The following is a 269390-nucleotide window of genomic DNA, read 5'->3' on the forward strand; positions in this document are numbered from 1 at the left end:
GTCTGGGGAAATAGAACTTCTCAATTACTCTTGTGTGGAGCACCCAGTGTTGGTAGAAAGGGTCAAAACGCCTTCCCTGGAGACTTGCCAAGGGTCGGCATAGGCAGAGCCTCTCCTGGAAGAGTTCACCAGGAGAAGCGACTGCATCGGGAGCTCATTTCTTGAGCTTCCTTCAGGGTCTTACTGAAGGCAAAGCTTGAAATCATAAGCACAAGCCAAGAGCTGGGGAATTAAAACAGTGAAGTGATTATTAGCTTAAAGAAGTGAACACACAATTATTTCCTCTGAAAAGCACGGCTGCGTGCTGGATGATGGGGGGCGGGGGGCTCTGGAGATGTGGAGCCCTGGGCTCATTCTACCCCAGGACTAGGGGGCTGTGATTTTTCATTTGCCAGCTGAGGTGGAAACAAATTCCTCTGGCTGCTTCTGGCATCACCTCTGGCTGGGGGTGCAGAGCAGGTGGTGCAAATGTGCTCGTGTCAGCTGGGGTTCCCTTGGTCCAATACTGTTCAGAAACGGCTGTATTTCACAGCTAAAGAAAGAAGTACTTGCTGGCTTCTCCTGCCATTCAGATGCTCTTCATCCATAATGCTGTGTAGTTATATGAGTTAATGGGAGGTCATGTGGATCCTCTCACCTCCAGCAGCTTCTATTGGAATGAAAAATGTATTGAAAAGAAATGAAGCCATGTTGGTGTGCGACTGTTTTTGTAGAATCTGGTAAAATATCACTCAGAATCAGGTTGGCTGGTCTTGGTTCCCAGATTAAGGAATTAAAGATCGACTAAACTCTTCTCAAGTATTTAAGAAATGAACCATCTGTATAAGAATCTAGGACAGATTACACTTAACCTTATTCTGAAGCAAGAGATTAAGATGAGAACAGCTACTGTAATTAAGATGCTGCAGATGCTGTTCACTAAATATTCAGCAAAGGAGATTCGAGACTCTTGTACTGCTGTGAGAGCAAAAAATAACACAGGATCTTTCCTAGAAAAGCCTCAGTGTTTTGTGAAAACCCTCTCACTCCAATAATCCTGGACTGAACCTTTCACATTTTCTCAGGCAGTGCTGGTGATTCGCTGGGGTCACATCCCATGGGCCATGGGGTTCACCTCTGGAGTCTTTAGAACCAGGCCAGGTGCCTATAGAAGGTTGTTCTCTTGCTCAACCGCTGCAAAAGCTTCTGGAAAAGGGCTTTAGTCCTTTTGTAGGAAGTCAAAGGAAAGAGGCAGCCTGTGCCAGCCCAGTTTTACAGCTCGTTTTGGCTTTTCCCAGCTACAGAGGATCCTTCTCTCACCTGTTTTTAGACAAAATTTACCATTTATAATGAGGGCTGTGACCCAGACCCTCAAGAAGTTCTTGAAATCAGGATGGGAAGAGGGTTTTGTGTGGGGGGGGTATTTTTGTGTTCTTTCTGTTTTCAGTTTTTAAAGGTTAATGCAATAAAAGGTTTGTCCTGAAACCTCTCTTGAAAGTAAAGTAACTGCTCAAGTGACAGTATGAAATATTGTACGTTGTGTGTAGAATCTGTCTATCTTGTATTTTGTGGACAAAAGGGCTCCTTGCTGATGCCTGCAAGAAATCCAGGCTCCTTCTAACCACAGAGAGCTTCGTGAACGGTTTGTCCAGCCAGGTCTGTGTTTTCTTACGCTTCGGTATTCAAAAGCCTCACCTGAAAGGAGGAGAAACACCTTCAGAATAGTATCTGCACTTAACAGAAAGCAACACATCTGAAAGCACTCCTGAAATGAGTTGTGTATTATTTAAAAAGGGAAGAGTTTTTACTGCCTTCGTCAGATCTCGCTCTTCTTGCCCATCAGATTGTTTTATTTTTCCCTGGGAAGGCAGGGTGTTGCTTAAAATGAAAAATCGATCACAGTGAACAGTGCAAACTGGTTTTGCATAAGGCACAGTTATTATTCAGATATTACAATGCAAGGCAGTGAGACCCATGAATACTCGCATGGAAGCATTTAAATATAAAAGCTTAGTACTTCCAGCCCCAAACAACCCCTGCAGACTGCCAACAAACGAGAATCTTACTGGAATACACATAAATCATCTTGTTTCTGACAAATCCTGAAGAAGCGGAGGGAGGGGGAATAGAATCCCTTGCTAATTCCCCCAAGCCGCTGTTTATTGAAATTAGGCAGCAAGGATAAACTATAGCTGGATCAATAATTATCTGTCTAATATAATCAAGTGCCTCTGATGAGAATCGGCACTTTAGCACAACTCCTGCCAAAGCCTGGGCCGATGTTTCATGCAATGAGCTATCGGGTGGCCCGAATGACGGGAATGCAAACTCAGACGTGTCCTGCTGGATCGCGGCGTTTCTGGGGAGCGGGAACTCTGCAGCCAGTGCTCGGTGCTGCTGCTTCTGCAGCGACCGCTCGCTTGTGCACGAGGACAGCGCGGTGTTAGGCGCAGGACTAACGTATAGGAGGAGCCAGGCCAAGTCTGGCGAACTCAGAGGCTATGGATCACCTTGGTCCCGCAACATGCTTGCATTGGAGCAAGGCAGGAGTGGGCAATCACGTAACACTTTGCATTACAACCCTTCTGTCCGTTCCTGCTCAGAGTCTGTGATTCTCCGGCCACCAACTGGGTCAGAGAGGTGGAATTAGGGACCTGTACCTGAGAGTGACCGGCCACTTTGAACAACTTAATCTATAGAGATAAGGATAAAACCAGGGAGTGCAGCTGTGAATCCTGAAGCACTGTGCAGTTCACCAGCACTCCCATCAAAACAAACGAACTGGGAAATGGAAATAACTGAGAAACGTTTCCTATAGTGAGAGAATGCGGGGCAGAATCCATCTTACCACGTTCTGTCCATAAAGCCCTGTTGCTTGAAGCTATATTTACCGTTCATTTAATAACGTTGCTAAGCCTGCAGGAAAGCCTGTGATTAGATAGCTGAACAGACAGCTAATTGAGACTCTCGGTGATGAGGATGAAGGTAGAAAAGCATCCTGCTCGCTTTCTCCTTCTCTACAATGCTTTCAACATCCATCGAGAAGTTCCTTGCGTTTTTCTGATTCCTAGGCTTCCCACTTGAAGCTTCACACCTGAGAGTTACTTTGACAGACAACCCAGTTAAACTGTGAATTTAGGCGTTTACAAGCAACTTCCTTCTGTTTCCACAGCTCAGCTGCAGAATATTAAAGGCTTGTAGGTGTTACTGATAGTCATATATCGCAGCAATAACGTGTCCTACTGCTATGAGCATCGCTGCAGAATTCATCAGTTCCGTGAGAAATAGCTCCACGTGCACGAGCGTGTACGTTCACTGCGGCGCTCGTACCTGGACGGGGCTGACGATGGCAATAGACATAGATCACTCGTGACACTGCCGGATGCTTCCCCGCATGCATATGAAAATGGCTCTTTGAAATGGAATTCACCATTTTGGACCCTCCCCAACACCCCTGTAGGTGCATATGTTCCTGGAGCGACTTAATGTATGTTCTTTTGATAGGCATAGCTGTATCTTTATTTTCATATAAGATAAACCTGCCTGTCCTCAGCTTGGATAGGAGTGTGGCGCAGCCGTAGGTGTGAAATCTTCGGAAGTTTGGGGTTAATAGAGGGATTCTTATTTCCTTTGGAAATTTGCCTTTCTTATAAATGAAAAATACTTAAGTAACAAACATGAAATCACAATAAATACGCGCTCGCTCAGTACTCTGGTGGCATCTGCAGATGTAGCCGCTCGCTAGATCCCAGCAGAATGAGGACTAAGGAATTAAAAGCTTTTATGACTAATATTATAGGTTATGAAAGCTCTCTCCTGTTGCAGAAGGGCACTGCTAACGCAGGTGTCCTTTCTCCAGACAGCTTGCAGTACGCACTTAGACTTTACTAAAAGCAATAAGCTAACATATCCCTATAACGCATCCTATTTGTTTCAGCTGGCAATACAGATCAGAACAGGTGCAACAACATTCAGATGGAAAGTCATTTCCTAGCTAGCAAAAGTCCTAATTAATTCTGTCCAAAGTGGTTGATTAGACAGAATATTCTCTTAGTGAAGCTGCAAGGGCTGGTTCTACTGAAAGGTACAATCTTGGAAGGATTTATTTTAAAGGAGCACAAATGGGTACCCTGGATATTATTGGCAGGTATAAGTTAATAGAAATATCCTATATGAGCTCTGAGCTACAGCGATGTGAGTAGATTGAGCTCGAGTTTGCTATAAAGGAAGAATTACTACTAAATAAAACCTTGTATTCAGAAAAAGGCTCCTTAAAATCTATCAAGAATAGGAGACTTTAATACCTGAGCAGATAAAAATCAGTTACCAGCTTGTGAAATCTGGCTCCTCAGAAATTGCCTACCAAACAAGCGGGAGAAACATTTCAAATTCTAATGTTCCAAGGCTACTTGCTGATGTAATTTTACATTTAGGTGAATAAGTTGAGCTGCTTTGAATTTAGCCAAGCGTAACCTCGATCATGGTTTGTGTCCCCTCCCCTTCTGCAAACGTGTTGGGCAAAATGTGAGGCTTCTGCTGAGACACAAAATGTGTGAGGGGCAGAACAGCCACAACCGTGGCCCAGACTAATCCGTTTGGGTCGTGTGGATGTCACTTGTGCTTCTGCAAGCTCTTCTTTACCTTTTAGCTTTAGTTAATAGAAGCTCTAGCACTAAAGAGCTAATAAACTTTTGGTAGGTACCTTTGATTAAAAATAAATGAAAATGCTCTTCATTCTACAGGGAGAAAAATAACCTTGGATCTCTTCAACAAAGCAGCAGTTTGGCTGCATAGGTACCATGGAAGTAGCCTTAAAACTGTAGTGCTCAGAGCTGGTGATTTGTGGTTCTGCTGTTCTGAGAGCTCTTATGCTCAAAGTGCTTTATACGGCAAGAGGTCAATTCTGGCTGACTCCTAAGAATATAAGCCAGCAGCAGTAATATGTAAACTGAGAAGGATTTGACCCCTGGAATGTATTTACTGGTAGGTAGAGGGCATCTTCAGCTGTATGGCAAAGTAGGAACGTGCAAATGATAAGATAGGTTAAATTTAAGCCTTACAGTCTTTGGTTACTGTGCCTTTATACCGAAAAATCTCTGCAAACAGAAGTCCTGTTAACAATAAAATAACAGCTTGGTAGGAATATATGTGAAGGAATACATGCATGTCTATATTCACAGGCTTGGAGCCCTCCCCAAACATCCCGTCGGTGAATGCGGGAGTTGAAACCATGAATAAAAGATCTCTGTTTGGCTCCATGGTCTCTCCAGGCTTGGTTCATTTCTACTTAGTGATTATTACTCGCCAAATGTATAGTCTATGGAAATTTAACTAATTTGTTGTTGTTTTCTGGTAGCTGCATCCTGCTGAGTTATTGATCGTCTGGGCTCAAGGCATGCATGTTATTGTAATAGGCTCCTGAGCTGTTAGCACACCATTGATTCAATACTTCTCTGGAGTAAAGCCGAATACGAAGGGATTTCCAGGCACTGGGAGGCTGTAACTATTTCTCTATAAATTTTCTTCTTAGCCTCTTGAACTCTGAGAAACTCTTGTATTTGTTGCCAGAACAATATTTCTCATAATCAGCAGTAGCAGTGGGCAGCTGATTTAAAAAACGAGAGCAAGAGAAACTCCTTTTCTGATGAGAAGCTTCTAGGTGTGTTTTCCAGACCGATCCAATGTTCTTCCTCTTCCCAGCCCCTAAGCCAGGACACCCTTGTGATTCCAGTGCAGAAACAGCAAATAAAGAACTCAGTTTTGACCCCAGTTGTGGCTCCAGACAGCGTTGGGACCCCAGAGCCGGTCCCACTCCAGCTCTTCAGATCTGAGGTTACTTGTTATTTTTCCGTGCCTCGGTTTCCCTGTCCACAAACGGGGATGGTGCTGTAGCTCTCTCCTGAGGTGCTTTGCACCGTGCCTGTTCAACAGTCATTGAGCACATTGAGTAGGAGTTAGAAAAGGTGAATTCGCTTTATGTTTTGCCCTGCTTTTGTGTAATTCTGGGAAGGAGCCCCAGTTCCATGCAGGATTACGGCTGGAGGTTCTCTGACTTCTCACATACACACTCATATTCAATTATGTGCTTGATTCTTGTCTCTTTTGGTTGGTGGGTGCTTCTTGCAGGGGATGTCGCATCCCCCGTGGAATAAGTGACAATGGGTGGGGTGAGGCCTTCCCCGCCATAAGTAAGGATCCCCTCTATGTGTTGGCATGGCTGATCCCTTGCCTGTTTCATCACTGACTCTCCCAGCTGAGCAACAAAAGCCCTGCAAGGAACCAACTTCGGGGGAAAAAAAAGAAACCTGCATGAAACTAAAGGAAATCAAAAGCAAATTATTTTCCAGATTATAGCCCTCCAGAGCTGCCGAGATATTGCCCATTTTTCACAGCAGACAAAAACATTTTCCTGGGGATCAATTTAGCTTCCAGAAGTCGGCTCCTTTCAACCCATAATCCATCATATTTCCCCATTTGCAATTTCTCTGTGTCTGAGTGTTTTAAGTTTCCTATGAATTATTTTATAAAGAGTATAAAGAAGCCTTTCTTCCTGCTGAAATGAGGGAGTTGCCTTTCTGCCCTATCAGGTCAGATACCATTAGACTGTTGTACAAGGGGGCCCTGCTATCCATACCTCCATATTGGCAACTACCTTAGTAGGCTCATCTGTCAAAGAGATCTAGTAATCAATCACCACGGTGATCAATATGCAGCTTATGCATTCATCATTCCTTTGAGGAGACTATTAGGATGAAGTTGTCAGTGAAACAGGAACAAAGGGAGAAATATACTGAGATGGCTGAGTGGTGTGAATGTGTGTTGGGGCAAGAAAGAGGAGCTTAAAAAGAGGAAATACAGCTCGCTTGAAAAAGGGAAGGGATTTTGCACCTTGAGGGAAGGAGAAGTTTGTGACAGATTTATCTGGATGCCCAGGAAGGTGGTGCAGAAGGTGACTCATCTTTCAAGAGGCAGAGCGGTGTAAAAATTTGCGGATCCCTTGATTGGTGTGTCACGATGATTTGTGGGCTGCTCTGCCAAGGGAAAATGGGTACCACAAGGAGCCGGGCACCGGCAAACCAGGGAGGAATGGGATGCGGGGAAGCTTGCAAATGAATCCATGAGAAGCACGTTGAGGCAGGGAGAGGACTATTTATTTATTGCTCTGAACTCATGCCTTTATTCCATTTAATCCCAGCACAGGAATTATTGCAAACATTGATGATCACTTCTGCCTTGAAAAACACACCAGGGTCCCTCCAGGTCTCAGCAGCACTCGGAGGCATTTTTGATGAGCACAAGCTCCCTGCCTGGGACACTGTGACCACAAGCCCCAGAAGCACACATTAGATCTGCCTGCGAGCCAGGACTTGGTTTCCATGTTTGCCCAGCCAGGCGATGCTCTGTACCCACCCTGAGCTCCGTGTCCATGGGGACCCAGTGTGTTTGGAATGCTGGAGGGCAGGCAGCTGTGGGAGTTGGCGGTGCCAGGGTCAATACCTCGGGTGGTGCTCCCCAGGTACGTGGGTGGCCAGTTTGGGCTGGTTCTGTGCCTCAGAGAGTGGGAAATAAAGATGAAATGCTGGCCTCTCCCCGCAGGCACGCAGCACAGGGTATTTCCATTCGTAATGTCCTTCTCCGATGTTCCTTCTCTTGCTGTTCAGTGAAGCTGTAGCAGTTTGGGATCTTGCCTTTCTCTCCAAGCGTCTCTCACTTGGCGACTGGAAGGATGGGTGTTGACTTTGTCGGTAGGCAGCTGCAGTTACTGTGATCGCTCTGGTGTTGCCCAAACCTTCGCGGATGGTGATGAGAGTGTTGGACCAGGCGGACTCAGCTCCTGCAGTCAAAGGATCAGGATTGGCACCCAGCTCTGATTCCAGGTCCAGTGGAGTCAGCGGAAAGGGTTAATTCAGTTGGACCTTGAAGTTGCAGGCTCACTTATGATTATTCCCTTATCCTGTGGCAGAGCCATTATTTAGTCACTGTAATAATTTACATTAATTGGATGTAATGCATAACAAATTTATGAGACGGGGGCTAGGCTTAGTTTTTGCATGAAACTCATCATTGTGACGTGCTGACCAAGCACAACGGGCTCAGATCTGCCAGTCAAAGGGGGAATGGTGCTGGTTCCCGTGGCAGGACAGGATGGGGACGTGCTTGGCCCTGGGCTGGTGGGCAAACAATGTCTCTGCGTGTTGTGCACAATCCTTTAACATCAAGTCCATACAGATAATTTTTGGATATATGTGTGAATGAGGACTGCCATGGAGAAATACTGTGCCACACTGACATTCTGATCTCTGGGGATCTTGCTCCCTTCTCAGCTCCCACATCCCTTTCCCTGCCTGTTTGTGCTGGGGAGAGGGCTTGGAAAGAGGGATGCGGGTGTTTGCCACAGGTTGTCTCCTCTCTGCTTGCAAACTGAAATGAAAGAGGAAGAAACCTGGAGGTTTCTCCAGCTGAGTGTCTGAGCTGGGTCTGTCAGCCCAAAAACTGCAGCCCAGTGGTGACTGGGAGGCTCTGATCGGGGTCAGAGAGGACTCGAGACAAAGAAAGGAAAAGCCTGTGATGTGATCTCTGGTGCTGATTAGCTTGACCCCAGTGATTGTGTCTTAAAGCAACACCCATGACCTCTGACCGTGAGGTTTTTCCACTGTGATCCAATAAAAGTTGCAGGAATGAATTCTGGTTTGCATGTGGCCCCAGGGTATTTGTCTCTTAACTAATGTTTAAGAAACCTGGGAAAACATAGAATCCGTCCATTAACCTTCATATCCTTACTTTACAAGACGTAGTTTCCTCCTCAGCCCTAATGACCATTCATAAAACCCTCAGTCACCTCTAACCTCGGCAGCAAGACACGTGCGCAGGCACGGGCTGCTCTGCTGGGCCAGGACCGCGTGGACGTGACAGATGCTCCAGCGTGTGCCCACCCAGAGAAAACTTCTCCAGAGGCTCTGAACTGACTTTTTCTGGCAACAACACCCTGTTTAGCAGCAACCGCCCACATCTTAAAAACTGGTGCAGGCACAATCCCTGTGCATGAACTGGTCCGATTAGGATGCCAGCTGGAAAAGAAGCAAAATCTGCAGGTCAAGATGTACAAAGAATCCATCTTTTAGGGACAATTCTCTTCTGTGTCAAGATAAAGTAATGTCCTGCTGGCATTTTTCTAGGCAGGATCCTTGGAAAGCAATGAAGGAGCTGTCCTGGCTCTCCATGAGGTCTGGAGCAGAGCTGCCATTTGCAAAGGCACCAGTGTCCCCAGCAGGGAACAGAAAACAAGGACAGGGTCTGCCACAGCTTCTGCTCCATGGTGGTTCAACCAGCGACCACGAGTCTGAAGTCCTTCTCTCTTGACAGTCTCTTCCAGGGTGCAATGTATCTTGGTCATTCGTACTAATAATTTATTACAGAATTAAGTGTATTGCATAGGAAACATGCCAGTAATGCTTTGCCAGTATATGTACAACACTTTGTTAATTAAAAGTATTAGGCAATATAGACTCCATTGTTGTGAATTAATCAGTTTAATTATGAAGAGGACTAAGTATCATAGTTAAAATAATAGCTTTTGTCATACACCAAGGTGAATGCCTGCCATGTGATACTTTTTTTTCCCCTTTAAATAGTAAATCATTGCCCATGCTCATGTTTTGCTTCGCCACCAAGACGCTGCTGAGGGGAAACACGGAGAGAACGAAAGGGAACGTGCTCCAGTTTTCCCATCTCTAGTGAACCCAAACCCCCTCTGCAGTTGCTTCTCAAAGGCTGAAAGCCACTCTGGCTCTTTTCTGAGCGCAGGCTGACGGGTCGGAGGTTTCTGAGAGTGTTCCCTGTCCCATTGAGGTGGCTGCAAGTTTGGGCTCAGGAACAAACCCCCTCACCTGCCCTGTGCTGTGGGGGCTGTGCTTTCCTTGGCCCCTTCTCTTTTTGTCTGCCCTTCTAAGCCAGTAATCACTGCCATAGACCTTTCTTATTGGGAATAGCGGGATCTTTTTTGGTCTGAGAGGAAAAGATCAATTTGCTCTCTTCATTTAAAAAATGATTTATTCTCCTTTTATTTCCCCCTCATAAATCAGCCCTGGCCCAGGCTCCAGGAGGACAGGCTCTGCGAAGAATAAAACGCTGAAGCATGGGGATGTAAATAAAAACTGAATCCCAAACAGATTCCGGGCATCCTCTGGAGCCAAAGATTCATCTTGAAGAAAAATAGGATGGCTGGGGATGAGGGCAGGGAGAAGCCCCTGAGCCGGGATGCCACATTGTGTGCAGCGGCTCTGCGCTCATCCTGCCATCAGTCACGCCGGAGGGACCCTGCTGTCCCCAGCCAGCAGGTATGAGGGAGACAAAGTGACTCTTGGTGTGACACTGCAGCAGTTTGCCCCCCCCCTTCCACACCCCAAACCCCGCACGTGCTCTTCAGAGCTGCTGCCATCAGGTGTAGGGTTGGGAGCTGGGTCACAACCTCACCGGGCTACTGGAGGTATCAAAACCTGTTTCTCTATTTATTTGCGGGATTACTCTTTTCTCTCAGGCAGGAGTGGAGCACAGGGGGGTTGGAGGAGGTTTAATCCCCGAGACAAGAGGAAACCTTCGAAAAGGTTAATTGCTGGGCTTTGCATTTTGTGTAGTGTGGGTGCTCACGTTACGGCAGCGATGCCATCTGCTCGGCACAGCCCCGCTGCCCTGCATAATTCACCAGCCTTGCGTGTTGTTGGGATGAGCGCTTGTGAGCTATTCATGAGGAAGTTACCTTTAGGCAGAGCTCAGGTAACCGGTCACCCGACACCCCAGACTGACTTCTGCTCCCTTGTCCTTTTGCCCTTCTTGTTCCTGCCCCCAGGCTGTGGAGCTGACAGCCAGGGATGAGGCAGTGGGGAGGAGATGGTCTGTCCCCAGACGCTGCTGCAAAGGCACAGGGGACTGTCCTGTCCCCAGACGCTGCTGCAAAGGCACAGGGGACTGTCCTGTCCCCAGACGCTGCTGCAAAGGCACAGGGGACTGTCCTGTCCCCATCTGCCACTGCTCCCCACCCTGCCCTGCTCAGACATCCTCACTGCAGCATCACTTGAGTCGCTCATGCTGACTGGGGCAGCAGGTTTGATGCTCTTCCCTGTCCAACCCATCTCCTCGCCCCATGCATGTGGGTTTGGACATGTGCCATGCAAGGACACTTCATTTTTCTTCCCCTGTTAGAAGCTCAAGCCCTTTGGAAATTCCCTCTTGCTTCTTGACCGCTTTTAGGGCTCAGCTGGACAGGGTGCCAGGCTGTCTTGTCGAGACCGAGCTTTTGTCAAGAAAGATTGGACCAGATGATCCTCATCATCCCTTCCAACCTGGTGTCCTATGATTCTGTGATGCTTCTTTAATGGCCACAAGCTCAGGAAGGACCTCACCTGTGGCCAGAGCTGCTTCAGGGCTCCAGGCTGCCCGATACTCCATGTAACTGACCACATTGAGGTTGTTAATGCACTTCAGCAGCACAATGTGATCAGGATTTTTTTCCTACCTCTCCATGCCCGGGCCGTATGTGGGGTAAGTCCTTTCCATGAGGGTTTTTAACTTGATATCGAGTCGGGCTCCGCTGCCAGTGCCCCCTTCTCATCTCCGCTGTGTAACCTGAGTTCTCACCCCTAGTTTAATAGCTACCTCCCCATGAATATTTAACCAAGGATCTTAGCAGATGAGCTCCAGCTAACATGTGGCAAACAGATTTCCAGTACAATAGGGCCAGCTAAAATGATGATGCATAAAAGAAACCCTGGAAGGAAAGGTTCATGTTCTGGCAAGGCAGTTTGTACATGGTGAGCTCCAAACAGGGGCTCCAATTAGCTGAGGAAGAGGAGCTCTGGTCCAGGAGCCATCTCCAATGAGGCAGCAGCAAATCCATAGGGAAAGGGTTTGAAAAAAGGGCAATTCTGCATTTCAGTGCTGCCCCTCCAGCAACCCAATGCGTAGAGACCTCCTGGGCTGAAAGCAGTAGATGGACACATAATGTTCACATGTGCACAGTCTCTTTCTAGCTCCTTCAGAGTGGTAACTTAGACATCATCCTCCAGCAATTAGTTCCATGGTTCAGGCAAAACCAGCCTGATAATTTTATCACTTAGTTCCTGTACAGAGAAGAACCAAGAATAAGTATTTTTTCCTCCTTTTCTTGGATGCAATCTTGATTATTTGCAGATATCTACTGTGTACAGTTTCTCAATACACTCTACCCAGGTAAATCTGCGGTTCTGAGGTTCATTGATCATGAAATTGAGGCTTAATTTCAGATCTAATGAGAGATTAATTTGGCAATTTCCATTCACCAATGAGGTGAAAACCAGCGGTGCTGTCAATAGCCAAATGTCTTTCTGCTCTGTTGAAAAGCCTGAATATTAACAATAATCTGTGCTGCTCTCTTCAGCCAAAAAAGAGACAGTGTGACCCCCACCCCTCAAGGACTCCATTAAGGATAAAGGGCCCAGATCACTAAGTTAAACAGAATTACTTTGACCCAAATAAGGGCAACAGGTTAATTTTTGCATCAACCGTGACCGTGTTTGTGCCTGAATTGCTCTGCAGCCCCGTGCCGGGGTGTGGGCTCAGAGGACGCCGAGAGGTGAAGGTCTCCAGGAGCCTGTGTGCTGCTGAAATATTGGTTATTTCACCAGGTTTCCCTGGTGAGAAGGATGAGCAGGATTTACAAGGCAGGGCTGCTCTGAACTGAAGCAGCCATTTGCACGGAATAATTTCTTTTTCTCAAGCCCTAAATTCAGACTTTATGGCTTCTCCTGCTCCTTTTTGGTCACCTCTGTGTTCTTCCCCCTGTCCCCGCTCACTGTTTGCAAAGCTTGAAGTTGGATCTGAGGAGAAGTGGCAAGAGCCTGCGCTCACAACCTGGCAAATGTAAATCAGGGGGCTTGTTCCAGTTTTTAACCCCTGTATGTGCTTGTATTTCAAGGAAATACACCCAAAAAGGCAAACAGTGAGAGCTGGGGGCTTGAGGATTTTAACAGAGCCGGACTTTAGGTCTGTGGATAGAGACACACTTTTTGGGGAGAAAAATACGGCAACTGATGAGATGAAGTCTTGGCCACTTCTTGGCAAGTCCAGGCAGGAAAGCTGGCACAAAGCCTGGCTTAACTCCCACATTTCTGGGACCAACAAGACTCTCCCTCCTAATACACGTCTAGGATTCAAAACAAATCTGTTATGAGAAGGGGGTCAAGAAATCCCGCAGGAAAGCAGGCAAGGCTTTGAAAAAGGAGCCTCAGCAGTTCAGGAGCAGGGTCCTCCTGACCACGTCCCCTGCCAGGGCCTCCTGCTCCTTCCCTGCTGCTCCGTGTCCCAAGGGCAAGGGGTTCTCTGTGGCAAACTGGGGTTCTCTGTGGCAAACTGGGGTTCTCTGTGGCAAACTGGGGTTCCTCTGCGCTAGCCCAAGGCAAGTGGGGTGCAGGCGGCTCTGTGAGCAACTTCTCCCTTTGCAATTTATTGGTGTTAGTCTGGTTAATGTGCTGTTACTTTGCATATTAATAATATCTTATTGCATTTGTTCTTAAGAGTGGTATCATGTTGAAGCAACGAGGATTAATGGCACCTCAGTAATATTTACATATTTACATTATTAAAAAGCAATACATCTTTGAGACAGCCCCATGCATGGTCTAGAATTGCAGATGATGTTCCTGAACCCACCGCAGCCTTTGCCACATGTTACCTGTCCTGCTCCCCACCGTCCATCCGGGGGGTTCAGTGGGTTTAGTCCCAGTGGGTTCCTGTCACCCACCCCCTGCCAAGCCCCCACCTCACATCCCGCTCCTGCTCCGTGATTCCATTGAGGACCTAAGCTGTCCTAAACATCTGAGCAAAGGGTCCCCAAACCACCTGCCCTCTCAGAGATGGGGGGACACAGCAGGATGGTGGTTCCATCCCCAGCGGGGATACGGATGATGGACACGGGAGCAAAGTTTTGTCCCTCACCAGCAGCCCCCGTTGCTCCCCCAGGGAAAGGCTCTGAGACTCTGCTGGAGGCTCCCAGTCACCTCTACAGTCCTAAACTTAATTAAAGCTGCCAGCTTCTAATTAAACCACTTAATTAAGTGCCACATTGTCAGTAGGTAAAGATGGAATAGACTTAATTATGTAATGCAATGACATAGAAGGAAAAACCCCACTTTAAAAGCATGACAACTCTTAGGTGGGCAGGAGCCCACCCAGCCTGGTCCTGTGCCACCGTGTGGTGCCGGCAGCCCAGCCAGTGTCCCCAGCATCATCCCAGCCAGTGTCCCCAGCAGCAGTCTGGTGTGAGCAAGGCCTTTTGGAATTATTTTGAGTTTCTCCAGAAAGTAAACATCTAAAATTTCCAATAACTGCACCATACCACCCCTGCCTGGGATGGTCCGAGCAGGGTCAGCACCCGTCTTCTTGCTGGCTCTTCATCCTCCTGAATTGCCCTAAAAGTGGGTAATTAACCCCAGAGCACAGGGGTGGCATCGTGACCCCCCCTGAATTGATGAGCAGAACCCGCTGCCTGCCCAGGGTCAGGTCTTTGCCTTCTTTGCTCGGCAGTCACTCACCTTCACCCACCAGCTACTTTGTCTTATTTCAATCTTCCTTTTAAAAACTTCTCTGGCTAAATGCTCCTGTCTGAAGGGGTGATGTAACCTAAGTGACTCCCAGGCTGGCATTCTGCGGCTAAGATTAATGGCAATGTCTTGTCAATAAATCCATAAAGACCCCAAACCCGGTGATGAACGTGCAGAAGGTAAAGGCAATGGTTAATATCTTCAAAATAGGCCCCAGAGCCTTTGAGTGCAGGGAAAGAGGAAAGCACCGGTGACCCTTGTTAATCTTTTTATTGGCTCCAGCAGCTATTGGCACCTTTTGCTGGCCAGAAATTTGCAAGTCTTTGGGGAGCAATGATTTCACAGTCCAGGTCTCTTTGAGAGAGGGAAAAAAAATCCCTTTGCTCCTAAAATGGGACCGTTCTTCCAAATGAAAATTGACATTTTGGTTTGAACTTCACGACCTCCAGTAATCACACTAATGGCCTTGGCTGGCTGCGAGTGAGCTGGCTGTGGCCAGGACTGATGGGACCTGTATGGATCGCTGGAAATGGGCCGGGAGGTGAGGACAGGAGGCTGCTCACGGTGGGTCCTAACTGACCAAGGCACTGCAGGTTATCTCTGATCTGCTCTAGAGACTTTCAGCACATCGGGTTTGATCGCAGGTATTGGGAAAGCGATCATGAAGCGCCCTCAGCCATCCATCCACACAGTCCAGCATCCATCCATCCATCCATCCATCCATCCATCCATCCATCCATCCGTGCCGAGCTGTTAATGCTAATGAGCACCCAGAGCTGTCTGATTAGCAGTGGGGGACTCAGAGCAGGGCAAGCTGGGGCAGATCTGGGGTGCACCCCCTGGCCACACATTGACTTCGTGGGGGCCGGGGTGGGGAATTGGCTGTAACTAAGGATGTAAGAGGGTTCTTTAGTTTTATTTTTTTAAATACCTCATTTAGTAGGTTAATATTCCATGTTATTTTAGGCTGCTTTCTCTATACATCTGCCACCCAAGCCCGTACAGATGTTTTAGGATTCTTTAATCCTGACAAAGGACTTAGCGTTAAGGAAAAATGGGTTACATAAAGATCCTTATCTCCTTAAGAAATAAAGCATGTTTTGGGCATATTGTGTACAAAACAAGACTAAAATAGAGGCAGAACACTCTGGGGCCACTTACCAGATGTGCAGGTCAGAGGATGTGGGTCTGGTTTGCAGTTTTCCTGCCTGTGTCCTGGCCCGGTGCTGCTGGGGTGTCCCAGGGCTGAGTAGCAGCGTGGAACGGGCACCACGGGGCAAGAGTAGGGGTGTTTTTATAGGAGGCAAAAGTACCAGCTCTGACACAGCACCAGGGAATTACTGAGCTCTTATAGCTTCCCACTAACAGAGTCTCCTGGATTAGACAGCAGGAGTTTTGCTTTGGAGAGGATGCTTCCCAGGCTCAGGCTGATGCTCACTCCTCCCTGCCAAGGACACAAGTCACCCCAGGTCACCCCTCTCCCAGCCCTGAGCCGCCCTGGAGATTCCAGGCTGATGTTACAGTATTTCAAGCCCTAAAACCGACCAAGTTCTCACATTTTTGTGACTCTATTGATTGATCCAGTCTATGTAAATGAGGAAAAGGCGCTGCAATCCTCTGAGGTCTGAGGTAGAATATCAAAAGAGCCGGGGGCTCATGATGCTTTAATTAAAACTTAGTTTAATTAAAAACCTTGGGAGCTTTATTAGACTCAGTAATTGATTTAATTTTCTTGTGGAATTCTATTACAATACACTTTCCAGCACGGTGGCTTCGGGATCCTGGCTCTAGGACCGTTCTTCTCCCTGAACCTTTGCTCTGTCCAAGGGACAACACACAAGCTCCTTGGGGCATTCCCACCTTGGGGGGTCTGGTGGGTATGGCCGGGCTGTCACTCTTGTAAAATTAAGTTGTTCTCTGTCCCTCAGCTAACAGGGCAGCCAAACCAACCCTGGTCCTTCAAAAAGGAGCCGGGGCAGTAGCTGCATGTGGGACTTGTGCACTAAAACACACTCTGATCTCTCCAAGGTGACACAAGAAACTCCATGTTCTTTCTAGAGCTTTGTCTACTTTGGCACTCTGAAAACTGAGTTTTTTGCAAACAGACTATTTGCAGGGTGAAGGTAGCAAGGCACAAGCCACATCATGAAAGATTTTGCAGCAGTTCCGATAGGCGAGGGTGCCTGATGCCCCCTTGTGCTGCCCAGACAGGCTGGCAGGCTTGGCCTTGCTAAATCCTCTTTTTGCTTCCAGCTCTGGTCTCCGCTTGCTGCTTTAAACTAACCAGGTGGCTCAGTGCTGGGAATCAGCTGCCACATCCCACCCCAGCCCAGGCTGTATGTGTGTGGCAGAAAGGACTGGTGGGGGAAGATCCGTATGAATTGCCCCAGCTGTCTGGCAGTGGATGCTCTGGAGATACACCTGGTGTTAAAGCCTTTCTGGCCAGGACGTGGGGAATCAAATTGTAAAATAAGAATAATAATTAAGAAAAAAAAAAAACCCACCACACAATGATTGTCTGATCTATATTTGTTTCATAACATCCAGAATTAACAGGATACAGGAGTTAAAGCAACCATGGCAACTGAATGCAGAAAGGGCTGTCCTTGTAAATAAATGAATTCATAAATAACTCACAAGTGCTGATATAAAAAGTCATGGGAATCTAATGCAATGCTAATGCAATTCAAGCCTTCCCTTTTTTACATGCAGTATTAGAATATCAGGTGTGCCTCGCTTTGCTCTGTGCTACAAGTGTCATTCTTAAGATAATAGAACTTGCTAATTGTACCAGGAGCCAGGCTGTGATTGATGAGGGCTTTGGGTTTTTGTCTCCTTCATGTACTTGCTCGCAAAACGTTGCACCATTAAGTTACAGGGTGATCAGTCAGCAGCAAATTCAGGAGAGCTGGGGAGGAAGGAACAGGATTATCCCTGTCACAGTCCCTGAGGTGCAGGGGCACCCGCCAGCCGGGCATGGGGTCTTTGAGAAGACGCTGCTATTGAACGTGGATATATCTGAAGATAGTTTTGGTTTATAAATACCTTGTTCCTTTTTGCTTCACCATTTTTATTGATGTGGGTGTTGCTGCTGTTATGATGCTGGAAAGTAATTTTCTCCTTTGCACTACACAGAGTAAGCATCAGCAGAAAGACTCCTGAAATGTATTAAGTACCAGGAGTTTCTCTTGAACTGTCAGCAAAGCATTCTTCTAAAGTGAGGTTAAACTCTCTTCAGACACCTTGCTGATTCCCCTGCGAACAGAGGGGCAAAATTTGGCTTAGCAAAGGGGAGACAGGGAGCAGTTTGCCCAAAACAAATGAGAGAGTTTGTTTTATCCCTCAGGAACCAGAGGCAGAGGCGGCTCAGGAGCCTGCACAGCACGGGGGGTTCCCACTGAGAGTCCTTCCCACCTGCACCCTGTCGCATCGTGGGTACATCAGGAGGGGACAGGGCAGGACACCCCCCACCTGGGACTGAGGAGAGGGGGAATGTGCCTGGGTCACCCCTCTTTGCAGAGGGAGGGGAGGCTTTGCTTTGTGTAATGCGCTAAATTCAAAGCTGGGAATGGTTTTGGGAGCTGCTTTTTCTGCTCTGTCCCTGCTCCCGCTGAGCTGATGCCGGTGCAGCAGCAGCAGCTGCATCCCCATCATCCCCATCATCCCATCCCTGGGCCAGGAGCACCGCCAGGCGGGACGTGGCCGCAGGCACAGCCGGGTCTGCCCACGCCGCGGGGACACCGGGGACACGGCGCGGGGACCTGGGGGTTGATCCTTGCAATGCGCTTCCCAAAACGGGGGGTGCTGCACTGGCAGGTTCAGTGTGGGAGAAACTCAAGTGCTCTTCCCAGCTGGTTTTAAAAATAAATGGATAAAAATAAAATATATAAAGGTGGTTTATGTTTTGGGTTTTGTTCCTTTTTTCTACAAACGAGCTCTTGCAGTAATTCACCTTAAAATATTATAGCTGTATTTTGTGCACCCTGACGAACAGCACTGGGGGATTCCTGGCCCAGTGAACCCCCACCCAGTACCATCACAGCCCACCCCGGTGAGTGGGGGCTTGGGCACTGACTGATGCTCTGTAGTGATGCTTAAGAAATATGGACAAACTCTGCTTCCCATTGATCTCGGAAAAATGAATGCTGTCTCTAAATTTGACATTTAGCCAATGCCCAGAGTAGATGGATTCATTGATTCGCACCGAGGGAGGGAGGCGGGGGGAGCTCGGGGAAATACACCTTTGCCAAGGGAAGGTTTGTCTCCGCTCTCTCCTGTCACCCTCTATCTGCCCGTTCCTGGTAGGTGTTGGATAACTGAGGCTGAAGCATCAGAAAAGGGATGGAAGGAGAACTGGCTGGGCTAAAATCTAAAGTCTGCCTGGGTAGCTTGGTGTTGCGTTTTTACCTCATCATCTGTTTTTCTCCAGGGAGGTGTCAGACAGTAATGGAGTGAGATCTGGTCTGTGCTTCCTCACTCAAGAGCTCAGTCTGAGTCCCCACATTTTGCTCCCAGGGTGGTTTTTAGTGCTGAGCTGCTGCTGGTGCTGCTATTTCTGTGCAGAGCCATGGTGTGCTCCTGTCACACGAGGAGCTCTGCAAACTCCCTGCCCAAAGCCTTTCTGCTCTGAGCGCTGGTGTGGTGCTGAGCACGCTCCTGAGGGCTTAAAATTCCTCTGAAAATAGAGACGGGGGCACTGGAAATGCTGGAGATGAGAGACAACCCAGCTCTGCTGCTGACCCAGGGGACAGGTTGCTGTTGAGCAGATAAATCTCCCGATGGGTCTGTGCAATGAGTTTAAGAGGACCTGTCTGCTATTCCCATGATTTGAGAGACATTATTAATGAACGGAAAAACAGGGAACTGAGATTCCTAGAGAAGAGGTGTTACTTTGCCCCAAAGTGGCACCCTCTGACAAGTGCTTGGCATAGCCAGAGGAACTGAGAGGTTCCCGAGCCTGCCCACCAAATCTCAGCTTCACAAGGCAGAGAGGGATCAAGCCTGTGTTAACGCCTCGTGCTTACATTAGACCCAGCCTACACATGAACGGAAGGCAATACTGACACTTCTCCATGAGAGTTTTCTGCATACCAGGCAGTTTCTGACACCAGCCGGCTCGGGGCTCGCCAGCATGATGCAGCAACGAGCTTTGGCAGGAGTCCTGGCCCTGGCAAACCAGCGCTTTCTATTTTCATTTGTTTTAGAGACAGTTTCTCACCCACCGTATGTGTGCAGCTGGTTCCTGCTCCAGCCCCTGGCAGGCAGCAGGAATCTTTCCATGACTCCAGCATCTCTAAAATAACTATTAGATTAATACCTTCCCCTTCTCCAGAGGTGGGGGAACAGCTGTGCTGGCGAGGCTCTGTCTTTTGTGTGTTATTGGGGAAGTTAAGCGTCCCCACTATAAGATGACATGCATTTATTTGTGTATATCAATGTGCAAATCATTTATTTCTTCCGAAACTGCAGACTGCTCTAGATTCATATTTTGCAAGTCACGTGTGAAATATTTATGTATAGAAATACCCCAGGAGGTGGGATTCCTGCAGGGACAGGACAGCCTGCCCTGGTTGTGCTCTGCGACCTCACCACCCACCCTGGATTTCCACTTGTACCTGGCGCTGCTGTTTTCCAGTGCTGTGATTGAGTTGGGGTGCGCTGAGGTGCGTACATCAGTCCTTCAAAACCCCAATAACGGCACAAGCTGGGGCTCGGGGGCTGCGGGCGGGTGCCGTGGTGCTAAACAAGCGGGAATTATTCCCACTTTCTGCAACACATATTTTTATTTGATTAGTCTCATATACCGCATTATTATTTACCACATGCAAATCTCTTCCCGCTGATTAAAGCTGGCATTTCAGATAAGAGATGAGATCTGGAAAGAAGTAATAAGGAAAAATTATTTCACAAGCTTTTGCACTTTAGATTTGCAGGGAGGATCGATTACGTTTAAAATTTAAGGCCCAGACTTGACCCTAAATCTCCTTTAAGGAAAAGGAAAGAATTAATTCCTTAATTTGTTATATTTCAGCTTTACAAGCTGGCTCAGCAAAACCCAAGGGAGTTTGCACAAGATGCCGTTGGCTTTCAGTGGTGTATTTGGGTCTGACCAGCAGGCAGCAGTGAAAGCCTGTTTGAAAAATATCATGTTAACACATTTATTATTTTTAAGACCTTTAGAGTTATGGCAACCTATATGGCTATAGAATTACTGTGGAAGTAGTTGTTTCTGGGTCATGGAAGGAAACTCGTTCACTATCTTCCTGGATATTTCTCAGCACAGAGATTGTTATTTACTGGTTTCTACTGGTGACCAAATGGTGCTAGGTGCTATACATTTATAAAGCACGGTTATTTTTGTAAAACAGGTGTAGGAAGGTTAAAGACCAAATGAGGGTCTGATTTTTAGAGGTCCAGGTGTTTTATGGGGTCAAATACCTTACAGCCTCCTCCACGTGAACCTGTAAATGAGAACCTCTCCGTATAACTTTGCTTACGCTTGCAAAAATGCGATGTTTAGCTCTCCACAAGTAATAGTATTGAAAGCTTTTTCTCGACCGGGGTCAGACCCATTTTATTGTGAGTGCAGATCCATTCAAAGTGCAGAAGGATGGAGCTAAAGGACATCTCAATATTACAGGGTTCTCACTCCAGTGCCAGCCTAAATGATTTGACCGAGGTTGAAGTACGAACCGGTGCCAGAAAGCGGAGCTGGAAGCTGCACTTCCCAGCCTGGTGTTCAGCGTAAAACATCACATTCCTAAACTGAGTAAAAAATGAGGAGGGAATGCCTGCCTGGATTCAACTTCTTCACTCAGACTGAGGCGCGACTGACTATTGGGGCCAACATCCAAGTCATTCACCCGCACAAGGTCGATCCACGATGGACCTTTAAGTCTTCACTGGAAAAAATTCGCCCCAAAACACGAATAAGTTCCCATTATAAAAGAGTTGTACTGCTCAGCCATTACTTTTTCGCCCTCAACCTAGAAAGCGTTCCTTGTCTCCGTGCACTACCCTCATGTGCAGCACCATCGTAATTTATCATTACCCAGTCTCCAAATTATTCTAGTGTTGATTAAATTAGTAAATGCAATCACAATCTGAAGCAAGTTAATTGAGAGAATTTATTTGGCCCTGACAGTTTTATGCATGTTTGATTAAGTATTATAAGGTTTGTTTTTGATTTTGCATAATTTAACTTTAAATCCTGCACCGGGGGGGTCCATCAACTATTAATGACCGAAATAAACTCCTTTAAGATGCATATATTTATGATTTATTTCTAAACGCAGTATCTCCCAGATTTTTTTTGTTCTGTTGCCAAAATGACAAATATGTTTAAAGTAATATTTTGAAGCATTTGGTTCATGCCATAAATCTTGTGAAATGTGTACAATTCATTAAAAGTTTTGAAAGAAGTACAAGTTTGCATTTATATTGCAACAAGTGACATATAAATGCGTATGTTTGTCTTTGGAGTGTGCCATAAAATATCTCAGCCCTCGCCGGCCGCTGTGACGAGGACTAATGGCCCGCTCCTCAGGCTGATGATAAGTTTCATCACAAATCTTCGACGCTGTCAACACAAAACTGTTCAATCAACAGGAATATGAGTTGTGTCTTTAGTAAAATTAGCACAGGGAAGAAATACAACCCCGGGCCGTGCCCGAGCGCTGTGGGCGGGTTCACCCTGGGGTTGAACCACAAGTGCTCCTTCAGGATCCTTCTTCTTTGATGTCACAGTTCCAGTTGATGCCTGACCTGAGGGCGGTTTATTTTTTATAAAGATACATATTCATTTAAGCAGCAAAGGGGGTCAAAATATTTCAGGCACAAAACCAAACAGAGCCCTCTTGCGCTTGTCACCCTGACCTAAGAAATGAGCAGGGTCAGTCTTGGCACTGATGCTGCAGCATCACACCCTTGCACACGTGGGTTTTTGTGCGGGATCTGGAGCTGTTTGAGTTTCTCTGGAGGTGAGGAAAGCCCTCCAGGCCTCCTCACCCACCCCGAGGGTTCCTGCAGGATGCCAGGAGCCTGTTTGCAGCACTCGCATTCAGCAGCATCCCCGCCATGCTCCAAGGCAAAGCTGGAAAACCAAAGCGACTCCATCATTTCGTTGTCTGGACTGGAATTCCCACCTCTGGGCTGTGGCTCCAATCCCAGGGAATGGTGGAGATAAATAGAATGTGGTTCTCCTGCCTGTCTTAATCACCAAGCAGACATTCCCATTGTCACGCTGCTGGGAAAATGTATCAGCTTCCCCTCCCAGCACAGGGACACGCAGCAATGGCCGTTTGCTGGGAGGACAACGCCACTTCTGTGATTTCCCCTCCATGTCCATCCTGCTCCTCAGGCCCCTCGTTGTAATTTGTAATTTGCAGAACAAAACCACCGTGCAGGGCAGGAGCGACCGGAGGAACCGAACCCGAGTGGGAGCGTCGGGGTGGCTGCTGGGCCTGCCCCAGCCCTGGCATTGCCACACACCTTGAGTTGTTGTTGTTGTTATTCTTACTATTATTATTAAATTGTTTTCTATTATTACTATTATTATTATTAGATGGTTTTCCACGGCAGTGGTGCCAATGGCAAGTGGGGCAGGGAGCCAACGCCAAAGTTTTGTGTTCTTTCCATTACGGAGAGTAATCCCTAATCCAATCTAAGGAAAAACAGCAGGGATGAAGTTTCTTTATTTTTATATATCGCTCGCCATGAAACCACTCTCGTAAGTCCAACCGATGAGAGACCTGGAGGAGCCTTCGCCACAGCGCTCTCAGGCGACGCCGCCCGCTCCGCAGGTGATTCCTGTACCGGGAATATTCCGGCACCTTCAGAACGGGGCCCAACCTCAGGCCACGGGGGCTGAAACCCCCATCCCGCCCGCGGGGTTCGCTGCCGGTTTGTGTCAGAAATGACCCTCCAGGCTCCACCAGCAAAGGCCCGCCTGCCCCGGCCCGGGCAGCGGCGGCCCCGCGTTACCCGGGCAACGCGGCGCCCGCTGCTTCCGGCCGGCGGGGGCGGCGCGGCGCGATGACGCCATCGCCGCGCGCCTCCCCGGCCGCTCCCTGCCCGCCGCCGCCGCCAGCCCCGGCCGGAACCGGAGCGCCGCTCCCCCGCACATGCGCATTGCGGCGCTCGCCCGTAGGCCCGGGCCTGCCATCCGCCCGGGCCCGGGGCGCCTGGGCTCGGCGTGGAGCCATGGGCAGGACGGTGAGTGCGGGGCGATACCCGGGACTGGGGCCGGGGGGAGGCGGCGGCGGGCCGGGCCTCACCTCACCCCACCCCACCCCACTGCTGCGGCCGCTTCCGCCCCGAGCGCCTTCTGCGGGTGCGGCAGGGATCGGTCACCGGCCCCGCCGGTCCGGGCTCCCCGCGCTGAGCCGCAGCCGGGCCGGGCTGTCCCGGGGAAGCCCTGGCCGGGCCTTCCGCCTTCAGCTCCGTTCCCAGGGCGCTGCGGTTTGATTCGGGATCCGGTAGGGTGTAGGAGAAGTCGGCATTTCCCCTCCTCCCGGTGCTCCCGTCTCTCATTTATCAGCACTAACCTTTGTTTGTCATTGTTCTCAACCTTGTTTGGCTCCTTCTGGCTGATGTTCCTGATGAACGCTGTGGTGTTTCTGCCATCCCTCCTCCGCCCTGAGCCATGGCAGACCTTGCCTGGAATGGGAGATGGATGCAGAGAAGCAGCACTGTATTTTGGTGGCTGTCTCACCGTACGTTCCATTTTTAAAGGAGGGGGAGTGAAAACTCACTAAAGTGAGTAGTTATCCAGATTTTTAACTTCTTGCTGAGGCCGTCATTAGTGCGATGGTGGGGGTACCGGCAGCGTGGCCAGTGTTGAGTTACCTGGGCTGTAGAGCTTAAATCCTTGGGGCTGTAGGATGATACCCAGAAGGAACCAACTCTTTAGAACAGAGCGGCCTCAAAATGGTCTCAAGGTGTGGGTGTCCAAATCTGTTTCTAGACATCCTGTGCCAACATGGTTTGGGGACCTGCTCGTCCATATTCTGTTTGGAAAACATTGGCTGTGCGTGCTCCATGCGTCGTGTTTCGTACGCCCTGGATGAACGGGGATGGCTTTGTGATAGGAGAAGGTGGCTGACAAGAATTCTCTGTGATTTTCTCTTTCCTGTCCTTGTGTACGGCACTGAACACAAGCAAGCTGATTGTATCCATCGTGTAAGCTGTGGTATGGATATTATTGAGTGCATGATTCTTTTTGGAATCTATGGGCTTAAAGGTTCATGCTTGGGCAGGGGCCTTGTAATTCTGAACTTTGTAACACACAAAATGGGCAAATTGAAACTTACTCTTTCATTTTATCTTTTAGATCAACTCATGTGTAGAATGTTGTGAGTCTATGGAGCACCTTGGCAGTTTCTTTCCCTCTTCCTAGAAGGCCAGGTGTCACAGGAAAACTTCGCTCTTTGGTTACAAGAATTAAGTGGCATCCAGAAACGGCAGCGCATTACTGACCTTCTGCTGAGTGGATACCGGCGCCGTTAAAAATGTAATATTTCAGAAAGTTGCTTTTATTCTCACAGTGTCCCTCTGCTTGCGGCTGCTCCAGTGGTGATAGTTGAGTTTAGATAAAGAGCGTGAAACTACCAGGGGGTGTTTGTGTGGTGGGTGCAGTAAATGGGAACGAGCTGCTGCTGTTGGTTACAGAGATTAAGTCTCTGCAGCTGAGCTGTTTGAGCGGTTTACTTGGATTCACTTATTGAAGGTTTCGTCAGAATCAAAACTCATTTCGAAACTAGGGATGCAGGCTGATGCAGGCGGGGTTTGCGCTCTGTCTCTCAGGCACAGATTTGCTGAGTGTTCTAATCATGTACACGCTGACTTCCCGGGGAATCAGGTCAAGAAACTGTGTAAGAAAGTGATAAACTGCCTTTTGTGTCCCGCTGAAAGTGGTTGTAAGGAGAGACTGCGTCATCAGGTGTAGAATGCTCTAGATCCAAAATCTAGGAATTTTAACTTGTCTTGCTAATTTAGTCCTCCAAAAATATCTCTGAAAATGAACACTGAGCAGTATGTACGCAGCATGTGCTCCAGGCACAAAACCATGCTGGTTTGCAAAATACACTGTAATACACTTCCAAGCTGCTCAGTATTTTCCTTCTGCAGACAGGAAATTATGGCAAAGAGGCACTTAAAATCATGAGGGTGTCTTTGATAACTGAGAACAGATCTTGATTTCCTAAATTCCTCAATCATAAGTTGACACGTGCTCCATTTTATTACCCCCTGATTCATGTAAAGCCAACAGATTACCTGCAAACTTCTATAACAGCAAGAAATTAGAACCTGGGGCCACACAGAAGAGATCACAGCTGCAATTTCCATGTAGTTTGAGGCAGGAAGCAGTTAAGAGACTTAGGCAGTGATGCTCTGCAATTAGTTTTTTTAGTAACGAGGTAAAAAATTATTGAGGTAACTTGTAAATTAGTTTTAATTTTAAGAGTAATAGGATTTCTGGTTTGACAAAGGGAAGACCGGCCCGGATCTGGGTGCCTGGGTGTGCGAGAGGACTGGGGAAGTCCCTGTTCTTTGTAGCATTATCTGATGAGTGCATTGTCATTTCATAATTCCCGGAATCTGGCACATCCTAAGCCTGGGGTGAAGCAGCGAGCAGCTAACGGGCTGCTGCTCCTCACTCTCACAACAACAATGGGTGTGTAGGAGGATGTTAAGATTATAAATCCTAAACACTCCAGAAGATCCAAGACATTTCACTTATCTCTGCGGGTCCCAAAGGGAGGAATAAACCCATAGATGTCTGTGAAAGGCCCTTGCCTTGGTGCAGTGACAGTGTGACCGCGAGGGGAGGGACATCCTGTGGAGTGTGAAAACCATGGTTGCCTCATTGTTCTTGCAAGACCTTCCATTATTTTCAGTTTGTTTATTTGGTGAAGCTTTGCCAAGTTTTGAAATGTGCAGAAATCTGGAATCACTGCTGTGTCTGGGCTGTGGAATTTACTTGGAAAAGCACTTGGAGAACCTTCTTTTTTTTAAAGAAATATGATCCAATGCAAAAACATACTTCAACATTACTGTTCGCATGGCTGGACTGTTGCAGGACGGCTCTTTGATTGAGAAGGATCTGTGAATTAGCCAGAATAATTCCAGCACCAAGTTCTTATCTTTCCTGGGTTAACACTGTAAATCTTATAGCAGGTTATGACCAGTGCCGACGTTGCACGCTGCGAGAGGGCTGGTTGCAATCTGACTTGGTGGTGAAGGAAACAGAATTGTGCTCCTGTAGGTCTGTCTGGTAAACAATAAGGAAAGAAGCGAAACAAAATCGTTTTAGGCAAAGAAGTTGAGATTTGCGAAGTAACGTCCAAGCTGCAGGGTGTCTGCCGTGCTGCCTCTGCTCCTGCCGGGGCTACTGAAATGTGTTTCTCCTTCTCTGCCTTCCCGCAGGTCTCTTCCTTCCTGGAAGCTCAGCAGAGAGTTAGCGTTCCCAGGCTGCTGGATCCCTCCCGTGTTAACGGATAAGATTTGCTATGTGCCCTGTAACTCCTGCCCTGGGACTCGCTGAGCGCTGGGGTGCCCGATGCCTGTGATCCCCATTCCCCGCCGGGTCCGCTCGTTCCACGGCCCCCACACGACCTGCCTGCACTCGGCCTGCGGCCCGGTGAGGACCACGCACTTGGTGCGTACCAAGTACAACAACTTTGACATCTATCTCAAATCCCGATGGATGTACGGATTCATCCGGTTCCTGCTGTACTTCAGCTGCAGCCTCTTTACCTCCATCCTCTGGGTGTCACTCTCGGTCTTGTTTTGCCTTCAGTACCTCGGCATCCGGATCTTTCTGCGTTTCCAGTACAAACTCTCCATCATCCTCCTCTTGCTGGGGCGAAGGCGAGTGGACTTCAGCCTCATGAATGAACTGCTCATCTACGGGATTCACGTGACCATGCTGCTAGTGGGGGGGCTGGGATGGTGTTTCATGGTATTTGTGGATATGTAAATAAAACAAGCGCATGTCGGCCGAGAAGGTGACTTTTCTTCTACCCCCAAATGTGTTGATATCTTCTTTTCTTTTTTATATAAATTAACTTATTTATCAGTGCTACTTTTTATTGATAAATTAATGTATTTGTCTCTGGAATTTGTATCTTTTTGAGGGCTGAGGTGCCAATTTGATGATCAAAGTGCAACACTTGATAGGCTGTTTTTTCTTTGCACAATGCAAGTTAATATTAATTTCCAGTCCCTAGGAGCTACCTTGCTGCTGTTCCTGTATTCCTGTGGCCATGAAAAAGCCAGTGATTTATCTGGAGGACAGAAGCCGGATGACTCTGCAGCCCATGCTCCTAATCCATCTTCCCCCTTTTTCTAAACAGTCCTTAATGTCTCAGGTCTGTAATGTGTATCCTGCTTGCCCAGTGTTATCCTTTCTCTTTGTAGTTTGCATTTTTGCATATTCCATGCTAAGAATATGGGGCCAAATTCATCAGAGTGCAGGGGTTTGATGGTTTTTTTTCTGGTTTGTGTTTGGATTTGTGCGAGACCCACCCCAATGTTCTGTTCACTTTAATGTAATTCTGTAGCTTTGAATGACTTTATCCGTTTCAGGCGGTCAGTGCTGAGTGATTCACTCTTACCCTCTTAAACAAATCACTGGGGCGATGTGAGCAGAGTTTGGTATCATGTGCTCTTGAAATTCCCAGTCCTGGCAAGTATGTTGTCATTTTGCAGCGATCAAGGGGAGCACGTTGCTGTGGCCCTTGGTGTTTAGATCCTGGCGTTTGGTTCTACTTTTCCCTGCAGTGATTAGTCTCAGCTTTCTCGCAGAGGTGTTTCTGTTGTACGGAGTACGGTGAGATGAGACTGGCTTACCTAGGAGAGCTTGAAAGCAGAGCACAATCTGAAATGGCAAGAATTGTTGCCTGCGATTTCAGAAAACACTCTCCGCTGCAGCAGTGAGTGGGGTCACTGGAGAGCTTTACTAACAGCTCAAGAAGGGGTTTAAGCATTGAGCTTGGTTTTACTGATCTTGATCTAAAATCTCAGACTGTTCCTCTGCAGTCAGTCGAGGAACTATTTATCAAGTCCAGAAGCTGGCTTAACGTTTAATTTTATTCTGGTTTTGTTTGGTTTTCCTTATAATTGAATATTACTCTTTTCCTTGTGTTCTTTAAAGAACTGTTTAAAAACAAGTTGGTAAAAATGATAAAGACCCCTTTTTTCCTCCCCTGAAATCATTGGAGTCAATCATAATGGAATAAGCAAGACTGGAAATACGTGACTGTACTTTTATGATCTCTTTGGTCTGAGATATGAATGCGGTTGAGTACAGAGCCAGTTTGCACACAGGGCAGGATACTTCGTATTTCGGCTTGTCAGTATTGCAGCCTTTTGCTGACATACGTTGATTTGTAGGCTTATGGATGCAAAATGGAGAAGCTTCTGTCTGAAGCCCAAAACTAAAGCAAACCCAGAAATTATCTCATTATCAAGTGTTACAGATAATGCAGACTGAGCACGCAGAGCTGAATAAATAACGGGCTGTGGTGGTGTGAACTTTAGATGAGCCCCAGGAGAGCCAGAGGCTGTTCTGCAGGAGAGATGTGTCAGCATCTGTCACAATCCGGTGTCTGGAAGTTTCCTGCTCCCTGCAGAGCTCCCGGCGCTTTGTTCCGGGGTCACTCTCTGGACTGCAGGTCCCCGGTGTCCTGCAGGTCTGAGCTACAGCTTGTCCTGTGGCCAGAGGGAATTCCCAGTAATTCCCAGCCCTGTGCTTCCCTCCCCAGTCCAGCTGTCAGCCCGGGGCGTTGCAGCTCTCGTGTGCAGAGGTGTCTGCGCTGAGCATTTCTGCAGGGAACCCGTGACAGATGGGCAGCAAACAACCCTGGTGTGAGCTGAGGGACCAGCGGGACCCCAGTGAGGTGCCACTACCAGCACATCTCCCTTACCCTTCCAGTATGGAGACTGCTTGGATGGTGGGACCTTGTTTCACCTTGGAGCGACTGTATTTCAGCACTTGTTATAATGAGAGTAAGAGGGTGATTAGTGGTATGTGTGGGTGCTTTTTGCGATGGATCCGCTCGTCTGCCTGACCGGAGCTGTAGTCATTTGGTTCAGGCTCTGAAGGAAGTAAAAGACCTGGGCTGTGACCGGGTCACAAACTTCTCCAGTTCCAACGTGTTCTTTGAAAACCCACACAGGAACAGGGTGACATCGGAGCTTTGATGTATGTGAGCCTGGAAACCGGAACACCGATCATGCGATTAACACATGAATAGCAGGTGGTTCTTCCAAGACTAATTTGGTCGAGGAACAAAGGAGGTTGTGGGTACGAGGAATTGAGATGACTTACCTTTTCCATCGCATGGAATTTGACTACAAGCCAACCGCTTTATTCCATAAATATGAGAGCCTGAGGGGTTTTTTTGAGCTCTCCATGCCAAGCAGCTGGCTGCATGGTGATCTCCCCTTGAGCTGGGACACCTTGGGGTTCCTCCTCAAGCTTGAGAGACCCCTCACCAGCTGCAGATCTTTGGCAAGTGACTGATATTGCACATAACGCAGGGCATCAAAATCTTGTATTGCTAACTTTGAATCATTGTTATATCCTCCACACAGTAAGTAATAGATTGAACCTTGCCATCAGGCTTTGTTGAGCCTCGCTTTTACGACATCTTACTTCAATAAAAGCGCTTTTGCTGCTGCCTTTGGCGGTAGTTTTGAGCAGCTCAGATCCGCTCTGTGACTCTCGTGCAGAACACGTAACGTTTGCCAAATGCCCGAATGTTCCTCGAGAGAGAAACCTTGGGCCTGCGTTGTTTAGCAGGCGGTGGAAGGTGATTCCTCTTTCTTCTTTTAGAAAGGTGGGCAAATACCTGCTGTCAGAACGCCCTGGATCTCACATCTGCAGTGGCACAGCAGGGTGGGCAGCCCAAGATTAAATAATTGAGACGGGGGCATCAAAGTTCAAAATCTCTCATTTGTGGTCATTGCCAGCACTCGGACCCCTGGCGGCGCTGGGGCGCCTGGTCCCACCAGCACGGGCTGCAAAGTGAGGGCCCTTTGAAGTCGCGCTGGCAAGGAAGAGGAATTAATTTTCAAATGATTGGTTTTATGATGTAATAATTTGAATGTTTTAGATCTTCATGAGCGGAGCGGTTATTTGGCACCTGTACGGCACTTTTCCTCCTCAAAGCATTTCCCAACTGGAGCTCGTTAAACCTCCCAGCGTCCCCAGGAGATTGCTGAAGAAGGAAGAACTTGGTAATGGTTCAGAATTTAAATTCAATGTTTTTAAATTTCAGAAATTTTTTTAAGGCTTTTAGGATGACTTTGCCAAAATATTTTTTTCTCAAGTAGTTGAGATTCTAAAAGTTTCTTACAAGCTCAAGGGGAGCCAAACCACAACTGAAGGAGGGAGAGAGAGGCAGAGTGAATGTTACATGAAGTCTATGCAAAGAATAAGATGATGTTTGTTTGGGTTTTTTTTTTTTTCCATTTAGTTTAACTGAAAAACTTTGCGTTTTTAGTAAAGGGGGGAGGGAAAACAAACTTCATAGAATCCAATAGATACGGTGGTTAAGCCCGGGGATGACGGTACGTGCGGTGGTAAAGCTGCCTCAGCCTGTTGTTCAGCCTGTGAGTGTCTGAACGAACCCAAAGTGCTGGAGTTTCACCCCGTTAACTCCTCAGAACGTGACACCAGCTGGTGTGTTGGGTGCCTGTTAAATTCTGTTTGAAACACGCCACCTACATTCAACTCTCTTCTTTTTGATGGATTGATTGCTTGGGAAGCAAAAGGAGCAATTTTGTCTTAGGATGCTGCTATCGTTCTGATGTGGGGGTGTTTGCACTGGTGCAAATAGAGCGGTTTCCACCAGCTGTGGAAAACAGCACAGCGCGTTTACTTTCAGGAACAGCCTTGGCTGTTCCGGAGCCTCCGGCACAGGCTGATAACATGCTGTTCCAGTGAAGGCATTGCTGGAAAATATGAAGCCTTGTTATCTTTTTGCATTTTTATTTAGCCAAACAAGGTTTCCATAGCTCCTGGACAGCTCTGCCGCTGCGGGGGGATGGGGAATTCTCTCATTTCTTCACCTGCCAACTCTCTGCACTAATTTTGTCTTCCTGCTTCAAAGCGGTCGGCATGCCCAGAAAATGTCAGTTCGCAGCGAAGTTTTGTCCAGTAACGAGCCCGCGGAAATCGTTCGGTGTAAGATCTTGTGCAGCTCTCAAACCCGAGCTCAGGTGAGGGCAGAGCTGGGGGGGATGCTTCGAAAGCCAGACCACGTGTGTGCTGTGCATAGGAGTAGCTGTAAGTTCGTGGAGATGAAAGGAGCATCCCTGCATCTCCCGCATCCTTCTCAAGCAATAGATTAAAAAAAAAAAACAAACCCACATAACTTGGACAAGGGCTGTATAAACACAACAGTTTTTGGAGCTGATGCGTGTCGGGTTTTGGAGCCTCTTCCCCCGCTGACCTCCAGCCCACAGCGCGCTGGCTGCGGAGAGCGTGCTCCGAAAATGTGTGATCTTCCCCCGAGGGTGAGTGTGCGAAAGGGAGATGGGAAGGGTTCGCTGCCACCAGCGCGGCTCTGCCAGCGCTCGGCCATGTGACGGGGCTGGAGGAGCCGCATCCTGACCTTGGGTGCACGAGTAGTAAATCAGGCTTTAATGCAGCCAAAAGCCAGCTTTCCCCTGCATGGAAAATAGCGTATGTAACACCAAGAGACAAATACCAAAGTCCTTAGCTGGGGCTTTAAAAAAAAAATCCATCTCCCATTGGCCCTGGTGAGAGTTTTGCCTGAGTAAGGATGTGGAGATTATGCATGCTAATTAAATGAACCACCCATCCCTTCAGAGTCCGCTCTCTGCTGGGAATTCCCCTCTGAGTAACTTGGTCCCAGTGAGGAAAGGAGTTGCATGAAAAATTTCCCAGATGGTGAATCCGTTAGAGAAAATCACAATCTGTTTGTGGCTTTTTCCAACAGAAAAAAAGAGCACAGGAGACGCTGCGGAATAAATTTGTTGTTGCAAACCATTTGCTCAGTAATGGGGAGAATTTAGATGGGCAGAGAGCTTTTTATTTTTTTTCTTATCTCCGTGCCTCTAAAAATGAGCAATGATTTGAGAAATAAATTAGAGCGGTGTCTATTTTAAAAGCCTAATGCGGTTACTTTAACGATGCCTGTTCATTTAGCCCGGCATCAAGGGTGTCTGAAGCTGCTGGGGGACAGTGGCCTCGTCCGAAGGGACAATGGCTGCTGTGTGCTGTGCCCGGCTTTGTGCACCCACCCGCACAAAGGAGCCGTTTCACCCGCACCCACCGTGTCCTGGCCAGTGTCCTGCGTCACCCCTGGGCGCCAGGACACGTGGGATTGACCCATTGTCATCTGGGGTTTGGGGCCACATCCAGCCCCAGCCAGGGGAGGGGGTTTGGGGTGGTGGAGCAGCCTTGACGGTGATGCCAATGGGAGTTGTCTGATGTCCCTGGGGTGTCCTCAGCCCCACAGGAAGGGGACGGTGTCCGGTGGGGGACTTGGGTCCCTCTGCATCCCTCAGAGCCCGGGACAGCGCGTGGCGGTGCGCAGCCCGGCTTTGCTGCAGTGCTGCTGTTGCCTGGACACATTTCACTTAAAATCTGAATTTCATGAAAAGCTCTGAGCCAAGAAAAAGTTCTTCCAAGTGTTTCCTTTTTTTTCCCTTTCATTTCAACTGCAAATGAACACGGCTTAATAGTTTCTTGGAAACGCGTTTGCTTGCAGCTCTGTGCACTCTGTAAGTTCCTCCTTGTCCGTGTGAGGCCGGTGCAGCCTGTCTGCTGTGCACATGGAGCCGGCGCTGTGCAAGGTGGGGCTGGGGCGAGGGGGCAGCACCGCCGCCTCAAATGGACCCAATTTGAAATGTGAGGCTTTCTTATTATAGCAAAACTGATGGTGAACTCTTGTTGTGCATGCGTTGGCTTCATCAGCCCAGATCCATTTAATAACGCGGTCACTGCTATGAATTTCATAAACGCGCCGTCTCGGTTTGCCAGGTGGAGTTTAGGAGAGATGGATGTGCCTGCAGGGCTCGTACAGCTCGCTGAGCTCCGAGGGCTGAGGGTCCACGAGTGACCACGGGGACTCGCGCACAGTTCTCTTGTGCTCCAGCCTTTCCTGGTGAACCAAGCTGGTCCTGCTGATTTGCCAAGAAATTTCCTATTTACTGCTCACCAGAGCATCACTTGTGACAAATAAACAGGAGAAGGCAGCATTTCACTGAAAGCATTTTATGTACTGATTAAGATGCTGTACAAAGAGAGCTCCTTTGGGCACATGTGAAGGTTTGGTGGCAAAGTGGCTATTGCTGTGCTTCAGGGGGCTGCTGGGAGAGCTCTGTAGCCCCAGCCAGATCGAAAATCACAGAAATATGTGTATTTCTGAAATCTGCTGTCCAAAGCCAGGACAGGGCACTTCACCATAGCAGGGGGGTGGTTTCCACAGAGATTGTTTGGTTAAATGATGCTTATATTCACACATGGTGAACGCCTTCAGACGGGGATGAACGCAGTGCCTGGTTCTGGGAAAACACAGGATAATTTTTATGATCAGTAACGATGATGATAGCAACGTGCTACAATAAGGGCAAGCAAATTTCACGCTTCAAGGGCTGTAAGTGCTTGCCAGGGAGGGCAGGAGGGGACTGGTGCTGCTTTTTCAGGTCTTTGGGAATGTTGGGCGCGCATGAAAGGGCAATGGCATTTTTGGTCTCTTCTTTTAAAGCGCCAACAAAGAACTGAAGCAGGAACCAGGCGCTGTAACCTGGTTATAGCTCTGGATAAACGTCTCGTTCTGCTGGAGTCAATGGCAAACGCCCAGCGCTTTCAGCGAGGTCAGGATTTCACCTTGTGTTCTTCTCCAACAAAACTGCCTGTTCTTGGGGAAATAAATAAAACATTTGAAGGCGATGCTCGTAAGGTCAAATCTCAATGTGCCTATCTACAGAAGATGTACATTGCTTTGTGTCGGTGTGTAGCACAAGAAATATGAGGCCAAATCCTCAAGTCCCTCATTGCAGGCTGCTGGGGCCTTATTCCCTGGAGGACTTTGCTGCCGTTGTAGGTCCCGTGTTGCTGCTGTTGTATCTCCTGTGTTGCTGTTGTTGTAGGTCTCGTCTTGCTGCCATTGTAGGTCCCATGATGCTGTTGTAGGTCCCATGTTGCTGCTGTTGTAGGTCCCGTGTTGCTGCCGAGTTCCCCAGCTTGCGTAGAAACACCCCGCTGCCTTTGAGAGCAACACGTGGATGGGACCATCAGCAGGAACACAGGTTTGCTTGCCCTATCTGGAGCACAAGGGGTTGAATTCAGCTCTCGTGTGCAAGCTGCAGCTCCTGGGAGGGGGGTCCAAAAGCCCCCAGCAGAACAAGGGAGTGTGGGCCAACCCCTGTGGCTCAGCCCCTTTGGAAAAACCAGCCCACTGTGGTGGGTCCCATTGGGCAAATGCGTCCATCACCCCGGGCTTGTGCTCTGTGTTGATCGACACGGTGCCAGAAAACCACCGAGGACAGAGATGGGCCACGGCTGGGTTTGCTCACAGCCCGCCCATGACCTTGGAGATCTTTTCCATCCTTCCAGCGCATGATTCGGGGGAGAAGGCAGAGGCGGGGGAGGCGGCACAGCACCGAAACGTTTGTTCAGCAATTGCCACAGAAAAAGGAAAACTCGCTTCAATCTGCAGAGATGCCAAGTGAATTTTGTTTTGTTTTGGTACCTTGGAGGCGAGCCAAAAGCAGGATGTTGTGAAGTCTTCGGCAGCTACTGCCTGCTTGTTCCATACCAAGCATAACTTTGTATATATTTTTATCGGCAAACTCGGTCCCACGCATCTCGATGCGCAAACAAGAGCCCTGGCTGCAGGGCTGCTCTTCCAGGGGCTGGAGACAGCAGAGCCCTTTTCCTTGCCTTTTTGCTTAAGCCAGGGTTGCAGGAGCTGGCCTGCAAAGGTATTTTTCTGTTTTCCCTGCCAGCTGCTAAGAGGAATAGCAAGTGGTGGATTTGATTGGAAAGGGACAGAAAAACAAGTTCCCTCCCGCCGGGGTCCCTGCTCCTCGGTCTCAATACAGGGGAGATTTCAGCGCAAATTCCGCAAAGGTTGCGGTGAATTTAGGGTATTGCTTTTTGCGTTTCACGTGGGGATGAGGCGCGTTTCTGCTTTGTCAGCAGAAGGGCCTGTTCTCTCCCTTGCACAATAGAAAGCCGCTGGGTATAAATAGCCTTTCATGCCTGTCACCTCGGTGACTTTAACGGCGATGCCCTGATTTAAGCCCGGCTTCCAGAAGACGCTTCAGGTGTGTGTGTGCTCCCCACAGGGCTGAACACGCATTTAGATTTAAACGCCTGTTTAAGAGGTTCTAAGACGCGACGCACTAAGCTCGTGTTTTAACACTTTCCAGAGCTGGGACCAGCGCGAGGAGGGCAGAACTGAGCCCGTTCTCACTTTTTAAGCTCTACAAGTGTTGCCTTCACGAAGGATCAGTACCCAGAGCAGGGAGGCATCTTAAGAGTGTCTGACAAATATATGTACATTCGGGGACCGTGAGCTCTGAGTTCGTAACACGGTGAAGGGTATTGAACATGACATTGCTCCGCGGAGGATCGAGCCGATGCTCCACCTGCCTGGCTCAGCGGGGCTGCTCGAACAAGGGATCAGTAAGCATTATCACTTTAATACTAATAATTAAATTATCTATCTCGGGGCACTGAAGGTGTGGGCCGGGCTGGGAGCAGAATCCCGACCTCAGTGGTGGTTTCCCGGTGTTGTGACAAACCGGGCAGGAGCATCTGATGGGGTCGCCGGTCCCACCTCTGCCCTCGCCCCGACTGCGCTGCCGGCACCTCCTCGCCCCTTTGTTCCCAAGCGACTATGGATGCCTTTTTAAATGCTGATCGTCATATTATCCATCAGATACATATTTACAATCATTCATTAAATTAGGATGTACGTTTCATTCTTCTTTCTTAGAATATTAATGCCTACTCCTGGCTGAAATGCCATATGAATATTCATTAAAAAATCAATCAATTCCTGTGCCAGGAATGATGTCATTTGAGCAATAACTGAAGCAATAATCGAGCACGCTATGAAAAAACTATGAATGCCATCAGATCTAATGTTTATTGAACTCCGTGTGGGTAAATCACAGCAGGTTTTTTTCCACGCTTTCGTGTGCGTTAACTGGGGCTCCAGTTCCTGCTCCTGCACTGCGGGGCAGGTACGAGACATCCCACAGGGATGGATGAGCCCGGGGCCGGCGGGATGTCACAGCACCCAAAGCTCCTAATGAACAGCGGATTAGAAATTTGTCCTACAACAATGGGAAACAAAAGCCCTCAAAACTGTGGTGGGAAACCTGGAGAATTAATAGTCTGCTTTCCAATAGATCTTTGGCCGGCGAAGTTCTTTCTCTTCACTTAGAGCATTGTCCCGAGGGAGTTGAAGTGATGGCTTTTCTTGGGTTGTCTGATCCGTTTTTAATGATGGAGCTACCAGGGCAAATACAGCGTAACAATGCGCTTTGGGAGGGACCATTATTACTCTACATTTTCTCGAACTGAGACTTTCTCAACAATAGCAAAGGAGCTGTGCCAGTGCACGGGCTCTGACTGCGGCTCCTGTGATAAGATCACACTCTGGTTGTGTGGGAAATATTAAGAGTTTTGGCTTGAATTCAGCAGCAGGAGTTGCTTTGGAAATCTTTTGTGTGCAATGCACCAGCCTTATGAGAGAGGTCATCTTCAGGATCTGCTTTTTGCTGTAGTTGCCATATTAAAATTATCCATTGACTCTGCAGAACAGATTACATGGAGCATTTATCCTGGGGAGAAGTTGGTTTGATTGTAACTCTCTATATTTTCTAAGATAACTCTAACAGTGGTGCTGCCAGCGGCTCTGGACCATGGCAGTGGGCTTGGGAAGCAGCTCTTGGATGAGCCCAGTGGGCAAATACTCATCTCCTCTTGTTTCTCTGAGTATCTGGGGGGGCTGTACCACATTTTATTGTCGTTTTTACCCAGCCGACCCCTGCAGAGCATCCTCTACCTGTATCAATATATGCTTGACTTAGGAAAATTAAATGACTGATTTCATCTCAAGCAGTTTCACGCCCTTGTTGGGGGCGTCACTGTCTCTTACAGAGCAGATACGTGGCCAACTTGTCCCCTTGCCACCTGGTCAGGGTTATCTGCCCCTCCAAAGGTGACCTGAGCTGCTTGATTTAAGGCATCTTGCTTGTGTTCCTGTGCACCTGAATCACAAAATGCAGAGAGATGGAAGGGAATCGGGAGGGAGAGGGTGAACAGCCACCAAATGCAACAAACAAAAGGCTTTCTTGGGTAAGAAGTTGTCTCCCTGGGTCCTGCAGCTGGGCAAAGATTGCAGAGGTTTGTCCCAAAATGCGGCGTTAGCCCCCTGTCCCTCCTCAAGCGGGATGGGTGACTGCAAGGTGTGGTGACTGCGCCGGTTGTTGTCCCATTGCTGCCGATGGCACCTGGCAAATAGTGACGTTACAATTGGGCAGCAATGGCAGTTGTGTCCCAGGGTCATGGTCTGGTTCAGAGAGCTCAGGGACCACCAAAATGCCAATCGGGAGCCCTGGGCCTCCCAGGGGATTTCTGTGGGGCTGACATGAAAACATTGCCGGGCTGGAATGACACCCCCTGTGACCCAGGAGAGATTTATTGCAGCAAGGTGAAAGCTTTCCCAGTAAAATACATCCCAGCAAGGCTCCGTGGTGGGAGCAGAGCGTAATTCCGGAGGGGGAACTGAAATGAAGACACCACAGAGCAGCCCGGGAGCAGCACAGCGAGTGACTAAGCAGGCAGAGCCAGCAGGTGAATTCCCGTGGTGGTCACAGGTTGTCATTTAACCTCTTTATCTCCCTTTTCCAAAGGGAGAGGCGGGTGTAACACCAACCTTCAGACCCGCTAGAGCTTTGTGGCCGGGAGGTGTGTACCTGCAGGAGCTGTGTGTCGCTCCGCTCCGCCACGCTGACTGCAGATCCCCCAGGAACCGGCTCTTGCCTCACTTACGGTGTTTCACGTTTGTACAGGGCCATCGAAGTTTGTCTGCGCTCTTGCAGGCTGGAGCACAACAAGCAAAACTCATCATCTGGCAAAGTCCCCTTGGCTGGTGAGATGGGGAGAGGAAAAGGCAAATCCCTCTGCCATAAATAAATGAAGCATGTAAGCGAGGGTTTCTGATACATTCTGTTTTGTCATTTGCTGTTATTCACGACGGTAGGTTAATCCCAATGGCTGTAACACAGCTGCTGCATCCTCTCCTCTCTCCTATGGACATCAATTCCACTGCAGCGTTAGCTAAATGTACATCGAAGTGAAGGGTAGCGGTAGCAGGTCATTTTCTCTCCCTACCAGGTTGCCTTGTAGTTCACAGCACAAGGCAAACATCTGTTGCATGTGTTGGGCTGGGTAGATAATATTATTTCTACCTGCAGAGAAAACTTCTGTCCTATTTACAAAAAATCATGCTGATATGGCCATTGATCCGCTTTGGCAGTCCTCTGGAGGATTGCTTCAGAAAAAGGTGTCTCTAGACAGCCTTCTTGATCTTTGCATTTCTCTTCCAGTCCAGTTGGGTGCACAGGGTGACCCCAAAGCTGCAGAGTGCTGGGGCCTGGGAAAGGAAAGCAAGATAAAGCCTGTCTGAACCATCTTCAGAGTCCTTAGAGCTGGGATGTGGAAAAGGAACAAAATCTCTACAGTTCTGCAGTGCACGGCTGATGTTTAACTGAAGAGCTGCAGCCGGGAAGGGTTAAACGGACATGGGATTATTTCTTCTGCTTCACTAAACTGCTGTTCAGATGAAAAAAAAGAAGAAAAACTTAGCTTTGAATGTAAATGTTGGCTATTTTATCAAGTGATTTCTTCAGCCCCCCAGCCATTCTTCAATTTGAAATGCTAGATTAAAAAAAAAAATGCAGGGAAGAGAGAGAAAGAAAACATTTTCGTCAGCCCAAGAACACTTTGCAGACATTATGGAAAATGTTGCCTATTTTGTTTCCTCTAGTCGCTGAACCAATCTTTTGCATTAAAATCAGCATAGTAGTAAATAAACATGTTTTCTCTAGCCCTGGAGCCATTCCGAGACATCAAATGGTACTTAAGAAATGTTTCTTTCTCCGTGACAGAACATTTTGATAATGTCCATGGCTGAGGGGAGGGAAGATGCTCTCTGGGCTGGAGCATTAGCAGCCGCTCTGCTCTCTCAGAGCCGGGGGAGGCCCTGGGCGCGTCGTGGAGCTCAGATTTTCTGTTCCACTTAAGCGCTTGTGGAAGGACGGGAGTTTTCCAGCTACGCCGCATCTCAGCGCTCCCCGTGGATGGGGCTGCAAGTCCCGTGAAGCTTGGAGAGGTGCAGGGGGCTCCCAAAATCCACACCACCAACTCCCACCTGGGCTCTGCTGGGACATGGAGCCGGTCAATGGAGCATCTCTGGGCGATATGAATTATTGGAGTTGCATCCTCACCTCCTTTGCAGTATGGGGATGCTCCCACCTGAGCTGTGGTCCCTCCAGGAGGGACAAGGGGCTGTGTCGCTGGGGTGTTGGACATATTTCTACTGGAATAAAACTCGATGGCTCTGCTCTGTCTGGGAAGCGGCCAAATGGGCCACCCTGCCCAACTCCATCCTCTGTGACCGGGCCCAGAGGTGCCCATGCGGGTGCTGAAGCCTCATATTGAGATGCTGCAATGACAAACAAGGGAGGGGAGCGGGAAGCGTCACATTTTGAGGGTAGTTATGATCGCTCCATCTCAGAATGCGGTTTTGGGACGTATTTCTCATGCATCATTTCTTAAAAAAACCCTATTTTCTCTTGCGCAGTAAAGAAAATGTGTTTGTCCTGACCTGACACTGTTTTTTAAAGTGTCAAGTGCTAATGAAATTCCTCAGCCTTGAGCGGTTCTAGGCATCTGATGTTGATTTTTAAAATATGGGGATATTTTGCTGCGGATTTTAAGGCAACCTCGAAATGATAAATGCTCGAGATGTGAGAGCAAAGAAACTTCCAGATTCAAAGAAGTCCTGACACAATCTTGCATGCAAAACAGACAGAAAGAGGCTCGTGCTTTAAAGAGGTTTTTGTTATTCCTTTGAAATTTATTTATTTAAAGTGTGCTAACACTGCACACTTTAATCATGCAAATAGGTTTGCTGATTTTAATATTTTGGGCTTAGAGAAGCAAGAAAGCAAAATGACTTTTTTTGCTGTCGTTTGGCTATAGGATGAAATTTGGAATGGAGATTTGCCCACGAGGCTGGAGCCGTCCCACCTCGGATAACTCTGCTGTTGTGTGCAACACCCAAAAGGCTTTTCACCGCAGGACAAGGGGATGGAAGGAGAGAGCAGAGCTGGAGGCAGCAGGGGAGGTTGAGCTCGGCTCTAGCCCGGGGAGGTTGGGCTCAGCTCTAGCCCGGCTCTGTGTCAGCACAGCTCTGGGTTTACTGGGACTGTCTTGCTCTGACATTGAAATCTGGGTTGCAAAAGCATCAAAAACCTGGGGATGCAGGATCCCTTGGGGTGCAGGATCCCCGGGATGCAGGCGGTGGGATGCGGGGGTGCCCCGTGCCCGTCCCCTCGCCAACGTGCCCAGTTCCACGTATGCACCATTTGTAAAACCGGGGCCTAAACAAGTAAATGTTTGCAGGAGCGACTGCTGGGATTGCACAGGGAGCAGCAAATGGAGATGAGACGGTATAGGTGGCAAGAGGTCATTAATTAGAGAAATAAAACAGGTAAGGGGCTGGAAAACCCCTCTGTTGGCTTTAATGAACTGGGAGAGCTGGAGGTGGCGCAGAGGCAGAGTGGGGACACGTGGGGACACAGACTGGGGACTCACAGGGGCACAGACTGGGGACACATGGGGACACAGACTAAGGTCACACCAGCACTTCCCTGCTTCATCGGTCCTATTCTATTCCATTGTCTTAAAAAATAAAATAAATAAAACAATGAAATAGAAAAATAAACTGAAGGAAACTGCAATGAAGAAATTAAAATAATAATAGAAAGCAATAAAGGAAAATAAAAATAGTAAAATGAAATGAAAAAAGAAAAAAAAGGAAATAAAAGGAAATCGCACGAAATCAAACGTGAAACAATAAAATGAAATAAAAGAAAAATAAAATACAAGAAAAATAAACTAAAGTAAAATAAAATAGAATAAAACAAAATTGAATAAAATAAAATAAAATAGAATTAAACCAAATAGAATAAAATAGAATGAAATAGAATAGAATAAAATAAAATAATATAAAATATCAAAGGTTTCGCCCCCGTGCCCCGGCCGTGCCCGGCGATGCCCCGGGTCTGGGGGTGTCCGGGGGGTGTCCGCACCGGGGTCCCGCCCCCTCGGTCCCTCCTCCCCGCGCGGGGCCATCCCGGGGGGGCGAGGGGCGGCGGCGGGAGGTGGGACCCACGGCGGGGAGGGGGGGGCCGGGCCGGTCCCAGTCCCACCTCCCGCCGCCGCCGCCCCCGCCCGTGTCCCCCGCAGCGGGCCGGCCCGGTCCCGCTCCCGCTCCCGGCGGGGCCGTCACTGCGCGGCGGCCGCGGTGCCGGCGCTGCTGGGCGAGGTCAGGGCAAGTCCGCCAGAGAGAGAGCGGCCGGAACCACTTCCTGCCGCCGCCGCCGGGCCCGCCGCGCCGCCGCCGCTAGGCCCAGCGAGCGTCCATGGGGCCGGAGCCCCGCAGGTGAGGGGGGACCCGGCGGGGCGGGGGGGCCGGGGAACACGGAGCGGGGGGTGCCGGTGCAGTTATCCGCGGGCCGGCGCACCCGGCATCCCCCCGCCTTCCATTTTAATAAGTATTAAAAAAAAACCCAAACACATAATATTAAAACTCGGGGAACACGCCTCCTACCCCCCCTTTTTTTTCTCATTTAATCTTTATCTTTCATTCTCACACTGCGGTTACCCGGGGGAGGGGCGCGCTGAGCCGAAGCGGGTGCGAGAGGGTGTTTTTGGAGGAGGAAGGGGTGACCCAGGGGTGACCCAGGGGTGCCGGGTCCCCCCCGGCCCTGGGACGCGGGGTCTGGGGGTGAATTGGGTCAGATCCTGCTGTGTTTTCAAGTCTTGCACGGAATGTGGGAAATGGGGTTATTATTAGAAATACCTTTCTGAAGAGGCTGCGGTGCTGGCTGGATGTTTTATTTGTTAATGGCTAAATGCAGACACAGGCTCGGACTTTCTCTCCCAGGGGAGGAGAAAGGGAAGATATTGAAAAATAAAACCCGGCCGAACGCCCGAATTCGGAGTTCGGGAAGGATCCCTGAGGTCGCTGGGGTGCCCTGTGCCCTCCTTGTGCGGTGGGACGTGTGTCCATCCCCCCATCCCGCCACACGAGACCCGTCCGTGGGCCAGGGGCGGGGTGTTCACCTGCTCCTTGGTGTCTAAGCGGGGAAAAATTGGGGTAGGTGTTGGGTTTTTATTGGGTGAGCGCCTTCCCGAGCGCCGGCGCGTTGCCCTGCCTGCTGCAGTCTGCAGCCTGCTGGAGTTAAAGTGCGTTTGCTGTGCTCAAGGACTTCTCCAAACATCTTCCCTGCTGTAGGAAAATAAAGCGCCAGCAGCACATCGCGTGCTGCGCCGGGCTCGCCCGTTCCGACCCACGGCAGAGCGCGGGATCGCTTCCAGCCAGCTCTCCATTCCCCGCTGCGTCCTTAATTTGAATATTCGCTTGTTTTTCCTCCCCCCCCACCTCCTTTCAGGAGGCATTTGCGAGGTTGCAGGCAGCTCGATGTGCCAAATGTTTGCCTCGCGCCCCGTGTAATTGAGGGGCTGGCGTGCGGGGTTACCTCCTCCAGCTGAAATATTAAACAGTAGGATAAGTCACAATGGGTAAACATGGGAACGGTTGCTGCCCTCTCAGTGGCTTCTCGGCCACCGTGCAAACCCCCCAGGTCCCCAGTGCCCACTGAGTGCTGGGGGGGCTGAGAGAACCAGCCCTGCTCACAGGCACAGCATTCAGACCCAGCTAACCCCAAATTACCTGCCTTATTCATAGCCTGCTAATAAATAAAACCCTTCGACTCCAAAGAATAAAGCTGAGCCTCTGCTTATTAGCTAAATTGATGTTGTTCACCCAGCCCAGGGCAATAAGTCTGTGACCTCAAGGTGTGGATAATGGAGGTAATAAAAGTTTGATGTGAAGTAAGCAGCAAATATAAAATAATTAAGGATCTCCTACTCCTGAGAATAAATGTCCTTCTGTAGCTATAACTACTGTGGGTTTGGGGTTTTTCCTCCTTGTGATTAAGGCTTCACAGGAGAGAAGTTGTTATATTTGAATGCTAAAGGCTGGGCATGGGTTTCTAGGACTGAAAATCTGTCAAAGCTCCCAAGGCTTGCAGAGTGTTAGAAGTAGTCCGGTGCAAGTCAGTAAATGCATAAGCGGGAGGTCTTGGCATCATTTGAAGGGGCCCCTGTGGACACATTCCCTGCCGCAGCACGGATGGGACCCCTCGCTATGGCCGGAGCTGCCACACCGGCTGGTTTTGGTCGTTCGCATCTCCTTAGGCTTTTCCCAGAGTCTCCACTTCTTCCTCAAAGATGGACACCTTTAAATAAGACTCGTGCGTTGATGCTTTATCTTCTTATTTTGGAAGCGATGTTTGCAGTGCCCCCTTGTAACGTGGAAGCCTTTTCCCTCTCCCAGCCGTACCTCTGGGCTTTCCTCAGGGACTCTCCTCGGATTTGGGGCAGGGGGACAGATTTTGGTTCCTCTCAACAGGTCGGCATCCCCACGGGGCGGTTATGCTGCTGGCGCGGGAGGTGCAGAGCATCCTTACTGCTAGTAATCCAGAAAAATCTCCTTCAGTTAGAAGGAGCCTGACTGCAAAGTCTAGGTGAGTCCTTTCCAGACTAGGTTTGGGTTCAAATCCCAAACTGAGGTGCCAGGAGATGGGAAGCGGCTTTGCCGGTTGGGGAAAAAGTGCCAAGAAATCTCCCGCAAGAGCCCGTTCGACTCGGTGAGATCTGGGTTTGCTTCGCAGAAGCCTCCAGATCAGTGTGTGCTTACCCAACAGGGATGCGAACCATCTCGCCTCGGAATGGAAATATTTATTTTAGGCTGTGTGTGCAGTCCCATTTCCCTGCCAGGCCTTCGGGAGGGCTCTGCGGGGCTGTGCTGCCTTCGCTGATGTGCTGGTGCTGAACCGGGTGCGTGGCGGAGGGCGGCGAGGATGGGGATAAACATAGCGAAACAACCTGCGCAAGGGCGACGTGACGGCGCTCTCGCTTTGCTCTGTACGGTGCCTGTGTTTAAAAATACCCAGGCCTGACAAAACGGGGTTAGGAGGAGGCTCAGGGTTTGGATTTTCCCAGGTTTTCAGAGCCAGGTTTTTAGGTGGGGAAGTCGGGTGGGCTGTGTTGGGGCAAAAGGAACCGTTCCTAGGGAGCTCCAGGGATGCTGAGGAGCAAGGCGAGGCTGCACTTGAATTGCTTTTTTTTCCCCTTCTTTTCCTACATTTCTTTGAATTTAGTTGAATGCAATGAAAGAAATAAAATACAGGCATTCACCTGGAGGAAATGAAACTGAATTCTGAGTTCCCTGCCGTACCTAATGGACAGAGAGAGCGCTGTACCTGGCTGCAGTTCAAACTGAGCCCGTTTTTGCCATCCGAGAGCAGCTTCCCAGCCCATCCATCCTCCATCTGGGGCAGTGGGAGCAGATCCGATGCCCTCAGCACCCGGCCAGGACGGGCACACCTTAAACAGGGTGTTGTACGGTTGGGTTTTCTTTAAATCAAGGCTGTAGAGCAATTGAGAAATAGGTGAAGCGTGCTTAAAACAGGGTGAGGCTGTTGGTTTTCTCTACCTGACTTTATTTGCGGAGTGACAGGAATTTTGACAGGCTTTGTGTCTTTTTTAGCAAATCAAGTGTCATGCCAGGTTTGCCTGTGGATGAGATCATTTGCAAAATATGTTTCCCAGCTTGCTTCAGGCATAATTCATTGTGTCAACTGCAATTGCTCATTTGCTAGGAACTGTGATTCATTAGCGGTTTATTTTATTTTTTTTTTTTTTTTTTTAGAAGTTCAACTTGTTTTTAAGCAAATGTTTGGAGGCAGAACAGACATTTTTAAAAGTATTAAATCTTACAGCCGGCGTATCCGCAGATGCTGCTGCTAAGGGAAAACTTGCTAAAATGCCACGAACCCGGGGAGGGAGCCGCAATCCCCGGGTGGGCAGGATTGCGCTCGTTTTTGTCATGTGCTTATTCCTAAATGGGGACAGAGGTAATAAAAACCGGACTGCTGGGACGGAGCCTGCGACTTCGAGCCCTGGGTGATGAGCAGAGCGTGTGGAACGTCCTCCTGTTCCCTGCTGGGGGGTTTCATCCCACCCAGGGTCCCAGATTTGGCTTGGGCTGCCTGTGGGTGGACGGACAGACAGGGGGGCCGCTGGTGTTTGCATCCCATGCACAACAGCGGCTCTTCCCCTGATTTCCCGAGGCGTTGGGGCTGCTGGGGGTGGGAGCAATGATGTATTTGGTGCGGAGACCGGGACCCCCCGAAAGCTCGCGGCTCAGTGAGATAAGATGAAGATAAATAGCGCTCGGCACACGTTCTTGTGCTCTGTGCCTCCCCGGGGCTGTGCACAGACGCCGCGGTTTGGCTTCGGTCTTTTTAGAGGTCGTCACATCGGACTTTTTAAAACAACAAAAAAATGGCACGTCAAGTACATTTTTGTGTTTCTTTTCCTATGAAGACAAATATTTCAGTGCATTTTTTTCCCTTAGGTGGGTGGATGTGGAGGGGCAGAAATCATTGCTACTGCTTTTGCAGCCACAAGCTACCCTCCGATAACAAACTGGTGCGTGGGCTCGATAAATGGATATACATTTCACAAAAGGATTGGGTTTATTATTTTTTTATCTTTAAGCGATTATGAACTGCGCATTTAAACATCAGTAACTTCGCAGGGTTTCTTTTTCCCCATGCAACAATTCTCTATAAAGCGCTCTAAACACGATGGGTTTTTTCCGTGAGAGTTTGTGTGTTCTCTCTCTTTTTTCTCCCAATTTAAGATTGGGGTTTTTTTAAGCCAAAAACACTGGGGAAGGGAGAGAGCGAGCCCAGGACCGTGGTTATTGTGGCGGGTTGCGGCTCGGCCGGTTTTGCTGCGGGGGCCGGTGCCAGGAGCCAAGGGCAGCCGAGCGTGAGGGGAGGGACGTGACTCCATCAGAGTGACCATATATAGTCACCGGGATGAGATTAAATACTTCACCTCACACTGTCATCCCGCAGCAATAAAGCCAATATCAGCATCTATTAATCATTTGCAAAAGAAACCCCCAAAAAGCTAGGAGAAGGAAAAAATCCCCTTTGCAACATCTCACTCGTAGCGATCAGGGCTCTTCTGGACCTGTCGGTGTGGGGAGAGGAGCCGGATGTTTTTCATCCCTGGGTGTCCGGGGGCTGAATTTTGGCGGCGCGGTGAAGAATAACGTGTGCGAAGAATCCCAAGTGAAATACGGCCGAGCTTGTGCTTAGTCAGGCTCGTGGGCTCCGTTGTGTGGAAAGGGTCCCGTGCTCGGGTGCCAGCGCTGGCTCGGCTCCACGCGCGCGTTCCCAGCGCGGCATCCACTGGGGAAGCATATGGCAGCCTCGGTTATATATATATATATTGTGCGGGGGTACGTGTTTTACATGCCAGTTCTCTCCGTCATAGGACAAACATTTACGCTCCGATTATGTGAAGCATTAGGAAAACAGGAGTTGGGTTTGGAAACAACATAATTCCTCGCAGAGATGGTGTGGAAGATGCGGTTTAGTGATGGTGTGGTGAAGGAGGGGTAGTGTTCCGGTGCTTTCCAGGGCGCTGAGCTCCCGAGGGATGATGCTGCGTGGAGGTGACATACAGGTGGATAAATAAAGGGTTGGCGTTGCAGGGCGTGCCGTGCAGCAGGTGATGGCCAGGTGCCCAAAAGATGCAGGGAGTGAGGGTTTATGTGTTTGAAAGTGGTTAAAATGACTTGATTTCCAAGGGAAGAGGCGGAAGGGCCAGGCCAGTGACCTTCACAGGGCTGAGCCTGAGCAGGATAGTGTGCTTTTTGGTTATGTTCTGTTGTAGTTATGGTTGGAGTCACGGCCTCATGAGCATTTTATGATGTGCTAATGATTATACAGAGGGTTTGTATCACTCTGACTAGTTCTCCCTAACAAGTGCTGGCGGACGGTGAGGTAAAACACTGCGGTTTGTGCATCACTCCTATGGCTGCAGCCCAGCCTCGCGGGCAGGTATAGAACCATAGAACCATTTCAGTTGGAAAAGAGCCTCAGGATCATCAAGTCCAACCATAACCTAACCTAATTCTAGCACTAAACCATGTCCATAAGAACCTCATCTAAATGCCTTTTAAACCCCGCTAGGGATGGTGACTCCACTACTGCCCTGGGCAGCCTGTTCCAATGCCCTTTGGGGAAGAAATTGTTCCTAATATCCAATCTAAACCTCCCGTACCGCTAACAAAGCACCTGTATTGTTAACTCAGCCGTTTTTACAAAGAAAACTTGTTTGAAACTTCATCTGTCTGCTCTGCAATTATCTTCTCCTCTCGTGCCTCCCTCCGTTTATACACGGGAACATCCTCCATAGGCGCCTGTGCTTAATGAAACATTGCTGCTTAGGTTTAATTGCTTTCTGATTAACTAAAATCTTGCGCGGTAGTTGTAACTGTGTCTTCTTTCGTGTCTGTGGATGCTGCTGTGGCCGTGGCACCTGGGATGCTGAGCGGCGACAGCGCCATCGGTGCCGTTCGGTGCGGAGGGTGATGGACGAGGGGAGCGGCAGCGGCCGCCCCGGGATCGCCCTGATCCCGTTATGTGAATCACCGGGTTTAAAACACGCTTCTTTTGATCAATTTATGGATGCCACTGAAATCTGCGTATCTGGGGTCGTGCTGAATATCTGGGGAAGCCAAAGCCAAGGGTGTGCAACTGCAGCGCTGCGTTTTTGACTCGTCTGAGCACAATTCCTGCTCTTAATGCATCATTAACGCGCTTTTCTGCGTTTCATTCAGTTCCCATTACAGCGCTCGGTTCTGTCTGTTAATTTTGGTGTGTTGATATTTTTGTTGTCAGCAGTTTTTCCTTTTTTTGAAGCATATAAAACCGTTAGTGTGAAAGAAGATTAAAGAGATACATTACAATTAAAATGTTAATGAAATTGGCATCATGCAACTTTTGAAACCATTTAGGCATTAATCTTTCTTGGTCTTATGTCCATTAACTCTGGTGATTCTTATTCCACACTGACCCCTGCTGAGAGAGTCGTGCTATAATTGGATTTTAAGAACTGGGGGGAAGCAAAAGAGGGAGAAAAGCCTTTTTGAAGAAGTAGGAGCTGGGGGGGTTGCGTTGGCTGGTGCGTGGGTGCTGTGCTCCGCAGCGGGGCTGCCGGTGGCCTGGCTGTCACCGTCACCTTGGGCAGGACGGGAGCACCCGCTCCCCTCCGTGTATCCGGGTGTAACGCGAGAGGGGCCGTGTTGGGATTTGGGAAGCCCTTTTGAAGTCTCTTGGAGGAAGAGAATGGGGGAACAGCGGGTAATTGTTTGCCATTGCACCTACAGCTTTCCCCCGTTCTTCCATTATAGCATTTCTACAAATTAAGTGGTTTGAGGTTTTTTTAAATAGGTTTTTTTTGCAGTTTACACAATATTTGGATGGGAGCCAGCTCCCCGCTTCCAGCCTGCGGGGTAGGCGAAAGAGGAGGATTGACTAATTCCCAGGCTGTGTAATGAATCCAACAACGGGACTTCTTGACTCCTCAAACAGCTCGAGGATCCGGTGGAGCCGGGGCTGCTCCAGCCCCACCAAACCCACCCAAAACCCCCTGTGCCCATCACTGGGAGGCTCAGATTCCGTTGGCTCCTGGGCACCTTCTCCAGAGCCTTGCCCTGGGCTGGCCAAGAGCTTTGTGTCTCCCACACCTCTGGGATGCTGGAGGGGTTGGAAAGGGCAGGTCCTTTAGTGAAAAACCTGAGCAACTGTCTTTCCCAGCATGGATATGGGGCATTGGCTCGTTAACAGGGTGGGTGTGCTGCTAACGAGGCAGCCATGCGGCTCACAAGGGGATGAGCTGTAAAGCTGAAGGATGAGCACATCACATCCCGACGAGGGAGCTGGAGTGGAATACCAGCCCAGCTTGCGTTTGTGCTGCGAGCATGAATTTAACAGAAAAAAAAGCGAACTAGAAATCTGGAAGCGGCAGAGCTGTCACCTGCCAGCTGCTCCGCTCTGGGCTCGCGGTGCCGTCGCGGGTGCGATCCTGTGCGGGGACACGGCCAGGGGTGCGTGGAGGTGCTTTGGGCAGGAGGCCACGGGTCTGGAACATCTGCAGGGGCCGGGAGGACATGGTGACCATCTCCCGGGGCTGGGTTCGCACCTCGGCAAGCACAGAGCGGGCTGCTGGCACCTCCGTGAGGGGCTGGATGTCGGACAACCGGGGCGATGGAGATGGTTTCTTGGAGCTCTGAGCTGGCTGTTTACCCACAGCAGAGCCTGGGATTTAATTGGTTTATTCCCTTTTAATGTAGGTAAAAAAACCCCAATTTATACTGTTGTTGTTTTGTGTCAAGTGTTCAGGCATCGCGTGAATTTATAACCTGAGAAAATATGGGTTGAGGATCCAAAGTCATCTTATTTGACAAGGAATGTGGGGGAGCTCGCTGGGGAGTGACCCATCCGTGGCCCAGCTCTGCTGCTCCGATGAACTGGGGGTGTTTTGCTGGCACGGGTGTACCCCAGGGTGTTGTTTTGTGCCCAGGGGTGAAACCCACAGTGTTTATGCCAAAGTGTCTTTGGGGATGGAAAGGGAAACCAGCCCACCAGAGTGACAAAGAGACCCAGAGGACACCCTGGGGTGTTCAACCTCTGTTTCTGCAGTCCCATCCTGTGGTCCTGTGGTCCAGCATGAGGATGGGTGGGCTGGGAGGTTCCAGTCTGGTCCAGCAGCCCTCAGAGATACAGCCGGGTGGTGGCCAGTATGGAGACAACCACCTGGAGAGGGGATGGGAGATGCGACATCTGCACCGCACGCTCCTTCTGCGTGGGCATTGAGGCTTCCCCTGCTCGACTGGCTCAGCACGGGGGCAGGCAGGGAACAAAGAAATCACTGTTTGAGATTCCTGCCCTATTTTATGGGCGTGCACTGGCGACTGCTGGCCAAGGAAGAGGGAAAAAAGCAAAGCAACCCCAGATATTCCCATGCGTGCGCCCCTGGCCCGGCACGCAGCTGGGATTTCTAGCAAGGTGAATTTCTGTGTTGCAGACTGAGCAAGCAGCACACCAGAATCAATATCCGAGTAGTCCAATAAAATCTGGGGAAATTTAATTTCAAGTCATTTCGAGCAATCTAATAACTGGTCTTTCAGATGACTGTTGGGTGGTTTGTTTTCTCTTTTTTTTTCGGTTGGTGTTTTTTGTTCTGCGGCTGTGAAAATGTAGATTGAGCCCGATATACATGTCGTGCTTTGGTTGTGCAGTGTAAGTGTCCAGCCCAGGGCTGGTTGACCCTGGAGTCAGGCAGTGATGGCTGAGGCCCCACGTTGCCCCCCAGGCTGGCTCAGCTCTGGGTGGATTTTCAGATCCACTCGTGGTGGCAAAGCTGCTGCTCCCAGGCTGCGATGCTGATTTGAGCACACAGGCAGCTTCTATATCCGTGCATTACATTGCTAAGATTTCTAGCCCTGTATCCTTGATGATTCACGAACCGGTTTGGGGAAGACCCCATGGTGTGTTGTCCCGTTCTTCTCCCCAGCTGGAGAGGAACCAGGGACATCTCAATCCAGGGACGTCTTGAGCTGTTGCTTCTCAGAGCCCATCGTGGTTGCGGGTATGGTCGGTTGATGTCCTGCTGTCACTGATACTCGTGTTGGTGTCCGTCCCTCACCCGGCTGCCCGAATCCCCACTTGAGCCTGGACAAGTGTCCGTGTGTTTCCTTGGGAGCGTCTGCGTGCACCTGAGCCCCGTGGTACCTTCATGGGTATTTTTACAACCAAATTTAGGAAGCTTCCTCATTTATCTTCCCCTTAAGATCCCAAACGAGCTGTTGTCTTTTCCATGAGTGGCCTTAGGGGAGGCGTATCCTGCAGTACTTGCTGACTGATCAGGATTCCGTGCGAGAAACGACGCAGAAGGGAGGACTTAACTTTTTGCTCTTTGGAAGGGAGCTGCGCTGGGGCGGGGGGGACAGGAGGAGAACCGAGCGATGAAATCACGGCCCGTCCTTGCATGGGGCCGGCTGGGGCTGAGCAGCCCTGGCAGCGCTTGTGCTGCACGGGTCGCTTGTTTTCTGCACACAGCCCAGAGCTCTTTGGTTTTTACCAAGATCTCACTGACACCGCTAATTGTTGCTGCCCTGCATCCCACCCCAGCTCGGCACAGCATCCAGCGTTCTTGTTTCTGCTGGACCACCTACAAAATACAGAGGGAGCGCAGCAGAGGTGATGTCCACAGTGCATTCTGTTGGTTGCTTTTGAAGTGATTTTAAACAACAAAAATATCTCATTAGCCTTTACTGCTGGTTTCTAAGGTCTGATACAGTGAAAGCCACAATTTCTTTATACCGCCTTGAAAAACAGATGCAACCCTCGCACCTCCAAACTGGCATTTCCCCCGCTAGGTTCTTAAAGCAGTTTATATACAGTTTAATTGCAGTGTATTTGTAAAGCAACACAAGTTAGTGCCGAGTGCCAGCCCAGGAGGAGCCGTGCTGTCCAAACACGTGCGGTCCCAACGCCGGGGCTGTGTCACCGCCGGCCCATGAGCTGCCGGCCGCTCCCCACGCTCCAGCCGCTCCTGTTCTCCTCTGGGCCACAGAAATGTTATGTAAAACATGATGTGCAGCGTTAGCAATAGGAGCGTTTGGTTTGGGTGGTTCCCGGAGCGGTTCCCACACCCTTGTGATGTGCCAAGGGCTGCGGGGTTTGCTGGGGTTTGGGAGCAGCTTTGCCTCTTGGTGTCCAGGTCAAGTGGCCAGGGGGCATATGGATTACATTTGGTGGTGCCACCCACCTGTGTTGATGGATGTGTCAAGTTGGGGAAGGAAAGGAGAGATTTGCTTGTAATTTCTGCAAAGAAAACGAAGTTCCCAATGCTGCTTGCGTTGCTCGGTGGCCCTGAGCGTTAGGGGCTTCACCCACCGTGCTGCAGCATCACGAGGAAGGTTCGGTTTTGGTGTGGTGCTGGGAGAGGTGGGCAGGTCCATGTCCACGCTGCTCTTCATGGAGACCCTTCTGCAGTTTGGCCTATTTCTGCAGGTTACCAGAACTCATGGGGGAGAGGAGCGACCACGGGTCTCTGTTACAAGTTCTGTTCCGAGCGCAGCAGTTGCCGAGCTCACTCTGACACACGAGAGGGTATTTAATCCATGCCCTGACTGCACAGATCTGGTATTTGAATTTTAGGCTTAGTTTTGTAGGTGGGAAAAAGCCCACCCACCCTCCCGGCTGAATGATGCCCTGTTGTGTGTTGGAGACGTGGGCAGCGCCAGCGGGACTGCGTGTACTGTCCTCTGTGCTCCTGGGGACGCCACGGGCACAGCCTGGGGACATCTGCGTTTGGGGATGCTTCCCAGCATTGGCACCACATGGCAATGCCCTTGGGAGCAAAACCAACGTCGTGGATCCTGCCTCGTGCTCTCCTCCAAATCTGAGGCCGTTGCATCGTTTGAATGATGAGAAATAGATTGGTCGGAATGTGTTGTCTTTCTTTGCTTAATTAGAGTCTGTGACTCCCGTATTTGATTGCCTTGTGCAAGGCCGGTCCCGAGAACCTCTCTGAATCCCTTTTGCAGTTGTATTTTAGTTCAGGGAAGGTTGGCTCAGGTTTAAACCGCTTGGTTGTGGTTGTTAAGTCTTAGTGACATATTAAGCATTTAATATGCAAGTGCATTAGCTTCCCACCCACATCCCCCGTCTGAGAGGGGCTGAGGGAAACGGCCGGTGCCCGCATCTGATGGATGCTGCTCGGCACGCCCGCATCGACGGCTTCCTCCTGGACCTCTTTATGTTTAGTTCCTGACCTAATTAAACATGAACGATGGCGGTAGCGGAGATGTTGTGACTGCATCCGACAGCACCGAATCCCTCGCAGGGGTTTCGGGAAGATCAGCGGAGGGGACACCGCGTGCGGCGGGGACACGGTGTGGGTGGCAGCGTCTTCATTCCCGCTTCATTCTGCCCCCAGCCGGGCAACAGAAGTAACCCAGAGAAACCAGTGCCGCCAGTACACGTGGGCAACTGGGGGACGTCCCAGTGCGGGTAGGGAGGATCCACCTGAATTGCTGTGGTGCGTCTTAATTGTTTTACATCTTAATTTCTAGGTCCTTGCTTAAGTCGCGCAGCCCAGCAGAAGCTCTTGTGAAACGCGCCGTGCCGGAGCATGGGCGCGGGAAGAGCTCTGCCTTCTGCCAGGCCAGACTGTTGCAGCGTCATTTGTTTTGTAAGATTTTGAAAGGCGGTGTTGCAATCTGTAACAGTAGAATAGTGGGAAGATGGTCAGGTGGTTCTTGGGACTTCAACAGACAGATTTCATGTCTGTGTGTTTTTGCAACACCTTTCTATAAAGGGAAACATAATTTAAAATATGATTACTTAGTGTTGTAACAGTCTTCTCAAACGTTTTTGCATTATGCAGAGATCATTATCAGAGGCTGATATTAACTTGCAAAGAATATTATGCAAATCATTCTCCTGTTCTTCTAAAAAGAAATTTCCTTCATAATGCAAAGCGTGACAAAAAAAATTGTGCAGAGGCTTTTGGCAAAATTACATTCAGAAGATGTAACAGTTTTTCTGCTTACTAGCACAATCCATTTGTGCCTTTCTACTGGATTTTCTCAACTCAAGCTGATAAAGGATGAATTTTAAAATGAAAGCTGAGGTTGGGGGGTAGAATATTGTACCTCGTGGGTTCAGGGATAGACAGGGAGGCTTTTTGTGTTGAGTTCATTGTTTCAGATCTGTACCGATAGTCGCTGTGGGCTCGCATAGTTCTCAGCTATTTGTCTCTCTTTGAAATTATTAACATTTGGTGGCGTGTCTCGTATTTCCAAGGGGCCCAGCATCACCTTCACCATCCGCAGTGCCTTGTAGGTACCCGAATTAAACCCGTTTCAGTGTCAGCCTCCCCGAATCTCCAATATCACTCGTTTATTGCACCGTCGAGGCTCCGCGTTGCTGGAACCAATAGGAGCATCCTGGGTGCTGGGGGTGGAGTGGGACCCGACACCCGCACTGGGCCGGGGGTCCTGCCCCAGGATGGCCCAGCCTCAGCACCCTTGGGTGTCCCTGAGCACCAGGACATTCCGGGGCCAATCCCAACCCTGCCTGAACTCTCGGTGCATTTTGCCCCTCACTTCATCCCTCCTCCGTATTTATTTTCGTTTCAAACTGGTTGTATCGGCTCAGAGCCGCCCCTTTCTGACACAGAAACCAGACTCTACTGAAATCAAGAGGATTGTTTTACGGGTATCGACTCTTATTGTGGATAGATTGGCAAAAATTGACTCAAATAAGTATTGTAACTGGCTTAAATGACTGAAATATTTACAGGCTGCAGATCGCAGTCAGAATTGGAAAGGCTGTAGGACCCAGTTTCAAGCACTCACAATCCTTTTGAAAAACTGTAGCGTTTGTCTTACATTTTTGGGGGCACTTCTCGATACAAATGCGATTGAGAGAAATCAGTGAGATTCAGAGGTATCTATTGAATTACAGTGTCATAAAATGGCAGAGTTTGCACTGGTGTGGGAAATTTTCAGACTTTTTCCCGTGTCTGGTTAGATAACTCAATATTCTAAAATCAAACCAAATTAGATAAATAAGCTGGGAGTCGTCGTTAGCATTCGTCAGGCGACTTAGGCCGGGTGTTCGGGCATCGACTGGCTCCACCTCTAGCTGCAGGGTTTCCCTGTTACCAACGGGTGAATGCTAATCCTTGTTTATCCTCTGCTGCACAGAAATGGATCCAACAATCGTTTTCGGTCCTGAAAAGAAGCTCTTGGCGGGGCCAGGTGGAGCGGACGCGTCCGTGGGATGCACAGCGATGCTGAGCTTCCTACCACCGGTTGTGCCAACACGAAATACCATATTTCGGTGGCATGGAGGAGACCTTTGGGTACCCCCAAAGTGACCGCAGGGTGTGGTTGCGATGTGGTAATTAGAGCAGTGAGTAATTACGCGGGTCGGCTCTGCCCTGGGTGCCCGGTTCACCTGTGGGGGAGACACTGGAACCCAGGGAGGAATCAAAGGACCACGTCTTATGTTTTTAAAGATTGCATTAAGGAAGATTAATCAAAGTAATGAGAGATTTTACTCTTAGGTATGGTGGCAGAACGGAACCTTTTTATCTTCTGGGTTTGTTTCCTGAGTGTTTTGTAACGCAGATTTACTAGCGGGGCCGCCTTAAGCACATTTCTGCAAATCTCTGGTGTCCCCTTGAAAACGCTGGTGCTGCCAAATGAAAATCAAATATTTAGCTCTAAACTTTGGGGGTTTTTCCTCCCAAAGACCCTTTCTTTGCCTGCGTTTGCTTGTCCCACAGCATGGGCTGAGCAGTGACCAGCGGCCATCCCTGTTGTGCAGGTCCCGGGGGCCATGGGGTGGCTGGAATTGGGGTGACCCCTCCGCAGGGTGTCCCGGGTGGGTTTAACGGGGACAGCGGGGTTGGCTCTCGTGTTGGACAACTGATTTCTCTTTTCCCGTGTTCCCCTCATACTTCCAGATGGGTATAAACCTAGGAATATTCCCTATCAATGGGGCAGAATTGTGTTCTCTCAAACTGCTGCAGCAGTTGGTGACGTTTTCCAGCCTCTCTAAGTGACACTTTCTGTAGATAAGCCCAACCTCCACAAAGGGCTGCAGTGTGGAGAAACAGAATTTCTTTGGGTTTTACAGTATTTAATAGAAGAGCATGTGCAGCACTAATCATCCACTCCTCTTTGTTTTCCCCCCTTTCCTAATTAACCTCATATTAAACTATGCATATCAACAGTGGCTTTTATCCTCTACTGCTCTTCACTGGGTTGTATATTCCCACCTGCCTTGCTAAACCACCTTCTTACCGTCGTGCATTAATAAAACCAAAGCATTGGCATTAATAAAACCAAAGCAGAGCCCAGCGTGATCGTCTGCTGAAGGAAAACCCTTCCCAACAAACAGACTGAAAATTGCAACTGGTTTTGTGAATTATGGACAAGGAAAAGGAGTTAAACCTGGCTTAACTTGTCGGTATATGTCTTGGAAATAAGTTCTACGAATGCATAGCACAGGTTATTTGAACATGAGTTGTGGGCTCACAAACACGATGTGGAAGCCGATATTACAACCTTGAAGAATCTTTTAGGATGTGAAAGTTTTAATTAAAATTCCGGCTTTGTCGAGAGTATTTTGGTTTAGCGCGAATGTCTTCATTTCTTTGGAAAAAGAATTAAATGAAACCCTTAGTTTTTTTTTTTTTCTTTTTATTTCTGCATATTTATTCTTGAAGTTGAAGCATTAGAAAATAATTGAGTAAAACAAAATCCACAAGGCTTCAAATTACCTCTAGCTTAATGTTTTATTTAAGAGGTTTGCTAACTGACATTCTTTATAATGAATTAGGTCACGCGGCTCTGAAGAGTGTTGTGGTTTTCCTTTCTTACATTTACATTTGAGGCTGCTCCCCTCGAACCTTGGGCTCCGCTGCCATGGGGCACCGGGCGGTTGTGGCTCCCGGCTTGGGGAATCTTCTCTAATTACTCTCAATCACATCGGTGCAAATGAATACGTCCATGTTTGGGGGGTGGAAGCGGTGTTGTCATGGCAATCTGTGTAAGGTCATGAGAAACTCGTGGAGGTTGTTCATTGCCTCTCCCAGGAGACCTTTGCAAAACTATGGATTTTGGGCGGTTTAGGTGATAACTTTAAGACACAAGTTGGTGATGATTTGGCTGAAAGGATTTGTTTCCCACTGGGTGGCTGGAGGTGCTGGGGTTCAGGTGAAGGAGATTGTGGATGTAGCTCATGTTTCCCATTCTGACCCATCACCTTCCTCAGGAGCTGCAGCTGGTACCTTGTTTTGGGGTGGGATCCAGTTGGGGCTCCAGTTTGTGGTGCTGGGCCAGGCTTTGGCCTGGGTTTGGTTGGGAAGGGCTTTGCTTGTGTGCAATTCATGCAGCTGGACTCAATGGTCCTCGTGAGTCCGTTCCAACGCGGGACATTCGATGATTCTCTTCCATTCTGTGATTCTAATTTAACAAAAAACCTAAAACACAAAGACCAAACTACACAAAACAATCCTAAAAATAAGCATTATTGATTGACAGCCATTGAAACATTTTGATTTGCAAATAAATGCATGTTAAATCTGCAATTCTAGCCCAAAGAAGTTACACATGCATACATACATACATACATACACACACCCCATCTTCATTTGAGCCTTTAGCACATCTTTATGTAAATTTTTGATGTACAGGTTACTTGATTTGAAAGATCTGATTGATATTAATATTCTACCAAAAAAGTATGAGATCCATATTTAAAATGTAAAAAAAATCTTAAACATTATTGGCTGTAGAAGAGACATGACCGTGCCTGTCGGGGAGCCGTGTAAGTCTATTATGTTATACGTGTTCTTTACGCTTAATTGCTTCTGGTGACCACACATCTTTCAAGATTTTGAATGTAGCCGAGCTTGTCCTCTCACACCCAACGCTCACTCACTCATCGGGGCAGAAAACAGGTTTTCACGGGTTTTTGTGGCTGGCAGGTGTACAGACCCGTCCCCTTCCCCAGCAAGGCCCGGCTTACAGAGCCCCAGGCCGGGTTTGCTGCTGCCCTGCCTGGGCTGCTCCTGGGGTCCAGTGGAGAGAGGAGTTGAATACAATAATAATAATAGTTTAAAGATTTATCTGTCTTTCTCCAGAGAGACGGAGCAGAGGCCGGGCTGCGAATGAAGCCGGTCTTCTCAGCTGACTTCTTGGCCCACAGGCTTTCTCATTTACTGCTGTGTCCACACCCACACGGGGCTTGCACTTCGTCTCAGCACCTGTGATATGTTTGTTAACACTTCCAGGTCTGCAGGACTTGCTGAGGAAACTCTCTATATGATTTCTTGTGACCTATTCTGGCTTGTCCAGCCAACAGCTGGAGAAGCGGCCGGTGAGCTGCTGTCCTGTGTGAGGGGCTCGGCGTGTCTGGTGGGGTTAAAAAGGCATGGTAGAGGTTTTGATGCTGGGAAAGCGATTAACTGCAGCTTCTGCAGCATTTAACGGTGCTTCAGAAACCTCCAGTTATCCCTCATGTTGGCTTCTGTCAGTGGTTTGGTTGACTAACAAGTGGTAGGACAAGAGGAGATGGCCTCAAGTTGCACCAGGGGAGGTTGAGGTTGGATTTGGGGAACAATTTCTTCCCCAAAGGGCTGTGGGGCATTGGAACAGGCTGCCCAGGGCAGTGCTGGAGTCACCATCCCTGGAGGGTTGGACAGACGGACATGAGGTTCTCGGGACAGTGCCAGGGTTGGGGTAATGATTGGACTCGATGACCTTGAGGGTGTCTTCCAGCAAAATTAATTCTATCATTCCATGTTCCTTTCAGCTTTGGTGACAATCACGTGTGAGTAAGCAGAATACCCCAATTTCTGAACGACGGCTCGTGGCGATTTCCTAATTTCCTGAGTGAGCACAGGCTTCTTGGGGTTTCATTCCTGTGCCAGAAAGCCTATTTGCTCATACAAAGTTCTTCATTGTAATAGGAAAAAAAATCAATTTGATTACTTTCATGTCAGCATGCATGTCTAATGGCTTAGAAGTTATTGCAACCATAAAATATACAGTATCATTTCTCTCTCACTCTGAAATTTGACAGGATTAATATAGTCAGCATGAAATCTTAGTCATAAAGTCGGCCATAAGTGATGGTAAAATTAGCTGCTGAAATCGTCTGCTTATGGAAAGCATCTTCTGTTTTTCCTTCTGGGAAAAAATAACAAGGGGCTGGTGTGCGGATCGGAACGGAGCTTTCTGCGTTTCAGGCTCCTGTACAAATGGGGCCCTTTCATCTCATGCCTTTCTAACGAGGGACATGGTGAGGGCTGTTGAGCTCTGGGTGTCCCCAAGAGCCCGGTGGGTGGGTTTGTGGTCCAGGTGGTGCTGGGGCTGGGTCTCCTGCCCATGATATGGTGAACATGACTCTCCCGCATCCCTCCATCCCCTGTAAGTCACCCCCTGTGTGAGCCAAAGGGACGTACATTGCCTGGAAAGCATCTCCCCCTTCGGCGGTGGGACTTTGGGTTAGAAACCAGAGGTTTGTGATGTGGCCCTTTGTGTTTGGCTGCCCAGGGGGTTGAGTGGACGATGCCCCAGTTTCTCATGCTGTGCAGACCTCATCATGGTTGAAAAGCTGTTTCTTTCCACGGGTTTGTGCTCCGGTGAGGTCCAGGTGAGCTGAGCTTTGCCCTTGGTCTTCACCCACGGGCTTTGGTGGCTGTTCCTGCTGGTGCAGCCTGCTCCTTCGCGCGTGTCACCGGCTGCGCTCGCACAGTCCCCGTGGGACGCGGGCTGACCTCCCTCATCGTGGCAGGAGAAGTGCCCTGTAGAAAGCTGCCTTGCCCTGAGCTGAGACTGGGAACCCTCTGCGTGAAGCCGTGTTCCCTGGTGCCGGGAGGTGCCGGAGCAGCCGCCCGCTCCTGCTCACCCGCCTCCAGCCCTGCCCTGGGAGTGGAGATGGAGCCCTGGGCTCAGGCCAGGGGACGTTTGCTGACCTGTCATCCCTCACCAGCCCAGCCTCTGAGTTACTTGTTAATGTTTTTCTTTAATGACATCTCGTTTCGGTTGCCTGTGTCAGGTGCCCGTAGCTGTTTTTTCTGCTTATGGAGCTGGTTCCAGAAAGACGTAATGAGCTGGGCGTTGGCATTTTTATTATCAACTTTAAAATTAGACCAAGGGAAGACAGCATCTCACACCTGGGCGTCGTTGCCCACCCCATAAGGTTTTGTTATTAACCCTCGGCTTTATGAGGGGACATTTCTCCTGCCTCTTGAGCAAAAATCACAGGGTTTTCCTTCTCCAGGGGGGCTCGTGGGTCCCTCCCATCGTATCTGATGCCTCTGCTGGGGGCCCTTGTCCTGCTGGTTTCGCGTGTTCTGCCTCCCTTGGCAGCCCGTTCTGAAAAGTTAATATCTGGTCATTGGTTTTGGCTGCATCTCCAAGGCAACTTCATTCATACGCCGGCTCATACCGATCTGGACATGCCCTGATGAGTAACTCCCGTCTCCTGTTACGCTGTCCCAGAAGAGCTGTTAACTCCTTCGGCCCAGGTAGGTGCTTGTACAACAGGGAGTGGGCAAAGGGAGCGGGCAGGTGCAGTAAACACCCGGCAAATGCCAGTTTGCTCTGTTCCCCCTCCATTCTTTGTGCTCGGGTTTGCTTCCCAGCCTGGAGAGTGAAGAGCTTGTTGCTATTTAAGATCTTTTCCAGTGTAGAAAGGCCTCAGATTGAGTTTGTTTCTCCTGAAATTGCCATGCTTTGTTATCCTTTGGTTTGGGCAGAACGTTGCCTTGGGATTTAAACTTACTGAAAATTTTTATTTTGAAAAAAAGAACTCGTCTGCACGCTATCAATACACTCCGGAACGCAGCTACAATTTGATTTTGCATTTCATACAAGCCGAGGGGGCGTTTTCCTCCAAGGGGCAGGTTTGGGTCTGTGAGCCCTGTGGGCTGGAGCCGTGACAGATTCAACGTGGAGCCACCCGGCGCTGCTGCAGCACTCACCGAGGTGCCTGTTTCTGTCTGGGTTTGTCACATGCAGATTTACAGCCCCCAGACACTCCTTTTGATTCTCCCCAAAAGATGTAGGAAGGAGGAAAATGAGCCGAACTCTGTTGGGTGTTTTTTTGCTGCTTGTTCCTCTCACGGCAGTGCTGAGAGGTGCGGCTGCATTAGATGAAATCTATGTCCTTATAACCTGCACTGCTGGCTGGGATGGGTCCTGCAGCACCAGCGATTCCCCGGTCCCCAGGAAAGCATCTGACCCTGAAGGGAGTGGGGCTGGGGGGACAGAGCAGCTCTGGCCCTCATCAGCACCAAGAAAAACTTGGCTGGAGCCTAACGAGCATCACTAGGACACGGTGCTGCACTCTCGCCTTGGTGCATTAGAAGACTGATGTGCTCCATGTGTCCAACCTGGATGTCATGATGCTGCTTTTTGCAGGGTCCTGGGGGTGATTTGCGGGAGCGTAGATACAGGTAGGAAAAAGCCGTCGGGTTTTACTGGTCATGTTCCCGTCCTCCTCGCAGCCTAAGTAGGGTATCGCGGCAGAAATCAAGGGTCACGGTCACCCCGAGGAGCGCTAGGATGTACAAACTTGAAACCCTGTTAATTTTTTAACGCCGGGTGCGTTTTGGGAGATCCGTTACCCTGGAACACCAGGCAGAGAATTAAACGCGCTGGGAAGACGAAGCTGCTCGCGCTCTGGAGGAGTTGATGGGAGGACTATCGGGAATATCACGGATGGAACCTGCTGTCCCACCAGCCTCCCCACTCCAGGAGCTGCGTTCCCCTCCTCGAGCAGCCCAGCCATGGTAGGACCGCTTGAAATGTAGCTGCTATAACTCTTATATTTTAATAATAGATTACCATTAGGATCAGCCTTATATAATGCACACCTCATTATTGCTTACGCAGAGTAATTTCTCAGCCTCCTTATAGAACCTTGGAACTTTATTTGCTGAGTATAAAATATGCAGAAATGCATGAATAGTTTTAAGGCTTGGTACCCTAAACTAATACGACGTCATTTTTTTTCCCCGCACCATGATTGAAGTCGAATTAACATATTTACCTTCAGTGCTCCCAGGAGTAGCATTAAAAAATTCAAGAGGTGATTCAGAATAGTCTCCAATTTACTGTGTTTAAAGCTGGTTTTCATTTCTCAATAAAACCATGCAAACACTTGACTCCCTTTCAGCTTTGAAGCCTCTTCCCTCCCTGTGCAGGTCCTTGGACTTATCAACAGATGGTAGCGGTATTATTACCACCACGTTCCCAAAAGGAAGCTTTTTATTTTATTTTATTGGTTTTTCAGGATGGGGGAGAAAGCAAGGGCAGAGAATAAGGGAGGGAATGAGTTCTAACATATAGCTGCTATTTTAATCTCAAATAAGGAAAGGTATTGAGCATGATCCTGTCTTGTGCTGGTTTGCTGGGTAACGTTGGTTACGTTATCATGCTCTGCAGTGATAACTGTTTCCTAGCGAAAATCATGAAGCTTCACTTTTGCTATAGGTTGACATCTTCCCAGAAAGAACGGCTGTAAATGCAGGGGTAGGAAACGGAAACGGTCAGTTTATTGCCCAGTGGTTTCTTTATTCTCACCAATTAGGCAGGAGCTGTCCTGCCCGTGCTGTGATTGATTCCTACAGCTGCTTCCAGGGCTTCAGACCTCCCGACAATCGGGTTCAGGGGTGCACATCCCTGCCCCGAAGCCCCGTGCTGCTCCATCTCCTCTGCCCTGGGCTCATCATTGCTGCAGGGAGAGCTTCATCCCATCGTTTTTCCTGACCAGGTCATAAATACTATGGGAAGAAGGTCTGTGTAACAAGCCCTGATACTTGGAGTGAGGACCCTCCAGGTGGCCTGAAAATGTTGCTTACCATGGCCTACAGATACTTGCAATGGCTTTTTTCCACGCCTGCTCCTAGATTAGGAAGTTATTTCAGCAGATGTTGTTTCCTAAGAAAATGGGTTAATGCTTGGTGGTTAGAATGGTGTGGCAAAAAGAGCTTATTTGTGTGAGGTTTTGGCTAATTGCCTCGCAAGTGTTACAGAGCGTTGCAGCAAATTTCCTGGGTTTCGCAATCGCGATGGTTCTGGTTTAACTGGCCAGAAAGATTTTCAAAATTACACAAATAGATGAAAAACGAGAGGCAAATCACTTGCCTTGTTGCTGCAAAAAGCTGAAGGGCCTTGGGTCTGGGGTGAAAAGTCTCCAGGTGTTTGAGCAAGTAACTGAGACTCGGGGCTGGGCAGATCTCAGTTTGATCATCTTTGAATGGATGGAAGGCGGGTGTTGCTCTGGGGCAGGCCAGAACAAGCCCCTCTTAGAAACAAGAAGTAATTCCCAGGTTAAGAGTTCCCTGGGAGATCTGGGGTTATTTTTCATTCCCAGTTTGGAGGAAATGAATGGGAGAAGGGTTGTTGTGTGGGGAGGGGACCACAGCTGCTCTCGGTGCCCGCACTGTGCTGCAGAGACGATGCCGCTGAGCTGGGGCGATGCTTTGAGATCACCCCCATTCTTACCTGCACAGGGTGCCCAGCCCCACTGGGGCTTTTCTCCACTCCTGCTCCTCCGCTGGCCTGTGATGATGGACCTAAGCTTGTTCTCTGCGTTCCCAAAACTGGGGACAAGCCACCTCCTCCTGCTCTGCATCTCCACCAGCTCCCCAGGAGCGGTGGCACCGCACAGGCAGGAGGAGAAGGAGGGGAGGAGGATGTTGTGCACTTGTGAAATGCATCTGTGGAAGGTACCGGTGCAGGTGGAAACAGAGCCTGGCCCGAGAAACGCCGTTGGTTTATGTTTGATGATACTTGTGCCATGAATCCTGCTGCTCTACGTCGTGACGGTCACATCGTGTGTCTCACTGATGTGACGCCATCTCGGTGGGGGATGCTGCCTGTCTGTAAGGTTTATCAGTATGGAAAGGGTGAGCATCAGGAGGATGGAGCCAGGCTCTTCTTGGTGACAACCAGCGATAGGACAAGGGGCAGTGGATACAAACTGGAACACAGGCGGTTCCACTTAAATATGAGAAGAAACTTGTTCCCGGTGAGGGTGACAGAGCCTGGCCCAGGCTGCCCAGGGGGGTTGTGGAGTCTCCTTCTCTGCAGACATTCAAACCCGCCTGGACACCTTCCTGTGGAACCTCAGCTGGGTGTTCCTGCTCCATGGGGGGATTGCACTGGATGAGCTTTCCAGGGCCCTTCAACCCCTGACATTCTGTGGTTCTGTGTGTGATTCTGTCCCTGGTGTCACCTGCCAGCATCCCAACCACCGGCAGCAGGGCTGGTCCCCAGCACCGATCCTGCCGGGACTGGTGGAGCTGGGAGCTGCCCTGAGCCGGCCAGACGAGGAGGAGGGTCAGTGTGCACACAGAGCAGCCAACGATTCAGTAGGAAAGCATGCGGGAAAATGCAAATCAAGAGTTGTAATTTCCAAGAGCATCGCTGCAGAAAGACCTGGTGTCGACAAGTGATGAGCTGGGGCTGGAAGGAAACCTCGGGCTCCTCCGCGCTGCCCATCCCTGGGGTGCTCTGGCGAGCGGTGGCCGCGGTGTCACCTGCAGCCGGTCCCACTGTCCTGTGTCACAGGGAAACCCCATTTTGGACCAGGTTTTGCGGGCCAAGCGCCGGCACAGCTGCGGGTCGGGGACTCAGAGCATCGGCCAGCGCCGCTCCCCACAGTGCTGCTGAAACCGCTAATTAGATTCCATCCGAGCAGCAACAGAAACCAGGAATAAATGGGCTTGGCTTCATAAACTTAGCGCTTAAATATTTTCCCAGGCAGGAAAAAAAAAACACAACCACCACATTTGCTTTCCATGCAAAACATATAAATCTTGGAAAAGTTCCCGAAGTTGCGTGTTTAACTGTTCAGATCTGTGCGTTTGTAGAATAGAAGTGGTTATTCCCCTGCGTAATTATTTTCTTTTTAAAAGGGAAGCTGAAATGTTTGCGAGGAAGACATTTTAAGCGACTGCTGGGGATGAGCAAGAGTGAAGGGGGAGTCAAGTTTAATGATGATTGCTTCGCTTTGCTTTATCGCTGCTGGAAACGAAGCACCTTCTCCTCACCCCCTCCCCACAAGGACTAACCACAAATGCTGCTTTTCCCGGTGTGTTTTGGGGCTGTTTCTGCTTGTCTTATGAGTCTTATTGGTTGCTAGTTTCTTTTTAATCCTACCGCAATACAAGAGCTGTTACTGGAGTTTATTTAACATGATGGAGTCTTTGCGTAGTTAAAATTGCAGATGTTGTGTATGTTCCTTCCTTCCCAACAACCCTGGTGTAGAAGATGCTGCAGTTGGATGCTCCATTATTATCCAGTGTGGGCAAGGGCTGGGGGTTTGGTGATCTCCGTATTATTGTCGTAAGATTATTGGGGGGTTCTCGGAGCTGGGAAAAGGTGGGGTTGGGGTGCACCCAGCAGGACTTTGCCCAAGATGGCAATGTGCTCAGGAGGCTTTCCAGCACATCAGCCCTTCATAAGCACCTTGAACATGGCTTGAAAGAAGCTAGAAAATAAAACCACACATCAGCCTCCTATGCAGAAAGAAAGAACTATCCTAAAGCTTCTCTCCACGAGCACTTTCTGCGTGTTTTGCTGTCATTAATAGTCACCATTCCGGAGCTAGAGATGCTTAATTTATTTATGTTCTCCTAGCACCTTTGTGTTTCACAGCAGTAATCACCGCTGCGGTGTGGCCGGGAGGCAGCGGCGTCTGCCGCGCTCCCTGTAATTCAGGGGTGAATCAAAGCAACTTTTTACAAAACAAGATTCTCTCGCTGTTGCAAAAGAGCTTTGGGGAAATCTGGTTTTTGTGGTTAAGGATCTTACTCTGATGCACAAGGAAAATTATGTGTAGCTTTTATTTGGCCCAAAGGATTCTTACAACATTATCCGTATTTCCTTTAATTTGTGGGATTTCTAGTAAATGGGCTTAAAAATAGGTCCGGGCAAGATGCCAGGGTACATATGAACAGCAAAAAGGCTTTGCAGGCTGCGAGTAGCTCGCTTTCACTTCTCCCCGGGCGCGGGCTGGGGGGCACGGGGCAAACGCTCCCTTTGGGGTTCAGTGTAGTGACATCTCTGGAATTCTTTGGAAGCAGATATTGCAGAAAAGGCCCTGTAACTCTTTAATAGAACCAGCGCAATGTTGTTGAGCTGGACACAAGTCTGGAAAGGGAGCAGGATGAGCTGAGGGGACCCCGGGGGGGACCCTCAAACAAGCCCCTGATGGGACTTGAGGACCCTGGAAACGTGGGGTATGTGTAGGAGCAGAACATGGTGATTATAAACTGGTTTCTTTTTTTTTGTTCTTTCAGCTTTTCTTTCTCTGCGGTTTCTTTAAGCCTTTTGTAAAATGGGAAAAATCTAATAAAGGAGAGGCCGTGGGTCGGGGCTGCGCTCCCAGCCGGGGCTCTGCCCAGCGCCCGGCTCCCTTCGGGACGTGCAGCCGGCTCTCGCTTCAAAATCAATCTCTGCTCAAGTGACTTAGAAATGCCTTTTCCCTGGGGACAGCGACCCACTAAAGCCTTTCATTGAGACACAGTGGGTTTCTGCAGCTGCAGTCCCAACGGGGAAGGGAAGGTGAGCGGGGAGGATGCCGGCCGTGCCGAAATGTGCCGTTCTGCGAAGTTTGGTTCATTTGATCTTAACTGAATCTTTGGGCATAAATCTGTAGAACTTTATTTTATTTTGAGTACTGCGGATGCTGCATCTTTCTGTTGGGAGTAGCTGCTTGGGAGGTGGATGAAGAGGGACGGGGAGATGGATGAAGAGGAGGGACGGGGACATGGATGAAGAGGAGGGACGGGGACATGGATGAAGAGGAGGGACGGGGACATGGATGAAGAGGAGGGAGGCTTTGAGCAGCAGCAGCGTGTGGGGTGGGTGCAGCGAAGGGCAGGAGCGACAGCACTGAAGTCGTGTGTTTTCACATGACGGTGGTGATGGACTTCCATAAAATGAAGAGGACCCCAGTGCTCCATGCAGAAGCAGGCTTGTTAGAGGGAGATTACTCATGCCATTGGCAACAGTGTACTAATAACAGTTTTATTTCGAAGATATGAAGTTGCTTTACAGATATTAAGTCTTCTGGTGCCTCGGTGAAGTGGGGGAATGTGATGAACTGGGTTGACAGCAGGCTCACGTCTGTCCCCCGAGCACAGCCTGGCTCCTCCTGCCCACACCGGGACTGTGATTTTCCTTCAGATTTGTCATGGGACCCGACCCTGCAGGTCGCAGGGGATGGGACCTGAAGTCCCACAAGCCGTTAACCCCCTGCCTGGCCCCACGGTGCCCGTTCTGGAGGGGGCAGGTGAGTTTGCTTTAGCTCTGATGAAAAGGGATCACGTCTGGGATGTGTCTGGAGGGCACCCGGCCCTGTAACACCAAACCTGTCCCCTTGAAGCATCACCGGGATCTTGAGCCTTTTCCACAGGACTGATTCTGGTGGGTCCCACAGTATTGTGGCACATTTCAGGAGAAAAGAGCAGAGAAAAACACCCCACGCTACCCAGCATGGTCTTGGTACGTTGTGAGCAGAAATCATGTTTCCCTTCAGGAGCTGCTGAGCACAAGCCCCCCAAGACATGGTTGATGGTTGGACTCGATCTTGCAGGCGTCTTCCAGCCAGAATGATTTTACAATTCTAAGACACCCCATTTCTCATTAAACCCAGGGGTTTAGCGGCTCCCAGCTGACCGTGCCAAAGCACCAACCTCCCACCAGCCCAGCGCTGTAGCACAAGTTCACGTTCAAGCTGATCCTTCAAATTTACCTCCCGTGCTGCAGATCAGCTTTCCCCCTGCCCCACAGGAAAAGGCTCCCGTTGTCTTTTCAAAGACGGAGGTGAAATGAGCAGTTGCGGGTGCAGTTTGGTGGAAACTGCAGGTTTTTAGGGGCTGCTGCTGGGCTCCATGGCCAGGGCTGGGGTTGGATGCCCGAGCTCCGCTCTTAGTATCATGGCCAAGGCTGGGGTTGGATGCCCGAGCTCCGCTCTTAGTATCATGGCCAGGGCTGGGGTTGGATGCCCGAGCTCCGCTCTTAGTATCATGGCCAAGGCTGGGGTTGGATGCCCGAGCTCCGCTCTTAGTATTGTGTCATCCCTGCTACACATGCCTATGAGCCTCTTTGATTTTTCTTTTTAAGTAGAATTGTGTTTGTGCGTGTAGTTTTCTTTTTTTTTTTAAAGATTTTTAACCGAGAGACAGCAAATTTAATATTTTCTGTGTCTTGGATGTGTTGTGATTTACATTTGATTTTAGGCATAATTAGAAATGCAAGTAGAGCGCTTTGTGTTTTACCTCTGCTTCAACTATTTATGGCATGATATGCAAATGAAGCAAGCTATGAATATTAAAGATTAGAGTATGTTACAAAGTATCACTGTCTTTAATGAGTTGGGTAATGGGCACAGGCTTTGCAGGCTCTTTAATATGGAGGTGTTTTATGTTGTGTGCTGTCTGGGCGGCTCTGCAGCCATCGACGCCGTGTTCGGTTACACCCCGGGAGAGCGGGGCTGTGATTTAAAGCCCCTCCAGCCCCGATGGGCTGCGGGAGGTGGGTGCGATTCCCAAACGTCCCCACGACAAAGGCGGCGGAGGGTGTTGATGGATTATTTCACAGAGGCTGTTTCAGTTCTCGTCTAGGTCAATCCGTTTCATCTGCTGCAGCGTCGTAGATGGATCTGAGAATATGAAAGCGCTCGTCGACCTTTCAAGGTGCTTTGCAGCACTGGGAGGGAATCTTAAACACGCTCCTGCCAAAATGGAGCTGCTGCCTGTAGCCTCACGCAGACCCCACCAAATTAATTTTGCTGTTTCTCACCAGTTAGATGCATTAACACAGAATCATTTCGGGGTTTATTGACACATTTGAAGGAACATTTTATCTACTGGATAGCAGAGCGTTGGGAAGTGGGGCTCCTCGCGTTAACCCTTTCTTGCTGTAGAAGGCTGGACAGCTTGGTTAGCACGGGTTTCTCTCTAAACTGGCACATGGGTTTATCTCCAAACCAGCATTGTGGCTGGAAAAGGGGAAGGCAGCGATGTTTTCGGGCGCTGCAATGCGTGCAGAGATTTCATCCGCGGGTAATCTGAAGAACAAACTTCTGCTGGAGCACCGGGGTCCCCGCGGGATGCGGCGGATGCTGCGGGGGGATGCGGGAGGTGGAGAAGAACCAGCCAGATACCGAAAACAACGGATTCAATGCCAAACGGGGCTTGGGGAGGGTGGGCGGCGAGGAGGGAGAATGAAGCATGCCCCAGGGAGCGTGCTTTTCAGATTGGAGGTATTTAAATTACAAATTTTGATGAGGAAGATTGTCAGCAGTATTCAAAACAGTGCTTAAATTCTTTTGAAACACTGTCGAGCTGTGCTGTGGCAGTTGAAAAGTTTGGCACACAGGAACTTGGCCCAGAAGTCGCTGCTTGGGTTGTTTTTTTTTTCCTCCCTTTAAAACTCAATTCATCTGTATTCAAGTATCCAACATGCTTAGGAAAAAAACCCCACCAGGCTCGCAGTGGTTTGAGTCAGACCCTTGTGTGCAAGCGGAGCTGCAGAACTGCTTGGTCTCTACTATTAGGGGGTTTCCTTGTTGGTTAATGAGCATTAATAACTATTTATAATTCTGCGTTTAAAAAGAAGTCTAATGTTTGTGCTTACCCATAAAAACAACCAGCAAACTAAACTGGGATGTAGAATATGCCTGCGATCCACTGGATTATTAACCCACCTGATGTTTCTGATGGGTGGTTGGGTGTGGGATCAGCTCAGTGTGTTCAGCACATCATGAATGTTGGGGAGACTTTCTTACCTATATATCAAACTTAATATTGTATATAATATATTGTCCGCATATAATCTGTATTATAATGTCATCTCTATATAACGTGATATTCTGGGCTGCAGAGTTGTCTGGGGGTGTTTTAGGGCACGTTACAGAAATAGTCACATTTTGCTTTGGGCAAAATCTCTTGGACCTGTAAATGGGTTTGTTACAAAAGCAGAGAAGTCAGAAAGGAAAAGATGATGTTGAGTTGATGCTGCGATTGTGAGGGTGGGAGCTGGGTCTGCAGGGGGGGTTCTCCCCGGGAAGTGGGGCCAGAGGGAATTGTTTGCTGAATGTAAGCGTTAAATGCGATATATGAAAAATTCGGATCATCTTCTTTGCCCCCATGTCCCTGGGGAAGGTTATTGGGTGGAGGTGACCACTTCACGTCACAAATCTTAACTTTCCCAGGGTTTTTGCTCCATGGCCAGAAAGCTCAGTTTTGAAAGAACACCCTGTGCAATCGAGTATTTGCTTCTATGGGCCTGGAGGTGCAGAGTTAAATGTCTGCAGTATAACTTCCCTTATCTGCAAGCTTATATTTCCATTAAGGATCAAGCTCAGATGCAATTGTAGCTTCACTTTATAGAGTATTAAAAGTTTAATGTATAAATGTCTTCCTTCGCCAGAACTTTTTGGCAGTATCGTTTTCCAGCGCTGAATTCCTACAGAAAACCTGGAGATCCCGATATCTGCAAGGGCCGGGCTGCCCTCGAAGGGTTAATTACGTTATACCTACTGTTTTTTCTTTTAAAGCAGGGAGAATAAGCTGTAGCCAGAAGTAAAAGTCATTAATTTTAAGAGAGAGATGTAAGCAAAGTTTCCTTCCCCTCTGCAGGTTGGTCGGGGTAGGCTATGCAGTAATTGAAAAGTAAAGGCAATTGAATTACAGGCTCCTGTCCAAACCCAGCGCGATTTCTTCTTCTCTTTTTTTCACAAGCTCCATTGCATCAGAACTAGGCAGTATTCCTGATGTTCTCATGTGTGTTAATGCTGACTCACAGACTAACTTGCACAAGAAAAAAAACACACAGGCAGCTCCACCATACTAGGTAATGAGCTCTAGCAAGAAGCGGCGTCTGATGTTTTGTAAGCTGTTTTTAATTGACCTTCTCAGCTATTTACTTTATTTTAAGGCTTTTCTGTTCCGTGCTGGCACGCCGGTAGAACTGAGTCATGCATGTTATATATTGCTCGCTCTGCTGTTGTGTACGAGGAGTGAGGAGAATACAATTGAGCATGGCACTTGTCTTTTTGATGTGTTACGGATGCGAATTAGCGTTTGCGATGGGATGCGGGCGATGCTCGCGGTGCGGAGGGAGCGGGTGCTGTGTCTGGTGGACGGAACTTAGTCGGGGTCCTGAGCTTTTGTTAGATTGCAAGAAATGGATTTCTGCGGAATAATTGTATCTTTTATCTGTGTCTCTCTCCTTTACCCTTTTCCTTGCAGCAACCTGCAAAAAAAAAAATAGATTAAAATGATGCATTTTCTATTTTTGCTTCTCCTTGCTTTGAGAGCTCTTAAAATCAACCATAGATAAGGGGAGAGGGGAAAAAAAGGGGGGGGGGGGGCAGCAAAAAACAACACCTAATTAAAAAATAATGGCAATAACGTGCTTCGCCTTGGCTGAACGGCTGCACTTTTGGAGACGGCAGCGGCGGTGGGTGACCCTGAGCCGCGATGGTGCTGCCGTGACTCACCTTGCAGCAGGACGGAGCCGCCGGGCGCGTCCCCAGGGAGGCTTTATGGGGTCCCCAGGGACGGTTTGGGCGTCCCAAGGGAGGGTTTGGGGGTCCCCAGGCAGAGCTCCCCATCCCCGGGCTGCCCTGCTTGTGGGGCTGCATCATCAGCATTCATTTAATTCACTTTTCCATCTTTATTTCCCCGCCCGAGCCTCCAGGTTTTTACTTTCCGTGCGAACTTTGAGGGTTAGAAAGCAAAGGTGGCTCCGCGTCGGCTGCGTGTGCGTGGTTTGCGTTACCGGGCAATACTTGCAAATTTGGTTCCTGCTAGCTTCATAAGGCAGAAATAATCCTCTTTCCCCCTTTGCCACTGCCCGCTGCACTAAACCCAGGGGGTGTCAGCGCTGCGCGCCGCTTGCCGCTTGCAGCATTTCAGAAAGAAATATTTCGGAGCTGCAGAGACAAATGCTGCAGGAGAGAAGAGGATTCTTGGCATGACTGTCATTTGATTACCAAACTTAACCTTGTTTTCCTTCCCCGTGCTGCGCCGGCACCCGCGCCCGGTGCGGCTTGTGCCCCGTTTCTCTCCCTTCCCCTCGCCGTGGTTTCTCCCCCAAACCCCGATGCGAGCGAAGGGATGCGACTCGTTTTGGGGTGGGGGGCATATTGTTTTATAAATCTCTTTTCTATGGTTCTCTTTCACTTCTTGCTCCCCCGACGCAGATCTGCAGCGCACGGGGGGGCATGCACAGCACGGACCTGAAGTGCGTGTTATTGGAGTGTGTTTAACTCTTGGATGGAAGGCGTCGCAGCAGCTCGGGGAATGGGATTCACCGTCAGCTTTGCGCTTCGCCGTTGCACGTTTTCCTTCGGGCTTATGTAAAAAACGCGTTTCCTTTTTATTAAAAGTGGGGGGGGGGGAATAAAAGCTTGTAGCAAGAGCTGGGTGGGTGACACCGCAGCGCTTGGGGGGACGGGCGGCTTTGGGGCCCCTGCCCTGTGGGGTGACATCCCCCCGCCAGCCTCAAATCCAAGGGTGGGATTTCCCCCCTCTCTCCTCATTTACAGAAGAAAGAAAAGTTTCCTTTGACCCTTTGGGGCCTGCAAGGGCAGGACTTTTCAGCTCTTTTCTTTGCAGGGGTTTTGGCTGGGGGGGTGAAGCCCTTTAGCCGCTTTGTCCCCCACCACGGGTCTGGCTGCCTTTGTCCCTTCCCCAGCTGCCCCCAGCGCCTCTTCTGCTGGAAACTGGGGATTTGAGGGATTTTGGGGGGAACAGGGTGAAGTCTACAAACCTCTGTACCTTGGCTAAAAGAAAAAGACAATTTAAATACATTATCTAATGATTTCTGATAACTCCGAGGGGAGCTCTGATGCCAGCATCTTATTCTAGGCCGGTGCTTTTTTATTATTGTCGCCTTGCCCCAACATTTAAGGCCTTGGAGGAAAATAGTTCAGAAAAGAGCAAACCTGGTTTGGTTTTATTGTTTGTTTGTTTGTTTCTTGCCCAAAGCGCTTGAGCAGAGGATTCGCAAACTCCTGGGGAAGTTGTATCAAATAACAGCTGCATTTTTAATGAGCATCTTGTGACAAAGGCTATGACTTTACAAAAATCGTGCAGACATGTGCAAATTGTCTGGTATATCCAAGAGGTGCAAAAAAAGAGGCTGCGAATAGGAAACAAAATGTTGCTTTGCTTGAATGGTCACGTATCTGAAATGATCGGGAGGGGGTGGTTTTCATGCAGTTTTGTCCCGGTTTTCCCGTTTGGTAGGACGTGTCCATCTCATCATCTGTCACCTGTAGGGCATGGCAGCCCAAAAGGGACTGTAGAGGTTTTGGGTGGCCCTGGGGGCTCCTCCTGCACCCTGGGTGCAGCTCAGCTTGGGAGACGAGTTTGCAAAGCACAGTTGGCATCTGTAACTGCAAAGGTCATTTCTCCTGCAGCACCGTTCTCCCTGTGTCAAATGGACCGAAGGCGTTTCAAACCATCCCAAAGCAGCTTGGTGCTTTGGTTTTGTTGGTGGTTTTCTGAAGCGTATTTAGTAGAGGATATTTTTAAGTTAGACGTTATCAAGTGTTATTGCATTCACTATCTAGTCACAGTGATGTTTTGTTGCTGTTGTTTTTCGGGAACGGGAGGTCGCATGGTGAGCAAGTTCTCCTTGGTTTTCAAGGTTGGTGGGCAGGTTTTCCTTTGCTTTCAAGACAGTCTTCTTTTATTTCTTGGGGCTTTTTAGGGGTTTGGGTAGTTCTTTTGGTTTTGTTTGTTGGTTTTTTTCTGTATTCTGGTCATAAAAAGGCCAGGACAGAAGTAGGAGAAGGAAACAAAAATCCAGCAGTCTTGGCCCACGGTTTATTGAAGCGGTTTGGACTTTTTCAGCTCACTGGTGCGGGTGTCTCCAGGGCAGGGGTCATGAGGGGGCTCAAAGGGGTCCCATGCAGTGCCCCCCCGGCCCCTCCAACTCTAAGGGAGCTCTTGCTGGAAGCAAAGAGGAGGAGATGGATCCTTCTCCACCCATGCTCTGCCACCCGCGTGGCCAAGGCTTCCTTCAGGCTCCCGGGTGCAGAAGTTACATTTCAGCAAAGCACATTTAACAACAGTAATTCTCACAGATCCGGAGTGGATCTGCTTGCCAGGGCGACTCTTCTCCTTCTCCTATGGAGGTTGGCGGTGCTGTGGTTGGAAGAGCTCTTGGGCTTGGTTGTCAAGGTGTCTTCTCCGACCTCCTTGCAGGATGTCACCTTGGTGCCTTAACCTCATCATCACCACCAGCCGGAGATCCCGTTGACCCAACACTGGGTTTGGATGAACTTGTCGAGCTCTCCCGACTCCTCGAGCTCCTGTGCTGGAGCATCACGGCTCTGCTGGGTGCTGGGAGACCACGGGTCCTGTGGGATGTGGAGGTTGCTTGAGGAGCAAAAACCGGCACATTGCCAACCCTGGGTGCTCAGCAGCGCTTCTGCTGCTGTGGCCTCGAACCTAATGCACCAAACATCTACTTGGACATTGGAATTGTGTGATGGGCAGGGAGGGTCGTGCCGGAGCATCCGCCCCATCCCGCTGCTCTTCCCCTGGAAGGACGGCTTCGCCTCTCATCTCTCACATTTTAACTGTGTGTGCCCATCCGAGCGGGGCCATCGAAACAAACCTAAGAGCAATAGCAGAAATAAAAGCGCTCGGGGCGAGGGAGAAGTAAGCAAAGTGAGGCCCCACCCTCTTTCCCAGAAAAAAGCACTAAACATGCTCAATAAATGCGAAGGTAATTTAAAATCTGAATCCAGGAGACAATGTGACTAGGATTTCATTACTTAAGCAAATGGATTTGCTTTTAGTGGATTCAGCCACAGACTGAAAGAAGCTTTCCCCAAGGGGTAAACATTTTTCCTGCCTTTGAAAGGCTTTCTTGTATGGGGCGGGGGGGAAGGCTGGGGGCCAGGAGTAAGGACTGGGGCTGCACGAGCACCTTTATTTTGGGCAGATTTGGGCATTCCCAAAGCTGTGCTTTTGGGTGGGTGGTTTTGAGGAGCCCGTGGCGTGGGGTGGGGGTGCAGGGGGACGCTGGGGGGTGCAGGGAGATGCTCTCATCTCTTCTTCCATCCGCAGGAGTTAACCAGCAGCAGTGCCAGCTCTGCAGACTGTTTGGAATAGTTTAAATGCTTTGACACTCTGGATGTACTAGATGGCAGGGGAGGCAGTTTACAGCGTAATTCATATGCAAAACTGCACTATAAATTTAAAACCTGTCTCAGTTGCCGTGGCACCACTAAGCATTTCATCAGCATACAGTACAGTATTTCTGCCATCTTTGTTTGCATTGCAGTGACTCATCAAAAGTCTGTCTTGTACCAACACTGAGAGCATTCCTCTGGCACTGATATTTCTCTGTTTTTAAAGCTTCGGTTTGAAACTGGCATTTACTTCAGGTCCCTAATCAAAGGGCTCTATTCATTGCAGAGAGCAGCCTGAATGTTAATCTGCATCCGGCCTATTCATTTGGATGCTGTGCGCTGCCGGGGAGATTTGACTTGGTAAAAGCTTGAGCTGCAGCAGATACAAACGCAGGGTTTGATACTATATTTTATTTATCCCCCCCCGAGCGGTCGCCGGTGCTGCTGACAGCGGCCGGGGGACACGGGGGGACGCGGATCCCTCCGGCGAGCGGTGCCACCGAAGGTACGTTCGCCTCTGCCGCCGAAGCCACCGGGAACTTCTCGCTCGGGAGAATTTTTTTGAACCATGCAGATACAATTAAATTGGCTCTGAGTGTGTTCCCTTTTCTTCCTGTTACCCCGTGGCCTTGCAGATAGGACTTTTTTTCTCTCCCCAGCAGTGGGAACAGAGCAGCTCTTTGTGGGTTATTATTTTCTTTTTTGGAGGAGATTTTTTTTTTTAATCTTTCTCAGATAAACTTCTCTTTTTTCTTTAATGTTGTTCTTAGGAGCGTTCAGTACTGGTTAACCATAGTTTTGCTTCAGTAGCATTTGAGGCAAACAGGATTTTAAATCCGGACTCTTGCGTGAAGCTCGGGGAGGGACGGGGAGGGTTTGGGCTCCAGCCGGTGCCGGTGAATCCGCGGTGATTTGGAGTTCGGCGCACGGGCTGTGCTGCCGACACCCGCCCCGCCGGGGCTCGGGGGTCGTGGCTGAGCTCACTGCGACCCCCAGGCTTGATTTGCTGCGTGGAAGGAGGAATTATCCCCATGGCCCAAAGGTACAGCCGGCCTGGCCGGGCGGCCGCGGGGGATGCTGAACCGGGGGGTGCCGAGCCGGAGCCGTCACCTTGAGCCCGGTGTGCGGTGACCCAGGGGGTCCCCGTGCCGCTGGGCTGTTGGGGGTGATTCCGGGTGGGGGGGTCCCCCTGCCCCGCTTTGGCTTTAGGGGAGAAAAATAAGAAGACAACTTGGTAGGCGGCTCGCTGCGGCACGTTGGTTTGTTTTATTGGGGCTCAAATATCTGCCTTAATTTGGAGATAAGCCTCGTTTTGTTGGAGGATAAATCTGTTGAGAAGGGGTTTAACTGTTGAAATGCTCCCTCTTTCTGGTGCGAATGGGAAGATTGCTTTTCAAAGTGCTTTTTCCTGGGAGCTGTCGCTCCGGCAGAATCCTGTATTTATTTCAGGCAGAATGGCACATTGTTTTATAAATATCTTTTCTGTAGTTTCAACATAGCTACTGGTTGTTGTGTTTCTTATATAATGCTACCGGAGATTTGTCTGACTATCTTATGTTTGCTGTGCTGTTCGCTCCTCTCCCGTTACCGTTCAGATTTTCCTGCATAAAGTAAAACCCCCGGGGGAATAAATCAGTGGTGCTGGTTTGAACAGACCACAGCTTGAAGAAAATACTCGCGTTTTTTGGAATATCCCTTGCCATCCACCAACAGCGTTTCCAACATTGTTTGAAAACATGGATAAGTAATTTTTACAAGCAATTGCTTTTCTGCGTGGGCTCTCAGAGCTCGGCTTCGAGCCTTTGATGTGGGGTGAGGTGGGTTCCTGTGCTTCGGTGAACTGTCTAAAAACGCTGTGCCTCTCTCCCTGCCTTCTCCTCTCTTTCAGATGTGCCCTACTTTGGATATTCCTGCATTGAATGTCTGAGGAGCTCCAGCCGATCCTGAGCCATGTCGCAGATGTTGCACATAGAGATTCCCAACTTCGGGAACACCGTTCTGGGCTGCCTGAACGAGCAGCGGCTGCTGGGGCTGTACTGCGATGTGTCCATCGTGGTGAAGGGCCAGGCCTTCAAGGCTCACCGGGCAGTCCTGGCCGCCAGCAGCCTCTACTTCCGAGACTTGTTCAGTGGGAACAGCAAAAACGCCTTTGAGCTGCCGGGAACCGTCCCCCCCGCTTGCTTCCAGCAGATCCTCTCCTTCTGCTACACCGGGAAGCTGACCATGGCGGCGAGCGAGCAGCTGGTGGTGATGTACACGGCGGGTTTCCTGCAGATCCAGCACATCGTGGAGAAAGGGACGGACTTGATGTTCAAGGTCAGCTCTCCTCACTGTGACTCTCAGACCACCATGATCGAAGACCCCAGCTCGGAGCCGCAGAGTCCCTGCAACCAGCTGCAGTCGGCCTCGGCGCCCTACGTCATGTCCCCCTCCATGCCCATCCCGCTCCTCACGCGCGTCAAACACGAGAACCTGGAGCTGCAGGCGGCCCTGCCCGGCAAGCGGCCCCTCGAGCCCGGCGCCAGGGAGGGGACAGCTGCTGGTGGCCCCAACGCCGCTCCCCTGAAGCTCTCCCGTGTCTCCTACTATGGGATGCCCAACCTGGCCACCCTCATCCCCAACGTCCAGCAGGTCCAGTACTCGCAGGGGGAGCGGACGAGCCCCGGCGCCAGCAGCATCCCCACCACCGACAGCCCCACCTCCTACCACAACGAGGAGGACGAGGAGGACGACGAGGCGTACGACACCATGGTGGAGGAGCAGTACGGGCAGATGTACATCAAGTCCTCGGGAGGCTACTCTGGTAATGGGCTTCTCGCTCCTTGGGTTTTCTGCTCTCCTTCTGTGCTTGGTCCTTCTCCACCCAGCACAGGGAGTTTGGGGCTTGTTCAGCGGTATTTTGGGGGTCTCCGTTTGGTTATTCGTATAGCAGAAAGTGGCGCACGTGGTGGGCTCGGTGCTGGTGCCTGGGTATGGCGGGGGTTCCTCGTCTCAGACACACAGTGTGAACTGTGGGGTTGTCCTGTGCAGGGACACGAGTGGGACTCGATGATCCTGGTGGGTCCCTCCCAACTCAGGACATGGTGTGATTCCTCAGGCCAGCACCCCATGGCCCTGTGCATTTTGGGGGCTCAGACTGAGGAGCAGGGGCTCAGGACCAGAGGGGGAGATGCTCAAGGAGTCGCTGCAGGTGGAACTCAGAGCATCCCGCGCAGGGCCTGGCCCAGGAGCTGCAGGGGGCTGTGCTGGAGCTTTGATCTGCGGTCTCTCCCCTGGAGGGACATCTCCACCGGCCCTGGCAGCGCGGAGCATCCTCTGCCTGGAGCTGCTCTGCCCGCCAGTTCTGCACTGGTATTGCTGGACCGATTTTGCAAATATTTAACTGTTGTTTGTTGGAGAGCTGCCGTGCTTTCCCAAAAGGCATTTGATTTTATTCTTAAGCAGGGGAGATGATTTGACAAATATGACCAGTTCTGTCACTTAAAACCAGGCTTTCCCTACTACTGAGAGTGGGTTCATCCCCATATACCAACCCATCCCAATCCGTTCCATCCCATCCCAGTGTCCCCTTGGCGTGTCCTCCTGCCAGGCACCAAGCAGATAAGCAATATTTTCCAAGCATTTTCACCAAGCCATGTGCAGAAGGGGGAGAGCACACTGCTAGAAATGTTACTCTTTTATTATTAGATATATTTGCTGAGGAAAACAGACAAGCCGGTTGTGGACGATGAGCCTCTAAAGCCCATCTGCTCTCTCTGCCGTGCTTCACATCTCAGTGCTTGGTCCAAAATGGGTGAGGGGGAGCAGGATCGGGAGATGGGGACAAGGTTGGGGTCCCCTCCGTGGCTGCCCCCCCGGCAGGAATGGGGCCCTGGTTGCCAAGGCCGAGGGAAATCAGGCTGGTTTCGGGCACGCTGCTTTTGGGTTTATTTTGCTTTGCGCTTCCCCACTGTAGAGCACACGGTGACCCATGTGGGTTTGCCGTGAGCGTTATTCCTCGGAGCGGTGGGATTATACCCTTGGACACACGTTTTCCTTCGCTGTCACAGGACCAGTTCACGCAGTAACAGAACAGAAGGAGGGCAGGACCAGCCCCGGGATGGGGCAGGCAGCAGCTATTCACCTGTATCTAATTCTGGTGGTGTGGGAGTTGTTCCCGGTGGAAAAGGGAAAATCCGAGCAGGTTTCTTGGTTGTCACTGGAGATCCAGCCCTTGTGCTGGAGCCGGGCATCTCACAGCAAAGCTTTCCTGCTTGTTTTCCGTAGGGAATAGACTTGACCCGTGTCACGATGCCAAGGAGCAGGTGGGGAGCACAGCGCTGCTGTAAGGCTCTAATATACCACATTTCTGCTAAAATCTCTCTTCCCCACCAGCACGCTTCAAGGGAGTTTCCTGTTTTAAATAAGCCAGCTATAGTATCAGGCTTCCTGGAAAAGCGGGCACACAAAAAAGAGATTAAAAAAAATAAAACCTAAGCTATTCCATTATGGTTTGGACTTGTACAGCTAACTGTGTTTTAATTACTCGGGATAAACTGTACCCTCAAAAGGTGCAGAATAATAAAACCATAAGATGGAAGAGAGAAGCCAGCTAATCCCGCTCCTGGCATGTAGATCCTGACAGCCTTACAAAGGCCTGGGGGATGGGGGAGCCCTTTAAAATAGTGATTGCCAAGGTTTCCAAGAGCCCCGTTTGTAAAAACAAAACCAAAGCCAAAGCAGAGCACAGCAGATGAAGCCCTGAAATTCAGAGGTTTTTTTGTCTTTATTCTTCATCCTTTTTCTCCACTTTTTCGTTGCTCAGCTGAAGCGTTGGCTGAGCTGGTGCTGGCGAGCGGGTGGTGGGATGCTGGTGGCTGATGTTCTGCGCTCCTCTCGAGCATCATCCACCTCGAGCATCACCCGCCTTAAGCATCACCACCCATTGCAGGACCCCGCCGAGCCCAGGGGGCACGAAGCCTCTTCTTGCTCCAAGGATGGCGTTATTTACTGTTTTCCACCCCTTTTTATAGTCAGAACCACGCTGGATCTCCAAAGCCAGGATCAGAGCAACAAGGAGCACATGGTCACCTTGGCCAAGGGTTTGATGGTAGAAGAGGGAACCAGGACAAAGTCTTTGTGATGTCCCTCTTGCAGCGGTGACACTGGTGTGACGGACCAGGAAAAGCGCTGGACCTGCAAAAGGGGCTGTAGATAAATGAGATGATAAGCCCGGTCTTAAGTGCAGACCAATGGGTGGAGTAGGTTTAGGTGTCAGTAGGCAGGGTGGCAGCTTGCAGAGGGAGGCAGGAGAAGGAACATCAGCTCCCACCGGCCTGTGGCCGCGTTTGGTGGCCGCAGTGCCCCTGTCCCCTGCCCCCCCGCTGCCGCGTCAGCCTGGGAGCATCGGTAAAATGGCTCCTTATTCTATAACTAGGGCTGGTTATGGAGAACACGTGGGCCTGAAGGACGCGAGTGAGGCTTAACGAGGTTTCTAACATCTGATCTGAGAAACGCGCAACTCCAGAAAATATTAAACAAAAGGCAAGTATTTTTATCCTTGTTAATTACAGCGTCGTGGGCCTGATCTGAAGTGGGTTTCAGCAGGACTTGCAGATGCTCGGCGTTTCTCTGTCAGCCAGCTCGCTGCTCAGCAGATGCGGTTAATTGAATTCTGACAGGCGCAGGCGAAGTTGCGCGAGGGTCCGTCCTCCCCTGCCCCTGCTGCGCCCGTTTGCAGGGGAGAGGAGAAACCTTTGCGCAGCAAATGGCTGGAATGTAAAGGCTGGGCTTGAAAGTTATGAAATCCTGAACCGACAAGAGCACACTTCATTAAAAATTCATCTAAAATAGCCATTATAGAATAGTTGTGGTAATTAGCTGAGAGAATAGTTTTCTCTCCTGGCCTCTGATTCCTGACAGTAAGGAAAGAGGGCAAGAAACAGCCCAGAATGCGTAATGAGCGGCTCTGGCGCAGCATCCCGGACACAGCCTGGGGCCGGCGCGCTGCGACGCTGGAAATCGCGGCTGGCGACGCCGGATAATTGCAGCTGTGATGAAGGAGCCGGTTCTAACCGCGGGAACGGTGATTCGATCCTGCGAGGACCGGGGCCGCTCCGACCCCGCTGCGCGCGGGGGGCGCTCGGCAGCAAAGAGCTACTGGGGTTTTGTTGGGAAAACAAGGTGTTTATTCACCCGAACGCTTTTCCTGCGGGATGTGCCGATGGGGGCCGATGGGAGCCGGGCAGCACCGGCATCGCCCGTCCCAGCACGGGGGGACGGCAGAACCCGCAGCCCCTGCCCTTTTTTGGCATTAAACCTCCAACCCCACTTTCCTCCCTGTAAAACACAGATGTTTAATTTTAGGCTGGCAGATGTTTCACTCCTGGCTGAGATCTGAAGTGAAGGCGAGATAGGGGTATTTATAAACCAGTAGTACTTTTCCTATACTAATTCCAGGTTACCTCTCTGTATAAATAGGTCACAAATCACATCTCTGCATTCCAGTACTTTGTTATAAATGTGCTGTTTGTAAGACGTAAACCGTCCCGGTTGGGGCTCTATCGTATATCTCTCCTGCGGTGCGTACGTGTGTCCTCTGTGGTCCAGGTTTACGCACACGGACAGATGCTGGCGGTGCCAGGGATGCTATTTTTGGGGTAGTCCCACTGCCAGTGGAAAATAGGCTAATGGGATAAAAATGTTTATAAAATGTCGCTGTTTGTGAAGAAACTTCTTGCCGTGTAGAGAACAGTAGGGAATTATCCATGCGTTTGCGTACGTGGTGACCGGCGGTGGAGCAGATGGAGGTGGTTTTGTAGCCGTTGCGGTGGACCAGGGCTCCTGAGTTGTGGGTCCATGTTGGGGCTATTTCTGCATCTCAGAATCCCATTCCTAAAGTGTTTCTGGTCGCAGGCACCTTGGGTGGGATGTGCGACCCTCCTGGTGTCATGAAAACCATCACGGGCTCAGCAGGAGGGTGGTGGTGTGGATTTCTGAGCCGGGTGGGAGGTTTTGGGGACAAGGGGGACATGTGCCCCAGCATCACACAAAGCCAAGATCTCCCAGACCCCAACTTTCCTCCGAGCATGGACCAGTGAATTGATTTGAAGCTGCTTCTTCAGCCCAAAAACTGGGGATATTTCCCATTCTGGACCACTTGTTGCCAGCTGCAGCATCCATAGGAGTTTGAGATGGAAGCATATATCTGAATAAGTAAAATATCGCAGTGTTTGGCTGGCGGGTCTCATCGCTTCCTCCGTCACCGTTTCCTGCCCCTCTCCGCTCCTTTCTTGGTCGTGAACAAAACCACATTAAACAATACTTTGCATTGTTTGCCGCTTTCATTCAAGGGAAAGGAACCGCTGCCCTCCGAAGATACAAATTAATTAGAAGCGAATACTATCCTGTTCTCCGGAGCAGTAAGGCCAAACAGACTGGCTTTCTTTGAAAACGTGGGACCAAAGTGTCTCTTGTATCCTGCTTCTTTACATAACCGATTGCTATCTGCTCAATGGAGGTGGCACTGAAAGGCCTGAATCTTCGGTCAGTTTTGTTTGGTATCATTGAATTTGTGCTAATGCTTCGCTGGAAACAAAGTCCAAGAAAATGATTCATGCCCGTGTTTAATAAGAGATTTATAGACAGGGAGCCAACAGGACAGATGTAACCAAAATAGAATAGCGGATTGAGTTACGCTTGGGCTTTTTAGCCTGAATTTTAGTTCGCTTTATGAAGTATTTGATTTCACAAGGAAAAAATGTAAACTTTACCTTTTGGTTCAACCTGCGGAGGACTCTGAGCTGACTGCCGTGTCCATTCCTCTCCCCTGGAGATTCACACTTGGTTTTATTTCTTACTTATTTGTATTAATTGTGCTGAGTGATGCTCAGGCCTGGCCAGAGAGCCCATGAAGGAAGCACAGCGTGGTTTTGGGTTCCCCAGACCTCATGCCCCTCTGCTTTTGGTTTGTTCAAGCTGGAAAAAACCCCTAGGAGTTAATTGGATGTACTCTGCTTATCGCTCTTTGAAAGCAGCAGAAATACGGGAGGTCTTTCAGATGCTCCCTCTGCATGAGCAGGAGATGACTCCCATCTCCAAGGAGCGGGTGTCTGGATGCTCGGGGATGTATTAACCAGGGAGATATTGCATTGGTGACAATTCCATGTGTCAGTGGCTCTGTGCAGCAGCACCGCAAAGCCCCGGTGCTTTGCATGGATAATTGGGCCGTGATGGCAAGAGAAGTCAATTTTAAAACATGGCGTGGGTTGTTCTGCCGCTCTTTAGTCTGCGCTGCTCCTCCGGTCCGGCTCCATAAACAAGGGGCATCCTCCCCGTATTCCGACTTTTTCAGGGTTTTTAGGAAGGGACGGTGAGGAGGGGACGGTCCCAGCCCCGTGCCGGGTGTCGCGGGGCATGTCCCACTTAGAACACTGCTCCCATTGTCCAGGAGCCGTCGCCCTTCGGTTACTGCAGCAACAAGTCTGCAAAACTTGTAATATTATCTAGAGAGTGGAAAAGCGGCCCCCAGAACACCGGAATAATTGCAGGAAAGGACACCTCTCGAGTAGGAGACATTTTGAGTGCAGGAATGCTGATCGCTGGGTTGTTTTCTTCTCTCTGTATTCACAGATAGGGAGGCACGGAGCTGGGTTTGCACTTGACCCGTTATCAAACGTTTTTGGGGAGAAGAGATGGATGGTCGTGGAGCCGGGCTGCCGTTCCCAGCTGTGGCTGCCCCTATCAGGCCTCTTTTGCTGTCAAAAATCATCATTTTAAGCAAGCCTGTGCACTTGCACTGTAAATGTGCTTAAGAAAGGGAATCCTCTGGATGTCCACAGGCCCCAGTACTGCAGGACGTCTCGGTACTTACAGCCGTCCCATGTTACCGGGTGCCGATGGGCAGCGCTGGGCTCCGGGTGTTGTGTTGGGCCGAGTCACGGCTGCGTCCCAGCAAAACCCAGGGATTTGGCTTGGAAGCCACAGCTTAATGACATTTTTTGGCTTGGTGGTTGGGGTCTCTTGTTATCAAGTGGGAACGTCAACCTGCAAAAGGCAGAGGAGGGGTGAGCTGGAGCTTGCAGGAGGTGCTGGTGGGCTCTGTTCTCTGGTGGGTTCTGTTCTTGGGGTACCAGCACAGTCTGGCTTTGAACTTCAGCAGGAGAAGCAGACATCAAGAGAAGTATTCATGGTACCGATGCAGGTATTTATCAACCTCGGGCGATTTATCGCCTGTTGTAGAGACTCCTGGTGAAGTCATCTGCCCGTCTCCAGGGGGCACCAAGGAACCAGCTCCGTGTCTACGCCTCCAGAACGATGCTGGCTGTGCGGAGTGCCCGTTTTCATAACTCATTAACTTAGGAAAAGTGAAAGAATCCCTCTCACAGAACCTGAATGTGCTGAGACCACTGTGGTGGATGGTGGGGGAGACCAGGAGATGTTTCCACATGGTCAAGTGGCATCTGCCCCATGGCCGATAGCTCTGGTGCGGGGAGGAATATTTCCAAGAGCTACCTGCAAAAGTCAAAATCTGAGCTTTCATTAATGTTGTGTCTGCATAATAAACTGTTTTAATGGTTTTCCCTTTTCATTTTGAAGTTCCTCAAGAGAAGCCAGAGCAGATCCCACTGGAGAACCGCTCCTGTGTCCTCATCCGACGGGATCTCGTTGCTCTCCCAGCCAGTCTCATCAGTCAGATCGGATACCGCTGCCACCCAAAACTCTACTCGGAAGGAGATCCTGGAGAAAAACTTGAGCTTGTTGCAGGTAATGAGGGGGAAACTTTGCTCTGCTCGATAATGCTGGTGATTCCTGCTGTTTTCCTTCCTGAAATGTGTTCATCTTGCACCATTGCTGCAGTCGTGCGTCCCATGTGCCCTTGCTGTGCCTTTCTGGATTATTCATCACCAATCATCTTTCAAAAAGTTTTAAGTTTCCTTTAATTTGCTGATGGAAAAATGTGTCATTAACAGGATTTATTCAATCGAATTAATTTAGCATTTTAATTGAATTCTCCAGCTTGTGTTCTTCCTGATTGGTGTGGGCCGCATTGCAATTGTATTTTGATTTAGATGTGCAGATCTTAGAAAAAAAAAACCCAAACCATCGTGTTATAAGATTTGCAAAGCAATGGAGATAAAATTTGTGTCAGTGAACAAGGTCTGAAAACACTGTAAAAGTTTTTTACAAATTGAGAATATTACCAAACTGTGAAACGCTGCGGTGGGAAGAGAAGGAATTGGGTTTGGTCCTTTCTTTTCTCTTTATTTTCATTTGGGAGGAGAATTCACTACTCTGTGCAGGATTTCTGGCCAACCTGGGGTGGAAGATGGTGCCGTTGATCCTGCTGGTGTAGATGAACTGATTTGGCACCACAGCCCGTTCCTGCTGCCCGGATAAGGAGGTTTCATTGATACCTGTAGAGCCCTTGGTACCAAAGGACGTGTGGCAGCACAGTCAATCCAAGTCAGTTGTCCTTTCTTTCCAATCATTTTTCTCTTGGTGGGCAGCATGGTTTTATTTTTGGTGTGTAGAAGAACTCTGGGTTCCATAGAATGCCCAGAAAGGTTTCAGCTCTTTGATGGGAAACAGGAGTCAAACGCACACGCTGTAGCACAGCAGACAACCACAAGTGTTTATTTTGTATCAGGAATATTCATTTTGTCCCCATGTACATTTTACATGAGCCTTCTTAAAGCCATCAAGTGGTGCAGGTTGTTTTCACAGTGAGAGCTGCAAATTGGCTTGAGGCAGATCTGTTTGATTTGCATTTTTCAATCTGGAAAAAGACGAAGTAGATGAATATCTCTAACCGATAGTGACCGCTTGGGTTATTTTGTATTTATTAAAGTGAAGTTACCCTGGGTAGTGTCTGGCATTCCCCCCATGGCTTATCTCCTAAAACACCGTTGCTGAACAAAGTTCATTCCTGCCTTGGACCTGGTGTATTTTTCCTTTGGTCTCTGGTTTTTCATGCCACAATTGACTCTGCAGACTTCATCATCTCTCTCCAAGAGGCTTTTCAACAACCCTGGTGGTCCTCGTGGCACGTCAGATGGACAAATGTAATGTGTGGAAAAGGAACCTGGCCAGACAGGGGATCCAGGGCCATTATTGTGATTTTCAGGGGCTCAGGAGCTGGTGGGATCTCGCCTGGTGGGGGCTGCTCTGCAGCTCTGTCTGCACCCAGAGGGTCGGGGTCGATAACCCATTGGCTTTCTTGGAAATCCAGGAGGTCATTTTATTTCTCCAGTAGATGTTTTTTCTATCTTGAGAACAGCGTTCTGCATCCGGATACAACCCATTCTTTAATCGTAATTAAAAGCAAATACCAAAACCCTCTCACTTGACAAATGGGATAACGCCCTGCAAGGCAATGCCAAGGCAGGAGCCGTTGGGTCCGTGTGAGCTACGTTAAAGTACAAGTGTTAGATAAGGAACCTGCGGTAAAGCGCTGCCAGACCCCAGCCGTGGGAAACCGCTTTGGCAGGGGCTCCTTTTCTTCCAGAGAACATCCTTAAAAACGGGATTTCAGAGTCAGCAGTTCCTGTGCGTTAGAAGGAAAATTCCCTGCTCACCAGAAGCATCGAGAGGTGATGGCCTGGGGTTTTTGGAAACAGATCTGTAGTGTAAATGAGTACCTTTCCTGTGCTAGACGGGTTAGTTTGCCTTTCTTTCTAGTTGTATGTTCTGTGATCTTTCGCTTGAGAAAAGAAAAGGCCAAATGGATTGGGGTTTTCTTCCTTTAGAAGGAATAAATAGTCCGATCTGTACATATAAAATCACAGAATGAAGCCTTGCACTGTGTGTCTTTGAAAAAAGGAGAAGAAGAGTCCTTTCATGTGATATCCATAGACTTCCTTTCTGTACGGATAAAATTAGGAATTATGATAACCTGGGCTTGCCAAGACCCCAAGGGACTGCGGTGAGAGTCCCTGCTGAGCTTTTCCACATCCTGCTGTCCTGGGCCGGTGCTGGCGGCACAGCAAGGGTCTCATTCTGCACTCTCCCTCTCCACCCCTTCCAGGCTCAGGTGTTTACATCACCCGCGGGCAGCTGATGAATTGCCACTTATGTGCTGGTGTCAAACACAAGGTTCTCCTGAGACGTCTCCTGGCCACCTTCTTTGATCGGTACGTGCTCTTCGTGCTCTCCCGAGGGATTCGGTTTATTTTCTGCTGTTTTAACCACGTTAACAGATAACGTGAGTGAGCGCTTCACCCTCTATATGCTGCGCTGACTTCTGTGCTCTTTCTCAAAGGTGCTTGAACCTGAGCACCCATTTTTCCAATTCCTCACCTTAAAATCACACAACGTATTGATCCCTCCATAAGAACCTGAAGGGAGGAGGACGCTGTCCCCTACAGTCCCCATGTAAGGGACCTTTTTGCTTGTCTTGCAGGAACACGCTTGCCAACAGCTGCGGGACGGGGATCCGCTCCTCCACCAGCGATCCCAGCAGGAAGCCCCTGGACAGCCGGGTCCTCAACGCCGTCAAACGTAAGGACAGAGATTTACTGCTGCTCTGCTGGAACAGCAGCCCAGAGCAGCGCGAAACCTAAGCGGGAAGGCCACCTCTGTTGTGTGACAGCAGAAACTGTGTATAGTGAATTCAGCTTCTAGGAAAATTAAGTTATTTTTATTTTACGCTATTTTTGGGGGGCATCTGAAGTGAGATTTTTTTTTTTAGTTTGGCAGTATCGTAATATAAAACATTGCTACTTGACTGTTTTGCTGTATTTTAAAGCACTGATTTTGCAGTGAATTATTTTATTGGTAGGAGCTCTAAGAAGGAAATCGGGACGGTGATTTCCTACCCCTAGGGCTGTAGGAAACCCCGATGGGTTGGTGCAGTGAGGCCTGTTTACCATGATGTACAGTGGAAAGCAGTGCTTTCTCTCCCATCACTGGATTCTGGATAGTTACATCCCTATGTTATTGTACTGGAAGTTGAAACTCTAAGCAATTTTTATTTATTTTTTAAGATTTGGAAGATAAATCTTTTTTTCTTCCTAATTATTGCTGTGCTGCTGAGCTCCAGAGGCCTTCGAGCCGCCCTCTGAGATCTGCAGCACATGGAGAGAAGGGATAAGACAGCAGATTTGCAATGCCTAAGGACGAAATCACTCAACTGCGTTGTTGGTTCTTGCCCATAGCTCCTGCGTGGAGCCCTCCTGGGACAGTGTCCCTGTTAGAGCCCCAAGTCCTGACCTTCCTTGGTCGTTGCCAAGGCTCGCACAGGGTTTTGGAGGCCGGGAAGGCCGCCCTGCGCAGGGACAGCACCTATGGCACGTTGTCGTGTCTCGGGGCATAAGGTGACTTGGTCACTCCCCATGGCCGTGTGACGATGCTGCTCCATCACACCGGGTGCCAGGTCCCCGCAGGGCTGTGGCCGGGTGTTGCCGGGCTGTGCCAGGGATGCCGGAGCAGCCACGCTGGCCGGGCCGCTGGTCTGTGCGTGGTTGTCCCCGCGGTGGCCACTGTGGGTCCGGCAGAGAATGGTCCTGTGGGCTCCGCCGCTTGATCACGAGCAGCCCTGACCCTTCCCAGCCCCGCAGCTGTGCCTGCGCCACCACGGCTGTAAGAGCCGTCCGTGGATCTGCTGTTGAGGGGTTCGCGTTGGGCTTTTGTGTGTCCACCTCTGGTTTTGGCCACCCCAGCGTGCTGTGGCTCCTCTGGAGTGCGAGTGGTCCTTCTCCAACCCCCTTCCCCATGCCACCTGGGCTTTTGGTGCCTTCTGGTTTTATCCTTCTTGATTGTCTCTATCTCGAGCTGAGGAGTCCTTGTCTGTCAGTCTGTCCTTGAGAGAGCTCTGGCACACGGGTGGCACCAGCCCGTGCCAAGACGTGTCTGGGACGGGGCAGAGGCTGCGGTCACCGTTGTGCTGCCCTGGTGTCGCTTCCTCCGCATCCTCAGCTCTCTGTATCCCTGTCTTTGCAGTGTATTGTCAGAATTTTGCCCCGAGCTTTAAGGAAAGCGAGATGAATGTTATCGCAGCCGATATGTGCACCAACGCCCGCCGGGTCCGCAAGCGCTGGCTGCCGAAGATTAAGTCCATGCTACCGGAGGGGATGGAGATGTACCGCACGGTCATGGGCTCCACCACAAACAGTGTCCCCCTGGATCCCGAATTCCAACCCAACACTGCTCAAGTCTTTGAGCAGCGAATCTATGCAGAAAGGAGGAGCGACTCGGGGACTATAGTAGCCTTGAGAACTAACACGGTGAACGTGGAGCTGAGCAACGGATCCAACCAGTCCTTCGAACAGAGCGAGGATGCCGAAGGGGCTGGCTCGGTGATCCAGGAGCCGGCTGCCACAGACGCGATGGCATCGGATACCCAAAGCACTCCGCAACCTTTCGAACAGGGCTCGGGCTCCTCCAGCCGGCCCGAAACTCCCGTGAGAAGACAAGATGGTACTTACGGAGGGACTTTATAAAGAGGGTCGAACAAATAAGGGATCTGTAATACTAAAGCTGCTTGCATGCGTTACTAATACAAAACAAGAAAATGTGATCAAGCCACTTACCTACTGAACTGCTACTGTTGCCTGAAAAAAATGTGATTTTTATTCTGCTTGTATTTAAAATTTATGAAGGAAATAATCGCATTCGTTATACTGTAAACGACTAGGTCTGTGGCGACCTACTTAAAAAAAACAATATTGGGCTCCTTTTTTGATATTCCCAAGGTTAGTCTAGAAGATCGTAGCTTTTTCTTTTTGGTTTTTTTTTTGTTTTTTCCTTTTTTTCTCTTTTTGTTTCTTATTTTAAGAAGGGGAGGAGAAAAGCTGACCACCCCCCAGCCACCACCACCCCGTCATCACCACCCCATCCATTACTCAGCTCAGAAGTAAAGCCATCGATAACCTTGTCCTCTAAAGCAAGTTTGACCGTCACTTACCAGGAAAGCGAGGTGTGTTCGGGTACGGGTGCTGCGACTGGCGATGTTTGTCTCTAGCAGAGGGGCTTTGGCCAAGTGGGGCAGGGTGGGGGGAATCGTTGGAGGTTTCTGCTGTCGGAGGGAGCCCCCGGGGACTCGGTGCCGCTGTCTCGGGGAGTTTTACCCGGTTCCCGGGAGCAGGGATGGTTCCGCAGGCGTTCAGGCTGGCACGTGTCGGGAGGAGCGCGTGGAATGCAGGTGGAGACCCTGGCCGGTGTTGTGGTTGTTGTCTTGTTTGTTTGTTTGTTCATTTTGTTGCTTTTTTGTTCCCAAGACGGCTGAGCTTTGGGTTTGGTTTCTCTCTCCCTCCCTCCCCGCGACTCCTTCTTGTTTGCTTCTCCTCGCACCTTCGTGTCACCCGCTCTTTGGGCTCGTGTCACCCGCTGCTCCCCATCACCCCGGGGCAACGGGGTGGGCAGGGGGACCAAGGTAGGGGGGATGTAGCCCCCCCCAGCTGCCCGTGAAGGGCTTGGGGAGGAATCCCAGTGCGGAAAGCACACGAATCTGGCTCCAGAGCCGCGAGCTCTTGGCGTTGCTCCCGGCAGCATCCGCACCGCAGACAGAGAGCGCGGTGCAGCCACATCGGGGCTCACCCGCCGCCCCCTCCTCTCTTCCCCGGGCCAGATGAGCTCACACTTTGCAATAATTTGGAGTGCATTGGATGCAGAAAGGTTGAAAAAATAATAATAAATTAGCTTTGAGCCCCTCTTCTTGTGAAGAGGCTTTGGGGAGGAGGAAGCGTTTCGCCTCTTGCTCATCCTCCAGACAGACCCTCTGGGGAAAAGCCCAATGTGAGTTATTGATTTCCTGTTGAAAGCCGATGTCCCCAGGCTGTCTTGGCCTTTGTGGCGCCGCTGGCCTTGGTTTGGTGGTGTGGGCATGGGGATGGGACCCACGGGTGGCCCTGGAGCGTGGTGGGGACCCGCTCGGCCCCCCGCGCTGCCCACGTGGCCTTGGGAACCCCCAGAGTGACCGTCCCCCCGCAGACCCGGCCCCGCGGGGCTCTGGGTGCTGTCACCCAAGGGATGGGGTCAGGGATGTGATAGCCAAGTGTAGCTTTTTAATTATTTCTTTTTTAATTTTAATTATGATTTGTACTGTGACTAAACGGCCTGCTTTAATGACATTTACAGCTTGTTCTTTAACAAGTTTGGGACTATGAACAAGTGCGAGGTGCACAAAAAGTCACTTTTGAAGGCGACTGTGGCTGCGCTCTTCTTGTCTTTCCTGCTTTGGTTCCCGAATCCAGACGGCGCTTTGCTCAGGGTTTTCTTCCTTCTTTGTATTTCCATTGGGAAAGGGTGAGCGGGGAGAGGATAACCCAACTTTTTGGCCATTTGTTTTGTTTTCTTCGATACTTGAAGCAGTTTTTTGCATCCTAGGAACAAAGCTGTCCGGCGTTTAGCCTGTTCTACTGCTCTTTGCCCTGAGAAAAGACTCCGTGGTGAGTGTGGCACCGCTCTGGGTTCTCGGCACGGTTTGCTGTGGCTGCACCGCGGTGCGGGGGCGTGCGATGCTGCCGGGGGCTCTATTTGCACTTCACCCACCGCAGCGAACAAAGCTCGGGCTCTTGCCGAGGCCGGTGCAGCTCGGGGGGGACAAACCTGAGCAGGGGGACCTGAGAGGGGAGCTGGGGGGCTCCTTCCCCACCACCCCCGAGGAGATGGAGCCAGGTCCTTGGCCCTGGGGGTGTCCCTGTGCCCCTGGGTGGCTGCTGGAGTGCAGCTCTTGGGCAGGTTGGGGGGTCCAGTTTGGCTGAGGACCCCCCTGCTCCCTCATCGCCTCCCCGAAGGTTTGGGTTTGCCAAAAGTCTCAGGCATAGGCGGGAGCGGATCCGGGCGTCGGAGATCGAATGCTGGCCCCCTCTCTGTGTGTCTGTGCATATATATATACATATATATATATATCAGATATTGCAAAGGGTTCCTCCTCCTGGTTGGCACAGGGGTTTGGGGAGCAGGGGACCCCCCGCTGGGGTTCGCAGTTGATTGAGGGGTGAATTCCGGACCAAACCCAGCCGGGCGGCGGGGGCCCCGGGGGCAGCAGCAGCAGTACTTGAATGGCTTGGGACAGAGAGTCTGAAGAGAGTCAAGTTGCACAGTGAAAATATATATTTTTATACCTAGCACAACTTCCTGTATATTTCTGGGGCTTTTTTTTTTTTTTCCTTTCTTTTATTTTTTATTTTAATTTGGGTTTGTTTTATTAATTAATATTATTAGAAAGGCAAACTTCTACAATGTGAAGGGCGTTGGGTTTTTTTTTTGTTTCCTTATCTGGTAGATGAGGGCAAGCATTTTGCACTAATGTTTCCTGTGTGTGGAGGATTAATGATATGTTTGAAAATGTTATATGATAATGATTGTATTCTTCCGAAAACAACAAAAAAAAAAAAACAAGAAAAAAAAGTAACCCCTTTAAAATGCTGAATGTAGGGTGAGAACAGAGCAGTCCATCGATTGTATGCGGCTTTCCTGAGTGCCTTAGAATTTTTTGATCATTTTTTCCAAGGAAAAACGAGATTAAGAAGATCAGATCATAAGCGACTCCTTCCTCCTCTTTGTTTACGACACTATTTTAAATTATAGAACTTGGGGCTGCTTTATAATGTGAATAGGAAACTGCATTCATCTAGGTCTGGTAGTGTAAAATCGAAGCATCAGTATTTATGGTATGTCTGCACCTTTATTCTTATGCTTGACTATTAGCAATATTACATGTATATTATATATCTAAAGTTATACCAAGCACCTTTAAAGAAAACCGAGCGTAAGCATCTGAGTTACCTGCAGCTGCCATATAGAGTAGGAGCCAGCCCCTCTCCTCGTTAGCGCCAATTAACGCCGCCGTCCCCAGGGCTGCTGCTTTGCAGAAGGGCTGCATGACCTTCTGCCTCCCCGCGTTGGGTCCCCATGTGTCCCACCCCCCGTGTCCCACCCCGGTGGCCGTCCCGGCCGGTTTGGCCGCGGTGACACCGGCACAGGGTGGGCTCAGCGGGAGGGACGGGGCCGGTGTCACCGGGGAGCGGGTCCCTTGTGTCACCGCGATGGTTTCGTTCTTCTAACTGTGGTTTCACCCAACAAGTTCCCCTGGGGGCTCCTCCGGCCGTGCGGGGGGTTCAACCCAACCCGGCCCCCCCAAAACTGGAATTCCCGTGGCGCGGGGGAGCGTCGCGGCCCTCGGGCCTCTGCCCCCGCGGTTTTGCCCCAAATCGCTTGTTTTTTCTGGCAATCGCGGGTGGGAAGGGCCGGGAGGACCCCCAACCGCCCCCCGGGTGGGAAATCCCGGCGTCCATCCCATGGGCTGCAAAAAGCTCCGAGTCCCCGCTGGGGAAGGGGCCGAGGTCCAACGCCCCCGCATTGAAACCCCCTCGACTCCCCCAACGAGTTTCTTCCACTGTTAAAGCGTTTTGCACAAAACAAAAAATATATTAAAAATATTAAAAAAAAATTTAAAAAAAAATAAAAAATAAAAATAAAAATGGTGATTTTTATGTCAAGGTAAAAGCCAAAACTTGCAATACTATTTTTAGCAGACAAAAAAAAAAAAAAGAGAAATAAAGAACAACTGAGTATAAATGTTATAAATATTTTTGACTTGAACATTTGGATGGCACTTGATTCAAATAGAACATTAATCCTTTGGACGGAATGTTTGGGGAAAAAGAAAAAGGACTTAAAGTACAAGGTTGTTTTTAAAGCGTCTTCATAGGGTATGAAGTAGTACTGTAATTCATGACTGTTAAAGACTTTCTGTGCTGTACGGAAATCTCGCAGTACCACTGAATTATGTTCCTCAGCTGTCTCAGCCACGAACGATGCTTCTTTTTATTTTACTTTATTTTTTATCCTGCATTATTCACTATAGTATTTATGTGCTCTTACTCTGTATAGTTAAGACTGTTATTTTGTAGCCATGGCTGACACGATATATCAGTAACTAAAAATAAAAGAGAAAAAGATTAAGACCCCCCCCCCACCCCGAGTTGGAACTGTGCTCATAGCTGTTTTCATATGAAGAGAAATCCATTTAAAAAAAAAGAAATAAAGAAAGATAAAAAACCAACAATGTGATCATTAATTGTAAAACGCTTTGTAAAATTCACATTTACAAAATAATAAAGTAAATGACAATTAAAAGCTTTTCTTTGCTCTCGTTTTCTTCCTTTCTGGGTGGCGGGTGTTGTCAACCAGGGGGTTGTTCATAGGGGCCCTGTGTCCCTGTGCTGCTGGAGGGGAACAAACCCCAACCGTCACCAATTGCCCAAGTTTGGGGGGGTTCGGAGCTCCCTGCCCTGGGCTCCCCCCTTGTCACCTGAGCCACCTCAAGCATCTTTTGGCTCCTTTTCCCAGACACATCACACGCTCCCTTTATTTATTATTCTTTTTAAACTTGAATTTGCAGCAGCGCTGGGGCCGCAGCATCAGCCGAACCCCCCAATTCCAAGGGGAAAAACCTTCATCGGGCTCCAAAAATCCGGGTAGGTAAATGGTTCTGTTGCAGGGGCAGGACCCAGCGCCCTGGCCGGACCCCACACGGAGCACCCAGGGCGCTCATTCTGCTCCCCATCATTTTCATCATCTTCTTTATTTTCTTCCCAACCCAATTGGCCATAAAATTGCTGAGAAGCTGCATTTCCTCTGCTTAGCAAAAAAAAAGAGAAGTGCCCAAAACCACTTGCATTTGGGGTTTCATTTAATCTCGTCTCACTGAGAGGAAAAACACAGGAACTTGGATGCTCGCGGACGGCGCATACCCCCGCGTTATATAAACCATTTCAAACTGATTTATTCTAAATGAGTTGTTATAATCAGAATTTTCCTTACGAGCAGCTTTCTTGCAAACGTCAGTATTTCAGACCAAAAAAAAAAGCCATCACACGGCCGCTCAAATATTTCAAACTGATTACTTATAAACACCATTGCTAAAATTAGGTCTTTGGTGTGCGGTATTGTCAGAGTGGGTGTATTATGATCTGCAGAGAGTATAAAAAGATAAATGAGTTATTTAACCAAGTAAACGACGTTGCTGTAGAAATGTGCGGCGGGGGGGGCCGGACCTCGCACTGCGGCACCGCGTGCGGAGGAGCCGCCGGAGCAGGGGCAGACGGAGGGACGTTTCTTCTTCGCCTTAACGTTGTTATTCTTTATTGCTATTGTGATAAAACAGCCGATCCCTCTGCCCGGTGTGGGGCAGAGGTTTTGCCCCAAGGCTGAGCCGTGGGGCGGTGGGTGCACCCATGGGTGCGTCCTTCCCCGGGGCATTAGAAAATCACTGTTTTTCAGTGCTGTGGTGGGTCACAGCTGATTTCTGGGAGGCAGCGCTGGGTTTTAAAGGTTCGACTTCGTTTTCTCAGGATCTGCCATGGAGGGAGAGACGCCGGAGCGCCGGGCCTGCTCAAACTCTCTGGATTTGGCTCTTCGCCTCCACCCCCAGCCGGTGTTTGGCCCCCGGGGTGTTACGGGGCTGCCCTGGGTGCGGGTCGTCCCCACCGTGGGTCCCCAGGGACGCAGCCAGGTGGGTGCTGGGGTTGGGGACAGCAGGGGCACCGCGCTGCGTGGCTGGGGGGAAAATCCATCCAGGAGTCTCATAGTGCCCAGTCCCACTCCGTCCAGGAAGAACAGCCCAAACTGAGTGAAAGCTCATCCAGCTGCTGCTGTCCCTGCTGGGATCCACCTGCAGATTCAGGCTGCTTTTTGATTTTTGTTTTGTTTTTTATTAGTAGATCTTTTCCAGCGCTGCTCTGCACCGGCTCCTGGTGGTGACCCACACGGGAGGGCGAAGGGGAGCTCGGCACCCACCATGGTGGAGGAGGTGAGGCCACCCAGTGGCACCCACACACGGCCGAGCACACAGGGCCAGGAGGTGTCCGGAGCGGTCCCGACATGGGAGCTGCAGAGAGGGGAAAGCTCTGGGAGGCAGCTGGTTGGGACCTTGGCCAGGAGTGCAGCCCGGGGCAGGCATACCCACGTTGGCCAATGCAGAAGGTGGTGGTTATTGCAGATGGTGTTGGCCGCTGCAGAAGGTGTTGGTTATTGCTAAAGGTGTTGGCCATTGCAGCTCATGTTGGCCATTGTAGAAGGTGTTGGCCATTGTAGGTGTTGGCCATTGTAGAAGGTATTGGCCATTGCAGATGGTGTTGGCCATTGCAGAAGGTGTGGAGGACCATCGCAGGTGGTGTTGGTCATTGCAGGTGGTGTTGGTCATTGCAGAAGGTGTCGGTTATTGCAGAACATGTGGGCCATTGCAGATGGTGTTGGCCATTGCAGAAGTCAGGGACCATTGCAGAAGTCAGGGACCATTGCAGGTGTTGACCACTGCAGAAGGTGTTGGTTATTGCAGATCATGTTGGCCACTGCAGCAGATGTTGGTCATTGCAGGTCATATTGCCCACTGCAGAAGGTGTTGGCCATTGCCTATGCTACTAGGAGATGCGGATGAGCAGCCTGGGGATGCCAGGTACTGGGGTATCCCAGCAGGACACCGTTCCACCTGCCCCAAGCCTCCGTGTGACCCAGCACCATCCCTGCCCTCACCCCATGGGAGCGGAGCAGGAGCTGTGCCCAGTCAGAGCTGAAACACAAGTCCGGCTGGATCTGTCCCTGCTCGCCACCCTGTCCCCACCCACTGCCCGGGAGGGTGGCCCGGGGGGGACGGCGGGGAGGGTGCTGGGGGTGCTGCGCTCCCCCTCCCTCCCTCCATACACGTGAACCAAGGGTGAGATTTATGCCCGAGAGGCCCGTGGAGCAGGCGCCATAAATCACGGCCGCCAGCGCTCCCTGCCCCAGCGGCTGCGGAACACTTCACTCTCCTCTTATTTATATGCATCTTTTGCACCCAGTCGTTTTCTAATAGACTGTGGCGCAGCACTCCAGCACCGGCGAGGCCTGAGATATATCGTGCAGGACAGAAAATACAAATAAAGGGTGAAGGGTGGGAACTGCATCATTCCCCGCGCGCGCCGCCGTGCCCGCCTCGCTCCGCCGCGCTGCCGCGGGCGCACGGGCGCGGGATGAGGGTTGTCGGTGGCACATCCATCATCCTGGCGACCAGGGGCTGGGGGTGTTATTGGGGGGGAGCTTAAGAGTAATAATAAAAGCAGTAATGATGATGCTCTGGGTTTGGTGAAGGGACGGGGAGTGGGTGGCAGTGATGGGTTGGATATGAGTATTGCAGCCAGCACACCCTTGGGGTCATGCTGGGACGGTGACAGCTAGTGATGGTGACAGTGGCACAGTGACAATTAACGCGTTCCTGTAGAAAGCTGCCAGTGCAGGTAATTAATGTGCAGCTAACGGGGGGATGTGTCATGGGGGGGGCGGTTGAGCCAGACCCTGGGTTTTTGGCCCCAGCTGATGCCGCCTGCGCTGGGATGGGATGATGACAGGGGGTGACACCCCAAATCCACTGTGCTGGGCAGGGTCCCCTGGGACTGGCAGCCCTTGCCCAGCCCTCAGCCCTCTGGGAGAGGAATTAGATCAGTGTAATTCAATGCTAGGACATAAAGAAAAAGAAAACAATTAAAAAAGGAAAAAATGCCGAGCCACAAACCAAGACGACAGATAAATCCAGAAGGGGATGTAATCTCACTCCCCGGGCCCAACCAGAAGTTAGGATACATAAATTATTGCACCTAAAAGCTTCTATAATTTCACTTCTATTTGATTCACCATAAAGTACCACAATGCCCTCTGCATCTGCCTGTCTGATTATACATTTGTACCAAGACACAGCTTATGCTTAAAATAACATTACTGGAATAGAGACGGACAAGAGAATTCATTTGAATGGAAATCAATTTGATTAGAAAAGTAAATTACCCGGAGTATATGAGCAGCATATTGCGGTTCTGAATAATAATAATAATAATAATAAATAAATCAGTGGCAGTAAAGGGTCTTAAATGCTTTCACGGAATGGAGGGGACTGAGCTGTGATCCGTGCAGCGCTGCCCCGTGTCACCGGGACCCACCGCAGGGGACGAGCCCGGTTGTGTTCGTGGCGGGACAAGAGGAAAAGGCCTCAAGTTGCACCAGGGGAGGTTTAGATTGGAAATTAGGAATAATTTCTTCCCGAAAAGAGTTGTGGGCATTGGAACAGGCTGCCCAGGGCAGTGATGGAGTCACGGCAGTGATGGAGTCACCGTCCCTGGAGGGTTGAACAGATGGAGATGAGGTTCTCAGGGACATGGGGCAGTGCCAGGGGTGGGTTATGGTTGGACTCGATCATCCTGAGGATCTTTTCAATCACAATGATTCTATGACTGATTCTATGACCCTTGGGACAGGTGCTGGCCTGGCTGGGGTGGCCGTGTCCCCCTGTGTGTCCGTCCCTGCTGTTGAAAACGGTGCCGGGAGGTGGACAAAGCATCGGAGCCAGGGTGGCCGGTGGCATCGGAGCTCCCATTGCTCCCTGAAGGTGCGTTTCTCCTGCACCAAACGCGGTGGGGACGGCTGAGCCTCACGCTTGGCTGAGCTGGGATATCTTACAAATAATCAATTGATATTTAATTCCCATGTGATAACTGTCTTATTAAATCTAAATTTAATGTGTATTTGGGAAACCCTAATTTAAAGTGTTACTGCATGCACCATCTGGTGTGCTCTCTAAATACAAATGCAATAACATAATTCAGAATTACATCATAAAAGTAAGTTATAAGAGATTAAAATGCACAACTACGTTCTTCAGTCAAGGCAGCTTTTATGCTTTTTCTCCTGATTTAGACACAAATCACAACCGAAGCATCCCTACCCTGATTAAGTGGTTTTCTGCAGGGGTTTTTAATGGTGAGGAGAGAGGTGAGAGTGGAGCAGGAGCAGCCAACGGGTTCCAGTGCCACCAAAGAGCTGCGGAAACCTCAGCTCAGCGCTGCCGGGGGGTGACGAGCACGGGGGACCTGGCTGCTGTGCCCCCCACCCCAACAAACCACCTGCGGCACTGGGGTTTTTGTTCATTTAACACTTTAATACTGGTCAGAGCATCCTCTCCTGGCCCTTTTCCTCCAGCGAGGGCCGAACGGGCACAGGGGAGACTGAGCGACCCCCAGCTGCTTTTCGTTAACAACTGGTCAAATATAACCCCGCGTTAGGTGCATCAATGATCTTTTATAGCGGCAGTAAATCTAATATCTTTGCAAAAAAACCTATTTTCTCTCTACGTTGAATGAAACATGAGATTCCTTAATAGAGAGGGAAATTAAAATCTAGTTTTATTGCAGTTCCTGTAACTGGTATCTAAGCTATTAATAATCAATCCATCCTTGCTTAAAAGCTAACATTTATCACCCCAGCGACGATGAGCTGACGGGCACTGGGGGGAAAGTACAATTGACTGCAATTACACTTTGAAAAATGTTATCTGTGCCACTGACCACTGGGGATAAATGATGAGATTTCATTTGTTTCTTCAAGCTTCTGATTCTTTTTCCCAACTTTTTCTTTCATTGGTTTCTTTTCTTTCCCTTTTGCCTGTAGGTTTCCTCAATGTTGAGCTGCTCAGGGCAGGACCGCAGGGAACGGCGGTGTCCCCAGGTCATGGGGACCCTCCACATTGTGCCCTGGTGAGTGCAAGTGCTGTCCCTCTGCTCCTGTCCTGGCTGGGGACACCATACCTGGGGACATTGCACCTTCCTCATCCTCACCTGGGTGCATCATACTTAGGGACGTCACACCTTCCTCATCCTCACCTGGGGACATCATACTTAGGGACATCTGACCTTCCTCATCCTCACCTGGGTGCATCATACTTAGGGATGTCACACCTTCCTCATCCTCACCTGGGTGCATCATACTTAGGGACGTCGCACCTTCCTCATCCTCACCTGGGGACATCATACTTAGGGATGTCGCACCTTCCTCATCCTCACCTGGGGACATCATACTTAGGGACGTCACACATTCCTCATCCTCACCTGGGGACATCATACTTAGGGACATCACACCTTCCTCATCCTCACCTGGGGACATCATACTTAGGGACGTCACACCTTCCTCATCCTCACCTGGGGACATCATACTTAGGGACGTCACACCTTCCTCATCCTTTGGGGACATCATACTTAGGGATGTCGCACCTTCCTCATCCTCACCTGGGGACATCATACTTAGGGACGTCACACCTTCCTCATCCTTTGGGGACATCATACTTAGGGATGTCGCACCTTCCTCATCCTCACCTGGGGACATCATACTTAGGGATGTCGCACCTTCCTCATCCTCACCTGGGGACACCATACCCAGGAACGTTGCACCTTCCTCATCCTCGCCTGGGGACATCGCGCTCAGGTGAGCGGTGATTTTGGCAGCCGGTGCTCACTGAAGGGCACCCATGGGTGCCTGTTGGGGCCCTACTGGGGGCTCCCTCCCTCTGATTTTGGATAAAACCTCCTTGCAGAGCAGGACTGCACCATCCCCGGCTCCCATGGCTGGGAGAGGGACCCCAGACCAACCTTGTTGTGGGGCCACTCGACCACTTTTAGCACAAAAAGCACAAAAGTTCATCAGTTTTTTAGTTTACAGCAGGGAGGAAGAGGCTGGTGAAGGAATTGATTGGCTTGATTTACTGGCATTAATGAAGCAGCTGACCGTAGATCTCCCGCAGCAACATTACGCTCCCAGCGATAATTCTCCAGACTCCAAACTTTTCAAATGAGTTTTTGCAATTTAAAATTAATAATTGTTCTGTCTAGAACAAGGATAATTAAATGCCTGTTCATCCTCATTATTGTCAACCTTGTGATTTGTTGTTTTCCCTGTAATAAAATTAACCGGTTTAACTAATGGGTGCCAAAACTTGATAATTAAAGCTGAGCAAATAATTTGCAACAAATGATTTACCCACTGGGTTTGGGGGGGTTTGGGCAGACACGGGGCTGGGGGCCAGTGTGGGGGACCCCGGGCAACCTCCTTTTTCTTACAATGGTCATTTTTTTAATGGAATTGTTGATACTTTGTATTTCTTGCTAGGAAAAGCAGTTCCCACACCGAGCACAAGGCAGGTTGTCCATCTAAGTCTTCTTGGGTCGTCCATTGACAAGAAGGCCCATGAGAAGCAGCAGCTGCTCCCCGGCGAATCCCGACCATGTGCAGGGGGGTCCAGAACCGGCAACTCTGGGAGGGAGGAGGGAAACGAAAATAATGAGCCCACCAAAGAGATTTGGTCAGACACAATCTGCTAACGAGGATGAGCTTTAAAATGATGGTTATTAGCAAGGTTTCATTTCAGCAGCAGTTAAAGAAGCTTTGGAAGGTATCGCAATTAATTTGTAAGTTTATATTACACATTATAACCGAGTGGCCATTAACGAGGCGGTGACATTAAATTTAATGTACTTGGGACTGTTTGTCTCTCCCTCCTGGGCTCCCAGGGGACAGTCGGGGTTCGGAAGTGCCGGGTTCGTCCCCGGGGGCAGCACCGGGACCCCCGATGGCAGTGACACAGGGGGGGTCATCGCGGTGACACCGCACGGTGCCGGGTCTGGGTCACTGCGGGGATGAGGAGTTTTGGCCTCAGCTCCGCGGCACAGCCAGGGAGGCTCGGATGAATATAAGGAAAACATGAAATGTCTCATACCTATGACTTTAAATTAAAAAAGCAATGTACTGTTTATTGGTTCTTCCGAGTGTCTGTGGAACGGCAGGCTCATAAAGATCATATTACAGTACAAGCCATTATGCAAAGAGTTTACTATATATACATTTCTAAATGCTTCAGCAAACAGCAGCCTACTTACGAGCAGAGAAGGATAACTGGTTCGTTTGGGGTAACAAATGATCCTTGATTTGATTTTAAATGCAATGACAGCAAAATTTATTTCTTATTTAATCACTTGCCAGAGCTGTTGAGGACGGGATGGTATTAAACTGCACAATGCAGCATATGACTACTGAATCAGTTGAAATAGGCATAAGAATATATTATGTTTATAGGATAGAAAAAGATTGTACAGCAACGCATATAACTAGAATGGGTATTTTTGTCATTTATACAGTAGCTTATATCATTATTTCTTCCCGCTTCCAATTTTACAGTAATAAAAATACAGGGGATGTGATTCTCTTTGCATTACAGATAAACCATCTTGATTCTTTATTAAATATTTTTATTAATCTGAAGTACTACAAAGCATTTGAGCAGATAAATCAGGCTGCGAATAGTCATTTCCTCTCTGCTATGGCTCTATAAAGTGGATTCATTTGTGAGTGTGCAATACCAGAAAAGAAGGTTTCCATATTCATTAATATGCTCCCTTATTGTCCTATTTTTATATCCTGCTGTACCGTGCAGAACCACTCACTTGGTCCCCAGAATGAAACGGGTCTTGGTGGGTGGTGGACTCTGTAATAGTTTTGTGTCCGGTTTAATTGGGAATCACTACTTGGGCACCCCCTGCCAGCCCCAGCGGGAGGATGCCTGGGGTCTCACCGGTCAGCAGTGGAGGGGACACAAGCATTTTGGGGTGATTTGGGGCTGGATCCAGCCCCAGCATCACCCGCTCTGTGCCTTCACCCATCGCCTCGGCTGCTCTCCCCGTAGCGTGTAGGGACCCCATTATTCAGGACCGATTGGGGATTTGGGGTTCAGCCCCCCTGGGAGGGTACCCAATACCCTGGGGCTCTGCCAGAGGCTGTTTGACCCCCTAAGGTGTCACCAGCCCCTCGCTGTCCCTTCACCCCCATCACCCCACTATGGAAAGCGGCACTTTGGGGCCAGCACCGCGCTTTTTGGCCAAACCCCGCCATGGCCATCATCTCGGGGCCCCCAATGTCCCCAGGGATGCTGGGGGGGGGGACACACACGCCAGCGCGGGGGTGAGTTGGCGCTGTTAGCATTGAGCTTCACCAGCTGACAAGTCATTTAGTCATCAGAGGGAGCTGCGGAGGGGCACAGAGGAATTAAACCTCTTTAAAACACAGCCAGGTGTGCAAACAAGTTTATCCTACTGTATCAGCACACGCGTGAGTCAGGGGGGGCTCCATAAAGGTTACAGCAGCCGCTGGGTTATTTAGGGCTCCCTGGCAGACGTGACGTTCAGCGTCTGTGAGTGTTGGGGCCGTGGGACTCGCTGGGACCCCAAAAGCCTTTTTGTTGCCCCACGCCCGGGTCGGCCTCATCCTGCCCCTCTATGCCTCCCTTGCCCCAGCCGCTGCTGCCACCCCCGAGGGACTTGGCTTTGGTTGCAAATTTTACTGCAGCAGCTGTCTAACATTTGGTTGCTGTTTGGAAACAGGAATTACAGCGCTCGGCAAAACACACCGGGGTCCCTCCGGAGCCGCCACCGGCAGCCGGCACAGCCCCAGCCCGGCACCCCGGGCTCCAAAATCCTCCTCCTGCTACGAGTGGCCTTTTGCAGCCCAGCTGCGATTGCACACGGGGGAGCAGGAGCCCGGCTGTGCGGGGATTTAGCCAGGATTCTACCCAAACCGCTGCTTTTTCCTGCTTCGGAGCATCCCTGCTCTCCCCAGGGCATCCTCAGACCCTGGTCCAGCAGCGCAGGAGGACACAGATGGGGCTTTTCCCCCCTTTTCCCATTGATTGTGCTGGGCTAAGGCAAAGCAGAGGTTTGACCCCCACAAGAAACTGCAGATTTCATGTGTTTTACCGGCATGGTAGGAGCCGGTTCGGGGGCTGTTACACCTCTCTGTGTGCGCCGGGTGTTTTCCTCACTGGGAGCCGCTGGGGCTGCACATAAATCCACCATCAGCCGCAACTGTGTCCCAGATGTCCCAGGACATGAATTTTTGTATCCAGTTTTAGTGCTGGTGTAAAGCTAAATTATGGTAGTTGTCAGCATTAGCAAAAACCGTCACCGCCATCCTGCCTGTAAAAAGCGCAGCGGTGGGACCTGGGGCTGGAAGAGGTGGAGGAGAGGTGGGTCAGCTCCTGTTTTCTGGTAATTATAAGGACCGGGTTATTGTGCTGCGGAGCTGGGACTGGTGCGGGTGGGTTGGCCGTGGCTGAGGTCACCGGCACCGCGGCAGAAGCCACCAGAAACTCTTCTCCATCCCTCTGCAACATCAGCAAGGACCGAAGCCGCGTTCAGATGCCTCTCAGGTCCCACGCTGAGGATGGTGGAAGCCGCATTTGAGCAGAATCCAACCCAGAAGCTCTTACGGCACCTGCCAGGGCTCGGGCATGGGGAATCATCAGGGCTTTGCGCCTCCATCCCGCGGCAGATCCCGGCTGATGGAGAGCACCAGCCTCTCCTTCCCAGGACGTGCTGATGCTATTAAGCACCAACTTAGGAAAAGTGGGAGCGGAAGAGTTTTACACCTTCACAAAACAATGTTCAAGAAGAAAATGAGCAGCCAGCAATTGTAATTGAGACGGACGAAAGGGCGGCCGGCTTCCCCCAAAGCGTTTCAGGCAACGTACTTGAGAAGAATATGAAGTGCTGCTGCTCTCTAAAGATCGCCACGCTGCGGCTAAATTATTAATGACTAGGAATGATTTCATATTTAATCTAAAGACTATTAATTACTCTGCAGAAGAGCAACACACCATCCTACGAGCCCCTCTCACCAACTGAATAATTTAGTGGTGCCCCATATTTTACCTCAATGTCAAGGCGGGCGCTGATTCCTCCTGCGAGCGCAGCCGGGTGGCGTTTGGGACCGACGTCGGCGTCCCAAGGGGTACCTGGTGCTGAGGACTCACCCTGACCTCTGAGCTCCCCCGGGTGGAGGGGGGGACATGTGGGGCTCCCATGGGGCTGGGGACACAACTATCCCCCCACCCTGGCAAGGCTTGGAGCCCAGCGGCGGCCCCAGCTGTGGGAACGCTGAAGGCAGATGTTTATTTGTCCAGGATTAGTTGCTGATTATTGTTACGGTGATCCAAAATGATCATTAAAAAGTGAAATGGGCTGTTTAATAATAATGCTCGGCGCACGCAGTGTGCCTTGCATTACGAGGATGTTTAAGCATGAGCCCAATTAAGCCTCTCGCATCCCTACAGAATTACCCCAGTTGTGCAAACTATTAGGTGAACTCCAGGCTCCTGGTACTCGCAGGCGATGCTGGAGCCCGGCGCTCTGCTAGAGCCCCATTTCTATCCTGAAGCTAAATTAAAATCCTATTGTGCCGGTACTGCTAATATTTCCTGCTCTTGTTTCCAACAATTAAATTGTGACATTCTGCCAAAATGTACGAGGAAACTAGAAAGCTCCATCAGCTGGAAAGAGGCAGCGAATCCTCCCGGCTGCCTCCTGCCGCCCAGATGCCGCGGTGACGGTTGCGGGTGACCCGGCCCCGATGGCAGCGGCGGGTGGACGTGGCGTTTGTGGGCGTTCATGGTTCTCTGCCAGCACAGGTGGGAAGCGGGACTTTAAACATGAAGTTGAAAGGTTTTTCCTTCTCCTTTTAGGAAAGAAATCTGTGAACTGGATCCATGCGGTACCAAAAGGCAAAATGCTGGTCATAAGGGAGGATTCGGAGGGTGATTTCCACCACTGCCCCCCAGCACCACCACCAATTCTGCCGCCCTCCCCGTACATGCACTGCCGCATCCTTTTAAATACTCCCCTGGTTTCTAATTCTCTTTTGCCCCTTTGCTGCTCTGGCTGCTCCCTGGGGAGGGCACGGGGGTCCCCTGCCCCACGCTGCCCCCAAAGCCCCGGAGTGACCCCCCATAGTGATGCTGTGTGGGCAGAGCTGCCCTGCGGGTGCTCTCGGGGAGGAAACAACCAGTGGGGAGCAGGGGGTGTCGGGGGTCCCTGCGGTGGGATGAGCAGGGACCGGCACCCGCGGAGCTGGTGGGGGAAGGAGGGAGAAAAGAAAAGGCTGTTTAAGAAATAGAATGACTATGTGGTCATGGCTTAGAAGCTGGTACTTAGAAATTCCATGAATTTTAAAATAAAGACATTGTGAGATTTGAAGTTGCTTTTGAATGCTCCCAAACTGCGGCGCTAATACCTCGGCTGGCCCTTGCGGAGCCGTGCGGGGAAGCAGAGAGCACTAAGTGCTGCGCTGATAGAGCAGTTAAACACTGTAATAGAATTGTGTTTGGAGAGGCTGCAAAGCCAGGTATAGAGCCCATACATAAACAAGGCCATTACCAGCCAGGGTAAGCGGTGATAGAATTTCATGAATATCCCCACAAAAAGCTTTGTATATTTATAACAACCTACAGAGTCGTTTGGTGCACAGTCAGGGGCCTTTCGGAGTGATGCTGGAGGTAAATTGTGCCACAGCTCCGTGTGTCTGCATTGGGGCATCAGCTGTGGTGGGCGAAGCAGGACAGGGCAGGGGGGCCCTGGGTGCCTGATGGATATTGCCCACAAGTTTTTCCATTTTCCAATGTAACATACTCTTTTTAGGAAGTTTTTCAAGACGAGCCTCTGTTTGCAGGGAAGGGGAAGATGCTTCCCCAGCTGGGATGGAGAGGGGACCAGGAGAAGCTCTTTGCTCCTTCTTTGTCACCCTGGGACAGTCACTAAAGGGCAAGAGACAGAAGTTTCCGTGTCTCAGAAAAAGGGAGATGAGTCTGGGATCCATCGGCCTCGAAGCATCAGGACATGACCCAGCACCCCAAGAAGCCTCTGCAAGAAATCCACGCGCTCAATCTCTGCGGCTTCAAAAGAGGAAAGCAACCTCTTGAGCGTATTTATTACTTTAATTTAAATAAGTAGGAACTTTAAACTGACCAAAACTTCACTCTGCAACTCTCGCAAAACCTGAACCCAAGCGATAGGGACGCAGCTCGTGCATGAGCCATAATAAAATGCTAATTGCAATTCATAGATTATATGGGGATGCCTGGGACTATTGAAGACCCTGGATGAAGTGTAGTGTTCAATTTATCGTGTGTGTGTCGCCAGCGGCGCTGCCAGCCTCCTCCTTGTCCCCCTGCGTTGTTTTGTCATCTCTGTACTATCACCAATTCATCACAACGGCAACTGAACTCGCCGATGTCCACCCACCGGGTGACTTTGTCTTCGCTACTCTATGACTTCTAAATTAAATTGTCAAAACACATTACTGAGAAAAATATCGCGAAGGGAAAGTTCTTCACCCTTTTATCCCATCCAGGGAGAGGATGGGTTTGATTTGAAGCAAACATGTCTGCTTCATTATCCCTCCCGCTATCATATTTCTTCGCTCAGCAGCAGCAGGAACGGAGTCGATACTCAAGTCTTGGGTGACATGATGTAGCGTCCCACCGGAGCTGTCTCAATAAATTCTGAGATTGCCCAGGAAAAGCTGGGGAGGGGGGCATCATTTTCACCCTCTTTTATTCCTCCCACTCGCAGACAATTTCAGAGAGATTATGGGATTGCTGGAAGATCCTTGGTGTGGATTTCCCCGAGTCCTTGTGGCAGAAGAAACCAGCCCAACCTGCGCTTCCCCCTCCTCTGCTTCCTTCCCCCCAAAAAAACTGGGTTATCCCCCAGGCCAATGCCTGCGATCATCAAATCAACAGAGTTTTGCAACCGCTTTCCCCAGGAGCTGCATCACTCTCAGTAACGCAGGAGGTTCCTGCTGCGAGATGCAACCGCGGAAGAGAATTCACCCGGAGAATGTAAAACAAAAGGAGCGGTTTCTTGAACGGAAAGAGCTCTTGGTTTCTCCCTTTTCTCACTCACACGTCGCTCTCTGGCCATAATGGATCAGTCGTAAAAAAAGCAAGTAACACATTGTGCACTTATTCTTCTGACTTTGGAGAATATTAACATAATACACACATATTGTTTATTTATTCTGCTATAGTGCGAGTAACAGAGGTAATGCCCGATGTTTAAATGGGGTATTTGTAAATGCTCGCATTTCCTTAGCCGTTATGATGCATTAGCCATCAGTAGTCAAATTGCCTCGTATTTGCAATTTTATGGGTACATTTTATCAAGCACACAGGAGCTGCATTCAAAGCATGAAAATAAAGTATTCCACTTGTGTTAGGCAAGCACTGTTTCGATGCAAGATACAGCCAGAGAGCAGAAATTTCCTTTTTTCTCCTGCCTCAGCTGCAGATTAATCTCCAAATATTGCCTCCACTCGCAGTAGCAACTGCTAAGAGCCCATTTGTGGCAGGGTAACACTGAGAACATGACTGAATTTGGCTGGCTGTGAAATCACCCAATGTTTCTTTGCTGTTTTAAAATGTCTCCTAAAACTTTATCATTGCTTTTCCCCGCAGAGACAGAGGTTCCTGGGGTCACTGAGAGTCGCTTTCCCGTGTCGGCGTCTGAACTTCAGCTCTCCCCGTGAAGCAGGAAAAGTTGCAAATAACGCGAAAAATTGGGGGGAAAAGTGCGATTGCTGCTAGGCAGAGCACCCAGCACCCCAGCAGGACTTGGGGTCACCCCACTGCTCTCCCCTGGGGTCAGCCCTGGGACGCCCCAAAGCTCCAGGACCTCGCTGGTGGAGGGGGGAAAGTCACCCGGGTTGTCCCCAAAAGGAGCTGCTGGTGGCAGAGACTCTGATAAGGGGGAATTTGCTCCCTCTCGTGGGCTCTGGGAGCCGGTGTCTGAGCCCGACGCAGCAGCCGTGGGCATAAAAAGGGATGGGATTTCTTTGCATCTTGGGAAAAAGGAAAGAAAATCTCTGTTTTGACCCCAGCACAGTGCGATGTAAATGTACAGACCCCCAGAGAGTCTCCTGGGCTGGGGGCTTCAGCAGAACTCACTGCTTTTGACAAGGCAAAACTCCATCTGTGTTTTGATGGCATTGAATTGTGGCTCTCTGGAGCTCTCAGCTCCTTCTCACCTAACACTTTATTACCTTTATTGTCTCTTGGTCTGATCATTCTGTCTGAATTTATTTCTTCCAGGGAGTTTAGCTGCCACTCAACCAACTGACTCTGTAACGTGAATATCACAGCGCTCAGAGATGAAATGATGACATATTCCTCATATTTCCTCGACAAGTACAGTTTCATTTAATACTCACATAAAACCCCAGCAGCAGCCTTGCAGAGCCCTTGTTTCATTTCAAGCCCCCTTTAACAGTGCGTTTAACACCAGAAGACCACCAGCGATAACCTGGGAAGGGAAAACACGTCAAAGCACGTGGAGCGTGTAGAAAGTGCAGGAAGTGTGTAACCGGCGTTTGCGTGTGGATTGGTCTGAAACGTCGTTTTTATTACCCTGGGAAATGTATCGCTGCACCTGGCAGCACCTGTGGGCGTGTGGAAAAGGCAGGAGACAGGCAGGGAATGACAGAGATGGACAGACAGACTGAGCCAGCACTGGGCCCTTGTGGCCAGGAAGGCCAATGGTACCTGGGGTGGGTTAGAAGGGTCAGTAGGTCAGAGAGGTTCTCCTGCCCCTCTGCTCTGCCCTGGGGAGACCACACCTGGAATATTGTGTCCAGTTGTGGCCCCTCAGTTCCAGAAGGACAGGGAACTGCTGGAGAGAGTCCAGCGCAGCCACCAAGATGCTGAAGGGAGTGGAGCATCTCCAGTGTGAGGAAAGGCTGAGGGAGCTGGGGCTCTGGAGCTGGAGAAGAGGAGGCTGAGGGGTGACCTCATTCATGTTTACAGATATCTAAAGGGGGAGTGTCAGGAGGATGGAGCCAGGCTCTTCTCGGTGACAACCAGTGACAGGACAAGGGGTAGTGGGTTCAAACTGGAACACAGGAGGTTCCACTTCAATTTGAGAAGAAACTTCTTCATGGTGAGGGTGTCAGAGCCTGGCCCAGGCTGCCCAGGGAGGTTGTGGAGTCTCCTTCTCTGCAGACATTCAAACCCGCCCGGACACCTTCCTGTGGAACCTCAGCTGGGTGTTCCTGCTCCATGGGGGGATTGCACTGGATGAGCTTTCCAGGTCCCTTCAACCCCTGACATCCTGCGGTTCTGTGTGACACAGCCCCGGACACACGGTGCAACTGCCCGTCACCTCCTCGGCTGAGCCCCTTCCCCCGCCCGCCTGCCGTGCCCGGGCGCCGCCGGCAGCTCTCGGTCCCCCTCTACCGGCGGTCGGGACGTCGCCGTGTCCCCCGGCCCGTCCCCCTGCCCGGGGCTGGCGGGCGGCGCCTCGGCGGCCCGGACTGCAACTCCCAGCGTGCACCGGGACGGAACTACACCTCCCACAGTGCTCCGGGGCGGGGAGAGGGGCGAGTCCCACAATGCACTGCGAAAACACATTTTAATAAATTACCCTAATTTTTTAAGCCGCGCCATGGAGCCGTTAATGAGCGTTGAAACACGCCCGGGGAACCCAGCGGTAAACGATTCCATCGCCGCCCGCGGCCGCTGCCGCCTTCACTTCCGGCGCAGCGGCAGAAAACTACAGCTCCCAGCATGCACCGCGGCGCCGCGCCCTTTCCGGTTCCGGCGGCCGCGAGAGCTGGCCTGTCCCCTCGGAGGGGCCGGCTGGGCGGTGACGGGAGCGGCGGCGCCGGGACGGGGCGGCGGGGCCGGGCGGGGCGGCCGCGACCCTCCGAGCTCCCCCTCTCCCAGCGCGGCCCGGCCGGGCTCGCCGCTCCGCTCGGGCCTGGCGGGGTCACCTTCATGGGCGGGCGGTAGCGCGGGGCCCGGCGGTGCCCGGTGAAGCGGGGGCCGGAGGTGGCGGAGCCCGGGACGATGTTCGTGCAGGAGGAGAAGATCTTCGCGGGGAAGGTGCTGAGGCTCCATGTGTGCACCATGGAGGGCGCCGAGTGGCTGGAGGAGGTTCCCGAGGACACCACGGTGGAGAAGCTGAAGGAGCGGTGCCTGAAGCACGTAAGGAACCGGGTGTCCCCGTCCCGTCCCCAGGGCTGGGGCTGCTCCCTGTGCCCCCGGGGAGCCCTCGGGTGTGTGCGGTCGTGGGGAGGGAAAATCACGGCTAGAGGAAAGGGCAGGTAGGTCCCTATGGGAAGAAAACAGATTTTTCCAAAACCCTGTAAAATCTTTCAAAAGGAAAAAAAAATAGCTGAAGTAGACAAGTGTTTCTGTGTTCTGGTTCCATATAGGAAGAAAATGCCTGTTCTGAGAGTTTTATATGTTGGAAAAGGAGGATTTGCAGGGAAATCACTTTGCAACCTTTAGTTATGGGATTTGGCGTGTGTTTTCCTGTAGCGTTAGAGACCATTACCGATCACCAGCTCCTGCGTGCGCTCTGTGAACTGGTGACCTGGCTTCTGATGATTTCCCCTTAAAAGTTATACCATTATAGCCCAGTTTGTTTCTTGTTTGTATTTAAGGTCAAACAAGGGAAGTTGTAACTGTGGAGGAGAAGGTTCCTTTTTTTGACAAAGTCTTAGTGCAGCCTTGCCCTTGGTTGGCACAGTAGCTGGTGGGATGTTCCGGAGGGGGATAATAAACTCTTCAAATGCTCTCTGGGTGCTCTGAGCAATTAGATCTTAATGGACGTGTCCAAAGGGTGAGTTACTCATTGCTGTGTGGAAGAGAAAATGTGTAAAAACGCACAGGCACAGTCTGTAGAGGTTGAGCTGGAAAACACAGGCTGTTTGTGCTCCTGCGCTCAGTTACCGCTGGTGTCTTTGTGGGTGTTAAACGCCGAAACCAGCGGTTTCAAAACTACTGGACTGAATTTTGAAGATTTGCCATGACAGCGTTTTACTTTCAAGCAAAACGGTGATTGACAACAACAGCCTGTAAGGTTGTGACCCATGACCAGTGCTGTCCTAAAGTCTGGTGTTCTGGAACCAGCACAGCGTGATCTGGCAGCTCCACTCAGAACCTGCTGAATTTCTTGCTGAGAGACGCGTAACTTTTGAGTGGCAAAAGCAGGAACCTCCGCTCCCACCTCTGCGAGTGCACTTTACTAAACCAGACTGAATAGTGGGTTTTGTCTTCTGAGTCTTGCAAAGATTCTTCTTCCCCAAACTCAGCTGCAATAGGAGAATATACCTGTGATATTAATTACTTAATTCCCATTTGAAGGGTATAAAAGGTTTTATTTTCAAAGGAGCATGCTGCGAGGTAAGGGCAGCCCAGTGCCCGCTGCCTCCGACCTGCTGCTCGTTTGCTCTCAGCTGGAGCCCCTGGGAACAACAGGTCACAGCACACGCTTGTTCTTGTCCCGTAGTCTTTGTAAGGGCTTTTTGATTTAGGGATGAGAAGGGCTGCATTTGGATTGGCTTTTCCTGAGGTGGGTGTGATCCTCCTGGAGGAAAATGGGGGTGCTGTGCTGGGTGCAGGGCCCCCCACGCTGTTCTGTTCCTGGAAGGAATCTGGTGCTCCCCTCTTGTCCCTTTTCAGTGCTGCTGGTGAAGCACAAAGGTGGTGCAAGTGCTGCCGAAACAGAGTGGGGTAATAATTACATGCAGATGTGCAGAACTGAAAGGCCTTTAATTATCAGGAAGCTTAATTGAATAGTAGCTTGCACTGCAGTATGAGTCGGGGCGGAAGACAATTGATAACTTGGCGCGATGTTTGATTTCATTCTCTGCTGCCTTCTGCTAATGGTGTGGATTTGCATAACCGTTATGGGTAATGTATAGTTTTATGGAGGCGAAAAAATAGAAATGGAAAAATTATGACTCCTGATCATGGGGGTGTTGCAGTGAGGCTTGATAGCACCTTGGGATGATTTATGCAGCCATCTTGTGTGAGATGCTGATTATTGTGTTCCCTGAAGTATTTGAAGTCATTCTTTCGGGAGGCAGAGGAAGATGGTACTTGTGAGAGGCTTGAACTAGGAAAGTGTCAGATTTTACCTCCATAACATTGAAATCCTTACTAATCTCTGAAGAGTCACTCTTTAGGTCTTCCTTTTTCCTGAATATTATGTTTTGGGGTTGTTTTTTGTTATTTGCTTGTGTTTTGGTGGGCTTTTCTTGTTATCGATAGGCAAAAAAAGCCACCTCCCAGTAGTTTAATTGCTTGACCTACTAGGGGTAAAAAACCAACATAATAGGTCCCATCCCAAATATACACCTTCCAGCTCCTCTTTTTGAGTTCTTCTTTTGGGCTCTGACTCTCAGGATCTGTAGCAGTAATATTTTGAGCTTGTTCAAAGGAGCTGTTCCAGTGGTGCACTCTTACCCATTTTGGGGAACTTATCAGATCGATTACAGGAGGTGCTCCCAGCTGCTTTGGGGCTTTAATGTGTTCCTTGGCGTTTGTTCAGCAGTTAATATGCTGAAGGATTAGTAAGAGGCTCCTGTTATACAAAGCAGGACTCAAATATTCTCACCTCACTGTGCACAGAAGTTCAGATGGGGAACTGAAGATCCCTGTTAAAAACAAGGGCGCTATGTTTGGAAAAAGAGCAGGTAGCTGAGTGTGCCAGCAGATGCAGTCGCAACAGAAAAGGTGATGATGGACTAAAAGGGATCCTGGTAACACAGATGATGAAGAACAGGACTAAATGCTACAGCCAAGTAAAGCGCTGGTTTCACTGGGGTTTAGAGATGGCTCTGTTACCTGGGGGGTGAATACTTTTCTGCTTGGTAGGAATGTGTATTGCAAGAAGTGTCATTAAAAGCCTTTTTCTGGGAGCAGAGCAGGTGAGGTCAGTATGAAGTGTCCTATTTTGTGGCAAGAAGAGCAGCATCAAATTTATGGGTTTGGTAGGCTGTTATTTTTAATTTTGCCTTTTTGGAGTTGCAACCACTGTGCTCTTTTCCCACTCAAATTAGAAGCCTCTAGATGCACTGATGTAATGTTCTTGAACTCTGGTTCTGGGAGCCGCTCTGGTGTGGAGATGAGTCAGTTCAAGGTCTCTGTATGTACGTGCTCTTTCTTTTATCAGGATTTGTGAATTAATTGGCGTACAATTTAGAATTGTAATAAGGAATTGAGCACAACATTCATATTTGAAAAAAATCATCTGTATATTGATTATTTATGTTTGGGAAGAGAAGCTGTGAATGTAACTTCTGTTCAGCACTTTCAGCAGGATCCCAGCTTAGGGCTCCTGCAGCTGAACCTCTTGACTTCAGCATGAAACAAGGTGTGATTGGGCTGTAACGTTGGGTCTTTGAAACCAGCTGTTTAAAGAAGATTTTTAGAGCATCATAGTAAGTTGGAACTTAAATGTAGCTATTAGTTTAGCAGCATCAAGGAAGAAAAGTTAGAATCCTTCCTTTTGATTATTCTTCCCAGCCAGGAGCTTGGATCTGCAGGTAGAACCTACCGCAATCAGTGTCGTTACAGCACAATTCAACCCTCAGTTTCTTTGATAAAATACATCCTGTGCCCGGTCTCTGCATATTGTGCTGTTACTTAAGAAGTTGGTAAATGATGACCCAGTTGATATGTGGAGAATCTTGAATGCAAAGTGCAGCGACTCGTGCCGTAGGATTATTCCTGTCTTCTGCTCTTCAATATTTATTATCTTCTGCAGTGTGTACCCGGGAGCCTGGAGGATCCAAAAACTGTGACACATCATAAGTTGATACACGCTACTTCTGAGAAGGTGCTGACAGACACAAAGACAGTGTTGGAGGAAAACATCCAGGACAGAGGTGAGATTGTTTGATTAAATCCTGTCAGCCTGGAAACGTGAGATTGTATTTAACTATTTGACAAGTTCCAAACTGTAACCATTTTAATATCTACACTCTGCTTTGACATAGGAAGCTAATAAGGTGGCAAAAAAGGAAGAGGAAAAAAAGCCCTCAGGGCAGCATTTATGCTCCAAAATTATTAAAAAATAGTTACCATGGCTGAGTATTCACAGAGACGCAACCCAGTGCTTTTGGGGGGTTTCTTGAGGTCTCCAGCTCAGGCAGCAGGATGGTTGTTGAGGTGCATCTGAGTGTCTGCAGTTCAGTTCTCACTCTGTCCTCTGCAAATGTAGGTCAGAATCGACCACACTATCCTGTCACTGACTCCGGTAGAGTATGTGAGATATGTATTTGCTCCTGGACTTCAAAGGTGTAGAGGATTAACGTGAAACAAAAGAAGACCTAAAGATAAGAGCTGGAGTCAGTTTTTACTAGACGGCTTAAGCTAATGGCTCATTCTGGAGCTCAGGGGCAGTGGTGCAGAAGGAGAAGCAGGATGACTGTAGCCTGAACTATTGTCTGAGCCAGAAACTCAGCAGGACTGGAATTCCTGGGCTTTTGCCTGAGCTCATGCAGGCTGGAGATCGGCTACTGTGACCACGAGCGGTTTGGTCTCTCTCCTAAGGCAGCGTCACCTGTCACCTTTGGAACCGAACAGGAGCCGGGAAGTGCCACCCGAGGCAGAGGCGAGGGGCAGCGTTTTGCTGATGGCTGGTGTATTATTTCTAGGCGAGGCGCCGGCTCCTGCAGAGTTTTGAATTGCAGTTTGCAGAGCTAAGCAGAATTAACCGTGTGGCCGGAGCAAGCTGTCATGCAAAGCCTCTTCGCTCCTCAGCGAGCTCTGCTGTCCCTGTGCCTCGCTTGGCAGGGACACCGGATCGCAACCGACAGCTGGTGGCCCTGGCTGGCTGCACGGGGAAGCCAGGAGTCAGCACGTGGGTCCTCTTGTGTTCTGATCAGCTGGACACAGGAGGGTTAACGGCTTTCACCAGCTGTTATGTGCTAAGCCAGACCAAGGAAACTCGTTGTACAGAGCACACTTTGTTTGCTTCTTACCTGCTTAATGCAATGGGCTAGAAACTGCATGTCAAGCCGTACCCGGCTGGAGGGCTCCAGCTGCTGACCTGTTTGGGGCTCTGAACAGTCTGTCTGCATCTTTCCACTTGTAGATAGTACGTGGTAGTAACTGAGGTGCTAGGAACTTGTAAAGCATCATGTGATCTCCAGAAAAAGGTGCCTTTTTAGGAGACACTTAGCCCAAAACAAGCTTGTGCCAGGTTGTGGGGGATATCTGAGACTTGTTTGCCCTGGACACTTGCCCCGCTGTGCTACCAGGGCTGTGTCCCCGCTGCACAGCGTGCGTCGCTCTGCTGCCCTTTGCACCCCAGGTGAGCTGCAGCCTCGCACTGCAAGCTCATGTTGAAGCTTGGCGCTTGCCTTGCTGCAGCTGGAAGGCCCCAGCTTAGACCAGACCCCCCCCGTGGCCTGTGCTTACTGCTTCCTTCTCAAGGAAGCACTGCAAATGCTGACACATTCTTATTATGGTGAGCCAATTGCTGTAATATTAGTGTACGAGGCAACAGGACCCTCTAATATGTTTTCTTTTACAGTGTAGGAGAAGGAACTAGTGACAAAGTGTAATAATGAACCATGTTTTAAATTCACTGTGCACTAAGGAACTGCAGATACCGAAGGGGAGGTTTTAAAGTGTGAAAAAGCTCTGGTGCTGCAATGGAATTAGTACAAAATTAATCTCCAAGGAAAATTGCCTTTGTGAGGTATCTTAGAAGAATTGTTTTCACGTTATTTTCTAACATATTTCGGTATCGTTCTCTTTCTAGATGTCTTGCTTTTAATAAAGAAGCGTGCGCCACCTCCCCTCCCCAAAATGGCAGATGTGTCAGCAGAGGAGAAGGTGAGTTTGAAAGACCTCTTGATTTGAGCATTTTGATTAACTGCTGTATTAATGAGCTGCAGAGGATTACTGTGGTCTACTCTTTTTGTCTGTAGAGGCAAATGCAGGCAGTTAAATTCTAGGGAAGTTACTTCGTGTTCCTTCCAAACTTGGAGAAAGCTGCTATTACATTTTTTATTTTGATTGTGAGAACATTCGCCTTAGAATGAGATGTGCAGATACACTCTCTGGAAGGGGTATAGATTTGACTTTTCAACAAGTGTCTGATAACTGCGTAAGCTTAGTTCAGCAAGTGCTTTCGTCTCTGAAAACCCAATATGTAGATTTGCTGGTACACTGTCTTCTGTCTCTGTGTGTGGCTTGTCACCCTCTAAGCAGATCTATAGAGCTGAAGTGTTGTCACACTGCTATTCTTTTCTTTAATGTATTTTATTGGAATATAGTTATTCCTGAGGGTCAGTGATGCCCAGAGTGATGCTTATGCACAAGCGCTACTGCAGTTGATGTTACGGCATAAACACTTTGAGCAATAATTGTGTTCAACATTATGAATTCCGAGGTGTCTCTGTGTTGTGTCAACATATTTGATACATCACTTTACCTCTTTCTGCTGGAATTTTCCCGCATATTTAGAGAACAGAAATAGGTATAAGGACTGAAAGTGGGGCAACCCGACAGGTCCAGATTCGCTCCATAATTGCAAAATGATCCTTGCGTTATTAATCCCCTGTGCTGCCAGGCTGCTGTTTCTCAGTTGCAAGTTCCAGAGCGCTGCTTGGTGCCTTGGTGAAGAGCCTGAAACTGCTCTGAGCTGTGTTCTCTATTCTGTGGATAATGGGTTATGAAACCTGACCATGTTTCCTGTCCTTCAGAGGAAACAGGAGCAGAAAGCTCCCGATAAGGACGCCATTCTCAAAGCAACTGCAAATCTGCCCTCTCGCAATGTAGATCGCACCGTGGCCCATCACAACATGAGGGATGTAAGTATTAGACTTGGCTTCAACTTGCACACTAACAGCTGAATAGGTTTTTATCTTGGATAATCTTTTCTCTTACATATGAATGCGACAGTCTTTATAAGAGAAATTCAAATGTATATAATGAATATTAAAATAGCTTAAGATGCAGACACAGGTAATACTGTTTAGTGGTAATAAAACACTCTAAGTTATGATATTAAATGTATTGTTTGTCCATGGGAAAGCCTCATTAAACATATTCAAGATATGGCAGATGTGAAATTAGGAGGGTTTATTTCTTCAGTCTTAAATAGCTCAGATGTTTGCAGGTCTTCTTTCTGTGGTTTTGAAAAGAGAAATTAGTCAAATTCTGACTTCAGTAATTGAATGCTGCTAGTCTGTAATGTTTCTAATTGTGTCTTCAGCAGTGCTACGGATGTGCAGCACTTCACAGGAAAGGACCAGTACTTCTTGAGAGACTAAACAAGGAAAATAAAGCCCTAATAAAGCAACTTGCTGTACAGGGGGCCAGACTACTGCTGAGATACTAACAATGGATCTGTTAAGAGTTAATGACGGCTGGTAACTTCCCGTCTAAATGTTTTGACAGTTTCCTTTCTTGCAGTTCCAGACAGAGCTCCGGAAGATCTTGGTGTCTCTCATAGAAGTCGCACAGAAATTGCTGGCACTGAACCCAGATGCAGTTGAACTTTTTAAGAAGGCAAATGGTATGAAGATATCTTTGTAGTTACTGGTTCGGTTCTGGGAACTTGTTCGCTTCCATAGCAGAGGACTGGGCTCGCGGTGTGAAGGCCAGACCTTGGTGTAACAGCAAAGCTGCTGGAAACTTCATGGCAAAGATTCTACTTTGTTGTATAAAACTTGTTAATGTATAAGGTGCCTTTGGGATGGACGAGAAGTTCCGTTTTAACATTTAAAATAGTAGTAGTGAAAAGATTTGAAAACTTGAAGAGTTGAGCTTTAGAGATAGTAAAGAGTAGTTGAAAATGCACCAGGAGATAGTAAAATGAGGAGAAAGTGTAGCTGTTCATTTTGTGGGAAGTGCTTGCCCTTGAGATCTGCTATGACCAGATCCAAATTACTTTCACTGAATATCTATGTATCATCTATCTAGAACCTGCTGTGTATTTACTGATGTGGAAATGCCACGGTCGTGTGAGGGTTAGCTGTCTTTTATTTGAGATCTTGAACACATCCGGGCAAAGTCTTTGTCCTGGAAGAATCTATCTGAGCCGAACCAAGCTGAACGCAGCAAATTAGATGATGAGATGGCAAATTCGGGGCAGGAACAAAAGAAGGGATGGAGGGGAAGAATAGGGTTTCAACTTAACATGTGCCTTTCCATTGAGAAAGGATTTGATTTTAGGTTGAAGTCAATCTGAACGTTGTTTTGTTTATGTGTAGCCATGCTGGATGAGGATGAGGAAGACAGAGTGGATGAGATAGCTCTGCGACAGCTCACAGAAATGGGGTTTCCAGAAAGCAGAGCTGTCAAAGCCCTTCGATTAAATCAGTAAGTGTACTCAGCATGCTGCCTGGAAATTACTTGATGTGGTTAAAAAAATAATTTGCATTTTTTTTCTGAAGTCTCCTTATGTGGGTCACCTAAAACTGGGTTGGAAAAAGCATTTCCTTCAAGAGCAGCGCTGCCTCGGGCGGCGCGCGGGTGCGGATGGCATGGAGAAGGGAAACCACGCTGGACTTGCTCTGGTCTGCGGTTCACAAGGCTGGCACTGTTTCCGAGCATTAAACTCACATTTTCTTCCGCTTTAGAATTCAGATTTTACAGAGAAAAAAAGCAAACCTAGCCCATCCACATTGGTCTTTCAGATGTAGAAAAATGCTTTGTGCTGATGTTTTAAAAACATTCCAAGAATATTGCGGAGTCCAGGTAACAAGAACTACATTACCTCCTGTTCTCTTACTGTTGCTATGCCCTAGGAAGAGTCAGCTGTACCCCTGAGAGAGGTTTGTTAAACCATTCTCAATTTTCTAGTGATGGAGAATCCAACAACATATTCCAGCTGCGCTTCTCCAGTGTCTGTCCCTCGTTGCTCAGAAAGATTTTCTCCCCCGATATCTTCCATGTTGTAACTGAAAAGCCAAATAGGCAAAGGCTTTCTGTGAACATGGAATAATTCCTGTGTGTGAAATGTCTCCTTTGAGGGATCACAGATATCTCCTGAAGTCGGAGTAGAGGAAGAACAGACCAGTACATGTCCAAGTGCAGCTGCCTGTGTTCAGTTTTGCTCTTGCTCCAGGCACATTGTGCACATACAAAGTTTTTCACCCTCTTTGCTTCTTGCGTTGCTAATGGCATTTCTCGATCACTGGGTGGATGTCTGAGAGAGATCTCCTTAAGCAGCAACAGAGCGGATTGCATCTGGTTCCGTGTAAATTTGGAACATGCTTTGTTTGCGGTTTTGTTGGCAGTTGCAAATAGCCAGTGTTTGGTGTGAGGTAAAGCAGGTGATGTGGAGAACTCCCTCAGAAGTGCCTTTGGAAATCTGGGTCGCAGCTGTCCAAGTTGGACTTTGTTCCTCTGGCTTCGTGGCCTTGAAGGTGATTGCGGTGCCCTGAATGCACAGAGAATTCAGGTGCTCTGAGATTTATTATTTATGACCTTTCAGGTACTAATTAACCTGCACGTCGGTATCCATGGGAATAAATGCAAAGGCAAAGATAAGTTGAACACTACTGTACATCTGGAGTGTTTCTCATGCCTGTGTTTTGATTTGTTTCCAGTATGTCAGTGACACAGGCCATGGAGTGGCTGATAGAACACGCAGATGACCCCGCCGTGGATGCTCCGCTGCCAGGCCAGGCTCCCTCAGAAGCCACAGCCGAAGCTGCTGCAGCCTCCACTGAAGCGACTGCGGGGCCCAGTTCAGAAGCGGGTGAGGAGGAGGCCAAGGATGAACTGACAGAAATATTCAAGAAGATCCGGAGGAAAAGAGAGTTTCGTCCGGACCCACGAGTATGTGCTGCTTATCTCTCTGTGTAATGGTTGGGATTGGAAGGGACTGTGTGGGCGCCGTGGAATCCATTAGTTAATAAATGAAATGGGACACCTGGGTAGATACATATTATGCTGGCTTGACAGTATTTTAGTGGAAGTCTTTGGGGACTGTTTAAATTCGGGTTGCTGAAAGGGATATTACCTAATTAATGCATCACTGTTTCAGATAACAGTATCTGAATTACTGACACGCTTGTTTGTGCACCTGAGAATTAACTGATGGAACTGGAATGAGCTGGCAGGCTCCTGGCACTGCTGGCTGGGAAGGAGGGGTTGCAGGACAGGAGTAGGTCCTTTTGCTGTAGAAAAGGACAGAAGAGCTCTACGATATTTAGGGGCAAAGAGAAGTGTCACCAGCAGATTTTAATTCTTGCAGAAAATGCAGAAGTTAGATTTTTTTTGGTTTATTTTAGAATACAGTATTAGCTGAAGTGAAAATATATGTTGTTATCACCCTGGAAACTCACCAGGAGGTGCTCTTTAGAATCCAACACTTTGCTTTTACAGCTAACTGTTCCTTGAGTGAATAGAACTATAAATGAATGTGTAGTTTGATCTGTCAGTGAGAGGTGAACAAAAACTTTGTGATGTGAGAGAAGTTCTGAAGTGAGGTGTTTCTGTCCTGTTCTTGTGCTTTCTGCCCCAGGTATGCTTGCTTGTTGCCTCGCTTTCAGGGCTGAGGACAGAAGCTACCTTTGCTCCTAAGGCTTATTCTTCCATAATAAAGCACTTTTGCTGTAGGCTGTCGGAAAACTTTGTAGGTGAGATCACTTAGTGGTCTACAAATGGGAACAATGAGGGTTTTTTTACCCCACAAAAAGCTCCTATGCAGAAGGTGGAAGGATGTGGTTGTTCTCATTTCTGTTTTAAACGTTACATTTATTAAGCTGTACATATCTGATACAGGCTGTCATTGCCCTGATGGAGATGGGGTTTGATGAGAAAGAAGTGGTGGATGCACTCAGAGTAAACAACAACCAGCAAAATGCGGCCGTGAGTACAACGTCATTTCTGTTCTTTATTGCCATAATAGTCTGTTCAACTGATTCTTTTCATCATTGAATTGATGTTTTGATCTGTCATAAAGCTCAACTGTTACTGGAGATGAAATGAGTTCTATGTATTCTGTGCCTCTTTCAAATTAGATACACAACTAGAATACAAAGGTTTTAGACTTCTTAGAGGAGCTCAGCAGGTGTGAGGTTGAGGCTGATCTGGTTGGGACAGCATAGGTGGATTTTCAAAAAGCTTTTGAGAAACACCCTCACCAGAGTCTGCAAAGGAGATTATGCTGCCATGAAAAAGGAAAAGGTATTCCCGGTAATTCATAACCAGTTAAAGAACAGGAGTAAAGGATCAAGCAAGAGATTCAAGCTATGTAGTGTGATGATTTTCAAAGACCGATTAGTCCCCTGCTAGTGGATATGTTATGGAAAATGACATGGACACAGCTGACAGCCAAGGAATCTCTTCTTAATCATCCAGTGCTGGCTGGGAAAATAATTTTAACATGCCACATTGTCAAAACTTTTGAGATGCTTTCATTCTAATCGTGAAATGTGTTGTGCCTGGTGATTTCTTGCAGTGTGAATGGCTGCTGGGAGACAGAAAACCTTCTCCAGAGGACCTGGATAAGGGCATCGACACCAACAGCCCTCTCTTCCAAGCCATCTTAGAAAACCCAGTGGTACAGTTAGGGCTGACCAACCCAAAAACTCTACTAGGTAAGTCCTGCTTGGGTACCTGATCTGTGTGTGTCTAGGTACCTATATATATAGATATATACACAGTCTCTGTTGCCAGCAAATGGGAGCAGAGGCTGGATGATGATGGCACTTTCGGGGTGGGTGCAGCTCCGTACCCTTTGCCTCGCTTTCGGCAGCTGGTTTGTTTGTTCACTTCATACCACAACTCAGCTAAACCAGAACAGAACTTGGGGCTAACCCAGAAATGATGCTAATTCCCCAGGCTACTGGATTACACTCACTGAACTCAGAACTGTAGTGACTGCTGGCTGCAACGCTGTTGTGGATTTAGGGGATCTTTTGTGTGTTCCCTGTGGCCACAAGAGGAAAAATCAGGAATGTCTGTCTAGAACTCTGATTATTTTGCAGAAAAAACAAGGCTGTGCAGCTCACTGTGTGCTGAGGCCTGGTCATTGAGATGGCAGATAACTTATGGAAGAGCCTGAGCCAAGGCCTTGCCTAGCAGAGTTGAGATAACTGTGAGAATACGCTTCCCCTTGCTTGGATTTTGGCTCTGGGTGAGGTCTGTGCGCTCGTGGTCAGGAGGGCTGTGAGCACAGTGATTCCCCAGCTGATGGGCCTGGCAGGGAAACAGAAACCTCTGATGAATTGGTCTCTCTGACACTGGAGGACGATACAAAAAAATGATATTGGCTCTGTGACATGTATCAAAAGTTTTGCACTTAGCCCTTGACTACAAAATGTACTTGAAGCAATGCTTTTAAATAAAGGGTGTATGCGCAACGTGTTCGAGAGAGCTTTTAAAAATACTGCTTTAGATGTAATTAGGAGAGTTTGCAAGCCTTTAAATAATTCAAGAGCAGAACTTTCCCGCTCTCATTTCTGAACAAATGGTCTCTTCATTTCTGAGGGTTCCACACTGCAGCTCAAAATATAAATAGAAAATGAAATGCTGCTATATGCACTTGGAAAGCTTGGATGAACATCAGAGAATATATTCCTAACGATACATCTGCAAATTGCTGATGTCACAGATTTTAATGGTGAATGTTTTCATTTAATTGGATACTTACAGGATGTTGATAAATCTTTACTTTTAAGCTTTTGATCCTGTAGAGGAATAAAGCGGTGGAAGGCAAGATCTGTGCTTTATTCTGGGCTTTTCTATAGGAATGCTGCATGACCTTGAGCAAGGTATTAACGCTGAGCCTTTCGGAGGTGCTGGGTACTTACAGCTCCCACTAATGTCAGCTGGAGCTTTGCACACTAACGTTCCTGGGCAAACGCAAACACTGCGTTTGCTGCTGCTGTCACAGCGCTGACATTTTGGTGACTCCTGAATAGGTCAGATGTGCCGCTGCTTTTTTTGTCCTGCTCCGTAACGACTGCTCCAAGTGTCCGGTAGTCCAGCTCAGTGGCTGTCCTAAGCTTATAAATTATTGCCTGGACTGTTCTGCCAGATTTGCAGCTTAGCTCTTGCAGTAGCTGTCTCATTATGAAGACAACTGCATATAGAGAGGAAAAAATGCTAGAACTCTGAGATTGGGTGAATTAAGGGGCTACACTTCTGCTGGCTCTGCTGCTCGTTCCCATGTGGCCTTTGGCGTGTCTGCTTCTTGTTTGACTGACTTAGTTTTCTCTTCCGAGATGTTGAGGGAGCAGCTGTGGGACAAGCAAAGTGCAGCAAAGGCTGGTGGTGCTTTCTGTGAACTGACTTGATGAAGCACCAGGGAGGAGGATGATGCTGGTGCCAGAACTGGCTGTTAAGGAATCTAGGCTGGGATGTGGAGAGTCTTGGATCAGAAGAGCCTTCCTGCAGGAGATGACCCAGTTCTAAGCTGGGCTTGCGTACATGGGTGAACTGCAGAGCGTGTTCCTGCTGCTGCATGCAGACATCTGCCGAGGCTTTAGCTCCTCAAACCCACATCCTTGGGCTTCTGTAAGATGGACTGTAATCCAGGCTGAGTATTTAATCACCATCCATCTGCAGTGAATTTAATGCTGAGGAACGGAGGAAGCGCAACAGCCTGTCCCATCGCGCTCTGTAGAGACTGGGGGGTGCAACGGGTCAATGTTAGGTGCGTGTTCCTGCTGGTTTGGGGCGACTCTTGCCCACAACCTTTGAGCTGCAGCTGTTTCTAACTGTCCTGTAGCTGAACACTCCAAACATGGAAGCATTTGCTGACTGAAGAACTAATTGTGTTGTAATTTCCATCTCTTGGCAGCCTTTGAGGACATGCTTGAAAACCCCTTGAACAGCACTCAGTGGATGAACGATCCCGAAACGGGGCCCGTCATGCTACAGATCTCGCGAATCTTTCAGACGCTGAACCGCACGTAGAGGGGAGCACCGGTCACGGTGCCGCTTCCGACTGTCCCCCTGTCACCCCCTCCTCACCGGGAGGGCGCATGGGCCGTTTGGGGAGGGGGCACATCCTGCCTGAGGGGGCCACTGGCAGCAGAGCTTATGTAGTTACGGCCAACTGAAGTTCATTGCCTTGTGGATTTAGTGTTAGTGGAAGAGGTTTGAAGACTCGTTTATGTTTTCAGGTGTTAGGTTTAAAATAAAGTATATTAAAAAAAAAATAGGAAAAGGTTTTGTGAAAACAAGAATCTGATTGTTGGGAAGCAATATGACAATGCTTGTTCCAAAAGCCTGTGACGGTGGTTTTCTAGCCAGATTTGCTAGTGTCTGGCTGGTGTTTACAAAAGGTCGCTGACCACTAGCATAGGATGTTAATCATCTCCATACAGTATTAATTTATGGCTATATCAAATTATAATTTTTTAAAAAATGAATTCTTAGGAAATGTTTTTTTTAAAGTCCAAATATTGGGAGAGCAAACACATTTCTATCCAAACTTGTTTATCTTGCGTTAGAATTTAAAGAGAATAATTCAGAGATGGGATTCTTTTAATAAATAGCATCACTTTTTCCTATTTCTTTGCCGCGTTAGCGTCGTTGCGGTCCCGCAGTGGTTGGGCTTGCAGGAGATGCTCTGTCGCTGCATTAAAGATGCAGCATCTCTGTCTCGACAGGACTCGCTACAGCAGGACTTGGATTCCCGAGTAGGCTGCAGTTCATGCTCTGCCATATCCTGACACAAGGAGGGATATATTCACATAGTGGTTTTTTTCCATTTTCACGTTAACGGTTTTGGAAAGGGAGACCGGTGGGGTTTGACTTTGTTTCAAACAAAAAAAGTAACTCCTTTGCATGGATTTTTTCATTGGTGGTCTGTAAAGAAGCAGAACCGCTTCGGTTTTTATCTTGTTTGACATATATAAAAGCACGCTTGAAATTATTATCTTATTTGAGGTAGAAGTGGGGTTTTTTAATGCTTATTTTTACCTTGGAAATACCCAGAATGTCAGGCTGTGTCTTTCCTATTTTGTGAGAAGACTGACTTGAGATTTCAGACAGGAGTCGCGAGCTTTTGGGAACAGAACTCGCTGTGAGTATCCAGCTGGTTTTTATGGCTCTGCAGATGTTACTTTTTGAAGTCTGAATGAAAATGATTTTGATTTTTCAAATGAATGAAATAGGATTGACATCTGTCATGATCCATGGCTGGTGTGTTTTGGAAGGGCGGGTTAGGCCAGACCTGTCTCTCCAAAACACAGACTAACCAGGTGGAGACCCTGTCCCTAAATAGCACGAGGGTTCCTGTCACATGTGGATCCTGAGTAGCTCCGTGAGTCACCTCTAAGTGTGAGATTTGTGTGTGTGCGGTTGGATTTTTAAACAAAAATGCAACACGATGCAACCCGAAACCCTACGACAAGTTTTGGCCTGAACTTGGCATCCCATCTGGGCTGTTGTGCAGCCAAGGCACTGAAGTTGCCAATTTCACATAATTAATATGAAGGGTGGGGAAATCAAATCAGCATGAGATTTTATCTTGACTTACTATCCCAGGATTTGGGTTTTTTGTTACCTGTAATTTTACATTAAGCTTTACAGTTCATGACTGCTGAAATATTTACTTCCATGTTTAGAAATGCGGAGCTTTACAGAGATGCTGCCTCTGTGAGTGTAAAAGGCAGGAACCTGATCCTGCAGCCCAGCGAGTTCAGCACGGCCGCTCATGAGCAGCTGAGACTGAACGCTGTGGTGCTCTGAAAGGTTTTCATTATTTCATCCTTATTTTTTCTTACTCCCTGAAGCTTTTTGCCACTAATACTACCAGAAGATGCTATTACGTGAAGCTTTTAACGTTAGAGGCACATGTCCCTCTCTAGCCAACCAGGATTCCTGTGAATGTTCCTTTTCATGAGCGGTTTTTAGAAGACAAAGCTGGGAAAAACTCACCTCTAGTTTGGTGGGGGTTCTTTTAGCTTCTGAATTAATCAGGGTCGGTTCAGACTTATCAAATAGATGCTTTGGTTGCAGTCTTGGTCTTAGAAGAACGTGGCAGCTCATTGAAATGCTCCTGTTGAGTTCAGTAATGCTTTTGTGAGGAAGAACAACTCATACAAGTGTGGATTTTCAGGTTCCAGTCCTGTGCTGTTGAAGTTATAAGCAGCAAAGACGTGTCATATTTAGGTGTCTTATAACGTGGTCAAGGGAATATTTGGCAATCTGTGAAATCAAGAAGTAAATGGGGCTCTGGGTGGCTCATAGAGCGCAGTGACTATTTCTTGCACTTCCAGCTCCTTGCCCCATCGGTTGATACAATCTTCTGCCTTTTGATATTACATGACTCTTGAAAGCTGACTAGTTATTTATTTAAATGTATGTAACTTATAATTTTGTCATCAAAACACTGGTATTTTAAATAGAAATGTACTACATGGATGTTTGTTCTCAGGGCTTCATATTTATGCTCTCCAGAGAGGGGGGATGCAGCTAAAGGGTTTGTATTTGGATAAAAGAAATGCCAGTGGCTGCTTTACACCTTGGACCTTGATTGTCCTGACCAGAGAGCCTGAGCTCGCGGAGCCATCCTGAGAAACCCCTGGTTTCTGGTCCCGATGCTGCCCCATCTCTCCTGTGAGTGGTGCTGAGTCTTCCCTCAAGGCCGCTTTGTCCCTCTGGACACGGTCGCTCCAGATTACCCAGCTGCTGCAGTTCGCTGATCTTTACACCGTTCCAGGGACGATTCCGTCCTCCGTGCAGCTGGCAGATGAACGTGCGCGGTTTCCAAAGCAGCAGCAGCGCGCTCCTGCTCTGGGGATGGCGCGAGATTTGCTCCTGCGAGAGCCCCAAAACTCCGGCTCGTTCCTGCTGTTGGCTGTCACAGACCTGCCCCCGAAACTTGGCTTCTGGAGATTTCTCTTCATATCCAAGAAACATTCAAATGGTTATTTAAATCCTTTTTAGTTGGGACTATTACAATTTAATTTTTGTAGGTATTGTACTTCATGGGTTGAGGATGTTTTAATGTCTTTTGGAAGTTGTTTAAATAAGCATTGCAGCAAACGAATGTATCGGAACGCTGTCAGCAGACGTTCCCTGTGGAAGAGACGGAGGTTACCGGTGGTCTCTGCTTCAGTGGTGATTTTACGAAAGCAACGTACCCAGGATAGCGAGCGCTTTGAAAAGTAAATACCCCATTTTTCTACTTTTAATAAATAGCGTTTTTATCAACTAGCAGCATAGCGGCGCTTGCAGCTGGGTGTTTCCGTCCCATCGTAGGTCCTTGTGCTTTGAGACATCAGCAAACCGCTGGCTGTGTCCTCCTCCCTGGGCTCATTGTTCTCCTGTGGGCTCGTGGTGCCGTGGGACGGGGGTGACCGTCCCCACCTGCCCGCAGAGGACACAGCGAGCGAGCGGGTGTCTGTCTGTCTGTCTGTGAACGTGCTCCCATGGTGGTTGTTCTCACCCGCATCTGACACGTAGGTTTAACAAAAGGGGTTTTTAAGGACCCCTTGCCCCAGGTTTGATCTTCAACGCAGATCCCGTTTGCGGCATGTGAACTTCAATAAATGTAAATGCATTTAATTCTTACTGAATTTGGGTATAGTTTTGTATTATGCTCTGGGGAGAGGGAAGAATTTGGGTCGTATTTCAACTAAGCCCCACAAAACAAAGTGTCTTTGTTGCAGCAGGTAACAGAGGCTTGTAGAGATTTTTAATTTGCCTATTTTTAATCGTTTAATGAACTGTGCAAGAATGTGATTTGCTATCCAGCACTCAGCACGGGGCAGCACTGGTAAAATGACATTGCAAGGTACTGAGCGAACGCTTTTCATTTCACCTGTGTGTTAAATAATTAGGTCCGGCGTATGATGATGTTGATATGACACTGGCGTGTGGCATGCACAGCTGTTTCTCAGATGTAACATTAATTTCATGAAGCTTAACTAGGGTGGACGTCACGGAGCCTGTGGAATTCAGGGTTCATTCTGGACACGTGTGGGTCCCTGAGTGGGAAAACCCGCAGGTTTTGTCCCCGAGGCAAACACAAACAAGCAATCAAAACCCAAACAGGAAATGCTACTAATTTGTTACCCTTTTAAGCAGTTGCTGTTGTCTGCTGAAGGGTATTCTTGAGGTTTTTGGCAAAGCCAGGCTGTTCAGACTGTTCATTTTGTACCTGTAGCATGTGGAGAAGTCGGACCCATGAATGAGACCAGAATGAACGCTGAGCTCCAAACCTGCTCGCACACACAAGACACTGATGTTACGTGTGTTGTAAATTTATAATATATCTTAAAAATAAAGTTTTTTGATTTATTACAAGGTGTTCTGAAACTTCATTTTCAGGACCGGCAGAGGTTTATGAATCCGGGTGTTCTCTAAACTGTGCTCTTGCCAAGAGAGGTCGGACCGGGTGATCCTGGAGGTCCCTTCTCAGCTGGTATCTATGGTTCATATGATTCTATGAATGCTCCTTGTATCTGCAGCCTGTTAGAATTGTTCCTCTGAAAATAAGATATTTCGATAGTTGGTCAAGAAACCTATAACAAAATTTGTGCAGAGAATCCTGTTCTAAGAGTCAGTTTTGCCACCTGGAAGTTATTTCCCTGTTTTCCAGGACGAGTCGTGTGGGTAAGACTCATCGCCTCATTGCAAGAGCTGCACGAGATGAGATTGGGCAACCCCCTGCGATGGGCCCATGCTGTTGGAGAGGGATTTATCTCGGTGGTTGTTGAGTGATAAATTGGAAGCCTTTTATTCCACACCAGGGGAACCCTGGTGAAGGGAACCAGCTGGAGCAAACCAGCCGGAGGTGTGGTGGGACTGGCAGTTCACGTGGTGAAACCGGAATGCCCGTGCAGGTGATGCCGGTGCTTTGGGAAGGAGCCGGGAAGCGCCTCAAGTCCTGCCCACGTGTGCGCGGCAGCTGCTGCAGCGTGTAAACGCGTGGGGCGGTTTCTCTAATGAAGAGGTGGGGTTATTAGCATTTTCACACAATGTTCAGGGCACGGAGGAGCACCTGCCAGCAGCCTGTTTGTTCAGCAAGTGTTACAGAGTCATTTTCATTGCATCCTGTCAAAGACTGAGGATTAGCATGAGAGGTTTCTGAGCGCTTGTTCAGGGCAGGTTTTTAAACATGGTGGTAAATGCAGGTTTTCCCTTGATGCCAGCTGGCCCCACACTCAGATTTCCTTTAATGCACAGATCAGCAACAGGCAGCAGGACAATTCAAAGGTCCAGCTCTCCACTAAATTAAAACAACAACAAAAAATCCCTAAAGCAGCTCATGGTGTATCATTAGATAATGGTACTTCTGAACCTAAACTGGTACAGCAGGTCCGGGCAGAAATCCACACCTTAAAAACTGAAAAGTGCTAGCTGAGTGATGGGCTGGGTTGTAATTGGCGTGGTGTCGCTCGGGTCTGGAGGAGCGTGCTTTTGGCACGGGGACGTGTTGCTGGGCTGGAATTCTCCAGCAGTGACAAGATACGGAGCTAAGGAGAGAGATACGGAGCCAAGGAGAGGGGCGGCCGCTGCTCCAGCCCCAGCAGAGCCCCGTTCTGCACCGCGGAGGGTGGGGAAGGTGAGTGCAGGTTGCGCTGGGCTGTGAAAGCGCAGCTTGGCGTTGGCAAGGTGAGACATCGCTAACAACACCAACGGTGTGGCAAGAGCTGCTCCTCGTCCCTCCATGGGTGGTTCACCGGAGCCTCTCCCACTGCTCTCTGCTCCCCGGGACCGGTGGGCGCTGGTTGTGTTAACTCACGAAAATGAGTAGAACATTGTACAATTGTACAATTCCCCGTTCCACCAGAAACAGAAGGAAACGGCAGATGCTGACCCTGGGATGTGCCCAGGTCCAGGCTGCACTCCCTGCTGTGATGATCCCATCATTTGCTCTGTGCTTGATCATGCTATTTCTTTTTTTTAACGGTGATTTTACTAGAAGAGAGGAATACCAAAGGAAGCAGCCGCTCTGCAAGCTGCTGGGGATGCTTTGCTATAGGCGAAGTGGGTTTGGGGTAGAATTAATGGAGCAAATTATTTCTCTTACTATTCAAAAGCCTTCGCTCCACTGCAAGACTCGCATGCATGAGCTGGACCATTGCTCCAGGGGTTTGGTCCTGGAAAATGGCTTGAAAGCAGTCAGGTCTGTGGTGTTGGTGCGACTGCCAGGGAGTGTGACCTGAGAAGGGACAGCGGTGCCCCAGCCCCGTGTATCCGGTGTCACCAGGAATCCGGTCACGGGTGGAGCTGGAGGAGGGACGTGGGTAACTCGAGATGTGCTGGACCAGACCACACCGGACCAAAATAAACCTGGAGAGGTTACCGGCTCTCTCGAGCCCAGGGGTGTAAATGTGATGCCTGGATGAGGAGCTGGTGCCCAAATAAATGGCCTGAGCTCAGAGCCTGCAATGCCCAGGGCTCTGGGGGGTGTCACTGGGGCTCCAGCAGCATGGCCACTGGGTGCTCAGCTGCAGGTGGTTCATGCAGCAGCTGGTGCGATGCAAACCCCATGTCTTGGGGTCCTGCACCATTCTGCAGAACTGCTCCTTCCCCGGGGCTGTCAGAGGGAAGAGATGCGGCTCTCAAACAGGTTTCGTTAACGATGCCATCAGCAGTTGCCTAACGAGCTGTCCCGTGCAGTGCAGGAGCCGTGAGCAGGTCGGGCTGGTTCCACATCAGGGCTCTGGGCTCTGCCCCCGCGGTGCAAGCAGCGGCTGCAGAGGCTTCGCACTTAATTCTTGGCTTGGGCTGTGTGAAGGTCCCGGTGCAGGTGTGAGCGGCTGCCGGTAACCCTGGAAAAAACATTATCCAGGGAAGACTTGTAGCACTTATGCATGATGCGGTTACTTGGCTTTTATGAGTTGTGGCTTGGGCATAAACCACACTTATGTTGAAGTGAACCTCTATTTGTCCTCTGAGGAAGGGCCGCTCCACAGGCAATGCGTGCCCGGGAGTCCCGTACCCGCGGCAGCTCCCGTGTGCGTGGAGCTGGGTTGAATTATTCAGCTGCTCCTTGATGCTGCGACAGCCCTGGGGGGGCCGTGCTGACCCTGCTGCCTTTGGCCACGTGCCCGTCCCGTCCACAGGGCGGGTTTGGGACATCTCTCTGGATTTCTTGGCACCTGGGGTTAGATGTTTTGCTCTGTTCTCACTTGGTCTGTGCAGCAGCACAGCCCCAACCAGGGTGAGCTGGGGGCTGCTGGACCCCCACACGGCTCCTCTGTGAAGCGTGCAAGAAGACGAAGGCAGTTCAGACCCTTCTAAATCATCCTTCAAAGGACGCCAGCCGCCTATTTCCGTGCTGCTGGCTCCGTGTTGCAGCAGCTCTCCTCCATCTGTGTTTTCCTCTAGATAGGAGCTCGTTGCCAGGCTGCGTGCGATGAATCACGGGGTGCTCTCCGCATGTCCCCCCGTACGCCTCATTCCTCGCAGACCAGCATCTTCCTCCTCCGCTCGCGCAAACGCTCACCAAGAAAAGCAAAAATGCGCAATCCTCCCTGAAATCTGCGCTGTGGCCCCTGGGCGATCCGTCCCTGTCCCTCCTCTGCCCCCGCGCAGGCAGGAGGCAGCAGCTCTCTGCTCCAAACCCCTCTCAGGAGCATCGTGCCTGGCAGAGCCCATAAGCGGTGTAAGTGTCTTATATTTTAGTCCAGCGTGGGTGTTTGGGAGCGGGACGGTGCCTTTCCCCTCTGCACCCAGCACTGACCACGCAGCTCTGGCCACCATGGGTTTCCCCGGTGCCGTCGCTACCCAACCTAAGAAGTCGCTCAGATTTTCATGGGTTGCCATGGGCTGTATTTATAGCTTGACGTGCTAAAAATAAAAGCACCAAGTGTTGGGTTCCCTGATCGCAGCCTCAGGTCAGGAGGGACACCCAGAACGATGCCCCTGGGGCTGCTCCCACCAAGGGCTGAGAAAGTTCATTCCTTGGCTTGGAGCTGCTGCGGTGCTGAGCTGCACAGCTCCTGCTCAGCACGGGGCCTCGTGCGGGACTCACATCCCACTAAAAAGTTTCGTTCTGTCTCATCAGGCTCGATCGAAGGGAAGGTGTGAATGAGAGCGGACGGAGCGTCAGCACATCGGGCTGTGGTTTTCTGATGGTGCGTGATGGAGCCCGCACGGCACAGCTGCCAGCGTAGGTGCTGCCAGCAAAGGTGCTACCAAAATGCTCTGAAAAACATCTGGATGTGGAGTGTTTGTGTGTGATGGAGCCTAAACCCCCTGTGTACGTGCCCAGCTAATGCTTCTCCCTCTTCCTGACCAGTTCCCACTCTCCAGCTCCCACGGTGTGACGGTGCCAGCGCTGGGGAGCTGCCGATGTCTCCCAGGTGCAGGCAGGGTCCCCTGGGGCGATGTGCAGGTGACGAGGAGCCCAACATGCCCCCCTGAAGGTGACCTTCCCCCGGTTTGGGTGCCCAGCATGAAGGCAAAGCCAGTCATGGCAAGCGGTTCCTAAACCGGTTTCCATAATCTGGTTGTTGTGAACGGATTCAAGGCCCCAGAGCAGCAGAGGGGCCATAGGACCCTGTCTGCCCCGGGGGCTCCTCCTGCTCTGCCCCCACTGCCAGCACCGGGCAGCTCAGCGCTGACCCGTGGGGGAAATCCGGCATCTCCCCGCTCCCGACTCCATGGGTCTCCTGGAAAATGACCCAGGACCCAGCGAGACGCTGCCCTGGGGGGGCTGGATTCGGGTGTTTTCCCTGCGCAAAACCTTTCAGCTTTAACCAGTAAAACAAAACCGGGAACCTGAGCTCCCTGCATCGCCCTTGGCCCCTCCAGCCCCCGACCCCCTCCTCTGCGTCTCTGATGTCACTCAGAAACCAGCGTGACTCATTCGGCAGTTGCCGTGGCAACGCCGGTGATGCTGGGGAGCGCAGCGCTGCCCCGTTCCCCCCAGCCCTTCCCGGGGAGCGGAGGGGACCGAGCCCCCCGGCACTGAGCCCCGGGGACGTGCCATGGGCTCCCATGCCACCAGCTGCTGCCCACAGACCCCCAGGACCCCTGAGGCTGCGCAGATACCGTCGGCTGCCACCGGTAAATCAGCGCTGTCGGGATTTACCACCTGGGGGGGTTTCTGCCACGGGTCTTGTAGTGTCTGTGTGTCCTACTTGGCGCTCGGAGCCCCAGGGATTCAGGGCATCCTTTGCAGCATCCTCTTCTCTGTGTGCTCCCGGCAGCTCCAGGGGTCTTGTCACCCCAATTCCCAGGGCCATGGGGGGACACTGGCTGCTCTCAGCAGCTCTGAACCAAGGGGGCCTCGAGGTGCCGGGCAGGGACCGGCCTCAGCACGTGTGGGGACAGGATTGGTACAGCCTGGCACGTGTGGGCACCATCTGTGCCTGGGACACTGCGGTCACCCCGTCACAGCAGGATGTGACCCCATGAGCGAGGTGCCAACAGGGTTTGGTTCCCTGCTCAGTGTCTTTGGTTTTACAGGCCTCGAGTTCTTGCTGTAAACAGAACCTGGAAAAGCAGGATTGGGATGTTTCAATGACTCTAATTTGTACATTAACGTGTTTCTCTGGTGTTCAGGCTGGAAGGGACCCGGGGGGCGAGGAGGGCGGTGTTGGCTCTGAGGACAAGGCAAGGGGACAGGGCTGCTGGGGAGCGGGAACCAGGAGCTGCATCCAACCAGAGCAGCAGGAGCTGGAAATACTGAACAGGAATAAGTCAAAATGAGTCGAAATGCAGGGGAAAGCCACTGTCCTCCCAATACCTCCTGTCAGACCCCGCCGTGGTGGAATTAGATGAGCTCTGAGTTGCTTTTGAGGCAGTTTCTGCTCTTTAGAAACTCTCTGGGCTGAAGCCTTGCACATCAGTGTCACCTGGAGCGCATTGCAGTGCTGTCCCCTCAGCCCAGGGCTGCACGGTTTGTACTTATGGGGAGGGAAGACTGAAAACCTATAAGCGACAGCTCTTTCCTCAAAATACCCCCTGTATCTCCAGACCATAATGCAAACCTGCCAGAGGGAAAGGGAACGCCTGGGCTGGTCCATCCCCATGTCCACAGGTGATGCTGCAGCAGCTCCCGCCTCGCGCATCCCCGGGGGGACACGGAACAAGGCGGCCCCGCTGTGGTTCCCACGCGAACACCTCCCTCTGTGCGCTCAATGTAAAACATTCCGGTGAAATAACGATGTCGCAACACATTTTTGGAAAAGGTTGTTTGGAGACCGCTGTGAATTCCCAGAGGTAACGCTTAACAGCGGTTCGGGTGTTATTTTCGAGAACAACCACGAACCGGCTCACAGGGAGAGCGGAGGTTGTGTGTGGTAGACAGGATGGGGTTCATGGGGTGCTGAGGGTTTGTCCTGCTCCAGCCACAAACCCAATGGCGTTTATGGGGATGAAGATGCCGAGTACATTCAGTCTTATCCTCGGCTATTGGACCTCGCAAAGATGTTGTATTTTGGAATTCAATTAGATTTTCTTATTCATTTATTCTGCCTTCCAGTTATGTGTTGCTTTCCAATATTGTTTAAACAGTGGTGAAAAAGTTGGAGATAAGTCATTCTCTGCATGCTTACACATTTGTGGTAAATACAGTTTTGCTTCCTGAAGTGTTCAGATCAACAGTTCCCATTGAAATGGGTTCTGACTCAATACTACCCAAATCTGACTGCTAGAAAGATAAATCTCATTTGCTCATTAGTTAGATCATGGCAAGCCTCAGCCACCTTTCGGTGCTCAGCGGGCAGTCCCTGGGGTCGCTGTGGTTGGGGTTTGTTTAAGGAAGGATGAGGCACAGGGGAAATGCCCTGGGACCAAACCTCTGGTACAGAGCTCTCTCTGGAAAACCTGGTGGGCTGTAAATGCAATTGACCCGTCACCCTCCTAAACACAGTCTGGGGACTTTAAAAGTAAATAAGATTGTAGATAAAAATATCTTCCATGCTAGAACCTCTGGTGTTACTAATGCAGGCACTCAAAACCCACCAGAATGGAAATTGCTGCTGGTAACCGCAATCCCAGTGAGGGAGCATCCCCATCCCGCTCCCGGCGAGGAACCGGGGTGAGCGTCACCCTCCCGCCGGCAATAACAGAGCCATTAATTAATGCTTGTACAGCGCTTGGGAGATAAGCGCTAAATAGAAGCGTTATTTAAAACGCGATGGGGATCATCCCGACCCCTGCACACCGAGGCGGGGACGCCCCTCTCTGCAAGGCCAGTGTTCCCAGTTCATGCGTCCCCGGACCAGTTGGGTCCCGCGGTGCCGAGGGGCAGGAGCAGCCCTGGGGCAGCCCCACAAGCCCAATGGGAGTTGGAGGTGTGAGGCGGTACCTCCCCTGGCACCGTTTGATACACATCAGTCATTTCAAGCAAGGGGAAAAGAAATAAAATCTGAATAACTCATTGCACTCATCAGCATAATACCTGAATTACATGCACATTACCCTTGATACAAGCGCATGAATGGAGCCCTACTATCTGTACTTAACTTGTTTTCTTTATTTACATTAAAAGTATTGCTCATTGCATGCTGTTCCCCAATGCACGAGGCCATGCCACTGCATATTCCTCGCGAGTTACAGAACTGGATATACGTAATTACTGACAACAGCATTATGTGGTAGAAACTGTTCCCGTGGTGTCGGTAATCACGTCGAAGTGTCTGTTCTATTACCAAGAATAATATTCCGCTCTCTCCTCCTTGAGGCTGGCTGCATGGTGAACTGTCACAGCAAAATAGTCCGTACAAGGGAGAAAAAGACATGCTGAAGCTGTCAGAGCAGCGACTGAATGAGGAGTCCACCAGCCCCCTGCTTTCACCCCCACGTTATGGTGTCCCAGCTCTGTTCATTCAGGCAATATTTTAAATATCTTTTTGAACACATCTCTTTTTCTCTAGTGAACTTTTAGGAAGATGTAGCTTTTTTTAAGCTTTGCCTCATGCACTGGGGGATGCTAAAGGCTATGGGCATAGAGGTGACAGACTTCACGGAATCATAGAACAGTTTGTGTTGAAGGGACTGTCCCAGCTCCCCAGTCCCCCCTGCCATGAGCAGGGACATCTTCACCAGCTCAGGTTGCTCAGAGCCCCATCCAGCCTGGTCTGGGATGTCTCCAGGGATGGTTCATCCACCACCTCTCTGGGCAGCCTGGGCCGGGCTTTCACCACCCTCAGTGCACAAAATTCCTCCTCCTCCCACTGGTACCAGTGTCACCCGTGCAGTGACCTCGAGAAGCACCCGGGCTCTAAGTTGATCCCAGCCGGGGATATTAAGTGCTCAGCACCGGGGCAAGCAAGGTCCTGCAGAACTAAGCACTGGGAAGCAGATACAGCCGTGTTCAAAATTAGTGCAGGGTTGGAAATAGAGCTGTAAGGAGAGGGCTGCACTGCAAACACACGAGCTGCTCCTCGCTGCTCTGCTGGGGCCATCCTCAGCGATTCTGACCATCAGGGGGATTTTAACAGGGGAAAAAAATCCTGTTGATTCCTTCGGCTCTCCTCTCTCGCTGCTCCTGAGCGCAGGCAGGAGCTGTTGAGCAAGACTGAAGGCAAAGAACCTCTTCCCAGATAGAGCCACCACCTTCCCACGCTGCCCAAGGGGAGGGGTTGATGAGTGAGCGCTCCCGGCAATGCTGACGAGCGGCAGTTTGGTCCTGAAGGATCATAAACCAGCGCGAGACCTCAGTGGTTTCTCCTCGTCTGCTCTGCGGCGATGCTGCCCGGAGCAAACCCACCTGTGCGGGGTTGTGCTGTAGGACGGGGCTTTGGTAAACCTGACCTGGGCATGGGCAGCCTGCGAGGAGCTGGGGGACGGCAAAGCTCCCCCTTCCTGCTTGGAACTTCTGTTCCCAGAGAGAGGAAGAACGGAGGTGAAAGATGGGAAATCACCACTGTGGAAAGTCTGCTGAGTCCTCATGGAGGAAAGCAAGCAAAGCAGAAATCAGTGCCAAAACTCCCAAGTCATAGCCCCTTGCTCTGCTTTTTTCTTTCTGATTTTAGCACAAATTGCATGATGTGATGGGTAGAGATGTGGGACAGAGTCTGCTACAGGGACAGGTACAGGGAGACAGTGAAGTGCAGGCTTTCACACCAACAGATACGCGTTTCTCCATCATCTCCGGGTGCTTTTTGTAATGCAGAGGGAGAATCCCAGTTCCCTTTCCACCTGGAAGGTGATCGGTGCCACTGCTGGGTCAGCTCTTGCTTTCTCAACATACCCCATACGAGCTCAGTGTATAGCACGTTTACACTTCTACAGACTATACATTTAGATCTGATGTCCTTGGGATGACAAGGGACTGATATTCTCATTCTACATGTGGTTTTCCTACTGATAAATGAGACGTGGTGGAAGAAACTGAAATCCCAGGCATTCCTCCAGTATGGCAGAAAACAAGCATGTGGGTTTAACTTTGTTACATGTAATAGGTGTCGTGTTCGAATATGGCAATTTCTCAAAGGTATTACCTCCTAGTAATTAATGTCAGAGTTCTGTTGGAGACAAGTTGCGCAGTATGTGTCAGTTCGCATGCACACCCACTCTGAATGGTTTAAGGAATCCAGGGGACTGGGAGGAAAATTATTTTGTATAGAAAAGCAACATATTAACATTTTCCAGAAGAAAAGCCCTGAAGCATGTTTAGTGGTGAAGTACAGGAAAGAAACAAGTGGTACGCAAATTAAAGATGAATTTGCTACTGCCGCGTAAGGGAAAGTCATTTATTTTCTCATGCAAAAAGCAAACACATTTAGCAATCCGTGGGTGACCCTCCCAATTTAAATGCAGGCTTTTTATCTCCAGGACAATTTTGAGGATGCTGGTGTGGGATGGTGCCAAGTTCTTGGCAAACCACTTCAGCAGCAGCTACAAAGTTTCCCCAAACATCCACTTTAGGTTCCACTTAAGGACACGCAAATGCCCAAAGTATCAGAGTTTCGGGGTATTACCATAGAGGAAGAAGTGGTGCTTCATTTCCCATCAGACTGGAAGACAGTCCTATACTTTTTCTCCACAATGTTCATTTTCTTGAGTGAAATTTTCCCACTTTTTTATTCTGAGAGTTTCAGGGATCCAGGTAATACTTTTTGCAGGTGTAGTCTGCCACCCTCTTAAAACATATTTTGTTCCTAAGTGATTCTGGTAAGTTTAACAATAGGATCCATTCTTTATCTATAAGAAAAGTATGTCAGAGGAATAAGTAGGTCGGTTTTCTCCTGGTTGCACTTTCACCCTCACATACAGGTCACCTGCTCTGAGTCCAAGGCCGTTCTGTTTCTGTCGTCCATGTAATGCTGATCCACCACGTAAATGAGAACATTCTTCCTGAGTTTAAGGGGATTTGGATTGGGCCTTAATGCTTAATCTAAAAACAAGAGCAGCTTGTCATAACGGTAATGTCACAAAACCACAGCCTGGAAAAGCTGTATTGAAAACCAAAGTCTTCGAACAGAGATTATAAACCAAATAGCAACTACTTTAATTGCATACAATCATGGAACACGGAAGAGCGAGAGAGGCTGGAACAACCTTTGAACACCAGATTGTATTTCCTGATGTATTTCCTGAATGCCCTCTGCTTGCAGTTTGAAAAGATATAGGGAAATAATGGTGAATCTTAAGACAGACCCAAGTTAATCTTTAATGATTTTGAAACATTTATATAATCTACCAGTTACATGTAGCAAAAAATAATTTATGAGAATAGTAACAAAGAAAATTAGCTGGAATAAGGTCAGTCTGCTACCACTGTTGTGCAGCTAAACTTAAAATCACATTTTCAATACCTGGATACTAAGATCATTCATCTATCCAGTACAGGCATTAAAGGCTCGAGCATCTACTCACTTAACCATGTAACTTTGCTTTTCAAATGAGCCTTAAAACTCACTTGTCATGAGTTAATCTGCAGGATCCAGTTCTGATCCCAAACCTGCAAAGAACAACCCCCAACAGATTACAGCTGCCAAACACTTCTTGCTGTTGCCTATGGATCAGCACATAAACCAGATGAAGAAATTCTGTGTTTGCTAAGAAAAACACAAGAAGCGGGAGCCAGGCTTGTACCTGCAAACTGTCTTTGACATCTTTGGATCATGAGCAGCCATCATGTTGGGAGACATTATTGTAAGAACCTGAAGAAAAGCATCACTGACTATCAACCAAGGTGTGCTTGGCAGCAGAGGGAGATCTCAATCCTTCACGTCATTAAGCAAACATCTGGTTTTGCTACAGTGGAATTTATCCTGTACCTGAAGGTTTCCACAGCTGGTGATTTTTGTCAAGAGACAAAGTATTTTGGGTGTTTCTGTGCAACCCAGCATTCAAATGGAAGCCCAAGTGATGGTGATGTGGGGCTGTGAAGGAGCACATGGGGCTGCCAGGGCGGGGAAGGGAACAGGGGCTGGTGGTGCCAGAGCTCAGCCCCTGCAGAACCCCTGATCCCGCCGTTCTGCCTCCAGCTGGTTCCCCAAACCTGCGCAAACCCCATGTACCCCGCTGCGGGTTCCAGGACCAGGACTTGCCTGACCCATGGGATGGGGACGCAGCTCAAGCCACTCTTGTTGTTCACAGAATCACAAAATGTCAGGGATTGGAACCTCGAAAGCTCATCCAGTTCCAGTTTGCACCTATTGCCCTTTGACCTATCATTGGTTGTCACCGAGAAGAGCCTGGCTCCGTCCTCCTGACACTCATCCTTTCCATATTGATCCCCAGGAATGAGTCACCCCTCAGTCTCCTCTTCTCCAGCTCCAGAGCCCCAGCTCCCTCAGCCTTTCCTCACACGGGAGATGCTCCACTCCCTTCAGCATCTTGGTGGCTGCGCTGGACCCTCTCCAGCAGTTCCCTGTCCTTCTGGAACTGAGGGGCCGGTTAACCAGAAAGGCTTTTCTCTGCCACCGTCACGACTCCTTCATGGGGGACCCCGGTGCTCGGAAACCACACCCAGGGCCATGAAGCCACAGCACGGTGAAGCAGCTGGGCTCACACCGGGACCACTGCGGCCTGGGCAGGCCTGGGGCCTCTGCGCCTCCCCCGGGGCGCTGGGGCTGTCAGCGCTCACCGGCCCCCGGCAGCTCCACGTACCGGGCCGGGCCGGTTCCACCGCATACCCGGCGCTGCTCCCGGCGCTGCCCGGGCCCGGCGGGGCCGTGCGGGGCCAAGCGCTCCCCGTGCCGCGCCGGTCGGTCCCGTTGCCCCGGCAACCGTTGCCAAGCGAGGGCCGCGAGCGGCCGTGCCCCGCGCCTGCGCACTGCCGCCCCCTGCCCGCCGGTCCGGGCCTGGCGGCGCGCGCGGGAGCAGGCCCCGCCCCCTTTCCCGCCGAGCGCGCGCCGCCCCGGCCGGCCGGGAGAGGGGGAAGGGGGGGGACAGGGTGCGCGCGCGAGGCGGGCGCATGCGCGCGCGCGCGGCCCCGAGCGTTGGCAGCGCCGGCCCGACGGCGGCGGCGGCTCCGTCCGTCCGTCCCTCCCGGCCGCACCGGCCCCGGCCCGCCGAGCCTTCCCCTCCCCGCCTCTCGGCGCGCCGCCGGGCGCCGCGGCGGTACCCGCCCCCCTCTCCGCCCCGGCGATGAGGCAGCGGTAGCGCGGCAAGGTGAGGCGGCGGGGCCTGTAGGCCGCGCGGCGGGCGGGCGTGAGCGGGGAGCGGCGGCGGCGGCTCCCGTGTGCGGAGCTGCCTCCCGGCGCCGGGTGGGCTGCGCCCCTCTCCCTCCTCCTCCTCCTCCCTCTCCTCCTCCTCCTCCGGGGTGGGGGCGGGGATGCGGGCAGGGCCGCGGCGGGGAGGGGGAGCCGCCGTCCCCCTGCCCTCCCCCGGCACCGCGCGGTTTCCCGCCGCCCGGCGGGGCGAGCGCTGCGGGGCGGCGCGGGGATGGGGGTGCGGGCGAGAAACCTCTGCTGCTTCTCCCGGCCGAGGCGAGGGAAGGAGCCGCAGGTGCTGCCCCCGGGCCTGCCCCTGCCCCCGGCGCGGCCCCGCGGGGCGGGGGCGGTGCGGGCGGGGGCCGCGGTACCTCCCGCATTGTTCGGCGGAGCGGCGGCTGCGGGGGGCGAGCGGCGGAGGGGGCGCGGGGAGGGGGGCGGGAGCGCCCCAGCCCTTTCTTTATGGCAGCGGGCGGGCAGGTGCTGGGCTGCGCCTTTCTTGTGTGGCGAACGGCGGCGCGGAGCCTCGGCCGAGGGTTTTCAGCGAGCGCATCCCCGCCTTTCATCGAAAGGGATGCTCGCCCTGCGCTCGGGTGTCTTGATTGCCGAGTGGATTTTAAATTGCTAAATAAACCCTTCTGATAAAAATCCTGAAGGATGTCGGGCCTGTGGTGCTCAGCCCACCATATTGTGCCCCGTATAACGTGCCCGGGTGATTCATTCAGCCAACTCCTCTCCTGGATGGTTCTGAAAACGCACTGGGAGCGATAGCTCGTGTAAAAGTCACTGTCTTTTGTTTTTGTTTTAGATGGTGGATGTTGATGTTTGTGCGGGTGGAGATAGTACCAGAAGAAAAATGGATGCCCTGACAGATAGTGCGGTTGAGATTGTCCCTTTGGAGCTGTATGATTCAGCCAGAGCAAAAATAGCTGCTAATCTACAATGGATCTGTGCTAAAGCCTACGGAATAGGTAAGATGGCTTTTATCAGAAGTCATTCCTGGGTTTGTTCTTCCTTGTTCTGACTCCCCTGCTATTCCAGAAGTAATTGAATCAGGCTTAAATCACCTTTGTTTTAAAGAACAATATGACAGTCAGTTCTCTTGTAATGCTATATGTTTCCTGGTACCTTCAACAGGAATAATGGAATTGTATGAGATGCCCTGAATCAGCAAAGCTAATGGTGAACAGATTGTGAAGAATGCAAACCTCAAATGCGTGCAGGCCCTGGGTCCCTCCGGGCCGCAAAGGCTTTGATGGGCTTCCTCTGGTCACCTTGGCCAACGGGTGGTGGCACCTTGATACCCTTTGCATGCTCACTTAGGACTATTTATTATTTTTGGTCGAATTGTGGTTTTGGTTTCAAAATGAACTAAAAAGCCATCCATTTATGATCAGCAGCATTCTTTTATGTAAAAGAAATGTTGAGTGAACAGGTACAGTTAGTGCGACACTGTGACACTAAACAGCAGGTTGCAGGTGATAGAGTTGTTCTTCTCGCCCCGACGTTGTCATAAACGTTGATGGTCAAATATGGAAAAGTAAAGATTCTTGGAATATCCTTTGTACAGTATTTTTGTGGCATCTCTTGAAATTTGCTTTTTTGTTTTGAACTAGATCTGTCTGTTCTGAATTACTGTTACTAGATACATCTTGAAGTAGCTTCACTATGAAGAAGTATGATGGAGTACTTGTGGGTTTTGTTTATCCGTAACAAAACATATAATAAAATAAGGTACAGAATCTTGTTTTGGAAAATGAGGTAGCCCTGTTAATCTAAGTCTAATTCGCCAAACTCATAATATGCTTAATGGATTAGCACTAGCTTACTTTGTGACAAGGCTGAAGAAAAGCAGTCCATTCCTGCAGTTTAATATTAATCCTTGTTGGAATATTTTTCTAAATTATTTTGCTTTTTTAGTATTTCCACTTCTGTCAGTGTTCTTAATGATTGTGGGGGGAAATAGAAAATCATGGGTTTGTAATATTTAATATTAGTGAAGGTATTTGATTATGAGCAACAAGAGACAATAGCATTTGTCAGATGACATTTAAAAATGTGGGAATTTTGGGGGGGTGTTAGTAAAACATTGATAACTAAAAAGGAACCTTTCCTCATGTAAATATTTTTCAGTTGCTGGAATTGTTTGTGACGTTTCCTGAGGATTTTTTAGTGATCAGAGATAAAATGGATATTCTAGACGTGGAGATGTGCTATTTATATTATGACTTTGTTTCAAAAGAAAGCTAATCCTAAATTAGCCTTGGCTGGCGTGGATCCTGCGCTGCAGAGGAGCTTCGTGTTCTCCTGGTTCTTGGTGGCGTCTTCTGGGGCTCCAGAACTTGGGGTTGTATCCGTACAGTTTGGACCAGTTAATGGATTAACAGCAAGTCTGTTCATACCCTTGACAATGAGGACTTATGTTGAATATAAATTTGACTTTAACTAAAAACTTTGGAAAAGAAACCCTCCTTTTGTGATGATAACGACGTGATCTCTAGTGTAGAGAAAGCCATAGCAGCGTTTGCCAGTTTTTCTGCTTGGATTTAGGCTCGTTCTGATTATATTTTAAAAGAAGTGCCATAAACAGTAGGAAGGAGTCTTTTTGTTGTGGCTTTTGTTGTTACGTTGGTTAGCTCCAGCGAGCAAGGGGTTTTGTGGGTATCTTGGCAGGACCGTGACCCATGGAAATCGAGTTTGATGTTTGAAATGGCTCCTGCAAGGCGTTGTCACACGGTAACCGCGACTTGTGGAATAGCATTGCAAAACACTTAGAAATTTATAAGCCTCTTTAATTCGTTGAGAGATGGGTTTTAAAAGGTTTCCTATGTGATTATCGTTTTGAATAATATTTGAGCTTAAACATTACTTGTTGTGTCTCAGGGTTTTCTTTTTGTCTTAAGATATTGGATGTTGTTCAATGGGTCTTGGGCGGCTACCAAACCATTGTGAACTTGTTATATAAAATATCGCTATGTAGATATCCGTTTTTGGCGGCTTTTTGTTGTTATTTTAGACTTAGTTTTGGCCAGTTTGTTGGGGAAAAAAATGCTTTTCTGTTGATAATTTTAGAACAGTCTTATGTTCTGGAGTAATTCTTATCTGGTGGGGTTTCCGTTACGTTTTCAATCATCATGATTATAATGCTGAAATTTAGATATGGAAGGTCTATATGGAAGCTTTTCAGTGTTGCAGCTTGCTGTGAGCGAGTGGGTTGTTTGCCACCCTTTCCATAACAAAAGTTGTTAAAATAGTTTGTAAAATTTGGGGTTTTTTTCCAAATGAACTTGGTGGATTTTACTTATTTATTAGAGCTCGGAGCTTTACATAGTTTCCAGGCTGAATGCTAACGAGACCTTTGGCAAGGGACAGGCAGGAGAGCCAAGAACTAAGGTGCATTGTAGGGGAGGTGCAATTTGTGGCTCTTTTTGTCTTTGAAATACTTGACGCTTACCTGTTAAGTAAGGTTTTACAGCACTGGAACAGCTCCCACAGGTACTGGCTGGGGGGGCAGTATGAGGTGTTTCCTGGGCTAAATTACCCAGATCCCTGGGTTCCCTGCTCTTTGTCAGCTTGCTTAGGTCCACACTGAAAATATTTGTTAAGACAGCTGTTGTGTTTTGCAAATATTCAGTAGTTAAACATTTGTTTCTTTAATAATACCTGTTTCATAAACATCGAATGTTACTTGTGTGAAGTTTACAGGGGTTAAGAATGCCATAATTATTATTTTGTCTCTTCTGCTTCATGCAGGATTGTGGCTTTGTGCTTGATCAAAAGATACGGTAATGAGAGCGCAGTCACTCTCACCAGCAGGATACAGTCTTCAGCTTGGTTTTTTTGTGCCTGCTGTATGCAAATGTTCATGTGTAATATTATAGATCACTTACGAAGTTCATAACACAGTTCTGTAATGAGAACCAACAAAGAATGTTTTTATTGTAATGCAGGTGGTCTTAGTTGCTTAGAATGTGGAGCTTCTGCTCAGGATTGGACCTCAGGACATCCATAGGGTACTAAATAATTCTGTGATCAGATACCGATACTAGTGAAATCCACTCACAATTTGAATAAGGTTCGGTCTGTTTACCGTGGTGCTTTGGCTCTCTTTCCATGGGAAACCAGTTCTTCGTGCTTCTGGAGGTAAAATAAGATCTGGGGTGTATCCACTTCCCTGGTTCAAGGGATCAGCCCAATTGGTTCAGATTGCTGCATTTTTCTTTATCAATTCATAATCAGGTCATCATCTCGGTCAGATTTTTGTGAGATGATAAAGAAATGGTCCCTACCCTTAAAGCGAGGAGAGTCTGGCAATAATTGTCCTTCTGACAGTTGTCACAAGTGAAGTTATTTTTGTAATCCTGTAAACTGTGTTGTACACAAAGATTTATGCTTGGAACTGACAGATTTTTGAGAGCTTGGAACTCATTGATATGATGGAACAGACCAAGAGAATTGCTTCACGTGAAATGATGGTGTTTGCAAGCTTTTTGATAATCACAGAATCCCAGAATGTCAGGGGTTGGAAGAGACTGGAAAGCTCATCCAGTGCAATCCCCCCATGGAGCAGGAACACCCAGCTGAGGTTCCACAGGAAGGGGTCCAGGCGGGTTTGAATGTCTGCAGAGAAGGAGACTCCACAACCTCCCTGGGCAGCCTGGGCCAGGCTCTGACACCCTCACTGGGAAGAAGTTTCTTCTCAAATTTAAGTGGAACCTCCTGTGTTCCAGTTTGAACCCATTACCCCTTGTCCTATCATTGGTTGTCACCGAGAAGAGCCTGGCTCCATCCTCCTGACACTCACCCTTTAGATATCTGTGAACATTAATGAGGTCACCCCTCAGTCTCCTCCAGCTCCAGAGCCCCAGCTCCCTCAGCCTTTCCTCACACGGGAGATGCTCCACTCCCTTCAGCATCTTTGTTACCCTGCTCTGGACTCTCTCCAGCAGTTCCCTGTCCTTCTGGAACTGAGGGGCCACAACTGGACACAATATTCCAGGTGTGGTCTCCCCAGGGCAGAGCAGAGGGGCAGGAGAACCTCTCTGATCTACTGACCACCCCCTTCTAACCCACCCCAGGTACCATTGGCCTTCCTGGCCACAAGGGCCCAGTGCTGGCTCATGGTCACCCTGCTGTCCCCAGGACCCCCAGGTCCCTTTCCCCTACACTGCTCTCTAATAGGTCATTCCCTAACTTATACTGGAACCTGGGGTTGTTCCTGCCCAGATTCAAGACTCTACACTTGCCCTTGTTCTATTTCGTTACATTTTTCCCACCCAACTCTCCAGCCTGTCCAGGTCTCTGGATGGCAGCACAGCTTCCAGTGTCAGCCACACCTCCCAGCTTGGTGTCATAATGTGCAACAGTGACATAAAAAAGGACATGGTTTAATTATTTTTGGTTTGCTTTGCTAGGATTTGTTAAACTGCTCAAGCAGAAATTTTTGTAGCTATAGCTTACAAGTTAATTGCTCAGAAGTTAATTTTTCAGGTTGATTTTTCCAAATTTCAAAGCAATAAATGTGTGAAAAATACAGGTTTTAATAAACTGAATTTTTCCAGCATCTAAGTTCAGTTATAGGTCATGAAAGTAAAGTGCTGAAGAAGATGCTTATAGGAAGTGGGACTTGGGAAACGGGGACATTTTCTTCCAAAGAGCATCGACACCTTCTGTGGTGAGACAGGCAGGGAGCGCCTGACACCTGGGGTTTGCAGGATCCCTAAAAACTGGGGAGGAAACCATCCCTAACACTGATGGCTACTTGTGTGTCCATTGTGTGTCATTTAAATTAGCAGTCGGTTAACTCTGGTGTATAATTGTTCTAAAACTGGCAACGTATTTCTGAGATTTTTGGCAATGTGTCTGCTTTGACATTTTGAAGCAGGGGGGTTGGAGACCTGGATGCTGCACATGGTTTATGTGTCATTATACTACAGATAAGAACAATTAGCAGAGATGTGAGGATAAGACAGGTCTCTCCTACTGCTCCTTCAGATGTGTATTTAGAATACTGAAGATATCTCAAATTAAAGCCCATTTTTGCCTGTGGCTGTTGGGAAGGCTGGGCCTGGTCACCTCTCTGCAGGGCCAGGTGTTCCTACCAAAACCCTCATCGAAGTCCTTCAGATTTCAGACATTCTCAATTTGCATTTATTTTGTTTTGTTTTAAAAAAGCCTGTAAAGTTTGGATTGCTGCTTATGCCCTCTCCAGAAATGTACTATTTCATTAATATTTTATGAGCTTGGATTCTATTATTTCCTTTCACAAATAACTTTTGTAAAAAGCAATGTATCTTGGGTTGTTCAAGGTGTAGTTGCTTGTAATGAAGCTCAAATGTTGAATTACACGAGCTGCTTTATGTTTTAGGGTTTGGATCAGTCTTTAGAAATGGAGCTCTAGTTCTCCTGGAAACAGCAATGGCCATTAAATGGAAGTAGCTTTCAACAGCCTTTGATTTGAGGTCTAATGTTAAGAAGATTAAAAATATTGTAATAAATGGGTACCCACATTAGCACATGCTAATTATGTAGTGCAGAGAGGTTTTATGTATCTCTTCCAACCATCTTCAGTGTATAGTCCATATATCACAGCATTCAATGTCACATAAAGGAAGAATATTCATCCAAATTTCTAAAAACTTCAAAAAGCTGCTGATTTGGAAGAGCAGGGGCAGTACCGTGTGGCTATCAGAGGGGCTTTTACAGCAACATTGGTTTGCTGCCTATTTGTATTTGAGATATACAGTCATGTAGTTGATAACGTTCTATCTGGGCTTCTCTTTACAAACATTAAATGCTCTGCAGTGCACAAATACCGTGTGGCTTATTTTGTAGTTCAAATATATGCTGTGGGCAGGAGCTTTTTTGAATGGGGAAATGTAATTATTCTGGAAATGAGCTGAATGAAGAGTAAATATGCTGCCAAATTAATAATTCTTTCAAGTGTAGATGTATATATTTAAAATGAACTACTGAAGTGACTTCGGGGGGAGAACTTGAGAGTGACTGGGTGGGATAGGATAGTTTTGTGTTTGGGAATTCGGAAATGTCTGACTTCTATTACAACACACTTGAGGCTAGAAAACATTTCTCCTGGAGTTGAAGACTCATTATTACTGCTAGGCTGTTATGAAGATCAATAGCTTCCAGGATTAACGAACAGGAGTATTTATTTGCGAAATATCAATTTTTAACGTGTTTTATATCTAAACAGTAATATCAAGAGCATACCCTTCCACGTTGAGCTGCTGTAGTCAGTTGCCATTGGCCTGGTGTTGTACAACTTGTAGCGCTGCTGGTACTTGACCCAGCAGCCTGTGGGTTGGAAACGTGTTAGATGGGAATATCAGCTGGTGTTGGTGCCTTTCAGCTGGGAAGCTGTGCAAGGGTTTGGAAACTGGGGGCAAGAAGTGGTGTGCGAGGGTGAAGTGCTAATTGTAACTTGTGTGTAAATTACTACACTCAGCACTTGCGTTCGGTTTGCTAGATCATAAGATGACTTGTGGAAATCGTGCCGTTCCAAAAAAAAAGTTAATTTTAGACTTGGTTTAAAATCCATGTTGAAGCCAAATCCAAGTTTTGCTTCATAGGCTTTAATTTTTATATAAAGGCTGAGAAGCCGCAATAGCTTGTTCAACACTCTTATCTTCAACCACATAGACAATCGCTTCACTGGAGTCTCAGTTGTTTTGCAGGCTGTTTGTGAAATGCTGAAGGCTTTTGTCAGATATTTCAGTCTTTCTGTGGACTTTGGCAATTTAGAACCAAGAATTAGTGACCTAATTTTCTTTTTTTCAATTTGAGAATGTTTGCCCAGCCCCTCTTGGTGCCTGAGCGTTGCAGTCATTTAATCGCTGTGCACAGATGTGCTGGGATATTGCTGAAGTAGCTGTAAATTTTGCTTTGAAGATACATATATATACGTACACTTTGCCCTTCTGATACACTGAGCATTTTAGCCTGTGATCTGAGTACATGATGTATAGTTCCAAATTAAAGTACTAATAATATGCAGTAATTGGTGGAGGTGATCGTGTATCGTTCTGGTTAAACTGCGTCTTATTCAAGGAAACAGCTGGAGCTGCGTAGCAGGCACTGGGACTTTAGTCCACATCGAAGTGCTTTCTTGAGAAGGACTCCAGTATCTTGAGAAAGCTAACTGGTGATGTGTAGGATTTTAATTGATGTATATGGTGGGAGCCAATTATTAATATATATGCTTTACTTAATTAAAAATTTAAGCACAAAGACCTGTTGAAAACAATTTACGACATGCATTTACAACTTAATTACATTCAGTATTTTTCGTGCTTGATTTAATTTTGTTGTTCTTTCGCACGCTATCTTTGAAAGCAAAAATATATATTTCGTTTATAACCGATGCCACTTACTGCTGCCCCTTGTTGAAACTTTTCTTTGTTGTTTCAGACAACGTCCCCGAGGAGCTGAAGGACCCGTTCTACATCGATCAGTACGAGCAAGAGCACATCAAGCCGCCCGTGATCAAGCTGCTGCTGTCCAGCGAGCTGTACTGCCGCGTCTGCAGCCTCATCCTCAAGGCGGATCAGGTGGCGGCTCTGCAGGGCCACCAGTCCGTCATCCAGGCTCTGTCCCGCAAGGGCATTTACGTCATGGAGAGCGACGATACACCTGTGTCTGAATCTGATCTGGGCTGCGCACCAATCAAAATGGTTAGCTTAATTAAATCCACCTAATGATCTTTTTATTTAACAGTATTTAAAATCATTAATAGAACCAAGATCGTCTCATTTCTAGGTCACTAAACTCAGGAATTTTTACCTTTAAATACAGTTGGAATAGATATCTTTTTTCTTGAAGGATTTTGTTTTCCAGTACTCACTGTTTTCTTCTCTCAGAGCTCTCATATGGCGATGATCGATGCTCTTATGATGGCCTACACTGTCGAAATGATCAGCATTGAAAAGGTGGTTGCCAGCGTCAAGCGTTTCTCTACATTCAGTGCCTCAAAAGAACTGCCCTATGATTTGGAGGATGCAATGGTTTTCTGGATTAACAAGGTAAAACTGACGTGGAGAAAAGTGTGCCTGTTTGTCACCTTTCAGATTTGTAAGAAGGCTCTGATGAATGTCTGCCTTCCATCTCTCTTACCTGTACACTTCTAGAGTGTTTTCCACTTCAGATGAAGAGAACTGTTTTAATTACTGTGTTGTTACCTCAAGTCCAATGGTAGTTGGGCATAATATCCTCCTAATCCAGTTTATTTTTAATGATATTTAACTCCCTTATTGCTGCAGCATATTCTAATTTCATCTTGCTTGGCTTCCCAGTGTTTCCATATGGATTGGGAAAGAGAACCAGCTAGCAGGGAAATGCAGTTTCTTAGGCATGCTGTAATAAAGCTGATAAATTTTTCAAGGCAAGAAGAAAGAGAAAAACTTGGCTTGTGAAACATATTCAGATGTATTTTAATCTTTTCTATGCTGTGCCCTTTTAGGTGAACCTTAAAATGAGGGAGATAACGGAGAAGGAGATTAAATTAAAACAGCAACTAATGGAAAGCCCAGGACACCAAAAGGTAAAACACATTTGTCTTCATTTGTGCTTTTGCGTATTACTGATTAGTGGATTAAAATACAAATATCCCAGTGTTTTCTTTGTCAGAGAGATGTGAGGCATCCAGTCCTCAAAACTCCTGACATTTTGTGCATGCAGTTGGTTTTGTGTCCGTCGTCAGGGCCCTTCCTCACCTGTCAAGCCCACTGATATTTTCTGACTTCCATTAAGTTTCAGTTGTATTAAAATAACTTGTTTCAACTTAAAATAACTTTACGTGGGTAAATATGACTCAGCTTTCACAGCACAAAATATATGTTCTATATTTTGGAAGTCTTGGGGCGTATTCGTTTTGTATGTGTTAATTGTCTAATGTATATTCAGAGGCTTTATTCAAGTTCTATCTAGTAAGCGTAGTCTTGGCATTCAAATGTTATATGTGTGTGTTTGTGGTTTTTTCCACCTTTTTTCCCTTGAAATGATATCACAATGCACTAACACTGCAAAATACAGTGCACTTTCATTTCTGGAGAGTGTAAAGTAGATCTCTCTCGAACACGGTGTGTCAGCTGTCTGAGCTCCCAATTTATCCTTTACTGAAGCCTTAAGAAGAATTGCTCTGTTCTTTCCTCAAACTGGCATTGCTTAGCAAAGGGGATAAAAGTCTGATGTATGAACAAGGCACAATTGTTAAACTTTCCTGTTAGTGGCAAATGCTTTTTATGTAAAATAATATCCTGCAACAAAACGGGGCTCAAGAGCTGCTTAATTTACAAGTTGATGCTTGGTCTGAAGGCCTTAACTATTCTACTCTCTGTTAACTTTTGGTCTAGTTTTAATATTTTAAAATCTGAATTTCTGGGCTACAACCCCTCTAAAATATGAAAGTGTTTCTTGCTGAAGTGCATTTAAGTGTTACTGCTTTTAACTTGCATTGCTGATGTTCCTTTCCTATTCCTGCGTTCCTTTCCTTGCTTCCTGAGCAGTCTCCTTCCAAATGGTATTGGAAATTAGTACCTGTAAGTCAACTACTTTTACACCAGTTGTCATCCACCAAATCATGGCTGTTTAAATTTCTTCAGAGTGTTTGCTTCCATTACAGTGCTTCTTAGGCTGTCTTTGAAAAAACAAACCTGTGTAAGCTTTTGGATCATCAGGCTTAGTTTTCATAACATGATTTCTGCATACTGTACAGCATACAGCATAATCACTTCACAGCATTTCAAAATCGTTTCCTCAGTGCAGGAGTAGCAGCAAAAAAACCCTAGAAAATTAACAGCAGTTGAAATGGTTACATGTATTATTTTTGTTGTAAATGGGGAATTGATCACAGCATTAAGGTGAGAGAAAAGCCGGGCCGTTTAAATAGTTGTTTAAGCTTTGAAACTGTAGATAAGACACCCAGATGTTTGCGGGAGTTCGCGCTGCTCTTACAGCTGCTCTTACAGCTCTTGTTCCTACCCAGATGCAAGACTCCACACTCTTACACCTGCTCTTGCTCAGGTTTTTAAATCGATCAAAACCACAACACCGTTATTTGTTGAGGTGGGGTTAGAAGATTTGACAAACCAGTTTGGATCCCTTATGACAGTTGGTGAATTAATGAGAGTGGAGCTAAGAGGAAAGACAGAATGAATATTTTGCCTGTCAGAACCAAATACTTATTTATGGCCAAGTGTGAAAACAGAATATCAATTCCATTATATATATATAAAAGAATAAAATGGTACTTCTAGTATAGAAGCCTGCTTTCTTTTGATTTGTCTTTGAATAATCACCATGGTGTATCTCACTGTTTCTTTCTGTGTAAGCCTGATCTGATGCATGCCATATCGCACTGCATGCTGGAACCAGTGGAGTATGCTCGTGTGGTACAGTATGATTCACATTCCATTGCATAGTGTGGAGTACTCCAGGCTGGGGAAAAAAATAATTTGTATCTGGTAAAAGGAGAGGGAAAAACAGCTTTAGCATGGAGAGATAGTAGCTTTTAGAGTTACTTGCCTGTGCCAGGGAAATTTAACATGACGTTTGTGCAAAATAAACACATGAAAATGATTCTTATTGCTCTGACTGTAAGTGATCTTCATGTCTTTGAACAGATTTTTTTTCTCAGCCTGTGCCATCCTAAATTGACACATTAGAGCGTGTGTGTGTAGAGCTTTCCCAGGGTGCTGTGGGAAGTGTTCCAAAATCCACCTTTCCTCTGCTTAAATACATTCTCTGTATATCTGCATGTTGGGCCAGCGCATCAGTTGAAACGGTTTGTTAAAAGCTCAGTTGTACTGATGCACTGAAGTGTGAAGGGAATCTTTTTCCAACCCCGAAAGGTATTTTGCTGGGCTCCGCGCTGTTCGTGCTTTGCTCGCCCCGTGGCTTTGCTGCTCAGACTTAGCTCTAGTTTAGCTGCCGTGTGGGTGCTTAGTAAATACCGACCCTAGAACTTGTCTTGCAAAAGTTGTGAGAAGCAATGCCAAGATTCGTCCTTCAGCTGCGCTCCAAATGCTGTGATTGCGGAAGAGTTCGCTATTGATTTCTAGTGAAATCAAGGGGAGTTTTGCTGACTTGTTCCTCTTGCTGACCGTTTTTGGAAAAGGCCATTTATTTTTCTTCTGCACAATGTTAATATTGCATTCTGGCTTGCCACGCATATGATGTTCTGATTCTGAGTGAACTTGGCTGTCTGTGGATGTAGGTAACATAGGAGAAATCGCTAGCTCATCGAGATTATTTTTTGCCGTGTTAAAGTGTTTTCACGTAGTTACCTGTGTCTCTTTCTTTGGATCTGCCGCATTCGTGCATGTGTGGAAGGACTTTGACTGAAATTGCTTGTAATAAGTTCAAATGTGTGGATGAAGCTGGGAATTCAGCAGCACAGATTGCTTCCTATAGGAGGAGAATGATTAAAGGGGAAGCACCATATTCTTCCAAATTGGCTTCCGCTGAGTGAAAAGTGAATTATTTTTGACTTGGAGCAGAATGCTTGAAAGGATCCACCGTAAAGAGTTTTCAGGGCTTAAGAAAAACTGTTCTTTCTTTTTGTAGCATCCTCTGAGCTCTTGTTTTCTGTTGTCAGGTGCGTTACCGACGGGACCATCTCTCCAGCAGGCAGTTGCCGTATTTCCCTTTGCTGGAAGATCTGATGAAGGATGGTAGTGACGGTGCTGCCCTTCTCGCTGTCATACACTATTATTGTCCAGAGCATATGAAACTAGATGGTATGTAATAAAGGTTTTAAAATATATATGTGTACATATATATATATATAAATTCTTCAGTCTTCGAAAGCTGAGCTAGAAGGACGTTATCAAATGGAAATGTGACACGTCTAATAGGTACTTGACTGTGAATCCTAGGAGTAACCTTTATTATTTACAAATCCAGATGTCTGGTTTTAATTGCTTTTGTATTTTGTCGTCATGCGTGTTCTTTATAGCCTGCTTACCTTTTCTGTCGCCGTGACAGACCGAATCCTATATAGATCCTAAATCGAATGCAAAATTTTTCTGGGTTTTTATTCTTTCTTTTCCTGTCCTGGTACTTAACAGGTAGAGAAATGTCACTGGTAGCCAGTAAATAGTAAATGACGGTGTATAAGCAGTCTGTGAGGTTCCTGTATGTAGAGTCTCTGTTACTTGTGGTCGGAAGTTTAATTCATTTGGATGGTGTCATGATTTACTCCTTTTCTCACCTCCCTAGATATCTGTTTGAAGGAAGTAACGTCAATTGCAGACAGCCTCTATAATATTCAACTTTTGAGAGAATTCTCAAATGAATATCTAAATAAATGCTTTTACCTCACTTTGGAGGACATGTTATACGCTCCTTTGGTTTTAAAGGTAAGGAGTATAATGAAGGATACATTTTTGTGGGTGAACCGTAAGTGTCCTGTTATTGTGAGCCATGGTTTTTCTTGCCCCGTTTTAGCCCAACGTCATGGTGTTCATTGCCGAACTCTTCTGGTGGTTCGAGAATGTCAAACCAGATTTTGTGCAACCAAGGGATATTCAGGAGATAAAAGATGGTAAGTTTTTAACTCTTGCTAAATGTTAGCATGTTATTTAAAAGATACTTACTGATCTCTTGAGGTCCCTTCCAATCCCAAACATACTGTGATACAATGCAACTGTTAAACACTGGTGTTTCCTTTCGAGTTTTGTTTCTACCCAAACTTTCTGCTTGCTGGGCATCTTTGGCATCAGTAAAATGGAAGTAAAGTTAGTCCTAGATCCACTTGGGTTCTAAACTTTGGAATGAGATGGGCACGTAACTTTTTCCCTAGACTCAGTAATTATTTACTTATAACATCCTTTCCTTTAAGGTCACCATAAGATAGGTGTTGTAAATACAAACTGTTATTTCAGCTGTCATTTTAGCGTTGAGTTGTAAAGCTTTAATTCTGCCGCGCTGCAATCTGAAAACTTCCTGTTCTATTTCGTTATTTTAACGGCAGTAGGAGTTGTGTTAACGCTGTAAATCTCTGCCCAGTTAAAACAGTGTTGCAGCAGAAGAGCAGCCGCCCGCCCGTTCCCATTTCCAACGCCACCAAGCGCAGTTTCATGGCCAGCCCTGCGGGTTCCGGCCCAGCAGAGCTGTCCCCCGCGGCTCCGCCGGCCCCCGATGCCTGCAGCAGGTACTACCTGCACCCCGAGGAGCCCGACTACCTGTGAGTCTTCCTGCTATCCGGACTCAGCTTCCATTTCTGCTTCTGTTTGGATAACCTGGGAATTTCTGCTGCTAAATATTCTGAAGTTGCTGCAAAAGGAGTGACTGAGTTCCGTGCAGTCACTCTGTAAAATATTCTCAGTTGTCAAGTTCACGTAAATACTTTGTACTGCATTGTAGAGCAAGTTAGTTTAATTTCTATTTTGAAAACAATGTGAAACACAAAACGGTTCGAACAGCTGATCTTTACTAGCCATGTTCAAGTGGAAGAGGAGAGTGTACAGATCACGGAAGGAGGGGCTGGCCACTTGGGGAGAATATAAGGCTGTTGTCAGAGGGTGTAGGGAGGCAACTAGGAAAGCTAAAGCCTCCTTAGAATTAAACCTGGCGAGAGGGGTCAAGGACAACAGGAAGAGCTTTTTCCAGTACGTGGCAGATAAAACTAACACCAGAGGCAATGTAGGCCCACTGATGAACGAGGTGGGTGCCCTGGTGACAGAAGATACAGAGAAGGCAGAGTTACCGAATGCCTTATTTGTCTCTGTCTGCTCTGCAGTGTAGAGGAAAGGGACCTGGGGGTCCAGGGGACAACAGGGTGACCATGAGCCAGCACTGGGCCCTTGTGGCCAGGAAGGCCAATGGTACCTGGGGTGCATTAGAAGGGGGTGGTCAGTAGGTCAGAGAGGTTCTCCTGCCCCTCTGCTCTGCCCTGGGGAGACCACACCTGGAATATTGTGTCCAGTTGTGGCCCCTCAGTTCCAGAAGGACAGGGAACTGCTGGAGAGAGTCCAGCGCAGCCACCAAGATGCTGAAGGGAGTGGAGCATCTCCCGTGTGAGGAAAGGCTGCGGGAGCTGGGGCTCTGGAGCTGGAGAAGAGGAGACTGAGGGGGGACCTCATTCATGTTTACAGATATCTAAAGGGTGAGTGTCAGGAGGATGGAGCCAGGCTCTTCTCAGTGACAACCAATGATAGGACAAGGGGTAATGGGTTCAAACTGGAACACTTTATTATAGAAATGAAGTTCTTGTAGTAATGAATTTTTGCTTTTCTGAATTAGTGGCAAAGGAGGAAACCCTGCCTTCAGCCCTTCCCATCCACTGCTCCCGCTGAGACAAAAGCAACAAAAATCCCTACAGGGAGAAGACAGCCCTGGTAAGTCTGCCTTGAATTCGCACTTCAACAGCCAGTCACCATAAATGGCAATACAATAATGAATAAAAATACAAGTTCATAAATATGAATGATCTAAACCTGAATTCAGCCAAGTAGTAAACATGTTTGGTTTGAGTAAATCATCTTTGTTTGCATGAAAAGATTTTCAAGATCCTTTAAGAAACTCAGTGGGTTTTTGGAATATTTTTTCCTCTCACAAATGAGTTCATTTTCAGAATCTCAAGTGCAGGAAATTCAGACTAATAATGTCAGTTCTGTGAAAAGAAAGGAGAAAGCCAGAATGACAAACTCACTCTAGTACTTGTCATATTTTGCCTCAGCATTTTTTTAATTACGGAAAACCTAGGTTTGTACTTCCACAGAAATCACAGAAGTGCTCAGAATTTGTTGTCTTTTGTCAGCTAAGGTGTCAGTCAAACATTTGAACTGCTTGGGCTCTACCAACATGCTGGGAGGACTTTTTCTTTCCCTAAGGCTGAGGGGCTGACAGCAAAAACAATTTGAATAATCTGTTTATGTGGTCACTTTTCATTGTGTTATTTTCAAGCTCTGTCTTTGGTAAACATTTCAGCAAATTTGTTTGCTGCTGCCATCTCTTGGTGAAACGGTTTGTTATGTTTGCTATTAAATGAAGTAAAAGTGCAAGTTTAAAGACCATTTCTAAACTGTTCACCATTTAAAACGTATTTCAGGTCACCGGCACCGTTCTAATTCTCTGACCCGCGTTGACGGGCAGCCACGAGGCTCAGTTCTTGCGTGGCCGGAGAGGAAACCCAGGTAACAGATGCGTTTAAGTGGTACAATGCTGTTGAATGAAAGGATGCTCAGTTCTGTGACAGTTTCATTGCAGTAATGCGGTATCGCTTCCTTGGAACTGGACTGAATCACTTAGTTTTGTTTTCTTTTAATGTGCATTTTCAGTGATGAGTGACTTTTTCTTGTGATTGGAAAGACTTTAAACAGGATTGTCAGTAAGCACTGAAGTGTCTGAAGTTGCTATTTAGTATTGCTGGTCACTTTTGATACAGGACACATTTTTACAAATAGAGCAAAAATGTTAGCTGTCTGTATTATGGTCTTTGGTTCACCAAACTGTAACTTGTTGTGTGTGTCAGTAGACTCTTCTTATCTTTTGCAGGCCTCTGTCTCAGCCAACACCGTTTGCTCTCCATCATTCCGCCAGCAGTGATGTGGACCCCGGGTCTGGCGACAGCATTAGTCTGGCCAGATCGATCAGCAAAGACAGCCTTGCTTCAAACATCGTTAACGTAACTCCAAAAAATCAGCCCCATCCTCCATCAGTGAAAGCGAACGGGAAGAGCTTATTGAACAACGTTGAGATCGAGGATGAAGACGAAGAGCTTATTGCAATAATCAGATCTGAAGAAAGGCCAAACCGTAGTGATCATGAACTGCAGAATGCGTCAGCCAGGGTGCCTGGCATCGTTACCACGGCGTGGTCTCCAAAAACAAACAGCGAGACTTCCGAAAGCAAACAGGAGAGTTTTTACCTGGAACCCTTAATGCCTGCTCTTCTAAAACCAGCAAAGGAAAAACAGATCATCAATAAAGAGGAGGAGTGTGGGGAGGGGAAACAGAGGAGTTTTATAACAAAGAGATTAACCGACGGACACTTGCCTTTGATGCGCAAGAAAACAAACAGCACTCATGGTGAGCATGACCTCAATAGGACTTTTACTCCAATTTCTAGTTCTGATTTCGCTCCAGTCGCAGAAGCTGGTGCTGCGGACTCGGCAGCGCTGATGGAGGCCGGGCTAGAAGCTGCTAGACCTTTGGCTAGTAGCAGTTTGGATCCTTCCACTCAGGAGCTCTCCACTGGAGGATTCTTTCTTCATGCTGCTAAATCTGATGATGACATAGCAAGTAAAGTCAATGTAAGTTATGCGAAAAGTCTCAACTCACATATTCAGGATACTACGTGGACTATGGTGAGACAAGACTCTGACTCAGACCTCTTGGACATAGAAGACACTGAGGAGGATTTGGTGGTCGTAGGTGATCATCCTATAGTCGCTAAGTACATTGGTGAGGAGGAATCTGCAAAATTGCAGGAAGATATGAAGGTAAAGGAACATGAAGATAAGGATGATGCTAGTGGACGTTCCAGTCCATGCTTGAGTACAATTTCTCAAGTTAGCAGCGTGTCCATGGCCAGTGGGAGCGTCCGAATGACCAATTTTGCCGAACGAAAGCTTCAGAGACTTAATAGCTATGAAACAAAGTCCAGCACGAGCAGTTCACAAAAGACCACACCAGATGGGTCAGAAAGCTGCCCAGCACCGCTGACCACGTGGAAACAAAAGCGAGAACAAAGCCCCAACAGACAAAATAAAGATAACGCTAATCTTTTAGCTTCTGAATTGGTGCAACTTCATATGCAGTTGGAAGAGAAACGAAGGGCAATAGAAGCTCAGAAGAAGAAAATGGAAGCCTTGTCAGCAAGGCAGCGACTAAAATTGGGCAAGGCAGCTTTCTTGCATGTTGTTAAAAAAGGGAAATCTCCCGATGTTCCACAGCCTCTTAAACCGGAACATTTTGCAAAAGAATATTCTCGGCACAATGGTGAAGACTTTGATGAAGTTTCTTTGGCTTCCAAATCTGAGGAGTTTCTTGTGAAGGAGGAGGAGAGAGAAGAAATGCTCAATGATGCTCAAGAAGTAGCAAAAGTAAAAATGCAAGAAAGCCTTGCTTTTGCTGAGCAACATAAACCAAAAGACTCTGCTGCTATACATGATTTGGAAAAAAGTAAAATTATTTCTGTTGCCCTCCTAGAAGACAATGTTACAGAAGTAGATATAAATGAATGTGACCTTTCTATTGAAAAACTGAATGAAACAATCAGTACCCTTCAACAGGCTATATTAAAAATTTCCCAGCAACAGGAACTTCTTATGAAATCTCCATCGGTGCCATCACCAGGAACCAGAAGTAACTCTCAGGACCAAAAGGTAAAACCACCAATTCATTTTGTTGAGCCCCTGTCTCCAACTGGAATGAACAGTCTTCGTAAACCACCTCGATTCGGCCAAGGAAGGAGCCCTCGGTCAGGAAGACCCGTTGATCTGAAAGTCCCTAAAGACAGACAACAGAATTCAGCGCGTGTTAAAACCCCAACACCCAGTCTAGAAACCTTACCGCATTTAAGGCCATTTCCATCCAATAGCTTGTCAAAGACGCCAACGGAAATCGGCTTGGAAAATAGTCTTGATCTTGGAAATGGTTCTCAAGAACAGTGTTTCTTCGATACCTATAGACTTCACGATGAGAGCAACCAGCGGGCGCTTGTTCTCTCCACCTCCAAAGACGCCAATATTATTTCTGAAATGAGCAAAGAGATGAATAACAGCTTCAAGGAATCAGGGTTGAATTCTTCTGATGGCTCAGGAAAAGAAAATGTCCCGGTGGATGAGCCACTGAGAAGCAAAGCAAATCTCATTGAAGTAGACCTGTCCGATTTAAAAGCTCCAGATGAAGGAGAACTTGAAAACCAGGATAGCTCTACGGATATAATTAGTGAAGCTGATCAGAAGTCGGGCGTGGGTTTTTTCTTCAAGGTAAATGTATTTACTGTTTATTTCCCCCTCATTTTTCAGTCTTTTGATGGAATGCCATACATTCTGTTTGCAATATTAGAACTTTAAAGAGCTGGGAAAGAAATTGCTTGCGGAGAAAAAGGTTTTTGGGTTTGTCCAGCTTGATGTATTTTCTTCTGTTCCTGAAAACTCTCTATCCCGGTGAATTTTGCAGGATGAACAGAAAGCAGAGGATGAGCTCGCGAAAAAACGTGCCGCGTTCCTTTTGAAACAGCAGCGCAAAGCGGAGGAGGCTCGGATTCGGAAACAGCAGTTGGAGGCTGAAGTTGAACAAAAAAGAGATGAAGCTCGGTAACGACGTGGCAAAGAATACTTCTGTTTAGCTCCTAAGATGGGGAAAATTATTCTATGTCAAATATAATGTTGTGTTTGCTTTTCAGTCGCAAAGCTGAGGAGGACCGAATACGGAAAGAAGAGGAGAAAGCTCGAAGAGAACTTATCAAGCAAGAATATTTAAGGAAAAAACAGCAGCAAATTTTGGAGGAGCAAGGGCTTGGAAAACCCAAATCCAAGCCCAAAAAACCCCGACCAAAGTCGGTCCATCGTGAAGAATCTTACAGTGATTCGGGGACAAAGTGTTCTTCCACACGTAAGGATTTCCGTTTGCTCTCGCTGATCTCCAAACCTGCTTTCAGAAGACGTTTCACAGATCTGCTTTTCTTTTGCAGCCGATAACTTGAGCAGCGCTCAGTCTGGTTCCAGCCTTTCTCTGGCCTCAGCAGCCACCACGGAGCCCGAGAGCGTGCACTCGGGGGGCACGCCGGCGCAGAGGTACGCACGGATCGTGTTGGGATTCAGTGCTGTCCGCTTCAGCTCGCTGGCGGGGAGGCACAACAGTCATTAGTGAATTCATCTTCTGTTTTATGCGGCTGCCAGCTCTCACGTTCTGTACAAACTTGCAGTTTTGTTTTGTTTTCTCCCAAAGGAATAATAGGATTTTGCTTTGATAATCCAGCAGGGGTGATCGCTCGGGGCAGGAAAAGGGACAATAGCCCGTTCCATTCAGGGCCAGTGACTGGTCCATTTATTTAAGATTGGAAGGGAAAAAACCCAAAATCTTGCCATATCTTTGCTTTATTTTTGTACTTATTTTTCCTCCACCAGAGTTGAGTCTATGGAGTCCTTACCAATACTAAGCAGAAATCCAAGCAGAAACACAGAAAGAGACTGGGAGAACGCTTCCACAGCATCTTCCATTGCTTCAGTGGCAGAATACACAGGTGACTGGTTTCTTTTAGCTGATTTGTTATCAACAGCAGGTCATAAAAAGCTGTGACATATTTGATGTGACACATGGTTATTCTTGAGCGATTGTCAGGTGTATTTTCTGTTTATTATCTATGAAATTTAGTTATTACAGAAAAATATTTGAAGGAGTTTTTTCACTTTGATGAATGAAAATCTCAATGTTCATGAATGTAGGGCAAATAATTTTTATTTGTTTGTCTCCCTTAGGTCCAAAATTATTTAAGGAACCCAGCAGCAAATCCAACAAACATATTATCCACAATGCGATCTCTCATTGCTGTCTTGCTGGAAAAGTGAATGAGCCACATAAGAATTCAATATTAGAGGTAAGTATTAAAATACAAACTTAATAATGCACTGACAATAAATGTATCTGTAATGCTCATTTCCTCATCCCACTGATGCCATTTCCTCAAATGAGCCTGTATTGAGAATCCTTTACTTCCCATGACCGTACGGACTTGGGGGAAATGTGATCCTGGGTTAAGAGTTCAAACTGTAAATTTGTGGAGGGGCTGAAAATCATAGTTACTGATCTGGTGTTTCAGAAAACTTGAAACGCTTACTTAACCTTATGTTGAAAGCTTAAAGTTTGGGATAATACGGGAAATGTCACTGTGAACAATCTGTGTGTGTGTGTTTGTCCATTTGTCGTGCAGGAACTAGAAAAATGTGACGCCAACCACTACATCATCCTGTTCCGCGACGCCGGCTGCCAGTTCAGAGCACTTTACTGCTACTACCCCGACACGGAGGAGATCTACAAGCTGACCGGGACGGGGCCAAAGAGCATCACCAAGAAAATGATTGACAAACTGTACAAGTACAGCTCGGACAGAAAACAGTTTAACGTGATTCCAGCCAAAACCATGTCGGTCAGCGTGGATGCTCTCACCATCCACAACCACTTGTGGCAAGCCAAGCGACCCGCAGTGCCAAAGAAGACTCAGACTCGTAAATCACACTGAGGTCTTGGGGAGAAGGTCGCGGAACGGGGTTGCATCGAGAAGAAGACACGTTTACCATTTTCCTCCGGTTTGGTATGAAATGTGCAGAACCATAAACATTTTTTAAGAAGCTTCTAAACAGAACCCGTGGATGCAAGTTATTATAAAGAATGAAGGAACGTTGCCAGTGTTTTTTATGAATGATAAATCTGCTGTTACACCCAATGCTAACTACTGTGGCTTTCAGCTGGTGAGGGACTGTGCATGTAGCAAGGTCTTTAACAAGTGGATTTCCTTTTACTTGAAGCTTTTCATCGGTACAAATTGGGAATCATTTAGTTCTGTTTCCTCTCTGCCTCATTCCCTCTTTCCCGTCATTCTCAAAGTTGGCAAACTCCGAACTCCAGGAGGGTTGAGCAGATCTTGGGTGAAGTGCTTTGGCTTTGGTTTGGTTTTTTAAACAGTCTTTAGGGAAATCTTCCTTTCAGACTTTTTTGAGGAACTGTTTAATACATCCAATTGTTGTACTGTATCTACTGCCAACGTAAGTCCAGCTCTCAGATTTCTGAACAAAAAAAACAAGCCCCAACTTGTGCTGCTCAGAACAGAGTTTACTTGCAGTGTCTGTTTAGGATGAGCCTTGCGAGGATAGCAAAAGCCAGTCTTTTTTTAGCAAACGTTCACAAATGTAAAGATGTCTGGAATACAATCATGAAGAGGCGTTCAGTGCTGCTGGCTGCAATGTGCCTGACTGAAGCTTAAGCAAAGCTGAGCGGAGCGCAGTTAACTCTGGTTTCAGTTTCAGGCAGTGTCCTAAAGATGTGTTTGCTTTAATAAAGAAGGATTCTGGTAGGTATAGAACATTTCCACTCTGAGCACGCTACTCCTGTACGATGGTGCACTTAACGATCACAAATTTTAATGTTTTTATTACATCATGAACTGTAATTCTATTTTCTTTGTGCTGTCTTTATTCTGAATGAGCAGCATGCTCTAAAATGAAGAGTGTGTTATGTTTTTTATTTTGGGTGATATATTAATATATATTGATTTGTTTTTCTCATTTGAAAGCGATTTTTAAACAGAGACATTTGCATTTGTTTCAAAAGCCCGAACAAGTCAAATGGCTTGGATTTCTTTTCATGTTGAAATATTAAACCTTGAGTTACGACCTTAAAAGTCTTTGTGTTTCAGCAGATTAAATTTTTGTCTGTGGTAACAGGGTATATTTGCAGTTCGGTTCCGTTTTTTACTCTTCCCATCTCTGGCCCAGGTCAGACTTCCGAGCAGGTTTCTGTAGCTATGACCTGGTTTAATCTGCGATCGTGCGCCCGCAACATCTGGTTTGACACGACTACCCGAGGGTCGCGTAGCTTAGAACTTTGGTTTGCACATGTTTACTTTTATTTGAAGTGTTACTTGAATATCTTATCTCTAAAGTGCAAGAGACACCATCCTAGACATGAACTGAGCTCTAAAATACAAGACTGTGTAATTCTTAGACTTTGAGGGTAATGGAAGTCACAAAGAGTTCTGTACAGAAGGGGAAAATAGGGTACATAATAAAGTGCTAGCTAGGCAGGGCAAATGAAGGTCTTCCATTGTGCTCTCTCCATTTTGTCCCCTTCCAGTACTCCTTGACTAGGCTGCTGCAACGTTGTAAATTATGTTAGATAGTTCGCTGCTTGTAAATAATTAAAAGCTTTATGGTTTCTAAAGTGCTAAGTATTAAACACCGTCATGAGTGTAACTTTTGTTACCATGCTTTTCATGCTTGTGCTTTATTTCTCACTGTTTGATATTATATACCATATTTATTTTATGAAACACTGAACTTTAATAAAAACCATTAACTGATTTCCTTTTTATTTCATGTGTACTTTTGTTGTGACGCTCCATCCCTTCAGAGGACTAATCTGCTTTAAAGATGTGCAGTTCTGTGTCTCTTGTGCTCCTAGAAAGCTCCACCTGTAAGTAGCTATAAGAACCACATGGCAAGAGCTTAGTTCTCCTGACCCTGACTGCAAGAATTTGGCCAAAAAGCTTTCAGAAAATTGGAAAGTAATTGAACAATCTCTTTGATGGTTTATTTCACCAGCCTCGAATGGGGCTGGCGAGTCATTCAGCAGTAGCTGCTGTCATGTGGCTGCAGATGAAAACCTGGCAACCTGCAGCTTTAGCTGTTGGTTGAGTTTGGTTTTCACCAGGATTTGTTGGTCGCCCTTGGCCATGTAAACACAAGCAGAACTGGCTTAAAAACCCCAACGTTGCAGCTGCCGAGAGGGGCTCTTGTGCACCCGGGGGCCGGGCAGGACGAGAGAAGGAGCTTGAGCGGCAGCATCAGCTTCTCCTGCTGGCTGCGGAGGGGAAATAGGCTGTGACAGCTGGCTAAAAAACAGTGCTTTTTACTTTTCCACTGAATTTTCCAAAGATGTGCCCGAGCTAAACAATCTGTGAGCCTTTGGTCGTGCTCCTTGGAAATGTTGCTCTGGGACAGGGAATTATTAATCCCTTCCCATGTAGAGCAGTGTGACCGTAGATGTCTCTTCGACTGCTCTCAGTGTCTTACGCATAATAAATACAAGAATGTACATCTTTAAAGTGCTTTTAAATGCCATTTATTTTGCTCACGCTTTCATACATTGATCCATGTATTTCCACATGCCTTTTGCATTTGTAGTTGTTGTGTCCTTGTCTCATTTTCATCACGCTCTCCAGCAGCATAAGAGTTGAAGCAAGAATAATCTGAGTTTGGGAAATACTGATCTTGAAAACCTTAGTGCGGTTCAACACTACGCTGGGCTGCTAGAAAGGTTGAGTTCTGTGCTTTCAGTTAATTAGGGGTTTAAGTGTGATTAATTTGAAGCAGCTGAGACATAGGTGGCTGGTTCTGGAGTCGGGGGGTGGCAGAGGGTGTGATCCTGCCATGGGGACACCAACAGGAGCCCAATCCTGAGACTTCAGATGAGCAGCTTTCCAGAAGGTGACACGCAAGTAAGTCTTCAGTTTGAGACTGAAATATTCATGTGGTCAACGAGTGTATTTTTTAGATGTCTAAAATACATCTTCCAACACATAACAGCCAAAAAATCTGAATTCCTGTCCCCACGTTGATCAGATGTCCTGTGCTTTAACTATATATATATATATATATATATAATGAAGACTGAAATGAAAAATGGGAGAAGTTGCATCTTGCTGCTGCAATTTCTGTGCGTGTGACGTGTATATTATGATTTACTTAAAATTTCTGTGGCTGGGGAGTCTGGTGGTGGTTTTAACTTTAATCCATCACTGCAGGAACCAGGGAGCCTTGATGTGATGCGTCCCATGAGATTCTCCATAGGCAATTATGTGCGATCGCGATATAAAACCGCCTTTAATCCGCATCCTTGACAGGCTTCCGAAACTAAGAGAAGAAAACGGTGGATCTGGACTTCTCTTTTGATACAAAGGGTGTGACATGCATTGTTCTTTATCTCATGGAAATTGTCAGGACAAATATACTAGAATTACAGGAAGAAATTCACACCAGGGAATGTAAGTATATTGTCCACATTGCATTTAAAATTCGGCTGTTGCGCTCATCACTCAAACACGGGGCTGTTACCATGTAGTGAGTAAAAATAGGGTTTGTTTGGAAATTTTGTTTGGATATGTTATCAATATAAAGTTATTATGTAAGCAAAGTGTTTCCCTTATGGTTCTGAGCTTTCTGTTTACAGGTATATTTAGGCTTATTTTGGGTTTATGGCTTTTGAAGGTCCCCGGCTTCCAGTGTGCGTATGGAAAAGCGTATTTTTGCTCTTCTGTTCCAAGTGGTAAGTTAAGCTCTTATTTTAAAAACTAAACCAAAATGTTACCCAAAATGCCATTCCGACCACTTAAACCTTCTTGGGTAGGGATCTGTTTAATCTTGATCTGGCCTCTTAGTGTGACCATTGGTTATTTGTCAGTATTCTGGCCAATATCCATCGCCCGCTTTGATGTGTTCCCTGAGGGTTTAGTACTGTGTATAGTGCTTTTCAAACCCATTTTGTGGGACATTTGATGCCCACCCCCCCTTGTTCCGCAGACACGTTTCTGTTACAAAACCGCAGGATGGATTTATTTGCTTGCCTGTGCTAAAGATAAATCTACTTTCCAATGACATCTCGGTACTGAAATATTGTCATAGTTTCTGATAGTTCCCTCTGAACTGGTTCAGGAATAACGTATTTATCACACTGGGGGAGGGAAGCTCTGGGGAAAGCTGCTTAAACCACTGTGTGCAGGATGATTAAATATTCAATATACAGCTTTTGTTAACATTCAAATGAGCCACTTGAAGCGTCCAAACTGCCAGAATTACCATAGTATTACATGGAAACCCTCCTGGAGGAAACCCCTATTTCTTGTGAATGTGTGTCTTTCAGAAAATAGCTATAAAAACTGATTTTACAGTAAAGGAAAGAGCCCTTCATGGTTTTGCTGTGCTTGTTGCTACCCAGCCACATCAATACCGTTTTTTTCCCCTTGCAATGTATCTTTTAGTGCACTAGGTTTCTAAAAACCTCCAGTGCCAGAAGCTGATTTTTATTCCTCAACTGGGACAAAGTTCTACATGAATTTTGATTCATTTTTCAGAATTATTTGCTGCTCTTTGTTGCTGCAGAAGGTGGAACCAGACCCAGAGTAAGAGCAACCGGCTGAGGAACCTGCAGCTGCGGCAGCGACGGCCTCGCGGGACGGTCGTTGTTCTTCTTTAAAGAGTAATTAAAAGGTAATTTTAAGAGGGACGTGGCTTTCTGCTCCTCGACTTGTACAAGTCTATAGCACAATGACTTGATGGCTTCGAAACTTCTCATGGGTACATTTGTTAACCTTAGAATTATCTTCACTAGTTAAGTTAGGTTATGTTCTTCTGTATAATTTTAAGTCCATTTTTTAGCAGTATTTTCTTAATGTCTAATGAAGACAATCATCTCCTTGCTGTTTGCATTTGATCTCAAGATTAAACATCGATCTATGTGTGCAGTATGTTCTAGAAATGGGTTCTCATGGTGGAAATTGTGGGATATGGATGTCAACCAATGGAAAATATTGAAGTGTTTAGAGGTAGAAGAACATGAACCGAGTTGTGGCTTAAATTCAGTTTTAAAATGTTCAGTTCAATAGCCACAGGATTTAATGCAGTGGTTGAATCATGGAAAATAAGGATAAAGTAAATTAATTAAATGACATCTAAATAAAATGTTGGAGTCGTACTGTTCCGGTAACACAACAGAGTATCTAAAGTCCCCTTTCCACAATGAGTTTTGAAAACCGAGGCTAAAAGGGAAGATTTCACATGTCCCAGCAAGATGGTTTGACCCAAGGGCTCACAAATCCGAAGCCACCTTGCTATGGATTTTAGGATAAAAGGTTTGCTTCCAGCAAAACAAAGACGACCGCAGGCCGGCCTGTTGCTGCATGCAGCTCTTTTATTTCCATTGGTCTTTACAGAAATGTGAAGCATCTTCACAGTAATTGTACAAAACCATCTCCGGTGGCTGCAGAACGCGGCACAGAACGGGGGCCGGGGCTGAGAAGGAACCGTGTGCGAGCTGAGCCCTCCCAGGAGAAACGCCGTGTTCTGGAGAGATCGAAGTAAAAACAGGTATAACGGGGAATATAATAAATATACTCTAACGTTTGTTTGAATATGCGGTTTTACTTTAATGCACGATATATGGATTTAGTGCATATTCAGCGTATGAAACCGTTAGTGGACGTGTAACATGCGACGGAGCTGTTTCAGGTTCCCCAGGGCCTGGGGTGGCTGCGTTGGAGTTTCCTTCAGGACAATGGGGTTTCTCTGGGTTTATTGGCAGCATTGGACGCCATGGCCGTGTTTCCTGCCCCGGGAGAAGCAGAAATGCCCCTTCCTGCTCTATCAACGTTTCCAGGACCGTTACAAAAATAAAATACTTCTGTTTTTACATTAGTACCGTAACTGAGACTAAAGAATTAGAAAACTTAAATGCTTGTTCTTCGACTTGCATTGCCCACAGGTATCTACAGGATTTATTTCAACATCCCGTCAGAATGTGCGCTAGAAATTTACACCATAGAAAGTATGCAAAACGCGCAGGGTTTATACACAGAGCTCTCGATGTAGATACAGCTCTTTATACATTAAACAAACCAAAGCATTGTCAAAATGCAGTAACACTGAGGGTTGGGTCTTGTCTTTTTTGTAATGTCACAAACCACACGTAGATGGGATTTCTTTTCATATGTGGGTTTCCTCTTCCGTTCATGTGCTCCTTGAATTAAGGGGCAATAAGAATTCCCCATCACTCATCACCCAAGCTGCATGGACGAAAAATATTGAGAAATACATTCTGAATAGTTAAATATGTGCAGATCATCGCATCACCCAGCCTCCTTTGTTTTTAACCTGTCCTAGGGAAAAGAAAAAATAAAAATAAAAAGATAAAAGAAAAAAACAACCAAACACCACACAAAACTCCCCCAAACAACCCAACCCAAACCCAACCACAAAGCCACGCAGGCACACGTGGTTTCCCAACACCTCCAGGCGATGCTGGTTCTGTCTGGTCCTACCCCCCCAGCATCCTCTCTCCACACACGTTTCTCCCATCCCTGTTTCCCCCAGGTCCGTCCCACCAAACGCTCACAACCGCAACTTGCAACATTTGGTTCTCTTTTTCTTCTTTTTGTAAACAACTTTTATCAGGGTATCACGGGGAACGACCAGGGAATGTTTTTGGCAATAACCCATTCAGCTGGCAGCGAGTGCGGGATGGCTGCTGGGGTTTCGTGGTCACGTTGTGCTTTACAGGCTCCCCATAAAAAATAAAATCACATTGGAGTTTTAACACATGAATGTAAAAGTATATAAAGTTAACAACGTGCTTATTCGCTTGGCAGTCAGCTTAAACCTTTACACATCAATATTGTAGAGGAGTGTGCAAAAATAGATGGAGAACACGTTTTGTATTTCTGCTACAGAAAGGTCTCTAGACCAGGGCAGGTGCCTGCGGTGATTTAACGCTGCACATCCCCATGTTCCGTTGGGTTGTGAAGCTGAGGACAGACGGAGCTGCGGGAGGACCGGGCAGAACCCACGAGGGACACGAATGGGTGACAAGGGGTGTTGCTGCAGGGGCAGCGTGGCCTTTGGGCACCCCAGTTTGCTGTGGTTTGGCTTGGGAGATGCTGGACACGGTGCAGCCGCATCCTCCCATCCCATCTGTCCCCACCGACACAGCTCCGAGTGCTCCTCTCACCGCTGCCCATCACCAAAACCAACAGAGGATGAAGAACGTGAGTTGGGTGGAAGAGCACAAGTGTGGTACCCGGGGGTACCCGCCGGAGGAGGAGGAGGAGAAGGGTTGCGGTGCAGTTTTGCTCTTGTATGGACAAGCCCCATCAACTCCAAACGACTTGCAACACGTGGGGACAATACGAAACATGGTCCTGCTCACACGGGGTCATTTGGCATCCGGGTCTCAGCCACGTCCCACCAGCACCAGCGAAGACTTTCTCACTAGTTGCGGTATTCATAGAAAAAGTTAAAAGCCACGGGGGACGTACGACCACTGTCCGTCAGTCTGTCCGGCTGTCCCGTCCCTCCGGGGGGTGTCTGGACACGCCTTCTGTGGTGCAAAGCCAGGCTGGGCACCACTTTCCTGGGGCGACGGGCCCCCCCCGGGCAGCAGCAGCCTTCCCCCAGCTGGCCATCCTCTTCGTCACCGCCGCTCCCCGGCAGGGACACGGGGCAGGGGGCTGCTCACAACTGGGTCTCGTCGCGCGTTTCGGGGTTGCAGGGGCCCAGCTTGTTGCTGCAGCTGCTCTTGCGGCTGTGGCCATCGTTGGACACATGGGCCAGCGGGTCCGAGCGGATCAGGTACCTACAGGGCAGAGCTTGGTTAAGCCACCGGGACCCCCTCTGGTTCCCCCATTGCAGGAGGGAGCTGGGCAAATCCTAAATTGGAGTCTGGGACATGCAGGGATGTTCGTTGGCACCGTGCTGGGAGCTGCTGCTTGTGGCGGCTGTAAAAATAATGAGTTATTTCTCCTGGTGCTGCACAGCAGCAAAGCCAAGGGAAAAGCCTCCGCATGGCTGGTTGGAGCAGCAATCAGCAAAACTGGGGGGTTTGGGAACAGGAGGGGGGGAATGGCTTGGGAAGGAGTGAAAAACCTCAGGTCATGATGAGAAATCAGCACCTACACGATGTCATTGAGCTCCAGCCGCGTGTCCGGGGGGGGATTGATCAGGACGTAGGACAAGGTGTTCTGGTGGTCGTTCATCTCATCTGCGACAGGAGGGGAAAGGGTTGGTGAGGGACACCCTGACGGACACCCCGACAGACACCCCGCTGCAGCGGCCCCGAGCACCAGGCTCCGAGGGGTCACAGCTTGTCCCCAAGGACGGCAAACGCGTTCCTGCCCTGGGGAGGCCATGGACAAGAGCGCTGCTGCCAGCAGAGCACCAGGAGCATCGCTGCCTCCCCCTCTGCGCCTCCCCAGCCGCTCCCCCCACACAGATGTAATTCTTCAAAATCCCCTCTCCCAACCCAAAACCAAAAAGAAGGTGTCTTACCTTGGTTCAGTGCAAAAAAGGGAACAGGTTAGTCTTCCACGTTAGGTACAGCACAATGACTCCACGCACCAGGTCAGGGTGGCCAAACCCCCCCCCGGGCAGCTCAAACGCTCTTCCCGCTTCTCCCCTCCTTGAATGACTCCATTTAGCATCATCCAGCAACGGGATTTAGCTCAGTGACCGTGTCTCTCGCCAGCCCAATGGAAATGACCTCCATGCAGTTTCGGAGCTGTCGATGCCATTCAGGGACAGCTCTAAACTACGGTGACATCGCGGTGGGGATTGGGGCCACCGAAAGCTGCACCCATGGGTGCCGCGCAGGGTGAACGGGCGGCCTCGAGGCCGGGGGGGCACCCTGCACTTTCCGAAATAGCTGAGAACAAGATCATGGGTGAAATGAATGGGGGTGCGAGGCTGCGGGCAGCCGGGGAGGGGGTGGAAGCTGCGACAGATAACATCATAGACAGAGTGAGTGAGCGGGTGCGGATGGACAGGATGGAGAGGGGACGGACAGACGGACGGCAGGGGCAGCGTGATGAGCGCGGGGGGACACCAGCTGGCTGCAAGGCTTATCACTGGGACACATCTCCGGGCTCTCAGAAAGGGCCCTCTAAGCAGCATCGGTGCACAGGAGCTGTTTGCTCCGGGTGGGGCCTGCACCCCACGACCTGTCCTGCTGCTCCCCACACCCAGCCCTGGGGTCCCCCTGTCCCAGCCGCGATCTGGAGCGGATCCCCGGTCTAAGGCTGCCCTGCCACGTGGTGGGACACAGGCCGAGTCCTCTGCCAGAACAGCACCCATGGGTGCTGAGCAGAACAGCACCAAGCTGCCCTTCATCCTCAGCGCTGGGGTGAGACCTCTGAACTGGGGCTTTTCTCCGGCTGTGACATGAGCCACAGCAGCTCAAGCCACCACAGCCACCTGGGTTTGCCATGACGGGAGGTGGGAAGGACCCTGGCAGCTTCTCTGCTCCATGGAAGCTCCTTTTCCTGACCCCTGGGCAGCCAAGCCAGGCGCTGCTCAACCACCAAGTCCATCGCCACCTCGTCCCCGTGGCACAGCAGCAGGGCTCAGCCCACAAGCACCCTCCAGCAATATTTTTTGGGGGGGAGCCAGCGGTGAGCTCCAGCTCCTGCCCCCATGCAAAGATGCCACCATGTCAGATGGTGACCCGGGAGGTGTCCTGGGTGCCCATGGTGCACCCACTGTGCTCGGCCCCAGCGCTTCTGTAGAAGGGGGCGATTCCAGCGGGGCTGAGCTGAGCTCAGCCCAGCCAGCAATGCACTCTGTGGGGCTCCCATGAGCCCCAGCAGGGGCTGCTGCTCCCATACTCCATGGGAAAATGCCAACCTTTCACCTTAAACATGGGCTAGTGAAGCCTAAAATACAGCTGGGTTGGGCTACTGCTAATCTCTAGGCTGCTGCAGTAAAATAAAATGGCATTTCCCATGCACTCTACACCGCTGTGTAAAGCTGTAAATGGTGCAATAAGCCTGCAGCTCCCGCGGACACCACCGAAGTGCCCCGGGGCAGCTGCAGTAGCCCCGGTGCTTGTGGCCACTGCCTCGTGCCAAGCCCAGCACCTCCCCGGCCAGCAAACAGGCTCTGCTAACGCTCCAGAGCTGTCCAGGAACGCAAACCAAGGATTGCCAAGGGCTTCCCAAGCGCTGCCCTGTCCCAGGCTGCGGTGACCCACGTGCAGCCGAGAGGCGAAGGGGCCGGTGCGGGAGCTCCAGCATCACCCGCCAACAGCTTCTCCCCCTATGCATCCCCTCCTCAAACTGCCACTGGCTTTACAGACCAAAAACAACTCGCAAAGCAAAGGAGGGAGATGGTTTTTTGTAACCCCTTGGAAGAACTCAGCTAGAAAAGGGTCCCTTGCGTTTTTAATCTCCATGACTTGATGAAGCCCTGTGTTCGCACCATCGTCGCAGGACGGTCTTTCGTTTTCCAACGCCACCCAACAAATCAGTGCTTGAAAGGCTCGGGTATCTGAGGTGAAAACCGGCAAGGGTGTGGATTGGGCTTAGCTGGCATGATCTTGTTGTACGCTGCACACCATGAGTCACGCGGGACTCCCAGGGAAAGGGAATTACCTTGCAAATATCCCAGGTTTACCCGATTCATCACATCACTGGCTGTTAAATTTGCTACATCCTCTACAGAACATACAGGGAAAGGCACAGACATAAACAGAGAGAGAGAGAGAGGTCAGCAAGCCATGATTCAGCAAATATCAGAGACGAGCTCCTGCACTGCAGCAATAAAATGAGCAAAAGAAAAAGGGGGAGAAGGCAGAGCAACGTGTTCTTCCAAAACGCCATGGGTGTCCAGACACTGATGGTGACACATGGTGACAACACGCTGTCCCGGGCACAGCTGGGCGCAGCCGTGCCGCTGGTCCCCCCGCCGTGCCCAGCGCCCCGGTCCCCACATCGCCCTCCCGCCCCGATGGGAGACGCATCCTGCACCCCGGGGGCTCTGGAGCGCCCCCAGTTTACACCAGCCAAAAACTGCAGGATCAGCCAGGTGAAGGCTGCAAACTGATGCCAACCCAAGCAATGGCGCCCCGAGCGTCCCAGCAGGACTGGGATGCAGGGTGGCCCCTGGGGATGCTGAGCCGCAGCCATGTGGGCAGGAAAGCCGTCCCTGCCTTCACCTCTGCCTGCGTGGGCAGGGGCTGCGAGCCCTGGTCTCCCTCAGCTCTTGCTCCATGTGCACCTCCATTTCCCAGCTCCCCACGCCTGAGTTGCGTAAACAGCTTTTTTATGGCACCAAGTGCCATCAGCTGCGCTCCAGCCTCTGCAACAGAGCTGCAGGAGATGGAAGTTCCCCAGAAAAAGAGGCAGAATTTTTTAGGGCTAGTACTATAGGAAAAAAAGAGGGGAATGTACCCCTGTGAGCCCTCGCCTGGTGTCCCCAGTGTCCCCTCACAAGCCGCTCTCCTGCCTCCCTCCCCAAGAATGCCCACAGCCACCACGTTCACCCTCCAGCTCCAAACCCCTTCCTGCGCTGCATTTCTTGACATTTTCTCCTCCTCTTTCACGTGCCTGAAGGGCTGCGAGGGAGAAGCCACCATGGGAGAGGAGGAATCCCCACCCTGACCCCCGAAATCAGCCCCCGGCCCAGCTCTGGGCCAGTGCCAGCGGGGCAGACAGATGCTCTTCGAGGATGGAGCAAACAGGCAGCAGCACAGGATGGCTCAAAAGAAAGAACGGGGAAAATAAACCCAAACCACACAAACCAAGGCAACTATGGGCCACAAGACTTTGTCATAACCAAGGGGTGGGGAATTGTCCGGGGGGGACACAGACGCCAGCACCGACAGGCGGGTGAGAAGCTTCACGAGAAACGCGGCTGCAGGAGGGACCCTGCGGGCTCACCCCAGCCAGACATCGCTTTCACACACAATGAAGCAAACCACTCAGCCCTGCAGCTACCGAAATGTTTCCCATGGAAGCATTTTATGAAGAATTAACGCCTATAACAAAAGGGGTCTGTGCCAGCTGATGGGGCTTCACCTCTCCTGCCGCACTGGGGGCAGATGGGTTTTGCTGACATGGGAGTCAGCGTGTCCTGAACCAGAAAGTGGGGGCAAGAGGGGATCGCACCCTAAGGCTGCGCGGCAGCACTTGGTCCAGCTGTAGGCAGAAGGGTGAGAGTTACTGAGTTACTCTGCACTGCAAAGTCCTGCCTGGACCCAGCCCAGAGCCCCGAAATGGGGGGTGCTGCCTCAAGTTGTCTGGGGGCAGTAGATGAGGGGGCTCTGCATGGCGAGACCCCAGCCCTGAACACCTGCGTCTGCAGAAGCGCAAGCAAGCTGGGGAATGTGCCTGCGGGGTTAGGCTTGGTGAGGAGTTAGGCTCAGCTTGGGGGTAGGCTCAGCTTGGGGGTTACCTGAGGAGCCCACGAGCGGGATGCGCCACCGCAGAGAAGCGCGACCGAACGGCACTTACCGTACCCGGTGGTGGGCAAGCCCAGGTGCTTCATGCGGTTCTTGACGAGCTCGGAAAGCTCCTGCCGCTCGGAGCGGCGGTAGAGGCTGAGGCGCTGCTGGCTGATCCACTCGGCCGTCTTGCCCGAGTGCTTGTTGGCCTTCCTGCTGAGGCGCCGGGCCCACTGCATGCTCTTGCGCCGCAGCAGCGGGTGCTCGGACTGGTCGCTGGAGCAGGAGTTCCTGTGGTGGCTGGTCTTGATGCCCCAGTGCTCCTTGATGTCCTTGGTGTCCTCGCAGTCCTCCACGTTGATTGAGATCTGTGACTGGAAGCCCAGTAGGTCACGGAGGGGACACAGGGGGAGCCAAAAAGAGCCTGTCCTGTCTCTGGTGGGGTGGGATCTCTCCCGTGGGATGGGATCCTTGCTCTGATCCCCATCTCTACTGCTAAAACTACCTGGCCAGCAGATTTGGGACAAGCAGGCTGCTCAGGGCAGTGGTGGAGTCACCATCCCTGGAGGGGTTGAACAGATGCAGAGATGAGGTTCTCAGGGACATGGGGTAGTGCCAGGGGTGGGTTAACGGTTGGACTTGATGATCTTGAGGGTTTTTTCCAACGAAAATGATTCTGTGATTTTAAGTGGAGTCTAATGGGCACCCGACATCTCTAACACGCTTATCCCTGGGCTGCCCAAGGGACAGCCATGCTCGTGTCCCCACTTTCATCTTACAGCAGATGTGCTGCTGCATGCCCGATACAGCAATCCCCATGGGGAAGCAGGAATTTAGTAATAAAGCAGTTTAAAGCATCTCTAAGCAAGAGGTGGATTGCACTGAATTAAATGGCAACTTTCAGCTCCCTCTAGCTGCCTCCTACAAAGCTGAAAACTGAAGGTATTTAAAACAGGGCATGGCCCTTCTGTGGGGACAGGCAGTGCCATGCTGGCACCGGGGTGACAGCTGGCACAAGGCATGTGGCGGCTCTTGGTGGCCACAGGAGCTGCTCAGTAAGCCAGCCCAGCCACTTGCCCTTGGGCAGCCTGGGGACGGGGGACCAGGGGCAGTGGTGACAGCTGGGACGATGCCCGAGCAGCGGGATGCGAGCGGCACTCACCTGCGCTCTGATGTCGTGGGGCTGCAGCAGGGGAAAAGGAAGGAAAAACGAAGTGTCAGCCCAGCAAACGGCCAGCCCTGCTGTGCCACATCCCCCCCGCGCCCTGGGGACTCGGTGACACGCGGCACTGCAGAAAACATGCCCAGAAAACCCCCTGCCTGCCCACAGCTGGGCTGCTGCCCCAAGAGATGGGCAGTTATCCCAGGCCAGGACACTGTCACCATAACGCAGATGCAGGGACACCAGGGAAGCAAAGGCAGAGCTTCCCCTCCCCTCCCCACTCCCTGTTGCCCCTAGGGCTGAGGGGGCTCATGGACCCCCCATCTCTGCCAGGGGGATGCTCGTCCAGGACCACCAGCAGCCCCTACCTCAGAGGTTGCGAACATGTGCGACTCCGTCCTGTAAATCCCGATGGGAATCTCCGCGCTGGAGGAGCAGAGCTTCTGGAAGAGGCGGCCGTATGTCCGGATCCATAGGTCATCCTCAGTGATCTTCATCTGAGCAACAGAGGAGAAACATCAACCGCCCAGCAGAGCCTGCTGAGGAGCACCCTGGGGCTCATCCCTGTCAATCCCAAAAGTGAGCTTGACCTCCCAAAAAGACCAGGGGCAATTTCTGACCCCAGACTTCAGAAGGGGGATTTTGGTCACTGATAGCTCTTGGGCTTTTGGTAGTGCTGAGACTCCCCATACACGATGCAGGCTGGCATATTCTGCCCGATGTTTCCTCCCCCTGTTTCCCCAGAAGAGAGGAACCCTCCACCCCGGTGTATGGGGTGATAGAGCCCTCCAGATCCACAATGACTTGGCCCAATGGTTTCAACCCAGAGGGACTCCGCACCTACCGCACAGAGGTAGCCAGAGCCCGGCGTGGTGTCCAAACCCAGCAGCAGCCGCGTGATGGTGATCATGTAGTCCTTCACAAACGACTGGGGGGAGACATTTGGGCAGGAAGCCGGAGAAAAGGTTTGCTCGGTTATTCACTGGGAGATGCAGAGGGGCCGGGGAGCATCACTGGCTCTGTGGGGCTCTCACCTGGTAGAGCAGCGTGTCCAACATGCTGATGCTGAAGACCCTCCCGGCCGCGAAGGGCAGGCGGAACATGAAGGCCAGGTTGGAGCCGTTCTCTCGCTCTTTCTGCAAAAGGAAGAGGAGATGTGAGCACCCACAGGCAAATCCTCTTATAGCAGGGGCTTGTTCACAGCCTTACAGGGCGCTTAACAAAGCAAAACCACACAGGTGCCCCCTGCAGGGGTTGCACAGAAACTGGAAGTCTCGTGAAAATGGGAGGACACCAGCATGGTGATTGTGGTGAGTGTGCCAGGAGGGAACCAGGGCAGCACCCTTACACTGGCTGACAGGGGGTTCTTCTTCATGGAAATGTGTGACACATGGTTGGGTTTTTTTGACAGGGGCTGGATGTGACCCTTGTCACACGCCCCAGTGTCTGGTTCAGGGGTATTTTCTCCCTGTCAGAAGATCTGTCTCAGCGCAGTGACCCCTCTGCCCCTTTTACTGCAGCCACAGCACAAAAACCTGATTCAGAGGCCCAGTGTGGCCAGCACAGCAGGAGGCAAAGCAGCGCAAACTCCAGCCACTGATAAACACATAAATACAGAGGAGGAGGCAGCTAGTCCAAAGCTCAACTGCCCATTTCTTTGTCTGCTGCAAACTATCGCAGGTAAATGCACACTATGGTAGCTACAACATGCAGAAGAGCGCAGAGCCTCGAGGAGCAAAAATGTGGTCACTCTCAGCATTGACTTCCCATGCCCTATGGGAGGAGAAGACCTTCTCTTACCTTTTCTAGCTTGGAAAGGGCAAGAGAGTAACTGTCCTTTGCTCTGAACTGCATGAACCTCATGTTGGAGGGGTGGGTCAGCTCGGTGATGATGCTGAGGCTGGGGAAGAGCCTGCAATGGAAAGAGACCTGTTGTCCTGCAGCTCCCTCGAAGTGACAGCACTCCCTGCAGTTAAACCCAAGCAAGACCAAACCCATCTCTGTGCCTGCCTGAGGTCAGAAATAGCCAACTAGATGCTGTTTCCTAGAGTGAGCCCAACAACAGACGTGTCCCATTGCCTGTAGCCACTATCCCAGTCACCTCCACCCTTCCCAGCACAGGTAAGAGGCCTTGACAGAGCTGGGGCAGTTGTCACCCCTCACCTGAACATGGTCTGGACGTTGACAATCGTCTTTGCATCCGCCATGTAGTCCTCCTCAGCACTCATTGTGCTCTCCTTGTCCACAACAACCAGGTTGTCGGCATAGATGATGCCGCACTGCAGCAAGCTGTCCAGGCTGGGCAGTTCCCAAAGAGAAGAGCGCAGAGTCAGCCCTTGCAAACGACACAGGGAAGCACCACGCTGCAATGCCCAGCGCTACAGTAAGCCCGGCTGCTCCCAACCACCAGCTCTTCACCTGCTCACATCTACTGGGGGGGTTTGACAACCCAAGAAGCCAAGGGTGAGCTCAGCTCTACAGTACCAACCCTGGGGCTTCCCATGGGATGGCCCAAAAGTCTGGGCTGGGGTCAATTGGAACAGGGCAGCAGTGGTGTCACCATCCCTGGAGGGGTTGAACAGACGTATAGATGAGGTTCTCAGGGACATGGGTTAGTGCCTGGGGTGGGTTAATGGTTGGACTCGATGATTGTGAGGGTCTCTTCCAACCAAAATCATTCTGTGAAATGCAACAGATTTAAGGATTACTCTAAGTAACAACAGCCACACGCAGAAACACCTACTTGTCAATCGTGCCCTCCATGTAGTAAACCATGGGGAAGCAACAGATGGCTTCCAGAAAGTGGTGTTCAGGCCTGGAGGAAGAGCAACAGAGAGCAAAGTGGTTCAGCAAGACACAAAACCCACACAGGAGCTGCCAGGGCCAGCAGCCAACAGTGGCACGGCCATTCCCCCACAGCACGAGATGCCCACGAAAACCCAGGGGAGGGCTCGTGGTGGTGGGAAACATCCGCAGAAAAGTACTTGCTTGTTGTCCAGCAGCAACACGATGGGGTTCAACTCTTTGCGGGACCGATAGTACGCGCGGAGGGGGACAATGAAGTTATACAGCCCGTTGCCAGCCGTCTCCGCCGAAACAATAATCAGTTTGTTCTTAAACCCGTAGGCTTTGGCATCTTCAAAGCTGTTGTGCTTGCAGCCCTGTGCGGTGGAAGAAGGTGTTGCGGGGACTCAGAACGCGGCTCTCGGCCGCCCACCCGCCGTCCTGCTGCGTCCCCATCCTACCTTGTCCAGCCTCAGGCAGCAGAAAGGGGCTTTCTCAGGTAAAAGGTGGCACAGAGTCGGGGAGCTCCCGATGTAGGGTGAGTTCGGGGGGTAGCCCTTCACGTACCTGCGGCAGAGAGAAAAATCCCACAGTGAGGATACGGGGAGAGCTTTCCACATGCACAACGCTCAGACGCTGGGAAAAACATTTAAAAGCAGTAGACCCAGGGCTCACGCACATCACTGGCAAATGCTTTGCAAAACTCTCCCGCAGCAGCTGGAAATTTCACAAAATACACATATTTAGGAATCTCTCTTGCTATGCAAAAGATCATGAGGTTGTAAATATGCAGCAGTCCCTGCGTGGGTGGGGAAAGCAGCAGCCAGGACCATTGGGCACAGCTGCAGGGAGACAGGGCAGACGGCTCCAGGAGAGGGGGACGATGCTGAGCCACGTAAAGAAGCAAAAAAACTCACGGTCCATTTTTAGAGCTTGTTTTGGTGAACAGAATTTTTTATACATCACCATTTGTATTTTTGATGGAACCAGCAGCAGGAATTTTCATCGAAAGTGCAGCCTACAAGTGGGCACGAATCAAAAGCCGTGAGCCTGCGGATGCTGGGTGAGCTCCTCACACCACTGACACCATCCAAACAGGTAACCAGTAAAGCACGTGCTTATCTGGCTGCCGTAAACTAACAGCTTTAAAGCTGGAGTAAACATTTATTTTGTACTTTTTATATATATGCAATGGAGAAGAGGATCCCGTTCATGTTGGTGAGTGAAGAGAGGCGAGAGGACTGATGGAACAACCCTGCGGTGTCTGGCTCAGTGTGACTTTGCTGATGCCCAGAGGAGATTTCTCCAAAACTGCAGGAAAGGCTGACGGCCAGGCAGTGATTGCCCATGTTACAGATGTCGCTTTGCTCAGAAAAAGCCGAGAGGGGCTCAGCTGGATCATCCCTCCAGCACCACAGAGCACCCGCCATGTGCAGTGCTCCCCATATCCCCGAAACGCCGGATGGCTCGACCAAAGGCGGGCAACTCACTCCACAACCGCCGACCCCTCTTCATCCGACTGCGTCATCTCGTCCTCTGACTGGTCGCTGAGCAGGTCGCAGGGCAGCAGGGACGAGGTGTCGGCCAGCTCGAGGACCGGCGCGATGCTGGGCCGCCGGTTGCCAGAGCCGTTCTCGGCCGGCAGCGCCAGCTTGCTGCTGTTGGCCGGGCGGCACTCCGTGTTCTGCAGGTCCATGGCCACTGTACCTGGACACGGCGGGGGGAAGCACGGCAAACACGCTATAAGGAGGTGAAGAGAGCTGCAAAGCGTCACGGAAAAGCATCGCGTGTTACAAGTGCGATGGGAGCGGCTGAGGGACATGAGGGGTTCAGCCTGGAGAACAGGAGCTGAGGGGAGACCTTCTGATCTCTGAACTGCCTGAAAGGAGCTTGGAGCCAGGGGGGGTCGGGCTCTGCTCCCAAGGAACAAGAGCCAGGAGCAGAGGAAACGGCCTCAAGTTGCACCAGGGGAGGTTGAGGTTGGATCTGGGGAACAATTTCTTCCCCAAAGGGCTGTGGGGCATTGAACAGGCTGCCCAGGGCAGTGCTGGAGTCACCATCCCCGGAGGGCTGGACAGATGGAGACGAGGTTCTCAGGACGTGGGGAGTGCCAGGGGTGGGTTATGATTGGACTCAATGACCTTGAGGGTCTCCTCCAGCCAAGCAAAGACCAGGTGCTGGGCTCACCGGGCACCACTGGGATTTCTCTCCCTCCTGTTACTCTTTGTCAAAGGTCCCTCCGTGAACGAGCCACGTTACAAGAACACTGACAAGTGCTGTTCAGCAAAACGCTTTGAGCTTGCTGGGGGATAATCTATGCAAATTGCTGCTCATGAGTACAAACGCATAAATTATTTGCCTGAAATATAATTTGCTCCTATGGCACAGCGTCCCCAAAATTCGCTCTCCCCAGACAGAAGCTGGAAGTAATGACTCATGGTATTTTTTTATTTGCGAAAATGCACCACTCGCTGCAGAGCAAACTATGCTGTGAATCATAAACATGATTTAGGGTGCAGCCAGTGGCATTTATTCTTCCAGCCAGGGTTTGAGGGATTTATGTAAATACTGTTGAAGCTAATGGACATCAGGAGCTTTAATAATGACATTTGTGCTTGCTGAGAGCACCCAGGGTGCAACGAGCACTGTGTATTTACCAGTGAGGTGACCGGGACATGGCTTGGAAAGGGATTTTCAGTGGCTTCAGCAAAATGCAGGTGGGGGGCATGGCAAGGAGTTCGCAAAATAAAACCAAACTGGGGAAAGGAAACAAAACCAAACCTGTGGAAGGAGATGGAGCAGCGTGTGCAGGATCCTGCCCCCTCCCTGCCTGCCGAGCCCCCCGACTCACCCATGCTGGCGATGATGCTGTGCACCGGCAGGCGGGATGGCCCATCGTAGATGCCTCTCCCCGCAAAGCCCTTCTTCTTCTGCTTCTCCTCCTGCTTGAAGATGAAGGCAGAGTTCTCCTCCTTGGTGATGTTGATGTAGAAGCAGGTGTCGGATGCTGCCATGATGTGCCGTGGGCCGGGGTTCAGCAGGATGCTCTTGTTCTCCTCCCTCCGGATGCCGATCAGACAGACGCCGTACCTGCGCGGGGAGCACGACGTGGGCGCTCACAGCTGGAGAACAGCCCCTTGGGGGCTTTGTCTTGGCACAAAGGACCTGGCAGCACCCTCCAGCCCCAGGCACACACACTGGTAGACGTGTCCTGCCCACCCCTGCCCATCAGCCCCTGTCCTCACTTCTTGTGCGCATGGAAGGCGGCGTAGGTGAAGCTCTTCCCCTCGTACTCCATGAAGAACTTGCTGTCGCCCATGCGGATGTGATAGACCTCGTTGCCCGAGCAGCGCCCGTACATCCGCTGCCACTGCTCCGGGGACTCCTGGCCCTCCCTGCAACAACAGCAACACTATGTTGGGATGGACCCCCAGGGCCAGGATGGACCCCTCCAACTGTTGGGATAACACCACTAAAAATCAGATATTTTTACTCCTAGTTTCTGGAAAGGTGGTGTTGGCCAGTCCATCTGCACTGGTGTGTTCATCTACAATATTGGCTTTTGCTCCTGACCCAGCTGGGGGTCCCAGGTCCTGATGTGCTCCCCCAGACCCACTTGAGTCCCCTGGGCCCAGAGCCCCCAGTTCTGCCGTCCCTCCACACTCAGGCTGGACAGGCAGGGACGGGGACAGGCAGGGACGGGGACAGGCAGGGACGGGGACAGGCAGGGACGGGGACAGGCAGCACTCACTGGCCGCGGGAGGTGTGCACCAGCAGTGTGATGAGGGTGGAGGTGGCAGGGCAGACGCAGTTCAGGGCGAGCATGGCGTATTTGCACTCCTCTTCACAGACGACGTGATCTGAAGGGCAGAGGGGACCGTCACGGCCGGGACAAGGACAGATGGGCTCCTCGTTGGGAAATGCCGTGCAGCCCCTCCGACTCACCGGCAAACTTGACGTGAAACTTGTTCTCAGGCTTTAAAATCTGAACGTAGAGAGGACAGTTGGGAGCAAAATCTTTCACAGCCCAGGCTCTCAGGATGGTCTGGTGGTCCTGGCCAAGGAGAAGAGCAATAGCTGCATGTCTGATGCTTTATTCTCCCCAATGCTTTGATGCTCAGGATGAACTGCAAAGTGCCCGGCCACTGTGGAGACGTACGGCAAGGAGTCCTCCAACACCCACTACTAACGATAACGGCCCCCCCACTCCCTAAAACCCCTATGTGGGTGTCCAGGGACCGAGCTCAGCACTCGAACCCCACGCTCTCACCCAAATGCCTCCCAATGCCCTCCCATGTTGTGCAGAAGTGATGTGCAGTGATCACCCTGGTCCCTTCCAGCCTGACACAGGACTAATTTCTGCCCGTGCCATCCCCCAGGCCTGGCTTACCGCCGCGGTGCGGTCCACCTCATTTCGGCTGCTGAGAATGAAGCAAGCTTCTCCATTGTCCATCCTGCAAACAGAGAGCGGTGACCCCATTAATTCCATGGGCCAGCAAACCTGCCAAGCATCTACCTGTACCAGGATGCTGCCAGGCCCCCTCCGAGATCCCTGCGAAGGGTCACCCATCCCCATGCATCTGGGCTGACATTACTAGGGACCCTCCTGTGCAGCGCGGCAGGACCGGCCTCGCCGGGGATGTGCAGCGTGTCCCTCTGCTCACTTGGCTCTCATGAGATCCTGGTCCTTCAGCGCTGAGCCCTGGAGGTAAATCACTCTCTGCGACCACAGAGGGATCTGCAGGACACGCCGCACCTGGATGTCCATCTCTGTTGGGCAAAGTATCACCACGTAGTAATCCTGCAAGAGAGGGGCTGGCGTGGGTCGGGGGGCTGGTGGTCCCACTCATGCTGGCCACAGCAAGCTGAGACACAAGGTTTTGCTGCCTGATCAAACAGCTCTTTTGGGGCTTTCAATATTTGCTCCTGGCGTGCAACACTCCGTGCCCCTGCTACAGGGTCTTCCAAGGGTGTTGGAAAACACACCAGCATCTTCTCCACCCCGTTCTGCACAATAAAACCAGCACAGATACATTTGACCATGGAGCGAGGAAAGAGCTGCACACTCCCAGCAAAGTGGAGCCTCTTGCAGGATTTTAAAGCTTAAATGTATGGAGTGAAGGCTGGGTGACAGTAATGAAGCGTATGTGAGTGCTGGAATGAAGCACAAATCTGAAACACATCTGTGATGCTCTCGTCTCCAGGAGATGGAACGGCACAGACATTTGTGAGAAGATCGCTTATTATGTGGAGACACTCCAGCTAGAGCCGGGTAAATCCCACTGAGGTTCAGCAATTACATGTTCTGTTTCTGTCTGAGAGTCTTCATTCAGTAAAGACATCCTCTAATCTAGAAAAGTCCCTCTGGTCCCTCTCCATGCGCTTACCCAGGGCTGCAACAGGCCTGTGGTTGGGTCAGGCACAGAGAGTCCCACCACTGAGATGGCAAAGTGAGGTGACCGCAGGGTACCACTTGTCACCTCTCCCTGGCCACTGGAGCACGTGATTTCCAGCGCCGGGCTGGATGGTTTTACCTTATTCTTTGCTACAGTCACCATATCTGGGCAGGACACTCACCACCTGCAGGGACCTTGCTGTGCCCGGGAAGGACAAGTGTTGACCAAGTTCACGAGAACACGCCTCATCCTCACCTGCAGGCGCGGGTGGGCGTAAAACTCATTGAGGAAGTCCATGAGGAGATCGATCTTGAGGGAGCTGACACAAAGGACGACGTGTTTCTCTGTCTGGGCACGGTGACGGCTGTAATTCCCTCCCGACTTCTGCCGCTCCATCCACAGGTAGACGAGCTCCTCGAACTGCAAACGAAGGCAGAGAGCTGACGTCCCCCTCGGTGGGGCTGCCTGGCTGCAGGCTCTGCATCCCTCTCCATCCTCAGCCACATGGGTCTCACCTGGAGTGGCAGCACGACCAGGGCAACACAAATCATTATCACGACGAGGAGCTGGGAAGGCCAGATCTTTGGTGTCACATCTCCATATCCCACGGTGGAAAAGGTGACGATGCAGAAATAGAAGGACTTGAAGAGGGAGAGCTTCTCACCTGCTCTTTCTAAATGCTGGATGCCACAGGTCCTGAGGGGAGAAAGCACATGTCACAGCGAACACTTCCCTGTCTGGGGGACAGGCAGTGCCCACAGCTTCTGCTGCAGTCAGAAGGTGACTTACACCCACACCCATTTGTCTGTAACACACTGTCAGCATCAGCAGTGGGTTTGTGTCACCAACAGAAGTGATTCAGTTAACGATGCTTACAGAGGGAGTCAGCCTGATGTGGTTGCTCACCAAAGCAGCCTGGGGAAGTCTAGGTCCTTGGTCATGATAAGACCGTGCCATGGACAGTTTGTTTCAAAGTCATCTTGCTAAACACAAGTGTCACCTGAGTTGTTCTGGACCCGAATTGTAGCCCTGATGCATCCGCCAAGAAATCTGGGAGCACTGACGAGCTCCCAAATTGCATTAGTCACTCACATTAGAGGATCGTCTTTATTGCCAAAGACTCATGGGCCTAAAAGTTTCATTTCCTCTCCGTTCAGCAACTTAGCTGGTATCATATTCTTCAAGCCCAGACCAAGGGAGCCAGAGGAAAACTTGAGAAGTCTAATTCAAAGCTAAATACCCAGCGGTGAGAACTGACTCCTTCATAAAGCAATGCCCTTGTTGTTGGCAATATGCAGAGTAAAGGCTCAGTCAATTGGCAGAAGACCCAGTGGCATATTACTCAAATGAGCTCAGCTACCTGGGTGAAGAAGGTGATTTAGTGAAACGAAGAGCAACACTCACCCCGTGAAAAGGAGACACAGGAGGGTGCAGATCAGAATGAGCACCTGGTTGAACATCGCAGACTGGGTCCTCTGTATGGCTCGGTGCAGGTCGTTCTGGGAAGAGAGGAGAGGACTCAGCAGCCTGGGGAGCCTGAGGGTAACGTCTCCTCCATGAACCAGCTGCTATCCTGCTGGCTCCAGCAATGCCCCTCAGATGGAGGTCAGGCCAGAATTTGGCCCTGGAAAAGGGCCGTGCATTGCTGTGAGCAGGTCTGGGCTCTGCTGCTGGGAGAGACAGCCCGAGCAGGCACATGGGAATGGCTGGAATATCTCGTCCTGCTGAAATCCCGCATCCTGGGGACAGCTGGAGTCTGTCCCTTTCCATATGCAGCCAACGGAGTCAACGTGGCACCAATGGGCTCCTGCTCAGGCCCCAGCATCCCCAGCTGGCAGAGCCTCACCTCCCACCCAGCCCAGCACCAAAACCCTGCCCGGGAGCCAGCGGCAGGCAAGGGACCCCCGGCATCCCCAGGGCACAGGGACCCGGGGTGAGCGGGCTGGGACGTGTCCGGTCACTCACAATCATGTTCTCCAGCGCATACTTGGCGAGCCAGCAGTTTAGAAACACAGGGATGAACAAATTCCGCAAAGGAGGCCAGAATATCTACGAAAGCAAGAGTTACTCATAGAAAAAGCCATGTTCTCTATCAGAAAAAGCTATAAACAGTCAATGTGAGCCCTGTTGGGAAGGGTCCATCTCCAGACTAAGCCTCTGCAGATGCTGCCACCAAACGCTGCCCTGATTCCCCAGCTGCAGCGGAGCAGCTGAAATGGGAGGATGGTTTTCGGGACAACGCTAAAGAGAAAATCATTATATTGAAAAATATTGAAGCGAGTATTTTCTGCCAGCTTTAAATATTACTTGGCCAGATATCTATTTTTCTTTATTTCACCACCAAAACTACAGTACTTACTCAACTTAAAGCCGCTAGAAAATGCCAGTGGGAAACACTCACCGTGATAATAAATGGCACCGTGTTGATCATCTCAAGGATGAACGAAATGCGAAAAATCTGTTCCCAGATGTTCCCCTGAGGAATCAAAAACAATAATTAAATAAGCTTAAAAAGCTGCCAAATGATAATTAAAAAGCTCCCACTCTGCCACAGACCCTGCTGGGTGGGGGAATCACACCAGAGCAGCCGGAAAGATGCTCTGGTTTGCCTGCGGGAGATGTGGTGTTGGTGGCAGAAATGCTGTAACATCTTCCCTAACTATTCTGTCCTTCTCACAGCCACAATGTCCCTCTGTCCATCGCTACTGCTCCCCAAACCCAGGGGACAACAACGCTTCACGTGAGGATGGAGAATGAGAGTGGTCGATACAGATCGCTGGCGCTGAAACCAGGCGGGTGACACAGAGTCTGAATGTCTTCTGCCAACTGCCCCAGGGGTCCTGAGAAGATGCCATTTGTCAAGGTCACTTTTCTTGGCCATTTTAAGTGGCTTTGGTCCAAAGAAGCCAGCCTGTGCCTGCCCCAGCCCGGCTTGGAGCAGCGCCCGCCACCTCCGGAGGCAGCAGATCTCAGCACACACAGGGGTCAGGTTGCCGAGCTCAGCCTTAGGAACTCGGTGTGCATCAATCTGGCCCCCCAAAAAAGCCTGGAGCTTTTGTAAAACAGGTCTGAATCTAAAGGCAGGCAGAAAAAGAAGATGCCCCATCTCTGCCAAACACTTATCCAGCAGCCCGAGGGGGAATGAGAAAGGAAAACAGCCACAGCCGAGACAAACGTCCTCTCAGGATGCTTCAGACAGCTCAAAGACAGAGAAATTAATTCATGCGGGGGGGTCAGACCCAGCCAGCACATCACTGTCCACCCCCGGGCGCTCACCTTGTAGCTGAGATAGATGAGCAGCATGGTCTCCAGAAAGCTGATCAGAGCGATGCTGACCTGCAGGGACAGACAGCAGCTGCCGAGGGCTCGCTCAATGCATCTCCTGTTGATCAGAGCCCTCCCTGCCCTGTGCCAGGAGGTATCTCAGATGACAGCCTGCCTGTTTGCTCTCCCTGCACCCGTTTGGGTCCAAAACGTGAGCATCTGCCACGCACCAGCCGTGCTGGCAGCCCCAGGCAGAAGCCAACAGGCACTAAACCCTCCTGCGAGTGATTCCCAAGAGCTGTGCAGCCTGAGATCAGCCCGTTCCTGATGCCACTGCATCCCCCCAGGGAGGAGCTGAGCCTCAGCATTTTATCTTCCTACAGCTTGTCCTCTCCTATCAGCACCAGCATCCTCACCCAGGGCGTGTGGCTGCTCCCAGCAGAAGCCCCAGCTCGTTTTCTGCTCACCCAAGGGAACCCGTCACCCCAGCTGTTGGGGACACACTGGTGGCAGAGCTCAAAGCCCAGCTCCTGCACCACCGTGCCCGAGGGCTGGGCACTCACCTGTACGGCCCACAGCGGCGTTTTTCTGTCCACCCAGAAGATGTGTGACCTGCAAGGAAAATTCAAAACAGATCTCAACTGTAGCCTAACCAGCAATGCCTTTACCCCCAGCGAATGCAAATCCGAGGCCATCACTGATGTGGGATCCAGCACAGGACTGGTGCTGGTGTTCCTCACCAGACAGTTTGTTCAAGCAGCCTCTGCACTGAGGATGAGCTATTCCCAAGGGTCACTTCTCAATTGATTTGGTCCTGGGAGGGTCCCTCCAGCAGCCCCATTACCAAGAAGTGGCCACAGGGAGCTGCCACCACCAGCCACGTCCATCACTGCGTCCCCGTGCCCCAGCAGAGCCAGACCCTGGCACAGGACCAACTCTCAACTCACCAGTTTATCTTCGTGGACTGGTTGAACACTGTGTAATTCTGCTTTTCGCATTCCCAGCTGGGAAAAGAGAAAGATAAAGCAGGGAAAAGCAGTCAGCAAGGGGAGGAAGGAAAAGCGGTGCTGATGTGGACTCCCCAGGTCATTGTGTGCCCTTGCTGCTCTGTCTTGATGCTGGGGGACTCCCCTGGACAACACTCCCTGGGTACAAACACACACAGGTCCCGTTAGCCGGGGCTTTCCCCAGGAGCCTGCCTCACCCATGCAGTATTGAACATGGTGTTACTGGAGAATAAGACCTGTCAGGTACTCCAGAGATGCTGTGAAACGCTGGTACCCACCAGGGACGGGGCTCCCTGTGCATGGGGCTGCAGCTGGGAATTACCTAGCGACAATCAGCAAAAGCTGCTGAGCCTTGGCTTCCAGGACACGGCCGTCCAAGCAGCACCAAAGCCAATCTCTCCCCGTCTGGCTCCGAGGATGCATTCCTGCTGGCCAGCCATGACTTTGCCCCACGCTGTTGGGAACACGGATTGTTCCCAGGATCTGCGTCCATGTCACGCTTAATTCTAACAGATTTTAAACCACTTTTGGACAATGCAGATGTACTTGGTAGTCTGCGAGCTTTACAAAGAGAAGATCAAATTACTAATTCTCTTAGCTCCTGAAAAAAAGCACACTGTGTATGAGCTAAACAAAGCAAGGACATATTAAAAATAGGCTTATACTGAAGCCCAGAGCAAAGCTGATGTATGTAATCATCTGTCACCTCGGGGAGCTAAATGGCAAAACATATTTCCTTCCCAAACGCTTAAATGGTGTTTAGCATAAGTGGCTTCAAGGGCGTCAGCATTCAGAAAATACTTGCATGGTGATGCCTGTAACCAAGAGCTGCCGCCCGTGTTCGAAGGCCGCGCTGCACCCCTGGCCATGAGAGCGGGGCAGCGTTTGGAAATGAATGCAACGCTGAATTTTTCCACCACCTTTCCGCCGCGCAGGGCCAGCGGATGCTCACGTGGTGGGTTGAGCAGGGAGCAAAGCCCAGCAGGACTGGCGAGTTTGGCTAAATTCCATGACTCTATGACTCTGTGATTAAACGACCAACTCCAAGAGCTGCCCCTCGCGGCACTCACCAGCCGATGCCCTCCTCGGGGCTGTCCAGCAGCACGCGGACGATGTACAGGAGGCAGGTGAGCAGCTTCAGCGAGAAGTTGAAGAGACGGATCCTCAGGCCTGTGGCAGAGGGGAGCACAGCATGGGGCACTCCCTGCATCCCCTGAACCCCAGCACTCCCTGCATCCCTTGAGCCCCAGTACTCCCTGCACCCCCAGCACCACCTCTTAGGTTCCCCACATGCTTTTAGGGCCCCGTGCACCGCAAGACCCCGCTGAGCCTCAGGGAAGCTGCGGGAGCCCCAGGGCAGGACACAAACGCTGCTCACGCTTTGCCTGGGGCTCTGCATGTCCTACCCAGTGTCAGATATAGGCTAATACAGAAATAAATAACGATGAGTCAGCTCCTTGCTGGCCTCGATAGACGTGAGAGACAAAGGAGGGAGCTGCTGGGCTGTATCCCCCTCATTAGCAGCATCCGCTCAAAAGCATCCCCCAAGCCAGGGTCCTGCTCGCTGCGCCGCAAACAGTTTGCAGGAGGAGGGACGGCGAGCAAAAGCTGCTGTTTTATCCGCTTTCCCTCCCCAGCCAGTTCATCGGGTTATTACTCAAATTACAAGTGAGAAATTCATCATATTTTCATTAAAAACTTCCCCGTGGGAACCCTGTTGTGCTGCGCTCCAGCTTTTTAACAAGACGGCAGGATGCAAGGAGGAAAGGAAAATGTGCATTTATAAATTAGTGAGCAGACTCCCTCCAGACAGCGAAGGACATCTCAGAGAAAGAAAATAAAAACACCATTAGTCAAGCGGAGGCTAATCCGGAAGGCTGTAGCAGGTAGCTCACAGCTACCCTGGATGTCCCCATAGCCACTGACCTCCCTGCGGGCACAGGGACCATTACTGGCTCCATTTGGGGACATTTGGTCCCTGACCCACTCCAGGCAACTCCTGATGGTCACCCTGCTCCGGGCCACTTTGTCCCAGCGGGGTCTCATGCTGTGTTTGTCCTGAGTGAGCAGTGGTGCGGGCAGCATCCCCTCCTCCCTGCACAACCACGTCCTCCCAAACCAAGATGGCCCAAGATCCAAGAAAAAGGCCAGCGGGCAGCAGCAGCACTGGGGACACACAGGGGACAGCCACCAGCAGATGGCAATGGCTTCTCGTCCCGTGAGGACGGAGCCGGCTCTCAGCTCAGCAGCTTTGCTGTCTCCCAGGTCGCCCTCTGAGCACTCACTTGATCTCTGGTTTTTGATGAAGAAGAGCTTCAGCCGCTCCTTGAAGGTGTTTTCATTCACGTAGAACTCGACCTGCACCCTGTGGGGGAAGCACCCAGAGGAGCCCATCAGTGGGGTGGGAGGCCAGACCTGGAGCCCCCCAGGAGCCCCATCCCCACTGGGTGACCCCCCAGAGCAGCCCACAGCCGACCCTGGGCTCAACCCTCAGCTCCCAGCTGCTCCCACTGTCCCAAATCCCGCTACCACCAGCCACGAGCACCAAAACATGGTTCACCAACAATTACCAAGGCAGCAGATATGACCCACTGAGCCAGGTCTGCTTTGGGTTAAGCGTTTCGCTTTAATTCACATGCAACCAGCTGACATCAGACTTGCAAACTTCTCCTTTCCCACACAGGTCACCATGTTCAAAGCCTCTCAGAACAGCAGTGGCCTTGGAGCAGTCGCCCCCGGCGATGTTTTATCTGCTCCGACCCACAGTGGCTGCAGCAGAGCCGGAGCCGGCGAGGGCGATGTCCCCGGTGCGCCCGTGCCCTGGCTCTGCCTGGGTGGGAGCAACGTCCAGCATCGACGCTGTTCAGAAACAAATCTGATCTAAAAGGAGAAAAAAAATCCCTTTGTTGCTAAGAGACCACATTTGGCCATTCCAGAAAAACCCAGAAGCTGCCAACCAACTCTGAATGTCACTTGGCATTTGGAGCCGCTGGTGACTCGTGGCACAAGGACAAGGAGCCGCCTGCCGGGGCACTTCGCATAAACCAGCAGGTGGAACGGAAAACGGCCCGTCCACCACCGTGACCACCACGGGCTCTTCTTCATCCTCAGCTGCTCCAGGCTCCACCACCGCTCCACCGCAGCCTCCTGCCCGTCCCCACAGCATCGCCCGGGCTGGAGGTTCCTCCCCGCGGTGTCCACGGGGTCTGGGATGGAGCACACCCCGATGAGGGGTGCACAGGCAAAACCGGTCCCTGCTCAGCGTCTCTGCCACCGCCTCTCCTGTTGCTTTACAAACATACGCAGCCCTTTGCAAACTCACACCAGGCAGGGTTATAAATCACACTCCTGCCCGCTAAGCGCAGGCTAAAAGGGATTGTTTTCTGGTCTGACTGATCAAGACAAACTCTGTTCATCACCATTACAGCTGTTAATGGAGTTAAATGCAATGAATTAGCTACTACTTCTACTTCACTGTATTCAACACGTCTCTTAAGTAAGTGCTACTATTATTACTGTCTTTTTAACTGTTTGGAAGAGGTCATCATGATTTCATTAATCAGACATATTACCAAGCCAAGGCACAGAACAAGGTGAGCAAATTCACAGTGAGAGTCATTAAACCAACTGCCCCATTCTATTTAGCCTGTGCAAACCCTGCGCACACGTGACGCCGGCTCCAGCCCGGCGTGCCGCCTGGCACACACCCCAACCCGTGATTTATTGGAAAGCAGCTGCTACTCGCTCTGACAACAGAGGGATAAACAAACATTTACTGAGCGTTAATGCTGGGATGACCAGGCAGCAAACTGGGAAAGGGTTTTATGAGACCCCCAGTGCTGTGGAGTCACTTGTCCTGGTACCCACAGCAGTCACCAGATCTGTTAAGACATTTAGCATTCCTGCTGGTCACAGTACCGAGGGGAAGGATGTCGGTATGACCAGCGGCGCCCAACAAAGCCAGCAGCGATGCGAGCGCGTTGCTCCTCACCAGGATAATTCATTGCATCAGGTGAGGAAAGCTCCAAAACGCAAATGCGCCAGCAGTGGCAGCAATGGCGTTTCACCAAGAACAGAAGCTCACCCCAAATGTCCCCAGCTGGCGGCAGGGACAGGAGCTGAGCCCGCATCTCCCTGGGGATGCTGGGAGGGCTGTGCACTGCACCCAGTGCATGTTTACCAGCCACACTCGCCGGCAAGAGAAAGGACCAGGGAGGGGGTGGGTGACCAGAGACCCTGCCATGGGGACCTGGAGCAAGCACTGGGAGCATGACCGCACGGGGAACGAGCAGGAGAATTAACGAGCGCTGGCTGAGGAGCGAGCAGCCATAAATGCAGAGCTTCGTAAGCACAGCTTTCACATGTTAAAATTAATTGTTTCCAAAGCCAGACTTAGCAAATAATTTATCTGTGTCAGGGCATAAATCAGACAGTCACAACTGCTCACGACATTGCACACACAAGCTAATTGCTCCTTCTCATTATAAATGCCCAGGAAATGCTGGGAACCGGCCATCAGCTCTGTCGTGAGTGCCGGGCACCCCATTCATCAGAGTCCCTGAGGATTAAGTGCACTGAGGAGAGGGAGACTTCAGGGAGCACAATTCCTCTCCCAGACATTCGCCTCCATACCAAAGAAACAAACAGCGATATAAATCTCTGTCGTCAGACAGATGGTTCGCTGATCTATAGCGTTGCAGCCCACCTCAAGACTATGAATATAAATGCTGACAGAAAAAAGAATTGAATGATTAGAAGATATCTAACTTTTTATGACAAAGTAGCCCCTGTGTTCATCCGTCATAACAGATGCAGATAGAAGAAACACTTGGGAATCAACTGAAGCGGATCCTGGGGGTGGGGGTAAGGGGGTGTTTGTCACTGCGAAGAGATGAAGAAATACAAACACGGAGGAAGAACATGCTCCTGTGGGTGACCATTCCACTTCTGTCCGGAGGAGGAGGGAGAACAGAGCAAGGGTTCGGTGTGACAGGGACCAGGACACAGCCTGCTCTGCAGACACCAGAGCACCCCAGCACCGACCCATGGTGATGGCTTTAACCAGGCAGCAGCAACCATCAGAAAATATCAAAGCTCCTACTCCATTTCCAGCTGAGAGAAGGAGATGATATCATCTAAAACATACTCTTTAATTTTGTTGTCAAGAAGTTAACTTCAAATAAACATGAAGCCAAACTCTGACTGCATTAACCGCCCCAAAACACACACCCTGACAGGATCTGCCTTCACAGCAGTGCAGCCAAGCTGCTCCATTCAAACCACCCCCTCTCTCCTGCAACAGTCCTGCATCCCTCCTGCCATCCGAGCATCCCTCTTGTCATGGTCCTGCATCCCTCCTGCCAGGCAGCGTGGTGCCGGCCCAGCGCAGGCAGCACAGAGGGTGCAGGCAGGGGCAGGCTCTGCGGGCAGGGAGCAGGCAGGGAGCAGGCAGGGAGCAGGGAGCAGGCAGCACGCCGCTCCCCCCAGCTGAACCTCCCGGGGCCGCAGAGATAATCATCACAGAACAAGTTTAGTTACAAGCCCTCTGCTTGCAAGTGTAATTACCGCTATTATGCACTTCATAATGCCTGAGCAATTTCCTTTTCTTTGCTCGGTTATTTATTGTTCTTTATTAATCTAAGATTAGAGGCAGTTTGTTCTAAGACGATGAACTCCTGAAAAAGACACAATAGTTCGTTCGGAAAAGTGCAGGATGCAAGACCAGGATGAGCACAGCTTGGTTCACGAGCATTAAAATAGACTCTGAGGAGCACGCTCCATGCTTGTACCCTCCCCAGAGGGCTGGGGATAAACACTCTCCCTTACCGACAAGAAACACGAAAAATAACAAGCCATGCACAGCCCCATGCCAGGGCAAACCCACAGGGGCAGCGCAGGCAGGGACAGGGGGACAGAGACGTACCCTAAAGCTCTGCGTCCCCAGGAGACTGACATGGGCAGTCGGGTGCAGGTAGGTCCCCTCTGGTCCCCACAGCATGTGACAGCGCCTGGGCACGGCCTGAAAACTGAGACGGCTCCAAAATCCACCGGCCGGCCAAGGGAATGAGCTGCCACTTCCAGCCCAAAGCCTCCCGCCACCCCGCTGCTTTCCAAAGGGCTTAAGCGCCCAGGATGCTTTTGCTCTATTTCATAACAGAGACTTCTCTAATAGAGACTTCTCACCGTGAGAAGTGTATCTTCAAAGCTCAGCAGAGGCCAAAGTCCTCCCCAAATAAACCACTGAACAGCCAGCTCCAGGCTCCGATACCAGCTGATGGCAACTGCACAAACTGCCCAGGCACAGCTCCAGCTGCTGCCAGCCCTCCGATTGCCATTGCGAATGCTCTTTCCCTTTTTCCACCGTTCTTTTCATGGTAACAGGTACAGAAGCTATGTCGAGATGAATGACACCAAGTGAGCTTTGTGTCCTGACCCCCACTGGTGTGATACGTTTGTCACCCGCCATCTATCCCTGGTGAGCAGGACACAGGGAGCAGCTACAGCCCTTCCCACCAGAGCTCCCGGCTGGCAGAGCTGCTCCCAGCCCTGGGTTTGGAGATGGAAAGGGGAATAGCTGCACGGCTGTGTGTGTAGAGGAAAGCTGGGTGTCTGCCAAAGCAAGAAACAGGGAACAGGCTGCCCCCACGCTCAATAAGCGGTAATTGAACAATTACTCAAAGCAGGAGGGTTGCGGGTTTCACCCAGGCTGTACCAGCTCAGCGCTGGCGAGCGTGCAAAGAAAACAGCTTCAAAACCACACAGGGATTCACAGCTTGTGGGGACATGTCCTGCTGTCCCCTCATCCCTGCTGTCCCCTGCATCCCCCCATGCACTGGGTGGCCGTGCAGGGTCCGCACACCAGTTTGCTGGGCTGCTGGGGCTGTGGGCAGAGCGCCCGCCGAGGCACATCGCAAACAACCGTGAGCAAAATTGAGTTCCACGCCGACACGCTGTGCTGGGCACCAGGATGCTGTGGCACACACTGCGCCAGGACCAGCTCAAAGACTTCCTCAAGATTTCATGCATTTACATTTGTAATAAAAGGAAAAATAAACCAAAACACCTCCTGTTTTGTTACGGAGTGTGATTTTTGCCCAAGGAAAAGGAGCGATATTGCCAACCTCTCTGCAGCATATTAAACACAGCTGGATGCAGGTAACATCATCCTGGCTCCAGCAGTAACACTCCAATTTTATTTTGGGGGGATGAAAAGCGAGCTCCAAGCAACCACTTCTGGAAAAACTGCCCAAGATTGATGTTGGCGTCAGAGGCCAGTCCTGTTGGGTTTGGGTTGGTTTGTTTGGTTTTTATTAGGGAGGACACTGCAATGGAAATGGGATTTTTATCAATTCCTCATTCCCTGAAGGCAGCTATAGTCCTTCTCCGACTGTATTCAGCAGTTGTGGAGCCCATTCTCAGGCTCCAAGGCAAGCACTGTGGGCAGCGGGGATGCAGCCAGGGGTGGCAGAGCTCTCCATGCAAGTGCCCTCAGTACCACAGAGCAAGGGGCAGCGGCTCCCAAAAACAAAACACAGAAAGAGAAGCAGCACCAGAATAACATGGTGTGCTTTCTTTCAATTATTTGTTTCGCAATATTGGAGATTGACACTCATGAGTCTGCTCTTATAATTGCTTTTGCTGATGAATCTGGATTGTTTAATTAGAGTCTGCGCATGGAGCTCATCACTAATGGGTAATCACCAATTTGCTGCCAAGGATGTCACTTCTTCCCCAAGAAACGTGTCTATCTCTGAGCGCAGACAGTCCTCCCCATGGTGGGAACCATCGCTCTCAGATGGGTTTGCTGGTCCCGTATGCAACCCCTTGGTGCCAAGAGCAGGAAAGGACCAACCTCATGCTTATCAGCTCCCTTAAAAGCAGAACAATCTATCGCTAATTTAAAGGCGAGGCTGAGCACTGTTCGTGCAGCAAGGACTGCCCAAATCCTTGGCTCACGAGACACCACACACACACGCACTGCACAAGCACCCCAAATTCCAAGGGGGGTTTTTGCTTTCTAGAGAACGCAGTTGGCTTTTCCCCAACGGAAGTGACAGTCCCTTGGGGCCGGCGATGCCACGGCCGCCCCCGTCCCCTCCCCATCGGGAAACGCGTGCGGTGACTTACTGCGAGAAGGAGGAATCCACGCTGAAGTCCTCGGCATGGGGCCTGCGGAGCGAGAGCATCACAGGCGGTGAGGGGAACACGGAGCTGCCGGGCAGGGCCACGGCCACAGCCAGAGCCGTGACACGGGGACGCCAGCGCCGGAGGGACAAACGGCCGCCCAAGCGCTCACCGAGGGTTGCACCACGCCTGGGATGTGTCCCCACTGTGGGGACGCTGGGGACTCGGTGATGCTCTGTTGGTTTTGCCCGGGTACGGCTCCTTTAAGGACTCAGCTCCACGGATAAAACCAATTTTTTGGCCTTTTTTTTAATGTCTCACAAACTGCATCCCTGCTCTCAAATCAGTGTCCCACTTTCTGCGGAGAAATTGAATTTTGAAAGGTGCTGGTTGGGGTGTTTTTAGGAACCTGACATTTTTTCTCCTACAGACACCTTCATGGAGCTGATTTTACACGCAGGTGATGAGCAGAGAATGGAAAGCAAAACAAAAAGAACAGAACAGAAGGGAATGATGGGGGTAACGTGGGGGGTCATGGCAGGGGAGGCAGAACAACACAGAGATCCGGGAGCAGGTGGGGGCACAGCGACCGGCCCTGCCAGCAGCACCCGCAGTGCCCGTGTTCGTGTACTGTACATCCCACAGACAGACAGCGGCGCAGCACTGTGAAACAAAGCAATCACAGCTGCAAAGGAGAAGAATTCCCTTTGCAAAAACAACACTCTTTCCAAGACACATCCACCCCCACGATGGCCACGGGTCCCCGTCACCGCGGACGTGAGCTGAGACAGGTCCTGGAGCACCAGAGCCCTTCCCTACCCTCCTGCCTTTCCTTATTTAACATGAGTCTGGGCAATCAAGAATTATAACCTAATCAAAGGGGACACTTGCAGAACATAAAGGCTTTTATTTTATTTTGCTTTGTGCTTTATGAGTCCACAGCACTCTGGTGTAGTTCAAACTAAATAAAAGCAATACATTCTCATTCCAATTAGAAGGTGATTCTGAAGGAAAGCTAATTCTTCCCCCAGCCACAAGCCACCCTGTGACATGATTTAGTTTCCTACACCCAGCCTGGCCCTGTTTGGGTTTGCAAGGAGTTTTTTATACCTCTCAGAGACGTTTAAGGGAAAGAAACAGCAAATGATTTTATTTTCTCCTAATATACTGCCAGCTGGCAACTGGGAACACTGCACGAACTGGGGCTTATTGCAGCTGCAGCTCCCCAAGGTAGAACGATGGTCCTGAAAACCAAACAGCCACGGCACATTTAATCACACACCGTGGGTCCCAGGGCACCAGGATGTGACTCCCAGGGCACCTTATCCAGCCAGGCAAGGGATGGACTCAGGAGGTAAATAAACACCTTGCTCACAAAAGGGCACCACAAACAGAGGGGACTGCGAAGCGATGGACAGACCGTGCACCTCCCCAGCTGCGGCTTCGGCCGCTCTCTGCTGTGGTTAAAGCACATGTGATAAAATAGGAACAAAAAGGTGCTCTCGGCTTCCAAATGAATGAACTGCTTGAAACCTCTCCATCCCACCAGGCACCCGAATTCTCATAAGGAGTCTAAATGCTGAGGAAATACGGAAGATTTTATAAGAAAAAATGAAAGTCACTCAAATTCTCAGCTGAAAAACGGCTGTTTTCCAGATCCCAAAGACTTTCAAATTGGAGAGTTTGGCTCACAATGGAAAGGCCACATTTTCTGCAGGGAGAAAGAAGGACGGACAGACCCAAGGGATGCCCAGCACTGCCCCATGGCCAAGACGGTTCTGCTCCCCCCAAATCTCTGCCGGGCACCAGCCGCAGCCCCGGTTCGGTGCCCAGCTGGGTGAGCAGCCCCGGGGGCGCAGAGCATCCTCTCTCTGCTGCCTGCACTAACTCCACCCCAGCCTGGGTGGGCTCTGCACCGTCACATACATGACAATTAACTCAGGTTAACTGCCGGAGGGGATCAGCAGAACAGCACGAACTCTTCCGTGCACAGCCTCACCAGAAAGGAAGGAAGGAAGGACTAGATTTAGGATTTGCAGAATTCGAGCCATTTAACTAAGTCAGAAATGTTACACTGGCTTTTAATGTGTTTTAGATAATCTACCTTAAATTAACTTTTGTTTAGTCTCATCCAGATCTGCCTCCCTGAGTATCCCTGTGCAGACAAACCTCAACTCATCTCATTCCTACCATGGAAATAACTATGACACCAGCAGCAAGCCCAACCTTTCATCCCCTCCGGAGCCCAGGGTCCGGGACAGGGAACCCGAGTCCCCTTGTCCTGGCACTACCAAGCACCAAACCACAATGCCAACCACCAAACCACAATCCCAACCCCCCACTGGTGTCAGCAGCATCTCCCAGAGAGAGGGATGGGGCAGGGAAGGACAAGAGAATGAAGAGGAGCAGAGGGGGAAGAAACTTCACAGCTACGGAGACAGGTCTGTCACCGCATGTCAAGTCGCAGCCCCGTACAAGATGAAGGGTTCTATTAGAAGGTGAAGAGACAATGGTGTATGTATTATTAGAACAAAAGCCACTAATAAACCTTGCTTATGTACAAGAGAGAGCAATCACCTGCCCACCTACGCTGCACAGCAGCTCCTCGGCGGAGCAGCCACCTTGTCACCTCATCCTGGTCCTCGGCCCTGGCTCCAGCACGTCCCAGCAGAGCCCAGCAGCACCCCCAGCCCCGCTCCCCCAAGGATTCAGGCTGCAGATCCAGTCTCCTTCACTCCGGATGGGAGAAGGCAGCCGACCCGAGCCCCCGCTCTGCTCTGCCAGGGTGCTTTGGGATCTGGGTGCGTTTAGCTCATCCTTATCACGCAGATAATCTGAGGCTAAATGCTTTCCCCATGCTTAAAGTGCTCGAAGGTGCTGGGGTGGAGGAGAGAGCAGCAAGGCACGGCGGCAGCTCAGCCGAGCTCACGCAGGTCTGCCCCCTCCCAGCAAAGCCCCCGCCAGCTCCGCGCCTTCCCCGCTGCCTGCTGATTTTTTCCGGGAGGTATTTTGGTAAACGAAGGGTATTAAAAATTCACTTCTGGTCCTGCAGTTCCTATTACTTCCAAGTAAAAAAAAACAACAACAACAACAAAACCTGCCTTGACTAAAAGCCCCTGGAAGTTACAAAGACACAAGTAATGACCTGCCAACACTGCACTCAGCTGCAGGCTGCGTAACAACCACTTGCAAGGCTTGGAGGTGTTTCAAGAGCCAGAGCGGAGAGCCATCAGCCTCTTAGCCCCCGGTCTCAAAATGCCTCCAAGACAGGGGCAAGGTAGGGGGGCCAATATGAACGAAGCAAGGCTTCCCAAAGCAGTGTGCATCCTCTAAGACAAAAGATGCACCACGGTTCCCACCATACTGACAGTGAGAAACTCATCCCCAAAAATAGCCTGATGTGAGAAGGACAGATGGGAAGAGATGAAAAAAGAAAGCACAGATGGGGAGAAGAAACGAGCAAGAAGAAGGGGAAGGGGAGAGGAAGATGCGCGTGTCTTGCTCGCAAACTCGAGCCCACCCCCCCAGCTGCAGGACAGAGTGGGGACAACCCAGGGACAACCCCTGGTCTGAAGGAAGCTCAGCAAACTGTGCAGCCAAAGTTTAGAGACAACCAAGGCATGGTGCCAAAAGAGCCGCATTTCCCGCTGCAGCCGGAGGAGCCGATCTCAGCCCGGTGCCCGGCAGCTCCCGGCACTGCCTGCAGTCACCTCCCAGCAAGTTCGGGCTCTCCCAGAGGGGCGAGCTCTGCCAAGCCTGGCCCAGTGCTGGGCAAAACAGCCCTGCGGATGCTGAGGCTGCTCTAGCACATGTCTCACCGTTTCTCCTAATGAGCTCAATGGGTCCCCGCAGTCCCGGCAAGCAGCTGAGCCTTGCGGAGGAAGGATGAGCTGGGGTGGGTTGTGAGACTCCACACAGCCCCAACAGCCAGGCTGGCAGCTGGTACCCGCATGGAGGGGACGGCTGTGCCGGGCATCCTGCTCCCAGTGCCAGCAGGAAACCTCTACTGGAGGAGGAACACGCTAATCCCTACACCCCAGTAGGATTGAGGGGCCTGAAATAACCAGAGCAAAAGCCCAAGTGTGAGTTTCAAGTGTAGGCATCCCTAGGTGAGGCGCCTCATCCGCGTCTCAGCACCTATATAGGGCACGGAGATTTTCAGCAGCGCTGGTGTCTCACCAGCAGCTGTGGGAGGATGCTCAGCACTCCCAAAACCCAGCCAGCTCCCTGTAGGCGCCTGCTGCAGCGCTGCCAGCTCGGGGGTTCACATCACCCCATGCCCAGGGACAAAGGGCTCTGTTCGGTGCGACGGATGCCAGCTGTCAGCTCGCTGTGCCGCAGCCGGGATCCGGGATCCTTTCCTGTTCATGGGGATCGAGCAGCCTGCTTGCATATTGTCCTTGTAACAGAGTTCAGCACTGAGCATCCTGCCCGTTTTTGCAGTGGTCCCGCACCGAAAACACGCTCAGCACCAGCCAGCAATGCCCGTGGCTCCGTGGAACAGAAATGCCCAGGTTAAATGGCACGGAGCAGTGTCACCCCCAACACTTTCTCACCAAGTAGCCACCTTGTTGACTGTAACACGACTGAAGCAAAGTCCCATTTATTTCTGCCAAAAATATCTCAAACCGAGAGACGAGGAGGGGCTGCGGGAGGTGGGACCGTGCAGCAGGAAGGAGAGAAGTGGGGGAAGGAGCTAACTGCTGCCCTTGGCTACGCGAGGGGTGAGGTGCAGCAGCCTCCTCTGCGATGCAGCCACTAAAAGGACAGGAGGGAACAGGCACAAGATGCGGTAATGGAAAAATTATTCATCCTGAGAGTGATCAAGCCCTGAATCAGGCACCCACAGAGGCTGGGAAATCTCCAGCCTAAGAGATGTTCAAAAATCAGCAGGACTGGTCCTAAGCCAACATTAAAGAAGGGGTTGTACCACAGCCCTCCAGAGGTCCCCTCCAACCTCAGCTCTTCTGCAATGCTCTTATAATTTTCTACCCCAAACTTCAGCAGCTCAGGTCCCGGCTATGGGCAGCTCAGCAAAGGTGACTCCAAGAGGTGAGGATGGAAACACGGGGCAGGGAGGGGACACGCAGCATGTCCAAGTATGAAATCTTACCTGGCTGTGGAGTGGTTTCTTTTCAGATGAACTCAAATCCTTCCCTCCTGTTTTGACCAAGAACCCCTAAAACCCTTGAGACAGTGCAATGACTAAGAGACAGAGTAAGAGGTAAATAAAGCAAGTGAGAATAAACTTCAGTGGCTTCAGTTGCCTAGAGAATTCATTTGCATCCCTGAGAACACCCTGTAACACAGCATCTTCTTCCATCATCACCTGGTAATTTCACTCCCAGCTCCCAGTGACAATTGTTGCCGCTAACTTGATAATGCTGCTTGTGTCTGGCTTTGGAGGAGACGGAACATCTCGAATGCGCTATTCATCGCTGCCGAAGCAATCTTCCAGCCTTTGTTGCTTGCACACGCAGTGAAAGAGAAGTGCACAAATCTCAATCTTAATTGCCAACTCAGTTGTCAAGCAGCAGCGCGGTGGGGAATTCAGACACTGCAAGGGGCAGCTGGCAGGCTCCGTGATGCTGGAGGAGCAGAAAAGTGTTGCCCCCAACTTCTCCATCTCTCAGCAGCGGTGCCTGAGGCACCATCACTTCCTTACAAGAATGCAGCAAAACACTTGAAATTCCAGTGAAACCCAGGGAACTGGGTTCTTTTATAAAGCCCCAAGGCACCCTGGTGTGCTCTGCACACTTGGCTTTCTGGCAAGGGTCCACTAAACCACTGTAGCGATGCGATTTCTGGAATTGCTGCCCCCCTGCTCGCCCCAGATCCAATGGTGCCTTGCAGCACCCCTCCTTCGTGCCATGAGATCCCAAGAGATCCAAGAGGATCAGCCCTGCAGATGGAGGTTTGGTCCTGGGCAGGAACCCACCAAACCTGAGCCAAGGAGAGGAGAAGCCCCTCTCGGGTGTTTGACCACCGCTGATTAGCAGCGGTTGGGATGAGTTTGTAGAGTTCACCCCAATGGCTTCACCATTCGCCACACGCCTTCAGAGATGTAGGTACCCCCAGAACAGGTCAATCTTTGATGTCTCTCTGAAGCACTGGAAGCAAGACAGGAAAGCAGAGGGAAAGCAGTCAGATTGACACCGGGAGCAGACACAGATCGCTGCCAAACCGTGCTGAGACCACACGAGCCTCAAGGACGGAGTTCCAACGAACCCACACGCTGCCCGTCTGCAGCTTTCCACACGTGTGAGCCCTTCCTCACCAAGTCGAAACACAACACCCCACAAAATCCAAGTATCTGTTCCCCAGAGATGGAATCTGTGCCATCCGGAGAGCTGACACCCCACAGGGCAGACCCCGACATGCGCTCCCCGTTCCGCAGGTACACCAGGACTCTGCTGCCCAGACCCGGAGATGAAACCACATGCCTGGCACAGATCGGCACTGGGGAAGGACCAAGATGATGCCCCTGCCTTCCTCCCACAACACACATCCCCCTCCTCGGCTTCCCCAGCGGGGACCACATCTGCTCGCCCTGGCCTGCTGCCATCCACCCCAGCCCACCAGAGAGACACACCAAGGTACGGAAGCCAAGGTGGTTAATTCCTTCCAACCTCAAGCCAAACAAGTAAAATTCACCATGAGCAGAAGCTTTTCGGCACTGCTCATTTGCACTGGAAACCGGAGATAGAAACGGCACCAAATTCCAGCCTGGGAGATATACAGTACACAATCACAGGTGTGGCAATTCTTGCCAAGAAGGATGACAGCATGGATGGACTGAAAGGCTGAAAAGATGGGGAAAAATATGAAACAGAAAACGGAATGAACGGAACAAGAACTGAATTACTGGCATCTGCATCCTCATCATAACTAGGGGACCTGGCTTCTTCTGAAACACTGTAATTCAAGAGCAACGTGAAGCATTTTTATCCTCCTGAAAAACAGCTCGTTCCTCTCAGTACGATCAGCTGTGTGCTTGCAGAAACAGGCTGCAGCATTTTCTATGGTAGCTTTTTTTTTTCCCCAGTTACAAATAAATTATTCCTCAGATGGGAGATGGAGCATCTCTTCTCCCATGCAAACATGGTGCTTGTGCACAGTGCACACCGGGGCGTCACCGGGGTAAATCAGCTTCAGTCTCATTCTGCACAGATAAGACATAATGCAAGTTTGCAGTGTTGTGTGTCAGCCCCACAGTCTCGGCACTGCCATTCAGACACACTTTGGGCATATAAAAAAAATAAGCACTTATAAAAAATTTAAAGGAACTGGCTTTCTCCTGCTTCAGCTCCCTATTTCATAACACAACTTTGGAGCTGGTGTGGCTCTTTAACATGGCTATCAGGAGGAATTGATCCCTCACCCCTCCAACCCGACGGGGCACTAATCCTTCCCCTCTCACGGAGCAGATAAAAGGTGCTGCCCCCCCCCGCAGCCCCACGCACCACTGCAGTCCTGCAATACCTCTGTCCGACATCGCTCCCCAGGGATCCCATCCTCCGAGCCGGTAGCAGGGGGCTCACCCCATGGACGTCTTCTGTCCTCACCGGTGGGACGGTTTTCACGTGGGAATTGCTCTCCGAAGGGGAATTCCTCAGCTTGGCTCTCGCCATCCCGCCGGCTTGGGCTGCCTCTGTGCCTCCCTCCTCTTCCCCCCCTGAACTCTCCCGTACATCGCAATCCTCGCCGCATTCAGTTCGGAGCCGTCGGCACGTACCATCTCCTGCCGCCTTCCCTCTCCCCACTCACGGCGGCTCGGTGGAACAATCCTGCCCTGTACATTTATTTTGGTAGTGAGTGGAGTCAAGGCAAACTCTCTGGCCTTGCTGCTGCAAGGAATTTGGTGCAAAACAGCCGAGAAAACATCCCAATGCAGAAAGCTCTGACGTGGCTCTGTTTAGTAAATAGCCTTGGCTGCCTCCTTTAGAAAAGAACTGATTGCATTGCTCTTATCACCACAAGCAGGGCAGGGGCTGAGGGATTATTTTTTCCCCATCCCTGTTTTTCAGTAGCACCGTGAGGGGGAGGAAGCTATTTTATCTCATTCCTCTGTGCACAGAGCGCGGACTGTGTGCCAGGGAACAGACTCAGAGCGCTGGGCTCGCAGACACAACGCAGCAGAACAAGGTCCCTCCTAAACGCACCCGCCGTGAACAGAGCAGAGGGGAACTCGCTGCCATGGGGGCTCGATCGCTGCCCACCCGGGTGGGCTAAAACACCACCCGGAGAGGTGGCATCCCAGGACAGCCCAGCTTTCCCTCTGCACATGAGAACAAAAGCTGCTGCTCCTTGGACACGCCTAGCATCGATTTCTCCAGATGTCAAATAGAAATGGGAATTCGCTGCAGCCAGGGGAGCCCCCAGTAGGAGCTGAACCCAAGAGTCCCCCAGTGCGCAGGTGAGGCTGGAAAAGGGGGATCACGCATCCTTCTCTGCTTAGGATGCCACCAGCCCAAAGCTGCTCCAGCTCATGCTTGATGGCAATGCTCAACACAGATCATCAGCACAGAGCATCCACACAGGGCATCATCAAGGGGACCACGAGGGTCCCATCCCAAGCCCACCCAATGGAGCACCCCAATTCCACCCACCAACATCACCCCACTGCACACTTTAAAGACTAAATCCACGAGGATGGAGTCAGGCTCTTCTCAGTGGCAAACAATGATAGGACAAGGGGCAATGGGATCAAGCTGGAACACAAGAGGTTCCACTTAAATTTGAGAAAGAACTTCTTCTCATTGAGGGTAACAGAGCACTGGAACAGGCTACCCAGGGAGGTTGTGGAGTCTCCTTCCCTGGAGACATTCAAACCCGCCTGGACACCTTCCTGTGCGACCTCACCTAGGCGTTCCTGCTCCAGCAGGGGGATTGGACTAGATGATCTTTTGAGGTCCCTTCCAATCCCAAACATACTGTGATACTGTGATACTGTGACTGATCACCAGCAGCATGTAAAACATGAGACATGAAAAGTCACAGCAAATAATTAAACTCCACGACAAGATTTCTTTGAGATTAACATTATGTACAAAGACTCAACACACGGACACCTGCAAGGGTCTTCCCAAAGCTGTGCAAGGGCTGGCTTTGAGGTACGGGCACAACCTGCCCTGAAATGGGAAATCTGGGATCCAAAGAAGTTCACTTTCACAACACAAGGCTGACATTTCCCCCAGCCCAGCCGTGTGCCCTGCACACACCACACACCTCCAGACCCACACAAGCTACCGGAGCACCCAGCACCACCATCCTGCACCAAACTCTGCAAAGAAGCAGCCAATTCTTTCCTTCCTCTCACCAGCGAGCTGTCAGACATGAGCTCTGCTCCCTGCTCTTCCCAGAGATCGGTACCCAAAGGGGATTCACCCTGACACAAAGGCAGGTTCCCCAGCTGATCTGGGAGGAGAAACCAAGTCCCCGTTTCCTGTTAACCAAACCCTTGTTTCCCTGCTCAGAGTATTATTTCTCAATGGAATTTCACTGTGAGACATACTTTATTTCAGCATTTTGAAATGTAAAATGGATAAAAACCCACAGCCCATTCACTAATGTGCCAGCTTTCAGCACACATTTAATTTCTCCTTTTGCGTCAACATGATTCATTAGCTCAATACTAATTTCTAACAGAGTCGTTCCCTTCTGCTTCATGGTTTGCTTCAGCCTCATCTGCAACTTATTGCTCCATATCTGTTTACTTCAGGATGTTGTTCTCAAGTCCCAAATATATTAATAATTAGATTGGGCTGTGCCTGATGAATCTTCCTGGACAACCAGAGTCACTGGGACTGGGGCGATCAGATCTCTCTTTAAGGGAGATTATTGCAAATTCTCCATTGTTTTCTATTCCTAATTCCAGAAGAACACTAACTTCAGGATTGAAGGTTTGATGTGAGAAGTGGCTTATGCTAAAATCATAATCTCAGCACTAATGCCATAAAGCAGCAGCACTGAACAGAAGAGGTATTACGTGAAGACCTGGGGAATGGAAAATTGAAACTCTCCTGTCATACTTGCATTCATTCACGTGTTTCACCTACATATCCACAGCCCCAGCATCATCTCTCTTCCCAAACCACCCCCCAGACAGGGCTGGCACAGCAGTAAGAGCAGCTGGAGGAGGAGGAGGAGGAAGGCAGGAACTCCGGGCTGGCTGGGTCACCAAGCCACCAGCAATGCTGGAAAACGCAGCAGGTGAAATGCACCGGCCGATACATCAGAATGCTCATTCTCACCGGGAAACTGCACATTGCTAGAAAGAGCCGCGGCTGTAAATGTAACCGCAGGCACAGCGCGGCGCGGTTGCTCTGCTGTGACGCCTGGCCCCTGTGTCCGCCCATGGTATACAGGAGTAAACTACACATCGAACACCTTGTTTGTACAGCGCGTTCTCCAAGGGAATCCAGGAATGAAAGTAAAATCAACAAAACACCACCTCGGTGATCTCAAAGTCCACATCGGAATTCCGCCAGTCCAGAAATATTTGCCCGGCCAACTGAATGCCAACCATAAGCCAGGAAATCAATGCTTAATTTTACTTTGAGAGCCCATTACAAACTGCTGATTTCTCATTGTGGCGTCTGCATTACGCAGAGACCACTGCTGTGTCGGAATTGCTGAGCAGCACTTGTAGTGGTAACAATATTTCAGAAAACAAGATAACAAAGTAAATTTTACATTATTCTTAATTGAATCCACATAAACTGCATTGTTAAATACTCTCCTTTTATCCAGTAGATTTCAATTCCAACTGCCAAAACTCCTTTCACGCAACTTATTGAAAATAACGCATGACCCAGCCCATTATAAATAGTTGATGAAAGAGGAAAGGAATGGGGGTTTTTTCCATATTCTTCTAGCAAACAACTTGTTGAGATGCAACCCAAAAATGTTGCTGTGCAAAGCGTTCTGTAAAGCCAGTTGAATGTATTTAAACATCTGGAGGCCACCATGAAAGGCATCAACTGTGCAAAGACACTTCCAACAACCACAAGAGGAACCTGCTCGGCTAGAAAACGTCCGCGCTCCCGACCACGTCAGCATCTCACGAGAGGCGCTATCAGCCACGGCAGAGCTGCTGCTGTGCAGGAGGGGCTGCGCTCATGCAAATCCAGCGATAATTCGAGGGACCCTGAGCTGAAAAGTCATTAAGACTCATTATAATGTCTACAGGGAACCCCTGGTTCTGGGGACCCGCTGGTGAGCTGCTCCAGGAAAATCCCGACCTCCTTTTATTTAACTCCAAGGAAAAGCAAAGTCCTGCACAATTTTATTACCACCGTAAACTCTTCCTATATTTCAAGACCCCAAAAAATGTAAGAGCGTGACATTAACAGCTCAATAAACTTTAGAGCACTGCTAACACTGACAAACGATACAAACCTCTCTGGCCCAGCCATTTGCTGAGTATTTTACAAGAAGTGCACACACGCCGGTTCTGCCCTTTAGTCGCCGGGGAATGCCCTACATTGTCAACGTGCATTTTGCAAAATAGCTTTGCAAGAGCTGCCAAGGTTCCGAGGTTGCCAAGGCTCACGCACAGCCCTGCAAAAACAACTCCCGCTGCACCACGAGGCTCCCGCAGCCAGAACAGCACCAAACCATGCAACGCAGCACGGGTTGAAGCACCAGCAGAAGTACCGCTCTCCAACAGTCGCCTGGAAATGTCAGCGTTTACGAGGAAATGCAAAGATTTATTTTTTTCCTCTCATCACTAATCGTTCTATTTTCCATTTGGAAGGTAACATCGCAGAAGATGCTCCGTCCTCCTCCTTTGCATAGGACTTGGCCCTCCCATCCCCATGGGTGCCAGCGCTGCTCCTCCACACAGGGACACGGTGGGAGCACAGACGCACTTGGGGACAACCAAGAGCCCCCCACCTGTTCTCCTGAACAACACAAGAGTGGCCCAAGGAACTCTTCTCCTACCAAGATGGGTCCTTCTGCCCATATTTTTGACTATCGATCAGCAGGTGGAGTTGCAGATAATGAGAGGGTTGAATCCAAGGAGTCAGAGTTCCATTTACAGTCAAAAAGACAATACCAATACATTGATGACTTCAGATTGCGGAGATATTAGAATGTATAAGAGACGCTTGGGAATCCTCTCTGGATAGCAAGGATGTATGTATTTATTTTAAAAAAAGTGCTCAGTAAACACTGTATTGATCCAGAGTCAATTTTAAAACTTCTCTCCACTTTCTCTCCATTAGGCTGGACAGGAAGGTCCTCTCCGGTACGTGGCCACGGGAGCAGGACCTCAGCACTCAGTTGCTGCAGAGCCAGCAGATCTTTCTCAGAGATGAGCTGTGCAACAAAAAACAGGGTTTAAAATACACAAATGGTCAAATCCTTCCTGATGGAGCTGGGGAAAACCAGGGATGGATGGTGGCTCCTCCACTCCCTCCACAGAGACCTGCACCCCCGTGGCCTGGGGCTTCCCAGAGGCTGCTCCCCACGAGAGATGTGGATCCTCCTGAGAAGCCGGAGCCCACACGGCCAGATCGCTGGTCCACACCAGGTTAGGGCCAGGCAGGTCCACAGCTGCACTTCGCAATTCAAAACACTTACAAATGTCTGCATTTGACCCCCACGGAGCTCTGTATGGGATGGCTTGCAGCCCCCGCCCTCCCCTTGGCAATCACCAAAGAGAATGGGAGGATTTCCCAGGATATCAGTTTTCTTTGAGGTGAATCCAGGTCTTGGCACCTCCACAAACAGATCCAGTGCTGGACTGTGAGCAGCAGGGCAGTGACACAAGGAAGCATCTTGGTGACTCTCCCACCCGTGCTCGCAGTGCACAGAGACATTGGTATTCACCATGTGCAGTCCTGCCACACCAAGAGGCTCCGGCCAAAACAAGCCTCTTTTCCTGGGCTCGGCCCAAGGATGCTGCCATTCCTCCCACAAGGCTGCAGTCTGAAGAGGGGCCAGATGCAAGAGGGGGATGTAGAATAGCACAGAAAAGGAGGAACAAAAGAAAAAGCCCATCCCAGCAACTTTGCAGGAGCTTGTAAGAGGTCATCGCCCATGAGCCCTCCAGCTAAGAAACAGCAATTATTTCAGTGTCATTTCTCCATGTGCTACACGGTGGTAGGACCCAGGGGACATTCAGGAGCTGGGAGAGCCTTCCCGAGCAGCGGGCGCTGGAGCGGTGACGGTAGCGGGAGCAGCACCCGCTGGGATCAGGGTAACAGCAGCTCACAGGGAACTAGGGCACCAGAAAGCAAACGCTGTGTCCTGTCTTGCATTCATTTTCACTGGTTTCTGCTCCCTCTGCTCGCTGCCTTGGCAGGGTTAATGCCTTCGCACCACAGGCACCGACGAGTTCCCTGAGAAGCCGTCAGATGGATCTACACCACTGCGAGTTCTCCTTTGTATCTGGGACTCTCTCCTGACATTTGTCTTTAAAAAGTAACTCCATTCATATGAAAAGTTGATTAATGCCACTTGTTATAATTATTCTCACAAATAAAATCCAGCTCTTTGCCCCCTGTGAATATGGGGGATAATGGTCCTTACCCTTCTCAGTAAAGCATTTCAGTTCCAGGGCTGAGGAGCTCTGTACCAAGCACTAAGTGTTATTATTAAACTGTCATTAAAAGCGTTTCAGGAAAAGTTCACAAACTGCAGGGATTTCTGTCATCGCAGCAGCTGGCTGGGACGGCAATCGGGCTGAGCGGCTCCTGCCAAAACCACAACCGTGCTGAAGAGCTGTCTCATTCAGGAGTCGCCACTGGAGCACGGTCACTGCAGGCAACGTCACCACTGTCCCCGTGTCCACCTTTGGAAGGTGTCACCTCTGAGGGTCTCCCTGCTGCGCTGTCCTGTGGGGCCATGTCCTGCCACGGAGGGTGCTCAGCATCCCAGAAAACCAAAGAAACCCAACGGGGGAGAGCCTGGAGCAGGGGACCAGCATTCACCAACACCATCACACAGCTGTGGAAGTCTTTGGCCAACCGGTGCCACACCAGGCACCCGAAGGTGCCTGAGAGATTTGCATGACACAGGCAGAAATTAACGGGCTGCGTTTTATTCCCTCGCTTCCCCTGTTTAGTCTTGGCAGCTGTTCAGGCAGCACAAGCGAACAGCACCTGGCAGCAGCTCACTGCCTCACCCGGCATCTCCTCGGCAGAGCTCGGGAGATTTGTCTGATAAACTGGAGCACTGGGGTTCCAGGGTAGAAAGGACATTTTAGAAAACATGGAGGAGAGCATACTTAGCAACAGCAAGAGAGCTGGAAACAGAAGGAAGCCTTCAAAGAGCTGGGCTGATGGAGATGGAAAAATTATGTAAAATAAGCAAATGCATCCAGAGCTGGCAGGCAGGCTGCAAGCCCAGAGGGGGACGGTGTGTCTGATAGCAGAAGAGCCTTTGATTTCTCTCCTTTTCCCCAGGTTCCCTGCATTAACATTTCAAATGTTAACAATTTCAAACTGTTAGGTGAGAAGAGGGGAGAGCATCTCCCTTACACACCCAGGGCTGCAGGAGCTGCCCAGCGACACCCATGTCCTGCGGTGCCCACACCAGACCCCCCATCCCACTGCTCCCACTGCCAAGGGCTCGGCCGGGTCCCCACGGCTACACCCTGGTCCCCACAGATGGATGTAGGTGATTTGCAAATGAGACCCCCCTTGGTGAGCCCAGAGGGGGGATGGCGGGTCCCCTTCCCCAAGCATCTCCCCAACTACCAGAGAGTTGGCAAGAGCCTTTATGTAACTGCGACGCAAGAGCCGAATCCCAGAACTGTCATCGCAGCCTTTGCAAACCCATTTTTACCTCCCTAAGTGTGGCTCATCAGCGACGAACATGAAAGCTGCAAAGCCAGGATGTTAACTTGGGACTGCTTAGCAGGGAGAAGAAGAAATAGAGCAGACGCTGCACAAATATCCCCAGAAAGCCACGGTACCTCCGACAAGTTTTCTATTTCTGTGGTGCATTTTACATGAGAGCAGAGCAATGAGACCCCGAAGCTTTACAGTGACTCGTAATCTCTTCCCACTTCTTAACAAAGCCAATGACAGGTTAAAATGGCCGGAGGAAAAAGGGAAGGTATCTGTATACCTGTCACAGCTGCTCAAGCCAGTGAGGAAATTGAAAGCCCTTGGGTAAAATCTAAATATATATCTGCAAGGGAAGCATGAAAAGTCTCCGTGCAAAGTAATCAGGCATAGCCGAGCCACTTTTCCAAGTGAGTACATAACAGGGTCACTACCCACTTCCCAGGATTTAATGGGACCAGCACCGGCATCCTCACCCCGGCAGAGCCGGGTGCCGGTGCCACAGGGACGGGCAGCGCTGCCAGAACGTGAGTCATCCCGGCCCTGCACAGGGACGCAGAGCAGCGCGGGGAGCAGCGGGGACAGCAGCGATGCTCAGGGAAGGGGGCAGGACCCAAACCCAGCCACGAGGAGCATGGGGGGCTCCTGCCAGGAGCTGCGGCTTGTTGCCTCCCAGCTGTAATGATCTTTGTACTATAAACGCTTATTACTTTAAGCATTCATGCAGTACTTTCCCCCCAGAATCTGAAAACGCCTTGGAAGCATCCCTGGGTACCACCCGCAATGCCGCAGGAGATGCGGGGCAGGAGAGATCCCCGCGCCCAAGCTGTGGGTCAGGAGGAGGCAGTAAGCCCTTGTCTGTGGTGTAATTACCGTGGCACTTCTCCAATTTCCCTCCAGCCTTCCCGAGGCCAGGACCTTCCCCTTGCTGCCCTCCTGCAGGCGGCCAAGCCGAGACCCGCAGAAAGGAGAGGGATGCTCTGAGCATCCTCGGCCAGCAGCTGCGGGTAGGACGGACAACAGCAGCACGCTCACCCCAGCTTTTCCCAGGGGATACGACAGGCAAAAAGGGCTGAAAAGGTGCCTTGTGCCTCCCCACAAGCCCTTGGAGCGCTGGCTGCTTGCAGCCCAGCAGCAAAGCGCCGTCGGGAGCCGGCGAGGCCGCGCTCAGACGCGCTGGTGTTCGATGAGTTGGGAGCACGGGCGCTTGCCGAACGCCTCCCAGAGCTCCCGGCACAGCTTGCCAGGAAGCAACTTCACAGAGACTTTCAAAATGCCAAAGTGATTCCTACTTTGCAGTTTTAAAGGACTCCGAGTCCTTTTTTGCATGACGTTTTTGTGGCAACTTTGTTACTGAAGTATTAAAATTCTAATGAATGATCTGTTAAACTGCTAGGCAGTGTTTACTTATTCAACAGCTCTAATAGCTTCTGCTTAAAACACGGGCAATTTAAGCCTCTAAAAACCTTCTTAAAACCTTTTCTTCCTTGGATTCTTTATGTTTTTTAAGAAAGATGAATCTCCAAAGGATAAACTTAATCTTTGGGCCTCTCCATCATCTCTGCCAACTGTGTCTCACAGTAACAAAGTTTTCTTCCCTCCCCAGGGTCGCTGGATCATGCTAGGTACCATTTGCCATACATATCCCATTTCCGCCACCATTCCTTTTGTAATACATTATATAAGACAGAGAAAACGGCAAGTCCGTATAAAGAGAAATTCACAATGTGCTGCCGAAATGAGGCATGAACTCCATGGAGTCTGTGACAGCCTCATCCCGGTGTGTGGGAAGGACTAGAACAAGGGGTTGTATCAGATCATTGATCTTCAAATGTGTTTCTTATTTTAACTACAACAAGGAAAATTTGCTTACCGACCAATAGTCTGCTGTAGCTGAAACGGGAGCCCCTGCCAGCCCAGGGATGCACGATGCCCGAGGCAAAGCCCAGATGCCATCGGGAATGTGACAACCAGGGTCTCTCTGTTTGCACATTCAGCCAAAAGCAGGGCTGAGAACCGAGACATCGAAAAGGAAATAGAGATTTCTGCTCCAACCATGCGAATCACCACCACGAACAGGCGCCACGTTCCTAAAAGCTTTAACACAGCAGTTACGCGATGTCTTTTGCAACGTTAGGTGTCTACACACTTTGCATATTCTGAAAAAAGAAAATAAAAATGGAGTACAACATGCAGATGACAGCGTTAAACACCATGCACATAATGTCGAGGCCCCAGGGGCCTCTTCTACACAAAAACACACTGAAATTCTCCCAAAAAGAGATGAGCGCTGCTGGGGAGCACTGCCGGGGAGCACTGCCTTCTGCTGAGCACACCCGGCCAGGACCGCGCGGCGAACTAAGGCCTCAGAAAGGGATTTTAAAGTCAGGTTATTAAACACCGCTGGTCTTATCTGCTCATCAGCTTCTGGTTCAGCTGCCATGACCAAATCATCTGTCGGGACGCGAACATCTGCTCCGGGAGCCGGTCTGACAGCAGATGCTATTTCACGGATGCCGGGTCTTGACTGCCTCATATATTTAAGGTAAAAAGCTTACTTTAAAAAATGTCTTGGCCTGTTCTTATCTCTCATCTAAAGACGCACAAAAATAAAAGGAATAGACTTTTACAGTATCTTCTTATAGACTGAACTACAAACACCATCCTCTCCATTTATATTCATTCTGGCCAGGCAGAAGCTTTTAGGAGGAAAGATTGTTTAATAAACAGACATTTATAACAAGTGTCTGATCTTGCAGCCTCATCTTCTGGAAAAGAGTCCATTAAACCAAGTGAGAAACTCTCATTAAGAGTGTTTAATGAGATCAAGATTAAATTACATCATGATTGTGTTAATATCTGCCCCAGCAGGTTCCACTGTACTCCCTTTTCTCCCCAGGATCTGGTAGGGGGAAACTGAGCTGCTTGGAGGGAAAAAAAGGCCATTAAAGGTCTGATAATTGTTCCAACTCTCAAAAGTTTCTCAAGAAAGGGGATGGGGGAACCCCGTGGTACAAAAGAGCACCCCCAATGCTGGAAAAGGGCATGAGCGAGGCATGGCCCAGGGTGCTGGAGAGCAAGCTTTGGGGGTTGATCGCTCTTTTTCACAGTTGTTGTTTGCTTGGTTTTAAACTGGCATTGTTGGGAAGGCATCCGTCCTTCGCACATGTGCAGTGTGTTCTGCACATGTCTGTAAGCAGAAATAGTTGTACAGTTGAACCCTGGAAGGCTGAACGTCTCTTAGCCACAGAGCACCGCATCCAACATTAAAATGCATTTACAAGTTCTTAGCAAGAAATATCTCCCATTAGAGACCATAACAAGAGCTGACTAGAAGTTGTTTTTCCTCTCAATTTTAGAACAATAGCTTCTGGCAATAAACCTCTCCATCAGCACTGGGCAGTTCTAAGTGCAGATATTGCGTGGGAAGAATCCAAACAAAGTGACAATATTGAGCTTTAAAAGCACTTTCGAGAAAGATGAAAATGAACAATTGTTGAATGTCAGCTCTGGAAGAGGCTGATGAGATGTAATGGCTGTTCGTGTCACCATCTCTTCCCCACGTAGCACTTGCAGTGACCCAACAGATTACCAGCTCCATCAGCCGAGCCTTCCAGCTCATCGCAATCCCCGTACGGCAGCTCTGAGCCTGCAACTGGAGAGCTTGCCACTCCGGAATGAGACTATAAGTGCATTGTCCACATGGGGAAACCTCACGGTGCCGATTTACCTGGCAGGAGCTGATGTCACCTATACAGGTCTGGAGGAGCTTCGGTCAAGCAGGGATGGCGGGGTGGACAGAGAAGACGAATGTCCCCTTTCCAACGCGCACACCGGCCGTGGGCGAGCACACTCATGCCCGTGTGTGTGTGAGCACCTCGGGAAGGGTCTGTCCCTGTGCCAGCGTGGTGGAGCCGCTCCAGATGACTAGAAAGACCAAACTCCAGTCATCCGAAGTGGGAACTGAAGTGTCAGAGAAGGCCTGCGCTCCCAGCAGCGTGGGTGTAATTGCATCACACGGTAATGAGGCAAATCCATCTTCAAAATCCAAGCTCAAGAACAGTGACTAAATAGCTTCCCCGAATAAATGTCTTTCCAGAGACCAGCTGTAACTTCTTGCTGAGAAATATGGGCACCACCTAATACCCATTTCTCCGTCCTTGAAAAACAACGTGACTGTGCATTATAAATACCAAACTAAATTAGCACACTGGTGTCCCTGCCAATTATTTCAACTAAACTCGCTTCTAATAACCAATTACTACCCATGTTATTAAATTAGAAATTTTTAAAATACTCCCATATGGAGCTATTAGCCCAGATGTAATTATGTGCTTCACACATTGACACCTGGACACTGGGCAAATGAGTTTCTTTTGGTCTCTGCAGCTCTCCCCACTCCCAGTCACGGAATCACATCCAGACTGGTCTGAAACGAGAAGTTTTAGACAGTGTTTTAGCTTTGAAAAACATGTATTTAGGACCTGTCTGCAGGAAGAATTTCTGCTTGAGCTTTTTTGCTCGCATACAAGCTAGGACACTGCATGCAGTAAGAAAGCCACTTCCAAATGAAATGGCTCCAGGTGATTGATTAAAGCATTCAGAAATAATGCAGCGTGGTTTGGCCAGATCCCTATGTCCTAACGGTAACAGTGACAAGACCAACTCAGCTCAACAACCAGAAGACTTGAGACACTCTCTGAACTGAGAGTGTTTGTCTCTTCTCTGCCTGGATTGGGGCACAAGCTGCCTGATCTTTCCGGCAAAAATAGAGATATTGCATCAGGATTGGTGACAAACGGCAGCGCTGGCTGAGCCCCAGCTACCCGAGCTCTGTCAAAACCCAAGTCACACGAGCTGCAAGGCCAAGCCTCACCCATCGGACGGAGGCATCTGCATCGCGGCAGAGCCGCTCGGCTGGCATCGCCCTGCCCAGTGCTGAAGGGGAAGGAGGCGAGATCCTCCCACTGCCCGCAGAGACAGGGAGCCAAAAAAGCCCCAGAAAATCAGGCAGGAGCTCTTGGGTCAGCAGAGATGGCAGCTCTTGCCCAGGAGGGACGGTGATGTCCTGCCTGCCCGGTGCCCACGGCTCCTGCCTTCAGCCTCCGTGCTGCAGGAGCAGGATCCTGCTGCACCCGGGAGCTCTCGCTCCATGAGTCCCCGGGCTGGAAGCACACCCGCTCCTGGCAAAGGCCTGCCTCGCTCGTAAACATTGAGCTGCTTTCTGACAGGATAACACATTTCTCAGCAATGTCACTTCTGCCCACAGCATGGCAAGGTCTCAAGCTGACATTTGCTAAACATCTTCACCACCTGCTCCCCAGAAACGCGCCTCTCTCCCAGACAGAGGAGACGTTTTTCTTGACAGCTCCTGCCACCGGGGAGCTCGCACGGACTCCGCTCTGAGTGGTGCTTGCGCTTCACGCTCCAGCTCCTGCCCAGCACCCCAGCAACGGTGCTGGATCAGTGGGGCACTGACCCGTGGCCAAGGTTCGCAGAGGGTCTGCCAGGCCGAAGGAGCAGCACAGCATTTGGAATGTCTAATTCCCAAATAAACATCCTTGTATCGATCTGAAGTCAGAAACCGATTGCAGCAAAGCCCAGCCGAAGCAATGGCTTTGCTAACAGCTACCAGGAACGGATATGAGACACGCAGAAAGGCTCAATGACTTTACCCACAGCCCAAGGAGTAATTGCTCCCCACCTAAAGGTAGCTGCTAAATTCGCAGAGCAACACTCCCGCTCCCGTGGGAGCCCACGTGGGCTGCAGGAAGCTCGGCAGAGTCACTGATCCAAACAGCGGCACCCGTTCCGCAGCCTCCCCGTCGCATCCCCCGCGGCTCCGCTGTCGTGCCGACCTGCAGTGCCCGTGGATGGCGGTGACACGACCCCCAGGGCTGGGGACACGCGGGGTCTGGGCAGCGCAGAGCCCCAGAAAGCTGCAAACCGCCCCGCGGAGGCGCAGCCTGCAGAGCGGAGAGCAGGGGAGTTCACCACGCAGCAGAAATCACCACCCAAACTCCACAAAATCCAGCAGATCTCAGTCACAGAACATGTGGTGGGTTCCACCTGACCTTAAAATGCAACTTTTTGAAAAAATCCTGCTGTTGTACCAGACAGGAGAGGCTGACAGACACACGGACATACCCCCTCATGTCCCCCTGCACCCTACAGACAGTGTATCCAACAGCTCACACACAAACACACCGCACCAGTCCGCTTTACGTAAAGCTACAACCAAAAGCTAGAAGACAGGTGACAGCAAAGAGTCCTGGAGAGAATAAAAATCACAATTTTGCCCTGGGTTTGGGGAGTTCTGTGGACAGGAGTCATGTCTGTGTTGTCCTCAAGAGGGCTCTACCAGAGTGTTACGAAAGAGCAGCAGCAAAAAAATCTGTGACAAAGAGACTGTTGACAACAGTAGACATGAAATCTGGCTCAGTAAACCAGCAGCAGACACAGGGCAGCCCCACACGGGCCAGGGGAGCGATGCCACATGGGTGACAAACCAGCTCATGTCCAAGGTGGACACCCCAAGCAACAGAAGGAGGTTTGTGCTGGCCACAGCAACCCCTATGCAGGGGAGATCTAAACTCTGAACTCTCTGAAAAATAAGAAAGAATGGAAGATACAATTATTTTTATCGCAGCAAGGCAGCAAATTAATGGACTGATAACTGAAGAAATGTCCAGATTCAGGGGCTCGGAGGCTGGCGCAGCGCAGCAGCCTGTCCCGCCAACCCATTGTGGGCAAACTGCGGCCGGCTCAGCGCTGTCGGTAGCTTGGAAGAGATCGGTACAGCGCCTATATGTCCCATCACCTGAGCTGTCAGTCAGGAGGAACATGAGGTATTTTCTTTGCAAATTAATACCTACATCTTTGCTAGGGATCCGAGCAAGTGCCAGTGGAGCAGAGGCAAATGCAGCCTGGCAAGGAAATCTGCGCTAGCTGCGGGGCTTCAGCAGGCAACGTGTTCATGTCTCTCTCGATAAGCAGAGCTGAAAATAGTAGACAATAGAGAATTAATCCTCTCTGTTGGTGGAACTTCTCAGAAACAGAGACGTTTTGATTCAGATTTCCTCTCTAAACCCAGTGCTGCATAGTCTACCACAAAATGAGATGCTACATCTGAACAAGAGGATGTACTGGGGGGTTTACTAACTGATTCAGGCTCTGCTCATGATCTGTTTACTATGACCACACAGGGGTCTATGAGAGCAGCTCAGGCCCAAGCAGAGCCAGCACTAGGGCAGGGCTGGCACAGAAGGCAGTGATGGAGAGGCAGGAATCGAGCTCCCGTCTCCCCCGAGGCAGCGAGCGGGGGAAGCCGGAGCTCCGACGCTCCCTACACACCATCAGTCACTGAACAGGTTGTGCAGAGGAAAAGGAATGAGCACCACCTTCAGAACGGCAATAAATTGTTTCCCTAGGGAGCAAAGATGCAACTGTGATGAGACAAAGCAGTGGGAAAACATAGCACAAAAATTTAATGCATTCTCTGCAATTACAGTTACAGCTGCCAAGTTGTTTCTCATACTGTCACTACGGCGGCGGTGACAACTTCAGGCTCAGCCTGACCTTCCACCTGCACCGAAGCCAACAGCAACTCTCCCACTGATTTCTGCAGATGGAGGGTTTTGCCATGATGACAAATATCACCATTTCTTCACCAGATCTGCGGACACAGACCCACATCCATGATACTTCCCCGGTGCGAGTGCGAATCGCATCACTTGTAGATCTGGGCCAAGATCTCACATGCAACCACGCTTCTTCCACGGGCTCACATAGGATTTGTGTTCTCTGCTCTTGAGCGGCAAGTTTAAGCGGCCAAATGTGGGAAGCCCCAAGCAGAAAAGTGACCAGACCCAGCTGGAGCCACCGGTGATGTCCCCACCGGGCTTCAGCTCCTGCCAAGGAGATTTGCCCTGCTTAACCATGGTGGGACCCAAGACTCCAACATTTCTCCCGCCAGCCTGCGCTCTGTTTCTCCAGTTTCACTGCAGGAAACTCCTCACTTAGGGCTTTCTGCATGTCCTGTATAATTCATCAAGAGGAACAAAAACGTTCATTTTGCCAGTGTGTTCCTTGCTCTTGCACACAGCTTGGGCCAAAAACCAGCTCTTCAGTTGGCATATGTCTCTGCTGGGACCACAGCCATGGCTCTCAGCGGGGACGTGGCGCTCTGCCACCCCGGCTCATGCTCCCCCCATCACTTGGATGGGTACTTTCAGGTAATTTGAAACATGACGTTTTTCCCTTTCTAGCTCATCCTCCCAATAAATCAAAGAGAAACCAAAGTGAAAGTAAATAAACTGAGAAAACACACCAGGGAGGGACAGAAATTTGAGCCCACAGTGTTAAATTGCGCTAAATAACTGAAAATCAATGTTGTTCTTCCTTCTCATCAGGGTCCAGCTGTACGTGCTGCAGCACCCCAGGGACATCCCCGCTCATTCCGCCAGACTGCTATGTTCACTTTTATTACTAGCAAGGGTCCATTACTGAGAGTAAAAGCAATATCCCTGAAAGGAGTAATAATTACATTATATTTTTTGTTAAACGTCATAAGAAAACTGCATTTCTTCTCTTGCTCTATTACTTCCATAACTTTACCGCTGATGTCCAGGGGTTCCTGCCTTAAGATGAACACTCAAAGGCACACCCAGAGCTACAAGGAAACATCCATTTAAAAAACTCCAAACAGCACTTCAATTAAGACACCGCGTTAGTAACCATCACCGCAGCCTTTCAGAACAGCTGAGAAAGCAAACTGCGAGTAAGAATGCTATGTGCCATTAAAATTCAAAAAATACATCTACAAACACAAGAAAAGCCATACGTTGTTTATAAAGCTGCTCTAGGCTTCCAATAATCCTTCTACCTGAGTGTATCCCACCTGGAGCCAGGCTGAGGAATCCCGTGGTGACACAGGCTGATTCAGCCCCTGCTAAGGGAGAGGAGGCGCTGCAGCCGCCCTCGCACCCAGGACCACAGACTTTTGGTTACTCTTCCATGCAAGGTGGGGAATGGGACTGGCAGCAGATTTCAGCACACCACCCTGCCCCAGGGGCTTTTTTCCCTATAAGCTCTGCTAATCTAGACCTAAGTTGTTGTGCCTGGGATGTCCCTGTCTGCTGACAACAAGCCACGTCGGAGGAGCACATTGTGTCTGCTCCTCCCCAAAGAGAGCTCTGGAAGCTTCTCCAACAACCTAGATGGCACCTGGGGACTGAATATGTGCCCACAGCCTTGGCTGACCCAGCAGAGCTTTGGGAAGATCCACACCAGCATGTGTCACCGGCCCGACCGTGGCCCAGCAGCAGGAGCCCGGAGCAGCGATGGCTCCGAGCGGTAGAGCGGCTCCTGCCGCAGCCTGGCTGAGCACGCGGGAGCAGACACACTTTGCTGTCAACCAGAAACTTTCTGACAAGTCGTTGGCTCAGGAAAACAGCCTAACCCAATTAATAAACGTTTCGATTTTGCTTTACCAGGTGGCAAAAGCTGAGGAGATGCAATTCAATTCAAGCAGTCACGCAGGCACTCCTAAGGCTCTGTTTCAGATCCCACCATCTTCACCAGTATTATTTGTTATTAATACTTGGTTTGGAGCTGGGCTCAGGCATCACAACTGAGACTGAGTCAACCCTCGAGAGGTTCTGCGCACAGGCCTGGTGGGAGACTGGGTCTTAGACAATAAATACCTTCATCCTGCTTTCACAAGCAAGGGATCAAACTGTTGGGACATGAGCCTTTGCTCATTTTGTGGCACACAGATGTTGGACCTGGATCTCCTCAATCCAGGTACGAACCTTCAGAAGTGCAGGTGGTGCAGCACGAACAGACATTACAGCCCAGCACCTAAAATATTGGCCGTCACCTCATTGTCACAGAAATAAACGTCTCTAGCTCCTGGATACAGACTGGAATTTTCAAATCAGCATCTGCATCTTCCAAATAAAATGAGAGAAATTGCACATTAAATCAAATGGCAATCGAGTGGGGATTCAGCCGCAGACACATTCAAGGAACCTGACACAGGAACACAAAACTGCTCAGATCCATTAATGTAATGATGCATTTGATGAGGAAGTCACTTGGGACGTGTTGGCATGAAAACTGCCAGGATGAGATCTACAAGCTTGACATTTCAGCACCACGGTTTGCCAAGTATAATCTGACCTATGATTTAGAGCCACCACTTAGCGACAAATTCAACTGACTAAGACCAGATGTCAGTTAACAGACAAAGAAGTTTTCAAAATCTAACCTGGAAGTAGAAACTTAAAAGAATTCGCCCCAGTTGCGAAAAACCTCTTTTTTCTGGGTTATGCAACATCTGAAAAGTCTTTGATTTGAAAGCAGAGATGTTAAAATTTTCATAGAGATGTTGCTGAATTCTTTTGCACAAGCAGCTTTTCCAAACATCCTCATCCATCAAAATGATTCTTTGCTGATAATTAGCCTCAGAAAAATGCACTTAATCAAAGTGACATCCATTACTTCTTGCTACTGTAAATAGGACTGTGGCTTATGAAGACGATTTTCTGGAAAGTATTCAGACTATTTAAATCAGGCAACCAATAAGATCCTAATGGCACTTCTCCGAGATACAGTTTAATTTCATTTATGGGCTTTTTTTACACATGCCCCAACTCAGTTGTCAGCACTGCCCGAGAAAAAGAGAACGCAGGAGATCAAAAACTGCCACAGTCAGGACAGCAAGGATCAAAGGGATGCCACAGCTTGTGCTATCAACCAATATTTATCAATTCAGCAGATGTGCTTTCTCAGCTGCCTTTCATCAGCAAATACCAGTCTCACTTTAGAACAGAAGCCTCCCTTGCAGAGCCAGGCTCACGGCACTGATGGTGCTGCCCCCAGCCCCTTCTCCTCCCACCAGCCCCCTTGGCCTCTGCACACGCAGGTGCCATCGCAGGGGGTGTCCCCGATTGGGGTGACATGTGCCACGCACATGGAAGGGCAGGCAGGCACAAGCTGCATTCGTGCCCCCAGTTCTTCACCTTCTTTTTGTTACGGGCTCAACTTCTCAAACTCTGCCTTTACTGTTCTATTCCAGCAGCTCTGAATACTTCCATGACAACAAAACATCAGCGAGATGAGGAACGCGATCCTGCCGTAAGAGAGCAGAACAGATCTCTTCTTCTCCCAGTATTGACATTGATAGAACCTTCCAAAAAGAGGGAAAGAAACTTCTGAATCATATAGGACGCATGCCAGACAATAGAGGCAACGTCAGAGTTCCCAAAGAGAACCTCCTCTCCCCAAAGGAGAAATCACCACCCCATCTCCGTTAGGCAGATTTATGCCGAAACAGCAGTTTGTGCCCTCTGGAAGTTTAGAGCCGAATGACAGCTAATCTTGTTTCTATAACCTAAAGACCTGCCTTGCAAAAAAAAAAAGTCAAGCATGATATTTAAATACAGTTGCACTGCATTCAAATACAGCTGAGCCCAAAGTCTTCCAGAGGCCTCATGGCAGGGAGCTCCGAAGATTCAGAAGGTGTTGGAAGGAGCCCTTCCATTTGACAAGTCTAGCGTTGCTTGTCATGAGGCTTTTCTCTCTCTGTTGCTCAAAACCATTTACCTCCCCCATTCCTCTGCTAGTCAGTTTTTTCCTATTTGCTTCCTGGCTGATTTATTATCAACCTCCACACAACATTCAAAGTATTATTTTAATTTTCCTGTCAATCAGTCTACCTGCTAAAGAGTAAGCCCTGCTTAGTTAGACTGACTGTCTTCACCTTTCACATTCTAAAAAGAAAAATAAATTAGAAGCAGCCTATTTTACCTATTCCACCTCATATTCACTGATTAGTTCCTTCTGTTCCGTGGGTTATCTGGACATGCTCTCTCCTCCTACCACACCACAGCTCTCTAATTATCTACTTGTTCCAGCAAGCTCTCGTCTCCTCAAGCTCCAGTATTATCTCATTCTCTTGCTTCAGTCCAGTGCTGGTGTCTCCTCAGCATCCTCAGTGCTGAGGGTGGATTAATACATCTCTAACAGGAACAGTTCTAATTCCCCAGAAGCAGAGAAACCTGGATTTCCCTACAGCCTCCCATCCTTTCAGGCTCCTGCTGACCCCAGAAACCTCCTCACTTCCATCAGCACACCATCATTCTAGAGGAGTTTGTCAAAAGCAGGTATTTGAGGCACTAATGTTTTTATGAATAAACAAGATGGTGTTTTCCTTCAGTGTTACATCTGTAAGTCCAATGAGCTCTATTTTATCATTCACACTTCCCCAAACTGTTTGCATGGGGGAATTTCCCTCAGCACATTCCTGTCAGCGCTGGAGCAAAGCACTTCAAAGCACATCTCTGAGCTGCTTAGTATTTATAAGGCCAACACAGCCAAAAAGGCTTTATGCTTTGCTTCTGCTAGCCTAAATCAGCTGCTTATTCAGTTGGTCTGGAACAGACTCATTTACTACTCATAATTACTCCAGAGAGCTTGCTTCATCTGGAAGGTCTCAGTGTCATTAACAACTCCGACCAAGACCACAGCCTAACAGCAGCAATTCCAAAAGCCCAGGGCCATGCCCACTGCAGCTCCCAGTGAACGGGACTACACGTGAACAGCAAATGTGTGCTCACAGAGCTGCATTCCCAAACACACCGTGAAGTTTTCCATGTTTTCTAGATGAAGGGGAAAGCCAAACAACTAAAGACAGCAGCACATAAAGCCAGGGAGACAGAGATCCCTTGAGGAATAAAGCTAATGAATTCACCAAAATAATGCAAAGTATCTCCATGCTAAACTAAAGAGAAATTCTGAATCAGAAACATTACAAACTAGATGAAAAATAAGATTAAGGGATACATCAGTGAGATGCAGAAAAAACACACAGCCTGCAGTTGTCATCTGCTGTATTTCAGATCCATTCAAGCACTTAAATATGAGAACTATTAAAATTTTAAACTCCAAACTTATCCAAATAAGCCATATCATAACCATTCTGAAATCCAGACATTCTCTGCATTGGAATTTCCCATCAGCCTCTCACCTGATACCATAAAATTCTATTAATATTTAAGTGCCTGCTAAGGAAATCTGGGCTTTAAAATTTGAGGATCACAGACTCATTTTTGAGAAACAATAATTCTTATGAACCTTATTTAGAACATTTGCAAATTCTCAAACCCAGATTCACTTTTTTTTTAATGATATTTGTACACATTATAAAAATGAAACTACTGTTTAACACAGATGCACAAAAGCCTTGAGACAGGTGTACCAAACACACAGGAGCTACTCAAACGCAAACTCACCAGCAGAGTTACAGCTCTTTCTGTTTACATCATGCAATTAATTGGTAGGAAAAGATTACAATCTTACTGACTTCCCATTAGCACTGCAGTTCCTTGATTTTTATTATATGAACAGAGTTGAAGGGAGGGTTGTTCTTGCTCCTCTTCGTTTAACTGCTCTGCTCATGGAATTCACTTACCACTCACAATATTCCTTTTCTGCTTTAGCTCACTCAATCTGGTAATAAATCCCTGCCAGCCAGACAGCATCAGCAGGCTTGGCGCTCAACCCCTAAAGGCCGTTTCTCGAGTCAGCCCAAGAAAGGGAGAGTTGTGCCACATCCACAGCAGCTCTTTAGAGTCATTATGCTCCCATCAGCATCCCCTGCTGCAAAGACGGGCTGGAAGAACCGAGCCTCTGCATGAGCCTTACCTCCGAAATAAATGGATGTGCTCAGCCCAAACTCTACATACGGCTTAACAGGGAGTTTCACCAGCCCCTTGCCTCACCAATTGCACCGTACACGACTCCCAGACAGCGATTCCTTTTCCTCCTTGTCAGCCCCTGATGGGACACCCAGACACAGCAAGCTGCCCAGCACACCCACATCTCCATGTCTGCTGGCCCAGTACACCCACAACTCCCAATGCCCGGCAGCGCCAGCACGTCCACCCGCCCTGGAACATCCACACATTCCCGGTGCCCGCTGTCCGGGGCAAACCCACGCAGCTCCCCACGGCCTCCATGCCCAGCACCCCCACACATCCCAGTGCCGCCTCGCCCGGTCCCGCGAACACACCCCAGGGCCGCGGGCTCCGGCACGTCCCGCATCCCCCGCGCCCGCACCGGCCGTCAGCACCGCGGAGAGCTCCGCAGCGGCGGGGACAGCGCGGCCCCCGGAGCGGGGTGTCCCACCCGGAGCGCGCTCCGCGGGTGTCCCGCGTGTGTGTCCCCAACCGCAGGTGCGTGTCCCCAACCCCAGTGATGTGTCCTCAGGTACGTGGCCCCCTCCTTACACCCCTCCCGCTGTGTGCGTGTGTCCCTCTACCCCCCACCCCAGTGTGTTCCCCCCCGCCCCGTGACGCCCCGAACCTGTCGTCGCTCTGGAAGGACTGGTCCCCCAGCAGCAGATCGCGGAAGCGGTACCGGGGCGGCAGAGGCAGCACCTCGGACTCCAGCTCCGTCATCTTCAGGGCGGCGATGTCCAGAATGACCCCGCTCTTGCGGCTCCCGCCGCCGTCCCCGCCGCCGCAGCCGCCGGGCGACGAGAGCCTGCGGGAGAGAAGGGGGCAGCGGCAATGGGGGGGGGCGCCCTGCTTTGCCCTGCCCGCCCCCGCCGCCCGCCCCGGCACCTCCTCCGGGGCCGCCTCCCCGCATCCCGGCACGCAGCGACCCGCGGCCCCCGCCCCGGGAGAGGCGGTAATTACATTGCGGGGCAGGCGGCGGTGCCCCCCCCGCAGAGCGCTCCCCCCGGGGGCATGGGTGGCCAGGGGCTCTGCCAGCCTCAGGCGAGGGGCCGGCGGGGTGGGCACGGTGCGGAGCTCCCCGGCGCACAGGACATTTGCTCCTCAGCAGGCGAACAGCAGAGAGTAAGAGGAGCCAATGGAAAAGCCCAATCACCAGGAGGAAATAAAAGCGTTCGCAAGATAAATCGACAGCTGACAAGCAAACCCAGATCCACCCCCAGCCTCCCCCCGAAAAGAAAAGTATGGATGGGAGGCAGACAAGGCGATGGCTCCGCAACCGTGCTGGAAGCAGAAGCACAACCTCCTCTCTGGACTGCCGGCACCTAAATCATCTGAAGAGCCCCAGTATTAAATGAGAAACCACGAACACTGATGAGTCAGTCATCTGTCCAGCTGCCAAGTGTCGTGGCCGGGAGGATCTATCACCCATCCCCTGGCGTGCTGATGGCTCTGATCAAGGGTGGGGGGATCGCGCCGCCCAGGAGAGACCCAAGGTGATTGCTCAAAGAGCTGTGCCCGTGCAGTCTGCCCTGCCACACAGAACAGAGAGGAAACTCAACCAGCTCGCAAACATTTCAGAGGATTATGAGCTTGCCTTTGCTCTCCCTTTTAAAAGCACGTTTACCAACCAGAACACGGGTACAGCACTGCTCCCCGTGTCAGCTAGAGCTGGGAATTACAGCAGATCAGGGTCAGTCTGAAACTTCACAAGGCAACAAAGCGACTCAGTGCTGTAAGGTCAGCGTACAGACACACAAGGCAAGATCACAGGTACTGATCCTCTAGGTTCTGGCTTCATCAGTGGCATTTATCCATGCCACGACAGAACTCGAATTTCATAGACCCTTTGTGGAAAGTGGGAAAGATGCGGAGAGCTTGGAAAAGGAGACATGGTGCCCCTGCAGTGAGCTGATTCTTTATCCCCCGCATGTAACTCTGGAGCCTGAGGCAGACAAATAGCTGAGGGGCTCCAGCTCCTGTCAGATGGGCTGCCAAGGGCCTCACCCAAAGCCTCTCCAACCCACTCCTACCATCCTCCCACTGTTTTGCCTCCAGTACATACGGCATAAGCTATATACAGGCAAAAGAGCTTCAAAGAGCTGAACACTCAGCTGGCAATAAGCAAACACAGAGGGGTTTTGCTGCTGGCTGCAAAGCTGTGATCTGAGGCTCCTCAGACTGTTTTCTACCTTTAACAACTCAAACCCCTGTAAACAAGTTCCTGGCAGACCAGGTTCCAAAGTCCTGTTCAGCTGTTGTTCCCGAGTTTCTGGAAGAGCAACCAGCATGTGGAATTTCTGCTGAACACAGCCCCAGAAGACAACACAGCTCAGTCTCAGCACTTCTGATGATTTTCACTGATGTTATTTGCTGCTTAATTCTATACCCCCAGAGCTTTTCAACTCCTTTTAGCTGCCATATGCACAGTGCAGCCGAGGTAATGCATCTGTGCGGGGCCTTGGGCATCAGCGAGGTTACTCTGTGATATACATTGATCCAAAACTTGGTCTTTAAGAGAAATCAAGACAAACTCCTGTCAACTCAAGGAGTCCCTCTGGATCAACTAAGGTAAGCACAGAACTCAGCTGAACGTCTCTAGTTCACATTGTAAAGGAGGATCTAACATCAATGTAATCACAAAAAAAGCCACAATTAAGTCTTTCCTCTTAGAGCTTAACTACGATAAATGATGCCAAAAGCATACTTTCTTCAGGTCACCTTCTAGCCCAGTTAAGATTTCGTACTGCTGAGTGGCCAGGACAGCATCCTAAAACCGGACTTCCAGGGAGAGAAGAAATACAGTTTAAAAATCACCCACTCTTTTCCTATAATGCATACTCCAAATGGGGAGCCAGGCGCCTCATTCCAAATGTGGGCGATTATAATTGCATTTGAAGGAGACTGTCACGCACGGCAATCGCCATTGATTATGAAGTGCCTGTTTAAAGGAACGCGCTGTTTCCTTTCCCGGAGGAAAGGCCGAGCGCTACGGCTGCACGGGCACAGCCGCACCGACTGCCGTGTGGAAAGGGCACCTCTGCACAGCGCTACCCCCCGCCCGACGCTCCCCACCGCTATCCGGCATCCCTGGAAAGCTAAGGATGCTCTCATCCATACACAGCCATCCTCTCCAAATGTCAAACACCCGTCTTTGGGGTTTTGGTTTTCAAATCCAATTAATCCATCCCTCTTGGCCTCAGATCATGTGTCAGATTCATGAAACAAAGCAAATATTTACCACATCCTTTATTAGTGTTAAGGAACTGTAGTAAAATCCAATTATACCAGTGTCTCTGAGAACACAACTTCTGCTATGTATTTGCATCTGAGTTTCTTCTCCCATCTGCAGTAGCAGCTACATTTTGAATATATTCTCTCTTATTCTTGCAAATCAAATCATTCAGAATTTTTTAAATGGTCGCATTTTTTTATTCTGGATGAAGGTTTAGCAAAACAAATACTGCGTGCAACGATGTGATAAAGATGTCTTTATCAATTACACAGTGACTTTGAGATACGTTGTACATCTTCGAAAAAAGTGCTCCTGCACTGCACAGAGATCTGACATCGGCACCGAGAATTCACAGCCCTCCTCTCTGCCCAAACACAGCCATTCTGAGCTATAGAAACGGCCACTTCTTCAAAGCAGTAGCGGCATAAAATAAAAAATTCATGAACAAGCTTGTTTATTGCATAGTCTTCAAATACTACTTTAAAAAAAAAATAAAATCCCAAAGTGGTTTATAGCTAAATACAGGACAGCAGCTTTATTTTTATCTTCCCTTTCCTTCCTTCCTCCAGAACCATGTACCACTACAAATGCACGCTGTAATCAGCATATGGAAACCTCAACACTATTCCACTTTCTCGCTACGACTCCGTCTCTCCCCCGGCTTGGCCGGCTCTCCGGCAGCGATCAGCACACCGGGGAACACGCGGCTGCTCAGCCTCTCGGGAACTGGGATCAAGCCGAGTGTGATCCAAACCAGATCTGCTATCATTAAACTGCAGCCAGACACAATCACCGTCAGGTTTAGCAAACGCAGCCCAGAGCCGCACCAGCCTGGAGTTGCTTTACTCAGCTTTCTCATGCCTGAGCTGCTTGCAGTCGTGTTCTGCCCTTGCTGTATTTCCACCCGGGGCACACGGGAAAGCTGCGACGCCAACGGCACCATCCCCTGAGGCTGGAAACGCCGGCAGCAGAGCAGTGACAGCCCAGACGTGTCCCTGTGCCGGCGGGGGCTGCGCTCGACGTGGGGCTCTGCAACGCCTGAGCCCATGGGGCTCGTCAGAGGCTGTCCCGGATCCCACACCCAACAGACAGCTTTGCCACAGAGGAAACACTGTGGGTTGGCAGCTTGTTGCAATGTCTTTTGAGATTTTTGTTATTCTTTTTGACTATACAAGTCAAAGAAGAGGAAGGATGCAACCCAAGTTCCTCTTCTGCTTCCTTGCTCGCTACCCACCACAGAAACCACGGAACATCCTCCTGCTTCCCACCACAAAGCAATTGGAAACCACCCAGGGTAATTAACAGACCCATAACCTGGTACCTGTATGATGGAACTGCCCAAACCCACCTGGAGCTCCAAAGTTGTCAGTGACACCCCCTGCTCTGTCATCACCAAAATCATTGACCCTCCCAGAATACCCTTCCTCTCCTCCTTCCAGGGGCTGGGGTGCACAAACAGAAGAAACAGCTGAACCTCCATTTGGGGTAAATTCTTGCACCACCCTAAGCGCCTCCTCTCCCACTACTCCATGCCAGCCTGGCTGTCACTGTGGCTCAGCTAAACCCGGCCTTTTGGGCAGCAAACAGGCACCGGTGGGGCCAGAGCCTCCAGCTGCTCTTTGCTGGCCCAGGCACATTGCAGATCATGCCCAGAGGATAGGACCCTTCTCACGAGGGCTCTCAGAGCCAGGCTGCCCCAGGACAGCAGGGACACTGCCATGTCCCCTCCTCCCTGCCACCATGTGCCACCAGCCATGGCTGCAGAGCCTGGCCCTGCATCCCTGGGCCACCAGCAAAGCGAGCTCAGCCACTGCCAGGCTCCAAGAGCCTCTCCAACAAACAAAGCCCTACAGGAAATTCTGCCCTTTCTTTGTCTATAATTATTAAAACATATACAATCATCTTCTATTTGCTTCTCCACCCACAGCTCTTATGGTTACCGGGTTACAGTTGTTCTCCCCTCTCTTTTTGTGCTTTAGCTTCTGAGTGACATCCCTGTGGGGTCTCCTAATGGCCCCAGTGCGTGGGGAGACGCACGCTCGGTCTGCAGAGCCGGGCTGGAAGGCAGCGTCCCCCTCATCGCTGGTGACACGGGACGATGGCAGGCACTGGTGACACGGGACCACGGCAGGCGCTGGCACCGCTCTCCTGGCAGGGAGGAACAGTGAGCTGGTAGGGCAGCATGCACAGAATGAGCTGTAGGGTTCTTTCTACCAAAAACCACAACATTAAAAACATCTCTCCCATTTTCTAAGCACAAGTCCCATGACCAAGTGATAAGAAATTGCAATCAGAATGACTCCCAACCTTAAAGATAATCAACAAGAGGCACAAATGCTGCTGGTCGCACGAGCAGAGGTTGCCCCTGCAAAACCTGCGTGGAACAACCACGTGAAAGGAGCATTTATTGTGAGCAACCCCACAGATTAAACCAGAGGGAAAGGAAAGATGAACTAATGAATTTGCAATATTACCTCCTCATAATGTATGAGCAAGAACTAAAAAGATCAGCACTAAAGCCCCAGGCACTTACGCCCTGAGCTTGGTACAGCAAAGCGGAATAGTAGAAAGATCAGGGTTCTATTTCCTTCAATGAGATCATTTTCTCTACTTCACAAACACTTCCGCATCCATAAGCAACTGCCTTCCATTTCATTTAATTGTTTTGTCAGCTTCTTGTTACTTGTAGGATAGTAATGGATTTTATACTTTTTGATTGAAAGAGTTTAAAGTGCTCCAAGGGGTGTGAACAGGCCCATGACATAACAACATCCAAGTCATGACTTCCAGACACCCTGAGCAGCTTTGGCCCAAGTTGTGCTTTGTGGGTACAACAGCTGCAGAATACACACACAACACATGAAGAGCTCAGTCCCCCACGTTAAACTCCTGCATCCAAATTTGCACCTCCACGAACAGCTGGACTGTCCACGTCAGGGGCTGCTGTTGCTCAAAACTTCCCCAGAACTGCTGAGTCCTGTGACAAATCCATCCATCGCTTCGCTTTCAACGTGCGGAGGCAATTTAGCACCACAGGCCTCATGGAAAAATTAGCATTTTGTGTATTTCACATTGAAAACGAACAGGAAGCGTGAGTCAGTGCAAAGCTCCACAAGCCTTCCCCCCGCTGGCAATGCTATTTTCTAGAAGATAAAAGTAGAAATTGTACCTTCCAGGTCCAGAGCCATTTTTCTTATTAGACAACCCTGTATTAGCAATTCAGCCCCAGGTCTCCCCATTCCCTTCTGGCCCGATGCACACAGATGCTTTTTGCAACAGGGTAAAACTCAGAGAAGGCAAAGCCCCGCTGAGGCGTCTTTTTGCTCTTCTTTGGTCCCAAGAGCAGCACGCTGGGTGCACAAGAGGCATGGACAGGCTGTGTCCTCAGTTCCTGGCTGGTGAGGGGACCAGTTCCCACCTCTTGAGCCTGGGCTGGGGCTGCCACACTGGTGAAGTGAGATGGTGGCACATGGCCGGGTCTCATCTCTGGCCATGCACCCTGTTCTGCAGCACTGACTTGATCCCAGAGCCCTCCTGACCACCCGCCCCAGCCCCAGCCAGAGGCACAGGTACGTGCCATGGCGGGGAGGTGACAGCAGGGACACCCGCAGCCTCAGGAGCTCTTTCCACACGTGCACTGAGCTTCCAGTTCAACCGGAAAACTATCTTACTTTTGGCATCGCGTGTCCCATCGTTGATTTTTGCAGAGGTTTGTGAGGCAGGTGCAACCACGTGGGACAGAGACCAGGCTGGAAATGGTGGGGAAGGGCTGATGGGGAAGGGGACGGGGAGCACGGGAGAAGGTGGGCACCAAGGGTGCAACCCCAAACCCTCTTCAGCAAGAGGGCATTGCAGTTACTGCTGCAATTCAAAAACCATCCCCTGGCTTCTGGCAGCAAACAGGTTCCAGCTTCTCTCAAAGAGCCTCCTGGAAGGAAAAGGCACTTATCTCCTCATCTTTGCTTGCCAATATTCAGGAGTGCCAAAAGAAAAGGCTGAAGAAAACGTTTGCAGTGGCCACGCAGGGAACCAGCCTGGGCTGAATTCTCAGGGGTTTTGGTTTTGTGAACGCCGTGTCTGTCACCCACAGGTCCCTGCTGTGCCAGGCACCAGGGACACGAGCACAGCACCTCGGCCATGAACAGCCTCGGAAGGAGGGGCAAATCCAAAACACACTCATCCTGCTGAGCCACGGCCACTAACCCTGCCGGGAAACTCCTGACCCAGCAATCTCCAGAGCTATATATGGATTACAACATTAAACTATATTTTCCTGGTAGGAGCTATATGCTGAGGAGCAGGTTTCCCAGAGTACCGGTCCTTCCCCAGCAAGGACATGACCCTTTCTGTTTCCTTATCACTGTGTTGGGCTTGCAAGGGAACACATGCAAGTTTATTTAAAACCAGAATCATCCCCAATACTCAAAAACTCAAGCAACCAGGACTCACGCTACTGTAAGTGAGAAACATGGGCCCCATCAGTCCCCTGGGGATTTCAGAGGCTGTAGACACCAAACTCCCTTGGGAAATCGCTCAGCCTTTAATGACAGGGTGCTGCTGCACACAGGGATAACACCAGGCTCACGATTCATGCCAACCAACCGCAAAAAAAAAAAACAAGTTAAACCTAAAGAGATTATTAAACTAACAGGAGAGAAACTTGCTGCAGCCTCCAGCTCTGTTCCTGGAGCCAACAGCCAGCCCCCTGATATTACCTGCAGAACAGAATTCCTATGGACACCACAGCACATCCCCACACCTCAGCCACCCTGTTCATGGCCACCGGGTACCGATTGTCCCAGCGCAGCCACGGTCACATCCCCGGCTCACCCCCCGCTGTCCCATGGGTCCCCGTGCCAGCCGCTGGCGCCGTGAGGAAGGCCAGGATGCCAAGTGGGTCTTGGCCAGTTATCATTCTCCCATGGGAACTCTGCTTCATCCCCACAACCCTAACACTCCATCACAGTCTCACTGCTGCCAGTGCACCCTTCTGCAGGCAGTGGCAGCCATCCCTCCTCCAGTCTAGGGCCAGAAAAGCTCAGCTTTAGCTAAAGCCAGGCTTAAAAGTCCTTTGCCCCCCTGCTGTTGCCCAGTCTGTTGTTTTCCTGGGGCTTTCCCTCCCACATGGAGCTCACCTGGGACCAATGTCACCCGCTCCAGCTTGGGAACCAGCCCAAACCCTCAGAAGATCAGTTGCACACAGGACCCAGCTCTCATCAGGATGTGCTGGGAGATGCTCTCAAGGCTGAAATCAACGTTCTCCAGAATCATTATTCACAGGAGTGTAGCTGGTATCCCACAGCACACAGTCCTGGTGGTGCCTTTTTCAGGCTCATGTCAAAAAACAGACTGCAAGATCAGGAAAGTGCTAATTCTTGCTAATGTTCTGCTGCGAAAATTCTCCCTTCTGCACAGCCCCAAACTGCTATAAGCAGACAGGGATGAAGCACGGAGAAGAAACTTCTCCGCGCTCCAGACCCCTGCAGAATGCTCCCTTCTACTGAAAGCAGAAAACAATAGAGAGACGTGGGAGGAGGAAGAGTCTTTTCACACCATTCAAAGATACAAAGACTCACAGAAATAAACCCCCGAGAGGCAAGCTTGTCAACCCACCTGGCAGACCAGGATGTGATGGGGTGAAGAGGAGGATGTCTCCTGGCTTAGAAGACAAGAGACAAGCAGAGCGCCAAAGCAAACACCTTCTGTGGGGTCCCACAAGGCTCTCTGCTGTTCCGTGGATTCAGACGTGATGCCGATGACTGCAAATTATCCAATACAGTCAAACCTAAACCAGACTGGAAAGAGTTGCCGGAGGATCTTGCAGCACCGAGCAACCCCATGATAAAATGCCAGACAAAAATTAGCATCAATAAATGCCAGCTAATCCAAAGGGGGAGGAAAAAAAACATCACCTTCCTGCATGGGCACTAAAAGGTCTGCAAATTAGCACTTGGAAAAGAGCCAAAGTCACAGTAGATAATCCCACAAAGCCTACAGCTGGCTGTCAGCAGCGGCCAAAACCCAAAGCGTTAGGAGAGGTTGTTATACCACAGATAAACCCGCCATGGAGCCACACACAGTTCTGGCTCCCCTCTTCAGAGGTGACACGGCACAGAGAAGGGCAACAGAGATAACTACGGGTTTAGAAAGCGTTTTGTACAAGGAGAGACTAAATAGACCAGGAGGAATCTCTAGCCTGGAAAGAGATATGATGAAAGGCAGGTGAAATCAGAGCGGATGGCCGGGGAGCGGGCACATCACAAGAGCTGTAAGAACCCAGGGAAATCACAGGGAAATCAAAGGAAAAGCAGCACGTTTGCTCACAGAGCAGCTGCATCAGAGAAACCACATCCTCCTGCAGAGGCAGAAAGTACCAATGGGTTCGAGATCAGGCAAATCCCAGGGGAGGGATCCAGCCATGGGGTACAACCTCCAACCATGGATCTCTGCAGCACTGCAGCCCCGGGAAGGGTGACTCTGTACCTGTCATCTGTCCCTGTCACCAGCCACTACCAAAGGCCACCAGGCCAGAGGCAGCTGTGCCCAGACCCCGGATGGCTCTTTGCCTGTTTTTTATTCATAAGAAGGATGAATGAGATGTTCCACACTCCAGCACAGCTTGGCATGGACGCAAGAGAAACGCTCACGGGCTCCAAAACAAATTGCGCGCAGCACTTGGGAACCAGGCGGGGAGGTCGGGAAGAGGTCGCTGATGGAGAATTGGGAGGATTCAAATAGATGCTGTAAATATTTTTGCAGAGCAGAAAGAGCCTTGAGCACAGGCAATGACCTACTTTGCTGTTCTCCAGCGAAGGGTGAACCCAAGGGCAGTTTCTAAGGAGGACACTCAGCATGTCAGGGGTCCTTCACTAAATGGAATAGCAGGGGGGTCCCAAAACCTCTTCCCACTGACCCAGGTGAGCTGGCAGGTGTTTTTCTGTGGGGTTTTCCCAGCACAACCTGCTGACAGCCCTGTGGAGCCCCGGATTTCAGACTCCTGCCAGAACCACATGCTTCCCTGTCCTAACCAGCTGAGGAAAACAAGAGCAGAATTCCATCTTATCTCTGCTACATAAACGCTCTGAAAATACAGGGTGTTTGGCCCTGTAGTTTTATGGCTCCCTATCGCCATTTCTCCTGGAACAGCAAGGCCAGGATCCCCACTGGCTGATAAATGTCTAAGCGAGTCATCTTGCCTGGAGGAACTGGTTATTAATTAGCTACAGAGTCTGGTTCAGCGCAAGCTCTGCCAAAGAAGCATCTTCCCATTCATTTCCAGAAAATGGAAACCTTAAGAGACAACAACAGGCTCTCAGCTGCAGGGCCCATCCTTGTGCTAAACTGAGACTTCCCGTCTGATACATCTGGAGTGCAGCAGGAGAAGTCATAAAAGACTCATCCTGGGTCTGGATGAGTGTTCACACTAAGCAAGAATACAGTTTAATCCATTTTTTGTTTTCTTTTCATTTGTATCCCTCATGGATTCAGATCAGCTTTCCCCGAGTTCTCTCATGGGGACACAGCCCTGGGAAGCCGGCGATCACATCGGGTTCAGCGAGGACACCAGGCAAACGCCCACCTTTGGACACAAGCAGAGGCTTTGACCAGAGCAGCAGGTGCCTGTGGGCATCTCTAACCCTGCTGCCACTGCTCCAAATCTGGCTGTGATCTCTAGGATCAGCAAGTACGATCTGTCCCGGCTGCTCCGGCTGGGACCCTCCTTCCCTCCACAAACCCAGGGCACCCGAGCCTGCCCCACTCAGGACATGGGCCGTTTATTCCACATACAAACAGCAGCGCTGAACCCGGGCAGAGCGGTGCAGCCTACCAGACAGACAGATCCCCTGTGAGAGACATTGAAAACAAACATCAGAAAAGCCACGTACGTCTCATGCAAAGACGCGATCTTCCTAAACGGCTTCTCCAGGTGTCATCACGCATGCCGCCGCCTTTCATCTTTTTCTTCTTAAATATCCATAGTAGCAGGAGGTAGTGGATGAACAGAACAAGTCTCCTCTCGCACGTCCCTCTTTCTTCTGCCAGCCCTCTTACTTGTGCGGGATATTTTGGCATGAGTCCCTCCATATGGCCGCTCGTCCCTCGCTGCTCCTTCCCAGGGTGCCCTTACATGGGCAATGCAGGGGAAGCGGCACTGCTGGCCAGGGGAAGTCCTGTATTCCTCTAAATGACAGACCAGCTCCTTATACAAACATTTATCCAGATTTCCCATGAGGTAGGAAAGTAAAATTTAGGCTCTTTGTACCCTCTGGGTGCCAGAATTCTGTATTTGCTCTCTAAACATACTTTCAAGTGTATATACGGTTAACCCCTTGCTTTCCATCTGGAAGGGACTTTCAGGACAATTGTCCCCTTATAGAGAGGGCCAGGAGAATCCACACAGACATTTACACACACGCCTCCACACTCAGGCAACTGAGAAGAGGGAATTTCCCTTCAACAACTTTTAAGCCATTTCTAGATCTGCTAAGCAAGGGAATAATTGAGGTTTTCGCTTATTTTAACGGGGCCAGCCCAGCTGAAGTCCCCTTGAACATTCAGCAGAAGGTACATGGAACGTGTTACATGTCTTTGCTGCTCAGATACACTCAGGCTCTCGCAGCCTTCGCATGCAGCTCTGGTGACGGGTTTGCTTGTCTGCTGTCACACCTGCGAGGACACAGTTGGAAGCACAGATAGGGGACAAGCCAAGGACACAACCCCCGCATCAGACACGGGCAGGGTGCTGCCTTCACCGTCCCTTCACCAAATGGGGTAAAACCCACGAGACACCAGCGAAAAACTCTTGTACCGGGCAGAGGCTGAGTGACAGCAGATGTTAAATGTGGATGAAAAGGGACACACAACCCCAGCCCAAGCTGCAACAGAAGAAACCAAACAGCAGATTAGCCAGTGGACCCCTGGGATCATCTAATGCGGGCGATGGTGCTTATTGCTCTGTCTGCTCCTGCCCACTTCACATTTCTCTTTAGCCATTTTGCAACAATCGTTTTCTGCTTCTTCAGCCTAACAGCACTGAAAAAGTACATTAGAGCTCCAGGCTGCTCCCGGCTGGGGAAACAGGCGGCTACGGGCAAAGCGACCGAGTCCTGAGCGCTCCAACCAGCTCGTTCAGTATCTCTGGAAGGGCAGCAAAGGCGCTGAACACAGAGGCAGGCAAAACAAGCCACGGAAAGCAATGGCATTTCAACCTCTCCGGAGCCACAGGGGGCTATAGAAACACATTGAGCTGTATAATAATAATTCGAAAACAAAGCTCTTTATTCAGATTGAAAGAGACAGAGGGGAAGACCTTTGGACAAGGATTTTGTTGTTGTGCATTAGATGAGGATAAATGGCCCCGAGCAGTATTGCAGTGTAAGTAATAAGGAGCAATAACCACTGTCGGAGCTGAGCAACTCATCATTTTTCCCGTAATGTTGGAGTCCGAGCTGCCATCTCCAGCCCGATCTCTGATCTCCCCGCACGCACGCACGCGTTCGATAATGTCCTCAAAGACGTCATTTCTGCAAATGCACCAAGTACAGCTGCAAAACGAGGAAAGGGCGTTCGGTGAGAGCCCTGTGGCTCTGCAGACACCCCGGCACATCCAAGGCAACCAAATAGTGTTCTCAGGAGTTCAGTGTCCTGGCCACATCGCAGTGCCTTGGCCACATCGGACATTGTGCCTCTGACAGAGAGGACAGCAAGGGGAAACGATGAGGGACTTAACGCCAAGAACCAATATTCAAGGATTTTGCCAATTACCCAGTCAGTGGCAACGTACCGACAGTTAAAGAGTTCACTGAACAGACTGTTCCTTCTTTTTCCATCCACGCTTTTAGGAATAAAAGACGGTCTTCCTAACTAATAGTGAGCAGATGCCAACATAGAAAACCCCAGCTGACCAGTCAGGGTCCTTATCTGCCACGAATGAACTGATACACAGATTTCATTTGCTCCTTTAAGCTGACATTTGATGGGTGTGAAGAGCTGTGCTGCTAAATATAAAATCAGATTAATGATAATATAAAGGAGTTATGAGGTAAAGCTGAGATACTTCAGCAACAAACACTCGTCCCCTTGTGAGACACATTGGCTGCTGTTCAGGCACAAGAAGACGGTGGCACTGGGTCCCCACGATCCCCTCAGAGCAGCTCTTCACTTCTACACCACAGTCCCCCCACACACACACTGGAGATTATAACTTTGACATAAAAGCAGCCCAAAGCTGGAGTGTGGGCTGTGATGCTCCTATAGAAATGCAGCATTTTCACCTGTGTGCATTTCAGTCCTCTGGCTTTGGGCTGACTTCGGGATTCAGCCAAAGCAGCTCCCCAAAACACAGCCTGACCCACACACCATGGAGCGCAGACTTGGTCTGTGCCAGGCGACACAGAGACCCTTTCTCCATGAAGAATATCACTGGGAACAACTGGGGGATCTCCAAGCACCCCTGTACCCAGGTAGCCTCCAACCACTCCATTCCCAAGGGGGTGTCACCGTGAGGGGTGTCCGCAGGGGCCCCCGGCCAGGGCTAAAGTGCCGTGGAAACTTTCTCCCAGGCTGGGGGCACGGGGAGGGCGGTGGGATTGCGGGACGAGGGTCCGGCCGCGCTGAGCCCGGTTTTCCCCGGCGAGGGAAGGGGCTCCCCCCGGCTCTGCACAGGGGTTCCGCGGTTCCCCAGCCTCAGCACAGGCAGCCCCCGGGACCCACCCCCGACACCCACCGACCGATCCCCGGTACCTGTGGGCGCTGCCATCGTCGTAGACGAAGGAGCGGTTGGTGTAGCACTCGGTACAGACGGCGGCTCCGCCGGCCGCCCTGCCCTCCGCCGGCCCCGCCGGCTTGTAGATCCCCTGCAGGCTCCGCTCCTCGCCCGAGAAAGGCATCAGCGAAGCGGCGTGGGCGCCCGGAGAGCCGAGGCGGAGCAGAGCATGGGCGCCCCGCGCTGCCGCAGGCGCGGGCCGGGGGCTGCCGGCCGCGGGCAGAGCCACCGCCGTCCCGCTCCCGGCGGCCCATCACGGCGCCCCCCGCCGCCGCCGCAGCCCGCGGCCCGGCCGGGCGCTCCGCATGCCGGGGACGGGGCGGCCGCCGCGGGGGAGCCCGGCGGGGAGCGGGCGACAACAGGTGCCCAAAGTTACGGAGTGCGGGGCGGGACGCACCGGGGAGGAGGCTCCACCCTACGCGCACCGGGGCGGGAGCGGGGGGGTCTTGCCGTACGCTCACCGGCCCCGCCCGCCCAGGGAGCCGCCACCCGCTGCCGCCCGGTCCCCCCGCCGCCGCAGCACGGCGCCCCCTGCCGCCCCCACCGGCACCTGCCACCGCCCCCGGCCCCGCGCCCCCCGCTCTGCCCGCGCAGCAGCCGCTGAGCTCAGCCCCGGCCCCGCACCGGGCGCCCAGCGCCCGTTTCGCCTCCAGCCTGTGCCCGCACCCCCCTCCCGCCGGCGTTTTGGGTGGCTTTTTTTTTTTCTTTTAACATTTTTTTCATTTTTTATTATTTTTCTTTTCTGCCCACTATACAAATATTTGTGTTGAGCGCTGCTGCGCCTCGGGGTTGTGCCGAAAGCAAACAGGGCGGCCCAGCCCCGGCCTGGTGCGGAATTCCTGTGCCGTGCTGCGCGGCCGGAACGGGGAGCATTGATCTTCCCGGGGGTCCCGCTGCAACAACACGGCCCCGCTGCAGGCACAGCCCTGCCCCTGGAAACCAGCCGGCCACCCCAGGAAAGGGTTAACGGGACAGAGCCCAAGGTGCCTTTTCTCCCAATTAAAGTCCAGCCTGGTACCAGGAGACACCATCCATTATGATGTGGCCAAGACCGAAGTGCTCCAAAACTGCCATTGCCCGAGCTGCATCCCCCGTTGGGGTGCTGGATATGAGACACTGTGAACAGAGCAGCCTCCTCACAGGCCCCCACTGCACACCTACCGTCTACAGTGGTCTGGGACACCGGGGACACCGAGCCAGCCCCGTGGCAGGGACAGTCGTGCCACCCATGGTGCAGCAGAGCCCTGGGAGAGCAGCTCTGCTCCAGCCCTGGCCCACTCCTCTCCCCTTTTTCCTGGTTTTTATTTGTGTTCCAGACACTGTGCTGTTGCACGAGCACTGGGGAGCTCATCACAGGATGTGCGGGGGGGGCAGATATCCCCAACGAGGCCAGTTTATTACAAAGGAAATGCTCTTACAGGAGCGCAGCGGCTGAGCATCCCCCACACCTTGTGCAACGGTCCCCTGCCAGTTCAGTCCCCCGAAATGCCAAAGCCCAGGGGAGGGTGGCGCCAGCCGGGCCAGGAGCTCGCTGCTCCGGAGCGGTGGTTTCTCTCTGACAGCTCCAGGCAGCCCCCGGGTCCCCTCACCCCCGCACTCCCCAGCCGCTGCTCCCGGAGCCCTGGCCCTGGTGTGATGCATCGGCACACGGTGCCCGTTCGCCGCCGCAGCCTCCAGCTCCGGAGGAAGGTGCCTACTCAGACGTGCTGGGGTTTACGCTTCTCTCTAGGACCGGAGACTTTGTTTCCCCCGCAGCATCTCTTCCTCCTCCTCTCTCTCCATATGGACTCTCCTACACGAGGAGTCGTTCGAAAGAAAAGCAATCAATACTCCCCGTGCAATCCGTCCGTGTGACGCTTCCAGACTCACCATGTTTTTAAGCAGGAAAGTTATTCTTCATTCACTAATTGCCTCACATTAAGGGTGTGAAACGTTAACGTGCAGCTCTGCTAGGAGAGGGGTGGGTGGCACAGCGGCGTATTGACATGCTAGGTGATAACATAGGCGTGGAGGAGGAATTATTTAAAACAGTTACGGGGGGGGTTGGGTACGGTGAGAAAAGACAAACGAGAAATGAAAGAGCCAGAAGAAGAGAACATCCCCATCCAAATGCTGGTGCCCCGCTATTATTTAACTCCAGAAAGTATTTCAGGGCACAGGGTGTGTTGTAAAACAGAATGACAAGAGGATGGGGGTTTATTTACCTTCTGATATTATCAGAGCAGCAGTGTCGGCCCTTGAGCTGAGTTTGCTAGTTCTTCCTCTGCGGTTTGGCAGAGCATAGTCCGATTTTATCCTAAACTCAAGGTAGGCGCCCAGGCAGTCGGATGTATTTGGGAGCTGGGTGCCTTTGGGAAAGGTGGATGCTCAGGCCAAGGCCCATGTTGGATTTCTACTCCCTCATGGTGCCAGACAAGACCGTTTTGCCCTCTCCCTGTCAGAGGATAATGGTCTATGCCAGATCCCCGAGGGGCTGACTTGGTCTCCTCGTCCCTTCCCCAGCAGGTGACATTGCGCCCCTGGCCACCCTGGGACCATCTGAGCCCCAGGGAAGCGTCTGTGGATGCTGAGATCACCGCATCTCCCTCCCTCGGTATTTCTTGCCCGTGGCTTCCCCGCACGCCGCCTCACTCGTTAGTCAGCCGCACGCCCTCCTCCTAACGAGGATTCGTCTGACTGTGGCTTCCAGCCGCAGCAAAGCCTCTTCCCACTGAACCGAGTCTGCTTTCATCCTGCGATTGCTCCCTGTGAAAACACAGCGCAACACAAAACACCTCTTCCTTTTCATCATGAAAAGCGAGGCAAGCTGAGGGCTCTCCCTCCTCCCCAAGGCATTTTCTCCAGCCTTTGGGTAATTTCGCCGGCTTTCTTCATGCTCTCCCCTTCTCAGCTGCTCATCTGAGCGCCGACCAGCGATGCTGCCCTTCCCCTCTGCCCCTGCTCTTCCAAGGTCAATTGCACTAAAATTGACTTTTTTTTGGAAATTGCATTAGGTCTTTCAGGTTGCAGCCAGCACTACCCTGTGATAAAGGCTCTGTCTTCCCAACTGCCTCTATTTATCATCTTTAAATGGCGATGTTGCAGGTTCTCGGCCCTTCCTCAGCCCCTGAGATGCTGCAGGGGTTGGGCAATGATGCTGTCACAGCTGCCCCATGTGCCCAAAGCCACAGGGGACGGCAGGAGGAGGCAAAGGGAAGGCAGAAGAGGGAGGGAGGCAAGGGGGGGATGCAGGGCAACCCCCCAGCAAAGGCACCGTTCAGCATCTCGGGGGCACAGGGCAGCAGAGACTCAACTCTGCTGTTTCTGTGTCTGCAAGAGCGATAAATAAATCTGTGGGAGGCACCGGCGGCGATGAGTCAGAGACAAGAGGGACAGTCATCCTCTCAGCAACATGTCCCCAGGCCCAGCACGTCACGGTGCTCCGGAGCCACGTCAGGATTTGCGTTGGAGGGTGTCCCTGTCCTCCTCGAGCTGCCCAGTAACCCCCTGCCAGGAGGGCGATGGGGCACAGCCCCACTGGTAAGAGCCCCCACTCATCCCCAGAGCCCTCCCAGGTCCACGCAGCTGGATCCAGCACCATGGGACCCAGAGCAGATGGGCTGGGGCATCGCACGACCTCCAGGACCAGCACTCAGCTCCTGTTTCCCTCTACAACCTTGAGTAACCTTTGCATTTTTGGGTACAGCACACACACACATGCACCCCAGTAATCCCAGCACAAGAGGTTCCCCAGAAAGTAGAAATGTCCCAACCAGACGTTCAGCTTCACCGCAGCTACAGAGCAGTTGTGTAGTCAGGCATGGAAACGCCTGGTTTGCTCCCAATTGCAAATATTGTCGAAGCATGACTTGGATTTAATTGAAGCAAAGCTAAATTCAAGACTCAAATGCTTCAGATGTTGCACGTGTTGAACAAATTTCATGTGAAATCTCTATTAGCCAGGCACAAACACAGCCAGTGTCTAACTTCAGGGAATGAAAGGGCAAGGCAGGTAACCTGCACAGCAGACTGTGAAGATTAATAATGAGGGGAAAACTTCTGGTCAGCTGCAAAATAGGCAACTTGGTGGGGAAACAAGTTCTCAGGACCTGGCTTGATCCAAGGGCTGGAGCCCTCTGGCCTGGCAGCTTGACATGTTCCACCCGCTCCTGCTCTCCCCTTTCAGCTTCCACGTAGCTCAGTATTTCTGAGGCTGAAAGCAACACTTGCAAAACGCACAGAGGGTTTAAGCTGTCTTTATAAAGAAATATAGCAGTAGTTAGTTGTCAAAGCTGTCATTAAACTCAAGAAGTAATAATCAAACATACCCATACAAAAATATAGAGATTTGTAACTCTGAGACTGATGGCTGCCAAGAAAAAACGAATGCTAAGAACTTGGCTATAGAAACATGTTTTTAACCTCATCAACTGAGGCATTAAAAAGACACCCCCATTTGCGTACCAGGAGCGGCTAATCTATTTGTCGAGCATGCCAGCCCTCTATTTTGTTGGCTTGATTTTAAGTTTTCTGCTTACGTTTAACTCCCAAATGGCTGTGAAATATCAAGGCCCAAATGAAATGCACACCATGTAACTTTTATAAAGCCTTCTCTGGCGTCATCTCCCAAGCCTCACAGAGAACTTCAGGTGAAGAATTGCCTGCGAGAGCAGAATCACGTCTTTAAGGAAAAATTGTTGCTCTGAGATGACTCGGACCAAAACAATTGTCTCCCTTTATTTATTGCAGCTGATGCTGTTATTAAAAATCAGACAAATCCCTTCCCAGCCCTTTGCACTGTCAGGTCTGGGTGTGCTGGTGAAACACTGCAAAGACAGCTTGTAAATAGAGGGGGCTCTTTGGGCAGGGTCTGGAACATGGGGAAGGTGCTTTGTGCTCCAGGAGCTGGGGACCTGGCACAGAGTGACTGCACAGACACCTGGGGCAGGCTGTATTCAAGGAAATAAATATTGGGAAAATCAATTTTCATCGGTTTTCCCCAATAAACCCCATCCGCCCGCCCTCTCCCGCACCATCGCCTGAGAACCGTGCGTCATCCAAAGCCTTTGCGTTTCCATGAGGCGGAGTCGAGCAGAACCGAAGCAAGCCGGGCTCTGCTCCCCCTTCCCAAATGTTCGCAGCGTTGGGAGGGAAGCCAGGAGGATGTAAAGACATTTTCAGAGCTGTGGGTACAGCTGCACTGCAGCACACGGCACCCAGCACCGGCCCCGGCTTGTCCTGCCCAGGAGCATCTCCCATCGCCCGCGGGCATCTCTGCTTTCATCTCTGGACATCACGGGAGTTCAGGGCTCTGTCCCCTCCAAAGAATCAAACCCTAAACATCCTTCAGTCTAAACATTCTCCTTTTATATGGCGGGCCAAGTTATCCACAGCATCATTGGTACATCCCTGCTCCCGTTACGAGCTTTGCTTGGATGTAAAATATAAGAAAAACGTGAAAACATCTTACGTAAAGCAGATTACAGCCCTGTGGCTCAGGAAAAGCTGCTTTCCCGCTTGTCTCCCTAATTTACACCCAAAATACTTTTCAGGGTTTAAGTGCAGCTGTAGGACAACACTCCTGTCCCCAGACTGACCTGACCGCAGCCACCCCGGGTCCTGAATTCACGCTGCTCCTGGAAACTCTCGGACCTCCCTGGGAGTGAGGTTTGAGCTCACCCAGCTGAAAAATGAGATAAGGTCACACATAAGCTGCCGTACCTCACGTTTACCTCGGTTTTAAAGGCAGCAGAGGGATCGCCCCCAGGTGAACTCCCTGGAGTCGAGGGGTTTGTGGCCTCCCAGACCCATTCTTTTACCCTTCAGCAGCCTTTTTGTCCCCATTCCTCAGCTTTCTCACAGCGGGACTCAGCCAGGCTCTTCAGATAAACAAGATCTCCATCCCAGCTGCGGTGGGACGGCGTTGATCTCACACAGGCGATACCGGCGACTGTTTGAAGTCGCTGCCGCCACCACGAAGCAACGCTAAAGAAATGGCTTGAGCAGCGCTGCACGCCCCACGCTGCGCGGAACTGCAGCGGGGTGACACACATGTGGCTTTCGTTATTATTCTAAAAACGCACAATTGGGAAAGCCAATATTTTTAATGGAAGTGGTTTCAAATGCTGGTATTTATTTGCTTATTAAATGGTTTCGCTGGAGACAGAGCATCTTCAAAGGGGGATTTTTTTATTTTCCCAGAGTGGGTATCTGGGGCGGCAGTGCTATATTATTGTACGTGAGAAATATTTCCGTATTAGCTTTTTGTTTCAGAGAACACAATAAAGTGACACTTCCCGTGCTGACAGTTTGCCAGGCTTCAAAGCACGACTTCTGCAAGGATTACAGTGATTCGAGGTTGGTTCCGATGAAGCTGTAGCCCAGATCGCTCACAAGCTCCACAAAAGGAGCTTTTCCGTCGTTTTGGAGACCATAAAGCCGATGACCGTGTGGGACACACACGCTATGTGCACTCTGGCCATCTATCAGAGGGGCACGATGCATTTCCAAGCTGTAACCACATTCTGGGGACCTGGTTTCTTCTGTGATTCCAGCCGCTCCTACAGCAACACAGATTTCCCAACACGGGTGGGAAAGCTCCCCCTGCACCACCAGTGATCTTTGGTCACCCCAAACCAGAAATCAAAGCTCTTCTCCATCCACCCGGGACATTTGGCTCCTCTAAGGGCGCTGCAGGGAGGGTTGCAATGGTCAGAGCATCACACAGCCGAGGCAAACCACAGCAATGCTGCATCCGCCTTGCACCCTCTCACCTGAAGGTGCATTAACAGAAATGCACCCTTACTCATGAGAAATCCTTTCAAAACTTAAAAAACAAACCAACCATAATCTCTCTGCTCTCATACATGGGTTGGAGTTCCCACACTTGTGCTGTTCCCACCTCCCACCACAATTTGCCCATCGAATGGCGGCGTTGCCATCACCGACCCCTCCACAGTAACACAGGGAGGCTCTGGCACCGCCGAAGGCAGGAGGGTGTCCAGGGTTGGGTCACCACAGCCCTGCACCGGCACACGCAGCCACTGCAAAAGCACAAAGCTACAGTCATTTAAACCCCCAGAACGACATTGTGCAGACAGAAAGCAAAGGACCATCAACACAGTTAGGGTTTACAGTAAACAGACGCTGGGGAACACACCAACAGCGGTCAGTTTAGGGGCCAACTGCTGAAGGCCAGGGAACCAAGACCAAAATTGCAGAGTTATACAAAAACATGGCTTCAGAGAACTAACAACAAACCACCAGACCTAACCCAGCTTCACAGGGGACTGGGGCCCCTTTCACCAAGGGAGCTCGAACGGCTGCTTCACTTCTTTATTTCTCAGAGACACAACCCCGAGTGCCAGAAATTAATAAAGGGAAAGGCTAGAGTTTTCCTTGCTTTGTGTTTTATGCAGCTGCAACACGATCGTCCCCCGGGATCGCCTTTCCTCCGCGCAGGCAGGGTGCACGCCGTCAGCCCTGGGCGCTGGGCAGTAACCCAACCCCGCAGACCCAGATACGGACGCTGCCCCGCGAGCCTCCGCCGGGGAGAAACCGCCGTGAGCACAGAGCCCGCCACGGAGAGAACCCCCACCGCCATGCAGGTGAGTGCTCCGGCTGCAGGCTGCTCCCTGGGGACAGCGGGGACAATGGGGACAACACCTTCCCCTTTGGCTTCTCGCCCTGTCAGGCGTTGTCAGGCCAAGGACCTCTCCTTTGAGGACACGTATTAATGTTACAGGTCCTTGTTAGCATCTCAGGTCTTCAGTAGCAGCTTAGAACCAGAAAATATTAATAGCAAGTTATTCCTCAGTATTTCCATGCGGACTACAGAGCGGCCATATCCTTCTCAGCTTGGGATATCGCTGTGCTACAAGGAGTAGGGCTGCTCAGGTTTCTAGGAGGAAAAGAGCTTTACACACACAATACAAAGACCATGCTCTAAAAGTCATTATTCTGTTTGGCATTAACGTATTATAAAATGAAGGAAGACTATTCTGTTTTAGTAGTAAGAGAACTCAGTGTCCACGTCTTCTCTCCCCCAGCTGACACCCTGCAGGCTCCGGACTCACCAGTGGTGCTTCATTCTCTTTAACGTCTTGCTTTTCCACGTGCTGCTCTTTGGAGCAGATTTACTGGAGGAATACTTCCTGCGGTCATTGCCTCTTTCTTACACCGACGCAAAGACTCTGGAAATCAGGGAGAGGGCCAGGAAGCTCCATATGGATCCTCTAAAGGCCAATCTCTCTTTCACCATCAGCAGCGCCGCAATATGCTCTGATCGAGAGATATTTTTGCTCGTTCTTGTCTGCAGCAGCCCAGAAAACAGGACAAGGCGCAACGTGATCAGGCAGACATGGGGCAACGTGACAGACGCCAGAGGTTACGCTGTCCTTACTCTGTTTGCTTTAGGAAAGCCGGCGTCACTAACCACCCAGCTGGAGATCAATGAAGAGGCTGAGAAGCACAGAGACATCATTGAAGGCAGTTTCATCGATTCTCTCAAGACGCAGACACAGAAGATGTTGATGAGTGTAGAGTGGACAGTGACTTTCTGTCCCCAGGCCAGGTATATTCTCAAAACAGACGAAGATGTGTTTGTCGGTATTCAAAGTCTGGCTGGATTCTTGCTGAGCTTAACACAACTAGAGGACGTTTACATTGGGAGAGTCATTCATCACGCAGTGCCTGACAGAGCCCCCCAAAGCCCCGGCTTCGTCCCCGTCCCTCAATACCCAGAAGAGTTTTACCCGGATTATTGCGACGGGAGCGCTTTCGTCGTGTCCCAGGACGTCGCTCGCAAGGTGTACGTGGTTGCCGAGGAGGTGCCGGTTTCGGTGCCCCCCGATGTCTTTGTTGGAATCTGTGCTGGAAAAGCTGGCGTCACTCCCATCCACAGCTCGCGGTTTTCTGGGGAGAAGCACATCAGCTACAATCGATGCTGCTATAAATTCATTTTCACCTCTTCCGACATGAAAGAGGACGAGTTATTTAAAGACTGGAAGGAGACCAGCGGTGGGGGAGATTGCTCGTTACTGGAGACTTACTACGGTCTGGTGTCCTGCAAGGTTCTGACCTATATTGATAAGTTCAAACAGTTAAACTTAGATAGAATTAAAAATGAGGTTCTTCATTTTGCTGATTAGGATTTAGCTTTTGTGAAAAGTGTCTGAATTTTCTTTTACCAGCTGTTTGATCCCGTTAACATTCAGTAATAACCACCTCCTCTCCAAGTTCACGCTCTTCAACAGCAAATTAATTCTCAGTGCTATGGTGTGTTACAGCAATAAGAGAACTGGATGTACTCCGGCTACGTAAGTACCCACAAGTGCATGCATACAAGTAAAAAAGAGTATTCCAAGGAACTTTGTCTGCATCCAGTGTTTTCCAGACTACTGAAGTCCTTTACCTTATGCCAAAACTCCTTTCAGTCTGTGACCAATCACCTACTTCTGCAGTATTTGGTAACAAAGAAGAATCTTTCCCTCCACAAAAAGGGAGCAACTTCTGAGCACTTACATTTTTCCATTGTATACGAGATATACCAGCAGCAACACGTAAACAAACCATATAGCAACACATAGGATGGGTAGGGAACTATATGTGAGTAGTAAGGGGTAAGTGTCTCATCAACTCATCGGAATGTTGAGCTCAAAGCTCAACAAAATAAAGCATATGTGCATATATAAAAAAGTTCCCTTTGTTTGGCATCTCTGTGTATTCTAAAATATTGTATTTGGCAAGTGTACCATGCAAAGCAGATGCTAAAAACTTTGCACGCAGAGTAGCCTTCAAAAGCAACAGCTGAAAACACACATGGAAGACTCATGAATTGCAGAAAAGGCTTATATATGGATTTATTTTACTGAGATGCTAATATACAGCTCACAGAGAGCCACCAGCACACAAGGCCACCTAAAATAACAAAGCTGAACTGTCCAATACAAGTGCAAACCAAGACCTTATATACTCTTTCCATTTCCTTTCTAGTGCTTTCATGTTTTTTTCTGGATGCAGGATTCGCGAAGCTTCCGTGCTCTCTCTGTTCACAAACGAGACGCTGTGTGCCGCGTTTCTCACGAGCAGATGTTTATTACGCGCATCTAGGACGAAAGCGCCAGCAGGGGGATAATGCTGGATGACAACTTTTGTACATATTAGATCACAAGCAACAAGGTAGATCACCTGCATTGAGAGGTTATTAAACATTAAAGGATCTTCCCCACCTACCTCTGCTCCTCCGAGCCCACTTCGACTCCCTGCCGGGAATTGGTGGCAGGTGACGCTGTCACCTCTGCTGCAGCACAAAGTTACCGCAAGAGAAGAGCTACTGCATGCCCAGATCATCCTGCTCCACTTGGCAGAGCAGGGACACAGGGCAAGGTACACCTGACCACACACACACCACTAAAATAAACCCCGAAGTAGTGATTTCATGTTTTATTATGCTCCTCCCAGCTATTCCTCAGATAATATAACCCTTTTGTATACAGCACATCGTGGTGTCTGTTGCATGGATAAAGACATCACCTCAGTACCATTCAGCTCACCCCACATCTCACCCGCAGCGAGCTGATCGTCACAGAGGAAGATACACAACCTCATAAAGTACTTTCTGCATTTGCATCCTAATCCACTTCACGGCCCTAAACATGAAAGCTTTATCTTCTTACTCCTTTTATTTTGACCCAGGCAACTAAAATCATACCCTTTTAAAAATAACACTTAAAATTTTAAAAATGTCTGTTAAAAATAGTGTAAACAATCTAAGATTTGGTTCCGAAGTAGATTTGTAGTGCTATAGCTCATGCTCCTTTTGAGCACGTAAATTGGGCTGCCACACGAAGTCGCAGCCAACAAGGGAGACAAAGCTCCCAGTTTGGTTTTATACGCTAGAGTGCGCATTCATTTTTAAAAGGGCTAAAAGCTTCTTTTCATCCTCAGCATAAAACGTAAACAATGTTTAGGATTATTTATTCAAGCAAGATTCGCATCCAGCAAGCTGGCAACAGAAGAGAATCCAGTTTGTACTCCCTCGTGTGGACAGAATGTTACTTATTCCTACGGACAGGGATCCTGACAGAATACAACGACTACAAGAGAACATTCCACGCGAGTACCAACTTGGCAGATATAAAAAAATAAAGAGAGAGAAAGAGAGAGACTATGGCAGCATCTGAGGTTACAAACCTCGAGGTGGTTTGGTGTTTGGTTGGTTGGTTTTTTTAATTGAACAGTGATCTACTGAGAAAACACGATAGAAGCTCCAAACCCAAGAACAGTTTAACTAAACACTGATAAATTCTGCAAAATAAGAGTCGGCAGGCGGCAGAGCGCTCACCTTGGTTTGTTGTCTCACGACAGTACAGAGAACTTTTGCCATGACATTCTAGGGGAAATTACGCTGTGCCCTTGAGGTTTTGATTTGCTCTCATGACTCTAATTTCAAATAGAGTCAAAGTGTTCCACATTCCTTTAAAAAGACTCCAGTATGAGGAGTCTTTACACCTATTTCAGTAACATGGTTTGCAAGAAGGGGAACCAAGACACCAAAGATATTATTCTGCTCCTTCCACAGCTGTAGTAGAAGCTGCCTGAACATAGTAAGGGCCTTCATGCAAGTAAGCCCTAAGCCTCAAGTAATACTGATTTCCAAAGACTTCCGCAATTGTTTTAGAGTTTACAAGGGCCTTAACCAGTTCATATTTGGCATCCTTTGAAGCTTTGTCGGGCTCCACAGATCTGTCCACAATGTATTCCACAAATCCCGGACTGTCAAGCATCAACTTCTGGGCCCATGGTTGATTTGCAACAGCCTAAATGTGAGGATAAAAGAGGGGAGAGGAAGAAATGCCGCATTTTAAAACTCAGAAAAACAGTAAGCTGTTACAAAAAATTGGGATATTAATTCTCCACAGTAGCTGCACAACCACTACTCAAATCAAAGAGCAGGGTCTAACACTAGAAAACAAGTACAGCTCAGTGCTTATCATTAAAGTTTTAAATGAATTATCACAGCAGTGCCTCCGATATCGAAGCAGCTTGGAGTATAGCAGCCTAGAACATGCCTTGGTCTTCCCCCCTCTCCAATTTATAAAATAAGCATTACAGACATGACGTCTGCTACCTGATCTCCAAATCCAAAAAGTACTTACAGTAAATACCCGTAAAGCCCCACAGTGGAGGTCAGGGAATGGCTGAGTGCTGATGCTCCTGAAGAGTTCCAGCGGCTGGTTAGACAAGGATGCGAACCACGATTCAGTCATTCGTAAAAGGTCTTCGGTCTGCTGCTCCGGCTACACGCAGAGAAACGTCCAGAAATTAAATCGTTTGAGCAGGATTACGAAAAGCTGTCAAGTTTTAGTATATGTTCAATAGTTAACAAGGTTATTTAAAACAAACCACCAGCAAATTAAACTGAAGTAGTTTAAATTTTCAAGTTATTTTCATGAAGGAAGAAATGGCTTTCTGTATTTCATTTCCCTGGAGGACAGATAAAAAAGTAGATCACCGGACCTAAAGAACACACGCAGGGATCAGAGCAGTCTGCCACTATCCCTCTAAGGCAGTGGGAAGCAAACTGTTTACCACCATTCCCTTGCTAAGGTTGTCTCCATGTTTTACAAACAGATTTCAGAACACCTGGCTTCTTACAAACACAAACTTTAAACAAACAAATAAACCGGGGAATTTCAAAACAGTAAAGTTAGTGACTCGGAATACTAGGAAAGCTACCACTGCTGCCTAAGCTGGATGCTGCAAGAGCTCTTCACACAATTAGCCAGATGCACAACAATCTCATTCTTGTAGATTAAAAAAACAAACCGAAACACAAACTTACAGGCAAGTAAAGAAGAGCTGAAATCGCATCCAAGCAGCGAAGCCGTAACTCTGTGGGGGCATTCTTTGCCTGGTGCCCTATTCTGTTTAACAGATTTTGAAATCGACTTCCTTTGAAAATAAAAACAGTGCCTGTAATTAATTCAGATAGACTGGGCTGGACTATAAAGTTACCTGTCAGCCGCACTTGACAATACTCCAATTGCTAGCTGCTAATACAGATATTTCACCTAAAAAAACAAAGTAGCAAGAAGGCCAACACCTATTTGAGCCCTCTGAGCAATCCCACACTAAGAAAACAATGCGGTCTTTACAGAAAGCATCACTACATGAGGCAAAATGTAATACGAACTTGCTTTCTGCAGAACCTGTTTGCCTTCCACAGTTGAGCCCAGCACGCCCAGCGTGTCCACAGCCACTCCAATCATCGTCGGGTCGTGACTTTCTGCCATTTCAAAGACTTTTTCCATGAAGACCGGGTATCGCTCACAGATCTGCTGCGGACTGTCTACGACAGCCAGGTTTCCAAAAAATTTAACAAACCCTGACAACACACGACAGACAAAAAGCATTCAGAGTGGCGGAACAATCACTTTAGCAGTGTCAAAATTGAACATACATTAATGTAAGATTGTTTCACTGCTGAACTAGCATTATTAGATCCAAATACTGTCTGTGAAAGGCATCAGCACGAGGACAGAACTAAGGAACAAGGCAGTATTTTGGAAGTTACTTAATTCATGATGTAACAGTTGTATTCTTGAATTTCTATATTAAAAAAAGACTACAACGATACAAACTTCGAACCTGCACTACAGTCTCTCCAGATCTTATCTGCGCTACCACTGTTAATCAGTAATATTACTCACGTGTTAGATTGTCCTTCAGCATTTTTTGTATACACCAAACACACGTCTTAATATTCAAAAATTCACATAAGCTCTCAAAACAGAGGTTTAATAGTCCTCAGTTTAACTCATTAACAAAAACAAGTGCTAACACTGGAAACAAGAAATGCAGGATGTAACCTGGTAGATAGAAGCCTGAGAAAGGATCAGACTCTGCACCAACAATGATGTTTGAAATTTTATCGATAATTCCTTGTTGTGCAAGATACTGGCGCCCATGCGGAGTGTGGGCCAGCGAGGTCACCATCTCTATGCACGTAGCTCTGTAAGAGACAAGCGGTTATTTTAACCTATTGCTGATGGCGTTTGAAGTTCTCAGGCATTAATAACAGGTTGCTCTACCCTTCAGACAAAAAACAACTAACCAAAAACTAAACACCCCCCCCAAGCTCACTCAGTTGTCTCACTGTACGTGTAGAGTTGGAAAGAACTGGAAAGCATGTCTATTGCAGCCCAGCATTACAACTAGGGAAATCTCATCTTGGTTCTCAAATTTAAGCACAATGTTTTTCACACTCAAGGCTGTTTAACATAAACTGCCTTGCTAAAAAGGGTTTCACAAGAAATACACACACGCATGTTTAAAGAATGTTATTTTAAGACTGAACATCAGAGTTTTAACAATGGGGGGAATCCCGTTGGCACACTCACTACCAACGCACCTGACCAGCACGTCGTCTCCAGTCAACTCTCCAATTAACTCCGATATCAACCCACTGTTTGCACAGTAATTCAGCGATTCTGCTGATACTGAAGAAATCTCAACAATTAACTACAGAAAAGCACAGAGAAAGGATGGTTTATAAAAACACTGTAACGTTAACAATTCACAGTAATGGCAAAATACAACTGACTAACCCTACGTATATATTAAACATACAATTTCATCATGTTTTCACAATTAACCTAAACGTTTGCCTGAAACAAGCTCATAAGGAGTAGCAAGTTTGCAGAGCATGCATTTGATTTCTATTTAGAGTCATCTTTTCTTCAGAGGATCATCACTGCGACCATCATTCAGCTCTACAACAGACAGGTTGTATTATTTCTCCTCTGCCACACATACCTACACTAACACACTTGGCATCTCAGTCTCTGCGCCCCCCTTCAGAAGTTTCAGTAGCGTTTCACATCCAGAAGTTGATAGAACGCCAAAGCTGATTGTATCCCTACCTCATACACTCTGTAGCGAACAACATCATTTGTTGCCATGACATTTTTCAAGTCACTCAACAAACTGCTCCCAAATAAAGCCTCTAAACCATCCTGCGTCTGCGCCAGTCTTGAGAGAGATTTGATGGCCTGAAAACAAAACCAGCAACTTATTACAAGAAAAACACAAAGAGAAGAAAATCCAAGATGAACTGACTCAGTTTCATTGTTTTTAAATCATGCTACACATCTAAAACTTGAGTTGTGATTCACCTTCCCATGAGAATCACTGTATCATTGACAAGAGCGTGATGGTTATTGTGACCCAAGTCTCCAGCACTGAAGTCAGACCTATGAGTTCACTTTGGCATCAACAGCAACCGGAAGACAACAGATCTGAGTAAATCTTCTATCACATCTAAGTAATATTAGGGCACCTACATGCTTATAACAACTTTCAAGCAAGCCAGGCTCTCTTTTCTTCAAAGAAGAGCAGAAGCTGTCATCTCAGAGTGGAAAAGGTATTTTATGCAGTGTCTGCATCAGTTTGTAGAGGAAAACAAATCAGCAATGCTTACCTCCTTAGCCACTGCTATCTTCTCTCCACCAATGCAATTTATTATTTGCCGTAATAGTTCAGGACTGTTGAGAATTTCTGTAACGGCACCTGAATTTTCAACAATCCGCCCAACCTAAAGACGTGATTAAATAATTATAGAAAACAACATGAAAACAGACTTTTTCTGCTATAGGGACATTCAAGCACTGAAACAGTTACTCAGACAGAATCACTGTTTCTGGAGAACCTCAAAACTCAAGAGGACAATGCCCTGAGCAGCTGCAAGCTGGTCCTGCTTTTAGCTGGGGGCTGGACCTGAAACTTCTAGAAGCCCATTCCAGACTATGCTGCTCCACAACTTTGCTCTTTTAAATTAATGCAACAGGTGTTCAGTTACTACAGCCTATTCCTCTTCAGTGTTTCCACAGTATTGTTCAAAATATCCTGAATATCAAAACGTTCCTGCACTTAATTCTTAGGGCACCTGCTGCCAGTGCTGGCTTAGAAAACTTTGTCCAGAACATGAGAGAGAAGATTCATTTATAAGTTACTTAGATCAAGACACAGTTTTATACATTGTGTTAAACAGCCACATCATAAAACATTATATACCAACACATTGCACGTATTTACGCAACACTGCATGGGCATGCAGGAGCACAGTTCCTGCAGATAACACCTGATGTAGTGGTTTGTCACAAATTAAGCCATGAAACAACACTAAGAGCTTAGGACTAACCCAGCCTGGCTCAAGTCAGAGCTCTGCTCCATCCTCCTGGAGAAAAACCCCGTACCTGAGATATGCTGAGGATCTTCACGGAGTCATCGGGGTGGAAAAGCCCTTTCTGGAGCTCTTCTCGGAGGTTCTGGATGACATAGAGTGGGTCCAGGGCCGGCAGGAGCCTCTCCAGGATAGAAACACAGGCGGACACCTGCTCCCTGGGCACACACAAACCCGAGCCCTTCAGGACGGGGACGCCCCCAGATCCTCAGCTCTGCCCAGGAGGGCAGGAAAGAGACGGGGAAGCAGCAGGAGCCATGAGGGGAGGAAGGAGGGGGAGGCGGCCGAGCTGAGTCAGGCCCGCCGGGCCGCGGCTCACCGGTCATTGACGCTGAGGAGGGTGAAGAGCGCTGCCAGGTGGCGGTCGCTGAGGCGGGCGCGGAGGGCGGCGGGCGGCACGGCCTGCAGGGCCAGGCACAGCGCCCGCAGCTCCTCCAGCGGCACCTCCCGCCGCGCCGCCCGCTCCAGCAACTCCGACACCGCCTCCGCCATCTTGGCGCCGCCCGGAAGTGTCGCGAGAGCCCACCGCGCCTAGCAACGGCCGCGCCTAACAACCACTGCGCCTAACAACCGCCGCGCCCAGCAACCACCGCGCCCAGTAACCGCCGCGCCCAGCAACCGCCGTGCCCAGCAACCACTGCGCAGAGCAACCACTGTGCAGAGCAACCACTGCGCCCAGCAACCACTGCGCCTAGCAACCGCCGCGCCTAGCAACCACTGCGCCTAGCAACCAACCCCCCGTCGCTAGGGCCCCTTTCGCGTCCGCCACGCCGTAAAGAAAATGGCGGTCGCGCCCCGCCCCATCTTGGCTCTGATTGGACAGATGTGCGAGGGGCGGTGCTGGAGAGGGTGGTGCCAGGTGGAGGGCGTGTCCCCTGCGGTGAGGGGCGTGGTCTCGACTGCGCGGGGCGTGGCCGCGGCTGCGGGGAAGTTGCGGAGCAGCGCTGTTAGGGGAAAATGGGGTAAAACGGCCTGAAATGGGGACACAGCAGTTCGCCCCGGAAATAGTGAGGCAGCAGAGCTGCACCCCGGTGCGGGTCCCACTGGCTGTAGCGCCGAGACCCCCCCACCCTCCGTGCTGCCTCTTGTCCCTGTTCATGGTGATGGGGACAGCTCGGCCAAGTCACTCTGCAGGAAAACCCGGGGGTTGCGTAAACGTCATGGACAATGAGGGGACAACTGAGCGCAGTTGACAGCCGGCTGTCACCGCACTGCAGGCTGGGGCGTTTCGGGCCCCCGCGGGCTGCGGCCGCTCTGCGGGAGCGCTGAATCCGGGGTGGGGCGGGGATCCCCTGATAGCAGCCGGGAGCTGAGCGCGATGTGATAACGTTACAGTGCGAGGCAGAGCGGAGCTCTCGGCTCCTCTGCGCTCACGGGAGCATTTTCAGCCCCAACAACACAAGAGGATTTACCAGGTTTCTGGTAGTTTATACTCAAAGAGCACAGACCCCCAACAATATTAAATCTAATAAAATAACGGTGGGAAAGTCAAAGCAAAAGTGGCAAATGCTGTCAGCATCTCAGATGGCGGCAGAGGTTTCTCCCGCAGATGTTGGTGCAGACAGTTTGGTGACCGATGCTGCTGGGACCGTTTGTTTGTCCAGGCTGGTGGCCCTGACCCTGCGTCTGGGGTGCGGTGTCCCCGCGTCTGGGGTGCGGTGTCCCCGTGTGTGGGGGTTCGGTATCCCCGCGTCTGGGGTGCGGTGACCCCGTGTCTGGGGTTCGGTGTCCCCGTGTCTACCCGCCCGGAGCTGCCCGCGGAGGGGGGGACAGGGGCGGTGGGTACCAGCCCGCAGCAGCCGGGGAGGAAGAGGAGGAGGAGTCAGAGCAGCCTGGCCGGGCAGCCGTCCCAGCCCGGGGCCGAGCAGGTGGAGGGCGGAGGGGACGGAGGGGACGGAGGGACGGAGGGGACGGACGGACGGAGCCTCTCGGCCGGGCGGGGAGATGGAGTGGCCGGGCCGCGGCCCTTTGCTGCTGGTGAGTGGGACCCTCGGGCTGGGGACAGGGGGACGCGGGTGACCTGGCGGGGGCACGGTGAATGCCAGCCCGGGCAGCCCTGGGGATGCATCTATCTGTACCTTTATAAGGCAATCTCTGCAGGGAAGAAAAAATAATTATATATATATATATATCTATAATCATGCAGGAGGAATGCACTCTGAGGCTCTGCAGAGAGCAAAGCAAATTTTTTCCCACTTGCACTGAGGGCGCTCAAAACATACTCAAGATTGCCACAAGTTCTGTTTGGTGGGGTTTTGGTTTGGCTTGTTTTTTACAGAACCCCATCAAAACCAGGCAAAAAGTCCAAATTTTCAAACCTAAAGCTGGTTTTGGTTCATCAAAGCTGAAACAAATCTCGCAGGAATCTTAGTTTCTCCGAACTCAACTTTCGTTTTGGTGATTTTCAGCGAAACACTTACAATCTCCCAGCAGGTTTTTCAGTTTTGTTCACTTCAACATCTTGGCAGTCCTGAGTTTATTCGGTTTATCAGGTAGGAATCCTGAAGTTTTGCTCTGTCACTTTTGCACCATCCCTTGGTAAATATAATTATTCTGGGGGGAAAAGAAAGGGGGTGGCTTTTATCTTTCTTTTCAGAAAGAAAATAAAAGGGGGAGTGGAAACACCCAAAGAACCAAGAGGCTGATCACTCCTGTACCAACATTCAGTCACAAACGTTCACGGGGGTTTCCTCATCACATGCACATACATCTACCAAGAAGATTAATTATCACAGTGCTGAACAGGTTGGATTTGATTTTTGCTGAGCAGGAGCATGATTACATTCTAATCTGGAAAAATAGATACACCAGCGTATCTCTGTTCAGCTTGTAATGCTCTGAGTAGCTTCTGGGATTTGTTGCATAATATTTGTTAAATGGCTCAGTAGAAAAAAAAAGAGCAGAAAAGAAGATCTAAACATTATTCTGAGCAGCAACCTTGTGATAACGAAGAATTCTTCCTCAAATGGATTGGAAAAGAGGAGACAACCAATAAAGCACATCAGTCATTTTGCAAACAGAAAGGAGCTCCTGTCTTTGTGGTGACAAGAGAGGGTTTTTTAATTCAATCTTTAAAAAAACCCACTCTGACATTGGCCCTGTAATAAGAGGTTTTTTCAGAGGACAAAGGAGGGTGGAAATAAGGGGAAAAAAGAATATCTTCTGAGTCTTATAAGCATTTTTTTATTACTGTAGCTGAATAAGGGCCAGATGCTGTTTATTTCAAAAACAAAAGACAAAGAGCAGAGCAGCTGTGCAGAGACGGCACCGCTGCGGCCCCGGGTTCGGCACCGTCCTCGGCTGGTACCCAGCACACCAAATTAACCCCGCTGCTCCCGCAGCCGCCCCAGCCACATCATCAGATATTAGTGACTGTGTTTGTGGCGTGTGAGTACAAAGAGCAGCTGAGGGGCTTGCCAGGAATCACATCTAATGTACAGCAAAGCCACCTTGTTGTCGCTGTGCTGCCATTCCCCGGAGAAAGCGCTATTGTTTTCTGCAGCCCCGCCGCACCCTATAGACCCGAGCTGCGTCCTGGTCCGGTGTGATGCAGTTTATTTTAAGAGAGGCAGCCAGTGAGTTACCTCCGCAGATAACATGAACACCTAGTTTTACAAAATGCGATATTTCACCTAACGTCATCACTCATGCATTTTGCATTTGAGGTGGTGATTCTGTCCCTGCTGCTGTACCCGGTGCTGAGGAGCCTCGCTCTCCAGCTGCACGCAGCCCTCACCGGCAGCTACGTCTCGGGGACACACTCCATCGCCTTCATCAACTGCCTCAACGAGCAGATCGCCAAGGATATTGCAAGGTACAGAGATGCTCCCCCTGCTTGTCTGCTTGGATCGCTTGAAGCAGCTTCTTGTGGAGAAAGCCTTTCCCTGTGGCTCGAGAGGAGCTGCACGTCTCTGGACTTTGAGCTTTTATGTTCCTTTCCCTTACACCCTTCCTCTATCACATATCCACTTACCAAGAGCTGTGCTTCCTAAAACAAAGCTGACAATTGCCTCTGAAGTCAATGCTGCAGTAACATCAAGCTGCTTCTCCATTCATTTTCAAACCCCATTTTAAAGCCATGACCCTAAAACTCTGGGTCCTCTGCTGGGTTAAGCCCCAGTCCCACATTCTCTGACCTGCCACAGTCCTTCTTCTCTGGAACAACACAGATAAATTCCAGAAACGTTTATGGAGAGGGACAAAGCACAGTGCACTGGCATGAAAATACAGAGAACACAAAAGTTGTCCCAGCAAACACAGAACAGGTACTTGTGAGGCTCCACCTGGCAGCCTGCACCCTGTTCTCCCAACTTCTTTTCATGTCTAAGATACTTTGCATGACGTTTTGCATGCAGAGGCTTTTTCTCCAATATCCACCAGGCCCTGGTTCAATAGATGGTTTGTTCAAAGTACTGAAACCATGTTGACCAGGGAAATGTTTGTGATGGACCATTGAGTTTCCTGCACCACCTCCTGTGCTGGTTTCCCTGCTGCTTGCCAAAAACTCTCCCCGTCCTCTGCAAAGTGTTCCCAAACAGTCCTTCAGGAACTGACAGGCTACTGAAAGGGAGTTTGTGTCACCTTAAATACTGCAACTGTATTAAGAAATTCAAACAGAATATCTGTACCGCTTGATGTCTTCTGGAAAAAAAGGAGTAACTGTACACGGCTGGTGAAAAGAGCCTCAGTGCCTGAAAATGCTTCATCTTCACAGCTTTGCAGATGTTCTCCACTTTGCTCCTTATCTTGCGAGGAAGGGAGAGGAAATAAATCACTTCTCATTGCTGAGATACGTGTATTTTCATTGCATTTTTACTGGTGGAGTAATTATTCCTGTGTTCTGGAATGTGGCTGAGTGACCCACGGGTGACACGGAGCTTCTACACTTCTTTTCCCACCCACCGTGCTCCTGGTGCTGCCGTGTTTCTTCTCGCTTCACCCTGCTCAGCGGAGCACTCGGTGTGACGGAGCAGACTGCAAGGGCGTTTTCAGCTGGTTTTAAGGAAAAGGACTTCAGGGTTTGTGGGAGCAGATGAGCTGCAGGTAGAATTCAGCATCTGGCTTGTTCATTGCGTCAGTTCCAACCCAGTTTATCTGGATCACTAATGATTTAGAACCCTCAGAGGAAGCCCCAGGTCCCTGCAGGAGCTCCGGCCTCTCGCCTGTGCCTGCGGGGAGCAGTTGGCCCTTTGGGTTGGACACTGTGGCCATGGCACCTCATCACTCACCTAATGCCCCATCAGCCTCCAGTGCTGCCTACGATTTGTGCAAATCACTTTCTTTGCTTTTCTGCTTATTAATATTTCATCTATCTCAATTCAGAGCCTATTGTGAGGCAGGGACAAAGTAACACACATTAAGCACCCGACCCAAGGATATCATGCATTATGCAGATGTTTTCCACAGATCGCATTCAGCTTCTTATAATGTTTCCCGTTCCCATGGTGGCCACTTTTTTCTGCTCAGCTTGCTAGAACAAAGTTCAGGATGCCAGTTAGGATCCCAGTCTGCTGGGACAGAGCAGAAGCAATTAGAAGCTGTTCACCCAAATCAAAAGGTTCCTGTGCTAAAGTGACTTGGAAGTTGCAGGCAGCAAAACCAAACTGATTTGTGCCATGTGTTTGACACGGCAAACGCAGCGGGGAGATCTCCGCTCACGCTGCTGCAGTTTGTTGCTCTGATGATTAACTCAGGATGCTCTATGAGTACTAAATGCCTTGAACTGGCTGCACATGGTGGGAGCAAACAGCGCGGAGCCTCCTCAGGTGGCGGACGCTGTCCTGCAAGGTCATGGTGCCCCGAGCCATGGGCAGAGAGAGATCCATCTCCATCACCTCGCTGTGCTAAAACATCGAACCCTGGGTGCGCAGAACATACAAAATTTAACTTGCTCTGATCCAAAAACATCCTGGAGAGCATTTCAGATTGGAGCAGAAATTAACAGGAATAGTTGTAATTCTTTAGCTCGATAAGGGTTAATTTTTACTGGTTGTTGAATGAGCCAGCCAGTGTCTGGTAACACCTCCCTCCTCTGCGGTTCAAGGTCATCCAGAAACTAAATGTTTGCATTGTCAAAGCACTTGGTACAAAGTAGCGCCTGGCAAGGCCAGTGTTAAAGAAAACCAGAGGTGCCGCCGCTAGTGCAGCGCTTTTAAAAGAGGGACGAGGCTGCGTCTCCATGAGGGCCCGGGCATTGCTGCGGTCAGAAAGCACAACATTGACCTAGTTCTTCTAAAAATCCACCCTGAGATTGCCTCAGTGCTCTTTAACCACTTACACATCACTGCTGCTGCCAGACCCAAGCAGTTCTGCAATAACAAATCGTTCCACAGCTAAACAAGGCAGGCGATGGGAAGGAATTTATTTCGGCTTTAGATTTCTAGGACGTTTTGGTTAGGAAAACCTTGATGTTGTTTATATAACAAGTTCCACATTTAGTTTGCTGTGTGAGGCAGAGGCGCAGTTTGACAGCATAAATACAGAACTGGTAGACCTTTGTCTCTGCTTTCCCAGGGTAATAATTAAACCCAAATCTTAGATCCCCAGTGTCGAAGCTGGTCAGGGGCAGCATAAGGGAATGTCCCTGTGGCTGGGGACAAGCACTAACTGCCCCTCCTGTCTCACCCAGGGCCATCATGGACAAGAAGCTGGCTGCCTACGTGAACATCTTGCCGAAGAGCTTGGCCTTGTAAGTTGAGCTGAGTATTCCCCCAGGGGAGAGGCAAAGCCAGGCTCCCGGGGGAGAGGACATGGACGCCCCAGGAGGGAGGCCGGTCCAGATGGCTGTTGGGTCTGCTTGTGGTTGCAGCTGATAGAGGTGATCCTCACCCGTGCAAAGGGCTCTGAGCTTAAAAGAAGCTCAGATAGGGACCAGAAAAAGGCCTTTACCATATTAAGCAGCACTTGCAGGAAGGAAGAACAGTATCTTTGACCTTGCAATACGCCCAGCTGTGCTCTGCAGGTACGCTCAGCCATCCACGCAAAGGGATTGCACTTGTTAGAGGGATTAAAGAACAAAGCCCCAAACCAGCCCTTTGCTCGCTGTCTGGGACCCCCAGGAGGGGCTTCTCTCCCTGCACACCCCTGGGCTCTCCCATAGCCCAGCTGAGGCTGCTGAGAGAGGGTAAACCCACTAACACCCTTTTCTCCTTACGCTTTGGTCCCTATGAGCCAACAGCAAGTCGCTGGTGCTCAGTCTGGCCCTGTCTCAGCCGGGCTCTGCTCCATGCCCAGCTCAGGAGACACCGCGACGCCTCCGAGTGCCTCCTCGCGCAGGAACCCAGCGCGAAAATGAGATCACGATGGCCTTCTGTCAACAGAAATGTTTCGAAAGGTCATATCTGACTCACGAGAAGCACATCTCCTCTCCCACAGGGAAAGGGAGGATAAAAAATACGCATGATGCTGCCGTGCTCAGCCTCCCGTGCCGTGCCGCAGTCCCTGCGGGCACCGTCCCCACGGCCACCCCGGGCCCGGCTCCTTGGCGCTGCCATTGCCCCGGCAGCTGTCTCGAGGCTGGCACAGCCAAGGAGGCTCTGGGCTGTGAATCTGGGGTGAGCTGTTGCATGCACAGTAGAATTTTGGGGCCAGCGATGCTTCTTGAGCACTGCTTTGTAAAGGAATGGCCACGTATGGAAAGCACCAAGCAGGGACAATAAACCCCCCAACGGAACCGGCTCTGCAGCCAGAGCTTTATTTGCTGATGCTGCTTTTCTTTTAAATCCAGATATTTCTGGAAAGGAGAACTGGAAGAATCCACTGAAATACTGCTGGTAAGTGACAGTTCCCCACATCACAAAAAGCCCCATCCTAGACAGGCAAAAAAGGGGCTGCGGGAACCATGAGTGCAGGAATTCTCTATCACCTTTGCCTCTCCATTGGGTTTTGTTTTCTTTTGCTTTGCTCTCCACAGTTAGTGAAAACCAGGACGTCCAAAATAGGCGAACTGTCCAACTACGTCAGGTGAGGCTCTGGCTCTGCGGGAGCCCTGGGTTTCCTATCCAAGGTAATGCTGCCATCTCCCACTCAGGATTTGGGAGTCGGGTTCCTTGAGCCCCTTCCCACCCAGGGGGGGTTTCAGTGCTCCTGATGTATGTTGTGAGCTGGAAAAACCCAGACATTGCATGAGAGGATTGAAAAATAAAAAGGTTGACAGGAATATCAACCGTTGGGCTCCAACCGGCCCCTCTGCCCTGGGAACGAGAAGGGATTCTCCTTCTCCTAACTCCTGCTGCCTCTGGGCAGGATTCCCTGTGTTTCACCAGCTTTGGGCCAGGGCCCCTGGCAGGCAGCTGCTGGCTGTGGTAAACCCCAAACTCAAAGCAAAATTACCACATGGCAAAAACAAGATGTGGATGCTTTGATGTCAGGGAAGAGAATGGGGCCAGGCTGATGTGCATGGCTGGGAGCGGGGACCTCGGCTTCCCCCACCCGCGGGGACATTGGTGACACTGTTCCTCTGCATCTGCTTCCACTTTAGATCCATCCACCCCTTTGAAATTCCCGAAATCATCAGCCTGCCTATTGACCAAGGAAACCCTCTCTACTTCAAATGGATAGAGGAAAGTGTCCCACGGGACTGAAACGTGCAGAAAGCACCTCGCTTTGGGGGGCACCGGAGGAAACACGTGGAGCTGCGCTGGTCTCTGTGCAGGCAGGAGTTCGGTACACGCAGGGAAGCAGCTTTTATCTTCACAGGTTTGCTATAACACAGAAGCTGGGGATTGGGGATTTTGTTTGCATTCCAAGCATCCCCTCCTGACCTAACCCTGAGTACAAAACCCAAGGGAGCGGCAAACAGAGCAGACGCTGCGTTAGCAGGAGCCGCAGGCAGCGCACACGCTGACCCTGCTGAGCTGGGCGATGCCCACGGCCAGTTCAGGGAAACCAAGCGCCAGCAGGACCAGGGCATCGGCGGCTGTGGGACCAAACAGCCCGGCCCCACGCCCCCCACCCTGCCTGAACAGCGGCTTTCTACCTGGGCCACGTTTAACCTTGTAAAAAGATGCTCACGTTAATAGTTCAACAGGATGTAACAATATTGAGCTATTTATGTGACTGGGAAGGCAATAAACAGGAGCATTTCTTACCTGGGCAGGCTCCCGTTTGTCGCAGTTTTGCTGGGCAGAAGGGCCCATCGTGGTTTGCAGCGGCGCTCTGGGCGATGCTCCGCTGGCTCCCGCCTGCTCGGCTTGGAGAGGAGCCACACGGGGCAATGTGTGGGCATCAGGAGCTGTGCCCGTGGGCTCGTGTGGCAGCACCAGAGGGACAGCGGGGAAGGGTCACAGGTGCAGCAGAGAGAAAATGAGGGAAAAAGGACTGAACTCCGAGAGCAGGAAACCTCTCAGTGCTAAATCCAGAGAACCAGGGCTTTGCTAAGCGCCTTGTCTGGCAAGAAGGAACAAGGTGCTTAGGAATTGAGCGCCAGCACCCCCAGGCCAGGTCTGCACAGCACCCAAAGCTAAGCTTTGTTTAGCCCCAGCAGCACTACCTTGTGCAATGCGCAAGTTTTAGGCTAAGATTAAGTGGCTGGGGGCTATTTGGGACCACTGACCCCCAGTACCCAAACTCAATGATCCTGATTCTACAAAGCACCAATTATGTTAAAAAAGAAGAGACTTTTTAATTGTACATCAGACATATTAATTACAACTCGGGTATAACAAGAGTTGGTTATGACAAGCAGCAACCTGAACTCATAAATCTTTAGAAGGTGCACAGAGTCATTATAATATCTATTACAGCTAATGCAAAATATACTCTGCAACAAAAATAGTTTTAAAGGCTCCACATTCAATTCTCTGCAAGAGGAGAGGAACCAGGGCCATGCAATGTTGGCTGCACAACGCCGGGCAGCTTGTCAGAAAGGAATTACAATGCTTTTACCTGCCAAGGCAAATATTCACCCTCCTGGTACAGGCACCGAGGCAGCTCACACTGCCCAAAGCACAGGGGCACATCTGGGACTGCATTGAACACGCTGCTCTGCATCACGGCACTGTAAGAGGCATCAGCACCGTCGTGGTCACCTCCCAGCCACACAAAGGCCTGGTGCCTGCTGGATGAGTTAAAACCTGCAAACACCCCTCTCTGGGCCTCCCACTGTATTATTTTAGCAATAACTGAAGCAGGAGGTTGTTCTTAAGGACCATGCTTTGGCCTCTGGTTTGCAAACATCACCTTGTGCTGATCAAGCCAATGGATTTTCTTAAGTACTTTTTCAATACAACAGCCTTTTCAATCCACCTTCTGGTCAGCAGATCCCACAAGAACAGGTAGGAACAACGATGGGGCTGAATGAGGGTGCTGATAGAGCAGGACCACGCAGCCCCCTGGCATCACCCACCCTCTGGCCCCACGGGACAGCCACGGCCGCAATGCAGGACAGATGAGGAGGACAACATTAAAAATATATATTTCTCTCTTAGAAAAAAAATCTAACAAATATGTCTGATGATATTAGAACTTTTTCTTTTAAAAATACAACCGCTTTGCTCCTGAACAACCTAGCAGTATTGCTTTAGTTAAAGAAGGGGGCTGGTCCTTCTCTCTGCAGACAAACCGATCCCACATGCTCACAAACATCGACATGATGTCAGTAACTCCAGTAAGGCACAGCCATGAGGCCATGGTGATGGCCACGGGGACCCCAGCACAACCCCCTCCCCATGCCACCCACCGTCCTCTTTGGCCTTTTTGGTTTGTCTGCTCATTTGGCACGTTCAGGATGAGGATTCCTGCAGGAATAAAGGCCTCGGGCTCCAGTCTGTGAAACACCCGTGGTGGTTTTAAGGCAAGGGCGTATCTTTTGGCTGGTCTCTTCCAAGACCATGATTGTCAGAAGAACAGGGAAACGAAGCTGGTGCATCATCACATGCCATCCAGGTCGTGGGACGAGAACAACGATGTACATCTGCCCCACGGCCGTGAAAACCGGCCATGTGTGGGTTGTTTATGGGGCATTTTCCTCTCATTTAAAACAAACCACATTCCTTTGATGAACAGATTTAAGCCAAGGGAAACCCCGCACACCAGCTCTGGCGACAGCCACCCACCGTCTCCTCCGGGCACACCGACAGGCTGTGACCGTGCAGGTGAGGGAGGTTTCTGCTTCAGCAGCAGGACCCTTCGAGTCTGCTCTGCAAGGTTTGGACATGGGGAGCAGTCAGGGTGCGCCGGGCACCGGCACAACGTCCGCCTGCACGAGCAGGTTGTGGGGTGTCCAGCTGTGGAGGGGGACCCTTCTGGAAGGGTGACCCACTCACTGCTCTTACCACCCCCGTGATGGTGCCCTGGGCTTGGCCAAAGGCTCCTTCAGGAAAGCGCAGCTGGGCCGCGCTCTTTGCATATACATGGCCAATAAAGTACTTCTTAAAATGAAAGAAATGACAGCAGCGAGGCTGTGGGTTCCATGCTGTGGGCAGCATTGCTGATGGTGCCTGGTCGGGCGCTGCTTCCAGGGAGCCGCTCCCAGCCGGGACCCCCGACCACAGCGGGGTCCCAGCCCTGCCCACAGGCCAGCGTTCCCTCTCTGCCTCGCGGCGAGGGCTTCCCGCCATCCCCATCTCCTCTGCTGTGGCTCCGTGGGAGGCTCAGGGGGCTGGCGGGGCTCAGTATGGGGTCGTGCCTTCCCACTCCACCAGGTACTGCACCTTCCCCTCCAGCGTCACCCGCCGCGCCAGCACCTGGTACTTCTCGCCGCACACCAGCCTGCCCGCCGCCCCGAAGTAGCTGCTGATGGAGGACTTGAGGTGGGAGAGCGAGGAGTCGTCCTCGCTGATGCTCTCGAAGGTGTGGCTGTCGATGCCGTCGTCCGGGCGGTCGGGGCCGCCAGCCGTGTCGCTGCCCTCGGGGCTGCCCCCGGTCGGGCGTCCGCCCGCGTCCCTTCCCGTGTCCCCTCCTCTCCTCTTGGCCCCGGCTGAGGCATAGGCCGGCAGGGCCAGCTTGCGCTTGCGGCTGCCCACGGTCCTCCGGCTGCAAGGGAGGGGACAGGTGATGGGTGAGGGCAGCACCCAAAAGGTGACCCCCCCACCACGCTGTGCCTGCCACCCTGCGAGCCTGGAGGGAGCATGGCGGGAATTGGGATGAGCCCTGCAAAGCCTGACAGCTCTGACCCCACATTCCCAGTCCCAGCACCACTTTGGGACCACCAGCCCGCTCTAGGGAGCAGGGAGGAAAGGCTCTCCGATGCAGGACATCCCTGTGCCAGGACACAGGAGAAGGGCAGCCCCTTGTATCTCTGGCTGTGCCACCGGGACCCCTCTGGAAGGGGGTGAGGGGACACAGCCCTCACCTGGAGTCATAGGAGAGGCTCGTGGTGGCCGAGCCCGAGGTGCTGGCGGCATCTGTGGAGTCCACGTCTGATAGGAAAGTCTGTCCCGAGCTGGCACTGAGGATGGGAGGCAGTGTTGGCCCTACCCTGGTAACAAGCAGCACCTTGCTTCCCAACCTCCCCATGTCCCCCTGCTTCCACCTCACATGCAGCTGCAGCCAGAGGTTTCCCAACCCTGCCTCACGCTCGAGAGTTCAAACCATCTCCCTTTGCTGCCCATGTCCGCACAGACCTTTTCAGGCTCTGAATTTCATCCAGTGTGAAGTCAAAGATGCTGGCCAGGTGGTGGTTGGTGCTCCAGGCGGAGGTGAAGTCGCTCTGCACCACAAAAACAGCTGCCCTGGTCACTGCTGAGCCGAGCGACGCTGCTCGCGGCCCCCTCATCATCATCCCCTGCCCTGGCATCACTGCGCTCCCTCCCGCGACCCCCGGGCAGCAGCCTTGGCACAGAACATCTGCCAACCCCAGGGAGAGCGATGGGGGCTCTCCCTGCCCGCAGGAACCTCTCAGGGGGCCCCAGGGATGGACCAGGGGGGTCCCACCCAGCTGCCGAAGCCCAGGATGGTCCCACGGAGGAGGGAGCGAAGGACTCACGCTGGGAATGGCATCCTCCAGCAGGAACTTGGCCCTCTTGCGCCGCGCCGCTCGCTGCTGCTGCTGGAGCTGCTGCGGTAGCAGGCTGGAGAGCAAGGGGGGGTGAGGCTGCCTGGCCCCCAGGGGAGCGTGGCAGCGCGGGGCGTGCCCAGGTGAATTTGGCCACTCACCTGTCTTTATGGACATATTTGCTTTTTCCCCTCTTCTTCAGCTCGCAGGAGTTGCTCTCGCCCACGCCGGGGGCTTTCTCAGGCAGCACCTTGCTGGGGGGGTTCGGCGGGACACGGATGCGCAGGCGGAAGATGCATTTCTTCTTTTTAATTTCCTTCCCACACAGAAACCTGGGCAGCAGAGAGGAAACGACCCTCAGCCTTTGGGGGGCTGCAGGCGCATCCTGCATCCCATCCCGCACCCGGGGGCTCACCTGCTTTTGTAGCTGTTGAGTGCATTGAGGAGGTGGGGGCCCCGCTCCGAGATGGGGGTGCCCGTCAGCTGCAGACACAGTGCAGGTCAGGCAGGGCTCGGTGCCCACAGCGGTTATGCAAAAAGCAAACAGATGGGGGAACCCGAACGCCAGATTTCGGCTCCTGCCCGAGGTCAGGGAGCCCAGAGCCGCCTGGTCTGGCACCAGGCACAGGGCAGGGAGGCACCAGCGGGGACCCAATCCCAGCCCTCACTCCAACTGGGAAACTCGTCAGGTACAGCGAGTTGAGGCTTGGGGACCGCCGGCCGTGACCCGCACCCACAGCAGCACCTCTCCCTCCCCACGGCCGCTCTCCAGCCCGAGCCTGGGCTGCACGTTTCTACCTTCCCGAGCTGCAGCGGATCCCAGTGGTGGTTCACGAAGGCCAAGATCTCCTCGAAGTCAAAGTACTTCTTCTTGCTCTGTACACCCAGGTT

At 50.0% G+C, this 269390-nt stretch overlaps 9 protein-coding genes across 25 annotated transcripts in view; 6 read left to right on the forward strand and 3 right to left on the reverse strand.

Moving 5' to 3' along the window:
- Nucleotides 1–23619: 23619 nt before the first annotated feature.
- On the forward strand, nt 23620–27672 carry TMEM250 (transmembrane protein 250). 5 transcript variants are annotated; one of them, XM_065853734.2, is made up of 4 exons: nt 23620–23765; nt 24517–24646; nt 24883–25062; nt 26979–27672. In XM_065853734.2, exon 4 carries the CDS (start codon nt 27112–27114, stop codon nt 27529–27531), a length of 420 nt encoding a protein of 139 aa, XP_065709806.1. In that variant the 5' UTR covers nt 23620–23765; nt 24517–24646; nt 24883–25062; nt 26979–27111; the 3' UTR covers nt 27532–27672. The 5 variants fall into 5 exon arrangements, with proteins under 5 accessions (XP_065709806.1, XP_065709805.1, XP_065709813.1 ...); XM_065853733.2 differs by lacking the exon at nt 24517–24646; XM_071817408.1 differs by lacking the exons at nt 23620–23765; nt 24517–24646 and adding an exon at nt 23848–24308.
- A 14398-nt stretch (nt 27673–42070) lies between these two features.
- Nucleotides 42071–94550, forward strand: NACC2 (NACC family member 2). 3 transcript variants are annotated; one of them, XM_065853729.2, is made up of 6 exons: nt 42071–42277; nt 77419–78333; nt 85107–85274; nt 87535–87640; nt 87910–88007; nt 89448–94550. In XM_065853729.2, the coding sequence occupies exons 2-6, from the start codon at nt 77481–77483 to the stop codon at nt 89945–89947; spliced, it is 1725 nt and encodes a 574-aa protein (XP_065709801.1). In that variant the 5' UTR covers nt 42071–42277; nt 77419–77480; the 3' UTR covers nt 89948–94550. The 3 variants fall into 3 exon arrangements, with proteins under 3 accessions (XP_065709801.1, XP_071673342.1, XP_071673341.1); XM_071817241.1 differs by lacking the exon at nt 42071–42277 and adding an exon at nt 75977–76035; XM_071817240.1 differs by lacking the exon at nt 42071–42277 and adding an exon at nt 76380–76572.
- Nucleotides 94551–110760: 16210 nt separating this feature from the next.
- UBAC1 (UBA domain containing 1) lies at nt 110761–129147 on the forward strand. Of its 2 annotated transcripts, none has more exons than XM_065853709.2 (10): nt 110761–111108; nt 114680–114800; nt 116684–116757; nt 117630–117737; nt 118327–118444; nt 119142–119250; nt 120483–120714; nt 121663–121749; nt 122342–122480; nt 124688–129147. In XM_065853709.2, exons 1-10 carry the CDS (start codon nt 110971–110973, stop codon nt 124801–124803), a joined length of 1242 nt encoding a protein of 413 aa, XP_065709781.1. In that variant the 5' UTR covers nt 110761–110970; the 3' UTR covers nt 124804–129147. The 2 variants fall into 2 exon arrangements, with proteins under 2 accessions (XP_065709781.1, XP_065709782.1); XM_065853710.2 differs by having other exon boundaries at nt 110765–111108; nt 118342–118444.
- Nucleotides 129148–133711: 4564 nt separating this feature from the next.
- Nucleotides 133712–163819, forward strand: CAMSAP1 (calmodulin regulated spectrin associated protein 1). 4 transcript variants are annotated; one of them, XM_065853756.2, is made up of 19 exons: nt 133712–133863; nt 142219–142381; nt 149838–150100; nt 150287–150448; nt 150886–150966; nt 151931–151963; nt 154021–154162; nt 154644–154783; nt 154872–154968; nt 155433–155610; nt 156669–156763; nt 157477–157561; nt 157923–160359; nt 160553–160689; nt 160779–160987; nt 161067–161169; nt 161503–161618; nt 161854–161972; nt 162306–163819. In XM_065853756.2, the coding sequence occupies exons 1-19, from the start codon at nt 133795–133797 to the stop codon at nt 162612–162614; spliced, it is 4938 nt and encodes a 1645-aa protein (XP_065709828.1). In that variant the 5' UTR covers nt 133712–133794; the 3' UTR covers nt 162615–163819. The 4 variants fall into 4 exon arrangements, with proteins under 4 accessions (XP_065709828.1, XP_065709826.1, XP_065709827.1 ...); XM_065853755.2 differs by lacking the exon at nt 133712–133863 and adding an exon at nt 141209–141369; XM_065853753.2 differs by lacking the exon at nt 133712–133863 and adding an exon at nt 141562–141705.
- Nucleotides 163820–168035: 4216 nt separating this feature from the next.
- Nucleotides 168036–239701, reverse strand: KCNT1 (potassium sodium-activated channel subfamily T member 1). 2 transcript variants are annotated; one of them, XM_065853872.2, is made up of 32 exons: nt 239322–239701; nt 225972–226151; nt 190968–191047; nt 189753–189852; nt 188623–188679; nt 188239–188287; nt 187688–187747; nt 186813–186887; nt 186377–186460; nt 185816–185910; nt 184927–185107; nt 184667–184831; nt 183680–183816; nt 183406–183469; nt 182961–183069; nt 182767–182875; nt 182261–182410; nt 181867–182105; nt 180506–180722; nt 179477–179582; nt 179220–179392; nt 178975–179046; nt 178395–178529; nt 178032–178143; nt 177266–177367; nt 177076–177159; nt 176600–176728; nt 176232–176252; nt 175140–175443; nt 173280–173342; nt 170812–170896; nt 168036–170491 (listed from the first exon to the last, which is right to left on the reverse strand). In XM_065853872.2, the coding sequence occupies exons 1-32, from the start codon at nt 239465–239467 to the stop codon at nt 170371–170373; spliced, it is 3804 nt and encodes a 1267-aa protein (XP_065709944.1). In that variant the 5' UTR covers nt 239468–239701; the 3' UTR covers nt 168036–170370. The 2 variants fall into 2 exon arrangements, with proteins under 2 accessions (XP_065709944.1, XP_065709945.1); XM_065853873.2 differs by lacking the exons at nt 173280–173342; nt 225972–226151; nt 239322–239701 and adding exons at nt 196810–196851; nt 204289–204816.
- A 7033-nt stretch (nt 239702–246734) lies between these two features.
- B3GALT9 (beta-1,3-galactosyltransferase 9) lies at nt 246735–248698 on the forward strand. The gene is made up of 2 exons (XM_065854197.2): nt 246735–246929; nt 247371–248698. Exons 1-2 carry the CDS (start codon nt 246735–246737, stop codon nt 248469–248471), a joined length of 1296 nt encoding a protein of 431 aa, XP_065710269.1. The 3' UTR covers nt 248472–248698.
- Nucleotides 248699–249157: 459 nt separating this feature from the next.
- On the reverse strand, nt 249158–256139 carry PSMD5 (proteasome 26S subunit, non-ATPase 5). Its single transcript, XM_065854083.2, has 10 exons — nt 255885–256139; nt 255579–255723; nt 254804–254917; nt 254247–254375; nt 253736–253845; nt 253194–253336; nt 252518–252709; nt 252167–252276; nt 251481–251621; nt 249158–251141 (listed from the first exon to the last, which is right to left on the reverse strand). Exons 1-10 carry the CDS (start codon nt 256055–256057, stop codon nt 250884–250886), a joined length of 1515 nt encoding a protein of 504 aa, XP_065710155.1. The 5' UTR covers nt 256058–256139; the 3' UTR covers nt 249158–250883.
- Nucleotides 256140–257451: 1312 nt separating this feature from the next.
- LOC136110517 (protein CutA homolog) lies at nt 257452–264658 on the forward strand. Its single transcript, XM_065853992.2, has 6 exons — nt 257452–257542; nt 259231–259379; nt 262194–262253; nt 263292–263337; nt 263478–263527; nt 264045–264658. The coding sequence occupies exons 1-6, from the start codon at nt 257510–257512 to the stop codon at nt 264145–264147; spliced, it is 441 nt and encodes a 146-aa protein (XP_065710064.1). The 5' UTR covers nt 257452–257509; the 3' UTR covers nt 264148–264658.
- A 504-nt stretch (nt 264659–265162) lies between these two features.
- The window catches only part of PHF19 (PHD finger protein 19), an 8031-nt gene continuing 3803 nt past the window's right edge, over nt 265163–269390 (reverse strand). For all 6 annotated transcript variants that reach the window (XM_065854071.2, XM_071817314.1, XM_065854072.2 and 3 more), the window contains 7 exons: nt 269298–269390; nt 268915–268982; nt 268661–268831; nt 268491–268575; nt 268129–268214; nt 267858–267953; nt 265163–267538 (listed from right to left, as the gene is read on the reverse strand). The exon at nt 269298–269390 is cut by the window's right edge and continues 28 nt beyond it. In XM_065854071.2, the coding sequence (XP_065710143.1) occupies nt 267175–267538; nt 267858–267953; nt 268129–268214; nt 268491–268575; nt 268661–268831; nt 268915–268982; nt 269298–269390 (963 nt within the window). In that variant the 3' untranslated portion in view covers nt 265163–267174. The remainder of the gene's footprint in view (nt 267539–267857; nt 267954–268128; nt 268215–268490; nt 268576–268660; nt 268832–268914; nt 268983–269297) is intronic.

Source organism: Patagioenas fasciata, chromosome 20 (genome assembly GCF_037038585.1).
Source record: "Patagioenas fasciata isolate bPatFas1 chromosome 20, bPatFas1.hap1, whole genome shotgun sequence".
Classification (NCBI taxonomy): domain Eukaryota; kingdom Metazoa; phylum Chordata; class Aves; order Columbiformes; family Columbidae; genus Patagioenas; species Patagioenas fasciata.

Bases quoted from the DNA above. Each gene is read 5' to 3' on its own strand.
- TMEM250 (XM_065853734.2), top strand. From the start codon at position 27,112: ATGCCTGTGATCCCCATTCCCCGCCGGGTCCGCTCGTTCCACGGCCCC.
- NACC2 (XM_065853729.2), top strand. From the start codon at position 77,481: ATGTCGCAGATGTTGCACATAGAGATTCCCAACTTCGGGAACACCGTT. The intron at 85,275-87,534 runs GTAATGAGGGGG...CACCCCTTCCAG, and splicing joins AAAACTTGAGCTTGTTGCAG to GCTCAGGTGTTTACATCACC. The intron at 87,641-87,909 runs GTACGTGCTCTT...CTTGTCTTGCAG, and splicing joins CTGGCCACCTTCTTTGATCG to GAACACGCTTGCCAACAGCT.
- UBAC1 (XM_065853709.2), top strand. From the start codon at position 110,971: ATGTTCGTGCAGGAGGAGAAGATCTTCGCGGGGAAGGTGCTGAGGCTC. The intron at 116,758-117,629 runs GTGAGTTTGAAA...CCTGTCCTTCAG, and splicing joins ATGTGTCAGCAGAGGAGAAG to AGGAAACAGGAGCAGAAAGC. The intron at 117,738-118,326 runs GTAAGTATTAGA...ATGTTTTGACAG, and splicing joins CCCATCACAACATGAGGGAT to TTTCCTTTCTTGCAGTTCCA.
- CAMSAP1 (XM_065853756.2), top strand. From the start codon at position 133,795: ATGCCACCAGCTGCTGCCCACAGACCCCCAGGACCCCTGAGGCTGCGC. The intron at 150,449-150,885 runs GTAAAACTGACG...GTGCCCTTTTAG, and splicing joins TGGTTTTCTGGATTAACAAG to GTGAACCTTAAAATGAGGGA. The intron at 160,690-160,778 runs GTAACGACGTGG...TTTGCTTTTCAG, and splicing joins CAAAAAAGAGATGAAGCTCG to TCGCAAAGCTGAGGAGGACC.
- KCNT1 (XM_065853872.2), bottom strand. From the start codon at position 239,467: ATGCCTTTCTCGGGCGAGGAGCGGAGCCTGCAGGGGATCTACAAGCCG. The intron at 180,723-181,866 runs GTGAGTCGGGGG...CGCCGTGTCCAG, and splicing joins CAGCATCATCGCCAGCATGG to GTACAGTGGCCATGGACCTG. The intron at 176,253-176,599 runs GTAGGGGCTGCT...CCCCTGCTGCAG, and splicing joins ACATGTTCGCAACCTCTGAG to CCCCACGACATCAGAGCGCA.
- B3GALT9 (XM_065854197.2), top strand. From the start codon at position 246,735: ATGCAGCTGCAACACGATCGTCCCCCGGGATCGCCTTTCCTCCGCGCA. The intron at 246,930-247,370 runs GTGAGTGCTCCG...TCTCTCCCCCAG, and splicing joins GAACCCCCACCGCCATGCAG to CTGACACCCTGCAGGCTCCG.
- PSMD5 (XM_065854083.2), bottom strand. From the start codon at position 256,057: ATGGCGGAGGCGGTGTCGGAGTTGCTGGAGCGGGCGGCGCGGCGGGAG. The intron at 251,622-252,166 runs GTAAGTTTGTGT...CTCTGCGTGTAG, and splicing joins CAGCTCTTCTTTACTTGCCT to CCGGAGCAGCAGACCGAAGA. The intron at 251,142-251,480 runs GTAAGTACTTTT...CCTCACATTTAG, and splicing joins GGGCTTTACGGGTATTTACT to GCTGTTGCAAATCAACCATG.
- LOC136110517 (XM_065853992.2), top strand. From the start codon at position 257,510: ATGGAGTGGCCGGGCCGCGGCCCTTTGCTGCTG. The intron at 257,543-259,230 runs GTGAGTGGGACC...TTTGCATTTGAG, and splicing joins GCCGCGGCCCTTTGCTGCTG to GTGGTGATTCTGTCCCTGCT. The intron at 263,528-264,044 runs GTGAGGCTCTGG...CTTCCACTTTAG, and splicing joins GAACTGTCCAACTACGTCAG to ATCCATCCACCCCTTTGAAA.